The 288,358-nt window shown below is 37.1% G+C and overlaps 10 protein-coding genes, 5 long non-coding RNA genes and 2 pseudogenes across 32 annotated transcripts; 8 read left to right on the forward strand and 9 right to left on the reverse strand.

The window, feature by feature from the left end:
- Window positions 1–1,019: 1,019 nt before the first annotated feature.
- Window positions 1,020–4,382, reverse strand: LOC126875996 (uncharacterized). 2 transcript variants are annotated; one of them, XR_007693839.1, is made up of 4 exons: window positions 4,327–4,382; window positions 3,983–4,251; window positions 2,109–3,899; window positions 1,020–1,034 (listed from the first exon to the last, which is right to left on the reverse strand). It is a non-coding gene; the product is annotated as an uncharacterized LOC126875996 (long non-coding RNA). The 2 variants fall into 2 exon arrangements; XR_007693840.1 differs by lacking the exon at window positions 1,020–1,034 and having other exon boundaries at window positions 2,341–3,228; window positions 3,377–3,899.
- A 3-nt stretch (window positions 4,383–4,385) lies between these two features.
- On the reverse strand, window positions 4,386–7,937 carry LOC126875971 (venom serine protease Bi-VSP-like). Of its 5 annotated transcripts, none has more exons than XM_050638888.1 (5): window positions 7,291–7,937; window positions 7,029–7,124; window positions 6,803–6,957; window positions 4,670–4,765; window positions 4,386–4,593 (listed from the first exon to the last, which is right to left on the reverse strand). In XM_050638888.1, exons 1-5 carry the CDS (start codon window positions 7,520–7,522, stop codon window positions 4,462–4,464), a joined length of 711 nt encoding a protein of 236 aa, XP_050494845.1. In that variant the 5' UTR covers window positions 7,523–7,937; the 3' UTR covers window positions 4,386–4,461. The 5 variants fall into 5 exon arrangements, 3 of the variants coding, with proteins under 3 accessions (XP_050494845.1, XP_050494848.1, XP_050494846.1); XR_007693821.1 differs by lacking the exons at window positions 6,803–6,957; window positions 7,029–7,124; window positions 7,291–7,937 and adding exons at window positions 4,978–5,722; window positions 6,420–6,474; window positions 6,659–6,673 and having other exon boundaries at window positions 4,547–4,593; XM_050638891.1 differs by lacking the exon at window positions 4,386–4,593 and adding an exon at window positions 6,420–6,474 and having other exon boundaries at window positions 4,690–4,765.
- Window positions 5,685–11,933, forward strand: LOC126875982 (omega-amidase NIT2-like). The gene is made up of 4 exons (XM_050638915.1): window positions 5,685–5,724; window positions 10,384–10,568; window positions 10,963–11,131; window positions 11,406–11,933. The coding sequence occupies exons 2-4, from the start codon at window positions 10,485–10,487 to the stop codon at window positions 11,696–11,698; spliced, it is 546 nt and encodes a 181-aa protein (XP_050494872.1). The 5' UTR covers window positions 5,685–5,724; window positions 10,384–10,484; the 3' UTR covers window positions 11,699–11,933.
- A 5,173-nt stretch (window positions 11,934–17,106) lies between these two features.
- Window positions 17,107–23,941, reverse strand: LOC126875983 (omega-amidase NIT2-like). The gene is made up of 4 exons (XM_050638916.1): window positions 23,902–23,941; window positions 19,058–19,242; window positions 18,495–18,663; window positions 17,107–18,220 (listed from the first exon to the last, which is right to left on the reverse strand). The coding sequence occupies exons 2-4, from the start codon at window positions 19,139–19,141 to the stop codon at window positions 17,940–17,942; spliced, it is 534 nt and encodes a 177-aa protein (XP_050494873.1). The 5' UTR covers window positions 19,142–19,242; window positions 23,902–23,941; the 3' UTR covers window positions 17,107–17,939.
- LOC126875972 (venom serine protease Bi-VSP-like) lies at window positions 19,695–217,761 on the forward strand. 6 transcript variants are annotated; one of them, XR_007693823.1, is made up of 7 exons: window positions 19,695–20,606; window positions 149,445–149,554; window positions 215,217–215,414; window positions 215,621–215,716; window positions 215,788–215,942; window positions 216,271–216,612; window positions 217,023–217,761. XR_007693823.1 is itself a non-coding variant. In XM_050638892.1 (6 exons), the coding sequence occupies exons 1-6, from the start codon at window positions 149,452–149,454 to the stop codon at window positions 217,049–217,051; spliced, it is 636 nt and encodes a 211-aa protein (XP_050494849.1). In that variant the 5' UTR covers window positions 148,539–149,451; the 3' UTR covers window positions 217,052–217,761. The 6 variants fall into 6 exon arrangements, 1 of the variants encoding a protein (XP_050494849.1); XR_007693822.1 differs by lacking the exon at window positions 19,695–20,606 and having other exon boundaries at window positions 148,538–149,554; XM_050638892.1 differs by lacking the exon at window positions 19,695–20,606 and having other exon boundaries at window positions 148,539–149,554; window positions 216,271–216,325.
- LOC126875976 (venom serine protease Bi-VSP-like) lies at window positions 21,689–24,642 on the forward strand. 3 transcript variants are annotated; one of them, XR_007693832.1, is made up of 5 exons: window positions 21,689–22,335; window positions 22,502–22,597; window positions 22,669–22,967; window positions 23,152–23,493; window positions 23,904–24,642. XR_007693832.1 is itself a non-coding variant. In XM_050638906.1 (5 exons), the coding sequence occupies exons 1-5, from the start codon at window positions 22,104–22,106 to the stop codon at window positions 23,930–23,932; spliced, it is 567 nt and encodes a 188-aa protein (XP_050494863.1). In that variant the 5' UTR covers window positions 21,689–22,103; the 3' UTR covers window positions 23,933–24,642. The 3 variants fall into 3 exon arrangements, 1 of the variants encoding a protein (XP_050494863.1); XR_007693831.1 differs by having other exon boundaries at window positions 22,669–22,823; XM_050638906.1 differs by having other exon boundaries at window positions 22,669–22,823; window positions 23,152–23,206.
- On the reverse strand, window positions 34,038–46,011 carry LOC126876006 (uncharacterized). Its single transcript, XR_007693864.1, has 2 exons — window positions 45,754–46,011; window positions 34,038–34,540 (listed from the first exon to the last, which is right to left on the reverse strand). It is a non-coding gene; the product is annotated as an uncharacterized LOC126876006 (long non-coding RNA).
- Window positions 39,468–42,548, reverse strand: LOC126876010 (uncharacterized). Its single transcript, XR_007693868.1, has 2 exons — window positions 41,302–42,548; window positions 39,468–39,599 (listed from the first exon to the last, which is right to left on the reverse strand). It is a non-coding gene; the product is annotated as an uncharacterized LOC126876010 (long non-coding RNA).
- LOC126876019 (carcinine transporter-like) lies at window positions 53,342–64,577 on the forward strand. The gene is made up of 11 exons (XM_050638930.1): window positions 53,342–53,477; window positions 58,086–58,346; window positions 58,648–58,843; window positions 59,173–59,447; window positions 59,640–59,765; window positions 60,218–60,358; window positions 60,465–60,570; window positions 61,303–61,406; window positions 61,472–61,686; window positions 62,082–62,257; window positions 62,716–64,577. Exons 1-11 carry the CDS (start codon window positions 53,422–53,424, stop codon window positions 62,932–62,934), a joined length of 1,875 nt encoding a protein of 624 aa, XP_050494887.1. The 5' UTR covers window positions 53,342–53,421; the 3' UTR covers window positions 62,935–64,577.
- On the reverse strand, window positions 66,208–76,664 carry LOC126875994 (organic cation transporter protein-like; annotated as a pseudogene).
- LOC126876020 (glutathione S-transferase-like) lies at window positions 137,392–141,909 on the forward strand. Its single transcript, XM_050638931.1, has 4 exons — window positions 137,392–137,533; window positions 138,466–138,633; window positions 140,581–140,723; window positions 141,742–141,909. Exons 1-4 carry the CDS (start codon window positions 137,392–137,394, stop codon window positions 141,907–141,909), a joined length of 621 nt encoding a protein of 206 aa, XP_050494888.1.
- Window positions 186,505–190,769, forward strand: LOC126876004 (uncharacterized). 2 transcript variants are annotated; one of them, XR_007693862.1, is made up of 2 exons: window positions 186,505–188,937; window positions 190,150–190,769. It is a non-coding gene; the product is annotated as an uncharacterized LOC126876004 (long non-coding RNA). The 2 variants fall into 2 exon arrangements; XR_007693861.1 differs by having other exon boundaries at window positions 190,721–190,769.
- Window positions 190,802–191,433, forward strand: LOC126876007 (uncharacterized). The gene is made up of 2 exons (XR_007693865.1): window positions 190,802–190,982; window positions 191,241–191,433. It is a non-coding gene; the product is annotated as an uncharacterized LOC126876007 (long non-coding RNA).
- On the reverse strand, window positions 197,693–201,800 carry LOC126875974 (venom serine protease Bi-VSP-like). Of its 4 annotated transcripts, none has more exons than XR_007693829.1 (6): window positions 201,109–201,800; window positions 199,491–199,688; window positions 199,125–199,220; window positions 198,899–199,053; window positions 198,229–198,570; window positions 197,693–197,818 (listed from the first exon to the last, which is right to left on the reverse strand). XR_007693829.1 is itself a non-coding variant. In XM_050638897.1 (6 exons), exons 1-6 carry the CDS (start codon window positions 201,209–201,211, stop codon window positions 197,790–197,792), a joined length of 636 nt encoding a protein of 211 aa, XP_050494854.1. In that variant the 5' UTR covers window positions 201,212–201,800; the 3' UTR covers window positions 197,693–197,789. The 4 variants fall into 4 exon arrangements, 3 of the variants coding, with proteins under 3 accessions (XP_050494854.1, XP_050494851.1, XP_050494855.1); XM_050638897.1 differs by having other exon boundaries at window positions 198,516–198,570; XM_050638894.1 differs by lacking the exon at window positions 197,693–197,818 and having other exon boundaries at window positions 197,827–198,570.
- LOC126875980 (omega-amidase NIT2-like) lies at window positions 210,185–217,060 on the reverse strand. Of its 2 annotated transcripts, XR_007693833.1 has the most exons (5): window positions 217,021–217,060; window positions 212,137–212,321; window positions 211,574–211,742; window positions 210,918–211,299; window positions 210,185–210,857 (listed from the first exon to the last, which is right to left on the reverse strand). XR_007693833.1 is itself a non-coding variant. In XM_050638913.1 (4 exons), the coding sequence occupies exons 2-4, from the start codon at window positions 212,218–212,220 to the stop codon at window positions 211,001–211,003; spliced, it is 552 nt and encodes a 183-aa protein (XP_050494870.1). In that variant the 5' UTR covers window positions 212,221–212,321; window positions 217,021–217,060; the 3' UTR covers window positions 210,185–211,000. The 2 variants fall into 2 exon arrangements, 1 of the variants encoding a protein (XP_050494870.1); XM_050638913.1 differs by having other exon boundaries at window positions 210,185–211,299.
- Window positions 217,762–252,063: 34,302 nt separating the features above from the next.
- Window positions 252,064–263,835, forward strand: LOC126876022 (carcinine transporter-like). Its single transcript, XM_050638933.1, has 11 exons — window positions 252,064–252,666; window positions 257,345–257,605; window positions 257,907–258,102; window positions 258,432–258,706; window positions 258,899–259,024; window positions 259,476–259,616; window positions 259,723–259,828; window positions 260,561–260,664; window positions 260,730–260,944; window positions 261,340–261,515; window positions 261,974–263,835. Exons 1-11 carry the CDS (start codon window positions 252,611–252,613, stop codon window positions 262,190–262,192), a joined length of 1,875 nt encoding a protein of 624 aa, XP_050494890.1. The 5' UTR covers window positions 252,064–252,610; the 3' UTR covers window positions 262,193–263,835.
- A 2,757-nt stretch (window positions 263,836–266,592) lies between these two features.
- On the reverse strand, window positions 266,593–286,934 carry LOC126875992 (organic cation transporter protein-like; annotated as a pseudogene).
- Between the last annotated feature and the right edge of the window lie 1,424 nt (window positions 286,935–288,358).

The following is a 288,358-nucleotide window of genomic DNA, read 5'->3' on the forward strand; positions in this document are numbered from 1 at the left end:
CACGGCAGCCGATCACATGAAATGGTGGAATGCTGACGATAGTGATGTAAGTGCGAGCGGCGATGATGAGCACATCTGAGGGCAGATGTGATTGTCAGGAAAGGCCGATTGTAATATCGTAGAATAGCTTTGATTGGAGATCGGCTGAAAATAGAAAACCCGTGTACGTCGTGTTTCTGTGGTTCGTCTACATTTAAGAGTGCCTACGTGACTAAAGGCACGTAGTTGGTAGTTCTTACATAGGTATGAGGGAAACAATAGACAACGTTAGAAGAAGGACGGTTTCGCTATCCAAGGCGAATCGAAAAGTGTGCGTGTTGCGAGAATCAGAGTTGATCGAGACGTCGAAGCATAGAGTCGTTAGAATTGAGTTGCGAGTGTTGTCGAGTGTTAGAGTTGCTAGTGAGAGAGAGAGAGAGAGAGAGAGAGAGAGAGAGAGAGAGAGAGTTACCAAATAGTTGTCAAGTTATTTGTTGTAAATACGAGCGTTGCATTTAGTTTTCCTGTTAATCAAACATCGTTTCTCTGTCTAACTAATATCTGTATTTTCAATCCATTATTAATAAATTATAATTAATCGAACAAAATTACACCTTTAATATATTCCGATATTACATTACCGTGATGTAATATTTATCATGCTTATTTTGTACGTAAAACGAATCGTTGGAATATTCCCGAAGCTAACGAAGCATTTCCCAAAAGTTAAACCGAAGAAATTAACGCGAATAGTTAAGTGAAATTTTTCCATTAACTTGCTGACCAACCGGCAAATAAAAAATCATAAAAATTGTTTCAATGTGTTGAGGTCACGCATAACTTCTTTTTTCATTGACGATTACCAAACAGGTAAAATTTCGAAATTGTACGAAGGCCACGTGACCAGATCGTATTGGAATTTGAAGTGCATGGAAAAAGACAACTCGAAGTACAAACCTTGAGCTGTACTACTCGAAGTACAAACGTGAACTAATGGATGCAGAAAAGCAATTAACGCCAAACATCCGAACAGCATCTTGGAGCCCGTCATTGTTCTGAAATAAAAGAAGTGACGAATTAAAAAGACGCAGGACTAATAATAATAAAGGAAACTTAGTTCGTATTATAAATTGAATTTACATCAGAAAAGAAGCACGATCAAGCGAAACAGATCGTAGAAATGACAAATATCATCGATATACGTTTCAGTGTAATTTCACTTTTGAAAATTATTTAGTTTAATACGATCGTATTCATCGCTCTGAAACTTTCATTGTGCTGCAATTTGTGCTGCGTCTTTTTAATTTCTCTATCTTTCTGTGTTTTCGGAAAAATTACTTGAAAGATTAAGAATTGCTTGCCTTATTTTATTTTCGATTAGTTAGGATTTGATTATTCCAGGTAAGGTTTATTATTTATAACAGGTTTTATCACTTGTTTATTATTTAGGAGTTTGTTATTTTAGGATTAGTACCTTTTAGGATTTCTTATCCTTCGAGTTTCTGTTTCAGATATCTAGGTCTATTTCAAGATGTTTTATTACATTAGGATTATTTATTCGATTAAGATAATTTAAGAGTTTCACAATGTACAAAGAAATAATCGCGTGAAATTTAGATTTATGCTTTAAACGTATTAAACACGCGGTAATTTCAATGTCTGTAGCCTCGAACGTGTTCTGATTAGTTGTGTCATTGTCTGTGACATTGAAATCACAAAAATCCATTGCAAGTGTGCTGTCATGCAATGTGGATGTAATTGGGTTTTTTGGGGTTAGGTTGGGGTTAGGTTGTATCATCTGATTTGTACAGTACTATTTTAACGCAAGGACAGGAAAGTTATTATATATTTCCCGTCCATTATTTGAATCGTTGTGAAGTGTAACGAATTATATTCGATTCGAGGAGATGTTAATGAATTACCCATTTCATATGTAATTACATGGAAATAAAAATCATTGCAAAAATAATTGATCTAATGACAACGGAATTTCCAATATTTTTTTGTTTCGTCACGTCTTTTTCATAATATATCTTTTATAGGTACGTGATTTATTAATCGTTCGAATGGAAATAATTATTCGTATAATATTCAAACGATTCTAGCCATAAAATAAATTAAAACGATACCTGTAATGCAATCTGCGTATGACGTCAACCTCGATCTATGCTTATACAAGAAATTTTATCAATCAATGACTAGATATACAATAATCAAGTATTATAAAATTTCCTGAAAACCTTTAGGTGTTAATATTAAGGTGTTAATATCTTTAATATTTGCAAGTTATTGTTTAGCGCTAATTAGTTAGAATGTAACAAGTGGTGTACCAGAATTGAGATAATTAAGCCACACGAACAATCTTATTTAGATCTTTTTAATTTTTTAATTCTCTTTTGCTCTAATACTTCGTAAAATTAATCTTCATTAGCTACTACACTTCATAGAATAACAAGAGATAATTTTTCTTATATAACGTTTCATTCATAAAATCTATCATTAAAGTATATCTTCATAAAAATATCATTCCATACTAACGGTATATTTGGTGTCATACGAGATAACAGTTACCAGTGATGACATATGTAACTTTATAAAGATATCTCGTTTTATTATATATTAAAAGAATGTACTCATTGCTGCTATATTTCAGATGAAAAAAAGGAGGCAACGATTTTACAGTAAAATCGTTCGTTTACAACTGATTCATTTACATTTCATGATAATACTGTGCATTCTGAATATGCTATGATTTGGTTTAAAATAATAAATAGTCCATTCTTGCATACTATTGCTCCAGCTTTACTTGTATTTTCGATATTGGTATAAATAGAAAGACAATTAATGTCGTTCGAGTCTATTTTCGGATCATTTATATTACGTTTAATCCATATAGTTATTATATGAGACATAGTATCGTAAAATTTGGAAGAATAAAACGTTCGTACAGGAAGTACATTTTATAAGAACTCCAACAAATCTGCGTGTGCACCTAAGATACAAACTGATAGTGATTGTTCATAAGTTTATATACATTATCTAATGTCAATCGAAGGTATCAATTCTTTTTCTCCATAAGAGTACTTTTTCATTTATATGTGTTCAAAAATACATGTGTTCAACCGTGAAGCATATGTCACCTACAACGAAAAAGAGTTTTCCTATACTTAATATTTCCTTTATATACCTATGAAAAGTCTATTCTTCGCGTAGTATGAAATTATGAATAAATCTGGAATATTGTTCAATCTGAAAAGAAAAATAACTTATTGACATCATTCATTGATACGAGATTCAGAATGTTTGTTTTGTCTTGCAGAAAAAGAAGGCAGCCCTCCCTTTCTTTTAATGTGAAATAGAAAGCGAAAATTTGAAAACAGATTTTTTGGAAATTTACTTGCAAATATCGTTTTCAATATCGTGATTTTCTTCCCAATGGTACTGTACTTTCAAATTTTCCAGTATCCCTCTAAAAACAAAAAGTCGAACCTCGTTATTATTAACGCAGGCATTACAAGGAAGAGAAGTATTAGAAAGCAGCTCCTTTTTATTATGGATTTCTTTATAATCATGTAAATAAGAAATTCCGGAAATTTTTTCCTCAAGAATTTAATTCTTGTGTTTTGATTGATAATTATTACACTGCATACTAACTTTTCGCATACTGTTCGCGTCTAACAATTTCCTAATAATAACTACTTCAAAATTACATATGTTCTTGCACGAATTCAAAAGTACGTATGATACAATTATTATTTATCAAAAAATTCCAAGTTAGTAACTTTCTTTTCAAATGGCAAATAACATATACTTTGACTTACCTGTAAGTTTTTGTTCCTAATCATCATTTCCTCTTATAGAACACATCATTATTGTTCTCATAATTACTACCAGTGTCATAGATATTGTAGTGGCTACAACTGAATTAATAGAAAATGATAAATAACTGTGTATAACACTAACACATAACTGTGTGTAACAATGACACATAACTTTTACTTACATATCAGTCGATACGGGATTACTGTGATATCCTGTTGATGTTTCTTAAGGCACTTGATTAGGTGCGATACGGTATCATTCCTTATGGTATACTGTAGATAAGTATTTTAGAAAATAACAAGAATAAATCTAAATTATTCAGAGGTTCCAGTTTCGGCTTAGACATAAATACAGGACCATTTGCAAAGAAGAAAGGGTGCGTTTCTACAGCCTCGTTATAGTAACCATGAATACCAATCTCTGAATTACTGGTTACTAAACATAAATATCCTATAAAATTTAATATATTTCTTTAATTTTTAATACATACATGAGTTAGTAGTTCTAAATTATGAATCATCCTACCTGTGATATTACACTTTTCCTTATAATATCATCACTCAAGTGAACAACATTAAGATGTCATCCTATCTTACTGTGAAGATACTTAGTTATGTTATCTAACATTATAAAAATATCATCAAATTCAAGTCCTTTTATTCACATCACATGGCCACGACAATCTGGTTCTTCGTTATATAATGTTCTAAAATTTGTCGTATATATAGGATGTACAAACCGTGATATCAAGGTATCAGTTCTTCCTTCCCAAGGGACAGTTTCATTAAAATTCTGATAGAATTAAAAATTAATTATTAATATTCTAACAATCATATATGTTAAATACATTATAGTCAACGATATATACCTGAGCGAATGTAGGGGTGATTCCTTGATAATTATAAATGTCATCAGCCCACATCATTGTGCCACTTCTTTGTACTCCAGCCTCTAGATTAACAGCCTAAACAAACATACGAAATTTTATAGAAGCTGTACAAAATATAGTATATATGCGCAATATTGAAGCGTTCAAGGGGATATAAAGGTAATGTACATCACATACACGTGTACTCTCATGCAACAAAATACAATTAGATTTAATAGTATAAGCTCTTTTATTCATCATAATAGATTGGAAATTTAAGTGTCTTACGAGGGTGAGTAAAAAGTTACCCGCTCTGTCGGTGTAGAATTTATTTTAAGCAATTGTCAAAAAAGACATACATCATTTTTTGACATAATCACTCGATTTCTGTATACACTTTGTCCATTTGCCGAAGGACCTTCGTATTTTCTCATTAAAAAATGTTTTGGGCTGAGCTGCGAACCACGAATGCATCGTCGTCTTCACCTTTTCATCAGCTTTTTCGGCATCCATCTCGCACAAACTTTTTAAAACCCAAATCTGTCGTGCACTATTGCATAAGCAGAGCCGTGGCTGATTTGCAAATGATTTGCCACATTATCCAGTGTCACTCGTCTATTCCATAGAGCATAAGTTCATGAGCACGTTCAATGTTGTCATCGTGGATGTGGACGGGCGTCCAGCTGTTTTTTCATAACACTCGTGCGATCTTCTTTGAACTTTTGTGCCCATTCAAACACACTTCGTGACAAAACACTTTCTCCATAATGTGCATTAAATCTTTGATAAATATAGGCATCAAACATAACCTCCGACCACAAGAAACGAATCACAGCATCCTGCACTGTTTTCCTGCAAATCACCATTGCAAAGCGCCATTACTCGCGCAACGGTCACAAACGAATTGACGTAACACAAAGAAACCTGCGCAGCAGCACTGAACAGATATTGACGTCATACGAAGAGTGCAGATGGATCAATACGGTCGACAGAAGTTTTAACTATCTGGAGTGCGGATAAATTTTTACTGAGAGTCGTATAGGAATCTATAATCTGTAAGTACACTTTTGGCTGAATGGAAATTTCTCTTACATATAGTCAAAAATGCAGAAACAGTGTATTGAATTGGAAAGTGATAAAAAATAAGTGAAGTTTCGAGGTTGCATGTGATTGCATGAGTACACAGGACGTTTTTAGCGAATAAAAAGTAATTTTGAAAGACACGAGACTTATCGTGTATTTTATGCACTCTCTGTGTCCGAATTTCCAGAAGCTCTCTATCTTATGAAGCGTTTTAGATTAGCCGGAAAATTTTGTACGTACATACAAAAAGTATACGATCTAAGTGGAATATTCCATTATTCTCTTGATACAACAGAAACGAAATTTACAGAACTTCTCAGAAAGTTGGTTTATTATTACCAAATTAATAGAATTAATATACGTTTATCATCTTTACATACCTAAGTCGTGGAGGTTTATCGTGCGTAAAAAATTAGTGTCGTTTCAAAGTTACATTTCGTACATTTTAAGCCTATAATTTGTAACGTACAAAACAATGTAAATTTGAGCTGTTTCTTATCTCCACAATAAGAAAATCCAACTTTACGTTTTTTACACAATGATATTTATGGAACAGTAATATCATATTATTGCATCGCTTGGAGAATGAAGTCAAGGTACGATGTGACCCTAGTGTAAACGCTGGGATACCCAGCTGTGCCGCACTTATAAGCATAAGACACAATACCTATTAAATACGAGGTTAATTCATGTTGTATCAGCAGTGGTCCGCCGCGGTCAGCCTGAAAGGATCGTTAAATTTTTAATCAAAGATACTGAAATATATCGATCGAATTGTATTAAAATTATACTTATATACAGTAATAATCTTCTATTGATTTGTGTATTGAAATACTCCAATTTATAACGTACATGTTATATGTATTTTGAGCAAAACTAAGATTAGGAGGAAATTAGATTAAATACCATAACGAGGTGTGAGAAGTGGGCAAAACTATTAAATTGTGTTTATCTATTATTTTTAATGTTTAAGACGTCGATTTGATGTTAATTCGAATTGACGTGTCTTCAGATACCGTATAGTTTGTAGTAACTCTGTAACTTAATTACCGTACAAGAATCCTTTCCACCCTGAGCACGTTCGGCGCATATTATACCATCAGTGACATCAGGTGCATTAGGAAATTTGGAATAAGCTATTTTGCATTCGGCGTTCTTAATCACTGGCATTTGTACTTCCATTAATGCATTACGTCGTGGTCGTCCTACGAAGAAAATAAGAAAGATATTTAAGACTGGAACTGTTTAATTTTATTATAAAATTGATATCACTTACTATATCTTAATGCTCCCCATCCAGCAACAAGGGGGTTATAGCCGACGAAGTTGCTCTTTCGCAGGAGCTCTTTCGTACAAATGGGATATACGTACCCTGAAAAATAAAAAAATAAATGAAAATGCAGGAAACGAATGACCAAAAGTATGAGAAAGAATTGTACACGCTTTATGACGCAATATATGTGTACAGTAAGAAATTTCAGGATATGATACTTCAGTAATACTCAATAGCATATATATATATATATTTGAGGACTTACTCGAAAATGGCACCTCCTCCACCAATCTAAGAATGGCAATATTATGATTGTGTATGTTTTCTATTCCATCCATATGTGCACAATGTGCTGCGGTCAAAACATGCCTAGCCGATATCAGGGAACCTCCGCACTTCCATAGTGGTTTGTCTGGGTTTCGGGGATTACGAAAACCTAATGCAACGATCCATGGCCAAACGCCTAAAATGCAATAGTCATAGTTGTGAATATACATAATTTTTTCTCACATAACGAGTAACAACGATTATTACCTATTCGATATTCGATCATACAGCAGACGATAAGTACATACGTACAAATACTCTGAAATAGAGATTTGATAAAGACAGAAATTAAATTTTTATTCCAGTGGAATACAAATTATTAAATAATTCTATATAATTTCTATTTGAACTATACTGAACTATAAAGTTCAAACGTGTAATTTCTGCCCTAACAGTTTTTGATCTCTATCCATATTATTACTCCTATATCAATTTTTTATTTCGAGCAAAAAGATACTCTTCCTAACATGAAGTAAAAGAAAGAAATAATTCAAGTTAATAAGTAAAGTTACTACCGATAAAATCATAGCATTATTATTTAGTCTAATTGAAATGTACATTGATGTGCTGTTTAATGCCTTTAAAGTTCATTCTTTGCAGTAAATGGCTTATTATTAATCGGAAAGAAAGACATAAAACGTACCAAGTTCAGCTGGTTTACCATCGACCACCACCCTGGTATGAGAGACGTTGCTAAAACCACAGTATGGTGGTCGCAAAGCCTTATACTTATACACAGTTTTTATTAAAATTTCTCTCTTCTCTTTGTTTGGATCGTTCGGACAGCAAACGATCGTAACATTGCCCTGGTATCTGCACACTGATCGTCTATAAAAATCGGTGGCTGTACGGTACTGTATCTGCCATATTTCTTGCAGAGGTTTACATTTTCTGTAGTCAAGGCACCTGCCTTCTTGATTGTCCGGTGTGGTACATTCTGGATCAAACAATTTTAAAACATTTATACAGTTCAAAGATGCGTAAGAAAGCGACACCGATTACTCAACTTTCGAAGTAAAAAGCCGATCAAGTCCACCGGATTGCCCTACAGACACGTATTAATCCGTAAGAGTTAGTCATCATGTTGATAATAATTATCTAAAGAAACTTTTCACGTGAAAATATAAAATTTTAATTGATTAGATATTGTGTTAGCCATACTTAAGAAAGAAAATGAAAATGAATGAAATGAAAGAAAAGGACTACCTTCAACCTCATTTTTTAAATAAACACTTTGTCAGTTTTGCGGTAAATAAATTCTTAGGAATTCAGAACAGTTTTTAGTGAATCATTTTGTTTCGACCGTTCGCGGAGAGACGCGATCGCGAGATAGCACGTCAACGAGAGTTGTAAGTTCCCGTTACGATTAAATAATCGACGCCACGAACTGATCGATCCCCTTATTTCGATTATGATAATAAGGGTAGTTCAATGAAATTCCACAGAATTAACACAAATAAATTAATGTTTATTTCAACAACTTATTAACTAGAAAGATATAAATGGAACAAAAAAAATGTAACTGCGTTTTGGTTGATAAGTAATGCGCGACATACCACATGTGCTGACGGTTCGACTTCTCGAAAAGTTCTGAACGCCTTTCGATTTTTTTCGTTTTTTCTGGAACGTGACCGCCACTACGTTCGGATCACGCCACATTCTTTTACTGCGAGGTAAAATACGGGCCACGAGTCGACGTTTCTGGAAGTCGCCCTGCTTAATGAACCATGCGCTTGCCACTACAATGTTTGTTTGCCGGGCAGACGCGACGATCCGTCTGCGACATTATAGTGCCGCGATCGATAGTTAAGAATATGACCTATGGTAAGCCGCATGGCGCAACATTCTCCCCCCGTTGAGAGGGTACCGATCAAACTAGGGAGGTGTGGTTGAAGTTCCCATCTTATTTCGTCTCGGTGGCTAGTTGTTCGGGTTTCTCGAGATCGGGTTGAATTGGCAGTGGGACAAGCCTTTTGACGCCCCGATCCAAAATGCTCTTTGCCGTCTGAACTGTAGCTGTCCGGATGACACCATCGGCGTCTGGATGAACCTTGATAACTCGGCCCAGAGGCCAATGCATGGAGGGAACGTTGTCCTCTCTGAGGATGACGATTGTGCCCTTTTGGATGCTGTGTCCACCCTTGCTCCATTTATTGCGGTTGGTTAGCTCGTTCAAATACTCCTTATGCCAGCGGTTCCAAAAATGTTGTTTAAGCTGTTGGATATGCTGCCATTTGGAGAGTCGGTTCGATGGAATGTCTCTGAAATCTCGATCACGTAAGCACATTAATGAATCGCCAATGAGGAAATGTCCGGGAGTGAGGGCTAGGAGATCATTTGGATCGGTGGAGATAGGAGTTAGCGGGCGGGAATTGAGGACTGCTTCTATTTCTATGATAAGAGTATTACGGTGTTAAGCTCATATGTTTCTGTTTCTCCACTCGCGCTGCGCCATAATATCCTTTGATATTTCCGATCCTCTGGTCGTACGAGGAATTGCCGATACATTTTCTCGATGTCGCCAGTGAGTACGTACTGATGAGCGCGGAATCTAATTAATATACAAAATAAATTGTGAATTGATTCGAGAATATAGGATTTCCCCATTTTCATGATTATCGTGATTTTTGTATAAATATATTTTTTAAGATACTAATAATTAGGTACTTATAAATTAGTATTATCAATTATTTTGCATTTATAATTCCGCCTCTAGTATAAGTGTTAATTGAAAACTAACTTTATGTTTGAAAAAGTACTAGCAAAGTCGTTGAGTAACAAGCCACTGATGCTAACACAAATAGCATTGTCGTAATTAAATATTTCTAAATATTCATTTTTCATTTTGAACCTGTAGAAACAATTTATTATATATACTATTAGCTAAGTAATTGCATATTTAATTAAGTCGAAATATAAAACTTAGTTATTTTAATAATTTAAAAAATAAAAAACTGACAAACATTTCAATTTAATTTATGGTTGGAACAAAAGACAGTTATTTTTCATTAATTGAAATATTGCAATGCAGAGTACTTTCGAAAATACGCCGAGAGTATTCCTGATGGTGAAACGAGCGTTGCTTCATCGAACGCAGCTAAAGAAAACAACATCTATGTAGTTGGTGGTACGATGCCTGAAATAGAGGGCGATAAATTGTACAATACCTGTACTATTTGGGGTCCCGATAGAACTTTGATAGCAAAACACCGAAAGGTAAGTAATATATTCCTTTATGGCTTTGGATTTGAAAATATTGGGGTGAAGAAAGTGACTCTATCTAGGAATAATTTAGGAATATACATATGTACATACGTATACTATAACCAATTCTATAATTTACGGTTTATAAAATACGTTATGATACGGGAAACGCCCATTTTTGTTGTAATGTGTAATATAAATTTTTCACATACTTAAAATATTATTATACTTATTTTTTCTCCTTTTTAAACATTATTAAATGATAAGATTTTTTAATAAAAGAAAGTGATAAAAACGCTGTCAGTTATTAAATTAAAAATAATTAAAGTTTAGGAGTTGGTAACTTTGATATTAAATTACAAAAGTTGCAGCAATAGAATTAGCGACTACATTTTTATGTTATTAGGTACATCTATTCGACATCGACATTCCTAATAAGATTACTTTTCGAGAGAGTGATTCACTCAGTCCTGGTAACTCCCTAACGACGTTCGACGTGAAGGGCTGCAAAATAGGTATTGGCATTTGCTATGATATTAGATTCGAGGAAATGGCACGCATTTATCGTAACAAAGGTACAGTAACTTAATCGATCAATACTTAACTAGCAAAAAATTAAATATCTTTCTTAAATATATTCTATATAAAATTAATATAATCTGTAACTCTGTATAAAAAGAAGCTTAATTTAAAAAACCAGTATATTTGCTGAAAATGAAACAAATAAAAGAATTAAAAGCACAATAAGAGGACTGTCCTCGCATATTCAGAAATGATGGAATGTGAACCGTGCAACTACGAAGTTAATTGGTATTCGGTGGCTTCATATTTCCTGCTTCTCTGGGTTAGGTTGCCAAATGCTGATATATCCAGCGGCATTCAATATGACCACTGGACCACTGCACTGGTCATTACTTAAGCGTTCCAGAGCGAATGATAATCAATTATACGTTGCCTGCATATCACCGGCTCGTGTTCCTTCAGCAAGTTACGTCGCATGGGGGCATACACAGTTGACCAATCCCTGGGGAAAGATTCTTTACGATTTGGAAACTCAAGAGAATATGGCAGTCACCGATATCAAAAAAAAAAAAAAAAAAAAAAAAAATGAGGCATACTATATAAGATTGTCATCGATTTAAAATCAAAGTATGAAAAGGATACCCTGGAGAGAGTAAAACACAGAATCATTCCAACTAAACATTCAGATCGTACCGACACCTAGGTATCGTCTTACAATTAAATCTCGGTCTCGAATGGATTAAAATGAAATACATACTTGCAGCTTCAACATCTTCAATATCGAGGAGATTCAAACTTTACAAATAAATGTAAATTGCGATGTAAAACAAAGCGATGTAAAAAGGGAAAAAGGAGGAAAGAAGGAACAGGGAAGTAAAGAGAAGAAACGAATTTTTCATTTTCTCGAAACTGGATCAAGTTTCAGGAAGACCATCCAAGTAATTGATGTCCTCTGTAATTATTTGTTAATCATGCGCGGAATCAGAACGATTCGACCTCGTTCCAAAGCAAATCGTTACTAGAGTAGAGACGGGAATTAATAATTCGTGTCAATTGTTCGATCGTGTTCACAAATTCAAATGCGGTTGAGTGGCGGAAACCATTTATAACACGTCCCATACAGCGTAGATCGCATACACGTCTTAGGATGTATTTTTGGTACTTATATATACTCTATATATATATTCTTACCCTATATATACTTATATGTACTCTATATATATTCTCTATCTTAGATATACCATAAAATATTTCGTGAAATCGCGTATTCGTGTCTAATGTCAGGGATTCTCTTTCCACAAGTCTGCGTTTTCTATATTATCTTTCTTCCTTATCAGTAGGCATTCTCACAATTTGTGATTAATACTGCTCGTACAGGAATATTAGGTTTTTGACGTTGTAAAATTTCACGTGAAATAATAATGCCTATATATTGACTAATTTATCAATTAATTAAATCCGTGTATATCAAGTTTTCTATAATTTAGTACTTTCGTGTAACTACAGAAATTTGATGCAATATAAAACTTGATTAAAACAGCGATTCATTAGGAAACGAGAATAATGATGCAAATATTTTTTGTAGCCATTATATAGGATTTCGATCGCATAATTAATCAGTATCAACTTACCAGTCTGTAATGGAAGGATGAAAAGAAATGCTGGCGGTATACAGACCGCAATCATCATCATTCTCATGTAAAGTTTCAAACTGCAATACATGTTCCTAGTCGTAAGACGTAAGTCGTAAGAGTCGTAAGTAGCGACGAAAAGCGAAAAGAAATGCACAAGCCAGAAGTATCTGCAACAGAAATCAGAATACACTCGTTTTCGCATGGTTGGATCAATTTCGCGTGGGACTAACCTGATTGAACCTAACGCGGGATAATTGCTCAACTCACGACCTTAACCAGCCCGCTTGATTCTCTGTAAATGCTTGAAATTGACGCTTGGATTCTTTCCAGATTAACTAGCTTTGCCCCTCCCTCCCTTTATCTATTTTCTTAGATCGACTTAGAATGGATCGAACAAAGGCACAAAAGAATTCGAAGAAAACAACAACTTATTATCCAAATTGTTCATCGAGGGTAATCAATGCTGTATACTTCCTAGAATTAGGATGAATAGGGATTTGGAGAAACCCACCGGCCATGTCCAGAATAATAAAATATCTCGCTTTTGCAATTTCGCGACTCGATCCGCAATGAGGGGTAAAGGATACCGATCCGCGACCGTATATTTATTTAGTTCTCGAAAATCTGCCTATCATCTATCTGAACCATTATTCGTCTTCACGAGTAACACGGGATATAGAAGGGAAAATAAAGGAAAGGAAGGTAGGGATAAGTAGAAGCTTGGGCCCAAGTTTAATTCACTGAAACCAAGCTGCTTGTATTATCACAAAACAAAATTGCCAGTACGTCATTTCCGTACTCTCGTCCTCGCGAAAATGGTTTTGTTCGTTAAGAAAAAACGAAGAGACAGGGAAGAGAGGAAAAAGCAAACGGAGAGCGCTTTTAAAAAGCTGGCGAACCGTGTGTTACCACAACGAGATACGCGGTGCTATTTGTCGCTTTAAATTGTGTCGCAACTCGTTTTTCAGATCTTTGCCAGGGACGCGTTAAAACACGCTGCAAATATATTTCTGGCTTTTCTGGGGTTTAACTGAAATATGACAAATAACGTTGTAAAACATATGTACTTATGACTTACAGAGTAATTGAGTGTACAAAATATATAGTATACAAAATAGCCAGCGATTTAGGGCTTTAAAAGATCAAAAGAAAAGAAAAGAAGAAAGATAATATGTTGTGGCAGTCTAAGTCGATCTAAGAAAATAGATAAAGGGAGGGAGGGTCAAAGCTAGTTAATCTGGAAAGAATCCAAGCGTCAATTTCAAGCATTTACAGAGAATCACTATTGAAAGTTCAAAGGCCGACTAGTGAGCTTCATACTATCTCATTTTTTAATCAAGCGATGGATCGACGAATCGTATTGATTTCGAGGATTATTATAGTTCTGTGGGAATTTTAAAGCGTGGTTTGTCTAATCTTGTCTCGTTAGCTACAGACTCTTTGGCGAGCAGCCTGAAACTTGATCCAGTTTCGAGAAAATGAAAAATTCGTTTTTCCTCTTTGCTTCCCTGTTCCTTCTTTCCTCCTTTTTCCCTTTTTACATCGCGTTAAGACCCGTTAAATAATATTGACTGCCGTGGACGCTGGCTGAGAAGTGCACTTTATAACTAGCTTTAAAATCACTGACGTCGATGAGGACAAAGGTAAGTTAGAGGGTCATTTATCCGAGCTGGTGTTATTCCGCTGTACAAACTATTTCCGGCCAGTACCTTTTATGTACTTTCGCTTCCGCTAACAAGCAACGCGCCATGTCCATCACTGTTCTATTATACCTTTCCGCTGTCCCGTTTAATTCATGTACGTATGTTGGGCAATTATTTATTCTTATACCTTTATCCCTAGCAAATTTATAAATTCGATTATTTAAATATTCTTTACCATTATCGCATCTTAATATTTTTAACCTCTTGCCCGTTAAATTTTCGGCTTCATTTACGAACTGTACGAAAGAATCAAAGACCTCATCTTTTGATTTTATACAATAGATCCTAGCTATTTTACTATAATCATCGATAAATGAAATGAAATATTTTTCTCCATTGAATCCGGTAGTCTTAAAGGGACCACATACGTCCATATGAATAATTTCCATTATTTCCCTAGTCTAAGTTCGATTATTTTTGAAAGGTAAGTTATGCATTTTGCTTTCTATACACACCCTACATTTCAAAAGTTCCTTTTCAAATTCATTCGGTATGCCAGTCACTAGCTGCTCTTTACCCAAAATCTCTAAATATTTAAAATTTACGTGATCCTATGCCATCTTTCCTTTTTACTCATACCACTACGTTCGGCGCTGTTTACTAAGTGCTTCTTCCCTTTCAATATACTTTTTATTCTATATGTCCCATTCTCTTTGAACGCTACAGCTGTAAGTATATTATCCTCATCTATTACTTTCGCAATATTTTCTTTGGAAATAACCGTATTCTTATTGTCTGTTAGTTTACCTAAACTAATCAAATTTGCGGACATTTCTTTCGCGTAAAATACTTTCCTCATATTTATTTTATTTTGTTTTCCGAATGCTTCAAAATAACTTATAACATTCCCAACTTTTGTCGCTTTTATCGATCTATCATCGCCTAAATATATATTTACCGGTTCTTTTAGGTCGATAGATTTATCGAAATAATTTATATTATTAATTATGTGATCGGTACAACCGCTATCTAATAGCCACACTATTTCGTTCTTACTTATTTCATTCGTCTCACTGCTGTTTGCTGCGTGCGCCGTTGCTGTCCATATGCTTGCTCTTGAGTTTCCATGCTCGCCCGTGCCGGTTCTTCATTGACGATGAAAGCTTCCACGTCCTCTGCTCGTATTGCCTTTGTTCTCTCTTCCTCTGTTTCGACCACGTGTTGGCCCATGCCAATAGCCGTTACTGCTTCCCGCTTGGACGCCATTTTGACACTCTCTCGCAAAGTGTCCTAATCTTCCACATCTGAAGCATCCTTCCTTTTTTGCAGAAAAGGCGTTGGTTTGCCTTTCTCCTCGATTGGATTTATTTTTCTTCTCTGCTATCTCTATTTTATTTTTTACATACGCTACCGTTTGATCCTCTTCTTTCAATGCGTCTATTATGTCCGCTATGTAGCTGTATTCTTCGGGTAACGTATTCAGCATGTAATTCAGCTTTTCCCTCTCACTTACTTGTGCGCCCGCACTTTTTAATTCATTGATTAATTTCTCAAAATCGTTAAAGAATGATGCTGAATCACTGTAGTTCTCCAGTTTTATGTTTTCCAATCTCCTTCTGCATACGATCTGCAGTGCCGTCGACTCTTTCAAGTACATTTCATCGAACCTTTTTATTATATCATACGCCGTTTTTCCTTCCCTAACATACTCCAATTGTCTGTTCGATATTGCACTATAAATTATATTAATCGCCTTCAAATCCTTTTTGTCCCAGTCTTCATCGTCTCTTTCGTTCTTCATTCTAGTTGTAGCAACCTCGCATTCCTTATATTTGAAAAACATCGTGATTCTTTGCTTCCACATTCCATAATCCTCACCATCGAATATAGGTATCATGATTTCCGATCTCTCCATTTTAATTGATTCTTCTTTTTTTCTTTTCTTACTCAAGCGTTCCTACGTGCTCGAAGTATATTTTTTCCTGTGAAAGTTTTTTTTTCCTTACTGAAAACTCACTCGCAAGATCGTAACCACGCACCAAATATCTTGCAAAACTAGTAACCACGCTCTGCTACCATGTTAAGGAAATTCGAGGATTTGGGAATACAAATTATTGACTATATTTCCCACGCAACAGTTATACATCTATATTACACTCTGAAGAACGTCTTGCACGCACGCTGGTCGCCAACCGACTATCCTAGATTCTTCTAACATCTGGCAACAGTCTTTTGTCTCCACTAAGACCTTGACGCCCTCTGGCCCTTACACACACACTCTCATGTACAGTGTAAATGTATCACTTCCCTAACACAATTATCCCGCGTTAGGTTCAATCAGGTTAGTCCCACGCGAAATTGATCCAACCATGCGAAAACGAGTGTATTCTGATTTCTGTCGCAGATACTTCTGGCTAGTGCACTTCTTTTACGCTTCTCATCGCGACTTCTGACGACTAACGAAGATGTTCGGCATTTTGACACTCTACATGAAGATGATGATAATTGCGGTCTGTGTACCGCCTACCCTTCCTTCTATTCTTCCGTTAAAGACTGGTAAGTTGATACTGATTAATTATGCGATCGAAATCCTATATAATGGCTACAAAAAATATTTGCATCATTATTCTCGTTTCCTAATGAATCGCTGTTTTAATCAAGTTTTATATTGCATCAAATTTCTGTAGTTACACGAAAGTACTAAATTATAGAAAACTTGATATACACGGATTTAATTAATTGATAAATTAGTCAATATATAGGCATTATTATTTCACGTGAAATTTTACAACGTCAAAAACCTAATATTCCTGTACGAGCAGTATTAATCACAAATTGTGAGAATGCCTACTGATAAGGAAGAAAGATAATATAGAAAACGCAGACTTGTGGAAAGAGAATCCCTGACATTAGACACGAATACGCGATTTCACGAAATATTTTATGGTATATCTAAGATAGAGAATATATATAGAGTACATATAAGTATATATAGAGTAAGAATATATATATAGAGTATATATAAGTACCAAAAATACATCCTAAGACGTGTATGCGATCTACGCTGTATGGGACGTGTTATAAATGGTTTCCGCCACTCAACCGCATTTGAATTTGTGAACACGATCGAACAATTGACACGAATTATTAATTCCCGTCTCTACTCTAGTAACGATTTGCTTTGGAACGAGGTCGAATCGTTCTGATTCCGCGCATGATTAACAAATAATTACAGAGGACATCAATTACTTGGATGGTCTTCCTGAAACTTGATCCAGTTTCGAGAAAATGAAAAATTCGTTTCTTCTCTTTGCTTCCCTGTTCCTTCTTTCCTCCTTTTTCCCTTTTTACATCGCTTTGTTTTACATCGCAATTTACATTTATTTGTAAAGTTTGAATCTCCTCGATATTGAAGATGTTGAAGCTGCAAGTATGTATTTCATTTTAATCCATTCGAGACCGAGATTTAATTGTAAGACGATACCTAGGTGTCGGTACGATCTGAATGTTTAGTTGGAATGATTCTGTGTTTTACTCTCTCCAGGGTATCCTTTTCATACTTTGATTTTAAATCGATGACAATCTTATATAGTATGCCTCATATTTTTTTTTTTTTTTTTTTTTTTTTTTTTTATATCGGTGACTGCCATATTCTCTTGAGTTTCCAAATCGTAAAGAATCTTTCCCCAGGGATTGGTCAACTGTGTATGCCCCCATGCGACGTAACTTGCTGAAGGAACACGAGCCGGTGATATGCAGGCAACGTATAAGTGATTATCATTCGCTCTGGAACGCTGAAGTAATGACCAGTGCAGTGGTCCAGTGGTCATATTGAATGCCGCTGGATATATCAGCATTTGGCAACCTAACCCAGAGAAGCAGGAAATATGAAGCCACCGAATACCAATTAACTTCGTAGTTGCACGGTTCACATTCCATCATTTCTGAATATGCGAGGACAGTCCTCTTATTGTGCTTTTAATTCTTTTATTTGTTTCATTTTCAGCAAATATACTGGTTTTTTAAATTAAGCTTCTTTTTATACAGAGTTACAGATTATATTAATTTTATATAGAATATATTTAAGAAAGATATTTAATTTTTTGCTAGTTAAGTATTGATCGATTAAGTTACTGTACCTTTGTTACGATAAATGCGTGCCATTTCCTCGAATCTAATATCATAGCAAATGCCAATACCTATTTTGCAGCCCTTCACGTCGAACGTCGTTAGGGAGTTACCAGGACTGAGTGAATCACTCTCTCGAAAAGTAATCTTATTAGGAATGTCGATGTCGAATAGATGTACCTAATAACATAAAAATGTAGTCGCTAATTCTATTGCTGCAACTTTTGTAATTTAATATCAAAGTTACCAACTCCTAAACTTTAATTATTTTTAATTTAATAACTGACAGCGTTTTTATCACTTTCTTTTATTAAAAAATCTTATCATTTAATAATGTTTAAAAAGGAGAAAAAATAAGTATAATAATATTTTAAGTATGTGAAAAATTTATATTACACATTACAACAAAAATGGGCGTTTCCCGTATCATAACGTATTTTATAAACCGTAAATTATAGAATTGGTTATAGTATACGTATGTACATATGTATATTCCTAAATTATTCCTAGATAGAGTCACTTTCTTCACCCCAATATTTTCAAATCCAAAGCCATAAAGGAATATATTACTTACCTTTCGGTGTTTTGCTATCAAAGTTCTATCGGGACCCCAAATAGTACAGGTATTGTACAATTTATCGCCCTCTATTTCAGGCATCGTACCACCAACTACATAGATGTTGTTTTCTTTAGCTGCGTTCGATGAAGCAACGCTCGTTTCACCATCAGGAATACTCTCGGCGTATTTTCGAAAGTACTCTGCATTGCAATATTTCAATTAATGAAAAATAACTGTCTTTTGTTCCAACCATAAATTAAATTGAAATGTTTGTCAGTTTTTTATTTTTTAAATTATTAAAATAACTAAGTTTTATATTTCGACTTAATTAAATATGCAATTACTTAGCTAATAGTATATATAATAAATTGTTTCTACAGGTTCAAAATGAAAAATGAATATTTAGAAATATTTAATTACGACAATGCTATTTGTGTTAGCATCAGTGGCTTGTTACTCAACGACTTTGCTAGTACTTTTTCAAACATAAAGTTAGTTTTCAATTAACACTTATACTAGAGGCGGAATTATAAATGCAAAATAATTGATAATACTAATTTATAAGTACCTAATTATTAGTATCTTAAAAAATATATTTATACAAAAATCACGATAATCATGAAAATGGGGAAATCCTATATTCTCGAATCAATTCACAATTTATTTTGTATATTAATTAGATTCCGCGCTCATCAGTACGTACTCACTGGCGACATCGAGAAAATGTATCGGCAATTCCTCGTACGACCAGAGGATCGGAAATATCAAAGGATATTATGGCGCAGCGCGAGTGGAGAAACAGAAACATATGAGCTTAACACCGTAATACTCTTATCATAGAAATAGAAGCAGTCCTCAATTCCCGCCCGCTAACTCCTATCTCCACCGATCCAAATGATCTCCTAGCCCTCACTCCCGGACATTTCCTCATTGGCGATTCATTAATGTGCTTACGTGATCGAGATTTCAGAGACATTCCATCGAACCGACTCTCCAAATGGCAGCATATCCAACAGCTTAAACAACATTTTTGGAACCGCTGGCATAAGGAGTATTTGAACGAGCTAACCAACCGCAATAAATGGAGCAAGGGTGGACACAGCATCCAAAAGGGCACAATCGTCATCCTCAGAGAGGACAACGTTCCCTCCATGCATTGGCCTCTGGGCCGAGTTATCAAGGTTCATCCAGACGCCGATGGTGTCATCCGGACAGCTACAGTTCAGACGGCAAAGAGCATTTTGGATCGGGGCGTCAAAAGGCTTGTCCCACTGCCAATTCAACCCGATCTCGAGAAACCCGAACAACTAGCCACCGAGACGAAATAAGATGGGAACTTCAACCACACCTCCCTAGTTTGATCGGTACCCTCTCAACGGGGGGAGAATGTTGCGCCATGCGGCTTACCATAGGTCATATTCTTAACTATCGATCGCGGCACTATAATGTCGCAGACGGATCGTCGCGTCTGCCCGGCAAACAAACATTGTAGTGGCAAGCGCATGGTTCATTAAGCAGGGCGACTTCCAGAAACGTCGACTCGTGGCCCGTATTTTACCTCGCAGTAAAAGAATGTGGCGTGATCCGAACGTAGTGGCGGTCACGTTCCAGAAAAAACGAAAAAAATCGAAAGGCGTTCAGAACTTTTCGAGAAGTCGAACCGTCAGCACATGTGGTATGTCGCGCATTACTTATCAACCAAAACGCAGTTACATTTTTTTTGTTCCATTTATATCTTTCTAGTTAATAAGTTGTTGAAATAAACATTAATTTATTTGTGTTAATTCTGTGGAATTTCATTGAACTACCCTTATTATCATAATCGAAATAAGGGGATCGATCAGTTCGTGGCGTCGATTATTTAATCGTAACGGGAACTTACAACTCTCGTTGACGTGCTATCTCGCGATCGCGTCTCTCCGCGAACGGTCGAAACAAAATGATTCACTAAAAACTGTTCTGAATTCCTAAGAATTTATTTACCGCAAAACTGACAAAGTGTTTATTTAAAAAATGAGGTTGAAGGTAGTCCTTTTCTTTCATTTCATTCATTTTCATTTTCTTTCTTAAGTATGGCTAACACAATATCTAATCAATTAAAATTTTATATTTTCACGTGAAAAGTTTCTTTAGATAATTATTATCAACATGATGACTAACTCTTACGGATTAATACGTGTCTGTAGGGCAATCCGGTGGACTTGATCGGCTTTTTACTTCGAAAGTTGAGTAATCGGTGTCGCTTTCTTACGCATCTTTGAACTGTATAAATGTTTTAAAATTGTTTGATCCAGAATGTACCACACCGGACAATCAAGAAGGCAGGTGCCTTGACTACAGAAAATGTAAACCTCTGCAAGAAATATGGCAGATACAGTACCGTACAGCCACCGATTTTTATAGACGATCAGTGTGCAGATACCAGGGCAATGTTACGATCGTTTGCTGTCCGAACGATCCAAACAAAGAGAAGAGAGAAATTTTAATAAAAACTGTGTATAAGTATAAGGCTTTGCGACCACCATACTGTGGTTTTAGCAACGTCTCTCATACCAGGGTGGTGGTCGATGGTAAACCAGCTGAACTTGGTACGTTTTATGTCTTTCTTTCCGATTAATAATAAGCCATTTACTGCAAAGAATGAACTTTAAAGGCATTAAACAGCACATCAATGTACATTTCAATTAGACTAAATAATAATGCTATGATTTTATCGGTAGTAACTTTACTTATTAACTTGAATTATTTCTTTCTTTTACTTCATGTTAGGAAGAGTATCTTTTTGCTCGAAATAAAAAATTGATATAGGAGTAATAATATGGATAGAGATCAAAAACTGTTAGGGCAGAAATTACACGTTTGAACTTTATAGTTCAGTATAGTTCAAATAGAAATTATATAGAATTATTTAATAATTTGTATTCCACTGGAATAAAAATTTAATTTCTGTCTTTATCAAATCTCTATTTCAGAGTATTTGTACGTATGTACTTATCGTCTGCTGTATGATCGAATATCGAATAGGTAATAATCGTTGTTACTCGTTATGTGAGAAAAAATTATGTATATTCACAACTATGACTATTGCATTTTAGGCGTTTGGCCATGGATCGTTGCATTAGGTTTTCGTAATCCCCGAAACCCAGACAAACCACTATGGAAGTGCGGAGGTTCCCTGATATCGGCTAGGCATGTTTTGACCGCAGCACATTGTGCACATATGGATGGAATAGAAAACATACACAATCATAATATTGCCATTCTTAGATTGGTGGAGGAGGTGCCATTTTCGAGTAAGTCCTCAAATATATATATATATATGCTATTGAGTATTACTGAAGTATCATATCCTGAAATTTCTTACTGTACACATATATTGCGTCATAAAGCGTGTACAATTCTTTCTCATACTTTTGGTCATTCGTTTCCTGCATTTTCATTTATTTTTTTATTTTTCAGGGTACGTATATCCCATTTGTACGAAAGAGCTCCTGCGAAAGAGCAACTTCGTCGGCTATAACCCCCTTGTTGCTGGATGGGGAGCATTAAGATATAGTAAGTGATATCAATTTTATAATAAAATTAAACAGTTCCAGTCTTAAATATCTTTCTTATTTTCTTCGTAGGACGACCACGACGTAATGCATTAATGGAAGTACAAATGCCAGTGATTAAGAACGCCGAATGCAAAATAGCTTATTCCAAATTTCCTAATGCACCTGATGTCACTGATGGTATAATATGCGCCGAACGTGCTCAGGGTGGAAAGGATTCTTGTACGGTAATTAAGTTACAGAGTTACTACAAACTATACGGTATCTGAAGACACGTCAATTCGAATTAACATCAAATCGACGTCTTAAACATTAAAAATAATAGATAAACACAATTTAATAGTTTTGCCCACTTCTCACACCTCGTTATGGTATTTAATCTAATTTCCTCCTAATCTTAGTTTTGCTCAAAATACATATAACATGTACGTTATAAATTGGAGTATTTCAATACACAAATCAATAGAAGATTATTACTGTATATAAGTATAATTTTAATACAATTCGATCGATATATTTCAGTATCTTTGATTAAAAATTTAACGATCCTTTCAGGCTGACCGCGGCGGACCACTGCTGATACAACATGAATTAACCTCGTATTTAATAGGTATTGTGTCTTATGCTTATAAGTGCGGCACAGCTGGGTATCCCAGCGTTTACACTAGGGTCACATCGTACCTTGACTTCATTCTCCAAGCGATGCAATAATATGATATTACTGTTCCATAAATATCATTGTGTAAAAAACGTAAAGTTGGATTTTCTTATTGTGGAGATAAGAAACAGCTCAAATTTACATTGTTTTGTACGTTACAAATTATAGGCTTAAAATGTACGAAATGTAACTTTGAAACGACACTAATTTTTTACGCACGATAAACCTCCACGACTTAGGTATGTAAAGATGATAAACGTATATTAATTCTATTAATTTGGTAATAATAAACCAACTTTCTGAGAAGTTCTGTAAATTTCGTTTCTGTTGTATCAAGAGAATAATGGAATATTCCACTTAGATCGTATACTTTTTGTATGTACGTACAAAATTTTCCGGCTAATCTAAAACGCTTCATAAGATAGAGAGCTTCTGGAAATTCGGACACAGAGAGTGCATAAAATACACGATAAGTCTCGTGTCTTTCAAAATTACTTTTTATTCGCTAAAAACGTCCTGTGTACTCATGCAATCACATGCAACCTCGAAACTTCACTTATTTTTTATCACTTTCCAATTCAATACACTGTTTCTGCATTTTTGACTATATGTAAGAGAAATTTCCATTCAGCCAAAAGTGTACTTACAGATTATAGATTCCTATACGACTCTCAGTAAAAATTTATCCGCACTCCAGATAGTTAAAACTTCTGTCGACCGTATTGATCCATCTGCACTCTTCGTATGACGTCAATATCTGTTCAGTGCTGCTGCGCAGGTTTCTTTGTGTTACGTCAATTCGTTTGTGACCGTTGCGCGAGTAATGGCGCTTTGCAATGGTGATTTGCAGGAAAACAGTGCAGGATGCTGTGATTCGTTTCTTGTGGTCGGAGGTTATGTTTGATGCCTATATTTATCAAAGATTTAATGCACATTATGGAGAAAGTGTTTTGTCACGAAGTGTGTTTGAATGGGCACAAAAGTTCAAAGAAGATCGCACGAGTGTTATGAAAAAACAGCTGGACGCCCGTCCACATCCACGATGACAACATTGAACGTGCTCATGAACTTATGCTCTATGGAATAGACGAGTGACACTGGATAATGTGGCAAATCATTTGCAAATCAGCCACGGCTCTGCTTATGCAATAGTGCACGACAGATTTGGGTTTTAAAAAGTTTGTGCGAGATGGATGCCGAAAAAGCTGATGAAAAGGTGAAGACGACGATGCATTCGTGGTTCGCAGCTCAGCCCAAAACATTTTTTAATGAGAAAATACGAAGGTCCTTCGGCAAATGGACAAAGTGTATACAGAAATTGAGTGATTATGTCAAAAAATGATGTATGTCTTTTTTGACAATTGCTTAAAATAAATTCTACACCGACAGAGCGGGTAACTTTTTACTCACCCTCGTAAGACACTTAAATTTCCAATCTATTATGATGAATAAAAGAGCTTATACTATTAAATCTAATTGTATTTTGTTGCATGAGAGTACACGTGTATGTGATGTACATTACCTTTATATCCCCTTGAACGCTTCAATATTGCGCATATATACTATATTTTGTACAGCTTCTATAAAATTTCGTATGTTTGTTTAGGCTGTTAATCTAGAGGCTGGAGTACAAAGAAGTGGCACAATGATGTGGGCTGATGACATTTATAATTATCAAGGAATCACCCCTACATTCGCTCAGGTATATATCGTTGACTATAATGTATTTAACATATATGATTGTTAGAATATTAATAATTAATTTTTAATTCTATCAGAATTTTAATGAAACTGTCCCTTGGGAAGGAAGAACTGATACCTTGATATCACGGTTTGTACATCCTATATATACGACAAATTTTAGAACATTATATAACGAAGAACCAGATCGTCGTGGCCATGTGATGTGAATAAAAGGACTTGAATTTGATGATATTTTTATAATGTTAGATAACATAACTAAGTATCTTCACAGTAAGATAGGATGACATCTTAATGTTGTTCACTTGAGTGATGATATTATAAGGAAAAGTGTAATATCACAGGTAGGATGATTCATAATTTAGAACTACTAACTCATGTATGTATTAAAAATTAAAGAAATATATTAAATTTTATAGGATATTTATGTTTAGTAACCAGTAATTCAGAGATTGGTATTCATGGTTACTATAACGAGGCTGTAGAAACGCACCCTTTCTTCTTTGCAAATGGTCCTGTATTTATGTCTAAGCCGAAACTGGAACCTCTGAATAATTTAGATTTATTCTTGTTATTTTCTAAAATACTTATCTACAGTATACCATAAGGAATGATACCGTATCGCACCTAATCAAGTGCCTTAAGAAACATCAACAGGATATCACAGTAATCCCGTATCGACTGATATGTAAGTAAAAGTTATGTGTCATTGTTACACACAGTTATGTGTTAGTGTTATACACAGTTATTTATCATTTTCTATTAATTCAGTTGTAGCCACTACAATATCTATGACACTGGTAGTAATTATGAGAACAATAATGATGTGTTCTATAAGAGGAAATGATGATTAGGAACAAAAACTTACAGGTAAGTCAAAGTATATGTTATTTGCCATTTGAAAAGAAAGTTACTAACTTGGAATTTTTTGATAAATAATAATTGTATCATACGTACTTTTGAATTCGTGCAAGAACATATGTAATTTTGAAGTAGTTATTATTAGGAAATTGTTAGACGCGAACAGTATGCGAAAAGTTAGTATGCAGTGTAATAATTATCAATCAAAACACAAGAATTAAATTCTTGAGGAAAAAATTTCCGGAATTTCTTATTTACATGATTATAAAGAAATCCATAATAAAAAGGAGCTGCTTTCTAATACTTCTCTTCCTTGTAATGCCTGCGTTAATAATAACGAGGTTCGACTTTTTGTTTTTAGAGGGATACTGGAAAATTTGAAAGTACAGTACCATTGGGAAGAAAATCACGATATTGAAAACGATATTTGCAAGTAAATTTCCAAAAAATCTGTTTTCAAATTTTCGCTTTCTATTTCACATTAAAAGAAAGGGAGGGCTGCCTTCTTTTTCTGCAAGACAAAACAAACATTCTGAATCTCGTATCAATGAATGATGTCAATAAGTTATTTTTCTTTTCAGATTGAACAATATTCCAGATTTATTCATAATTTCATACTACGCGAAGAATAGACTTTTCATAGGTATATAAAGGAAATATTAAGTATAGGAAAACTCTTTTTCGTTGTAGGTGACATATGCTTCACGGTTGAACACATGTATTTTTGAACACATATAAATGAAAAAGTACTCTTATGGAGAAAAAGAATTGATACCTTCGATTGACATTAGATAATGTATATAAACTTATGAACAATCACTATCAGTTTGTATCTTAGGTGCACACGCAGATTTGTTGGAGTTCTTATAAAATGTACTTCCTGTACGAACGTTTTATTCTTCCAAATTTTACGATACTATGTCTCATATAATAACTATATGGATTAAACGTAATATAAATGATCCGAAAATAGACTCGAACGACATTAATTGTCTTTCTATTTATACCAATATCGAAAATACAAGTAAAGCTGGAGCAATAGTATGCAAGAATGGACTATTTATTATTTTAAACCAAATCATAGCATATTCAGAATGCACAGTATTATCATGAAATGTAAATGAATCAGTTGTAAACGAACGATTTTACTGTAAAATCGTTGCCTCCTTTTTTTCATCTGAAATATAGCAGCAATGAGTACATTCTTTTAATATATAATAAAACGAGATATCTTTATAAAGTTACATATGTCATCACTGGTAACTGTTATCTCGTATGACACCAAATATACCGTTAGTATGGAATGATATTTTTATGAAGATATACTTTAATGATAGATTTTATGAATGAAACGTTATATAAGAAAAATTATCTCTTGTTATTCTATGAAGTGTAGTAGCTAATGAAGATTAATTTTACGAAGTATTAGAGCAAAAGAGAATTAAAAAATTAAAAAGATCTAAATAAGATTGTTCGTGTGGCTTAATTATCTCAATTCTGGTACACCACTTGTTACATTCTAACTAATTAGCGCTAAACAATAACTTGCAAATATTAAAGATATTAACACCTTAATATTAACACCTAAAGGTTTTCAGGAAATTTTATAATACTTGATTATTGTATATCTAGTCATTGATTGATAAAATTTCTTGTATAAGCATAGATCGAGGTTGACGTCATACGCAGATTGCATTACAGGTATCGTTTTAATTTATTTTATGGCTAGAATCGTTTGAATATTATACGAATAATTATTTCCATTCGAACGATTAATAAATCACGTACCTATAAAAGATATATTATGAAAAAGACGTGACGAAACAAAAAAATATTGGAAATTCCGTTGTCATTAGATCAATTATTTTTGCAATGATTTTTATTTCCATGTAATTACATATGAAATGGGTAATTCATTAACATCTCCTCGAATCGAATATAATTCGTTACACTTCACAACGATTCAAATAATGGACGGGAAATATATAATAACTTTCCTGTCCTTGCGTTAAAATAGTACTGTACAAATCAGATGATACAACCTAACCCCAACCTAACCCCAAAAAACCCAATTACATCCACATTGCATGACAGCACACTTGCAATGGATTTTTGTGATTTCAATGTCACAGACAATGACACAACTAATCAGAACACGTTCGAGGCTACAGACATTGAAATTACCGCGTGTTTAATACGTTTAAAGCATAAATCTAAATTTCACGCGATTATTTCTTTGTACATTGTGAAACTCTTAAATTATCTTAATCGAATAAATAATCCTAATGTAATAAAACATCTTGAAATAGACCTAGATATCTGAAACAGAAACTCGAAGGATAAGAAATCCTAAAAGGTACTAATCCTAAAATAACAAACTCCTAAATAATAAACAAGTGATAAAACCTATTATAAATAATAAACCTTACCTGGAATAATCAAATCCTAACTAATCGAAAATAAAATAAGGCAAGCAATTCTTAATCTTTCAAGTAATTTTTCCGAAAACACAGAAAGATAGAGAAATTAAAAAGACGCAGCACAAATTGCAGCACAATGAAAGTTTCAGAGCGATGAATACGATCGTATTAAACTAAATAATTTTCAAAAGTGAAATTACACTGAAACGTATATCGATGATATTTGTCATTTCTACGATCTGTTTCGCTTGATCGTGCTTCTTTTCTGATGTAAATTCAATTTATAATACGAACTAAGTTTCCTTTATTATTATTAGTCCTGCGTCTTTTTAATTCGTCACTTCTTTTATTTCAGAACAATGACGGGCTCCAAGATGCTGTTCGGATGTTTGGCGTTAATTGCTTTTCTGCATCCATTAGTTCACGTTTGTACTTCGAGTAGTACAGCTCAAGGTTTGTACTTCGAGTTGTCTTTTTCCATGCACTTCAAATTCCAATACGATCTGGTCACGTGGCCTTCGTACAATTTCGAAATTTTACCTGTTTGGTAATCGTCAATGAAAAAAGAAGTTATGCGTGACCTCAACACATTGAAACAATTTTTATGATTTTTTATTTGCCGGTTGGTCAGCAAGTTAATGGAAAAATTTCACTTAACTATTCGCGTTAATTTCTTCGGTTTAACTTTTGGGAAATGCTTCGTTAGCTTCGGGAATATTCCAACGATTCGTTTTACGTACAAAATAAGCATGATAAATATTACATCACGGTAATGTAATATCGGAATATATTAAAGGTGTAATTTTGTTCGATTAATTATAATTTATTAATAATGGATTGAAAATACAGATATTAGTTAGACAGAGAAACGATGTTTGATTAACAGGAAAACTAAATGCAACGCTCGTATTTACAACAAATAACTTGACAACTATTTGGTAACTCTCTCTCTCTCTCTCTCTCTCTCTCTCTCTCTCTCTCTCTCACTAGCAACTCTAACACTCGACAACACTCGCAACTCAATTCTAACGACTCTATGCTTCGACGTCTCGATCAACTCTGATTCTCGCAACACGCACACTTTTCGATTCGCCTTGGATAGCGAAACCGTCCTTCTTCTAACGTTGTCTATTGTTTCCCTCATACCTATGTAAGAACTACCAACTACGTGCCTTTAGTCACGTAGGCACTCTTAAATGTAGACGAACCACAGAAACACGACGTACACGGGTTTTCTATTTTCAGCCGATCTCCAATCAAAGCTATTCTACGATATTACAATCGGCCTTTCCTGACAATCACATCTGCCCTCAGATGTGCTCATCATCGCCGCTCGCACTTACATCACTATCGTCAGCATTCCACCATTTCATGTGATCGGCTGCCGTGGAAGTTGTACGTGGCCCTTCGTGCTCCCCCTCTCGCTGCACTATGCATCGGTCATTTTGCAGGACTTTTATCACCCGATACGGTCCAAGAAACTTCGGATGCAGCTTTAGCCCGGGACCCCTCTGCATCCTCTCGATTGCCACTAGATCTCCCGTCCTGTATGCTGTCGCCTTCTTGCGTCTCCTGTTATACGCCCGCTTGTTTCGGATTTGGATCTCCTCAATCCGTCTCTTTGCGTCCGCACGCAGCTGATCTCGTTCCTCTTGGAACACCGCGGCCTGGTCGTCCTCGATGCTACTGCTCCTCTTTCGCTCTTCCTCTATCTTCCTCTCCGTTGTTTGTTTACCCATTTCACTCTTGTCAGGGGCTTTGATCGTCGTGGCAGCATCGTGACATTTTCGTAGGCTCGGTTCGTACATGGAAGACGTTGACAACTTACCATCTACCGAGACTATGATCTCTTCTTTTTCGAAGGTCTTCACGTTCATCGTGTCCTCGACAATCCCATCGTCGTCCTCGTCATCCACATCCTCTGTATATCGAATCTTCGTATCGATATTATTGGAGGGATTCCGCACGTGCGACTTCCCTTGTCTTTTCGTTCGCCTTGCATTCACTCTCTTCGAGTCTATCCGAAAACTTGAAACAACCCTCACACCCGCAACGCTATCCTTCTCAGTAAATTCGCAAATATCATCAACAACATCCTGTTGCTGTTGTTTAGCCAGATTCTTCCTCCTCGTGATGTTCGCTAAGTCCTCCTGCTGGCCGCAAGAATCCGACGAGGACACCATCTCGTGGTCCACTTTACCAATCACCACGTGTCTTGCCACTATTCTCCGTTCCTCCGACACTTGCTGCACAGCTGCCCGATACTTCTTCAAAACTTCTGCTAACTCTTCTTTATTTTCTTCCAATTGCGACAGTAGCTCAGTTCGTTCGCGACTAGCTACATTAACACGATCTTCTGCTTCGGAACGTTGCCGCAGTACTTCCTGCAACGAAGCCTGCGTCTCATTCAGTTCTTGCTCCAGTGCCTGTTTCGCTTTAACTGCAACTGCTCTAGCGCATTCTGCATCTTCTAACTGGTTCTTCAGCTGTCGTAAAGCTGCTTTACCCGTCGAGTCACCTTTCGATCTCTCCAGCATCGTTTGAGCGTCTCTTAGCAATGCTTTGGTTCTCTTCAAATCTCTTTTTAGCCTATGTTGCGTGTCCTTAACGTGCGACAAATCTATCTCACTCGCCTGTGTCTCTACATCTATCTTGAGGACTTCCGGACACTCATCGGGATTTTCGTCCTTTATTCTACTAATAAAAGATTCTCCCCCTTTTATACTTATTTCAACAGTGTCCAAAAAGTCTGCGCCAATAATAAGCGAATGTTGCATCACTGTGTCTGGAACTACGTGTATGGTTATACAGTACGACTCATTGTCTATAATAATGTTCGTCGAAAATTTCCCGAGCGTAAAATTCCTTCCGGAACCGACACCGCGAAATCCAACGATTTCCCGACTTAATCTGGGCGCTCCGATTTTCACATGCTGATCTGCTCGCATTAGAGTCAGCTCACTACCGGTGTCTATCAACGCGCTCAATTCGAAATTTTCCATCTTAACATCCTTACCACGCCTTGTTTGTAACGACCGAAACACGCTGTAAACTTTTTTTGAGGGCTCACCCAAATTGTCGCAACTTGATGCGATGTGTCCGTACTCCCTACATTTGAAGCATTTAGGTCCTCTCGACTTGCTCGGACACTCCGCACACACGTGCTCCGCATCACCGCAATTGTAGCATCGCGCCTTCCTCGCATCTCCAGATCGACCGGGTTCCTTGTTCCTCTCGGTTTCGGACAGCTTCGCCACCGGCTTTACCCTGCTACTCTTCGGCTCCTCAAATTTCGTCCTCATCTCCATATCTCTTCTTATCGCTTCGTAGCGCCTGAAACGCTCTTTTAATTGCTCGATATTCCTGGCTCCGTATAGCACAGTCTTGTTCGCGACCTCGTCGGGAATGCCTTGAATAATGTAGTCTATCAAGGATTGCGTATCAATCCTTCCTTGTTTTGCAATCCCGCACATGTGATACATATATTGTTGCAGACTCTCATCTGCTTTCTTCTTTCTATGGGATAACTCGCCATGTATCTGTTGGTCTCTTACTACATTTTCAAACTCATTCCTCAACGCCTTTTTTAGCTTTGCCCAGAACTTCGCGCATCGCTCTTGTCGTACGAAGGCCTGAGCGGAGCCTGCGAGTAATTTCTTAGCATAGGCCACCATGTGGGCGTCTGACCAACCCCACACTTCTGCCATTTCCTCGAAGTCTTCCACCCATTGATTTACACTCAGCAGATCATCCCCGCTGAATTTCTCTAATAAGCCTTCCACGTCTGTAAGACTCAACATCGAACCGACGCATGCCTTCTGCTGATACTCATCGCGGTCCTGATACACCGCTCGCGTGCCTCTCCTGTATTCTCGCGCGCCTTGTTTATCGTCCTCGCCTTCACTTTCGTCGGAGCTCTCTTCTTCCGACGATACATCGTCTCCTTCTAGGGCCGCCTGTAGCCGCGCGCGTAGTTCGAATTTTCTTCCCGTTACCTTCAACCCCAAGCTAACGAGACGCGCTCTCAGCTCTTTCGTCCTCAGCTTCTCGAGGTCTTCCTCTCCCTCTTGACTGCGTTAGGCTCGACTGCTTGCTTCTTAGATCTCGCTGGTTTGTTGGTTCTTCGCCACGCTTCGAATCCTTAGGAGTAGATCGACCAGGTTTGCACGCTCTGTTCAACCTGGCAACCAGCACTGATCTCGCACCGGATATAGGCAGATTCATCTGTGCGAGCTTACTCCTCAGCTCCTCCAGCGTCAAATCCTCTTCATCCGACAATCGTTCGTCTTCAACGTTTGCCATTTTATTCTATTCTTTTCTACTCCCGCAGAAATAGCTCCGTTAAATCGTATCGTTTCTCTGTCTTATTCAATCCCGGACGAGCCCCCACTTGTAATATCGGAATATATTAATAATGGATTGAAAATACAGATATTAGTTAGACAGAGAAACGATGTTTGATTAACAGGAAAACTAAATGCAACGCTCGTATTTACAACAAATAACTTGACAACTATTTGGTAACTCTCTCTCTCTCTCTCTCTCTCTCTCTCTCTCTCTCTCTCTCACTAGCAACTCTAACACTCGACAACACTCGCAACTCAATTCTAACGACTCTATGCTTCGACGTCTCGATCAACTCTGATTCTCGCAACACGCACACTTTTCGATTCGCCTTGGATAGCGAAACCGTCCTTCTTCTAACGCGTTTTTAAAACGCGATGGCGCTATCACTTTCTAAAAGCGTCGTCTTTACATTTCCGATGGCCACGGGCACACCCGACTGCCAGATATACAATGTATTATAAGAGTATCATTACCATACTTTTCATGAAAAGAGCAATTTTTCTTGATAACTATACTCTGTAACATAGATTGAAGTCGCTGATTTGATCCCTCTGATATCGTTGTCTTATGAGAGTCTCGCCTGGTCTTGATTGGTTCTGTTGACTCTTATCGTTGTGAAAAATCGATTCGTTGTGTACCTTTTTTGTATAGAGAATTATTTTGTGGTAGAATATAATGTTGTTATATTTGTGGTCTTTACTTTACTAATTTTGTCACTGAGCCGCTCTTTGGTTCGTTGAGCGATTCATATTCCGCATATATTCCGTACTTGCTTCGCTTGGTACTTTTATAATTTTCGCAGTTACAATAAAAAATTTAATTCTTAACAGATTAAAGATTTAACCTCTTGCTTTATAGTGTACAATAATTTTTTTTTTTTTTTTTTTGTATAGGTTATGTGATCCATAGTTTGAGTAAGTAGTACACATATATATATATATATTTACCTGACAAGCTTTCATTTCAATCTATATTTAAGATTAATATTTTATCAGTTTCTGTTCGTAACAACATCGAAGTAGTCAATAAGTTTGAAGAGTATAATTAAGGAAGTTATGAAGCAAGAGGTTAAGAACAAATTCTGAAAGAGGTTATGTACAACTCAGTAGTACTGCTTTACATTACTTTGCGAATTACTTTTCAAGCATAAAAATAGTTTAACAGCCACTTATAGTTACTTCCTTACCATTACATTCATTAAGTTCGTTTGATTTTGTAAACAAAATAACCACTCTGACCAGTCTCTTATTTAAAATAGAATTATTTTGTCATATATCCAACAGTTTACTTTCTCTTCGTAAATATTATTAATAATTTTATCAATTTCGTATACTTCCATCCTTCGTATAAGTGACAATGAATCAGAAGAGTTTCATAGCAATATTGAACAACATACAGTCAACTACAACACCATTAGATACATCCACCATACAGTCAACTACAACACCATTAGATAACAGCAATACAATAGATTATAATTTTCTACGTGTCATTGATTCATCATCATCATTTTCCATTTTTTTAGCATATGTAAAAACGTATCTGACGTAATCTTACCTCGCTCTTTGAGTACAAAAATCCATTCAAATGAAACAAAGGGAAAAGAAATAAGAAAACAAACACTCACATACGAATCTTCATTACATAACTGTATGTACTCCTCGAGGTATAATTACTCAGACACGTTACAGCGTACCTTCTTCGTTCCCTGATGGCTGATGTTGATCGTTGACGTTTATAATGAAAGAATTTCGTCAACGGCGCCATTTGGATCCTTGTTGAAAAATTAAAATAGCCGCAACAGCACCATTAAGCTCATCACCCAGAGTAGCTCTTGTTGCTGAGTCGTGGAGGAATTATTATCATCAACGACATAAACTATACCAGTTCCGGTCTTCAGATGGTCCAGGCACTCGAACTCGCAACATCGCTCTCCAACACGGAATTTCTTGCATGTCTGTAGTAAAAAGAAATCGATCAATTGTACAGATCAATCGTCACTCGACTGCTCGAGAATTCAGATCATCCAGAGAATAGAGTAGAGACGTGGAAAAATGTAGTGCGATCATCGCAGTGGGAGGAAATAGGGGGATAGGGACCAAATGAATGAACGAGATGTTAAGGACAACTGACGATAAGTTCTTCTTTTGTCGAGAATTGCATGTTTGTGAATGATTTGTGGGTGGTTAGGTGGAGAGAATTGAAGAGTTTGGAGGTTTTGTTTTTTATTTATTTGTTGAAATTACAATCAATTCTCGCGTTGAGAATTTTCAGTAATTTTTCTGGCGTGGCGCAGTGACATGGCTGTTTATTTACAATAAGTTAATACTTATTATAGATAGGTATAATTTATAAGTATTATAAGTAAGTGCATATGCTTAATTTGGATAATTAAATGAATCTAACGTTTAGGTCTAGCGGGTAGTACCTCTTCAGCCTGCGAATCTGGTCCATCGTATCGAGTAGTCCAGTGATTAGGGGGTTTCGGTGTTTCTTGACTCTTTTGCTATATCTGTCGCTATATTTTGCTATTTCCTCTTTGACTGTAGGTATCTTGAGGTCGCGATGGATGGTTTCGTTGGTAACATACCAAGGTGCGTCTATTAAGGCTCTTAGCGTTTTCGATTGGAATCGTCGTAGTATTTCGATGTTGGAGTTACTTGCTGTTCCCTATAGTTGGATTCCGTAGGTCCAGACAGGTTTTATTACGGTCTTGTAGAGGGTAATTTTATTCTGTATGTTTAGTTTGGAGCGTCGGCCCGTGAGCCAATAGAGTTTTTTTAGTTTGTCCTTTAGTTGCTTCGTTTTATCTGAGATGTGTGTCTTCCACGTTAGTCTCCTGTCCAGGGTCATGCCCAGGTATCGGACTGTGTCCCTGCTAGGAACTGTTGCATTGTTGATGGTGACCTGGGGGCAGGTTTGTTTTCGAAGCGTGAAGGTTACATGTGAGGATTTCTTTTCGTTGACTTTGAAGCCCCATTTGTGAAACCACTTTTCCATGGAGTCGAGACTTCGCTGGAGAGTGGATGAGGCTATTACCGGGTCTGCGTGGGTAGCTAATAGCGCTGTGTCGTCTGCAAATATCGCTATTGTTATATCGTTTGATATAGGTAGGTCGGCAGTGTAGATGGAGTACAGTAGGGGTCCGAGGACACTACTTTGGGGTATGCCGGCTTCTATTGGGAATGTTGCGGAAGTGGCGTCTAGGCATTTAACCATGAATTGTCTATTGGTTAGGTAAGATTTTAGGATGGAGTAGTAGGGGTGAGGTAGGATCTTTTTAAGCTTGTATAGTAGCCCTTCATGCCATACTTTGTCGAATGCCTGTTGGATGTCTAGGAAAACCGCTGAGCAATATTTTTTCTTTTCGAGTGTTTGGCTGATCGTATGAGTTAAGCGGTGGATTTGCTCTACTGTAGAATGATGTTTTCGGAAGCCGAATTGGTGATCTGGGAGTGTTTTCAAGTTCTCTAGGATTGGAAGGAGTCGGTTCGTGAGCATCTTCTCGAATAGTTTGGACAGGGTAGGTAAAACAAGGTAGGATTGGGCGATAGGAGCTGGTTTCGTATATCGGTTTACCGGGTTTAGGGATGAGGGTAATCAATGAGATTTTCCAGGCTTTAGGATAGTGTTTCAGGCGAAGGATAGCATTAAAAATCGATGTGATGAGTGCTATCCCTTTTGTGGGAAGTTCCTTGATTGCTTTATTGCCTATTAGGTCGTGTCCTGCTGCTTTCTTGGGGTTTAGGCGACTGATTGTTTCTATAGTCTCTGCAGAGGAGAAGGGTTCGATAGGAGGGGACATTTGGAAGGGGGTGTGCAGGTATTCAGTAACGTCCGCGGCGGCTTTGGGGGAATGGGGTTTGAATACTTTTGACAAGTGTTTAGCAAACAGGTCGGCTTTTTCTATAGGGCTTCGCGCCCATCCACCTTGCGGACGGCGGATAGGTGGGATTATTTGTGGGGGGCGTGTGAGTTTCCTGGAGGCCTTCCATAGTGAGTAGTTGGAGTCGGCTGTGGGGGATAAGCTGGCGAGGTATTTATGGAAACAGTCGTTTTTATAGTTTTTTTAGGTTCTAGATAGCTTTCTAGTTGCGTTGTTTAGTTTGCGTTTGTCATCCGGTGTTCTATGGGTCTGCCATACTCTTCTTAGTCTACGTTTTTCTGCTATTTTTTTTTAGTATGTATTGGGGATATTCTTGTTCGTTGTTAGATGGCTTTGTCGGTGTGGGGAGGCGGATTGCGTTTATTATGCTCGTGTTTAAGTATTCCGTGGCTGCTTCGATTTCTTCCTTTGTTTTTAGTGGGGTGAAGGCTGAGGTTGAGTGTGTAAAGACTTCTCTGAAGAGCTGCCAGTTGGTGTGTTGGTTGTGAATGGAGCCATTAGGTGTATTCTCGATGACTGTTGAACTGACTGTTGCTATCACGGGAGAATGATCAGAGGAGAGATCAGCCGAGGAGTTGATCTGGACGTGTCTTGATGGGATATTTTTAGTTATGAAGAAGTCGAGAAGGTCGGGTATTTTGTTGGTGTCAGTGGGCCAGTATGTGGGTTCGTATGTGGTGAAGTATTTGAGGTTGTTGTTTATTATGCTGTTTAAGAGGTTTTTGCCTCTTGCTGTAACCAGTCTGCAGCCCCATTGGATGTGCTTGGCGTTATAGTCTCCTCCAACTATGAATCTATTGCCCAGGGTGTCCAGGAAGTTATCAAAGTCTTCTTTGGCGATGGAGTGTCTGGGAGGGCAGTATACCGCTGAGGTGGTGATTGAGCCATGACAGTCTTCTATTGCTACGTTTGTTGCTTGGAGGTAGTCTTTCTGGAATGATAGAAGTTCGTAGTGCTTAATACTTGCTTTGATTATTATTCCGGTGCCACCGTGGGCCTTTCCGCTGGGGTGTTGGGTATGGTAGAATTTGTAACCATTTATTTTCAGGTAGCTCTTGTCGGTGAAGTGGGTTTCCGATACGAGCATTACGTCGATTTGCTGGTGTTTTAAGAAGAGTTCTAGTTCAAGTTTGTGTTGCGCTAGACCGTTGGCGTTCCAGAGTGCTATGCGCCTTGGTTTTATTTTGAGTCGGGGCGTGCTAATTTTTCCACGATGAGTGTTAGTAGCGATAGCAAGTGATTTATTTGCTCCGATTGTTTCTCTATTAGCTTTTCAAGCCTTGGGGAGTTGTCTGTGTTAGGTGGGTTGGGGACACTGTTTTGGGGAAGATTCCTTTGGCTGTTCGGGTTATTTTGGATGCCTTGTACTGCTTGGGCATAGGAGGTTGAGGTGGAGATGAATTTGGTAGGACTGGGTGTTTGGTTGGTTGAGGGGGTTGGGGTAGTCGTGAATTTCGGCGGGCTGGGTGTTTGGTTGGATACCTCTTTTGCTCTGAGCTTAGGGTACCTGTTCGTGTATAGTGTTTTATATGCTGGGCAGCCTTTGTAGTTGGCAGGATGGTTCCCTTGGCAGTGGATGCATTTCGCTGGGGTTTCCGGTGATTTGGCGCACTGGTCAATGGAGTGAGTGCCTGCTCATTTAACGCAGCGGAAAGTATGGTTGCAGTATTTCTGCATATGACCTTACCTTTGGCACCTTTTGCATTGCACTATTTCTTTTTTCACGAGCGGTGGTTCGATCTTTACTATCGCGTTCATTAGGCGACTGATGTTGTAGATTTCTTTATTGTTCGGCTTTTGTTTAATGTCTAGGAAGAATAAGGATAACGGGTCTTTCGAGACTCTATGCCTTATATTACTTACGTCGATGACTTCGTGGCCGAGTTTTGAGAGTTCGTATTTGAGTTCGTCTATGTCTGCTGAGTGGTGTATGTTTCGTAGGACCACCCGGAAAGGCCTTTCCTGTTTGAGTTGGTAGGTGTGGAAGTTGGCGTTCAGGGTCCTGAGTGTCTTGGTGAGTTTTCTGTAAGCTTCTGGGTTCGTCGGCAGTATTTTTACTTTATTGTTACTTATCTTAAGGTTATATTCCTCCTTGCAGATATCTCTCTCTAGGGACTTGATCATTGTCTGTATGTCGATGACGTCGTCCACAAATATTGGTGGGGGAGGGGGGATTCTCTGTGAGTGTTGGTTTGGTGGCGGTTCTACGATTTCCATGGCGTCGTTTGAGGATTCCAATACGGCGAACCTGTTGTGAGTGTTTATTTGCGTTGTTGTTTCTATTTTCCTTTTCTTTGTAGTATTAGCGTCGTTAGTGCGGAGAGTTCTGCTACACTTCTGCCACGGGGGAGGTAGCGCGGGGTAGCGCGGGGTTCCAATTATTTATCATGATCCTGATTTCCTTATTCTGAAAATTTGAAAGGAAGTTTTGTAGTTTGATACTTTCAGCGACAAAGGGTCAATATTGCTTTAGTATATTTCGTCAAATATACATGTATATCTATATGTCGGAGATGAAAGGACACCGGAACCTTTGGATAGCCCCGCAACATTGCAATCTAAAGTCTACTATAACTGTAACTAAACTATTGTAGTTATTCAATCCGATTGTAATTGTTCGAGATTAGTGACGGTGAGCTTTGGCTCGAGGTGACAGTCTGTCGTCCAACGTAGCCGCGGACAAGGGATGAACGCTTTGCCTAACAAAGGTATGGAGTAATTCTATAGCTCTCCTTAAAAGAAATATTCGTGGCGACACGCGACAGTAAACATTCCAACGGTTTCTCTCCCGTGGCTCGCCACACGCAGACCCTATTCTTCGAGTAAGATGATTGCCGGATGTCGATGCGTCTCCGCAGTACATGTTCGGCTAGCCCGAGGGCTCGTTATAAATCTTAAGGTTTAGTTAACTAAAGTCCTTCAAACAGACAAACAGTCTTTGTCCCAACTACAGGAAGATAGGGGAGACATATTTTTCAACGAGCGGCGTCTCCCACTAGCAACTTTCCCTCGAGGGCGGCTAGCATCTTTTTCTAACCACCGATATGGAGATTGACCAATTAGCAGCAACGCCAATTTCCCTTACTTTCTGAACGAAGGCTTTTCTCGACGAATCCGATGATCTCGTGTCCTTAGACACACCCCATTATAGTTTTCCTCTGTGGCATCATCGGGACGAGAAAGGCATTCTCTCGCTCGCGATCTCACTGATGAAAGGAGTAACTCTTTACGACCAGTGAATATTACGCGTCCGACTTAGATTTTGTGAGTACGTTCATCTATCATCCCGTCGGCCGCGGATTCGTTATTGAACCTAGGATCATTGTCATTAGTTTCTCGAGTACCTAACTACCACGGTTACTTGTCCGGTTCTATAATAATCGTATTTGCACTAGTCAATGTCTTCTCTATTGCATAACGACAACGTGTAACCCAAACGCAGATTCGTTTCAAGCCCCTAACCCTAATTCTAATGTAAACCCTACATATATGATATGTAATTTATAAACAGAATTCATTGTAATGATATAGATAGATTTCTTAGATAGTTAAAGAAGGTAGTTGTTCGCAATCATGCACTTGACAACATATTCAAAAGTCATTGAAATCGGAAAAGACGTTACGGTTCTATAGTTTCACCCAATCAATATTTATTAATCATAAACGAAGTAGCTATAAATCTTGACAATTCCCAGTTAAACTTAAAATAATTATTGCATTTTTAAAAATAATGAAAATTTATTATTTGCATAAGCGATCTAATGATCATTCTTGCGTTCTTCATTGTAAATTAAAATAAATAAATTATACACTTTACTTTGTACCGCTTAGGACTGAATTATAACTTTACCGAAACAGTGCAAAGCATTCTTTAAAATTCTCTAAAATTCATTTGCATTCATCTCATTTATATACATATATTTATACATATGTTGAGTTGATAGTAAAAAGTACTTCAATGGAAATTATTTAATAATAATAATTATCTATTGTGCCCTGTTCTTTAAGGATTAAGTATGTAGTAGTTCCTGTGCTCACAGTTAGAAAATAAATTATCTATCTTGTCTTGTGCGTTCGGTTCCTCATTGTGTCTTTTGATGCCGTTGATGACACATATCACTTCATAGTGAAAAAAGCAACATTCAATCACGGACCAGCAACATACTCGAAATCTTATAAGGAAATTCAAGAAATTCAAAATAAAATAGAGTCGAACTCAATCCTAAAATCAAATGGAGTTATTACTACTCGACCGAACTATTTTCAATCAACTCTCATTGAGAATTATAAGTAAATTCTTTTGGCGTGGTACTGTAACAAGCAAAATTTAACATAATTTTGAGACGAAACGCGAAAGTAAATCGATAAAAAGGAGGGAGGGTTATATTTCCCCTTTCCTTCTTGAAAATAGGCCGAAATCACGTTGAAGCGGATCAAATAGTACAATTACATAGTCAAATAAATACTAACAAAAGGGAAGCCAGCACCAATACCTTGGGCCTTGATATATGTTGACAAGGACACACTTCTGATTAACTTCCAGAAGATTTTAGCCATCACTCGTTAGTCCTTAAAAATTTATGAACAGAAGCATATTGCTACTACTATGTACAGCGTGTTAAAAAATTTATTTGTCAAAAAAGTGGAACGCCAAATTTCCTGAATGTTGAAATGGTTACCACTTCTAAGAAAATTCTACATCTGGTCTTTTTAGTTTTCTCAAGCACTGAAGCCATTGACAGCGCGTAGACAAAAGACTGCGACGAAGTCAGGCCATAAACAGTAGACAGGCGACGTTGGCTTCGGGGTTTTCAGTTATTGGGTAATGTCACGACCGGCATACTTCAAATCCGACGGACTGACGATAGAGATAAAGATGTGGCGGCACTCGGCGACAATGTATATCGCTGAAGTGCCTAATGAACCATCAACATCCCAACGGTCCTTCCACCGAAGGTTCTAGAAGAAAGAGCACGTGGCAACGATCGCGGACGCCTAGCAAATGCATGGACGGTGGGGTTGTTGAGGGATGACAAAAGAAAGTAATCGGATCCGATCGAAAGTAAAATCATAAGAGTCAGTCTTAGAAAGTCACGCCTAGAGTTCGGAAGTAGATTGTAAAGTGTATTGATGTTAGAAAAAAAATAAAGTTTTCTTTTTTATTTTTACCTCAAATTCCTTTTTTTATTTTGTTATTTTACGTGACAAGAGCGTCGCTTCGCGGTGAACCTTTAAGGAGTAGCATGCTACGGAGATCGAGTATAAAATCGAGGAAAAGCGAAAACTCGATCACAGAGGTCGAAAGGCTGTAGCGAAACGTTCACCACGAAGTACAATATTTGTCGCGTTGATCTCGAGCAAAGAATCTTTAGTCTTCCAAAAACGTGCAATACATGTATTAGAGTAAGACAAGTTACTGAATCCAGGAATCTTAAATTCCACCGTCATTAATATTCATTATCACAAAACAGCGGATTTTTATGCAATTATGGGTGATTCGAAGATACGAAAATTCATAGAATGCGTATGACGCAAAATTTTGTAAAATATCCAAAAGTACAGCACTATCGATGATATTTAATGGATAGAAACATACTTTTGCCCAAGTCCTTTCGATTGTATCAAATCTTTCAATTGTATTATTGTATCCACGAAAATATGCATTTGCATAAAGATCCGCAATGCAATTATCGCAATTTTTCATCAACAATGATTGATTAAAAATTCAATCATTAGGCGAGCGAATAAAAATTAGAGTAAGAACGTAGGTTAAAATAATTGTCGTAAATTGTCGTGGGTAGTTAATGTTAAAAATTAGTACTTTCCTTTGTTATAAAAGTTCCTGAAATTGTTCGTACAAAAGCTCCATCTTATAGAATATAGTGCAATAATCGTTATACTAGTAAAATAATAACATCATAAATATACAAAATATATTAACGAGATGAAAATAATATGGACAACGTGGTGTATGGCCACGAGTTTTGTACATATGTACGTGTAAGTATTTGTAGATCGATTAGCAATCGCAGAGACCTCGTGCGCATGTCACGCGACGAGATAGCGCAATTATTTTTATTATGATGTAAATCGTTCTTAGATGTTTTGTAATAAAACTTGCCAGTAAAACCTTCCCTGGATTCTGCTAATAGTTCTTCACCACTTGTTCCTTAGTCGATTGAATTAACGATACAAATAAGTATGAGATTATCTTAGGAAATCTCATTAATATTTTTGTCGACATCTGCGACGTAAAAGCGGGGTAATAATATTTTGAAGTTTTGACGACGCGTTGCTTACTATAGATATTGTCTGTACAGGATTCATCAATTTTTAGAGAGCCTAGTCTCGCCGAGATGGAGATAATCCTCTTTAAAGCTGAACGTTTTAACACGTAATCCCACTAGCAAGCCATTGCAAAAATGATATTTCGATTAATGATGGAAAATCGCTTTTGAAGACAGAAAAATCTTCTTCGAAGGAAAAATTTGACCTAAATCTTTCGAATAAAATTAACGTAAAATCTGTGTTACGCCACGAGGCTTACCACAGGCTGTATTTTCTAACCGTCGCTCGCGGCCCTACAGTGTCGCAGGCAGATCGCCCTATCTGTCCGTCGGATCATATACAATGTATCGACGAGAGCATAGTTGTTGCCAAGCAGCGAGCTCTAGAAACGTCGATTTTTGACCGTTACGTTTTTCACGCAAGAAGAGGCATACGTGATCATAGGCGCGAGCGGTGGCGTGACCCGAGCATAGTGGGGGTCATCTTCCAAATGAGACAAAGGAATAATCGAAGGGGATCAGTTCCTTCTGACGAGTCAAACGTGACACTTCGACAAATCTGACGAGCAAACGAATTTATCTAGAGATATCGTAAAGTCGAGTCAAATTTCTGTAACATATTCATCATATTATTGTAAAATATATCACTCTATGTTAACCTGTTAATACAGTGTTACATTCATTAAACCACCTCTGTTGTCTTAACCGAAACAGGGGAACGACTATTTCGCGGCGTCGATTAACATAGTCGTCGCGAGAATTTACGCCTCTCGCTGACGCGTCCTCGCGACCGCATCTCTCCGCGAACGGTCGTACCAACTGTAACAAAGCATTTATTGACAAATTTAATATCTTTCTCCATAATCTCCATAAATCTGCAATACCCTTCCTTTGTATTTGTGTGCGTTATTGAATTGAATAAGACACCGATATAACAAGTTATAAATCACAGTTTATTCCAACAACGTCTCTCCGCGAACGGTCCTAACAATCTGTATATAAAATCGATAATTTCAGCATTCAACATGCTGTATATTATAATGCCAAGTTCACGTTATGTTCATAAAGAGTACAGAGATAATCTTCCAAGAAATTTCTCCCTAGAAGTGCTTGAAATCTCTTCTTGAAGAATCTTAGAAATGCGCGAAGAATATTCCAATTTCAGAGTGTTTCGAGAAATATCGTCGAGCTACAAATACCTGGAATTCGAATCGCAGCGAGTATTCGACGTATGCGTGGGAGTCGTTCGTGCTGTTACAGTGGAGAAACATGTTTTTGTTTTTACGGAGGTACAATTCAAGACTAATTGTAGATGTAACGCGATTTAAAGCTATAATAAGCGTGGAAAAACCATTCGCGATCGGCCAATTACTTTTTCCACTGTCAATTTATTAATTACGATTGCTTCTGAAAGTTTTCCTACGCGTAACTGCTAAACGAGAATTTTCCCATAGATCCCAGAAATTTCGTACACTTACTTTGCCATACCAGCTACCACAAGCAACCAAGAAAATATCGATGTCTTAATTTTCGCAACTTTCAGACATTCTTGAAATTTAGATAAATACAAATACAAATGCAAAACAATGCCGTTATAGATAAATACAAAAATTTCGAAGTTTTCCGCTTCTCAGAGAAATTTTGCTTGCATGTGTACGCAGTGCTCAGAAACTCGGCAGATTTAAGCCTAAAAGGATTAAAATTCGATGAAAAGATTACGAGATAATAAACTTCAAAGTCGATTACCACGGAAGTTTACATCGTGTGAAAGATTAAAAGGAATATTCTGACGAGCAGCTCTTAATAGTTTCAGCGTCTAATCCTCTAAAAACGTGACATTAATTGTTCGTGCCAAAGAGGCAGCTACGAATTGCAAAATATCGCGAGAATTCGATCTCGACGGGCGTAGAAAAGGCAGGGGCGGGAGAACAAAGGAGGATAACGTCTCAGATTTAAAAATGCGCTTGTCACATGATTTTTAAAACTTGTTTTTTTCGGTATCTAAAGCACACTTACAAACACGATTTTTTTTTTTAATTCGGTGAGCCGCGGAGAGCTGAATACGACTTTCGTATGGAAAGTCACGAAGGTACGATACGTTATATTTTTGCGAACTACTTACTTCATCTAGTCGGTTTTTTTCTTCTTTTTTCTTGAAGGAACGCATGGTTCTATATCGCTCTCTTTCTCTTCTTCTTCTTCAATGTAATTTTCACGTAGGAGACTTATCCGCCTCAAGTACGTATTATAATCTTTTATTGTAGACCATCGACGAAATGATTCTTCTCGATACCGTTTAGTAGCATCGTTATGGAAAATTCTTCTCTCTTCTCATTTTAATTCCCTTAACAGTCAATGGAATCCGATGCTATGCGCACAGCTACGTACGTGCAGTGCTATATCATCTCTACTCCATAAATATCGTTCACTGCCCCAATATTAAGGTTCAACATACGAGAGTTCGCGACCTTTATCGTAGTTTCTGTCGCTAATTAATATTAACGTGATGCAATCTGAAGCGACGAGTAATGAATATGCCCCTCTAGCGTGACGAGTTATCAATCATACATGTTACGAGACGATTGTACCATTATTCGGTGCCAACTAGTAAGGTTGCGGAGAAGCATGATGTCGACGACAGACGAGATTAATCTTACTGATTGCAGTCTTGACACAGACACGCACATATGTAAATGGGACACTTGTAAAGTTTCTATCACGATCATTGTATTCTTTTTTTGCTTACGTAAAATGTGAAAGGCATTGTGACTCGTTTGCGATCATTGATAGTTTGTTTGGTGAGTGTGCTGTTATGAGTGGGATTAGTAGATGAAAAGATGATTTAACGTGGCGATTTTTATGATTGTAAATATTGACATCTTTTGACGCCGATTTGTATGTTTTTTTAATATTAATGTAATATCGTGATATAATGTGTTTACAAAGAGTGGACAATAGAGATGTTAATCAGATAGAAAAAGACGATTATTGTTCAACCTGAACTATTCACGCCAAACGCACAGAAAACAGCGTAATCCACACTCTCTCGGCAACGCCACTCGCAACCTCTGTCTCCGCTCAGCTCGCACTCGGCTCCTCGACTCGCACTCTGCTTTTCGACTAACGCTCTGGCCGTTGCCGCATTCTGTTGTCTTTTTCCTAGGCCCACCGCACACGTGTTCTGCAGGCGCTCGTGGCCAGGGTCACGTAGGTCTTTTCCACGAAACTATGCACTTGAAAAGACCGATGACACATTGATGGGTCCGACGACGCCTCGGCTCTCGCGACATTGTTCATAGTTCGCCCGATATTTCTTAGGCCTTTCGTCCACGATACTACACTCGGCCATCCTGCAATAACATCTGCCCTCAGATGTTGCGCTCGCTCTCGCTATCGTCTGATGCGTCATCTTCGGCGTTCAGGACCCAGGGTTTCATGAAATCTGCAGTCGTCGAGGTGTGCGCGGGCCCCTCATGCTCCCCTACTTTCTCCACAGTGTAGCGGTCATTTCGTATGGCTCGCGCGACCCGGTACGGACCTAAAAATCTGCCCCCGAGTTTTAACCCTGCGCCGAACTGCGTTCTCTTTATGGCGACAAGGTCCCCCCTTCGATACTGCTTCGCGCTCTTTCTTCTTTTATTGTAACTTCGACGATTCTCCTCTTGAGTTGCGGCGATCTTCCTCTTCGCGTCCTCACGTAGCTCGCGACGTTGTTCTTCAAACCTCGAGGCCCACTCTTCGTCGATCAGCTTTCTAACCTTCGCCTCTTCCCTGACTTGCATTTCGACCCCGACCAGTAGCTGGAAAGGAGTCTTCCCTGTGCTTCTGTTTACGGTGGAATTTAGGTGTTTCTGAACCTGATCGACATGCTTATACCAGTCATCGGGTTTAGGGGCAGTCAGTTTAGTTAGTAATGGTATGAGGGTCCTGTTTATCCTCTCCACCTGCCCGTTCCCCCTCGGCGCCCCCGTCGTGATTAATGAATGCTTTATGTTTTCTCCTTCGCAATACTCTCGGAAAGCGTTGGACGTGAACGCTGTTCCCCGATCGGAGATGATTCGCCGTGAATTCCCAAAAATAGCCGCTTGCTTCTTCAGTCGGTCGACAACATCAGCGGTATTAGTAGACCTGGTGGGATAAAGCCACGTGAACTTCGTGAACGCATCCACCACTACAAAGATGTGCGCGTATCTCTTCTTTGTAGCTGTCATGGGGCCCACATGATCAATATGGTAAGTATCTAACGGCGTGTCGCCTTTGTCCAGCGGATTAAGATATCCCTCTTGCCTGCCTGACTTCCGTTCGGCTAGGATACAGTCGAGACAGTTGGATACCACGCGTTCGACCTTTTCGCGCAACCCCTTGAACCAGAAGTCCTTCTTGACCATAGCTTCGGTTTTGGTAACCCCGAAATGCCCACGCTCGTGCGCTTGCCTGACTACTTGCGTCTGCATCGCCTTCGGTACTACTATTAGCACATCGTCCTTACACTCCTTATACAAAATATCGTTTCTTATCACGTACCCATCGGCCTGACTGCACGTTGCGGCGTCCAAAATCCTACGGACTTCAATGTCCTCGTTCTGTGCCCTTCTCAACCGTGCAATCAGCCCGTCTTCACTCTCCGTTACATACATAGTGCTCGGCAGGGGGTTCCTACTCAGAGCATCTACATGCTGCATACTTTTTCCCGGCCGATGACATACTTGATACTTAAACTCGCCTAGCAACAAGGCCCATCTAGCCACACGCACACACAAGTCTTTCTTTCTCATCGTCATGGCGAACGCTTGACAATCCGTAACAATAGTAAACGGCACACCTAACAGATATACCCTGAACTTCTTCAACGCTTTTACTATTGCTAGCACCTCTAGTTCGTAGCTGGTGTACTTCGCTTCTGCGGGAGTTGTTTTTCCGCTGGCAAAGTAGACTGGATGGAATTTACCGTCGTTCAGATCCAGTTGCATTAATATTGCTCCGTAACCCTCTGCGGACGCGTCAGTATGCAACTCGGTCTCTGCGCCTATTCTATAGAGTGTTAAAACAGGCCCGCTGGTAAGCGCTGCTTTCAAAGTTCCGAAAGCTTCTGATTCCCGATCCCCGAACTTGAAGTCTATCCCCTTTTCCAACAGATCGGTTAAGGGTTTGGCAATCTTCGCGTAACCTCTAATGAATTTTCGGAAATATCCTGTAAGCCCCAAAAAACTCTGGACTTTTCTAACCGATGTTGGCTTGGGAAAGTTTGCAACGGCCTTAGTTTTATGAGCGGACGGCTTTATGGTGTTTCCCGAGACCATGTGTCCCAAATACTCGATTTCCCTCTGCATAAAACGACATTTTTTCCAATTTATGACTAGCCCATACTGCCCAGTTAATTCTACGACCATTTGCAGGCGCTCCCATGCCTTCTCTAAATTCTTCGCAAGGATAATGATATCGTCCATGTACACGATGACAATACCCTTATCCATCAGTTCTTTGTAGATCTTCGATATGTACTTTTGGAAGACAATAGGGGAAATTTTCAGACCAAACGGCAACTTCAGAAATTCGTATTGCCCCGTGGGCGTAACAAAAGAGGTGTACTTCTGGCTATCCTTGTCTAGACTTACGTGGAAAAACCCATTTTTTAGATCTATTGTTGTAAAAAGCTGGGCGCCCTGCAACGCGTCTAAAACGTCTTCAATTAACGGCAACGGAAAATGCGGACACTCAATGAGTTCGTTAAGCTCACGAAAATCGACGCAAACCCTGATGGAGCCATCTTTCTTTCGGACTACCGCTATCGGGCTCGCATACTCCGAGTCTGACGGTTTGATGACACCCTCGTTTGTCCACGCTTCCATCAGATCATCTACTTCCTTTCTTTCCGACGGCGCCAGTCTTCGCGGTCTTCGCGCTACCGGTTTGTCGCTTTTCAGAACTATTTTCGCGGTTATCCCGACGTCTCTCTTCTTCTCCGGCCTATACCCTTTAATAATATCTCGAATCGCTTCACGATAATGCGGTTCTCGTACATGCGACAAGTCGATCTCGTCGGATTGTTCTATCGCGTTTATCCTCAGTACATCCGGCGCGTCCTCGTGACCGTCGGTCTGATCGTCGAGTCGTAAAAATGTCACCTCGCCCCGTTTGACTCGCAACTCTACCTGGTCTAAAAAATCGGTACCTAAGAGTAGACTGTGTCTTGTCATTACCTTATTCGAGACAACATGCAGGGTGACAGTAAAGTCGTACCCGTCGACCGTCATTACCCTTGTAAACTCGCCCCAGGTACTATTGCCAGCGGAACCAAAACCATCAAACCTAAGTTTGCAGTTTCCTAACCTCGCATACTCATCCGCTCGTATGAACGTAAGGTCACTACCTGTATCCACTAACGAGACAAACCTGCAGCCATCTATCGACACGTCCTTCACGTACTTCTTCCTCCCCGGTCTTGAGATTACGTAAGTCTTTACTTGTCGCGCTGTACAATTCGCCGCCACATGTCCAAACTCGTTGCATTTGAAACACTTCATACCTTTTCCTTTCTCCGGGCACTTAACCCTTAGATGATCCTCACTACCGCAAATGGAGCATCTTCTTTTCTTCATTGCGTCTACAAATTGACTGGGCTTCCCGTTCTTCTGGGTTTTAGCCGGCTTCACAATCGACTTTGCTCTGCGATTCTTCTGCTCTTCGTACATCACTAACCTCTTCCTCAACTCTTTGATTGACGTAGCGCCGTACAATACAGCCTTATTGTTCTCGCCGTCTATTATTCCATCCACTATGTATTCCACCTTTGCTTCCTCCTCCATGTCCACATGGCTGGCTATTTCGAGCATGCGGTACATGTAAGCCAAACATGCTTCATCACTCTCCTTTTTCGTTTCTTCAAGTTTCTGATGAACTTGCCTACTGTTGACTTTCCTCGAAAATTCTTTCACTAGCCCCCTCTTCAACTCATGCCAAGTTCTGGCATGACACTCGAAGCTCGCGAATATTTTCGCTGATCCCTTCAGCAGCTTCCTGGCGTAGACTGCCTTCTGCCCATCCGACCACATGCACGTATCAGCGACTTCCTCGAACGACTCGAACCATCGTTCGACATTTTCACCTCTGTTGCTACTAAACGACTCTAATGCATCTTCGACGTCTCTAAAACTCAGTGTCGAACCAACACATGCCCTTCGACAACATTCGTCACGGTCCTGATGCACCCTTCGCGTATCTCTCTTGTATCCTCTTGCGTTTTTCTTGTCATCTTCATCCTCACTTTCGTCGTCGCTTTCTTCTTCCGACGATATGTCGTTACCATCCATGGCCGCTTGTAGCCGTGCGCGTAATTCTACTTTTCTTCCCGTCGTTTTTAAACCCAAACTAGCGAGGCGCTCCTTCAACTCCTTCGTATTCATTTTCTCAACATCTTCATCTTCGTTACAATCACGCTCAGCTCTCTGTACATTTTCTAAATCTCGTTGACCGGTTAGCTCTTCACCGCCCGTCGATCCCTTACGATACGATTGTCCAGCCCTACACGACCGATTCAGCCTTGCAATCAGCACTGACCTCGCACCCGATATAGGGAGGTCCATTCGCGCGAGCTTACTCCTCAGCTCCTCCAGCGTCGAACCCTCTTCACCCGACAATCGCTCGTCCCCGACGTTTGCCATTTTTCACACTACACAAACTTAAACCGTCAACGATATCGTCTTTTACCGCACCGGTAAATTCACAACTAGCTCGAATAGCTCTGTTAAATCGTTTCGTTTTGTCTGTCTTGTCCAATCCCGGCTGCGCCCCCAAAAATATGTAATATCGTGATATAATGTGTTTACAAAGAGTGGACAATAGAGACGTTAATCAGACAGAAAAAGACGATTGTTGTTCAACCTGAACTATTCACGCCAAACGCACAGAAAACAGCGCAATCCACACTCTCTCGGCAACGCCACTCGCAACCTCTGTCTCCGCTCAGCTCGCACTCGGCTCCTCGACTCGCACTCTGCTTTTCGACTAACGCTCTGGCCGTTGCCGCATTCTGTTGTCTTTTTCCTAGGCCCACCGCACACGTGTTCTGCAGGCGCACGTGGCCAGGGTCACGTAGGTCTTTTCCACGAAACTATGCACTTGAAAAGACCGATGACACATTGATGGGTCCGACGACGCCTCGGCTCTCGCGACATTGTTCATAGTTCGCCCGATATTTCTTAGGCCTTTCGTCCACGATACTACATTAATATAGAGTGGAATAGATACACCATTGAGGATTAAATGTTTTTAATCTTTCGTTTCTAAGCTTTAATTAATTACGTTTCAGAGTTACTCGAATGAACTATATCTTAAAGAATAAAATTCGAGTTTGATTATGTGTTCGTAAAAATTGGATTAAATTTGAGTTATTGCCACTTCAAGACACTTCGTTACAATAATCATTGTAAATAAAATTAAGAAGTTAAGTAAAACTAGGAACATTATATTTGTCTACGATTTTTTACATTTCTGCGAGACGCACATGTTTCATTGCTAACGAAATAATTAAGTTTATTATAAAATATGAAGGTAAATACGCTTCGTATTAGCAAGTTAATTTTCGAAAGCTAAATGTAGATATTATTATTTGAATGTCATAAATACCCGATACAACAAGTACATACATGAAGTGACACACACTTGTGTATTCATGAGTTTTTAATTGCCTTCTACGAGTTTACGAATTATAAAATTTTATAATTACAAATTACACACTCGAATGATAGATTATTTAAATATTTAAATACGTGTAATAAAATTTCGATTTATTCGATAAATATTATGTTCAGATAAACTCTCCGTTTTGTCTACTTTTCATATCTTTTGGAATCTTGTTAAAAAATAATGAAAAATGGGGTTCGTTATAAATTCATGATTTAGTTAACGATGTTCAAGGACGTTTAATCTGAAGGATCAGAAGGAAAATCACGATCGTTACGAGACAACGTGAGAAAATTTAATGCCGCAGATTGTCTGAAATCAGCCATAATCGCATTGTTACTTACTCAGCGATTCTTAGATCCTTTAGTTCTGTTTGTTTTGCCGACGAAACACGTATAACATAATCTGTTACCGATACTAGGTGATAAATGAACAATAAGGAAGTGAAACTGGTAAATTCCATGAAGGAATACATTATCAGTTTGGAAAAGATAGATGATCAAGATAGATCACGATCATTATGTATTAGTATGGCAAAATGAAGACTGAAATATTTGCACGATATTACAGTAAATAATTAATAACAGATTTCGTGTTAATAAAATGATAAAAAATATTAAATTTAGGTTTAATATTTTAAGCATTTAAGAAAGATGGAACAGAAAACTGTGATAGGCTTTGATCTTTGAGTATTAGATGGTACGATGAGTATCGTTTTCGAAAAAAGAGTATTAATAAATGTAAAGCATTTTAAAAATGAAAATTTTCCATTAGCAAATTTCTCGTCTCTTCTAGTCAGAAATTAAAATTGAATGAACTGTTTTTGGGTAATATTATGGAATTCTCTTTAGTTACGTGTTTATAATACATAACAGAAATGTATCTATTATTCAAGATCCATCGTTCTACTGTTATGGAAACCAGAAGCGAACACAGATTTCCCTCAGTCCGACCTCTACACAGTCAGTGAAAGCATTTTCATACAACAAAGTAAAGATAAAAAATTTTCCTTCGACGACGCAATGCGATTCCAGTCACGTTGCTTAATGATCTATCAAGGTAGACAGGATTCTTGAGGAAACAATGTAATTACGTGACTACGATCATAATTTTTCTAAGGTCTCTGTACCCATAAACAATATTGTGATCCCGTTTGTTATTTAATATAATTACTTATATCTAGTTATATTTAGTTATTAAATATTAGCATGATTTACTATATGTAATTCAGTAAATCGGTACAAGATCTAAAGAAAATATTTCTTACGTATGATTTTGACGAACTTTGTGTAAAAATCTATAAAACTAGAAGTTGCTTAGTTTATATACAGATAAAGAAAAGCATCGTTTATATCGTCGAGATATCACATTTATATCATTTTAAAAATAAAAATTCTTTATCAAAGCGAAGAACATTTTCATAAAAAATTACGAACAGAATATCTCGATTCTGCAATCTACTGTAAACAAGATAAGTATCGATAATGAATAAATCTTGACATTGAATTTTATTCAAAAAGTTACAGTGATATCAAATAATCCGTAATGACATTGATTACTCCAATCATATCAGTCAACTACTACCTACCGCGTAATACGCGATCGATTTTCAAACGCACCCCCCTCCCTCCCCCCACCAAATAGAGTTTCCAGTGTAATTCTGTTATTCTTGAATCTTCGGCTTGTTTTTCATTTTTTAGCTCACTTTAAAATTTCTTCTGGCTTCAATTGTGCTACGATTTAAAGTTTTCCGTGTATACGTTTAGGACGTTACTGCGTGCGGAAATAGTACAGAAGGCCTCTAATTATACCGTCTACAATATTATTTATAGACTTTGAACCATATAGTACGTAAGTATGTAATTGTATATCTGTCGCGGTTCATTTTATCCTTCTCTGTTGCGCGAACCAGCGGTTAGGAGCGACACTAAATCAAGTGGGAATGAAACTCGTTGAAACAACGCTAGACATGGTAACGGATCCATGACTGTGCTTCTGTTATTATCAACGCCAGTAACGGTTAAACCTATTGCATGTGTGTAAGTTGGAAGTTACGTACATAACTTATGCACACCCGTTGTGTGTTTCGCGATCCCATATTTCTTTTAATTTGAATTTTATGAAACTTTTTGTTCGATAATTGATGTGCCATATTACATCCGTCACATTCAATGTTATATGGTGTAATTTCTTCAGTTGTGGTGTTATGTAAGTTACGAGGTCATTCCTGTGTTTGGACATGTGTTTGGAATGTAGTGTGTATCTTTCTCTTCGTATGTACATAGTGAGTAGAGACTGTCTGTCTTTCGCTAGAAGAATATTCTGCATATAGTTATTTACTGTTCTTGATATTTGATTTTGGAAATTTAATTTTCGCTTTGCTTGTATCTTCGAGCGTAAGGTGAAATTTGTACAGACATATCTAGTAATTTGTTAATCGTACTGTTCGAAATTATTGTGTGTGTGAATATTTCGGTGAATATAAACTACGAAAACCTGTCCTTGATTTTTTATGGTAACAAAGCAGTCTTTTCAGAAGAAACAATATTCATAAATCAGTCCCTTCGCAAAAAGCTAATTCTACGAATCTTGTTAGAAGAAACCGGTTGACGAAACTACGTGTCCCTTCAGGAGAGGTCTAATTTATAGAGGTAGCTTGCAAGAAAAAACCAATCTCACAAAAAGCTTGAGCATTCTTAATTAATCCTCTTTAGAATTCAATTACATTTATGCCTTTTGTAAATATTAATTCTAAAATAACGATGCTAACATTTCTAACCTACAGAGTATCAACAAATAACATAACGCAATTCCCCATTTCAATTAAATATGAAAAATATACTAAAGTCGATCCAAGATCAAACCCGGCAAAACAAACGACAAATTTACCTGAAAAATCCACTGAATTCGTTTCAATACATCCGTTATTTAAATTGCAAAAATCAATTGTGTTTCAACGTCAATTTTTAACACCGTCCATATATCGCAATTTTAGTACGCGACAAGACGACAATACAATTCATTTCAACACCATTGAAAACTTTGGCTGGCTTCGGACAACCGGTTTCCGGCGTGGCGCCACTATGCTTTGGAGAAACAAGGAAATACATATGTATGCACCTTGCTTTTTGTGAGACAGAAGAACTCTGTGTCTCTGTTCTACCAACGTCGCTGTTGCGACGATTTGCCGCAAACCTAAATGGAGTTCGATCAATGGCAACGCGAGCACGTGGTCCTCGATGTTCGCGATCGGAAAATCGTGTTTTCCAAACTATTTCTAGTTTCGCCGGTTCCACTGTCAATCAACGTTTCTTCCTTTGGTTCCGTTTCTCTTCGATTCTCTCCTTTTTTATTGGCAAACACGTGTCACCGAGTATCGTGTTCGTCTTCGCTAAGCAAGCTTCTATATCAGCGATACGCGAGCCGGTTTCCCCTTCATATTTGTACAAGACTTCGTGAACATCGGACATTTTTCTCCTCTCTTTTCGAATAAGAAAATCCTATCGTTGTTTAACTAACAATTGCATTTCTTTAAATGGAAATGTGGTCGTGTCTCCTTTATATTTTCAATTAGCCAGGGAATTTAGGTTTATTGCCGTGGAAACTTGATCGGTCGTTTACGTAAGGATCTGCGACTCTGCTTCATCTTCGAGGAAAATTTCATCGAATACAATCGTTTCACTCAATGATTGGATCAGTCGAAAGGGAGATTCCGTGACTGCCTGTATAAATATTGATCATAGTGTCTCTTGAAGGGAAGCTGTACCAATCTTGTTGATTTAACTACTGATCCTACTTTATCCTCGAGAAAAATTACTTACTTTGATTGTTTGACCATTAATTTTAGCGTTTCTTCGAGGGAAACAGTGTTGATCGCTCGAGTCTGCTTCTTTCTCAAGGTAAATTGTATTTACTATTTACTCGATCAGCTATTTTATTTTCTTTTCCCGGAGAAACCTTGTTTCTCGCCTGTTTGACCATCCATTCTTCTTTGAGATAAACTGCAGCGATTATTCGTGTAATCAACAAATCTACTTTTTCTTTCTTTACGAAGGAAATCGTGTGTTTAACGAAATCTCGCTTGTTTAGTCATTGATTCCGCTAACTTTTCCAAATAAATCGTCAATCATTCGCTCGATTGCCAATTCTAATTTTGCTTCGAAGCAAACTGCGTTGATTATTCGTATAACCTTTTTAATAGAAACTGTTTTTCGCCTATTTTATCGCCAATTTCCTTTTCAAAATAACATGTATTAATTATTCGTTTAATCGCAGATTTTATTTTATTTTATTTCTATTTCTATTTCGTTTTATCATCGATTTTCCGCCGTCTTCAAAGAAACCCACGTGAATTACTTTAATTGCTTTTTCAAACTAATTTTATTTCTTTACTTTTAAATTAAGAAGCAGCAACGAAAATGCTACAATAACGGAAAAATTCTTCGGTTATCTCCAGAAAGAACACGAAGGTATCGAACTTAGTGTATTGAGACATTTTGTTCGTTGGAAGTTAGTCGACGACATTTGGAACGGAAAGATACATTTGACATGATTTAGTGTGACGTTGAGAGAGAAAAATGGTTTGATCGAGGGTGCCCTTAATTACTAATTTCATAACTTGCTGTTAATCGATCTGACAGTGATATTAGTGGATGTGGTTGGTAGTGCCTGATTAATCGTGATCGATATTTTGAACAAAGAGCAACGAGAAACGATCAGTTTGGAGTTTCACTTTGACGTCGTGAGACTATCGTTAATTAGACATAGAAGAATCATTTGGTGACAGGTAAGGGTTTCAACTTCTGTATTCATTTTCTTCTATAGACTGAATTTAATTTTTCGCTTTGATAATCGTTTATGAAAGAGAAGCGATAATTATTAGTTCTACCTAAGAATGTTACTAATAAATTAGGAAAAAGAAATTTTGATTGGATTCTTGATAACGAGTGAAAATTAATTTAAAAGATTGTATTTGGAATTTTGAGAATCGATCGAGTCCTCAGTTTCAGTGCAATGTAACGTTATCAGTCGCGTGAGTTTGGCTCATATGTGATTTATGTGCAAGCTAAATGTTTCCAACAAATTGTAGCATATTGATTTCTCAAAGTACTGTATCAAATGTCTTGTAATTATAAGCAATTGTTTCGTTTGGACGATCAAGGGTAATATACTCTATTTTTTATTTTAAAAATGCCGCCATTTGTGTAGACGTACACACGCAAGTATTTATTATGTAGACACGATGGCTCGTAGACACGAACGTTTCTCGTTGTCGTATTTTCCAAACAGGTCAGTTATTTCGAGCACTCGACCACTTTCTCGCTCCTGACAATGACATTAGTCATTCTAATCGATGTCTCGAAATCGATGGTTCTTCTGTCAGCTATTTCGTTTCCGTGTTTATTCCATATGATAATATTGTTTCACGTATTCGCTTAAATTTAATTGGCAAATGATTAATTTCCCTGAATCCATTTTCAAGTAAACATATCAGTTTAACCTTTTGCTCTATCTGATACGAAAATGAACAATTTGATATAAAAATTTTGCGAAAGATCGATATATTATTTTACTTTTAACTTGGAAATCGTTCTCTTAATTTTTCAATATCTAATTAACCACCTCAGTCCCTAAGACCGTCTGTTTTAACGAATGGTAAATAATCAAATAATTGCGTTGATACATCAGAAGTACCATCTTCTTATATCCCTGATATTAGTGTTAAAACAGGTTTGAAAAACCTTCAATTATTTCATTTATTCTTAGCCTTCGATGGCTTAAAATTTTCTCGGTTATTTTCCAATAGAGTTCAATATATTGATCGAAAACTTAGTTTAGCTAAGCACTGTAACCGGAAGTCACCCTTAAGTCGCCGGGTAAGAGGATTACGAGTAATAAACAAACAATATTAATCAGAAAATTATTCCATTCAATTTTTCTCCTGCATTTAATTAAATATGACAGAGTCGACAAACTTTCCTTCGGTTCTTCTATCTCATTTGCAAATCTATAATATCGATATCCAAACGATAACTCGAACACCATTAACCAGCACTCGAGGCTATTTCTTTCGTCGAAACTTTCCTCAGATATGTAGATATCACGTTGACATCGCCGCGTATACCGAATCAGCCCTTTTTAAAGATGATCTCGCGAGCGTGGTTCGTATGCAATTCAATTTGAACGAGTCGCGTGTCACGATTCACTTGACTCCCGGCACAGTAATTGGCCGGCACTCGAGCAAACACTTACGCTTAATTTAACGTTTAACCGAATCGAAAACAAAGCGAACAGTTGCCGGACTTCGCTCGTTCTTTCAGTTCATTTCCGAACGTCTTTCGATCAGCATATCGGGTCTCCTCTTTCATCTCCGTTGCCTTTCAAAATCTAAAATCATAATTGAGACTTTGCTGCTCGAACTATGGAAGGGGAAAACGTGAATGACGGGTAAGATTGTTCCTGCGTTCTGTCAGAAAATAATTTCCTGTTTGTGGGAGAGGAAAGGAGCATTGTAATTGGAATTACAGAATGTGAAACATCAAAGGAACTGCCGAATGACATTTATTTCAAAGACTAGAAGACTGAAAACTTTGTTATACGACTTTTATACTGCTACGCCTGGAAATCAAGGATGGATTCTGTTTCAGCGAAATGAAGGACGAGAAGAGTAACTCTATATTGCCCACTGAAGCGACTCGATTGAGACCAAGATTGGAAAGTTTCGATGATGTTCTGCCGTATGTCGGTGACTACGGGAGATATCAATGGCTGTTGTTATTGTCGTTACTACCTTATGGCGCGACGTACGCGTTTCTGTATTTCTCGCATTTTTTCATTACGATTATTCCCACGGAACACTGGTGCAGGATAGACGAATTAGTAAACTCGAATTTCACCGAAGAAGAGAGGTAAGTATGTATAATGAAGGAAAGAAAGAAAAGGAGATATACGTAGCAACGAAAGCTCCTTTAAACTTTGAACGATATTTTTGATTGTTCGTAGAAAGTGACTTTAAAATATTGTGAAAAATATGCGAGATATCGCGATTTCTGGAATTTCTCGAATTTTCGAACATTTCGAAAATTATTAGAAAATATTGTAGAAAAATTTCACGATAAGATACAAGATATTTTTGGATTACTCTGTCTGGACTTTGGTTCTTATTTTAATAATTAAAATGATCAATCATCTATCGTATGGGATGTTTAGGATTAAGATAGCGATTCCAGTGACGAACGTTTATCCTTATTACGAACAATGTCAACGGAAGGACGTAAACTTCACAGAGCTGTTGAAGAGCGATAAGAGCCTGAGCTCATCGGGCTTCCAAACAAACAAAACGATAAAATGTACTCAATGGGAGTATAATTTTACGCAGATTCCATATCCTAGTATAGGAACTGAGGTGAAGTATTCACATCGTTGTCTGAATCGCATGCTTCGAAATTCTTACACTTCTGCTGCGTTCTTTGGGTCATTTCCGATCTAATCTAACCTTGTTATAGTAAATTTCATAAGTTTAAAGAAAGTATAAGACGATAATTGTTAGTACGGATAATTCCTCGTTCCGATTTTACGCGAACGTTTTTTTCAGAGCATAAAGAACTCTTTCATTCATCGAACTGCGAGCAGAATCGAGATATAAAAATTCGAAGACCGCAGCAGGATTAAAATTATATTCTGAAAAATATGAATCTGGTTTTTCGCTGACTAACTCTTAACCTTGGTGATTAGCTAGATTGGGTATGCGACCGAGAATACCTCGTATCAACGGCGCAGGCCATCTTCTTCTGCGGATCCATCATCGGTGGTTTCCTAGTCGGTTGGATCGCCGATCACAAGGGTCGTATCCCAGCTTTAATGTTCTGCAATGGTATCGCCCTTTTTGCCTCCATTTTCACTGCCAGCGCAAATAGTTTTTGGTCATTCGCCGTCTGTAGGTTTCTCACTGGACTGGCGTTCGATAACTGTATCAACATTCCTCTGATTATCGGTAAGCCTTCTACGAAGTAGAAAGTGCGAGAGGTTCGACCGATAAGCCAATGTTTCAGTCACGCGAGAGATAACGTTAGTATGAAGTCAATGTTTCTATTACGTGAAAGATGATGTTGCGTGAGAAATTTTTGATGAATTGTTCCTCGAAGATAATTTTGACGTTGCTGTACTCGATTGAACTATACGGTTCGAGTTCTTGATTCAAGAGCTTTTGCCACCACCAGAGATGAATATATTGATTTTGTTATTGTTAAAGATCGTTTCATCGATTTTCATGTCGTCGAGGATAGTTATATCTTGATATTCTTAAATCGAGTTATACAAGGTGGTTGGTAATTGGTGGTACAAGCGGAAAGAAGTCGAAAATATAGAATACAAATTTTTTTTTTTTAATTCTTCCATCGAGACAACGATCTACAGTGAGATCCGTTATAACGAGACGCGATAAAGTGCACGCGTATCGAGCGAAAATTCAAAGTCGATTTTCTCGAAAACAAAGCCTCGAACGAAAAACGTTTATTCTATATTTTCGACTTCTTTTTTCGCGTAGAATCACCCCCTTTCCGCTTGTACCATCAGTTACCAACCACTCTGTATATTCGTTCGAAATGAAAATTATCACAAAATTTTCAACACGTAATTCGTTTAAATACGTTAGAAGCAAAACACGTGTATTATGTAGCGCTTTTTGTTATACGGACCAGCTCAAACTCGGAAAATTCACGTTTGCAGAGTAAACGGATTAATTTAAAATCGGAATTATATTTATAATCTTACAATTATCCTACAACTACATCGCAGTGGCCAGTACAATTTTACCATGGATAGCCTATTATATCGCAAACCGGAGATATTTTACTTACGTTACTGCCATACCGCTGTTATCTGTCGCTATCACACCGTGGATTCTTCCCGAGAACGCCCGGTAAGTAAACTCCTAATCGTTCGATTATTCGAATTCTCAACTTGCGCTTTGAGATTTATGCAAATTTACTTATCGATCCATATCACTCGTATTTGCTCTGTTCAAGCTGGTACGTTTCCAACGGGATGATGGACAAGGTTGTTGAGAAACTACGGAGAATAGCTAGGATCAATCGTAGAAATCCAGACTCGCGTATTTACGATATATTAGTTGTAAGTTCGATCAAATAGAATTCTAGAAAGCTTACGCGAAATCATACGGTACAGTACTTGAATCTGTGCTGACAGATATATTTGATTCACGTCGAAAACACACAGACTCGCGAATGTATTTTAACATGCATAGACAGGTTTTAAAAATGAAACGCGATGAAAAATGAAATATGAAATGAAACTTGACTGTCGCGATTCCATTGTGGTATTATATCGATCTCGTACAAAATTTGAAGTAAATCTGGGAATTTATATAGAAATTATAAAATATTTACAATTTACAAGTACAATCGGGGATAAAAATAAGCTGCTATAGTTAATGGAAATAGATGTGAAGAAAGTATAATCAAATTAGTATCAGCCTCATATACTTGAGTTTTATTTATTATATTTCCTTCTAATAATATGCAGATAGTTCAGCAAATGATTGAAATGAATTTTTACATTTTCTCCACTAATCCACTTAGTTTTGTTCCCGACTGTATTTCGGATCAGAAAAGTATTTAATCAACCAACCACCCATTATATTAATAAATCTCGATATCAAAAGCCATGCCGACTAATTCCATAAAACAGAATGCAAAGTGCCACTGTTCGTGCTATCTATTAATGACGAATACAATGAAAATAAAATTTCTTTTCAGTGTGTTATGAATTTTGAACTGTGTAAGGGCTAAAGGCACGACTCGTATTATATCTTTCGTTAATTATTCTCGAAATAAATTCTTGCAGAGTAACATGGAGGCACCGGACAAAATTCAAGAATCAGCGACGCTGCTCGATCTGTTCAAAACGCCACGGTTGGCGAGAAACACTATTCTTCTAGTTGCATTCTGGCAAGTATAAGATACGAGTTCATGTTGCGATAAAACCTTCATAAATAACCGATACAATCTTGTAGGTGTTTTACCCTGATCTCGTTCGACGATCACGTGTATTCATTAAAACTTATCCAGAGCTCGGTGTTCGTGTCGTTCTCGATCGCCTGTGCCACAGAACTTCCAGCTGGGTTATTACTCGCCCTGTTGCTCGACCGATGGGGTCGTAGACTCTGCGGATTTCTCACGATGGCAATGACCTGTGTACTCAGTATCGCTGAACTTATGCTGCATTCCAGTAAATATATCGATCTGTTTATTAAAGTAAAATTAAAACGATTATAATGACGTATTATTGAGAAAAATCTGAAATTAAGTTGATGATGAATGTAAAAGAATTTTGGCAACTTCGAAGGTATTAATCTTGGAAAATAATTATTTTGATGGAACTAGAATTTAGGAATTATTAGGAATTAATTTAGTGGCGAAATTGAAAGAGGTGTGCACATTTTAGAAGCAATAATTTTCTATATGTTGGTTTTCTAGAATTTGGAGATTTATAGAAGTTTAAAGTTTGTGTGAAATTTTAATTTAATTTTGATTAAGCTTCGATCGGACTATATTTTTAATTAAACTTACAATCAAGTATTGTGTATCCAGGATTAATTTTGTATTTTTTAATTTATTCCCCAGTGCTCGCGAAATTAGTAATGTCAATATTGTCGCGATTCTGTCTGAACATGGCAGCCAATGTTGGTCTTCAGTATGCAGCAGAACTTCTGCCCACGCCAGTCAGATCGCAGGGCGTATCTTTCATTCATATTTTCGGAATAGTTGCACACTCTTTGGCGCCATATATCACTGACTCGGTAAATAAATATTTATACTACTATTGTTGTTACAACATTTTTGAAACACCGCTAAGCACATCCACGTTCAACTTCTCTTTAATTTATTCCAAAAGATACAATAAGCGCTATTAGAAATTATGAAAAAGCTCTCATGTAAATTTTCTCATGATAATGTAAAATAGTTTTTTTCTTACCTTAAAACAAGTTGTTTCCTGAAGAAGTTAAATATTATAAAAATCTGATCAAAATATTTCTCACTTTCTAGAAAGCCCGTTTTGGAAGTTGCAACCAACGCTTTTCTTTAACTGATCTTTAATCAAAAAATTGAAATTTAAAATAAAAAATGATGGAATAACTTAAGATATGAAACTATATTGGTTGAAACTTTCTAATGAAACTTTTTAAATGAGAAATACTTTGACCAGATTTTCATGGTATTTAACCTTTGCTCATATAAATTAATATTTGTTCATTAGGCTGCAATTTGGGAGGGATTTCCAATGCTCATTATCAGCACGGTGTCCTTTTTTGGCGCTGCACTGGTTTTGTTCTTGCCGGAAACTGTCGGCCAGAATCTTCCTCAGACTATCAAGCAAGGCGAAGAATTCGGAAGGGACCAACATTTCTGGTCGTTGCCTTGCTACCATAAGACACACTTCAATGGACATCAACACTATCACTCCTGTGAACGATAATTATCTGATTTTTAATAATAATTCAATTAAAAAACACGAAGGAGGATTCGTGTTTTTTTAGAAGTAACAATATTACAAGCGGATCAGTCTGACGATTTTTGTACGAGAAAAAATCGGAACATATTATTTTTCTATTCTCCTACATTAATTTTTATTTTTATCGTTTACGTTTAAGAATTTGTAAGCCTTAATTCTAAAAAGAGCGAGCTTAGAAATCGTGTTCCTATATAATTTTTATTATTATCTTTTAAGAGCTTTTATAATTTTAATGCTAATTTTCACTTGCGTTACGCACGTTCGAATCGTTCAGCGGTTGGTGCTAATTTGATATTCAAAGATATTACGTAGAATAATATCGAAAATGTTACGTAAATTAATAATTACGTAATTTATTAATTACGTAAATAATAAATTAGGGAGATTTAAATTTTTGATTCCTTTAATGTTTTTAACATTTTTTACTGGAATATATTGGACAAAATCTTATTTAAAAAAATAGTACGTTTAGATAATTTTTCTTTGTGAAAAGAAACAGTTTTATATCTTTTGAACGATTATCCACGTATTTTTAACGATTATTTATCTATTCGTTATATTTTTTGTACGATTTTAAATAACGTACAATATTAATAAAATCCAAGCTTGAAGACTTTTTAAATTATTGTTATAATTTCTTCAGCACCAACTGCTGGACTTTTATCTATCTAAAACGAGTTGTACGTACATTAAAAAAAAAATAACTCTAATTGACTGTTTCTATGGTTTAGGAAGAAGAAAAAAAGAAAGGAAAGAATATTGTAAGCAAATCGTGCCATCGTATGACGATCAGTGTTCGTCGTTGTGCCAATAACAACGCAATCAATCTGAAGAAACCTATTCATAGTATTCATAATCATCACTCACGTATATATTCGCGTATACACTCACGTCCATAAGATTGATTCACCGAATAAAACTTCCATAAACCTTAATATAAGAAACAATTCTACTTTTTATTTGCACACACATCGACGAATCCCCCGAACAAAAATAAACTGCTAAATATCTCTATAATTAAATACATTAATGCTCGATGATCCTCGTTCATCGTTATACGTCTAATCTAACTCCATCCTATAATTAGGAGATAACGATCACTTATGTTACAATGTATTAACCCTTAACAGCCGAACTTAATTATAATTAATTATAGAAAATGAAATGCTTCATTATACGGATATTTGAAGTAATATTCTGTATTATACAGGGTGTCTGGTAATTGATACTGTGATAACCAGTGGTTAGTTAATATGGTTAATAACCAGTGGTACAGAATAATACTATGTGAAAGGATCTGTTGAAAATATAGAACGAGAGATTTTCGTACGACGTTCGAGAGAATGAAATTCTGAAGCTTTGTCAACTCGTGTTCACACGACATTCACGAAACATATTCAAAATTTATTTTCTCGCAAATACGAAGAATCATCAGTTACGAAACACTCTGTACTATATCACATTATTATATCACTATCGTATTGATAAGAAATGTCGATATTATAACTCCTTAAGACTCCCTTAATATTTATTTGCGATTCAGCTTAATATGTATTGGCCCTGTGTAATTTCAAGATTAAAAATATAAAAGAATTCATTCCTGATTACGATATCGTACATGATTTACAAAATCATCGACCGTCAAGGATTAAATGAGAATTCTTTCGTCCAGAATTATTTTCCAGACGATCGAATTATTATCCATTGCATCACGAGGATCGAACTAACTTGTAGCCTTGAACAATTATGTACAGTTGAATCTCTAGCGTAGGAATATTTCAAAGAATCTCAGGTTTTGAGGAACGATAGCTGATATTTGCAACGAACAATAGTATGTCTTTTTAATCGGTAACTGAAAGCAGGGGCTAGTCTCATAAGTACGCGAATGATTCTAACGATCGAATGATTCTAGTTGCTAGAATCATTGTTTAAAGGTGGTATAACGGAGATTGTGCGCTTAAGACGAACAGGTCGGAGGATCGAAAGGAACGAGATTGGAAATATTCGCGTCTCTTCGCGAATCAGAATTTTACTATTTCTAATTGAACACGTGACGGAGTTTCGATCTGTTTCAAGTAACATTTAAACCTGAATGTTACGCCGGGCGACTCTCTGCCTGGCCCAGGTCACACACCGCGGGCCAGACGGACACCAGATGTCCGCTCTTCCGTACGGCGTACCCTCAATAGTCTTAAGCATCCGTCATAAACCCGAGTCACTTGCCTGCTAAGGTCCTTCAAACAAACATCTGTTTCCGAGGAATTTCTCGAGACTATTGTCTACCACGGCTTAACTAAGGAAAGTTGGTTTTTCGCACGTACGCCGCAACTGTCCTCCCACTAACCACTTTCTCTCGAGGGCGGTTGAGACCCTTCGTTTAACCAATTAGAAACGAAGCCTATTCCCTCACTCTCCTAAATAACATCGGCACCAACAAATCCGATGGTCCCGTGCGCTAGACACACCCATCCTTAGCTTTCCTCCGAGACAGCATCGTCTCCCAAGACGGTACTGATTTTACATCCTTCGAACGGTCAACATCCTTCGAGCGGGTAGACACACCCGCAGATCAGTCACTCATTCATCTCGTACATACGCACCAGTGTAACTGCCTTCGTTATAAGTTGTGGAATAAACGGTGAAATATAACTTACTATACTGTGTCATATTCATTCAACCACCTCTGTTATCTTAACCGAAACAGGGGAACGACTACTTCGCGGCGTCGATTCATCGAATCGTAGCGAGAATTTACGCCTCTCGCTGACGCGTTTTCCTCGCGACCGCGTCTCTCCGCGAACGGTCGTAACACTGAGCATTTTCAAAATTAACTCATTATCTATCAATTTTTCTTCTAAAATTTGTATATAATTCTATAAATTATTTACTGCTTTTTCCATTGGATTTAAACAGAACAATTTCGGAAGAATGTCGAACATTATGTTAATATCCTTTGTATTAAAAAAAATTCCTGCTTAAAAAGATCCTACAACTTTCATTTTTTAATCTCAATTAGGTATGATGGTAGCTAATGAACGCTTAGCAATTAATTGTTTTAATGCATTCCATTTTATGAATGATCAGTAATTACGGATTCAAGGATACTTATTAGAAGTAATATTCTTATTATATCTAAATATATCAAATAGAGATATTTCTCGTATTAATACTGAAAGATCATAAAAAAGAAAATATCATAAAAGAATTTCAATTTTGATGTTTCATTAGAATAATATATATATATATGTATGTATATATTTAAATTAAATAACAGAGATCTCAGAGTTTTCAAAGCATTCAACGTGTTGATGCATAAATGGATGATGAAAAAAAGCCACGTTGATCGAGCGAACGCAAAATACACTTCGGTTTAAAAGTCGATCGAAACTCTCATTTCAAGTGTCGGCGATTTATGAATCACCTATATTGATACAAAGGCGATTCGTAATAAAGAAGACAGGTTGAAAGCTTGACAATGCGCGAAGACAGCTCTCTTCTTGTGTTTCGAGTCTCGTGGCAATCCTTTGTTATTCACGGTATTTCATAGTTAAATCAATTCAACTAGAGTAATCCTTCAACGAGAAAAGAAAAAAAAGAGCAAGGAGAAAAAGATATAGATCTTTCTTTTCGATTTTTAAAGCGAAAGATGCATAAATACTATGGTATATTATTTCCTTATATATCGTTTCCTTTAATACGTATATCCAATACTGAATTTAATTGTACATTTACATAAGATACTTGAATCGTTTCTCATTTCCAACACTTTACCGACGTTATAGTACGCGAAATAATTACATCGCAATATGTGAACGCAACGTACTTTAAATGCCGCGTTCTTGATTCTTTAAATTTCTTCACATTTTTATACAGTCATTCCAATTAAAAAAAGATACACTTTATCTTGTGTGCAACAAAGCTACTTCGTCGATGAAGCGTCAATTAATTGCTTAAACGTATACCTTGTGTAATTTGACGATTCTTGTCTCTTTCACTGCAATAATCGATACTTCCTCCTAGTTTCTCTCAATAGCTCTCCAATCTCAATACGTTCGTAATATCTTAACATCTAACATCACACGCATACGTTTAATAACTATATTTACAAAGAATTTGGCAAGTTTCACGCCACTGGCAATTTCATGTCACTGACAAGTTTCATGTCACTGACAAGTTTCATGCCACTGACAAGTTTCATGCCACTGACAAGTTTCATGCCACTGACAAGTTTCATGCCACTGACAAGTTTCATGCCACTGACAAGTTTCATGCCACTGGTAAGTTTCATGCCACTGGTAAGTTTCACCCTACTGGCAAATTTCGCGCCACTGGCAAGTTTCGCGCCACTGGCAAGTTTCGCGCCACTGGCAAGTTTCGCGCCACTGGCAAGTTTCGCGCCGTCGCCAAATCTAACCGCTATAACCTAGTACAATCCATTTTTTGAACACTGCCAGTAAACGCTGGATTTGAAAGGCCTTTCTTCTTTCTATAAGATTTTTTCAGCATTTTGCTCCTGTCAAATTGAAATAAACGATTATTAGTAAATTTATATTGACATAAGGCGGAGGAAGAATATTATAGAATCTATACTTACGAGGATATACACGGAACCCACCAGAAACTTTGTTCCTTGCCGAAGTCGTTACCCTCCTGTAGGGTTTCTGGTAATTCCTGGTTCAACGTTTCTGGCAAGCCAAGGGTCAGGAAGGCGTGTCCAAAAGACAGCAAACCGAGGGCAACCAGCGGTAAAGATGGATCAATGTCAGCCTAAATTAAATGAAAAATATTCTCCCTTTTATACGCTTCTCTTTATACCTCTTTTAGAAGTAATAGCGATTAATTCCGCTTTCCGCTAATTCCTTAATTTCCCTTCGATTTTCGGGAAATAAATGAATACTTCCATAAGTTCATTTTCGGTAATAACATTACACAAATAATAGTATACTTTGAGGTAAATTTATAATTCAAAACAGAATAACTTACACAATAATCGAGAGTGTCCTCGCAAATATTCCTCTTCGTATTTTCTGTATACTTAATATTCTTTTAAATATTAATAAAGAATATTGGTTGAAGACAGAATTTGAAGAAGTTGTCAGTATACAAAGGATCATTGGTGTTACCTGTATAACGAGATTTTGTAAACATTCGTTTCATTTAGAAACGAAGCTATAGTGTAGTATCGCAAACCTGTAAATAATTACAGACAATAGAAAAGTTACATTTCCTTCGCAAAAAAACGAAACGGAGGAAAATATATCGAAAATCTATCTTGTTTCCGTGATTCGTAAGATCGCAAGAAGAATCCATGGCCGACAAGGAACATAATTTTTCTACAAATTAAACCAACTTAAAAAAACGTATTTCAATAACAGATAATATTAGTCGTAAATTAAAAAAGAGGTTGAGTAATTTTCGGATCGTAGAAATACGATGTCGTTAACAGAAATTTCGATTCACTTATCAGATAAATAATGTAAGGTCCCAAAATGTGGGCGATATAACCGATGATATGGATCAAAGACACGCCCTGAGCTCTCACCACAGTCGGCGGCATTTCCGCTGCATATTGGAAACCAATATTCGCGGCGATATTCACCCCAAGACGCGCTATAATCGCCATGGCAACCATTGTCGAACCTTGAATAAGTTGAGAAATATGTAAATGCCACGATCGCCGCATTCCACGCACGATACATACACCCGATGCGCGCATGGTCCAATTAAAAATTAAATGTCATTCCTGTCGAGTATGTGACGTTGAGAAATAAATGTCAATCGTTAATGGAATAGGATTTAAAGGCGAAAAAGAAAAAGAAAAGAAGAGAAGAAGAATATTTGTATAAAAAAATTTTATAAGATTCGATTATTATTAATACTAAGTAAAATGACCGGATTGTATAATTGTAAATTCTCTATAATACGATTTTAAATAATACGGGTCTATATTATTATGTCGTTCAAGTCTGTTGTCTATAAACGATAAAAGAGAATTCGAAGGAAAGTTTTGTTGCAAGATGAGGAAATAAAAATAGTAAATTGTTTTATAACTACAACGTTCTATTCTAAATACGGATTAAAAAATGTCTATTTTCCACTCCTTAATGTCCTTGAAAACACGGATATCCCCTAACGCTACCGCTTATCTCCTTACTATCTAACAAAAACATTATTCTTGCATCAAGCACGAGCTTTCATTTCTCAATCTCCCAAAGCTTTCACTGGAGAAGCTTCAGAAAAGCGCTTTTTAAAACGACCGTCGATCGATAAAACCGGATTTTTTCTATAAAATTCACCCCCGCTTTCTCACTGCTATTCACACGTTCCTGCTATTTTATTGAATAATATCGATTGACAAGTCATTTATCAAGAAATAAAAAAGAAAAAAAGAAAAAATGTTACCAGAAGGGATAGCGATGGCAACGAAGGAGAAAATGCCACAGAGGAACACCGATGCGAAACCCATCCATCGTCTGCCCCATCTGTCAAGGAAAAGGGCGAGTAGAACAGCGGCCGGAAGTTCCGTGAGGGACGCTAAAGAGAACGACGTGAAAACGTCGGGGTCCAGAAGTTTCATGTTCCAAACGTGGCCGTCGAACACCCACACCATCAGCAACCTAGAAAAAAATCAGCCGAGTCATACATAAATCACGCTGGACTTCAAGATCGTTTATTAATCCTTCGCATACTCGTTCCCTCGCGTTTGACGTTTATCGATGCTAATTATATACTTAAGCAGATTCTTAATGACCCACATAAAATGCCCCATATACTCTCTTAATGTTCATTCGAGTAGTTTGTATCTAGTTTATGGTAATTTGTGTCTATTTTAATACTGGTTTTATAAAGACAGGGAAGTAGCGTCGAGGCTGATTGGTAACTTGGTTGAATTAACGGTATAATATAATTGGAATATCGTGAGGCTGAGAGTTAAGAACATATTCTTAGTTAATTTTATTTTAGGAAATGCAGGAAGATTCAGAATTATCATAGTATTAAAAACAAAGAAAATATAAGAAACGTAAAGGAAGTATAAAATTGAATACCTTTCCTATCTACAGGGTGGTTGGTAACTGGTGATACAAGCGGAAAGCGGGTGTCGTACGCGAAAAAAGAAGTCGAAAATATATGTCGGGTTATGGTTAGAATTTTGTAACAACTCTTCACGTGAATTAGCCATTGTTTCACAAAGCCGAGATTATATTTACACGTATATACAGGACTATCACAAAGCTTAACAAATAATAAGTCTAATGAATAATAAGTTTAACGAATGATAAAATTAGTGAATAATAAATTGTATGAATAACAAGTTTAATGAACACTATTAACAATGTCTTTGGGTTCAAACGAATCCACAGTCAACGGGATAACTCTTCACTAAACGTAAACTAATCTTAGGCGCAAAATACGATTGTTGAAAATGCTCGATGTATCACTCTCCAAAGCAATCACACGAATGCCAGCCTCGTGGAATTTTTCTCGCTGTACGATTGCATTTGTTTTCTATACCCGTTTGGAAGCATCGAGAAGGTTCCAAACGCCGTTGTTAGGCAGTTTCTGCCTGAAGTTTGATTATTAATACAACGTATGTCCTATTGTATCGACACCTCCGAGGCAACATCACACGTGGCTAGGCCCGACATATAGAATAGAATTTTTTTTTAATTTTTCCGAGCGAAAATTCAAAGTCGATTTTCTCGAAAACAAAACCTCAAACGAAAAATTTTTATTCTATATCTTCGACTTCTTTTTTCGCGTAGAATCACCCCCTTTCCGCTTGTACCATCAGTTACCAACCACCCTGTATATCTTTTCGTATATGATTGTAAATTTCTCTGGTGTCTTAGTTTTTTCTAAAATAATATTGTAATCATTGCTGAGAATTTACAAGTAAAAAGTTCTAGCTGTGTAGTTTGTTCGATTGATGTTGGAAAGGTTAACTTACCAATAAATGATGAGCATGATAATGATACGACCAAGTCGTGGCAGCTTGAAGAGATGTAGGACAGTGTATTGATTATGCGATTGATCCTTCTCATTCATCGCCTTGCAACTTTTCTCAAATTCGTCGAATATTTCTTGCTTCACCTCTTTACCGTTCACTTTAGCGAAGTTTTTCAGCATCTCGATCGCTTTGTCCACCCTGCCACTGGTTATGTACCAACTACGGAAGTATATGAAATACGCAAACGTTATAAAAGCCTGTAAGAAATTTTCAAAATCATCACTTTCACCAACCTTTTGTATCGACAAACTTTTTGTGCAAATTTGAATAGAGCTGTCTAGTTACGCATCAATCATTTATTTTGCACAGCTAAAAATGTGATGGCTTATCGAGAGAAAGATGTTGACCTTGAGATGTTTTATTTACGAGACAGAGGAATCGATGTAATAACCGATCCCAAGATAGTATGTATTGCTGGATAAAATATTACCCAATTTAATTCAGCTATAATTTTGGAATTTTTATGGTCCGGTCTCAAAGGACTTTTGATGTTTTAAGAGAAACTTTAACGTAAAAGAAATTTCTTATATTTCTTTGAGGATTATTTTTAAAGAATTTTCCGATGATACGAAGATACAAAAATAATCCAAAGGACGAGGTAAGATTAAATGTCTACTATACTATCGTATACTAATTTACTTACGAAATTTCTTTGTATTATATTTTTATAATGAAAAAGAAATTGGAATTAAACTACCGTGCACTTTCAGGAACAATCCATGGTCCTACAAACGCAACCACCATAGGACACGCGGTGACCATGCTGAGAATCCTCCAATTTGAGATCCAATATGCGATCCAAGGCAGAAGACTCGAGGCTGCCGCGAAATAAAGTCCAAACGACATGTTCGCTACCAGAGTTCGATATTTCGGACCGACATATTCGATCACTGAAAGAATAATTCGTGATATCGTTATTGTATTACATCGTTATAGAAATCTTCCCAAATGTTTCGTCAATTTCGTTTCTTCATTTGATATAATAATATTGTTTCCTTATTTCCTTTAGGTTTGTCCTTTCTTCGTTTTTTACCAATCTAATTTCAAATATTCAGACTTATTTGTAGATTTTATAAATCATTAACATCGACAATGTAAGATCGTTTTGAATTAAAAAGAATTTTAAAAGGAACACTGCTTTCATCTCAATATCGAACGGAGAGTGCCTCAGTAATCGTGGTATAACCGAAGATTATTCTCCATAGGGAAATAGGTCACTCGAAAGATACAATTTCATACCAGAAAAGTATACAGAATTAAGTATCCTGTCGTTTAAAATAAAATATCTTAAAGTATCCCTAGACACATGTAATTTTAATACCAAACTAGATATACAATTACACAACAAATTTCAAATTACGAGATATAATTCCAAAATATAAAGTTTCAGTAAAATCATTTACCATTAAATATCTTAAAATTGATATCGTAAAATTCGAATAAAAATTTGACTTAAGAAAAAACAAACCGACATAGGGCAATAAACATTTATTCAAACACGTCATAAATAGTTAATCGTTACGTAAAACGGGACCGATACCGGTGCCTCATTATTAGGTCATAAATTATAGTTTTCCTATTCTCAACAGCTTTTTCTCTCTTATAATTTTCTCGATGACTCACCGATAATGAAAAGCACGTTGAAGCAGTTATCGAACGAGGTACCGACGACTAATCTCGCCAGACAGAAGCTCCAGAAGCTGTTGCAAAACGCAGTGCCGACAGACGCGATGAAACCAACCGCGTTACACGCAACCAACGCCGGAATTCTGCCACAATGGTCGGCTATGTAACCGAATATTAAGCCTCCAAGAATGCTGCCGACGAAGAAGGCCGATTGTGCTGCTGAGCCGAGGAATGCGTGGTCGCATACCCATTCCAGCTGAAACAGAAAAGGGGGATGCTTTATGATTGCGGCTAGTTATGAAAAAACACCGCGTGGTTGGAAAATCGATAGAAGGTGAAGAGAATAAGCAAGACGACGAAAGGACGAGTAATAAATTCCGTAGTTTTTTAATATCATCAGAATTGAGAACCTGAGTCGTAGGTTAGTTAATTGTAGTCTTTTGGTAATATTTTTAGTAATAAAATAGTAGAGGTTGTTTGCATAATTCTTGGATATGATTAGAGAATTTGTCATAGTGGAAGGAATATAAATTTGTTAAGTAGAAGATAGTATCTCCCGATTTAAGCAGGACTTTTTAGTAATAAAATAGCAGAAATAGAAATTAGAAATAATAATAATAACAATAAATATTCGATAAAAATTTCTTGAGTCGTAAGAAGTTACCAAATGCGTATTTATACGTTCAATTCGAAATATCTGTCTATTGTACAGTTGTAACTTTCACTTTCCGATTTATGCGATATTATATAAACGGATTCATGTTCGTGATTTAATACGCCGAGACGTACAAATAATTAAGGATGACAAGGTTAATTTTATGTTCCGCTATAAACGAGCTCTGTTAAAATGCAAACAGCATAACAAGTAATTACACCTACGTCTAAGTTCGTGCAACCAACAAGGACTTTTTTTATAATGACTGCATTATATGCTATCGTCAGCAGCTTTACGAAAGACCGTAAATATTTATAGAACGACGGCATGGTTTTATTGGCCAGGATGGGTCTGCCTCTCTGATACCACTCTCCAATATGTCGGTATAGTTCACATTGTACATGTTACATCGCGAAAACGAAGTCGCACCTTCCGCCAGCAATTCCTCACTCGACGCTGGAGGGATCGATAGTGCAATCCTACATAAAACAAGAATACGTTACATTAACGGTGATGAAATTTGCAAGAAGTATTTTTAAGAATACTAATTTTCGTTTGATTTTCTTATCTTTTTTTAAATAACCAAGGAAAAATGACAGCAAATGGTAGAGAGAGGGAGAGAAATGGGAAAAATAAGATGAAAATTCTACTCAAAAGTGCATAGTTTTTAATCCTAATCTTAAATTAGTCCAATTCCTTGAAACTTAATTCGAATCCTGTTTAAATAAAAAAAGTGACAAAAGTAATATACATAACAATATAAAAATCTATAATAATTTCTCTAATAAAGAATAACGACGATATCAGTAACAGTAATAACACATTATCTTTAATAGTGTTTACATTTCTGCATTTTAAAATTTTCTGTAAAAGTAAAATTCGCATAAAAATCCGCGGCCTACTTATTATTTATAAATCTGCTGTTTCAAAAAAAAAAAAAAAAAAAAAAATCAAAAATGGGAAAAGTGAAAGAATAAAGTAACAGGAAAACAAAAGCACAAAATACAAAAGAGGAAAAGAGACAATGACCGTAAAAATAGGAACAAAGGCAAGAGCTGGAAGGACGATCGTCCCGTATCTATTGCACTCCGAGGCATTCGAATTGTGTTGGGATTTAATTACCGATCGCTGCACGTATCGGTGAGTCTATTTCCAGACAAATAAACGGTACGCGGGGAGATTCGAGAAATTGTGCGAAACGAACGATTTTCCTCGTTGACGGATCGTAGAAAACCAGATCTCGCATGCGTCGTCAAGAATGGTAACACGATTCGTTGGAATCGTGCCATCCAGACATCCTATCCTTTCGCCGGTAATTCCTTACGTTCTTGAAATAGAACACGTGAGAAAGACGTTGATAATAGTATAACTATGGAATCGCGATTTCCAACTATTTTTATCTCGTCGCAAACTGGTTACAGGTATTGTTACGTCGCGTAACATTCTACCTAGCCGAGGCCACACACCGCAGGCAATATGGCAACCAGATGTCTTCGGATACTCGCAGCGTATCCTCCATAGTTTCAAGGACCTTCCATAAATTTCATAGATTTCCTAGAAAAGGTCCTTCAAACGAAACAAACATCTGTTTCCGAGGAATTTCTAGAGACTATTGTCTACCACGGCTTAACAAGGGAAAGTTAGTTTTTCTCACGTACGCTGCAACTTTCCTCCCACTAACCACTTTCTCTCGAGGGCGGTTAAGACCCTTCGTCTAACCAATTAACGACGAAGCCTACTCCCTCACTCTCCTAACTCAAATCGTCACGAACAAATCCGATGGCCCCGTGCGCTAGACACACCCATCCTTAGCGTTCCTCCGACACATTATCGTCTCCCAAGACAGTACTGATTTTACATCCTTCGAACGGTCAACACCCGCAGATCAGTCACTCACTCATCTCGTACACACTCACCAGCGTAACTGCCTTTGTTATAAGTTGTTGGAATAAACGGTGAAATATAACTTACTACTGTGTCATATTCATTCAAACACCTCTGTTATCCTAACCGAAACAGGGGAACGACTACTTCGCGGCGTCGATTCACCGAATCGTAGCGAGAATTTACGCCTCTCGCTGACGCGTTTTCCTCGCGACCGCGTCTCTCCGCGAACGGTCGTAACAGGTATCTCCCCCACTCCCGTACGACACGATATTTACATATGCATTTACATATACAACGCAATACCTGGGTTTTCCTGATTCAATAAACACAGTTGTTTCGTGCAAGTTATCAGATATTATATTGTGGTTTTAAAGAAACAAATTGTCGCAATGCGATACGTTATCACAGCTGAGAAAATGGAAATCTCCGTGCAAGTGGAAGATTCTGTCGTCGAGAATATTTATTGCGACCTGCATGGAAAACAAACAGGCTTTCGAGAAGCCTGGTTTAAACTACGTGCACGTGACTTGAACAGATATGTACATGTTGGAATACAACGATATCAGTCGCATGCGGATAGAGTGTTTGATCGTACAGATTCTTCCATTCGTTGCCAGCGCCATCCCCACCAGCGTGCGTTCGTGAGATGCACCACGGCAGTTGGCACGTGCATGCTTTTTCAAAAAGACGCCGGAAGAAGCGTGAGGATATGAATGGAACATTCTAGACGGGCACGTCGAGAAGCTACTAGAAGGTTCTGTGCCACATGTGACGCCACACAGACACCCACACAGGTCACACTCATTACTGCATAGAGAGTGGGGCTCTAAACCTTTTCAAGGGCCATGGGTCACTAAGCCAGTCTGTGAATAACTAGCCAACTGTCTACATTCCAGAACGCACATTTATAACTCTCGAAATAATTGTTTAATAAATATCACATTGTATTATTTCAACATAAACATTGTGTCTTCCACAGAATATTAATCCTAATTCCAAGATTAAATTCTAACAGTACATATGCATATAAATTGTCTCCTATAGAAGGTGGTTAATTCTAGACATCGAAAGGAACGTCTTTAATGAAAACATGTATTGATTTGTTATACGATCAACATGATTATTGACCATTTCGATCTGCCGGAGCTGAAAATGTCTATCGCGTAACAGGGTAAATTCGAACATAAAGAAACTATGTAGGATCGTTCGTTACGTATAACTCAATAATTCAAATAAGACAAATTGCACATAAAGTGTCACTTACTTTTGTTTGTCTGTGAGGTTCCATCGTTCGAGTTCCGGAACGGTACACCAGTGTTCAGCTGGCAATAGCGTGATGAAGAACTGCGTGAAGTAGAGGAACGCGTAGACGAAGGTGAAGGAGCATGATGAAAAGGAACCATTGGTAGCGGCTGGCCTCGCCAACGTACGGTAGTATGTCGTCGAAGGTTTCGATCTTCGGACGTTCGCCCTCCTCGGCTTTTACGGACTCCGTCATGACTGTCATTATCTCGATATCTGCGAATCAATGATCCTCGATCACCTACTTAACTCGAATTACACGTTACGAGGAAACTAAGTTCAAGGTGAATGGGGTATTATTAGGTCGTCGAATAAATTCGTGTTGCAATGCGTTCATACCTTTTTATGTGTTTTACGAATACAGATCGATAAACGATCAAGGTGATCGATCTTATGATATACAGTGGCTCACGGAAGTACTCGAACACTTTCATATCACGAAACGTTCTATAATTTCGTTAGCACTCTAACGAGATACGATTATCGAGATTATAATAGTAAAATTTGGAATCAATCTGAGATTGTATATTGAAGATATATATACATGAGACAATGTATATATATTTCGCAAATATATATGTTAAATGAAAAATTAATATGTATATAACACATGATGATGATTTTACTACGTACATCGTGGCTTATTATTCTTATTAATTTAGCGAATAATTGACTGCTCAAATACTCTGGTAATTTTTATATATAAAATAACAATAATATATGTTTCCAATAAATATATGAAATTTCTATATACACGTTTAGATCTGTTTCAAATTTTCTCAATGTAATTACGACGATCGTGTCTCACTTCAGTGTCAATGAAATCTCAAAGTGTCTCGTATAAAAATCACCAAAGGTTTGTTTAAGTGCCCGAGTACTTTCACGTGAGCGACTGTTGTTTTAGTAGCAAGTTCTCTTATGTCTATCTCTTCGTTACATTTAGCCGGATAATTTCTCATGTTTATCAACGTGTTATGATCTTTCTCTTATTAAGCGGAGGAATCTCTTCTTCGCTAAATTTTCTTAAACGGGTTCAAGGTGAGGTGAACCACATTGTTGAAATCAAGATGAAGAAGATGAAATCTAAAGTCGAGATGAAAGGAAGTAGATGTTTGTATTGTCTAGATATATTGCCATGCTACTTTTTGACACGATATAATCTTAGGTAAAGGCTAATTCAAGGTGATACAGAGTGTACTGGAAAAAGTGATTTGAATTTGCTAGAGAGGAAGAGAAAAGGAAAGATCCTTGAACATTTTTGCAAGGTTATTGCAAAATGGAGGATACTATCGAAGGCTTATTGCTGTCACTTGTACGTTCTAACTGGAGTGTCCTTTAAATAATTTGCTTCTTATTAGATCCTTTTTGCAAATAGGAAGATAATATTTTTGGGACGTGAGGATTGTTAAATAAAAATGTAATGTAATCAGATGTAAATTGTCATTGGAATAGAAGAGTTTGTTTAGAAGAAATGATCATGAAATACACAAAATGTATCGTGCGTAATGTGTAAATAATAATTAATTCTAAAGACAATTAATAAAAATTTTAAATAATAGAGCACCATACCTCCGGTTCCTGCTTATTTTGACACTGTGCAGAATGTCACACGATTGTTGCCTTTTTTTTTTAAAGATTATTCAGTTAAGAAACAAGCACCAATAAAAAAGCAATTATAGTTAATTATTAAAAAATCCAAGTAGGTATTACATAAATAAAATTATCAAGGAAGATATTTATCGTAAAGATTGTGTGCTTATGAAAGAAGTAAACGAAATTATTGTAGCGCCATAGTAATTTGTATGAATCTTTGAATCTTGTTTAAATAAAATTTTCGATAAAAATTTGATTCTATCAGTGAACGATTACTACAGTTAATTACTGGATAATTAAAACAAGTAAGTAAAATTATTGTTACAATAATCCCGACAAATTCGTGATATTATTCAACTAGAATCGTTAAGAAAAAATTCGACACCGTTAGCGAACGCCATTTTACTTTTACTTCACGAAGGCCAACGTTATAAACGTTGAATCAAGAGCAATCATTTTCAATATAAAATATACGCGCGAAAGCTTTTGCTCCCTTTGATAATTGAATCCTTAATTTGCCGCCAATTAAACTCTTTCCCAACCACCTTCGTCTTCTAAGAAACCTTTTATACCCCAAAGAGAAATCCCCTTTTGCACAAACTCGCTTTTTTTCAACCATCGTACAACACGATATGATATTTACACCGTGCAATTTACACGATTCAGATCTCAATCTTGCAAATCATTTCGAAAATAGATCGATGATTAAATCGATTATAAAATCGTCCCTGCAAGTTTTAATTGATTAATTATTTCTTTATTTGATGAAATATTATTTATTATTTAAATATCGTTAATTTACTGGCGTTCAATGAAATTTCTCGTAGAATTAAGTTCGTTTAAAATATTATTAATTTAATGACATTTTTTGTAAGATAATTGCGGTTAGATTTGATCTTTCACGAAATCTACGAGATGATCGCGTTCGATTAATCACCGATGTAGCGCATATGTAAAACATTTAAAACAGTCCATACATAGATGTTTCATAAGTGTAGATGATTATTTATTACGGTTCTGTGTAATTAATGTTCGTTGCGATTACCACGAACTTAGATAAAAAAAAGAGTATTAATGACGAGAGAACCGGAAGTGACCAGTCCGTGACATAACTGTTATTTTCTAGGGGCTTGGTAACATTTGCATAAATTATTTCGCGTATACTGTAACGCACTTTACGTTACAACGGTATGCCGATGGACACGAGAAAAGAATTTTTCTGCCACAAATTGAATGGCATTTTTGGCGATAATGATTGTGTGGAATGATGAATGCTTTAATTGAGATTCTAATCGAGATTCAAGTGATATATGAAGTTTGTACTTTCCAATAGGATACATTGAGAAAAATGTCTTCGAAAGAGAATATGCTATTTTTGAATACACCATTTTTTAATAAGTCTAACAAATTCTGGATCTTTTAATTCACAAGGTTGCAAATCTCCAAATTGTTCAGTCTGAATTTTCGAATCTTCTAATCTCACGATCTTCGAATTTTCTAATCTTCGAATCATTAAAAATCCTAATTTTCATAGAATTTTCAAGGAAGCTATAAAATAAAAATATAAAATATAAAATAAGAAAATTTGAAAAAGATACATAATGCGTTCGATCCAACACCATTTGCTCATAGTAAAAAAAAAAAAAAAGATAAAAGAAATTGTATGCAAAATAGGTAAACGTATTATAGTAAGTATTAGTCAATTATAGCAGATTGCTATCATTAATCAGTAATTATCCGAGTCGTAGCTGCATCTGTATATACATGAAGTATACAACACTAAAAATACATTTTCCTTAACAAAAATACTGAATAAACACATTCCTACGTAGCAACTAGTCAGCTGTGATAAATTGTTCGCTTTGAACAACGATCGACTAAGTTAGCATTGATTTCCGGATTGTGCGTAAAGCGTGCAATAAAACGAACACGTGTTTATCCCTAACGTTAAGCCAGGACCACCTAAATTAATACGAATTTTCCCATCAGGTACCGTCCTTATTCTGACAAAAAAATGCAAGCGATATTTGTGCATGTAAATAATTTGTCTGTGTGTATATATAATAACTTATATGAAACAAGTATTGCGATATTTCTCGTACATTGCTAGATATAATGATTTTAAATAATTCTGGCTCAAAAATTCGATTAAGAATTACATTGCAATTTCTAGAAAATTGTTACAACATTAAAAAAGCGAGATCCCTTAGAATATGGTATATCAAAAAAATCTTACAACCAATAATTTTACGATTAAAAAATGTAAGAAACCTCCCCAAAGTAATCGATCCGTGAAATTAATGAGAAACGTATGCTCCAGCAAAAGCTACGCGCGAATATTGAACACAGCTTCAAAACCGACCTTTTCCGATTGAAAACGCATAGCAGAGTAGCAATAACTCGTCCACCGACGCACCAATGAAAATGGAGGCTCGTAACGATCGTCATAACTCGAGTGACTTAACGATCTCAGGACGATCGTTATCGACCGATCGCTTCCGTTCCGGCCTGGACGTTTAACAACGAGGACAAGCGTGTGTCAAACGTTCTCGGTAACCGGTTACACAAAAGTGCGCACCTTGAACAACTATTACATCCCAGAACTAATTAATAAGAGCGATCATGGCTAGCATGGATACATATAGTTTGCATACGTGATTTTTCCCTGCGGGGCTAGTTTTCTCGCCTTCGAATCGATCAGGGAAGGCGATCGTGATCGCGATCGAGCCATTGAAATTCATTCGATGCACACGAGATACAGCATAGCGTTTTGATCTCGCGGAACTCGCACAAACTACAAAGTCAAACTTACAGACTCGTAACAATACAAAGTGGAACGATCGTTTGGTTTCACTTCCAACCGTAAGTCTTCCTATTGATTGGTGTTCTTCTTGGTCGTAAGGGAAAACGAAGAAAAGAAAGGAAAGAAATCTGTTATTAATATTGGAATACCATCGTTTTCGAGGAATTATCGTTCTATTTATTTATTTATAATGGCGTTATCGAGTTAATTGTTTCTTAATATGATACATTAAAACACTTATTGTAGTCGATAGAAACAGAAATTTTGTTTAAGATTGCAATCCCAATTATCTGATTTTCCTGACGGACAATTTATATGGATCGATTGGAATTCATATAACAAGAGTTCACCAATTTTCTTCGCTACTCATCATTTTTCGTTCGCGTGATACGAGCTCACGTTCAAGTGTGTGCTTCAAATCGGTAAAAGTTCGATTAATTAATCGAGTTCTACCATATTTAACGCGAATAAGCTTTTGCATAATAAGCAACGAATGAAATAAAAATTTGTTGTAATACACAATGAGTAAGTTAGATTAATTATCGCTTTATATGATAAAAGTCCATGGTCCAGCGACAACATTGGAATTATTTTTTTCTTATTCATCTTGGAATTTATGATTGTTTACGGCGTTCTTTTTTGCGACAAATTGAGCTTATGGAAGTAATTTCTCTTCTAGAAAAATTGAACGCTAACGCCGTGTGCCAAGATAATGTGCAAGAACTAGTGTACAAAGAGTTAATCATTTTGGCTTCTGAAAGACTATATGAGTCACGGTTGTCCTATTCTTGTTGCTTAATTGCAGTGTTTGACCACCTGTTCTAGAATAGTGAGTTTACCTCTCACTGATCAGCATCGATTGGTATTTTGTAGTACAGTGCTTTGTTAGTCGATCGTGGCATTTAAACATACCAAGTTCATGGAGAAGAAGGCAGTTTTCTAAGTTTACGTTCTTTAGAAAAACATAATTTTATCATTAAAACGTCCGACCTTTTGATACCCATCTAAATATGTTATACATAGTCTCGATAAATATCACGATAATGGATAAGTATATATAGTCGCGTTTCTGTTCCAATAAAAGTGAACACTGATGCTATCGAAAACACTTGTATATTTTTAGAAATTCCAAAAACAACAAATCCGATGTCAGTGATTTTGTCTGATTTGCTAGTTTCTAGCGTTAAGATTGAATACACAGCTGGCAAATTTTCTATTTCAAAGATCTATTTAACTTTGTGATTAAACAGCTTTCTACAAAGTTTTGCGGATTTGTTAGTTATCTTCGAAAGAATAAGCAAGCTTTAAAGGACTTTGATCTAGTAAGTTTATTCCTCTTCAACCTTATACTTAATCATAAAGTAACGCTATAATTAGAAAATCAACATAAATGGATTTCTTCTGTCTAACCTTCTTTAAAATAATTAGCTGTTAAATGAGCCAGAGTTCTAGGAAATCTCTGATGCTGTTGATCTTCAACGAGATACAGATATCTGACAGATACTATCAAAATTCTATAGACGTCTATCCTTCAACTCTCAGCATACCAATGTTTATGCCATCATCGACGTTCCTTCACAAAGGGTCCTTAAAGAACTTTATGATTCTGTTACTCCTAAGTTACTTTGTACTGTTATATTTTTGTCATAATAGTGCCTACTAGAAATGTTTACCTAGTATATAAGTTTCACTATTATTACCATTCTATCGTATGTTGTACTCGGAGTTAGTCACAGTTTCTCACAAACGTCTAACTTACTCTTAGTTATTCTGGCACAGACGCTGTGTTTCACTTACTGAAAAAATAAACAAAAAAAGCAAAATGATGTACGTAATATACTAAAACATTCTAAGATACCGTGGTAATTTTTCTATTTCTTGTGTAAATCATTTCATTATAGCAGTGTTATAGCAGTCATTGGCTCGGATTTTAATTAAATTGGTCGTGAAAGTGAGAAGAAGTAAAGAGACCGAGTAATCACGAAGAAAAGGTATGTATGTAACTTGATCGAAGCAAATACCAAACTTTTAGTTGTTATCTTCAACGATGGAAATTTGGTCATCTAAGTAGGTTATCGACGCAAGTGTTAATGAGAGATAAAACACGATTGGAGCAATGAAAGAACTTCATTTTCTTCCTTCTTCGCAAAATAGCAAATATACAGTAGCTCACATGAAAATATCTGAATATTTGTGCAAACATTTTGTAAATATATCATGTGTATTATGTTCGCGATCAATGAATATCGCAGTAGCTCCTATATGAGTTTTCAGATTGACTAAAAATTTGACTGACCTACAATAGTCATGTCTCATTCCGATACTAAAGAAATTTTTAAATATTTTATGTAACGCATACAATAAAGATACGTAAGTTATCTATGCTAAATGCTGAAATACTTATAGAAGTCCTTTATGGATATAGTAGATATTATAATATGTGTGTTAGGCGAAACATTTTGAAGTTTAATTATCACCGTAATGAGACACGGCTAAGATAACACAGGTACGGTTATATCGAACAAGTTTTTCCCGATATACTTCATAATGTTCCGTGTAACAGATAACATACATTATACACCAAAGCCTTTTACGACCAGCGTTCAAATACTTTCACGACGAACCACTGTACCAAAATTCAAGTCTCACGCGACACATCGATACGAATGATCGGTGCAAACAAACGTTTACCTTTTCCACGATCGTCCGAGAGCAACGCGAAACTTCACTAGGCGTATCACAAATCTCGTCGTGGTTTTGTTTCTAAAACGAGAAACTCTCTGCAGAAGTCACAGAAATAAAATGAAATCTAGCTTCTTCACTTTTGTCCGACTCGATAAGTCGATTTCGAACAAACTTTACTCTTTTCTTCTTCTTCTTCTTCTTCTTCCGGATGTCTTTTCACTGTTTCAACAGGATAAAACGGAAATGGGAAAAATAACAAAAGAAATCGCGGATCGCAACGACTCTCGTGATCCTGTGATCCAAGTCCAGGTCACGTGCTCGATCTCGATCGTCACAATGATCTTGGGTGCACGGATCCTCGATTTTTCGGACGCCGCGCTACATCGTCGTTTAAAAGGGGGCACGCACCGACTGTTCGCCGCGTGGACAATTAGCGGGGCTTTATAGCGCGTGCAAACGAAAGCGGAGCCCCACCAGCGTCGTGTGTGCGGCTATTGGACGATGACTTTGGTCCCCGTGGATCGTCCTGTCGACAGCAACGCCGAAGTCGAAGACGTCACTGGAGAACTGCGGGGATTTTACGATTCCAAAGAGCCGCTTCTCCTGTTGCACCGCGACCGTTGGGTTTTCTCGTGACTCGTTTGCACGCTTTTTTCCCTTCTCGCTCTTCTCACTACCACCGCAATCTTCTTTCTCTCTCGTCGCTTTGTCGCGACACGTATACGCGACCGGAAAGCGAGAAACATAAACTGGTGACGCGCAGGTGAGTGTACCTTCCGAGAACGTTGCGACGTTGTTGCATGGTTTGATATGTTTCCTCAAACTGTGTTTGGTTAACTAACTTAATTCGCCTGTTGGTGACTCATGGAAATTTGAGTGATATTACGAGGTGAAGTTGCGGAGTATTTGGAGTGAGAATTTGTGAATTTCCTGTGTTTCACCATGTTACGTATGGTAATTTACAGTGTTGTTTGTATAGTATAGTACAGATTGGAAGAGATACAATAATAAGCAGACAGCTAGGCTGGTTAATTGATCAGGAATATTAATTGAGTATGAATTGTTTAGCAAGAAAGAGAAAAAGGTATAATTCTAAGTTGCTTTGCTGCGTACATTGGGATTTATGATATACGAAAGATCGATTTCTTTCAGGTAGGAAAGAATGATTATAAAATAGAAATTATTACGTAATTTTTAGTATCGCAGGTTTACCGTGGTATTGAATTCGGCTAATGATATGTGAACTGGAAAAACAATGATCATGTGAATCAAACGTTGATTATCCATCCGTCGAAGCGTTAGTCAGATATCGTGTAACTGATAGTTCCTTGAGTGGTTTCAAAGTCGAACGATGAAACAATTTGAAATAATCGTTCCATTATCGACGAAATGAACGAATTTATCTAATGGGGCTCGTTAATTTATTCGACTTTTAATATTAATTACTAATTGTTATAGAAATTGATTTAACAAATTTGATATAAATTGATTTACCATTAATTAATCGATGGTAGAAAAGAAACGTTGGAAAATGAGTAATATGTAGCTTTAGTTTTACAGATTTTACAAAATCAATGTTACTATTTAAGAAAAAATGAATTTGATGGGGTAAAAGCTATATGGAAATATACTAACGACTTAACGAATTTAAATTTAAAGGACTTTAGAAACAAAGAAACAGAGACAAACTTTAGTTCTCGATGATACTTGACACGTGAATTGATTAACAGCTTGTCTTGCGTGATTAAATTTAATAGGATTAATTGAAAAGTATATCGTATACCGTGTGTGAATCATGATAAAGTTGGTTTCATCGTAATTCACACGGTACTCGCAATGATCATTCAATCGGCAATTTTATTGTTCCAACATCACATCATTTACTTATCTTCGACTTGTACAATTCTCTGTGTTTTACGCAATTCTCTTTTTTATCCATCATTTTCTCGCATAGCACTCGAGTAAAAGCGAATCAACCGTTCAGTGAACCATACTTTGTTTCACTATGTTTCTTCACATGGTAAATGTTTTTTGATATCTTTTTCAAATTAAAATTCTACGGTTCTTCGGTTTGTTACATTGTGAACGAAAAAATCAACAGATATATAGAAAAATATCGAGGTTAATCGCATCGACATTTTCAAATTTTTTAACACTCAATTTTAACTTTCTAATAATAACTTTCAAATTTTCAAATTGTCGAACTTCTAAATTTCCGAATTTCCAAATATTCCAGTTTCGATGCGCTCGAAGTTCTAAATATCCTAATTTTGAAATATTTTCAAATCGTCCAAGTTCCAAATTTCCAAACTTCGATATCGCCGGAGTTCTAATTTTTTGACCTTCTATGTTTACCCGAGAGATAAAAAAATTATGATCGGATAGTGTCGATTATGCCAATCGAGGATTACAAATTTTCTATTCGTGCGACCTTCGACACCGAAAATAAATGAGCGCGATATTTTCCGTTTTTATCTTCCTCGAGCCGCAGTTAATTAAATCAATTGTCACGAAAGAACACGGTAGTTTTTCTGATTCCCGAAACAAAATAGCCCCATTGATAGCTTCAGGAAAATTCGCTGAGTAATGAAATCTACTCGCGAAACACGGAGACGCAGGGACTTAACCGTCAAAGATATTTGCTTCAGAAACCCGATACCCTTGAAAAAGAAAAAAAAGAAGAGAATTACATGTTATATACGCGAGATGCAAGATCGCTCTTACGATCTTTCTTACGCAACGGAACAGTTTGAAAACGAAGTTTGAATTTCGCGCGTATTCCAGTAAAGGGTTCCTCCTTGAAAATTCGCCAATAGAAATCGAACGTGAAAGATTTCGTGAACGCGAAAAGCTATTCGAATTATTCGTCGTTTTAATTCTCGAAATTCGTTGATAAATATTAATTATATTTTATCGCAGTGGAGGATAGATTTCGTAATAGACGCGTGAAGAAAGACGTTTTATCGATATTTATAAGAATTATAAGTCATCGTCTTGCGTTGATCTAAGAGGAAATCTAAAACAGAGGTATCTTCCTGCGAGCGGTTTGAACAACGTTCATAAAACGTTCTTTTTCGTTGGTTACAACGATCTTCTGCAAATTCGAAGATTGTCTCGGTTGCTGCAGTATATGTTGTTTCTAAGATTTGTCGATAAAAGCGCTAAATCATCGGGATTACTTATAAGTAATATACCTGTATCATTCCGTTTGATAGGTCTGTTCAACGTGTGTCGCGAGATGTTATTATTACCATAAACAGATAACGATTTTTGCTGATATTTTTTCAAAATTACGTCATCTTGTAGAGCATAGAAGATTGGAACAATCGGTATATCACGCTGATTGATCTTGTCATTTTTGTTCGTCTGTATCATAAATTAACGTTAGAAGGCATATAGTATCTTTTTTCTTTCGCCTTTTTTTTTCTTTTTCTTTTTTTTTTTTTTTTAGGAAGGAGGTTTCTCTTTTCTGTTGCAGGATAGTGCATAATTAATACTTTTAATAAATCCATTTTTATGCATACAATAGCTTTTGCCTGACTTTATAAAGACGTTATGAAAGTACGCACTGTGATTTTCACAGAAGACAATAACGTTCCTTTAATTACTCGATCGACAAGGTGATTATTAGCATATTGTTATTCAGGGTCGTCAATTCTACGTTGCGAATATATAGGTATTTCTGATATCAATTACTCGTTATACTCGTTATGATTTGTATCCAATTTTCGTTTCATTATTTCCTCGTTATGTACAGTTTGTTTATAATTACTATGCATATCTACAGATTATCTTCTGTAATTGCTTGATATTGATTTCAAATTTTTATCGAAGTACAGTCATTCTTTATTTAATTTTGTAAATATTTATTATTTTGTAAATAAATAATTATTTTGTAAATATTTTAATCCAACTCGGAAGAAAAATATTCTGTTCTGATGCTGCACGATGAATAAATTATTTCAGCAACTCTAGTGCGTTTTGTTATTTAACAAAATCCAAAAGGTGCATCACGGAAAGATACATCGTCGTTGATCGTTCTTATAAAATTTGCGTGCATGATAGCACCGATAACGTTGCGACATGACAACGCAACATGCCCGGGGATTCGTCTACATGTCGTATGTCCACACATAGGACGACAACATTTGCATTCGTAATCGCAGCTATAAACGGTGCTTCACACATATCGCAAACTTCCTTATCAGCTCCTCTGAATAAAATCGAAAAGAAGATTTGATGATTCACGATAAATATAAAGTTTAAGTCGAAAGCTTGTCGTTGAAGAATTGAAACACGTAAAATACTGCTGTTTAATTTCGATATCATTTCTTTTTAATTATTGCTGCCTCGACTATTTGGACAAGCTACAGATCATTAAGAAATAGACTTATACCGCTTTCAAAATTATTATGATTACGCGATTATGCTATTCCATTTATTAACGATGTTTCGATTGATTCAAACGAACGAAATATAAGAGTGAAATTATAATTCGTTTATAAATAAAAGTTTTACGTTAAAGTACACGTAAGTCTCTCGTTTTATCAATTTTTGTCGAAAAATATACTTACATCACTTTTAAAATAAACGCTTCAGTTAAAAGTGGAAAGAATTCTGTTAAATACGAAGATACGTGTAACTGAGGAAATTTTGTCGAAGTAAAATGTGCATATCTGTTAAAATGAATAATACTTTGATATTTTTGAAGTTACAATAATATACGAAAAGATTCCTAAAATCAAATAAAACAACAACTTTGGTGTGATGTTATTAAATCGAACACCGCGGGTAGAAAGATAAGATTAGTTTTATGGATTTTATATAATATAAGCGTATTAATATTTTCAAAATATCCAAAAGTATGGCAAGAACACATATTCAATTCCAAAATCAAATAATTTCTATCGTGTATAATGAAAAAAAAAGAAAAAAAACAAAAATTGTGACTTATTACAGTCTTACTGTACAGTATTCAATTTTAAAACTGCTCCGTAAAAAATATAAAACGTAATTTATCCTGCTTTTTCCCTATAATTTTCATAGGTAATATTCGTGGAAATCAGAAACTGGTTAGACATCGCGATGATGCATAAATTAACGATCCATGATATGAAAGATTGATTTTAGATAGAGAAGTTATTAAGAGAACATGTTGCTTGCCAGCTAGGAGGAGCACCTCGAGGAAAAGCGATAATATTTAAAATTAGATTAGATTCAATTAATGTTTAATGATCTTCGAGTAAATAAAATATAGTTCAGGCGAATTTTCCGACGTTAAAATGTATGTTTGATGTTGATTGCGGAAGATAAAGTTTTATTGTCTAATAGCTGTTTGGAAAGCAATTATGCCTGCAAAACACGAAATTACTATTTCGTGTAGACGATTGCACAATTTGCCATTCCTGCAAATTATTTCATCATGTGTATTAATTTCTATTTCGGGATCTCTTTCTTCGAAGATTTTTATAAATGCAAGAGCGAAACTCGATGATTTTTAAGAAAGAAAAAAAAACAGCTTATATCAACGTTATCAACAGTATAATCTAATATTAATAATTTTCATAATTCAATATTCAATATTTAATATTGTTCTCTCTCTGTCAGCTCTTAGATACATTTCCAGATACGTCACAAACATTAGCGATATAATTTAATGAAATTTCAAAATATCTTCAATAGTACAGATAATATATTCGTAAAAAAAAATTCGAATACTTTTTTGTAAGTCTGTTTTTGTGTGTAGGCCTATTCGTTTATAATTTAGATTAAAATTTCAAATTAATTATAATTCTCTATGTGTGATATATTTTATTGTAGTTTCGTCTCTAACGTGTTGGAGATCATTTCTCAAATATCAATATCGATCAAAGCAAAGACGAATACGAAGACGAGATTGAATTGCAAGACACAAATTTGGGATAGCAATATCATTGAGATTAATGAGAGAATAATGTGTGGTAACAGCTTAAGCGCTACACAATAAAGGACTACGATGAAGCTACAGCAGCATGCGTCTGTGGAAAAAGAGCGAAAGATAGCACGTGCACATAAGTTTTGCAATTTTGAATCGATTTCTTCTGAAACGCGGCGGCCTTCGGCCGCGTGAATTAATTTATGAATAAAGGAAGCAAGATATCTGGAAGTGCGTAAAGCGTTACTACATTCCCACGGATGAATGCAACATGCTTGTAACACGTGTTTGTATTCCGTATGTTTAAATACCATTCGGCGTTCGTTTTTAAAGAGTAGAAAATCAAACAATCGTATAATGGAAAAGGCGATTTTATTTGTAATTCTTAAATCAAATTCTTCAAATTTATATTCTTTACTATTTCTAGGCTCTAGTAAACATCGTTTATCCTTGCATAGTCGTATTTTGGAAATTTGTATTTTATTGATATCGTTGCATTTTGAAAATTATTGCTCTATTAGCATCGTTATATTTTATCTATAGATTAGAAGTTGTTAATTGTCCATTTTCACGAGCATTTAGAAAGATAATAACTTTGTAAAATGTTTTATATTTTTACGAATTCCTTGTGTTTGAGAACTCGATTTTACTTTGCGTGTCTCATTTTATGAGTTTAGTTTATTTACGAAAATATCTATTTTTCTCTTGTCCAATAAGTGTCAATTACAATGATCGATGTTACGCGGAACTTCCTAAACCTTGCACCACTATCAAACCAATGTTTCAAAGTCCAACTTTCGTCCCAAGTTGTGGCAGAATTTTTATTTACCAAGGCCCATTAATGTCGAAATGAGTAGAAAGGTTGGATCTATTGTGGAGTTCAATTCGGAGGACCTTGAGATTTTTAAGGCACTTGCGTTTAATAAAAGCGAATCGTTTTATTTGACATCTGAGTTAGCGAATTTAGGTGTTAACGTTTTATGAGAGCAACCATATAGCGTCGAGGGTTCGATAATCAACACGGTAAATACGAAAAATGAAATTTTGACTATTAGTTGAATCAGAATTTTAAAAGGAAATAGCTATCATTTTACATATCAATTATAAAATTATTTAAATATTTAGAACTCTCAGATTAATTTTTTACAATTACCACGAATTACCGATAGCTATGAAGCTATGCTTTCTCATTGCGTGATATGAGACATTATTTTATTGGAAAAGCAGAATCGACTTGACTTTAGGTTTAAAAAGCAACATTAAATTAACATTCGTTCGTGTATAAATTAAAGGTGTTCTCAATAATTCGATGTTTCAACTTGAACACACAGAACTTACTCATTGTCAGTTTTAGGTATGTTCAGTTTTCAGCGATTTTTCTGGCAACACCATTATCTATCCATTTTCTTTATGTCTTCAGGCAACACTGTTATTTATCTATCTTTTATGTCTACAAAAATTGCAGTCTCTTTACATTTTCGAAATACTTCATCTCTTTTTTTATCGCATTTCCGTTATTTCTGAACATAAATCCTTCTTTTCGTCGTCGTGTTACGCGACACGCTGTAATATCGCACGATAATATCGCCGACCAATTTTTGTTGCAGATTATTAGAAAGTCCTAATATAAACGATATCCTGACAAATTCCTTGATTTGTTTTTTTTTTGTAGATAATAATACATTCTAGATAAAGCTTACTAAAAAAAATTATTTAAAATTATTTAATTTCATAAAACATTACTCACGTGTAAAAATCTGCGACAAATTTTCGAAACATGGACATCATTCGGTAATCTTCCGTGGATAGGTGTTTCCATAGATCAGAATCTTAATGCAGACATCATGCAAAGAAATAAACACACATGTGTAAACTACATACATAAACATGTGTAAACTACAAGAGAGTTCTGGCTAATGACAAGGAAAATTGAACTTTCTAGGAAAAATAAGATATTTGCTTTACGTATGTAAGCGTAAAGTATGTTATTAATAAATTATAGCCTAAATAGCGACCATTCTTTCCCAGTTGACTTTAGAGGAAAATAATGTTATTACCTGCCATTTACACTCTTCTATAAACGGATAAATGGTATGGATAATGTTTTCTACTTAAAATTTCAATTTTTTGTTACGCCTTGGAATAACCCAACGAAAATACGTAAGACCTTTTCCGTTACATTTCTCGGCAATTAAGGAATTTTAGATAAGTCAGCTATAAGAACTGAAATGTTATTTCTGGAGTAATTTGAAACAGCGCGTAAATAGAATTGACTGTAATTTGAAAAAAACAAAATTTCAACCGGTTAACGCCTAAAAATAGAAAAATTAGTGGCTATGAACATGGCTGAAAGAACAATGTTGAGAAAGTTAAACGCGAATAACTAACTATATAGTTATACGAATAATATGACCAACTAACGAAGAATTAATAGATGCAGCATCAACGAAGAGGATGAGACTATACAGACATCTATTAAAAAAAGGGTAATTTCATGCTTGAAGATTAACGAGAGAACAATGTTGGAGAAATTAAAAACGAACGACGTGTAAAATCAGAAGAATTAAAAGATCAATGAGAAGTAGAATGCATCGGAGAAGATCAAACGATACAGCGTTAATATTATCCCGAAGCACGAATAAAAGAACGGTATTAAAATTGTCTGGAGTTCCAATTTCAAACAAGATCTCGGATTATCTGCAGGAAATCAAGCACAATGCAATTACTTTGCTTATCGGTTGAGAAATTTCTGTATCGCGTCATTCGCCCTTCTCTTGTGACGCAAATCGTGGTATTACGCATGATTGCTAATAAAATAAAAATCAGAAAGAAAGACAGCAAGCAAAAATGTAACGATGACGGTGATTATCAGCGCGATAGATCATTCGTTCTACTTCCTGATGTCCTTCTCTACACGATGATAGGCTCGATTTCTATATTTAAAGAAACGCATAGACGTAAGCAGAAGAATACCATATTAGTAAACTGGAAGCTGTAGCAGCCTTTAGAATGGCCAGAAAAGAAGGAAATATACGAGGGACACCGTTCAGTTCCTATGTTGCGGTTTCGTAATCTGTCGTTAATGTTAGAGATAATGTTTATGCTGGTCGTTATCGAATTGTTCGCTTTTGAAACAGACATGACCGTCACTACGAAACAGATATTCCGATTGGCTTGCATAATATGTGTCAGCTCTTACAGCTGCGCGTAATATTTGCCTCTCAGCGTGTCCTTCTTCCTTCGAGTTTCGTATCCATCTGATTTCTCCTGCCGCTTCTATATTTTCTCCTGTTTTTTGGTCATTCGTTCTTCATTTACACGTAGTATTATTCGATCGGTTCTACGACATCTTTCCATTCTTTTCAATCTTCCTTGTTCGTAGTATTTTACGATATCGAGTTTGCTTATTTGGGAAATATAAAATATCTTGACTTTCGTAAATCGATAATTTACAATTTCTCTTTGGTTCGCGAGCTCACGCTAAAAACTGTGACTTGAGAGAAATTGTAAATTAATAGAAAAATGGTAACTTTCCCTCTTTCGAAGTAACTTTATAATTTTCTTCTCTTTGTTCGTCTTTCTGAATTGTTAAATTTCAAGATATTAGCGATTTCCTTGACTCGAAAAGTATTGACAAATTTTCATAGAATTATTTCAACGTCGTGTTCTCCAGGATGGAGCGAAGAAACGTGCAATTTCGAAGGTTTAGATGCGAGACGGTTAACTGTATATCAAGGTAAGAGCCGAAAAGCAATTTGTACGATCGTTTCTTTATATAAAGACGAGAGAAGTGACTCCCATGAATGGATGAAACTACCGCAAGCAAGGCCATCCTGGCTGCCTGGTTCCATTCGCTTTTTACGAATACACATTTAAGTTCAAGTTCACCGGCGTAAACGATCTTGAACGAGTTCGACGAAAAGACACGGTTAAATGTTATCTAATCGTCCTTCAATTTCGCTTCGGTCCTACTTGGCAGGTATATCATTTTCTTAAGTAACTTCCTTACTTAACTCTTACTTAACTAGCTGATTAAACAATTTTTTCAACAGACTTTTTCCATTTCGAGATGTGTAATAAACCTTAGGTTGTTTTACTTATCTCGCGCTCTGTATCTTTTGCTTTTTAACGGCCACTTTCATTTAACGCCATTTTGCTAGCTATGCTTCCTTTAATTACACTTTAGTTATATTGTTTAGTAACTATACAGTATTGCGTGTATAGCTTATGGTTAAATAGTTCAATCATCTAAATAGGGAACAATCGGAATGTTTTTTTTTTCTATTATTTATTTATTTATATCTTACAATTTGTCCAGTAGGACATTTGGTAAAATATTATAGTTTAGTGATATAGCAATATAGCATGTGGATGGCTACCACCAGTGGGATACCATCTTCGAATTTGATTGATTTATTTCTTTAGGGTGGTGAGTGTTTGTATGTTAGGTTACGTCCTTTGTGAAATCTGTTTGGTGTTTCCTTTTTAATCTTCTTTTTATGTTTGATGCGCCGACCGTGGAATGTTTTTAGAAAAAAGAAAAAAATCGTGTAAGGCAAAAGGTCGAAACAAGTTAATTATATTGGAAGTTTTAATTTTTTAAATATAAATTACGTGTAAGTTGGTAATTATAATGGCTTTAAAGAACTTTGTTTCAATTTCTAACAATTTTAACAATTTTAATAATTATTTGACTGGAGAATACACTTGCCACTTATGTATATTTATATATTCATTATGACCTTTTCATTAATAGAATTTTTCAAAAAACTTTTTAGTTTATCCGTATCGGCTTTGTTTTCAAGGGGATTTATCGTTTCTTTGAAGCACGCTTTCATCCATTTTCTTTCCTCTCACATGCACGCGTGTCCTTTCGTTTATCGTTACATTTATTGCGATAAAAATATTCTCTCCCTTTGTTTCTAGATTCTCATTTCAATCGAATATTAATACACCGTTAAGAGCAAACAGAGCTCAGAACTCCCTTTTCAAGTCATTGCAGCGTGCACGTTAAAAATGATAAATATTGTCCATTTACGAAGCAATGCGCAGAATCGTTCGACTTGGAATATTTTAATTAAGGACATCTCTCTACGTCAGAGAAATAATAGGAAGAGACAGAGTTCTTGAATCGATATATCCTTGATACTTCCGTTTTATCGTTTATAAATTATGCACCAAATTGACACAGTTTCCCTATCGATCGTTTCAATCCTGTAAAAAAGTACCAACAGTTTATAAAGGAAAATATTTGAAAATTGCAATTTTCTTTTAAACATGTCTCTTGTATTTTCTAGCAAGTACATTCCTTTTTTTTTCGATCGAGTTACAGTATATTTTTCTTCGATTTCCGACAAGGAACCGAGACCTTTTTTTCTATAATTCGACCTTCCATTTAGCTCCATGGCCACAGGGAGTCTAATGGGTTCGACGAAAGGGCTAGTGCGTGACGAAAAAATGATCTTGCGAGATTGTGCTTTACCGGAAACTGCCATCATGTTTTTGCCAACTTTTCCTTTGATGTTCACCACCTTTTCGTTGAGGGAACTTTGGTTAGTGGCTTCTTAATCAAATCGCTCGGAGGTATGTTGCTTCCCTTTGGGGAAAATATATCCTACTTTGATAAAATTTTAATACACTCTTGCATTAATTTTGATACTTCTCTACCCTAATTTTATTTGTAGTACTTTTCCTGGATCCGACTCTCTATTCTTTTTATTCCTTTCTATTTTATAATTCTGTTCTCGTTTATTTGGAGAATATAAAATGCCATACAGCTTTTATTCAATTATTCTAAATCTATATTATCTAATTTACCATTATTCTTTCATTCGTCGAGTAAAATCATACTTTGAAGAATGGCATTTTAACAAAGTGAAACTTTCCTCCCTTAAAGACAAGTTTCATAATCTCCTGTTGCTTTTCATGGCCTATGTTATACAAACTACAATTCTCTTATATTGTTCTTAAATCAATCGCAATATTTCCCATAATCTTGATTAGTCAGTATTACTAATTTATAAATAAAATCGACGGAAGGAACTACGTCTCTTAGAAAGATAATTCCGTTTCAGTTTCTAGGATATTATCATATAAACGATCAGTGTTCATAGCGTTATAAACATGAATTAAAGATATGAACGATAGAACACCAGAACATCGTTAGCAACACGTTAGAAATGTAGATACGATATATATTATAATACCATCAGTTGATTTGATCGATTCCTTCACCATGGCGTAAGAAATACTATTTTCGACCTCCATTTGCTGGATTTTTTATTCGAACGCGAACACCTGTCCGAGAAAATCAATCTTTTGGAAACTATAAAATGAAATACTCCACTCGAACAATAATTGTATTGTGTTCTTTCTTAACATATTATTCCCGGATTATTCTCGCGTTATCTGCCATTGATAAACATTTATCTTCGCGCTTTGCTAAATATTCCATATTCATAAAAATGTCCATAATTCTAGAATATACATTTGGTCTACCAGGTGACAATTTTATCACGAACGTTCTGTTTTTCCCACGCGATCATTGACATTTGTAAATAATTTGTGATATTGTTTTTCAATTATATTTATGAAGATATAAAAACAAATAAACTTCAGCAGTAAATATATATGTACTGACAAATTAACACGTTTCAGTGCGAAATCGATGCACGTATCAACATCATTTATTTACTTTTTTTTCAATACTTCTCAACAATAACGAATTAATATTTGTGAAATAAAAATCAAGCGAGAAAATTGTTTCCACCTTTTTCTTTTTTTCTCCTGAGCGGAAAGCAGGAATCGTAGAAATCCTCCCGACTTGAACATGTTAAACGAGAAAAAAATTCGCCATGTCATCGCAGTACGGCATTTGGGCGAGCACTCGCGACGAAGATAAAAGACGCATATAACGTGCAGTCTCTCTGCAGCTTGATATCAGGAGATCTGACGAGTAAAAGCCTGTTTATAAAATTTTTGTTGGTATCTCCCTGACTCGAAATATTTTGAATATTTGCTTTTTTGTTTATCACCACACATCAGTGTGAGAAGTGTTGCTTAAGTAAATAAATCCTACCACTTTATCGTGAGCGTCATGCAGAAATCATTTATCTTCCCTTCCGTGTCTTCAGATATTGCGCTGACATTCGGCGAAGAACAGACTTTTCGTGTAACTTTAATTTTAACTAAAGATCCAACTAAAAAAATAATGAACATCGAATGTAGCAGTTTGTAACGAAAGTTACATAGCATGTAACTTTGTGATACGATACCTTCTTGACACAGAACGATCAAAATTAATGTAAGGTGGTTTGAACGATATTTTTCAAATTGCTCTTTGAAGGGGGGAAGAAATTTTCTAATTAGAAATTAAAATTGCACGTATCTTTGCTCAAATTCTTCATATTTAAGTCGTAACAAACGCTATTTAACAAGAGCTAACAAACAAGAACGTACAGTGAACGAGCTAATTTTCAAGTGATTAGACTTTGATGTGCTAACGATTTTACTAATCCTCCCTTTTTACCAATCCTCTATTGCTTCCGCGGACGATTATTGTTTACAATTATAATATTACTTACTTACGCGCTGACGATATCATATCGGCGTAATGAGATCAAAACGACTATTTCTATTTTTGTCCATCGCACACCGTACTGCGATGGTAACTTGATAATTGCGAAACAAATTCAGGAAACGTTTGCTACGAAGTAAGAAGTAATAACAAGCAAGAGTAGTAATAATAAGCGAAGGTATCTTCGGTCCGTAATTGAGTTGCATCGATCATCTTCAATGCCAGTCAGACGAATCTCGTCGATAAACGCAAAGAAGCTCGTGTTCATGGTGATACATTTTTCTGTCGCATGGCTGAACGTTGCGTTACTGCGACGCTACGTTGATACTACACCGGCGTTCTCGATAAAAAATCTCCTCGAGCCAGCTTGGATTTTTCAAATGATTCGATCAGTTTTATGTAGTATGCGTATGAATCGTTTTCCTTTACTTCTTGTTCCTTTCTTTCTTCTTCTTTTTTTCTCGAAAATCTCGAGAAATCGTGCAATTAACGAACAAGGTAGAATCAGTAATTAGTTACCAGGATGACGGAAACGACGTTCTTACGCGTGTCCTTCTTATCCGTAGAATCTGGAATTTCTGATGGAATAATTTTTGTCCTGGCAAAGTCACGTGTCGAAGACAATTGCCAAGTCTCCGTGACGAGTAATTAAAGGATCGTTGATTGGTCCAATTTTAGAACGTTAGAACGCAACAATTACGTGAGTCGTCGGTAAAAAAGGGAAGACGTAGAAATGTACAGCTATGGCGTGCGCGTATGACCCTCTTTTCCGTATACGAAGGAATTCTTGATTGTATCGTTTCTTGTCCCGGCAAAGAGGGGTGTCGAAAACAATCGCGACGTTTTCACGGCGAGTAATTAAAATTTCATCGACGCTAAATACGATTTTAAAATGGATGGTTTGTTTGTAAAAGGAAATAATTTATTGTGGATGAAAGAGATTCGGAGAAGCCGTGCGCGCGAGGAGGACAGTGCAATTCCTCGCGTATGAAGCAATTCCTTGTACAGCAGCGTGCATGTGTGGTCGAAATGTCAACATTCTATAACTGCTTCAAATTGTTCTGAACAAGTTGCATTGTAATTAATCTGTCTTGAAGGCGAATAACAACTCATACGGTGTTAATTACTTGTATCTGCGGCATAAAAACAGGTGACTGTACCGTTGAACGGTACACGTGCATACATGTACGGTACTTACACGTACATACATGCATGCACATAAGCATATGTCTCTTTGTATGTATGTTTATATTCATGTTTCTTCGTACGCATATCGAATCGTCAAAATAAGGTGATTTAGAATGCAATAAAATTCGATGATCTTAATCTGTGACTAACTTTTAGTAGGACTAACTTTACCTTAAGCACATTTTTAGCTAGTAAAATTAAGTTTGCTTTTATTCGATCGAAATGTACGTTGATATCATGTTAAACGTGTATTAATCGCAATTTATTTACTTAATTATAGAACATTTGAATTTTTTATGAAATCTATATAAACGATGATTAAATGGTTAAAGCTTTTCTGTCAATTACGAAAAATATTTCCCCATATTGCCATCACATTTTTAACAGTTAGACGTTAATCATGACGTATGTAATTTTAATACATTGTATATGGACTGGATATATTGTACATTAATTATTTCCCCTTCGTCCATGATCAATTTTCAGGACATGCCCTGTCCCTTATTGTTGATCAAGCAAGCTTCGACTGATCACATTTCCGAAGTTTGTCGACCGTTCCTCGGTGGGTTCCACCGATGGACGTCAGATAGCTCTTCGGGCTTGTTTTCTACGATTTTCGATAACTGTAATTCCATTTATTCCCTACTGCTATGCGTTTTCAGCCAGGTATCCTTGGAAATATCGAGTTGGATACGCTCAGCTGGCTCATGGATTGATATTACACGAAAGAGGAAAAAAATCAGTTATTTGTAGTATCGACGATTTTTTCCAGGTACGTCGTGAAGAAAACGATCGCGCACGTGGAACAGGAGGAGAGACAGAGACGCGATTTTTCCTTTTCATGATCATGGGGAATTATTGCAATCGATATTGTAAACAAGTCCTGGCGGAAATATTTTAATTAACTTGTGAATGGTTAAATAGAGTCTATCAGGTTGAAGCAATTTTTTATCTCGTCGTAACTTAAAAGATATAATTACCATGAGCGATCGCGTGTATTAGTAATAACTATCGTGTATAATTTAATTAGCTTTTAAGTGAAATAATAATTGCAGGGCGGTTTGAGGAAAATCACGATTTTTAATATCTTTGGAATTATACAGCCCTCCTTAGCTCAAGTAATTTATATAACATTTGTTCATTTCTCGAATCATCGCACATGACACGACTTGAGACATCGATATATCTTCTTTCTGAGTTAACATTATTTTTTTCTTTTTTCATTCTTCTAAATAATGAAAGTCTAATAACAGGATGTATTGGTATCTCTCGTACAAGAATTCTATTGACATTACTTAACTTCCTTCTTATATTCATTAAGACAGGAAAAGATTCAATAACGAAGTTTAGAAAGAATAAAGAAAAAGTTACACACGAGTCAACATATAGCGAAGAATCGATCTCACGAAAGTTCCAATGATGTAATCCGCGAGAGAAAGAAGAAGAAGGAAATAGCGTGCAAGTTCAGGAATCGCCAGCGATCGTATAAAATATTCTATATAACGTTCAACGATCTTAAAATAGAAAAATGTCTTTTGCGAAACTATTGAAATTATTCCAACCCTTAAAAAAATCATTAAAATAATCTTATCTGAAGAATTATTAAAATAATACCCAACTGAAGGATTATTCAAATAATTCCATACTTAAATTATTTCTTACTCCCACTAAAAGCGAAACAGATTCGCTAACAAGTTCAGCGAAGACCAAAGTCAAAGAAAAAGCAAACTCTTCCCCAAAATTAGCAGAGAATCGATCACGCGGCAGTTTTAGTGGCATTAACTGGCATAAAGAAGCAGAGAAAAATGAGATGCAGGTTCACGAATCGCACGAGGATGACGATAGGTCAGGCGATGATATCCTCTCGTCGATACTCGGAGATTTCTTCGCGATTTCGTGCCGTGCCATTCAAATGAATTCAAATGTCTCATCAATAATTCATGAGGCCGGTTATCAAGGCTACAAATCTTAGGCTCGGGTCCTGTGCATCGTCTGTAATGTTTCATGGCACTCGAAAAGATTCTCCATGAGACGTTACAAAATTATATCAATACTAGTAACAACGACAACAACGGCAACAACGGCAACAACGGCAACAACGGCAACAACGGCAACAACGGCAACAACGACAACAACGACAACAACGACAACAACGACAACAACGACAACAACGACAACAACAACGACAACAATAATAATAATAACAACAATAATAATAATAACAACAACAATAATAATAACAACAATAATAATAATATTAATCGATTAAAAATTTTTCTGGAGACATCAACAAAGATGAACGATGAAGTGTTGTAATCAGGTGAGAGGCAAACGTTGCGTGCCGGAAATGTGAACGTGTCATCGTTAACGCGGCCGGAGGCCCGTCGTCACAATTTACCTTCCCACTAGGGAGAAACACTTTATCTTGAGTTTCCCTTCGCAGGCTAACCTTGCTGAATTGCTTCAAACAAATGATTTTTTTTTTTTTGCTTTTGTTTTCCAAGGGAATCTAAGGTGGATTTTGAAAGTTGACGAGTTTCGAATCGATTGGATTTTGTAAGGGAAGTAGTGATGCTGTTTCTATTAGTTCCTGGAGAAAATCGTGGAAACTACTTTTTGAGATTTGTACATGTATTTTAGACGTTGATTTTAAAAGACCGATACTTGTTTGGTACATTTATTTTTGAATTTTTATCGGTGGGAATTTACAGTGTTTTCACGATTCTGCTTTAATTTAATTTTTCACGCCGTTAACACGTTAGTTGCCACGGTGGTTATCGGTGACCAACTAGGTAAAATAAATTGAATCTTTTAAAATGGTTAAAACAGGAATTTCACGGATTAAAAAATTGTCAACAACATGAACCATTTAAATAACATCGTTGGAGAAAAATTGTACCTGTTGGGGTTATCTGTATTCTGTTAATGTGTAACAGAAATATATTCGAGTATAACGGTATAAGTTCAGTGTATGCTAATCCAGATCTGCACGCTGACAGCGTGACATTACAATAGAGCCCCGAAGCCATGGGCCTATGGTATTTATAATTCCAAAAATCCAGTTTGTTTACATCTCGCTGCACCATCTACACAAGGCATATTCCAGAAAAGGCTATTGGTCTGGAAGGCCCTTCAAATTAATTTAGTAATAGATAATGCTTAATAGGTTCGAAAATCAGGAAAACTAAACAGTAGAGCAGAGGTAGAATTTTCCTGGAAGAGTGGAGTGTTTTCCTCCAACAGTGCCAATACAAAATAACACATTACAAAGAATAAACATTACCTCGTACATCTCAATCTATCTTTTAAAGCAAAATATATAAAAATTGAACGCGTTCAAGAAAATAAACATAACGATAGCTATACAGCATATGGCATATGTTAAATCAAATATAATATATTTTTTAACGTACCAGAATTTCAATAGAATTTTAGCAGAATTTTGCTGGATAATTAGTTTAGACGCGCGGTAGGTTGAACAAAAATTGAAAATCGCTGCATTATATCAATCCGTGTCTAAACAAGAATCACGTATTAGACGTGCAACGTCACGAACAACGATTACAAGTGACCTCAAATTCCCTAGAATTTCTGAAAATATCACGGAGCATTCAGGAGGCATTCTACGACCGGGTTAGCCAAGGACAGGAAGTGTTTCCTTAACGAGTACCGGCGATAAATGGGACAGTTCCAGGGAAATAGTTGCACGATACGGTAAACGTGGTTCGATGGAAGTAATTAGTCGCGTTTTACGTCAAAGTATATCCATCGAAACTGGGTCCATGGAAGTATCAACTAGACGACAGTGTTATACGATCTTTCAGTGAAACTCCATCTGCATCTATTACTTTATTTCATCGATCAATACTCGCTGATCCACTTCTAATAGGAGGAAAGAACAAAAAGAATTCTCGCAACGTGTTAACAAGTTTCTATTGGTCGCAGTTCCGTGACTTTTTCCATTATCCAGAATCAATATACCGATAGATGAATGTAAGATGAGGAAGAAAAAACTTCGCTTAAATCTAAGATCGAAATGGTTTGACGTAGCGCGTCATTATCGTAACACGATCGGCAAACGCGTTAGCTTTGGTTGGTGATTCGTTCTCAGCGATTATTAGCGACGTTTGTAGGTTCTTTTCGTGGAAACCTTGATATAACTTGCCTCTCGATCCGCTTTTTAAACGTTCAGACTATTTATTCGAATGGTTTTTCGTTTCAATCGAACGAGCAACCTTGGTTGATTTAGTGAACGTTTATTAGAGAACTCGAGTAATTATGCGAAAGGGAATTATGCTCGATCATCGTTAGTGTCCGGTTTTACGTTACAATAAATTATGTACCTACTCGAATTGATAATTCTATGAACATAATATCGTGTTTACAATGTTTCCATTCTGAATTACGATTTTGCTGCTTTCAAAAACGATGGAAGGAGAAGATTGAAATTTTCCAGTTTTCGCGTTTCACAGTTCGTTCCATTGTTTCATGGGATACATAATTTACGATAAAATTAATTATACAGTACTTTGTCTTAATTTCATTGGAAATAGCATGTAATGCTTAGTTAACGTCATCGAATCGCGAATGACTCATAAACGTTTCGTTTGGACTTATGTTATTATATTTTAGATAATTTTATTCTATTTCAATTTTTCACAGCATCTAACACCTAAACTGTAAAACTTGAGATATTTTATATCTGAAATTACTTTTCTGTCATGATGTTATTGTAAACGAGAATCACGCAGTTTTTCAAGGACTGATCGGAACCGCGTTCATTTTAGCATGTCACATGCCACGGGGGTCATCGGTCACCGACACTCAACTTGTCGGTGCCGCCATGAAGGTCACCGGTAACCGGAGTACCAAGATTGGTAAAAATAAAATCAAAAAATTTGAACAAATGTCGATTGTTCATTATCACCATCGTTACTACAACGGCGTGACGAAATTAATACAGTATAAAACATATAAAAATAAATTTATTTATACATGAAATATAGACCTATAATATTTCACCGTTACATTTATCGCATAATAAAAAAATTCATTATGGCGCCACGGGTAATCCCTGTAAAGCTAGCATTCAACGTGTTGAAAGCTTCTTTCAGTTCGATCAATAGTATTGGCATAAGAATGACGCAAAGGCTCATCGTTGTTGCGTTTATCGAATCAACGAGTTTATATTTATACGTTTTCCGTGATAAACATTTTTTGTTTTTTTCCTCGTCAACCACAGAATTAAAGATTTGTCCAGCTGTTATTACACGTAAGTTATGCAAGGCAGTTTATTTTACATTAGGCCTTCGTGTCTGGCCACAACAAATTTAAATATATTTATAAATTCATAATAATTTACATAAGTATAAATAGTTTTTATTTGAAAGAATTTTTAATTGATTTGCAAAGAAGAAGATTTAAACCGAAAGATGGTATCAGTAGAGACCGTCTATAACCAGATTTTATATACAAAACGACAAACTTTAAAATTCTCTACGGTCTTTAACGAGGTTATCTCATCCGTTTGAAATTCTTAACAATTAGTTAAAAATATGAAACATTTAGTAGGGGACCTGTTGCTCTCATCGCTTTAGAATCCGTAAAACTTTCGACCACAAAGTACTTCGTTTGAATAAAAAATCCTGCTCGGTACAGCACTTTACAATTCTACAAACCTCATTTTTTCTACTTCAAACCTATTTTACGCGTTTTTACGTTCTGTATTCGACTTATTTTCCAGGTACACAGTGTCCATGCTTAAAATTTCACACCGGCGCGATGGTAAAAAAATTATTTTATACTGAATCTCGTGTTTTGTTGTTAAAAACTATGGATATTGATAAAAATAAATTTCACGCGGAACTTTAATTTTTGGAATCAAAAATCATTTTAATCGATCAATGAAATTATGAAAATTGTCCAGAGATTCCAAAATTATTAAGATTAATCTTCTCTTAAAGATCCTAAAATTATTAAAAATCAGAGATTTTTAAATCATTAAAAATTGAAGATTCTAAAGTTACTTTATTTATTTATTTACATTTCATAATTCTGCCTTCCGCAGTAAAGCGGACTTCCAGTTACACTTCTGCTTGGGATTCTAACGTTATCAAAAATGATTAAAAGCCTAAAGGCCTAAAAAGTTCTCTGTTTGCTATTTCACTGTTGTATGCTTTCTCACCCTTCGTCCCTAATCGATGAACATCGCTCTAATTCTTTTCTCTCCCTTTACTTTCAATCGCACGAGAGAAGCGTCGAAAAACCCACGACCACGAGGGATGAAAGGATGGTTTCAGGGATGGAGATTCGCGAAAGCAGGCCGCGAGGGAAGAAGTGAACCGAGATTGGTCCGATGTTTGTTCAGCACACAACCGTTTCGTATGTAGAAAGCGTTCATAGAGAGGTGGTTGCGCTCCTTTATGCGCATGCCCAATAAAACAATCTCCAAATAATATTCTGTTCTTCGAATTTACTTTTTCAACGTTCCATGCTTACGGGCTATAATTTTCTTAAGACGCTTAAAACGATCTCTTGAGCTTTCGCCTTTTCGGTGAAAACAAGCATTTTTTTATCTCCACTTTAGACTCGAACGCCAACTTCTTGACGTATTAAAGAATTTTAGAAGTTTCTTACCATTTTACAGTACGTTCTTGTTGAATTTTTGCTGGATGAAAAAACGCTTATCCGATACTTTTAGTATTTGCCTCGAAGCTGTTTAACGGTATTATCCTTTTAATAAAATTTAATTATAACGCGCTTTTACGAAATGATAGCGTACACAGTGACTGTTAATAATTTCTGGTCAGAGCGTAATTTTATTTTGACGTACTTTTTACTTTAATAAAATCCTTCGAGTGAAATGTTCCGCGATATTGTATAATATTTTTCTAAAAAAGAATATATTAATGCTAATCGATGGAACTATTAAAAAGATCGTACAGTTTTTCGAGAATGTTAATAGCCTTCTTGATAAGAAGACATCTCTTGTCCTATCTTGGTATGCGTTAAGGGTTGATGGTATAATTTACTATATTTTGAAGATCAAAGTTACGATATTCATAACAAGTTTATAAAAGTTTTACCTAACGCCGCTTGATTTTATGTGATTATACTTGCAAAGTTCTGTATCGCTTATTATACAGTTTTATTTTTATCAAAAGAAAAGAAAAATACCTCTCATAGGGGTAGTTTGCATATTTTGGTGGAGACTGGTGAGTATAAGTGTCGTTGTCGTTGAGGGCGATGCACTTGGTTTAAGTAGGCTAATGGGAACTTTCGAGTAGCCATCTTCATAACTTTTCGTATCTCTTGCGAACAGCTTCACAATCTGTATAACATTGCGGCTCTCGATTTTCTACAAAAAACACTAAATACCTTCGAACCGTTTAAACACAGAGTGCAACTGGCAAACTTTCATTACAAGATCAAATTTAATTCCACTTGCCTCGATGGACGCAGGCTATCGTTAATTAAAATCCTCCCACCAATTTTTATAAATATACGAATATAATACGAAACCTTTCTAATGAGCTAAAAATAACACGAGATTTTTAGCAAATTTAAAAAAATAAAAGAATTAAGATTAAATTTAGACGTAGTCGAACCTTATTTCGTTAAGTAATTTCCGTGAGAAGTACAGGAAACATAACTGAACATAATGTGGCAGATCCATCATGATAGATTTCGTGATTTTAATGTTACGTGTTCAAAAACGTTATATTAAAAGAGCAATAGTACTAGGATAATTAATATTTCTGAAATGTGTAAGTGCAGTTATACTTTCATGCTATTAAAACTGGAATTGTATGAGCGTTTTTATCATCTTCTTGAATAACTGCACTTACACGTCTATTTTACTAAGGTCTTCAGTTGTGATTTATTAAATTGTTTATCATGTTCATTAATTAAACTGTTAAACTGTTCATTAATTTGTATAGTTACAATATCGTACATATTCAATATGAAATTTCATTAGTGTAATTTATGGATTGGTTTTACCTTACATTATTGTAACAATATACGTTTCATTATAATACGTTCCATATTGTAACAATATAGCTGCATAATTTGTGCAAATCAATGCAAACATTTGAGCAAAATATAATCCTTCGAAATATATCTCACAATGTCTTGACGCTTCGTAAAAATGTAAGTTAAATTTTTCAATTAAACATTCTGCTCGTTTCAAACCTCGTTATATATTATTCAAACCCAATACGAAAGAGTTTTCGTGTTAATAATTCGTATTTCATCGAAACGCGTAAATGTGGATCGCGATTCTAATCGATACATATTCGATCTTGAATTAATTAAAAAAATTAGCAAAAGCTCGTTACGAGGAGTGCGCGCTTTCAAGGGAACTTTTTGCACGGCCGGGAATAACGTCGCACCGCGGAGGCAGCCGATTCTTTCATCCCGGAAGCGCACTGGAACTTGGAGATTTTATTACGAGCGTACAGTGATCCTGTTTAATTGCATCCGCTACAAGGCGACCCTCGAAAAGCAATTTCGAGTGTACCGGAGGCTGGATTTATCGCGACCGGTATTCACTGTAAACAGCCAACGACGTTCCTCTTAATTCTGCCGCCGGCTTCCGATTCTTTACCTTCGCTCTGTTGGCCGCGGTTTTTCTTTCGTTTTCGCGGCACCGCGAAACGAAGAAAAGGCGCTTCTATCGTCGAGTAGGTTTTACTAATAGTCGATGCTCTGTTCTTCCTTATTTATTTATTTCTTTATCGTTTTCATGATTTTTATGGTCCGGGATTAGGCAGCTACCGCGATTAATAAAATACGTAACAAAGAGCAAAGCGTAGAATGCAATGAGGCAAGTTAGAAACTCAAACAACGGTATCTATACTACGATACAGCGTATGTTAGAATTAAGCAGGTAGCTTACGATATCATAATTGCTGATACAGATTAATATCTTTGAGAAGATAAAGAAGATCTTCAATGCTTCTGATTTAGACATGCTGCATCTCGTTTGGCAGAGCGAATTTATTTCTTAATTTAATTTACTTTTCATGCATTAACGTTGCTACGATTAAGAAGATTATCATCTACAAATAGGATAAAGTTATGAGAGTGTGTCAGTTTAGTATGTCGAATTTTAAGTCTCATGAGAATGGCTTGCTTTCTCCGATCGGAAAGAAATACTGGACTTTTATCGATGTACGTACGGATGTTATGTATGTTGAATGGGGGTGATTCCTGTGGAATCCTATGGAAGGGACGTTTGTACTCTCTGGAGTTTTGTTTCTCATTCTACGTTTTTAATCGAATGGAAACCGAGAGTAAAGATCTGAAACACATTTAGCGCATGTCGAGATAAAGGGGTTTTTAAGCTACGCTGTGCCACAAGTTTCGAGCACCTAATGTGCTTCTTGTGTTTAATATTAAATCGCCTTTTGATTGCAATATCTGCAATAATTTACAAACATTGTAGAACCATATTTTACTTTTAACTCAAGTTTGACCAAAATGTGTGACCATTCAATTTTTGACTAGTATGCAATTTTTTATGCACTTATGGGAGACTTAAACGCGAAACATAAGCAAAAATATATGAATAAATTCGAACTATAGTACTCGTTATAATATCTATCGAAAAAATGATTATCCATCGAGGTCCCATTCCTTCAGTTATATTCGTAAAGATATGAATTTGCATAAAAATCCGTAATCTATCTTTCATGGAAACTAAATTGAAAAGATAAGCCGAATATTTTACGTTTTGGGTCTGCGTTGACAACATTTTTGTTTCGTGTGATTTTGTGACATTTATATTTCCGAGATATAAAATGTGAAATTAATATAAAACTTATCACGTGATATTTAGACTTCTATTAATGATACGAGAATTTATGACTCCCCATTTTCTCCCTTTCTCTTTCTACAGTTGAAAGTCAATCTGCTGAAATAGGAAACGTCACATAATGCTGTATATCATTCAGAAAGTAAAAACCACATCGATTAATAACGTCACCATCAAGGTGTTAGCTAATCCGTGGCCAGGGTCAACGTAATAAGGCACACCTGAGATTGATGACAGCTGTTGATGTATCACTACTCTGTTATTATGTATTTCTGTAAGAATTCTATTGTGTATTCCATTGTGTCTCGATTAAACCATTCAACAGATTTATCTTAATTTAGTCTATTAATAATTTCGACGTCTCTTTTTCTATCTTGATGAAAGATACATTGCCACATTTACGCATCTTGAAGTGACGTTTCCGGTTTATGCTGAATTTTATATATAAATCTTTCCTCTGTATTTTCGAGCTGACATTTTTCGGCATCTACATTCCCATACAAAAGTTTTCGTAATAAAAAGGCTATTTATACTCGAGTAAAGTCTTATAAAATTTCAGCGTAGAGTTAACGTATTTCGTAACAAAACGATTAACATAACTGTTTTATTCTTGCGTAATAAAACAAAAAGTAACTACGATATAGAAATAAAACTGACCAATTCTATCGAGGTTAATTAATCGTTCCGTTTCTGCGAAATGAACCCTATCTACGTATTTTGATACGTAAAATTAAAAACTTTTGAAACATCGAAATCGATCAGTTCAGCTTGTCAGATTGACTCCTACATGCTTTATTTAAACAAAGAATGTCAATGTTTTCAAGACATGCGGATTACTTGGAAATGATTGTACATTTGTCATTTTCCCAGTGTCTGCTGGTATTTCTATTCTTTCTTCCAAGAGTAGAAGCTATCGTAACGATTTGTTATATTCGTTACATTAGCATGATCGATCGTGCGGAGCAAATGATCCACGTTTCGTGTACACACACCCTCGTTACGCCGTGTTTTTCCCTAGTGATCGAGTGGATTTCATCATCGGTAAAATGCACTATATCAGACGTCGCTGACATTAATATTCAAGGTATTTAACGTTTAAAGACGCGGGCGTGTCGAGTAGTGCCTCTCGGTAACAGGCAATTCGATTGGCAAGCAACGAGGGAAAAAGCTGTTACACAATAAAATAATAGCCATTATGACTAATCGCGCGAGTGGAACTCGCGAGTATCGCGACCCTGACTAATTGTAAGCGAGTACGCGAATTGCGGTTGAATGGAACGTGCTGTCGCGTCCCGGAAACTCGAAAAAGTCAAAGGGAAACGCAATTTCGCGATAATGAATGTGGAATGTATTAATGTACATGGTGTCTCATTTTGATCGTTCCACGCAAACATATATCCTAAACTATACGTAATTCGAGAAAGAGCGTACAATAAAATTGTACGGTTTCAATTGGCCCATCTTACGACGTTCAATTGGATTTGTCTAAGTGGAAGCGTTTACGAGATTCTAAGATAACCGTTGTTTCTTCCAATTGAATTATACGTTTTATCTTTCATACACCATCCGATGCACTTTTTAGTTCTCTACGGAAAAGTATCAAGGTAGTTGTATCTGAAAATTCTTAGCTTAAAAGATATCTCATTGTTAATTTCATTAAAATTGAGCGTGTGGAGGACAAGAAACATATAAACGTAAGTGCGCTGTGTTATCTTTCCTTGTCTTTCATGCGATAAGTTTTACAAGGTTGAAGCTGGAATACCTTTTGAACTAATCATTTTTCCATTGAAGTACCCTAATACTGGTTTGTAGGGAATTAAAAAATCCATCGAATAGCGTATGAAAAAAATGTATGTAGAAATCCATTTGAATAAACGAAGGTCACCTTGAGATCTCGAAGCTATTTATTTTTCGAAGAAACACTTTTTTCGAATAATATACGGTTTAAGAGATATTTGCCTGGCTCGATCAAGACGAGACACCTTGTATATACAGGCTGTTGCAAAAATATGATAGGTGCAAGGATTTTGTTAAAGGGAATAAGAAATAATTTCTAAATACACTTAGCATTGTAATTATTAATATATTTATTTAGTATAACATTGTATTTATTATATCATACTAGTTAATTAGGTCCAAGTGTATTAATTTCGGTATTTGGTAAAATTTTATATTAGGAAAATGAAATATAGAAACTCATTTAATTCTAAGAAATGGTTCTTTATTATTCATATTGCTCGATCATTTTTCAGCATGGGAAAACCATGATTATTCAGAAGCAAATCTGAATTTACTTGAAGTAGTTCTTATATTAATAATTTAAACTGTATTTTTCCTTATTCCCATGAGTATGCCATTCCGTTCTCTGATATAGTGTTGCCAGAATTTCGTACAGGTGTAGAATTATAAGATCGACCAGTACAGATTCCAAAATCAATGCTTCCAACGTAAAATCTAATTTTGTATTTCTATGTAGGGTGACTTAATTTACTAGTCTATAAACGATAATTCAGTTAACACATTAACAGTCGTCGATGTAATGTAATGTTTCGTAATTAAAGTACTTACTACTAGGTAAGACAATTATCAATGGCTCTGAGGGATTTCCTGGATTTATTTGAATTAATTCTAGGAAACGATTAAGGTTTAATATTCGTAGGATATCGTTCTGCAAAATTATTAAACGCGAGTATATTACATTGCAACGCGCTGTAGTTAAAGATCTATAATGTTTAAGAGGGAAAAAAAAGAAATAAAAAATATCGAGAGATTTTTGAAATCGATGTTCTTAATTTAAAATGTAATTTTGTCTCTTCTTATACTGACATTTAATGAGCTTAATTTACTCAACCCTAATGTAATTAAATTGCAACAACGAATATCTTCGTAATGTTATAATATTAATAATATATAAATATCGTAATATATATTTTATCACAGTTTTCAATGTCTACTACAAGATCTTTATGTTTGTGACACACGGCATACTATTTGCCGCGATACGAACCGCATCGTTTTTTATTTTCGATCGATTTGAAAAGTTGCTATGACATACAGTAACTTAGTTGTATATCAATCTAGTGATAATACGATTTTGATTTGCGCAGAGTACAAGCTATTTCAACAAGTTGATAAAATTTATTACCATGTAATATGATTTAATACCGTAACGTAATTTAAAAGTCGAAGGATCGAATCCTGAGATTCTAAGATGATTAATAATTAGTCTTGAAGATACGGTCTTATAATTTAAAGGTATAACGGCATAATGATACAATCTGTAATATAAATGAAGATTCAGTATATCTTAAACGTAAAACGCGGCTATAAAATGTTTCAAAATAGAAATATCCAATGTTTTAGAATCCTAAACCAGTTTGAATCTTCAACAAAACTCCGATTTTTTGAGAAACCTTGACAATACGCTAGCTTTTATAGAAGCTTTTTAAAGCTATGTTAAAGGAAAGAATCAACAAGTTTAACAATCATAATATTTAATACCATTCGCGTCACAACGTTTAAATTTATCAATACACATTATAAAAGTCCAAATAGTTGCATAAAGCCGCGTAAAAATCCTAAAGTATACGAGTTGAAAAAAACCGGCGAACTTCTGAAAAAACTTCGGACCTCGACGATACGCTATCTTTCACGGAAGCTTTCAAAGTTATCGCGAAGGCAAAAACCAACAATTTTAGCAATTACGCCATTTAGTATAGTTCGCGTCACGCCATTTAGATTTATCAATATACATTATGAACGTGCAAATAGTTGCACAATACAGTGTTTAACAATACTAAATCGCACAACTTGAACCTCTTAACGAACCATCGAACTCCTGAGAAATTCCTCTTGACAATAGGCTATCTTTTACAATTCTTTGCCAGTTATCTCAAAGACAAGAATCAACAATTTTAACAATTACAGAAGTGTCATCCGCGTCACGCCATTTAAAACAATCTAACACTTGCGCGTGACAAGCGCGAAACTGGTGTCGCCAGCTCGATTTCCGGCAGACGACACGACGGCCAACTCACTTGACGCCGTTCATCTAACGGCGTTTAAGCTTACTTTAAAATCGATCGATCGCCTGTCGAACAATTGATTTATGGTGTTCGCGCCGTCCTATGTCAAATTCTTCGAAACATGACGTAAACGTCATGCAACATAGGGCGGAATGATGTCAATTGAAGAGAATTGCGCGAATTGAACGTTGTATACTCAGTTTCATCCAGCACTTTCGCGATGGAACACCGGTTTACGAAACCGTGGCATACAGTTTCGAATTTTCGTAGAAATTCCACGCCCGCGAATAAAATCACACGGATAATCAAGGAGTATTGTGTCCAAGTGGTCGACGTTGTTACAACGAACCTATCCACGGAATTTGTCGTTTTATATCCGTCGCGGATACAATCCGCGAATATGGCCGTAATCCTATCGTTTAATGAGTTTCCAGATCAATGACAACATGCGTTATAATATATCATTCGTTTTTTTGCACCACTATTCTTCATCGTCTGTTATTCTACGCGTTGCTGAAGTATTGTCAACTGCGACGAACTATTGTAAACTGCGTCGCGTTGTCGCAAACCTCGGCTCATAATTATAAAACAATCCTAAAACTTTTAATACGACGAAAGCTGCCTGGTTGAATTTAGTAAAGTTATTTTCCCCTCCTTTTTTTTTTACTGCACGAATCAACCTACGCTAATGAGAGCTTAAGACAAGACGCGTACAATCTTTATCTATTCGACATTTTACAACTGTACGAATAATCTTCTCGGTGGATTAAAAGACCTCACGTTTCTTTTTTTCAATTAAAAGAAATTGCCTGGCGATTCGTCAAATTCGGTTAATGAACAATTTTTGTACGATTTATGTTTGAAAACGAGCTCTTTAATTCGTTAACGACTCGTAATATATCGTGAATTGGTAGAATATATCGATGGTCATAACTTTTCGCGAGGATATAATTTTTACTGATTAAAAGGAAAGCTTGTTCGATTAACGTTAAAATATTCTCATTTTATCCTTGTATATAAATTGTATATAAAACCACTAATTTTTTCAAATACATTAGAACAGGAGGCTGTAACTGGTCAGAATTTGTGGTGAAAATAAAGAAAATGTGCAAACTAATTAAACTATCAATAAATACGACAATTAATTGAATAACTCGCGCACCATATTTCCTTTGATCGAACGTGGATTTTCCATTCGCTCAGATGAAGTTGAAACGAATGGCAATGCTGCTAAAACAAAATACTTGTTGCGTATCGCTTAGATTAACGAGTTGCAAATTCGTTGAACGCTGTAGCATACGGATAAGATGACTACTACATACATTCGCTGTCTCTGCTGCAAATTAATGCTACAGAGTGGAGTTTAAATTTTAAATGAGATAGAAATACAGAATAATTCCAACCTTCAGATGACATTAAAATTGACGTACATTACGAACTGAAAGTTTTGATGTAGCGCGATCCTTAGCATAAATCGTGAAAATAACGAATTAAATATTTGTCCCCTTAATATTAAATGGAAATTTGTAAAATAATCAAATGGAGTGACAGATGGATTTCGTTTGACTACTGCCCGCGTATATTAATTATTTGAACAAATTTCTAAGAGAGAGTGAGCTACAAAATTATCGTGGAGAAATATTTGTAGAATGAGGTGGGTAGCAAATGAAGAAGAAATATTTGTATAAGAGAATGCAGTTGCAGAATAAAGTTTTCTCAATATTAATAAATTTTTGCAATAAAAAATCCCATTGAAAATATTCCAGGTGGTGTAGTATACTAAGCGAAGTACAAGCGTATCAATTAAAATTACTTTCCAAAAATCTATCCCGACCGAAAAGTTTCAGAAGTTGAAACAAGCTCCTCAGTGATTTTAAAAACCCAACGTCTTTTCAATTAAAAGGTTCTCCATTTAATATTCTTCGATCGAGAAACTTGTCAATTAAAAATCAGATGTTTCAAAATGCTGAACCATGTCAACTATCGTAACTTTTTATCAAAGGGGAGAGAAAGTAAACGAAACGCTGGGAAAATACAAGAGAAAAGAAATTACATGTTGTTTAAGAGTTTATCTCCTCTCGAGCGAATAAACTTCTCTCTCGAGAAATTCGTTGACTCGCACGATCTCTACGTCTCGAATTCTCGCGACTCTGCTTCTCGAGTGCTCTTGGTCACGGCATCGATTAACTTATTAAGAACCAAGTAGCAAAATAATACATAAAAATTGTGTAAACGCAACGTTACGGTGAAAACTCTCTATGATCGTAAACTTGAATCTCGTGTTTTTCATTTTTCATTTTTTTTTTTTTTTTTTTTTTTTTTAGACACAATCATCTTTTCTTCTGAATTTCTTTCTAGAAGAAGAAATGTTACGTCGTGTTAATAGATGGACAGAAATGCTGTGCAATTCTAAGTTTCCGTGATAATTTTCATAGTTGAAAATGGTAATTATCATCGTCTAGGCTTTCTTTGACGAGCATGTATGAAATTTTAGCCCAATGCAGGGTTAAGCTCGTACCTCGACCGCATTATGCAACCCAGTTTCGAAGTTCAGGAGGGACGTCGGTCAAACAATGGTGTAACCCGACCTATGTGGTAATTGCAACTAATCTTCTCAATTTATTTTTGTTGTCCCGTCCCACGGGCTTCCTTGCTTTTTAGAATGTATCGATTTACCTGGAAATCGTGTCCGTGACGAACAATCCAAATTCGATTTCAAGTTCCATTTGCTGGGACAATAGACTTGATCCGTCGCGGATTTTTCTTTCGTTTCTGTTTTGTACTTAAATTCAGGTAATTCTTTCACGCGAGACCATCTTCAGCGAAATATGTATTCTTGGAATTGTAGACAATTTTACTAATATTATATTTGTTAGAAATATTTTTGAATATACGTAAATATTATTAGAAAATTATTGAAAGATTAATCCTATGTGTGCTATATCTCTATTCACGCGGAGGACTTTGTTTTGAATTTTCCAAGCGTCCATAACAATGTATTTTGTAGTGTTTTATTTGAATTACATAGGACTGAAGATATCTGTTCACTGTTCCTTTAGGTTTTCAAATTAAGAAACGTTGAAAAACTCTCTATGAAAAATTAATAATTGAAATATTGTATCATAAGATTGCATGTTAAATTTGATTTATTTCAGTACCAAGTAACGATTTGTTAGATTAAATTCGTGTGAACCGATCGAAGTTAAGAACATAATGAGAGTACAGATTTTTTTTATTGAGAGATCAAATTAATGATTTTGCCACTATTGTTTCGAAAATTCTTCATCATTTGTGAAACACGTTCTCTCAGAATTTAAAGCCGATCGGTTTTCTAATCAGAAACAAACAAATTGTTTGGTAAATTTATTATCACTTACGAAAATCACAATTTTTCAGTCGACAAGGTTTCCTGGCATGAAATATACGACAAAATTATGTGTTATTTATCGATAAGATTATTTCTCCACTGCCTCGGATTAACTCGAATTCACGTAACTAAATACAGCAGATTTTTCTCCGGTACACATCTTAATTGCACTTTCGTCGCGATTAATCACAGTTTGATACAATGGAATGAAAGATGCATTAATTATTTCTGCGAAACGCGCTTCCACTAAGCTAACGACTTACAGTTCTCTTATATTTACCCCGCTAAAACAAAGAAATGAAAAACCACCCTCTCAACACTAAGACTGCTAAATCTGTTAAAATGACACAGACCGATTTTTCGTTTGTACATTACAATTGGCAAAATTGTTACGGTTTTCGTTATATCGCTTCAATCATAATTATTTTGCTACGCTATTGATCAAACATTTGTAATAAAATTCAAGAATTTAAGAGAAAGTCAGTTCAGGACTTTGTATTCTGTTAGAAAACTTTTACATCAGAATTCTATCGAACTGAAGAAAATTACCACTGACAAATTTATCGTTTCAAAACAAAAATTACTAGGAGTAATTCGATGTAGCTATAGCTTAACAGGTTTTTAAAATGTGTACATATATTTTTACACATATTAAACCTTCATAATTCGAATACTAAAATCTTACAAGTAAATGTGATAACATTTCTCTTGACAATCTTTGCATAAAATATCTAAGACAAACTTTTAACGACTCGATCGAGGATAAAGAAAACCGATAGTCTTGAGAGAAAGACACCATATCATATTCACTTTTTTAGAGATTCTTAATGAGAAATAGTTTGGACAAACTGTAAATCCAGAAGACTCGCTACGTGCGTAAATGATGTAGAGACATTAGAGAGAAAGGAACCGAAATCGACGCGTAGGAACGTCGGTTTTTAGAAATATTCCATCCAATGTACCGATGAAGCAATGTACTCACGACAGGAATTCGAACGAAATCCTTTCTGGTCCTAGCCGCTACCGAAGAATAATGGCCGCGCAGAGGATTGCCACTTCACTCATCGCCGACTATCCTTGCACTAAAGCTCTGTCACCTCGCTCTGGCAACGATAACAAAACTTGCGGACGTAGTTCAGCATTTTAGAGGCCCTGCATTCGATCAGGGTACGTGGAGAGCGTGCCAGCGTGTAATTCTTCGCCACTTAGAGTGGGTCATTAACGATGCCCTCCACGATCTTTCGAAGCTCGCGTAATTCTCGTGCACGCGCTTTTTATCCTCTTTATTCTTTTTCGTTACGTTCACCTTCTTTGCTTCTTTTCTTTTTTCGATCGAAAAATGCAAGATAAAGTTACGATCTTCGTTATTCGCCGACTCGAGTCGATTATTAGACTATGTGGATTTTTAAACGTGAAAAGGCTTTCGATGAGAACATTCAACGAATGTCGAAAGCATTGTGATTTTTAAAACGCACGATCCTCTACGAGGAGATCTAATTTTCTATAGTAAACTTGTTCCATATTGTCGTTGCTACTATCTACCATATACTTATTACGCGTGGTTGATAGATGGTTATGCAACGTACATTCTATGCATTTTTGAGAAACTAGAGAAGCTTTGAATAAAAATCACTACTGCATCATAAAAATATTCTATTTTTCGATAGATTCGGTGCTACATAAAAAGATGTCGTTCTTCATAGCGATCTTTTGCATAATTTATTCTTGTTAATCTCAACATTTCTTTAATTAATACTCTCCTAATACCTACCCAATGTAAAAATATTAATTTTCATTGAGACATTAATGTGCATAGATAGAACATTAGTGTGGAGTTTTATCCATCTATAGGAAATTTAGAAACGAGAAAATCCGTAAGACGCTCCTAATATACAAAAATGTATTCTTTATAATGTTCCAGAATATTTGGTAAATAAACAAATTTCTGCTTACAATCTATTTCGTTGATCATTCATTAAAGTATAAACTTTGCCTTTTGACATATTTTTTCTTTTTTTCTCTCATCTTAATAATGTCTTTGATACACGAAGGTGTAAATTTACATAAATATCCTTGATCAAATTTGATTCTCACGCGAATAGTATAACGATGTGTTGTCACGATAAGCATTTTTGTATTCGAGTAAAGTCTGATCGAAAAAGAGGACTGAAGAGGGTTATACGATGGAAGAGAGGCTTGCAGAGAAGCTGGGAAACAGTTTACAAGTCGGGCTAGGAAATAGAAGATTGAGTAGTTTAGTTGTATGTTGGAAAAGAGGTTATATGAGAGGGACTGGGAAATAGAATCGAAAAATTATGCGTTCAAGCATATTGAAAAGAACTTTTTTTAAGAGTGTTCGTAATATATTCATCGTACATGTTTTAAGGAATTTATTTGATACATCTGAGATTTATGTAGCTTTTGCTTGTGTAATTCTGCTCATTTCTTATAGATGCCTTTTCTTTGTCGCAATATAATGTTATTCATAACATGCAATGACATTTCCAATGGTGTTCCCTATCCTCGCATAATACGTATCGGTAATTCTGTCATAATACTTCATCTATGCACATATGCAGTCGACTACGTCAGCGATATGTGTAATACGTTTGTATCAGCTTTAAGATTAAACAATACTGCTATTGAGTTGGAAATTCATCCGATAGTTCGCATCGTACAGTGTGTAGTGTAATAGTGGATATTAAACAATAAATATTTGCTACGATATGTATAACTAATTGCTTCAGTTCGCAGTCAGAATTAGCTCAAACTCGCGCTATATCTAAAAAAATGTTCTTAAGTTACACAGACGGTTGTCTGTCATCTCGGAAGATGCAGTCATTGAAATCAGCGTTTGAATGTCATATTTTCTGGATGATATAATTTTCATCGGTAAAATTAGAACATATGAATTATCACAAACCAGGAATTAAGCCAAGTTTACGCAACGTGTTTATGCACCAGTTATAGTTTACATAAGAAATTCCAAATTATTTACATAATACGTCATACTAATACGTCAAAAAAAATCATTTACTAAAATCCATGTCTCATCGAAATATGAAAAATACGAAAAAGAAAGCAGGAAACTATGGAGAACGATAGAATTCGATCGAAGAATCGGTCTCGTTCGGATAAAGAGGCTCTAGAACGCACGCAGGCCTAGTGGCCCCGATACTGGAAGAGGCCTCCATTGTGCGAAACCCACGAAGATGGAGATAACGTAATGAAACTAACTGGCTTGCTCTGACCAATTAACCAACCCAACTACGGCATAATATTTAACGTACACTCGCCGCCTTCCCCTGTTCACGTGGCCACGTTTACGCGATGGATATAGCGTTACATGAAAACGCGTTGCGAGGGAATCTCGCGTGATGATGAATTCGCTCACGCGCATCATCCCAGCGTGAGTTACAAGTACCTTCACGCGATTGACGGATCAAATATTCAAGGCAATTCGATTGGAATTATATTCGTGGGCCATAAAAATATTCACCTTCGCGATCTATTATCTATTTATCGATCTATTCAAGACAGATTGGAAATCGATGTGTCGGAGATGAAAGAACACCTGTCGGAGATAAAAGAACACCGGAGCCTTTGGAACTTTGGATAACCCCGCAACATTGTAACCTAGAGTCTACTAAAACAGTAATTAAACAATTGTAGTTATTCAATCCGATTGTAATTGTTCGAGATAGGTGATAGTGAGCTCTGGCTCGAGGCGATAGTCTGTCGCCCAACGTAGCCGCGGCCAACGGGATGACAAAAGGACGTACTCACAAAGTCTAAGTCTGGTTAAAACGTGAAATAACCACTGATCGCGAAGATGTTAGTCTTTAGTCGATGAGATCGCGAGCGAGAATGACTTTCCCGTCCCGATGATACCACGGAGGAAAACTATATTGGGGCGTGTCTAAGGACACGAGATCGGATTCGTCGAGAAAAGCCTCCGTTCAGAAAGTAAGGGAAATTGTCGTTGCCGCTAATTGGTCAATCTCTATACCGGTGGTTAGAAAGAGATGCTGGCTGTTTTCGAGGGGAAGTTGCTAGTGGGAGACGCCGCTCGTTGAAAAATTGGTCTCCCCTATTTTCCCGTAGTGGGGACAAAGATTGTTTGTCTGTTTGATGGACTTTAGTTGACTAAATCTTAAGATTTATAACGAGCCCTCGAGCTAGCTGAACATGTACTGTGGAGACGCATCGACATCTGGCAATTATCTTACTCCAGGAATAGGGTCTGCGCGTGGCGAGCCACGGGACAAAAACCGTTGGAATATTTACTGTCACGTGTCGCCACGAATATTTCTTTTAAGCTATAGGATTTTAAGCTTTTGAGCTATAGGATTACTCCATACCTTCGTTAAACAAAGCGTTCATTCCTTGGCCGCGGCAACGTTGGGCGACAGACTGTCGCCTCGAGCCAGAGCTCACTATCACCAATCTCGAACAATTACAATCGGATTAAATAACTACAATTGTTTAATTACTGCTATAGTAGACTCTAGGTTACAATGTTGCGGGGTTATCCAAAGTTCCAAAGGCTCCGGTGTTCTTTCATCTCCGACAGATGAAATATTTTTATTCTCTGATTTATAATTTTGGAAGTGTAAGGATTTCGTCGAGTGAACGAAGAATATTCGTAACGGAGTACCACGTCTTTAAATCAGGAATTTTTGATAAATAAGTAACGTAAGGTTTTCTGAAACAGATTACTGCAAAAAAAGAAATTCATCATAAATATTTATAATATTAGATAAATATTAAAAATGCCTTTTTATGCAAATGCGAGAGGTATATTACCATGAGACTGTGTTCGCATGATAACGATGATAATGGTCGCAGAAACTGTTTTTTGCCTAACGCTATTTTAACATAGACATCGTGTTTTTTGATGGTTACAAAAAAAAAAAATTAAATTTTATAGATTATGTATAATCAATTAATTCAGTGATCAGAATTTTAAAGAAACTTTTTAATAGAATAAATGAGAACTCGAAAGGGCAAATACGTGGAATTGTAACGATGTGTTAAGGTGTAGGAAGATTTAAGATTAAGCTGTTACTGTTAATTTGTGTTTCCGCCTGTTTGCACGCGTCTGACCATAGACAGGCACGCTCTACTGCGGCTGCCAGGCATCCGCTGCACGTGAGCAATCGTATTTGAATATAACATCTGTTTGATTTGTTTTTACCAACTTTGTGTACCACTAATTACCAGTGGCGAAATTCAGAAATTATTCCTATTTCCTCGAAACAAAAAACATAGAATCTCGTCCTTTTAGATATATGATTTTACTTGGATATGTCTTACAGTTCGAACACCTAACCGATTTTCTGTACATTTAGTATTTATAATAATAGACTTTAGACTAGCTTCACGTACGAATATACAGGGTGGTTGGTAACTGGTGGTACAAGCGGAAAGGGGGTGATTCTACGCGAAAAAAGAAAATATAGAATAGAAATCTTTCGTTCGAGGCTTTGTTTTCGAGAAAATCAACTTTGAATCTTATCTCGTTATAACGGATCTCACTGTAGATCGTTGTCTCGATGGAAAAATTAAGAAAAAAATTTTTATTCTATATTTTCGACTTCTTTCACCCCCTTTCCGCTTGTACCATCAGTTACCATCCACATCCATTCCATATACATCCTGTCCATAAAATTATGAAATACCTACATTTTTCAATTATGTTCAAAATTCTACAGACCTCCCCCTTCCCCGAAATCTCATTTTGCGCTTTCGTCAATCATAAAAGTTTATTTGCGAAAACAAGCAGCCCAAGAAGAACAATTTGCGTCAGTCTAAAATTACCATCACGCATCAAGGAACGTACCTGACGTCAACAAACCTGAAGTCCCTCCCATATTTAACTCTACTAAGCCAACCACGGGAGTTCCGCGTTCAAAATACCAATCGTTCGTTTATTTGCATGAGAAAAGATTTGTCGGTGGCTGGGGAGGAAACGAGCCGAAGCGCGGATAGGTGAATGTCGGAAGAGAAGGGGAAAACCTTCCGAGTCCTGAAACAATTTTCGTTTCGAACAGCTCGTCCTGCTGGTGGGGAGGGTTGCATAAATATTCGAGGTTGCGCATCGTGCTCGACATAGCTGGAAACTGCTGGCAAGCGAACAAGTGGTGGAGAAGGAGCACCAGGACCTTAGTTTCGCCACAGCTCAGTACCAGTTGCGCTCCATACGAGTGTTCATCCAACCTGCTCGAAAGGGTGGAATTCCAACGTGAAGATATTGAGTTCGGTGACATCGGTGAGTTTAAATCCACTATATCTTCTATGAAATCATCGTGACGCTAAATGTAGTTACAAGAAATCATTCTAATTTATTTCTGTGTGTAATTTCTTTTCTTCATTTCGCGTGGTTTCTTACTTGGTCAAAAAGGTGAGGAACTTTTATGCGAGGATACTGTTGATAAATTTGCATCGTCCATCCTTTATTGAATTTATACGCAAGACCATCGACGTTGAGTTTCGCTCGATCATTGTCTATCGAATAATTATAAAATTTATTCTGATTTTTGTGCGTCTTCGGTCCCTTCCTTAGCTTTGTCCGATTCTTTTTTATTTGATCTGATTGATTGTAGCAATTTAAATACGAGGAGACTGCTGGTCAGTTCGAATCGATTATTTTCTGTGCAGTAATCGTAGCAAAATGAATATATTCTAATTTATACGTGTCCTTTGTCCCACTTTGTGCCCGCTCTTTTTCCCCTACTTTCTACTGTTTCGAGGCATGAATGAATCCTCTGAACTTGTTGCTCTGGCAGTGAATGAAAAGTGAAGTTTAGGATTGGAAAGTGAAATGAAAGTTTCAATTCCTCGCTTGTGTTTCACTTGTGGAAAGAATCTTCATCAGAAGTTTGACATTTTTGATAGACGCAAGTTTTTGTGCTTACATTTAGATTTTAGAAAGAATTTTGAATTGTATATGTCGATTACGTATATTGGTCATTTAAAAAAATCATAAACACTGTTCAAACTTCTAAGGTACAATGAGAAAAATACAATGTTCATCATTTTATCTTTCCCATGCATTACTGTACTATTACTTAGTGCTGGAAGTTATAAATACCTCTTGTCGTAACTTATCAAAATGTTCTGCTCAATGATATAGTCCCATTCATCCCCTGTCATTCCCACCCACCATTTACATCTCATAACATAATAATAAAACAGTACTTGACATGATTAATAACATATTAAAAGCATCACTTAGAAGAGATGAATTATTTCATAATATAAACTTTCATGTTTATTAATCCCTTAATGTTTTTGTATTCTAATACTTTTGTATATCGCTTATGCTGTAGGTTGAATATGCAAATTAATATTTTTATAGATATAATTTAAATAATACTCGATAATAGCACTGGATAATATTATATCGAGTACTATTCCTCGAATATTTTACACGTTTTTCCATATTACATAATGGAACATAATTTTTGTCTAAATTACGATGCTTCTAATTAAATTTAAATATAAACGAAAGATTGCTTTCCTTCAAAGTTATTGAAATTCGTAAGAAAAGCGAAAGACAAAACAGAATCGATGTATCGATTAATTCCTTAAAAATTTTTACTCGATAACTGGCCCTTAACATTTCACGAACTATACGCGTTTTAATATTCATGGTTACAAGAAAGTAAGAAGAAAGAAGCCGAAATAGGTCGACGCGTGTTAGCGGCATATTTTTTATTCATGTACCCACTTCAAAGTCGTCTATACGTACCTCACCGACCTAATACGAACAGCTCTCTTTTCGGTCTCCTCCTTTTTATTTCTCTCGCATTTTTCTTCTTCCATTTCCTCCTGCCCCCCCCCCTCTCTCTCTCGTTCGTTCCTTTGGCCTGGATATTTTTCGCGTGGTTCGAGCAACGATGAATTTCCGTGCCGCGAAATTGATGACACGAGGGATAATGAAAATTTATCGAGTATAATAGCCGACGTTCTGATCAAAGACCAAGCCAATCCGTGCCTAAAAAAAAAAAAAATTTTTGGATACCGTCAATGAAGCTGTATTATATTTACATATAAACTATATTATATATGGGACGCAGGTGTTCTATATTAAACATAGCTAAATATAGGTAAATGCAATTAAATAGAGTTAAATATACCGTAATGAAATATATTTAGTTTATGAAACTTTTCCTAAATTAAATGGGAAAATTATTCGCATAGCTGGAAATTCGTATAGTATCTATAATAAAAATTTATAAAATAACAAGACAGCTCAGAGGACTTTTCAATATTTTTTATTTCGATATATATATAGCATTTCCATTAATCTTCGTTTCAGATATTTTTAAAAGGTACTTATTAATATCACTTCTAGTCATTTTTTAACATTATTCGATAAAGTTACATTAACAAAATCGTGTTTTTCAATTATACCATTTACTACTCTTTATCTTCATGATTATAATTGATTATACAAGTATCCCATATATCGTAATGAAGCAATTGTGTATAGTTGTAGCATTGTAAAGTTATGACTCTGAGACAACAAAATCGTAAAAATTCTTAAAAAAAATTGGCTGACAGAATATCCTACCAAGTATTATTTTCAGCGAAGCAACAGGTTTTGTCAAACGTATAACCTTTATAAATTTCTGACGTAAAGTATTTCAAATCTATCTTCTCCAAAAAGAAGAACGTCGTAGGATAAAATTGTACATTTTAAAATGTACATTGTAAAATTATACATTTTCGATTTATTTCTTCACGTAGAAAATTTTACCTTATCCTTTATAGTACGATTAATGAGACACACTAAATATTTGAATGCTACGAAACTCGTAAGAACCAGTTGTACTATACTTTAACCAGTTACACATACTAAACGGTATCAAGTAACTTATCGATCAGTATCGCTTTCCTTTAATATGAAAGAACGAAATAAACGTAGAACAGAATTTTTACGAACAGAGAAAGTATTAGGTTGTCCGGAAAGTGTCTTTCTTTCGCAAGCGTGTCTTTTACAACGATGCACCTTCGTACAAACGTAAAACCAAGTCTGTGAAATTTATCTCAACAGAACAAATTGGATCGTACGTAATTCGACAAAATAATATAAAACAAAAAAACGTTGTGCGTCTATTATTTCCTCATAAAACGAAAGAAACTTCTTGGACAAGCTAATAGTTTTCGAAAGATTTACGACTTGTCTATGGAAGACGAGGGATTGAAAGAACGCCGAAGAATGAGGTTCAATGGATGAACCAGCAGGAAGTTCTCGAAGCAGCCGCGAATCGCGAGTATCCCCTCGAAAAGAGATGAAAGTGAATCGAAACTGTAAGACTGTTACGACTTTTCCTCTCCGATATTCGTGAATTGAATCACGGTCAACTCAGCTTGAAAGAGAAGTTCGATTAAAAACTTCTATTGTAAAATTCCTTAGTCACTCAGGCAGATCCATGCGATTAACTCTTAATTAGTATTCTTGATACAGCAATAGTTACTCAATTTTAGAGTTTCAATAATATACGTTGATTTGTATTTCGTACTTTACGTAATAAGTATCATTGATATTATTTACGGCATAACACTAAATAATAATTTAAATTTCAATATTGAAATTCTGTAATCATATATTAAAATATTGAAATTGTATACTGAAAGTATTTCATTCTGTTAGCTTAATTTGCTCAGGAGTCACGCTGATCACCTTCATAAATTCAAGCACAGAGAAAAATAACAGAAAACAATTACAAACGCTTTTGAAAATTTACCTTGGAGCCTGTGACTTTTTACAATTCTTTGCGATAGATAATTGCAAATTTGGAAAAATAGATCGTTCGTTTTTTAGCATGCTGAATATTAATTATATACTTAAATAATTAAATCGAGGAATTTTATATTAATTTTATATTTTTCACAAGGCTGATCAGTTTCTCGTGTGAAAATCTCAATGAAAAGAATTCATATGCTATTGTTAAATTAATCCTCGTCTTAAATTCTCGTTACTGATCTAATTTATACAAAATAAGGTTACACACTTGCAACAATAAAGAAGCTATAGAACGGCGAAGATATCCTCAAAGAAGGAGAGAAGAATCAATTATACGAGCCATTATTCGCCACTTACCTAATCTTAAATCTAACTGCAATTGTCCTTTGTTAATTTTATGATTTCCATTACGCGAATCGAGTTGAGTGTAAAAATTCTGTTTTACGACTAAACCATATTTACGACTAAACGAATCCTTACTCAACATATATATAAACATAAACATATATATAAACATTATAATGCAGAGATTGGAACACAATTCAATTTCGTGGACAGCATGTGTTCGTGATCAATCGACGCGTCAGATAATTTATTATTGAATAAACTGGCCGGTGGCGTCTGCGTTTCATGATTGGCAAGTCGATAACGATACAACCGATAGGTAACCGAAATAAATGTTCTACATCTGCGAAGTAAACGTTGTTCTACTAAGCTTTCGACGAGTGAATATTTCTCTTCTTTCTTTCCATCGATAAATCGCGTATCTCTTAGTAACATTCAACTAAATTTTACAAATTTCACCATAGGCAGAGTAATTCTATAGCCGAAAGATAGAAAAAAAGAAAAAAATGGAACAGCGAAAGAACCAAGTCAATTTCCCTCTTTCATCCAGTTTCAGAGCGAAATACGACATATATGATATTTTCATGCTTCAATTTACGATCAAAGGATATTCAGAGTCGCAACTTTTTATCGAATCGAAACTCCCAAGCTGCATGTTTCACGCAGAGGAAATGGGAGAAAGAGTTACATAAACACTGATAAGTGAGCCAGTGAGAAGTTAAATTGATCGATTCCATTTTTAAACAAGTTTTTTCGTTCTAAGATCCGATCGACTAAATCGCTACACTCACTGCTGATATTTATTTAAATTTATGTTTTTATAGAGCGCGACGAAGGAGAAGAACCTAGACAGAAATTTATTTTACTTACTGAACTATTAATAGCTGCTAGACTTTGCATATTTGTACACTTTCGCGCGTATTTTTACATCTTTCAATTTACCGTAAAACCTTATTCACATTGAACTCTTCAGAAACCAAACGATTAATCTCAATAGAGTCAACCTTCTTTACAAACAAGGTATTTCTATATTGCAACTATTTTGAAACATATACATGTATGAAATATAAACATATTTTTCATCCTAATTCCGGACACTCTTTTCACATGGATTTCGTCAAAATTATGCGGCCTTGCGATTAAAAGAAATTTTCTCGAGAAGTGTCGCGATTAGGCAACTTATTGGTATTAACAGATTATTAACAGAAAGACAAAATAAACTCCGTTACACAAATCGGATGATCAAGTTTTCGGAGGAGAAAGAGAAAGAGACAGAGAGGGGGGGAGAGAGAGAGAGAGAGAGAGAAACAAGATTTATTGAAGGGAGGATGAGGGAACGGAAACACTTTGAGGAAACACTTTGAGCTCTATGCTTCGACCTGTCCAGCCGCCAATCGAATTAGCGTGCCATCCAGCATTGATTTTGCGTCCATATCGTGGAACCATGCCGTATTTATTGTTTACCAGGTTTCCTGTGTCCTATGAATTTCAGTTTTTCCGCAAGATGCCGCAAGATGCAGCTCGTTTTCCTTAGACTCCGATGTGAAATCGCGCGAAAAAGTAAGAATGAAGGCGTTTCCATTGGATCGCGATTGCACTTTATCGTATTAATTAACTCGACATTACAGCGTAGTCCTAGAAAATCGTATTAATCGAGGTAATCCGATGCAATTGATTCACGGCCAGCGTACTGCTGCGCATCACGCGAGTCGTTGTCTCAATTATTGAATTGCTCGTTGCGAAGTATTGTAGCGGAACCTCGGAAACGAAATTAACGATGTAATTGGGGACAGGATGCATTGTAACGATGGAAAATATTTTAGTTATAACAGCTAATTCGAAGGTTGAAAAATATCGATCGAACTGTTTGCTGGTGTTCGCCCAAGGATTCGAACATGTAGGGGTATAGTGGTTGAACAATTAGATCTGGTCATATCTGTTAATTTTTCTGTCGTTATTGTATAATTCATTGTATTCTTTGGTTTACTATATACACGTATCCCGTTTGATAAATTATATTTCTAATTTTCGTTAATAATATTAATACTTTGCATTCGAAGGTTTCATTTATTCATATTACCAGATACTCCAAGTAATTTCAGTAGAAAGAACGTGTTTTCGTATAATTGGTTAAATATATGCGTAGAATGAAGAGTCATAGCCGCATCACTCATCACCTACTCACTCACTCACTATCATCGCGCAGTGCGATACGATTTTGCTTGGTAGTGTAATATATCTTCGGCCAATACGTCGGTTTATTTTTCTGATTGTATCTTACCTGTTCGTTGCAAGAATACGTGAGATAATTATGATTTGACAGGTTAAGGACAAATTTTTAATTTATTGATTTATTAAATTTTTAATTTATTAATTATTTAATTTATTTGATATTATTAGCGGAGCCCTCGATTGCGAAGGGTTATAGTAGCGTCGAATAAAATTGAAATTGTTAATAGATCATTTTCTGATATTATATTTCAATGGATCTTCGTGGAAATTGGAATAATGTCTGATTCTATTATTTATCTTAGAAAACTTGAAAAACTAATTAATTATTCGTATCGAATTAGTAATATTCGTTTGTTTGTAAAATGTACTTGTCAAGATAGTATTATATAAAAATGCTGAATCTCGACAGGTTAATTTCTCATGTGAGTTTTCACGAAGCTTGAAAAAATAGAATTTGTAATTAGTGTTATTTGCAACAGACATTTATTTTCCCTGAAACCTATGTAGGTCACAAATATTCCTAGTAGCAATGCGTGTGAACTACATTCGCTTCTCTATGTACGTACATATGTACTCTCAAAATTTCATTAAAATCGTTCTTACGTTATTTTAAAATCCATTCTAAAATCGATTCTATGGTGACAACCAACGGTGTAACTTTATAATTCGACGAAATTTTCCAATGCATTTCAAACAGACAAATTTTTACAATCCCAATATAGAGAAGGTATAAAAATAAAATAGTTATTTTTCTTGCTCGGTTCTAGATGAGAACAATAAAAGTTGCGTGGACAGTGATTAAATTGCTTTAAGGAAAAACCTCCTATTTTTTGTTTTATATATTGACTTTTTGTTGCAATATTTTCCAAGAGCTTCAACTGGCATCGAGTCGTATAAAATCGCAGAAAAAGGCGCTAGTATTCTTTATAGTTGCATAGCTTCCATCATCGCCTGGGTAATAGGCCTCGCTTCGTCTTTGACGCGACAATCTCGTTACCAAGACTTCGATCTTCGAGTTGCTTAATGCGATATCGACATCAGAACGATGCCTCGACGAGCAATTCATCAAAAAAGTTTTTTAAATCTTATTCGTGTAATCTCGAAAGTGACTCGATATTGACCGAGAATAATACGATGTTTCATTTATTTGTCGAAGCTTGGGTGAAAATTTTCCGCCGACAGATTTTTGATTGCAACCAACGACATTTGAAATTACTGACACGAGAAATAGAAATTTATTGTCATAACTAGCAACGTTGTAAATTGTTCGTATTTGCTTTGATACGAAGATGAATTGGAAATTATTAAAATTTAACAATTTAATAGCATTTACAATTATTCGTATTATCTCATTTAATTATATCATAATTGACAATACAGAAGTGTCACTGTTTCTGTATACCTAAATATATTATGTAGTATCGTTTGTTTTTTTACAATAACTGTGCAATTCCATCGTATTGATGCCTTTTCTACTGTAATTCTACTCCTAACTAATTACATTGAATCAACGTCAGTCATTCGCATAATAACAATTCTATTCCCTGATATTCCCAACCCGAAAGCAAATATCCTCTTCCAAATTGTTGCGTATGTATAACCATCCGATTTCTATAGTGATATATTAGCCGTACTGTATTATGTGGATTCTTCGTTGTACGAACGTAAGTAGTCAAGTGAAATTTGTGATGTTCCTTGATCTATGTACGTTACGATCAGTTTGCAACAGGCAGTTTTCCCGAGTCGTTGCACGTTCAGCAAGAAATTAATCAGCAGTGAAGAAAAATATAAAGTTCCTCTGTATTTCTAACTTTGTACTCTGTAATGTCACGGTTTCTAATCTTTCATCCATAGTTCACACTTTAAGAAAAATTAATCAATTACATTAATTACGTTGCTTAAAATCATCGAATTTATCTAGTCGGTTAAGCGTGTAAAATCGACGAACGGAAGATTATTCAATGAGAAAACTCGACATTACAAAAATGAACGTTTGCCCATGTTGAAGTAGCATTTAAAGGATGAACGCGATACTCAGCGTCGAGTCGAAAACGTTTCGAGTTCGAGTTTCTATTCGCCTCCATATGAACCCATTGAATAATCGATACGAGTTGCTCGTTACACGGTAATTCCTTGCTTTCAAATTTGAAAGCCACCCCCATAGGCCCTGTTAATCGGTCAGACTAGCGCAGAGACGCGTTTCATTTGCTATAATTCGATCATCGGACGGTTTAGTTATCGTCGAATTTTGACGCTGCTTACCAGCAGATTAATCTCTAGCAAACAATTGATAGGCGTCACAAACAGACCAGTTGCTTCGTAGTTAGCGAGTCTCTGGACGTTCAGAATATGAGGATCCAGCTGATCCACCATTACAATTAATCGGATTAATTCTCACTCCCTCTCGCCAAGGGATATATGTAATTGATTTTCTGAATCAGGGATGGCTATTCCGATAATATACAGTAAATATAAAATATAGCGAAAATACATAGTAAATCGAATTTTTCCTTTTCATTTCTTAACTTTATCTGTTCTCAAGATACATAGCTTTTGCAGTTTTCCGTAATGGGACAGAAAGCGGAACGTCTTTAGGCTACCATCTTTTTCTTTTTACAATTTAAATTCGTTTCTTCAATGTCCGTTAGAACATTTTCCAGCCAATATTTTCTAAAATTTCACACGTATCCTTCCTTCGCTATAAGACGCGAGATACACGTGTACTTCAGCATCGACGTGTCTTCAACTCATCGATGCCTCTTTCTCGGCGTTTCCCATAGTCCGTTTTCCATTCTGTCCGCGTTTCAACCCCCGACCACATTTTCTGTGCAACGTGTACACACATCCAAATATGGGTTGACTGCGACACGGGAAAACTCAGCGTTAGAAACGAACGAAGAAACGCCTAACCATCGTGAAAGCGATGTGAACGCGGAAATCGGACGAGGCGAAGTTAATTTCGACTATCAGCCAGCTTTGGGCAATGAATCTCGACGATTTCCGCGAGCATATTGGACTTATCTGCTCCAGCACGCCTTACAATCACGATAACACCTTCTGTTGCACGCACGTGAACACGCAACCCCCTCGTTACCCTCGAAACGAGCGGTCAGAGATCCGTGAACAAGATTGAAATTCGTTGCGGTTACGGAAGCCGTTTACGAGCCTATGGATTACGAGGGTCGTTTCGAAGAATGCAGTGAGCGATCCCATGGAGCGTAATTCTTAGCCCATTAACGGGCAACGTTGCGTTAGCGAATTTCATCTGTCACCTTTTCCCCAATGAATTTGCGTTATCGAATTCTATTTGTTAACATTATCACCACGACAAGCAATTCCAAGGATGAGCTTCGCGTTTACCTCGTCTCTACTTTTTCTATCTGGATTCTACAATTTCATGAGTTTCAAAGGATGTGGATAAAACGGCATTATGAGAAACTGTTGGTTGATTCTTCATGGGTTAACGTAGTTTTGAAGAAATTCTTCCAGGAACCGGGAAGAATATTAAACATTGAAATCGGATACAGTACCAATTCTGAGAACTTTGAAAATGACACGGTACCACAATGTCGCTATAGAGACCAATATAATGTTACTCTAGAGGCTTTCACTGCTCGAATTGTCACAATTATTTTTTATACTTCCGATCCTTGATCATGCCAAAGCGTTATTTTTAAAAAATAAAATATATAATAGAAGTGTGTATAGAACTGTTGAAAGGGTCCGTGTAACAGACTTTCGTCGATGATCTATACAACTAAAATTCTTAATATTAAATTCAATTCGTAGAATATTCAAATCTATCTATAGTTTGATCGAATCTTCGATTATAAATCGACGTAAAATTTTTGGATACTACAAGCGTAGCCATCGTTCAGTATCTCGTAAACGTCTGATGAAGAAGTACATGTTACAAGGCTTATACGTCAAATCTATAGAACACCTGAATATAACTGACTTCCCAATATTTCAATATTCCAGGTCCCATAGCTATATCGGATGTCGATTAATACGAAACATGAGAAGTCAATCAATCGATATGTTCAATGGCACGTAATCTTGATAAAAGCTGTACAAACTTGCAGTCCTTTCCTTGTTTATAACGGGAAATTGAATACTTTGTAATTAAATTGTAGAAACAGAAGCAATAAAATGTTGCGTGGCCTGTCGCAATAACGTAACGAATCGATATAATGGTTGCCACAGATTAATTAATTAATATCAATCCCGCGATCCTCCATCGCAGCTGTCTTTATTTCCGCGTAGTTTGTATCGAATTCGTCGCGTTTCATCGTGAGAAATCTTCAGCCGTTCCAAAAGTCTCGTAAAGATTAATCCTTCATAATTGAAGAGCGGAAGTAGATAAAGTTGCCAGTATCGAAACTAAAGTTTTCTGGGAAACGACTGTTTATGAGAAATTGTTTGTTTATGGAAATGTTATTTATTAGAAAAATATAACGATACTTATTTATTACGCATATTATAATACTTTATATAATTTTACGATATCTCTATTCTATCGTTTCAAAGATCTGTTAATTAACGATAAAAAAAATATCTTCTTTATATCTTAAGAGAAGATATGTAAGTCCATTATGTAGTTTGCTTAAGAAGGTCAGTAGAGATTTTCTTATCTGATGGGATAATTGAGGCAGATTTATCTACGCACATGTTCAAGCACGATGGAGGGAGTTTGCTGGCACATGGTGCACACAGTCTAATTTAGGGAACTAATCGTATAACATACATCATACACAACCTATATCACGTATGAAACGTTAAAAACTGTACGAATTATTATGATTACACTTCCCTTCATATTTAGTGATATTAACCTTCATACAAACAACCTCTTCAAGGAAAAACAAAATTCTTTTTCGAAAATGGCACTTCCAATTCTTCTTATTCTCACTATTTAATTGCTAGCCGTATCAAGTAACAACGAAAAAAATAATAATATCTAATCGTTAAGCAGGGCCATATTTTTGGGGATACAATTAAAAAAGTAAATCGTCGGTGGAATATTGTTTCACCTATCAAGAATTTTGGAAGATATAATTAGAAAGGTACAACCTGGGTAGAAAATTGTACTCCTTATCGAGCATTTTTGAAAATATAATTGAGAAAGTGGAATCTGGATAGAGAATTGTTTTACCTACGAAGCATTATAAAAAATAAGTTTAATAAAACTATACCTTGGATAGTTCATATATTTTTTCATATTATACGCATTCGTTAAAATTTTACACTCCCAAACATCCTGCTATACTTGCACAAAAAAGCGCAGTCTAGTAATATCCCCCTTACTGCTCCTCGCATTTTCTTTCTAATCATCTCTCGTTCGCTTTTCCTGATATTATTCTCATCGTAAGTTCAGAGTGGCGGTTTTTAAACTCAGGAACGCGCGGCTGTTCGTTAAATGAAATATCAAACGTAAGAATTGCCGCAGTCTTAACGCGAGATAATTCATTTCGTGGCAAAGAGCGCACGTCGTTGAATATTAATTCATATCTCATATAAGTTGCGAATAAAAAAAGCAGATAAAAGAGGACAAAAATCCGATAATTACCGCGAATCTTTACGCAATTTCAAGAAATACAAAAGAAATTTGTTTGTAAGCATGCTACTAAGTATTATTAGAAGTACTGTACTTTCGATATTTTACATATTCTTGCATATTTTCTACATTTTTCTGTATTTTTGTATCCTTAAACTTTCTGTAAACGCGTAAACGTCTGCGCTCTGACAATGACAAGGAAGATTCTACTGATAAAAATAAAGCATCGAATTTCACCGAACTCTTAGAAATGTAATTCTCAGATCACATAAATTAAAAAGAAAGAACAAAAGAAAATACAAATATATATATATACATACGTAGCCACAAATCAATTTGGATCACGACAGATAAAATAGGTAGCAATAATGTCTCCACGAACATTATCATAATTTATTGGAATTTACATAAAAGCCAAAGAATGCTATTGTTTCAATGACACGGCGTTTTGTCGAGTTAGATAAATATGAATTGTGTGTTTGAACAAGTGTTCGGTCGTGTTTCACGCGACGAAAAAGGAAATCACAAGACAAGGTGTCGCCTCGTTGGAAGCAACAAATCGCAATACGAGGGTGGAAATTGGGTGATACCGGGAGGATTACGAGGGATGAGAAATCTGTCGAGAGCGTGAAAGGCTCGCAGTCACCGGGTTTCTCCAGTTCTGTCGCTTTTAACGCCGAGTTCTTCCGCTTCGAGGATAGAAGCTGCGAAATATCGAGGCCATTGTCCAAAGATTTTCAAGAATATCCGATGCAACGTCTTGAAATTTACGAGAGCAAGTCTGATAAATTCTTATCTCTGGTCCATTCGTGGCCAATTTTTTAATACCCTCGTAACTTGTAACGACAAATAAAAATATTGGTACAGGCCAATTTTTTTTTTTTTGGATAAAATCTTGTGTGAATTTACAAAAAATACGATTCTTCGTTTAAATTTTTTCCCTTATTGTCTTTACATATTTGGAGTTTAAACGCGTTATAAGTACGTTTTTTTTAACATGATTACGTAGAATTCTTATTCTGAATAAATTATTTGTTTCCGCTTCATAACTGTTTCTAAATTACAGTGCATTTAATCTTGAAATGCACAGTAACATTTTATACTTTTTACGTTCTAAGGAATTTTCAGGATCGGTTAAAAATTAAATTACAGTAATGGTAATACTCAATATTAATGTCAGACGTGAATACTTCACTGTTTTGTATAATAATTTGTTATCTTGGCATCGATAAAGGTATTTAATATACAAAGCGTACAGATTAATAAGAATTTTAATTAATCCTTCTTCTATAGTATTCACCGTTCTTTTCGAGCTCGTACCATTTCAAATAGACTTTCGAATAGATTTCAAAGATTTGTCTGTTCAAATAAAACGCGATCTTTTTTATTTCCCTATCAGTCGTCCCGTTACTGTTCCGTAGTTTCCAACAGATTGCAGATTCGTTTAAAAAACATTTGTAACGAAAAACAAACCCACTCGCAGAAATGTTATTCAATATCGCATATATAACTTTTATAGACATCCTCCTCTCATTGCTATCATTGTAAACAGATTGAAACTTCGTTTGCAAACACTCGCGATTAAAAAAAAAAAAGAAGAATTAATCTTAAACAATTTTATCTTGTGTTCCATTTATAATTTTCATAATTGTCTTCCCGACGTTGTATCATTTTAAATGGCTTTTTTCTATCCATCTATGTTGCAGCGAGATCAACGGTCCTAATTACTAAATTGCACGATGTGTTCATACAAATTCACTTTTTATGAACGCGATGAAACGAAATGAAACCTAAGTAGAGATTTGTTTTCTCATCAAGTATAACGAGTTTTATACTTTGGATAGATAGCCTCGTTGTGAGAAGGTCTTAATCGTTTATAATTGCGATTAAGTAATTGCAATAAGTCATATTTTTAAGAAACGTTCTCACATGCTGTCACACACTCTAATTAGAAAAGGATCATGAAACATTCGGTTTATGATATTATTTGTTTGTAAATCTTCCTGCTTCCGGAAACTTTTTTAAATATGAAAATATTTATATACAAAATGAAATATTTTTTTCAATATCAACACTTCTTGCGTTTATGTTGTCCTAGTCAGAATTATATTATTTCGTGTATCCTGTTGCTTTTTATATGATAGTCCTCTCGTTGGCCGCGGATTCGTTATCAAGCCTGAGGCCCTCGTCACTAGTGTCACTATCGACAATAAAGGTGCCCCACCCGCGACCGGACGATGGAGAACTCCAACACGGAATCGCAATCTCCCACGAGCCCTGCCCGGGAGGGCGCCTCGAGCTCGGACTCGGAATGTGACTCGAGCTCGGATTCGGATTCAGACTCGACATCAGAAGTGGCATCCGAACACACGTTGTCGGCACGGGATCGTAAGAGTATCGTGCGCGCACTAAAGCGGTCGCTAGGGAAGAAGAAGAGGAAGAAGAAGAAGAAGAAGAAGAAAGGACACCAGGCAACCTGGGTATCGCTACCGCGCTTCAACCCCGAAGCCGCGGACGCAGATCCAGCCGCCTGGTGCACAGCCGTCGGCCTGCTAATGAGGGACCACCCCCTGAAAAACAGCGCACTGTATTCTGCCCTAAACCGTGCCCTAGAGGGTCCGGCAGCGTATTGGCTTACGCAGATAATGAACGGCGACGAGCTCACCTGGCCAGATTTTAAGGAACAATTCGCCGCGCACTTCGGTGGCCAAGAAGTAGCAGCCGCGTCGCTAATCAAGGTAGCCGAGGAACTACCGCGGGACGGCGAAACACCAGGAGCGTACGGAAATCGTATCATCACCCTTCTGGGGTCGAAGTGGCGAAATTCAACCAGGGAAGAGGTACTCGCCGCCACCGCCCTCCATCTGCTGGGCTCGCGCGATGAACGTTTTAAACGACTAGCACTCACGAGTGACATCACGTCGGTGAAACAATTCCAAAGAGAAATGAAGCCCTTCCTATACACGGAGTGGCCAACGCCCCCGCCGTGGAGGTCATTAGCGAGCTCCGGAAACAAACGAGGCAGGTCACCCGCCCCCTGGACCAGGTGTGGCCACTGCGGTATTTACGGACATCCGACATTCGAATGCCGCAAGAGGGCGAAGTGGGAACCGAAGAAGGACCCCCGACGCCCGGAGGAAAGCCGACCGGTTGCACCACCAAAAGCGTTGTGCTTTCACTGCCACATGCCGGGACACATCGCGTCTCGCTGTCCATCGCGGCGAGAAGAAAAACATTGCAATCGTACGTCGATCGGAGGATCGTGTGTACTGAGACACTCGACCGGAGTCTTGTTTCGGTGGCGTCGTTGGGATGACGAGCAGTCTTGCTAGAGAGCTGATCGGTGAAGGAAGTCGAGTGCCTTACGAGCAGGGAGTGGTGCACGTGTGAGTTAGAGCAAGGGAACCTGTCCTCCCGTTGGTCACGGATTCGTTATCAAGCCTGAGGCCCTCGTCACTAGTGTAACTATCGACAATAAAGGTACCCCACGCGCGACCGGACGATGGAGAACTTCAACGCAGTACCGCTACCTCCCGCGAGCCCTCCCCGGGAGGGCGCCTCGAGCTCGGACTCGGAGATTCAGGCTCGACATATATATTATTATATATATTATATATATTATTATATCTATATAATATATGTATTTATATCTATAAATATATGTATAAATATATCTATTTAAAAAAATAAAGTTGACCTTCATATATCGCCAATAATATCGCGTGCGTAAAAAGAAACTAATTACATTTAATTCTTTTTTTACATTTATTTATTTTTTATTATTATTTTTTTCACAACTAATTACATTTAATTATTACATTTACATACATTTAACTATTATTACATACATTTACATACATTTAATTATTATTTTTTTCATAATTATATCTCGTTTGAAATATTTTTCGACATAATTAATTGTTTCAAAAACATATATTCCAGCCTTCTAAATGATTTATTTTGCGTATTATACGAATTATTCCATCTATAAATAAATTGTTCTCTCTACACACAAACACGCACACAGTCTGTTAATTACACGAGTTAATTGTAACATTTTTCTCGATAAGTTGACAGAGCAAGGAAAATGAGCGACGAACATACCTACAAACTAATCTACTTCAATGCCCGTGGTCGTGCCGAACATATACGGTACATATTTGCATATACTGGCATCGAGTATACCGACGAGAGGATCCCCGAAGAACTCTGGCCTGAATACAAGGATTGTAAGCGTGAAGAATCGATTTTTACTTTCATCGTTCAACTCTCAGATATCTGCCACTTACTCAAACTTTTCTGTATATAAAACTTTCGTTTCACGTGCAGGCTAAACTTACTTAAAGTAAAATTTCATACGGAATAAAGTCGAACTTTTCATTAAGTTTTGCTTCCGTAATATCGTGTTCATCGAATACCAACTTAATTCACTTACGATTCTCGAATTTTTGTGTTGCAATCTTTATTGTTTTCAATGAATCGAAGCATTTCGAATATTTTGAGAAAACCGTAAATAGGTGACTTAAAATAGGAATACAAAAATACTTCTACGTTTCTCGTTAATTTAAAAACTTTTTAGGACTTGTCGGAAAAAAAGGATAAAAAATTGAAATCAGTTCGAAAATGAACAAGAACATAGCTAAAAAGTAGAAAGAACAAAGCAGACATAAAATTCGATCTTCCGTTGCGACATTTCTATCGTAAATAGTCTTCGATATAATCTTATATGTCGCTTGCAGATAGAGAAACAAAAAATCAACGTAAGTCTGTAAATCAATCCTGTCGGTGTAAAACACAAAATTACGTTCGCAAGAGACATTCGATTTATATTCCTTGCATTTCAATTTTCATTACAAGAACCGTGTACATTTTCTAATATTTTTTTCCGTGTCTGGTATTATCTTTTATCCTTGATTTTAAAAACTTTAGATTCTTCCCAACAGTCAAAAACACGCGATACCCTGTCCATCGTAATCGTAAGAAAAGAAAAAAAGGAGAAAGAAGACATTTCTGTATTTCTTTACTAGGTCATGTTGATTAAAACCGAAATGATTTCGATTCATCTATTCACAAGAACGCAACGGCCTCGGAAGCTGTGTTGTGATTTCCTATCGATCGTTTCCCTCTACACAGTGTTCATATGAGCCATGTTTGTTCTTAGCAATGCCTTATAAAAAGCTGCCTGTGCTGGAGATAGACGGGAAACCGGTAGCGCAAAGTAACGCTGTGGCGCGATACTTGGCGAGGAAGTACGATCTAATGGGAAAGGACGAATGGGATGCGATGATATGCGACGAGCTCGTCGATACTCTTGGAGATTTGAAGCAAGGTGAGTAACTGATGAGATGACTTTGCATTTGTCTCACCACAGAGACAGACGTTCAAGAATTCATTGTGAAAAGACGAGTACAAACAAGATACGTATGTCTTTCCGTTAAGCGAATGTTACAGTTTGTTTGCAAAAGTCAGTTTTTAGATTATAGAATCGTAGATAGAATTTAGAGGATAGAAACTTTTAGTAGTCACTTTTAGTTTAGTAAAGTCTTATCGACAATAAGCAGACTACGTTATGATACAACGATTCCAACTGAAGATTTCTATCGACATCACGAATTCGATGGCTTCCAAATTTTCTTCTCTGCAATCTCAGACGCTCAACTCGAAAGAATCTTTTAGATCCCCCGACAAACACTCGACTCAGGTTATCTATTATCGTAATCTTCCTACGGGATTTTTTTTAACTGCGTTGCGTTAACGAATAACGGGATAACATCACGTTTCTCTCAACGCCTTTCAACGTTCTACAACTTTTATTCTTTGCAAATCCCTGTCTCTATATGATAAACGCTGGTTATCCGCGGAAGAAGCGAGGACAACGAAGTGTTACTCGATGATCAAAGACAGGAAGATCCTGGTACGCGATAACGTTACTAATTTCCAATTACGATATGTGTGATTACGTAACATCTGCTGTCTGCATAATGCGTTAACGATCCGCGCGTTGATCGCATAAATATAAATCGAAGGGAATGGAATCGCTCGAAACTCATGCAACTATCCGCAGGTGTTTAAAATCGTGTTTCTACACCGCCAACGTAACGTCACGCCAGTCGAATCGAAAAATTATTACTAGACAGAGAAGGTGAACAAAAAACGAGGTAAATAGGCTACCGATTGAATAATATCATAACGATCGTATCTCTGGTTTTTGCTCGTCTTTTATATTTGTTTCAAATGTATAAAATATAATCGTATCGATATCGTTCACGATTAAAGCCATCCATCCGCCATCGACGAGGAACGAACGATTATATTTTATCATTTATGCGAATCCTTCTCTTCTCTTCTTTCTCTATTTACGCCCCTCGCCTTGCTTCGTACCGCCGATGATTCACAATTCGATGCACCTGAACAGCTGGAACGTCGCAGATTTTTCCGTACGATAACAAACGTGTTTTTGATGGCCTGCTTTAAACCGTGACGATCGCCATGACGTGCATCAATTGTCGAATGATGTAGTGCGACGATACTCCTACGCAACTTTTTTTTACGCTGTTTTTTCCTCTATTTTTTCTTCCTGTGTGTTATCACATGATCATGAGATACCTGTATAGAAGATGCAAAGAGTCTGTGAAGAATTTACAGATATTTAAGATTATCATAATGATTAAGCAAAAGCTAAGACGCAAAATATTGCTCAAGATGTAATTATGTAATATTTACTCAATTTCTAGAAGACTGTTTATATCTTGTTGTTATTCTTGATATGGAGATAAATATAGTATACTTTATTAAGACCTAGATAAAAGACTTTTTTCTCGTTTCTCTTCTCTTACTTAATCACTAAGAGTTATATAACGTTTATTCGATAATTCTGCTTCTCCTGACCTTTCCACAAATGGTTGTTTATATCTCGACATTCTTGGTACTTTTAATCAAATTTTAATAACAGTACTTTACTCGTCAGAAGTAAATAAAAAAGCTCTACGTAGAAGCAAGGATTTACTTACATTTCCTTTCTCGAATCTCAGTTAGCAATGTTGTTCCTCTTGAAAGATTTTCCAAGTTTCCAAGACAATTTCCACGCTGGTAACATTGTATATATTTCAAGTATCGTGAACCACAGGAACTTGTTGAGGCAATATTGAAGAAAGCAAAGAGAATGAAGAAATTGTAGGAACTATGAGAGGCTACTCCTTCTTTCACACCTTATTTTCTCTTCGTTTGGGGGGAAAAACACAAATGAACGTAACGGTTGGTTTCATATACGTTTCAGATATCTGCTACTATCGCATGGAGGAGAATCCTGAAAAGAAGGAAGCGAGGAAGAATCAACTTTTGAACGAAACAATACCATTTTACTTGACTAAATTCGACCAGATTATTGGCAAAAATAAAGGATATATCATTCCTTCTACCGTAAGATTTTTTATCCAAATTTAATGTTAAAATTTTTAGTCTTTGTGCAAACTGGGCCATGTTGTCCATAAAAAATTATTGAAACTTTGTTGCGACAAGACAGCTTTAATTGTTGAGAGCAGAGTGTATCTTTAAAATTCACTCCTGTTAGTTTATGTACAAATGAATTTGCCAAGATTTTCAGCTTTTAGATAATTATTCATGTATCTTCCTCATCAAGTTTGATAGAAATTATTACTATCGTAATCAAAGCAAAGATTAAGATATGTAAGATCATTTCTCTGGATATGACACTCTTGTTTAATGAGTGATAAATGATACCATTCGAAATATCATATTTATATAATATATAATGATACTTATAAGTGTAATCACTTAAGTACAGATATCTGAATTTTTCTCACTGTCACTGACATAGATACGTATTATCGTTCCTTAGATTACTTGACCAGTTTATTTCTTTCATCACTGTGTTATTATATAATAATAATAAATAGTCACATTAAATTAATTTAGTATGACTATGATGTTTAATAATACGTGTTTCATTGCAAAATATTTAGCGATTGAAGGGCTCATAGGAAACATGAAAGTGAAAGAATACTAGAATCTAGAGTTTACGATTTCAATTTCTTTAACGAGATATTTATCATATTACACAATTCCTGTAAATGTATTTGTAATTATATCGCCGAAGAATTGTATTTAATTAAGCTATGAAGTTGTGGAATCGTGAGAAGGATTATTTTTATAGAACTGTCTAATTTCCATTCGACATTGATTGATTACTCTTTTTTACATAATACCAGTTTTGTCATTTTTAATTAACAAATACCTCCAAAGGTTGAAGTTTCTAAAATTATCCATTAAATTCTGACAATAAAATAAAAATCCAAATTCTTCCTAAAAAGCTAGTGATCTGTAGTTAAGAGTTCGATTTTTCACATTTTTCGAGGTAAATTAAAAAAATTGTTTAATAGAGGAGGTACAAAATAAATGTATACAAACCTTTTTTCAGACGACATGGGCGGACTTCGTATTTGCAGCGGCCCTTGAAAATTACGAGTATATGTTTGGGGCACCAGCTTTGGATAAATATCCAGCTCTTCGAGCATTGAAGAAAAGGATTCATAGAATACCGGCCATTTCTGATTGGCTGATTAGGCGCCCATTCACAAACAGCTGAAAAGCTAAAAACGTGTGGAAAAAAGATGACCAGTACACCAGTATATATATATGTACGCTGGCATCGCTATGTTGGTAAATGTTCGATGTTATACGTGTCGTAAAATGTAACAGTTCTATTTAAAAAAAAAAATTTCGTTTCTATGAGTACGTTAAAAGTTTAACTATAAAAAGTCTCATCTGGGCTGTGCTCCTTTATGGAAGGTATTATTGTGTTTGAAAGAACACAATATATAATAAATGTATGTATGTTGTATAATAAATGTATGTTCTTTCGAAAAAAGTTCGAAATTTTTCTTTCTTTTATTCGTACTTAACTTTTTAATAAAATGCACGATTAATTCTTGTGTCTCGTTTAAACAGCTTTTGGTCTATCGTTATTTCGAATTATTTGAACATCGTGTGAATTTACTATTTAATTTTACAATATCATTTACTATATAATTTTACAATATCATTTATTATATAATTTTACAATTATAATTTTACAATATCAATAATTTACAATAAGTGAGGGAAAAATCATTGAATGTTATATCTAGATGTCTATATACTATTTTAAACAATACTTAACTCGAGATACTCGTTTCGTCTCTTCATGATACTTACTGGCAATACCGAGTACAAATATGATGTTCTTTGAAAATAAAAAATGGATTTGAAAACGTTAATGCACGTAAATTAAATTTGGTTTGGACATATATGACACAATTTGTATGGACAATGAAGAGTACGAATCTACGAATTTCGAGGTAAAAGTATTGATATATGTATCGATATTTCTGGTCGTTACAATATCTCTAATCAATACAAAGTTCTAACTGAATGTTAGAATGTTAAACGTTAAAACGTTTAAAACGTTAAAATGTGTATCGAATCGTTGTAATTCCAAAGATGTCAATTGATGTAATGTAATAATAAAGTATAAAGTATAATAAAGTATAAAGTATAATAAAGTGTAAAGTATAATTTCGTCTGTGATATAATCTTTCTATTCCATTTTGTTACGTCGCACCGCGAGCAATATGGCAACCAGATGTCACCGTATACTCGCAGCGTATCCTCCATAGTTTCAAGTACCTTCCATAAATCTCATAGATTTCCTAGAAAAGGTCCTTCAAACCAAACAAACGTCTGTTTCCGAAGAATTTCTAAAGACTATTGTCTACCCCGACTGGACAAGGGAAAGTTAGTTTTTCTCACGTACGCTGCAACTTTCCTCCCACTAACCACTTTCTCTCGAGGGCGGTTAAGACCCTTCGTCTGACCAATTAACGACGAAGCCTACTCCCTCACTCTCCTAACTAAAATCGTCACCAACAAATCCGATGGTCCCGTGCGCTAGACACACCTATCATTAGCTTTCCTCCGAGACAGCATCGTCTCCCAAGACAGTTCTGATTTCACATCCTTCGAACGGTCAATATCCTTCCACCGGGTAGGGCACACCCACAGATCAGCCACTCATTCATCTCGTACATATTCTCAACGCGAGAATTAATTGTAATTTCAACAAATAAATAAAAAAAAAAAAATCTCGTACATACGCACCAGCGTAACTGCCTTCGTTATAAGTTGTTGGAATAAACGGTGAAATATAACTTACTATACAGTGTCATATTCATTTAACCACCTCTTATCTTAACCGAAACAGGGGAACGACTACTTCGCGGCGTCGATTCACCGAATCGTAGCGAGAATTTACGCCTCTCGCTACTGCGACTGCGTCTCTCCGCGAACGGTCGTAACACATTGATCGACAGAAGTACTAAACTCTAATAACATAAATTTATATATTTTCTATTTCCCAGCCAGCAGTTTTATAGATTTTTCTATCTTCTGTACTACTTTTATCCCTTTTATTTTTTCTTACATGAGATTATTGTAAATTTTTTTTTTTTATTTATTTGTTGAAATTACAATCAATTCTCGCGTAGAGAATTTTCAGTAATTTTTCTGGCGTGGCGCAGTGACATGGCTGTTTATTTACAATAAGTTAATACTTATTATAGATAGATATAATTTATAATCTATAAGTATTATAAGTAAGTGCATATGCTTAATTTGGATAATTAAATGAATCTAACGTTTAGGTCTAGCGGGTAGTGCCTCTTCAGCCTGCGAATCTGGTCCGTCGTATCGAGTAGTCCAGTGATTAGGGGGTTTCGGTGTTTGTTGATTCTTTTGCTGTATCTGTTGCTATATTTTGCTATTTCCTCTTTGACGGTGGGTATCTTGAGGTCGCGGTGTATTGTTTCATTGGTTACATACCAAGGTGCGTCAATTAGGGATCTTAGCGTTTTCGATTGAAAGCGTTGGAGTATTTCGATGTTGGAGTTACTTGCTGTTCCCCATAGTTGGATTCCGTAGGTCCAGACAGGTTTTATTACGGTCTTGTAGAGGGTAATTTTATTCTGTAAATTTAGTTTGGAGCGTCGGCCCGTGAGCCAATAGAGTTTTTTTAGTTTGTCCTTTAGTTGCTTCCTTTTATCTGAGATGTGTGTCTTCCACGTTAGTCTCCTGTCCAGGGTCATGCCCAGGTATCGGACTGTGTCCCTGCTAGGAACTGTTGCATTGTTGATGGTGACCTGGGGGCAGGTTTGTTTTCGGAGCGTGAAGGTTACATGTGAGGATTTCTTTTCGTTGACTTTGAAGCCCCATTTGTGAAACCACTTTTCCATGGAGTCGAGACTTCGCTGGAGAGTGGATGAGGCTATTACCGGGTCTGCGTGGGAAGCTAATAGCACTGTGTCGTCTGCAAATGTCGCTATTGTTATATCGTTTGATATAGGTAGGTCGGCAGTGTAGATGGAGTACAGTAGGGGTCCGAGGACACTACCTTGGGGTATGCCGGCTTCTATTGGGAATGTTGCGGAAGTGGCGTCTAGGTATTTAACCATGAATTGTCTATTGGTTAGGTAAGATTTTAGGATGGAGTAGTAGGGGTGGGGTAGGATCTTTTTAAGTTTGTAAAGTAGCCCTTCATGCCATACTTTATCGAATGCCTGTTGGATGTCTAGGAAAACCGCTGAGCAATATTTTTTCTTTTCGAGTGTTTGGCTGATCGTATGAGTTAAGCGGTGGATTTGCTCTACTGTAGAATGATGTTTTCGGAAGCCGAATTGGTGATCTGGGAGTGTTTTCAAGTTCTCTAGGATTGGAAGGAGTCGGTTCGTGAGCATCTTCTCGAATAGTTTGGACAGGGTAGGTAAAAGACTGATTGGGCGATAGGAGCAGGTTTCGTGTATCGGTTTACCGGGTTTAGGGATGAGGGTAATCAATGAGATTTTCCAAGCCTTAGGATAGTGTTCCAGGCGAAGGATAACATTAAAAATCGATGTGATGAGTGCTATCCCTTTTGTGGGAAGTTCCTTGATTGCTCTATTGCCTATTAGGTCGTGTCCTGCTGCTTTCTTGGGGTTTAGGCGACTGATTGTTTCTATAGTCTCAGCAGAGGAGAAGGGTTCGATAGGAGGGGACATTTGGAAGGGGGTGTGTAGGTATTCAGTAACGTCCGCGGCGGCTTGGGGGGAATGGGGTTTGAATACTTTTGACAAGTGTTTTGCAAACAGGTCGGCTTTTTCTATAGGGCTCCGCGCCCATCCACCTTGCGGACGGCGGATAGGTGGGATTATTTGTGGGGGGCGTGTGAGTTTCCTGGAGGCCTTCCATAGTGAGTAGTTGGCGTCGGCTGTGGGGGATAAGCTGGCGAGGTATTTATGGAAACAGTCGTTTTTATAGTTTGTTAAGGTTCTGGATAGTTTTCTAGTTGCGTTGTTAAGTTTGCGTTTGTCCTCCGGTGTTCTGTGGGTCTGCCATACTCTTCTTAGTCTACGTTTTTCTGCTATTTTTTTTAGTATGTATTGTGGATATTCTTGTTTGCTGTTAGTTGGCTTTGTCGGTGTGGAGAGGCGGATTGCGTTTATTATGCTCGTGTTTAAGTATTCCGTGGCTGCTTCGATATCTTCCTTTGTTTTTAGTGGGGTGAAGGCTGAGGTTGAGTGTGTAAAGACTTCTCTGAAGAGCTGCCAGTTGGTGTGTTGGTTGTGAATGGAGCCATTAGGTGTACTCTCGATGATTGTTGAACTGACTGTTGCTATCACGGGAGAATGATCAGAGGAGAGATCGGCCGAGGAGTTGATCTGGACGTGTCTTGATGGGATATTTTTAGTTATGAAGAAGTCGAGAAGGTCGGGTATTTTGTTGGTGTCAGTGGGCCAGTATGTGGGTTCGTATGTGGTGAGGTAGTTGAGGTTGTTGTTTATTATGCTGTTTAAGAGGTTTTTGCCTCTTGCTGTAACCAGTCTGCTGCCCCATTGGATGTGCTTGGCGTTATAGTCTCCTCCAACTATGAATCTGTTGCCCAGGGTGTCCAGGAAGTTATCAAAGTCTTCTTTGGCGATGGAGTGTCTGGGAGGGCAGTATACTGCTGAGGTGGTGATTGAGCCATGACAGTCTTCTATTGCTACGTTTGTTGCTTGGAGGTAGTCTTTCTGGAATGGTGGGAGTTCGTAGTGCTTAATACTTGCTTTGATTATTATTCCGGTGCCACCGTGGGCCTTTCCGCTGGGGTGTTATTTAGTACAAATGATAAGAAATTAGTAATAATTCACAAAAAAGGGATATTGTAGTAGAAATATTATAAAAAAACATTTTCTGTTTTAGTGTAGAGTTACTCCTTCTTACAGACAGTGTCGTACAAATCTGTACGTCTCTGAGAAAATGTAGGTATCTGAGCCCTTACTTCCTCAACAACTTTTAGATCTGATAGAAAAAAGAAACATACGAAGTAATAAGTAATGCTTACTAATAAATTCAACAAATACAGAGGAAGATGGCTAAATCGATAAATTAACGAGACTAAAAATTAATTACATCATGGATCTCTCGCTTTTAATTTTAAGCTGTAAATTACCGATATCGGTGACTGCCATATTCTCTTGAGTTTCCAAATCGTAAAGAATCTTTCCCCAGGGATTGGTCAACTGTGTATGCCCCCATGCGACGTAACTTGCTGAAGGAACACGAGCCGGTGATATGCAGGCAACGTATAATTGATTATCATTCGCTCTGGAACGCTTAAGTAATGACCAGTGCAGTGGTCCAGTGGTCATATTGAATGCCGCTGGATATATCAGCATTTGGCAACTTAACCCAGAGAAGCAGGAAATATGAAGCCACCGAATACCAATTAACTTCGTAGTTGCACGGTTCACATTCCATCATTTCTGAATATGCGAGGACAGTCCTCTTATTGTGCTTTTAATTCTTTTATTTGTTTCATTTTCAGCAAATATACTGGTTTTTTAAATTAAGCTTCTTTTTATACAGAGTTACAGATTATATTAATTTTATATAGAATATATTTAAGAAAGATATTTAATTTTTTGCTAGTTAAGTATTGATCGATTAAGTTACTGTACCTTTGTTACGATAAATGCGTGCCATTTCCTCGAATCTAATATCATAGCAAATGCCAATACCTATTTTGCAGCCCTTCACGTCGAACGTCGTTAGGGAGTTACCAGGACTGAGTGAATCACTCTCTCGAAAAGTAATCTTATTAGGAATGTCGATGTCGAATAGATGTACCTAATAACATAAAAATGTAGTCGCTAATTCTATTGCTGCAACTTTTGTAATTTAATATCAAAGTTACCAACTCCTAAACTTTAATTATTTTTTATTTAATAACTGACAGCGTTTTTATCACTTTCTTTTATTAAAAAATCTTATCATTTAATAATGTTTAAAAAGGAGAAAAAATAAGTATAATAATATTTTAAGTATGTGAAAAATTTATATTACACATTACAACAAAAATGGGCGTTTCCCGTATCATAACGTATTTTATAAACCGTAAATTATAGAATTGGTTATAGTATACGTATGTACATATGTATATTCCTAAATTATTCCTAGATAGAGTCACTTTCTTCACCCCAATATTTTCAAATCCAAAGCCATAAAGGAATATATTACTTACCTTTCGGTGTTTTGCTATCAAAGTTCCATCGGGACCCCAAATAGTACAGGTATTGTACAATTTATCGCCCTCTATTTCAGGCATCGTACCACCAACTACATAGATGTTGTTTTCTTTAGCTGCGTTCGATGAAGCAACGCTCGTTTCACCATCAGGAATACTCTCGGCGTATTTTCGAAAGTACTCTGCATTGCAATATTTCAATTAATGAAAAATAACTGTCTTTTGTTCCAACCATAAATTAAATTGAAATGTTTGTCAGTTTTTTATTTTTTAAATTATTAAAATAACTAAGTTTTATATTTCGACTTAATTAAATATGCAATTACTTAGCTAATAGTATATATAATAAATTGTTTCTACAGGTTCAAAATGAAAAATGAATATTTAGAAATATTTAATTACGACAATGCTATTTGTGTTAGCATCAGTGGCTTGTTACTCAACGACTTTGCTAGTACTTTTTCAAACATAAAGTTAGTTTTCAATTAACACTTATACTAGAGGCGGAATTATAAATGCAAAATAATTGATAATACTAATTTATAAGTACCTAATTATTAGTATCTTAAAAAATATATTTATACAAAAATCACGATAATCATGAAAATGGGGAAATCCTATATTCTCGAATCAATTCACAATTTATTTTGTATATTAATTAGATTCCGCGCTCATCAGTACGTACTCACTGGCGACATCGAGAAAATGTATCGGCAATTCCTCGTACGACCAGAGGATCGGAAATATCAAAGGATATTATGGCGCAGCGCGAGTGGAGAAACAGAAACATATGAGCTTAACACCGTAATACTCTTATCATAGAAATAGAAGCAGTCCTCAATTCCCGCCCGCTAACTCCTATCTCCACCGATCCAAATGATCTCCTAGCCCTCACTCCCGGACATTTCCTCATTGGCGATTCATTAATGTGCTTACGTGATCGAGATTTCAGAGACATTCCATCGAACCGACTCTCCAAATGGCAGCATATCCAACAGCTTAAACAACATTTTTGGAACCGCTGGCATAAGGAGTATTTGAACGAGCTAACCAACCGCAATAAATGGAGCAAGGGTGGACACAGCATCCAAAAGGGCACAATCGTCATCCTCAGAGAGGACAACGTTCCCTCCATGCATTGGCCTCTGGGCCGAGTTATCAAGGTTCATCCAGGCGCCGATGGTGTCATCCGGACAGCTACAGTTCAGACGGCAAAGAGCATTTTGGATCGGGGCGTCAAAAGGCTTGTCCCACTGCCAATTCAACCCGATCTCGAGAAACCCGAACAACTAGCCACCGAGACGAAATAAGATGGGAACTTCAACCACACCTCCCTAGTTTGATCGGTACCCTCTCAACGGGGGGAGAATGTTACGCCATGCGGCTTACCATAGGTCATATTCTTAACTATCGATCGCGGCACTATAATGTCGCAGACGGATCGTCGCGTCTGCCCGGCAAACAAACATTGTAGTGGCAAGCGCATGGTTCATTAAGCAGGGCGACTTCCAGAAACGTCGACTCGTGGCCCGTATTTTACCTCGCAGTAAAAGAATGTGGCGTGATCCGAACGTAGTGGGGGTCGCCTTCCAGAAAAAACGAAAAAAATCGAAAGGCGTTCAGAACTTTTCGAGAAGTCGAACCGTCAACACATGTGGTATGTCGCGCATTACTTATCAACCAAAACGCAGTTACATTTTTTTTGTTCCATTTATATCTTTCTAGTTAATAAGTTGTTGAAATAAACATTAATTTATTTGTGTTAATTCTGTGGAATTTCATTGAACTACCCTTATTATCATAATCGAAATAAGGGGATCGATCAGTTCGTGGCGTCGATTATTTAATCGTAACGGGAACTTACAACTCTCGTTGACGTGCTATCTCGCGATCGCGTCTCTCCGCGAACGGTCGAAACGCCTATTTTTTAATGAACGACGTCTCCCACTAGAGACTTTCTCTCGAGAGCGGCTAGCATCCTTTTCTAACCACCGATATACAAATTGACCAATTAGCAGCAATGCCAATTTCCCTTACTTTCTGAACGAAGGTTGTCCTCGACGAATCCGATTTTTCCTCTGCAATATTATTAAAGCTACACATTTCGAATTTTCCAATTATGCCGAAACAATTGCGTGAACCACTCTATATATTCCATACAATAAACTATTTTTTGCGTTTTAAAGTAGTTGAATATTTTATTAAAATACTCTGAGCAATTCTCAGGTTTCTGTGAAAACAAGATAACCCAAATGTAGTTGTGTTTCCTTCAGAATTATGCAGATTTTATTTGAAATATGTGAGGTGTAAGTGACCCCGACGTGATCGAGCTAATGAGATTTCAATTATCGTGATTCCGGGCGCGCCTACGATATGTCAAACAAGAATAAAACAGTTACGACCAGTGAAGAGTTCGCGTGCCTTTGACGATGCCCTAGAAGATAGTGCTATGGTTCTCCTTACTAGAGAGATAGCTCGCGGCGGCGAGCATCGCGGGCGATGAAGAAAAATCTACGGCCCTCCAAGGGTGTCTAGAACCTGAGTACTTAGAGCGAATCGAGGACATAGCGTTGAATCCCCCGGCCACCACAATATGATAAACTCAAGGACGAAACACTTCTCTCTCCTTTTCCTTTATTTGTCGGCTCTACATCCATCCCCCTTGCTTACTCAAGTTGTTGTTTGTCTATATACGATTCAGCAGCTATGGAACCACATATGGGCAAGATGGATTGACAGAAAGGAAGCGGAGGATGTAATTGAAGGATGAGCGTTGTAATGAATTGGTTTTGGTTTGTAAATATATTTGTTATGTTCTTGCAGCACTTCTTCTTTGCATTCTCAAGTCCCTTGGACGGCCTTTAGGAGAGAACAAAGACACAAATGATAATTGTAGCTGCTGGCTGTAGATGTCGCTGCTAGGGTACTGCTGTATTTTCTTTTCATTTAAGAATCGTGGAAGAAAAATCGGACTACGGTCGCCGGGATTTAAGAACCCAGATCCCGAACGCTCGTAACTTGAGACGCTAACCACTGCGCTGCCGTTGTCTGGTATTAGTTAGTGTCGAGTTGTCGTATTTGTGCTGTCGAGTGCCGCCACATATGTATGCATTTATGAATCGAGTGGTTTACAAGTAATTACAATCGATATACATTACAAGTAATTACAATTTATTACAAATGACTCGCTGTGCATATTACTATAACAGTCAGTACTAATTCTATAGATCAGCAGCATTATAACTTTCCAATAAACAACCGAAAATCACGTCGTTGAATAATAAATGCATTCACTGTAGAACGAAATTATTATTACGAATATAAGAGAAACGATTTAAAAACCATGTATTTTTTCATTTAAATTATTTGCATTTGCAAAGGGAGATACAAAATTTTAACAACGTTGCAAATTATAAAGACACAAATTACAGTTTCGTGTTTAAGTTATTGTTCAGAGTTTGTTGGAATACAACGATATTAATCGCATACAGATGAGGTGATTGATCGAACGGATTCTTTCCTTCGTTGTTCAGCGATATCCTCATTAGCGTGCGTTCGTGAGATGTACCACGGCGGCTAGCACGTGCATGCTCTTTCGAGAATTCGGCGGAAGAAGCGTAGGAATATGGATGGAACATTCCCGATGGGCACGTCGAGAAGCTACTAGAAGGTTCTGCGGCACATGTGACGCCACACAGACACCCACACAGGTCACACTCATTACTGCATAGAGAGTGGGGTTCAAAACCTTTTCAAGGGCCATGGGTCACTAAGCCAGTCAGTCTGTGTCTGTGTCTGTGCCAGTCAGTCAACTGTCTACATTCCAGAACACACACACTTATAATTCCTGTAATAATTGTTTAATAAATATCACATTATATTGTTTCAACACAAACATTGTGTCTTCCACAGATTATTAATCTTAATTCCAAGATTAAATTCTAACAGAGCTTCCTAATAATTATGGTACAATTGGTAAAATGATGATTTTACATGAAAAAAGTAAAAAATATATTAGATAATTGAAATAACGCGATATAAATATAATTGAAATAACATCAGTAAGAACGGATGTTTTAAGCTTTCGACTTTGAGAAAACAGGGTATGAATATGTTTAGTTAAAAAGCAATCCGTGTTTATTCGAGCATTCGCGGAGAGACGCGATCGCGAGAAAGCACGTCAACGGGAGTAGTAAATTCCCGTTGCAATTAGATAACCGACGCCACGAACTGATCGATCCCCTGATTTATTTATCCCGATAATAGGGGTGGTTCAATGAATTTAACACTGTATTAACAGGTTAATATAGCTTGTATATTTAAAAATAATGAATGTAATAATAAAAACGTCACAAATTATTTAGCGATAAATACAGTTGATATGTTATAGGAATTCGACCCGACTTTGCGATATCTCTCAATGAATTCGTTAGACTAAGCAGTTTATAACGTTTGACTCTTCAGAAGGGACCGATTACTCTTCGATCCTTTTCGTTGTCTTCTCTGGAAGACGACCCCCACTACGCTCGGATCACGCCACCGTTCGCGCCTATGATCACGTATACCAGCTTCTTTATGCGGATAAAATAACGCACCGAAGGCGAATAGATGTTTCTGGAACTCGCTGCTTGACGACAACTATGCGTTTATCGCTACTTTGTGTATATCTCGACGGTCATGTAAGACGATCTGTTTGCGACGGTTAGGAACACGGCCTATAGTAAGCCTTGGGGCGTAATAAACGGAGAGAATAGAATAATCTACAGAATTATCAACGGTGAAGTATATAAATATACTAACGACTCAGAAAACATAATTGAAGTGAGTTGCTTAGATATGAAATTATTGTTAATAACTAAAAGAATAATAGTACAAGTTAGATTAGCAGAGAGACAAACGTGATTGTGCAGTGAGTCTAGGAAACAGGATAAAATATAAAACAAATAAAAATGGAATATACAATACGTCCTATCCAAGAAGATTGGATACCAACTAATGCATAATAAAAGAATGTCCGCAATATTTGGAATTAAGAACAAAATTCTTAAAATAAACAACCACCATCTTTATGAACAGAGAAAATTGATTATTGAGACTAAAGAATTTTATTAAGAAACAACATGACGCTCAGAGCATAATAACTGAAGTTATAATAACCTGAGCACAACTCAAAAACTTAGCTATGACCCTTTTGTAATAACTAACAAACAAACATTTCAAACTTAATTAATTATAAACAAGCTACAGATAATTTGAAGTTAGATATGAACAAGCTTAATAACAAAATTACATAAATAGAATTTTTCTTATTTAAATGCGACAGTTCGTAGTACAAAACAAATTTTGTTCAGGAATAAGGTTTTCTGAAAATTTCCAGCGAAAATTTTTGCAAAAATTTCCTAAAGGAATTATAATCTATGAGATAAATGAAATAAAAATACAAAAACCAACTGATATTAAAAGAAGAATGATTATTTTACAAGATCATATGAAACTGTGTAAGGGATTACATATGTAACATATTGTCCCGATGTACACATATTTGCGAAGCGACTTACTACCCTGTATATTCCAGAAACTTCTTAGTTTGCCCCAGCCTTAGCAATTTGAAACTATTTTATTAAAATTAAGAATTTTCCACATTAGATCGAACGCACTTCTAATAGGTACCAAACAGTATATATATATAGCAAGATTTCACATATCTCTAAATTATTCACAGAAAATTAATACGGCACATAAATTAGACTTCGGATTGTAAGTATTAAGAATAAATAACCGATACAGTCTCACAAAAATAGAAGGATAAAGATAGAGATAAGGGATCAAAAACAACAGTTATTTTTCAAATTTGTATGAAAAGCCCTTAAGAAAATAAGTTCCTCCTTAAATTGAAAACAGTTATATGTATAGAAATCAAACTTGCGATAAAAGTAAAAAAGATAGAAAATAAGAAAATTGTATTTGTTTTTATGACTCACTTTTACATGTAGTATAATTTCCACCGCTATTTTAGCATAGAACGCTATTTTCAAACACGAACTGTTCCAACTCGATAGTCCCTTGCTTTATTGTAAACGGAAAATTCTTTCGTGTTCTCAACCAAATTTATCAAATTCCAGCAATGACACATGCTATGTGATTGTCAGTAGAACATGGAGAAATGTTTCCAGTAAAGTTTCGAGCGACTTATCGCCGATTTTCAGGAGACACTGCGACGATATCGCGTGTACAGTGCTTCTATCGGTGTTGATGCGCTTTAATACATGGTGCAAGAGAACACTAATAAGATTTCCCAGTGGGCCTGTAAATCCTTATAGATCACTCAAAAATATATCATATTGTTTGTTTCAACTACTAGCAATTTAAAACGTCGTCTACATATATTTAGAAAGTTAGCAAAGACATATATTTGTTCCTGAGCATGATTTCTATCAGTTGAGCGTTGTAGCAAAATGTCCGATACAATTTAATGTTGAATTTGTCTTTTTTTTAGGCTAGCTTGATTGGATTACAGGTAGATTTAAACGATCCGTGTGTTGCATCTCCAAGGCATTTTCGACTCATCGATACGCAGTGATACCCGGCAAACTTCTAGTGGACAAGCGACGTTGCTTGCAGGCAGTTTATATACATGTTTTGGCATGTGTTGTCGGCAGGCAATGTCTACAGACGCCTGTAGTCTGCCCGTACGCGCCTTAAGTTTCACTGACAGACATTGTCCGCCGATTACTACGACATCTGTCTGTGGACAATAGGCCGTCAGTGTGGAGTTATCTTTACCCGAATAATTTAAGAAATATAAAATAAACTTCAACGAAAAGTTGCTAGCTTCGATATCTTACTAATACAATGTTATCGAAATTGAATAAACCTCGTTACTGTATTTAAAAGGAAATTGCATTTATATTTCAAGTTTATAGAGACAACAACAACAACCAAACAAAGAATCGCAACGAAGAAATAAACGGATACAACAAACAGAACACTGGATCGAAGATAGAACAATAAACAAGATAGAACCAAGAAAACAACAGTAACGAAGAACCGGGGCGCAGAAAAAAGCACGAAGCGTGCGAGCTGGAGAGGAAACCTGTGACCGTCGGTGCAAGCGGTAAGCATACAAAATGGTTGTCGAGCAGGAATAATCGGCTGGAGAGCCAACCTGCTGGGACCGAGCTATATGGTGGCAGGTATCGCATGGCGCCAGCTAAGCGAGCTGCCGCCCGAAAGGGTAGGTTTAACTTGTCCAATGATCCGCAAGGAGAGGGCAAGTCGCGCGCCGACCATCTATGCGCGCCATTCCCAAGTCGAACGCGAACATCTAAATGCGAAGCCAGTATGCGTTTTTACTGCAGATATGGCGCGGTCGACCAAAAGGTCGGGCCCTCAAACGCACACATTACTTGTACAATTCGAGTGCTGCAGATACGGAAAAGCAATTTATAATTTATCGTAATTTATCGTAATGCGAATTTTGGCGCGTCGTCATAAATAGATTTTTATTTAAAACGAAATTGTTAAATATCCTTTTGTATCAATTCACATAACGTTAATAAATCAATATTAGACATATTACTCATAAATTGTACATATCTTTGTGCATATACGCATAGTTTTCGTGCATATATCAATATTTGTATATTTTATGTGTATAACTTTCATATGCTTTTCGCAAATTTTACATTCATAAACATCTGCAATCTACACGTTACGTTTTTCGTTGTATTTACAAGTACGGACATTAGATATTCTATTACATTCTTTTATTATAATCTTTTGATATATTTATAGTTGTTTAATTATTAGGTCATCCCATAAGTTCGTGCCGTTTTTCGAGAGGTTATATATGTTAAGATCGTTTACATACCTTTCAGTTTCATGAAAAAATGTAATCCCCCTCTCGTTGTACAACTTCTTCCCATTTTTCTGGTAGGTTCCGTCTGGATAAAAGTTCTCTTGTTTTTCTTTAAAATAATTTTCTATGCTATTTTTGAGAGTGTCAATATTTTCCAATTTTTTAGCTACTAAAAAGTGTTGTAATGCTCTGAACAGGTGGTAATCAGATGAGGCAAAGTCTGGGGAATATGGAGGATGTGGTAAAATTTTTCAATTAAATTCAAACAATTTTTTTGTAACGCTTTTCGCGACATGCTGTTTAGCATTGTCGTGATGGAAGATAACGTTGTTCCTATTCACTAAACCTGGCCGTTTTTCAGCTAGTGCTTCCCTTAATTTTTCCAACTGAGCGCAATATTTGTCTGAATTAATGGTATCACCACTAGATAAAAGTTCAAAATAGAGTATTCCTTTATAATCCCACCATACACACAAAAGAACTTTACGTGGATGTAACCCTGGTTTTGCACAGCGTTCAGGTGGCTGATTTCGTTGGGATCAGCTACGTTTCCGTTCAGGGTTTTCGAAAAGTATCCACTTTTCATCACCAGTTACCAGGGGCGTTTAAGGAATGGTTCACGTTTATTACGTGCAATTAATGACATGCACGCTGTCATTCGTTCAAGACGGTTCCGTTCCGTAAGTTCATGGGGCACCCAAACGTTCAACTTTGACACCATCCCCATTTTTTTTAAACACCTATGAATCGTTGTCTTAGGTATTTTCAGGACATTTGACATCTCTTGAACTGTCAAACTTGGTGATTTTTCAACAAGATCCCGAATTTTATCTCCGTCTGTCTGAGGAGGACGCCCGGAGCGTACCTCCTCTTCTAAACAGAAATTCCCAGCTCTAAAACGTTGGAACCACTTCCTACAGGTGCGAGATGAAAGCGCATTTTCTCCGTAAACAGCACATATGTTTTTCCTGGCAATTGTTACCGAACTTTCTTTCCAAAATTCATATAACATGAGATGTCGAAAATGGATACGCATTTCACTCGTGATTTTTTACTGTTAGAAGTCACTGTGTTCACTATATTACGATCTTATGCCCACGAAGATCTACTCTAGCCTGTTCTCGATCAGCTAAGCTCAAGTGCATTGGTCCCTTATCGCCGTATGTTTAGAAATCGACACATGAAATATATACACAAAAGTGTATAAATATATACACAAAAACTTATGGGATCACCTAATATGTAAACGATTTTGAACTATTTAATTTAATAAAGACCTTAGATCGACGGATTTTAATTGCTGTCACATAATCGTTAATTCATTACTTTTCCTCCAACTGTCACGAATTTTCACAAAGTGTGTATTTCGGATCGTTAATCTCATACGGATGTAAACTTCATTTTCTTAATAATCTTGGTCAATCATGTATCACATTTTCTATAAAATCTATAAGATCAGCAAGTGCTCTAATACTTGTGAATAATCATATATCTTAATTCGTGCCTTTTGTATTAATACAGAAGCTTCATGCGAGAAAGAATTTTCGATATAAATGTTCTCAATGTTGTAAATCGAGTTCTGCCAGAGCAACCGAGCTAAACGGACGTGTAAAACAGTGCTTCAGAAAAAGTGCGGCAAGTGGGGAAGAGAAAGTTACGAACGGCAACGCCCATAGCTAAATGGTGGAAACTCGTGTCTTCTACTAAGAAGACTACAAGCAAAACTAAAATGAAAAAGCACATCCCACCGATAAAAATAATTAACAAAGACGAACAATACTACATAAATAAAACAACAAACATATCAAAACCAAGCCAACCAATAAACGAAGAACAGGAATGCTCAGCTACAAACGAAGTTGATATGGAAACAATACCAAACAATGAAGAGAATATTACCAATAACGAATTAACCCAACAGGATGAAAGCTGGAAGGTGGCAAGTTATAACAAGAAACGAAAAATAACAGGAAATTCAGATACAGAAAAGCAGCGATGGCTGCAAGAATTACCATTAAGAAACTCCTTCAGCTCACTTACGGAAGAAATAGACGACCCAACAACCAAAAACACAACTAAATCAACGCAAACTACAAAACCACCACCAATATTTGTCGACGCCCAGATAATAGACCCGCTTATTGATCGACTAAACGATATAGTTGGGAAGGAAAACTACACAATAAAACAAACAAAATTAGAACAAGTAAAAATTCAAATAAACACCCCAGAAAATTATAGGAAAGTGATAAAGGAATTAAAAGAAAAAACGCTGTGTACCACACATACCAGCTGAAAACGGAAAGGAGCTACGAAATAGTTATAAGAGGACTACATTCAAAAACTAACACAAAAAAAATTAAGTGACGAATTAGCAAAAATTGGTCACCAAACAAGAGCAATAAACAATATGACAAGATACGATACGAAGCATTTAACAACACACTGTCCATACGTAGGGAAAATAAATGAAGTAAATGTTAAGGAAATTCGAGGATTTGGAAATACAAATTATTGACTATATTTCCCACACAACAGTTATACATCTATATTACTCTCTGAAAACGTCTTGCACGCACGCTGGTCGCCAACCGACTATCCTAGATTCTTCTAACATCTGGCAACAGTCTTTTGTCTCCACTAAGACCTTGACGCCCTCTAACCCTTACACACACACTCTCATGTACAGTGTAAATGTATCACTTCCCTAACACGCCTCCTTACATTTATACTGTACACTTAATTTTATTTACATACTTGTCGAATTAACAAAATATTTAACATTTATCGCTTTATTTACATTTCTCTTATTTTACATTCATCCATGACCTAAACCTTTCAAATTTCTCTCTACACAGTGTCTTCGTAAAAATATCCGCAGTGTTTTCTTCTGTACTTACTTTTATTATGTTTATCTTATTTTCCTTTACGTACTCGTGAACGTAGTGGTAATGAACTTCGATGTGTTTAGAATTTTTTGTAAAAGTTCCGTATTTTGCTATACTCATTACTCCAGAGTTATCCTCATAGATTTTTACAGGGTTATCGTCTACATTTACATCGAAGATTTTCATTAGTTCTCTGATAGTCATTACTTCGCTCACCGCTTCCGATAGAGCAACATACTCTGCATACGTCGAGGCTTTTGTCACACACCTTTGTTTTTTAGACTTCCATCCAATTACATTTCCATACCATCTAATTACATACCCAGAAGTCGATTTCCTATCTATATGATCTCCTGCCCAATCAGCGTCCACATAACAATCTATCGTTTCGCACTTTTCATTTCTTTTATAATGTAGCCCTAAATCTCTAGTCCGGTACAAATATTTCAATATTCGCAAGGCATATTTAAAATGTGTCTCGTTACAACAATCTTGAAATCTGCTCAGATAATTCACACTATAACTTATATCGGGTCTGGTATTTACACTAATATACAGCAATGCGCCAATTAAATTCTTGTATCCAATGTCCTCTCTATTTATCTCAGCTTTTTCAATTTTTAAGTTGGTCTCCATAGGTGTACAGTACAATTTGCTGTTATGTAATTTATATTTGTTTGCTAATGATTCTATGTATTTCTTTTGGCTTAATCTCATTTCGTTTTTTAAATAATCATACTCTATATTTGTTCCAAGATATTCTTTTACTTCACCTAAATCTTTCATTTCAAATTTATCAGTTAATAATTTTTTTTACACTTTGTATCTTCCCTTTGTTTTTACTACAAATCAACAAATCGTCTACGTATATTAACAAACAAACAACATTTTCTCCCTCTCCATAAGTATATAGGCACAGCTCTATATTGTTCTTTTTAAAACCTAATCTCGTCACATACTTATCAAAACACTCATACCAGTCCCTCGGACTTTCTTTTAACCCATAAAGCGCTTTCGATAATTTACAAACTCTATTCGTTCCGTCCGCATATCCCTTTGGTTGATTTACATATACCTCCGAGCTTACTTCACCATTTAAAAAGGCAGTTTCTACATCCATTTGCTCAATTATTAATCCATTTTGACAACAATATGATAGCAATATCTTAAAGGTCTGATTACTCGCCACTGGAGAATATATGTCATCGGCTACGTTTCTTTGTTGAAATCCCCTTACCACTAATCTAGCCTTATACCTGTCCTCTGATTTTTTTCGTGTAAACCCATTTTACATCTAATACTTCTTTGCCTTTTACCCTTTCTACCAATTTCCAAGTTTTATTCTTATAGAGACATTCTATTTCCTTATCCATAGCCTGTTTCCAAACTTCATTATTTTCGCAACAAATCGCCTCCTCAAATGTACGAGGGATATCTACTTTACAATAATTTGCATGCATCTCGTAAATATTTTCCTTTTCTGGATACCTTACTGGAGTTTTCTTAATACGTGTAGATCTCCTAGGAGTGTTTGAGCTTTCAATACTACTATTATTTTCATCTTTCCTACCTTCTAACTCTTCCTTATCCATACCATCCAATGAATAGTTATCTTCGCTATCATTTCTATCTGCCTCTAATGAATTTTCCTCAAAACCGATACATTTAGTGTCTGTCTCTATGACCTCTACATGTCTAGCTATTGTTATTTTCCCACCTAATAAGACTCTGTATCCTACTTCACTATATCCTAATAGAATTCCCATATCTGCCTTCTTGTCCCATTTGGAAACTCTTTTTTGTTCTGGCCTTCTTACAAAAACTTTACTTCCATATAGATGTAGATTTTTAACACTTGGTTTTTTCCCGAAGAATATTTCAAAAGGTGTCTTTCTTTCTATAGTATTCGCTAATATTCGATTTTTCAAGTATGCCGCTGTACAAACTATTTCCGGCCAGTACCTTTTATGTACTTTCGCTTCCGCTAACAAGCAACGCGCCATGTCCATCACTGTTCTATTATACCTTTCCGCTGTCCCGTTTAATTCATGTACGTATGTTGGGCAATTATTTATTCTTATACCTTTATCCCTAGCAAATTTATAAATTCGATTATTTAAATATTCTTTACCATTATCGCATCTTAATATTTTTAACCTCTTGCCCGTTAAATTTTCGGCTTCATTTACGAACTGTACGAAAGAATCAAAGACCTCATCTTTTGATTTTATACAATAGATCCTAGCTATTTTACTATAATCATCAATAAATGAAATGAAATATTTTTCTCCATTGAATCCGGTAGTCTTAAAGGGACCACATACGTCCGTATGAATAATTTCCATTATTTCCCTAGTCTTAGTTCGATTATTTTTGAAAGGTAAGTTATGCATTTTGCTTTCTATACACACCCTACATTTCAAAAGTTCCTTTTCAAATTCATTCGGTATGCCAGTCACTAGTTGCTCTTTACCCAAAATCTCTAAATATTTAAAATTTACGTGTCCTAGCATCCTATGCCATCTTTCCTTTTTACTCATACCACTACGTTCGGCGCTGTTTACTAAGTGCGCCGTTGCTGTCCATATGCCTGCTCTTGAGTTTCCATGCTCGCCCGTGCCGGTTCTTGATTGACGATGAAAGTTTCCACGTCCTCTGCTCGTATTGCCTTTGTTCCCTCTTCCTCTGTTTCGACCACGTGTTGGCCCATGCCAATAGCCGTTACTGCTTCCCGCTTGGACGCCATTTTGACACTCTCTCGCAAAGTGTCCTAATCTTCCACATCTGAAGCATCCTTCCTTTTTTGCAGAAAAGGCGTTGGTTTGCCTTTCTCCTCGATTGGATTTATTTTTCTTCTCTGCTATCTCTATTTTATTTTTTACATACGCTACCGTTTGATCCTCTTCTTTCAATGCGTCTATTATGTCCGCTATGTAGCTGTATTCTTCGGGTAACGTATTCAGCATGTAATTCAGCTTTTCCCTCTCACTTACTTGTGCGCCCGCACTTTTTAATTCATTGATTAATTTCTCAAAATCGTTAAAGAATGATGCTGAATCACTGTAGTTCTCCAGTCTTATGTTTTCCAATCTCCTTCTGCATACGATCTGCAGTGCCGTCGACTCTTTCAAGTACATTTCATCGAACCTTTTTATTATATCATACGCCGTTTTTCCTTCCCTAACATACTCCAATTGTCTGTTCGATATTGCACTATAAATTATATTAATCGCCTTCAAATCCTTTTTGTCCCAGTCTTCATCGTCTCTTTCGTTCTTCATTCTAGTTGTAACAACCTCGCATTCCTTATATTTGAAAAACATCGTGATTCTTTGCTTCCACATTCCATAATCCTCACCATCGAATATAGGTATCATGATTTCCGATCTCTCCATTTTAATTGATTCTTCTTTTTTTCTTTTCTTACTCAAGCGTTCCTACGTGCTCGAAGAATATTTTTTCCTCTGAAAGTTTTTTTTTCTTTACTGAAAACTCACTCGCAAGATCGTAACCACGCACTAAATATCTTGCAAAACTAGTAACCACGCTCTGCTACCATGTTAAGGAAATTCGAGGATTTGGGAATACAAATTATTGACTATATTTCCCACACAACAGTTATACATCTATATTACTCTCTGAAGAACGTCTTGCACGCACGCTTGTCGCCAACCGACTATCCTAGATTCTTCTAACATCTGGCAACAGTCTTTTGTCTCCACTAAGACCTTGACGCCCTCTGGCTCTTACACACACACTCTCATGTACAGTGTAAATGTATCACTTCCCTAACAGTAAAATGTTACAACTGTAATGGAAACCACCCAGCCAGCTATAAAGGATGCGAAATCAGAAAACAATCACAACGTAAACAGTTTCCACCACTTGGCAATAGATCAATCAATAACTACCAACCACAACAAAGTATAACGGATAATTAAGCAACATTGAAAGCACAAAATGAACCAAAAGCTATAAACGGAAACACCGATCCCCAAGGAAACCGCAGCTACGCGCAAGTAACCCAAAACATTAGACAAACAACGCCCACAAACAAACAGAATCAAAGCAACAACACCGAAGACGATACAGAAATCAAAGAAATGCTCAAACAATCCATTAAAGGTACAGAGATATTAAGAAAAATGGTAAGTGAGAAAAACACAATACTAAGGCAACAAGTACAACAAACAACAGTCATGTTACTACTCACAAACTTGCTAAGTAAAAAATAAAAATGGACATGCTTGAAATAGCAGCATGGAACTCTAACGGACTATAACAAAGGGCCCTAGAAACTAAAACATTCCTGTATAATAATAATATCGACATACTACTCGTATCGGAAACACACTTCACTATAAAAAGTTACATAAAAATACCGTACTACACAATATATGATACCAAGCATCCCTCAGGAAAATCACACGGAGGGACCGCAGTAATAATAAGAAACGACATTAAACACCACTAACACAGCCAAGCTAGTAAGGAATATATACAAGCAACCACCGTTACTGTACAAACTAGCAGCAACCATTTACAGTTGTCAGCAGTATATGTACCACCGCGACACAAAATGACATCACAAACGTGGGAGGAGTACTTTCAACACTTAAGTGACAAGTATATCGCAACGGGAGACTACAATGTAAACCACACGCTATGGGGATCAAGAATTACCACACCTCGAGGTAGAACCCTGGAAAAATACATTAACAACAACCTCAATATATTATCCACAGGAAGACATACTGGCCGACAGACCTGAGCAAAATACCTGGCCTACTCGATTTTGCAGTTACAAAGGGACTAAACGCAAATAAACTAAAAATAACACCCAGCCTCATTGCATACAGCCCAATTGCTTACAGAAACAAATTAATACTTTATAGCAATCCAGGGACACTATGCAACAGAACAACCTAATGGCAAATTTTTCAAGAAATAATCGAAAGCAAAACCAGTTGCAGCATCCCATTGGAAACACCCGAACACGTCGAACAGGCAGTAACACCATTGACAGAAACTATCCAAGAAGCATCATGGACAACCACTATACCTGAACCAACCAACAGACAAACAAAAATAATTCCATCAGACATACTTGAAAAAATTAGAGAAAAAAGAAAAGCGAAAGCAAAATGGCAAAAACATAGAACATGAGAAAACAAAAAACACCTAAACAAACTTGCAAAGGAAATAAAAAACAAAATAAAAGTGCACAACAATAACGAATTCACAAAATTCATAGAGTCACTCTCTGCTCACGAGAACTCCAACTACTCCCTATGGAAAGCCACGAAAAAAGAAGAAACCAATAAAACTAGTCACAGCAATCAGGACGGCAGACAACACATGGGCAAGAAGCAACGAAGAGCAAGCTGAAGAATTTTCCAACCACCTTTGAAACATATTTATACCACATAATATCAACAACAGCAACCCCAAATGTCATACGGACGAGGATGCGTTTACCACTAGTACCTCAACTGACAACCACTATACCATACCTAAAACAACAGCACAAGAAATTAGAAACATAATCGAGAAAACAAAAAACAATAAAACACCACGAATCGACCTAATCAATGGTAAAATCTTGAAAAACCTTCCGCCAAAAGCGATAACACTAATGACAATAATATTCAATGCAATACTAAGAATCCAATACTTTCCTAAACTGTGGAAACTAGCACAGGACATAATGTTACCTAAACCAGGCAAAGAACCACACCAAACTGCATCTTACAGACCAATATCACTACTTCCTGTGTTTTCCAAAATACTAGAGGAAATAATATGCAACCGCATAAAACCAATAATATAGAAGGAAAAATTAATACCAGATCACCAATTTCGATTCAGAAACATACACTCCACTATAGAGCACATGCACAGGCTCATTAAAGAAATAATACTAGCATTAGAAAACAAACAATACTGTACAGCCCTCTCTATGGACATAGATAAAGCATTTGACAAAATAAACCACGAAAGCCTACTACAAACAATCAGAAAACAATTTCCGGAGCAAATATACCAATTAATAAAATCTTACTTAAGCAGCAGAACCTTCGTAATAAAAATCAAGGACACATACTCTGAAGTTAAAGACGTCAAGGCAGGGGTTCCGCGAAGAAGCGTCTTAGGATCAATACTATACACAAAACATACCAACAACTACCAATAGCAAAATACTGACACTCACGGACGACACAGCTGTACTAGTCAGGCACACTAACCCAGAAATAGCAGTCAAATTACTACAAGAACATATCACAAAAATAGAAAAGTGGCTGCAAGATAAACAAATAAAAGCAAACCCCGATAAATGCAACCATATTACACTCACACTGCGAAAACAGACACCATCAAACATCCTACTGAACGGCACGCACAAAAACCGCAAACAAGGCAAGTCAAATACCTAGGACTAGACCACCTAGAAACACAACTCACATGGAAACAGCATACTAAATCAATAATAGACAAAATACAGACAACAAGGAGACAAATGCATTGGCTAACAAGTCGAAAATCCAAATTAAGCATAGAAAATAAATTAAAAATATACAAAACGATCATAAATCCAATCTGGACGTACGGAATACCACTATGGGGGGTAGCGGCAATGAGCCATATAAACAAAATAGAGACAGTACAAGCTAAAATTCTTAGAACAATAGTAAACGCCCCATGGTACGTTAGAAACGAAGGCATACGGAAGGACCTGGGAATACCAATGGTCAAAGAGAAAATTAGCAGACACGCAGAAAAATACAAAGAAAGAATAGGAACACAGCCAAACTGGCTAGCTGCGGAAACGATCAACACCTCAAACATGGATAGAAGGCTGAAAGGGAAATACCTAGCAGACCTCACAAAGGACACAACCAAACAAACACGAAGATGGTATCCCACTGGGGGTAGCTACCCACATAATAATCTAACAGCTAAAAAATTCTACCAAATGTCCAAACTGGACAAATTGTGAATCTAATCTATAAAATAAAAAAAAACCTGTGATCTGAGTTTAGATCTCAGTTTAGAGTGATACATCTCCTAAAAGGATTAAGAGATTTTTTAACAAATTCCCAAAATAACAGTGAATTTTAGAACAAAGATAATGGAAATACATAAACATCTTGTTAATAACGACGTGGGTATACTGATAGGAACTAATATCTGCAGAATATATGAATGTCTTAAACATAACATAATGCTAAAAAACGTTCTCTTTGTCCAACGACCTCTTGATTCCTATACAACCTCTCCTGGTTATCTTGCGCACGCGTAACATTCACGTACCGTTACATGCATTGCCATTCCATACTTTTCGTATCCTTTTTATACTGTTACTTGAATATAGAATTATATAAAAAATACAAGAGCACAAAGATATAGAAAATATAAAAATATAAAAATAAAAGATTACAAAACTGTCAAAATTACAGAAAATCAGATTAAACATTAGTACCTATATTCGTCCCAAGTGTTGCGTTGTGTGTTCTATTTCTTTTGTAGATTATTAGTAGTGGTTTAGTTTAGAATATAGATTATTTATATATTTATGTAGAGACATGCATGTTTCGTAATGTAGTTCTTATTTTATAACACTTTACCGGAATGTAGGCTAGTTTTAAGTATGTATCTTAGATTACTAATTTGATTTAATAATGTAGAATGCGCACACATATATATATGTTTCTGACAATGTAACTTTTATTTCTTTAATAATACAATATTGTATGTTTTATGTATTCGTTAGACTATTAGTTTTTGACTTCATATATACTTATATTTCATAAATTGATAATATTGTATTTGTTGCATAGTATTGGAAGTACTGTCTCTAATATTTACTAGTTTATTACATGTCTGGCATATATGTTTATACTTATATGTAACTCTCCAAGTTGATTGATTAAAATATATTTATATATACATGTATTCCTGGCGTTTCAATTATTTCCCCTTTTGTAGTTATTCTTATTTCCTGGTTTATTTGTTTGGTTCGTAACTCGTTCAATCCATTAACTGGTTCTATTTATTTTATTTTATACTGGTTGGATTTATATTATATTGAACCACAAGTTTTCAAATTGCAAGTCGGTTATTGGTAGGTTTATTTAGAGTTGTGTGTATATGTGTTTTGTTTATTGGTTGGATCTATTAGTCGCCCTCGTTTTGTTAATCCTTCCTTTAGTTTCGTAGCGCCGTGTGTTCGTTTGTGCATTCAAATCCTTATTCGCGCGTTTTGTATAGAATGGTTTTCTTGTTCTTGTTACGGCGCGTGCGGAGCGCGGGACGTGACACCCCCGCCCTTGGAGTTCAAATTTCCAAAGGAAATTTGACTGATGGTGTCTCTGAGTTCGCTCAAGGCGGACGTAGATGTCGTTGGTTGTTGAGTGACTACCGGTGTTATCGATATCCCTTGAGGTTGTGATGTTTGATCATCGATATTTCGTCTTCCTTTGAGGTATAGGAGCAGGTGGGTGACTGATCCGCATATTGCTCCTAATAGGGCGATTCCACATCCGTAAGTTTCACGTAACTGGTATCCGTATGTTTCGATCATTCGCGGAGAGACGCGATCGCGAGATATCACGTCAACGAGAGTTGTAAGTTCTCGTTACGATTAAACAATCGACGCCACGAACTGATCGATTCCCTTATTTCGATTATGATAATAAGGGTAGTTCAATGAAATTTCACAGAATTAACACAACTAAATTAATGTTTATTGCAACAACTTATTAACTAGAAAGATATAAATGGAACAACAAAAAGAAATGTGACTACGTAATGTGCGATATAAGATATATGTTGACTGTTTGGCTTCTCGAAACGATCTGATTCTTTCTGGAAGGCGACCCCCACTACCTTCGGATCATGCCACATTCTTTTACGCCAGATAAAATAACGGCCACGAATCGACGTTTCTGGAGGTCGCCCTGCTTAATGAACCATGCGCTTGCCACTACAATGTTTGTTTTGCCGGGCAGCCGCGACGATCCGTCTGCGACATTATAGTGCCGCGACCGACAGTTAAGAATATGATATATGGCAAGCCGCATGGCGTAACATCCTCCCCCCGTTGAGAGGGTACCGATCAAATTAGCGAGATGTGGTTGAAGTTCCCATCTTAGTTCGTCTCGGTGGCTAGTTGTTCGGGTTTCTCGAGATCGGGTTGAATTGGCAGTGGGACAAGCCTTTTGACGGCCCGATCCAAAACGCTCTTTGCCGTCTGAACTGTAGCTGTCCGGATGACACCATCGGCGCCTGGATGAACCTTGATAACTCGGCCCAGAGGCCAATGCATGGAGGGAACGTTGTCCTCTCTGAGGATGACGATTGTGCCTTTTTGGATGCCGTGTCCACCCTTGCTCCACTTATTGCGGTTGGTTAGCTCGTTCAAACACTCCTTATGCCAGCGGTTCCAAAAATGCTGTTTAAGCTGTTGGATATGCTGCCATCTGGAGAGTCGGTTCGATGGAATGTCTCTGAAATCTCGATCACGTAAGCACATTAGTGAATCGCCAATGAGAAAATGTCCGGGAGTGAGGACTAGGAGATCATTTGGATCGGTGGAGATAGGAGTTAGCGGGCGGGAATTGAGGACTGCTTCTATTTCTATGATAAGAGTATTCAATTGTTCAGAGGTGAGTAACTCGTTGCCGGCTACACGCCTGAGGTGGCGTTTAAATGACTTCACCGCTGCTTCCCATAGCCCACCGAAATGCGGCGAATGAGGGGGAATGAAGCGCCATTCGATTTGTTTGTCGGCTAAAAATGCGGTTACTTTTTCCTTGTGATCGTCCGATTGTAATAAATCGTGAAGCTCTCGTAATTCGTTGCTTGCTCCTCTGAAGTTGGTGCCGTTATCAGAATGGATGGTGGAGCAATACCCTCGTCGAGCGATAAATCTGCGAAGAGCGGCGATGAAGGCTTCGCTAGTGAGATCGTCAACGAGCTCGATGTGTACCGCTTTAATTGCTAGGCATACGAAAATGGCTACGTATACTTTTATCTGACGACGGTTACGATCTCGTTTTTCCTTGATGTGGAACGGCCCGCAGTAATCGACGCCGACGTTTGTAAATGGGCGAGATTCCGTTACTCGCGCCTCCGGCAGATTACCCATCACGTATTCTACCGGCGGTGGTTGAGCGCGGCAGCAGCGGACGCAGCCTTTGATCGCCCGCCATACTTGACTTCGACCGTCAACGGGCCAGTATCTTTGTCTTACTGCGTATAACGTAGCCTGCGTTCCGGAATGCATGTGGATCTTGTGCTCGTGGTCTATGATGCGTGTTGTAACGGATGACTTAGGTAATACTATGGGATGTTTCTGGGCGAAGGTCATCGACGAATGACTGAGTCGACCCCCGACTCGCAATATTCCTTCCTTGTCTATGAACGGATTGAGTCGCGTGAGCTTACCCTTTATCGCCGCGTTCCGATCTTTTTGGAGTGTACGAATTTCCTCGGAGAAATGGATGTTTTGCAACAATTTTATCAGTTTATTGTGCGTTATGAGTAATTCAGTAACGGTTAGGGGTGCCGCTCGGTTCCTTTTCTGTTTCCAACGGAGGCAACGAGCTATGATTCGTATCAACTTGGGCCAGGATGAATACCTTTACAACAAACTGTAATCGGCGGGGTTTGCGGACAGACAAATCGCCCCCTTCTGCTCCGGTACTTCAATTTGCGGTGTTAGCGCCCATGTCGGCCAATAGCCTTCCGACTGGTAGAGCCATGCAGGACCGTGCTGCCAGATGGTTGGGCGCAGAAACTCTTCGGGTGTTTGGCCGCGTGATATTAAGTCCGCGGGGTTGTCGTCGGTAGGAACGTGGCGCCAATCGCGGATGCTGGTTTTTGTTTGAATTTCGGAGACTCTGTTAGCGACGAATGTTTTAAGGGTGTGAGGTGATGTATTGAGCCAATGGAGGACGATAGTGGAATCGGTCCAATAGATAGGTCGAGTAATTTTGTGTGATAGGGCTTGTTGTACTGTCGACATCAGGGACGTAAGAAGGAGTGCTCCGCTCAGCTCGAGCCGAGGAATGGTCTGGCACTTGAGTGGGGCGACTTTCGATTTTGCGGTTAAAAGTTAGGTCCAAACACGGCCGTTGGTGTTAAGGGTTCGAAGATAAACACAGGCTCCGTAAGCCTTTTCGCTGGCATCGCAGAAACCATGCAGTTCAATTTCCATTGCGGACTCGATTATTGCCTTGCGTGGGAACCTGACGTTGTTTAATAAGGGTAATTGGGCATAGTACCTTTCCCACTCTGTATGTAACTCGATCGGAAGTGATTCATCCCAATCGATTTTCGACGACCATATTCGTTGAAGTAGCATCTTGGCCCGAATAATCACCGGTGCGAGCAGACCGAGCGGATCGTAAATTTTTGCAATCTCCGAGCTGATGATTCGTTTCGTGACTCGAGAGGGCGTGGGTTTGACTTCGACCGAGTAAAGAATAGAATCGTCGGATGAATTCCAAAACACTCCCAGCGTCTTCAAGGTTTGCGAGTCGCCCAAAAAATGTTGGTGATTTGTTTCTTCTAAGGAAAGTCCGTGTAATAAGTCCTTATCGTTTGACGCCCATTTTCGTATGTTTAAGCCGGCCAGTTGAAGTAAATTGGTGAGTTCTGTTCTGAGCGTGAGGGCTTCGTCCTTCGTTTCAGCTCCGGTGAGAGCGTCGTCGACGTAGAAATCCCGCTGCAGTACCTGTGCTGCACGTGGAAATCGATGTCCTTCGTCCTCTGCCAGTTGCTTGAGGCACCGAATAGCTAGATACGGGGCTGCGGATAAACCGAACGTTACAGTGTTAAGCTCATATGTTTCTGTTTCTCCACTCGCGCTGCGCCATAATATCCTTTGATATTTCCGATCCTCTGGTCGTACGAGGAATTGCCGATACATTTTCTCGATGTCGCCGGTGAGTACGTATTGATGAGCGCGGAATCTAATTAATATATATGTCGGAGATGAAAGGAAAGCCGAAGCCTTTCCTTGGAAATTTTGGGAACATCCTCTAGTACCTTAGCCTAGATTTTATTATAGTTGTAATTGCTTAAGATTTGTAATAAGCGAGATTGGGTTCGAGGTGACAATCGGTCGCTGAACGTAGCCACGGTCACGGGATGGATGTTTTATCTAACGGAGGTCTGGAGTGGTTGTATGTGTTTTCCGAGAAATGTGGTTGTGGCGGCATGCGGCCTCGAGAGCGGGCCGAGCCACGTGTGATGTTGCCTCGGAGGTGCCGATGCAATGGTACATACATTGTATTAGTAATCAAAACTCCAGGCAGAAACTGCCTAGCAACGGCGTTTGGAACTTTCTCGATGCTTCCAACGAGTGTGCCTAGCAACGGCGTTTGGAACCTTCTCGATGCTTCCAAACGGGTATAGAAAACAAAATGCAATCGTACAGGGAGAAAAATCTCCACGAGGCTGGCATTCTTGCGACTGCCTTGGAGAGTGATACATCGAGCATTTTCGACGATCGCATTTGCGTCTAAGTTAGTTTCGCTTAGTAAGGAGTTATCCCGGTGACCGTGGATTCGTTTGAACTCAAACATTGCTAATAGTATTATTTAATTTAATTATTCGTAGATCGTATTATTCATTAGGCTTAGTGTTTGTTAGACTTATTATTAGTCGTACTTATTATTTGTTAAGCTTAGTGATAGACCTGTATATACGTGTAAATAAAATCTCGGCTTTGTGAAACGATGGCTAGTCCACATGAAGAGTCGTCGCGCGCCCAAAATTCGAATCGTGACCCGACATCAGAAGTGGGATCAGAACCGTTTAAAGTGCTACAAGAGCAAATGGTCCTTATGCGCGAGTTAATTCAGACGCTAGCGCACAAACCGGAGGTGCAAAGACCGAGTACGGAATCTAAGGATGTAACGTTACCACGTTTTGACCCCGAAGGTGCGGGCGCCGATCCATCCGCGTGGTGCTCTCATGCTGATTTGATTTTGAAAGACCACCCGATGCAAGATAGTGCGTTACTTTCCGCTCTAAATCGCGCCCTAAGGGGTCCTGCTGCGCATTGGCTTTCACAAATGGTGCGCGGTGGAAAGCTTACCTGGCCAACGTTTAAGGAACAATTTCTTTCGCGTTTTGGTGGCAGAGAGACAGCCGCTTCGGCGTTAATAAGGATATCCAGAGAACGACCGTCGGAGACTGAATCCCCGGGAGCGTACGGTAGTCGCCTCCGCTCCATGCTGCAGATGAAGTTGCAAGATCTAACGATGCCCGAAGTGATCAATGCCTTCGCCCTTTACATGCTGAGTTCACAAGATCGACGCTTTCGGCGACTAACGCTCGCGAATAATATCAGGACGGAGGACCAATTTCATGATGAAATAAGGATTCTCCCTTACAACGATCAGCCGACATTTTCGCCAAGAAATTCACTAACGGAACCTGAAGCTAAACGAAGCAGGCTATCAGTTCCTCGGATTAAGTGCTACCGCTGTGATGCTCTCGGACATAGGAGAACGGAGTGTCGCCTGCAAATACAAACGGGGAAGGAGCAGGATATACGAAACCCGAAGGAAAAACGACCAGCCGCATCGTCGAAGGTGACCTGCTTCAAATGCCACGAGGAGGGACATATCGCGCCTAATTGCCCATCATCGCGGAAAAGAAACTACGATTCCATTGACGAACGCCGGATCGACTCCTGTGTAGTGGAAGCTCCGGCTGGTAGATTAAGCCATCTGGGTGAGTCGTATCCATTTTACTTTGATTCTGGGGCCGAGTGTTCGTTAATCAAAGAGTCCCTAGCCTCGAAATTTTCGGGTAAAAGAATAACCGATGTGGTAGTGATGCGGGGAATCGGGAATACTTGTATTAAGAGTACACTTCAGATTTTGTCCACTGTTTGTATTAACGGTCTTACATTGGAGATAGTTTTTCATGTCCTTGCCGACGATTACCTAAAATACGACATCATGATTGGTCGCGAGATTTTGAGCCAGGGATTCGACGTAAATATCACGCAAAATAGCCTCGTTATTTGTAAAACAAAGGTCGTTAACGCTTGTGGTAAAGTCGCGGAAGATGCGGTCAACATTAACGAGGTTGACACTGATGTGATCGGTAACGACAAAGATCGATTAATCTCTGTTCTCGAAAAATTTAAAGAATCATTCATTACGGGTTTCCCGCGTACTCGCGTCAGTACGGGTCAGTTGGAAATACGGCTAATTGATCCCAACGTCACCGTGCAGAGAAGCCCTTACAGGCTTAGCGAGGAAGAGCGAAGAATAGTACGCGAGAGAATAGACGAATTAATGAAAGCACAAATCGTAAAACCTAGTAATTCGCCGTTCGCGAGCCCTATGATACTCGTGAAGAAGAAGGACGGCTCAGACAGATTGTGTGTAGACTTTCGAGCGCTGAATAAAAATACGGTCGCGGATCGGTATCCCTTACCCCTTATTGCTGACCAAATCGCGAGATTGCAGAGTGCGAGATACTTCATTAGCCTGGACATGGCTAGCGGATTTCATCAGATTCCCATTCATCCTAACTTGACGGAATATACTGCGTTCGTTACCCCCGACGGTCAATACGAATACGTGACGATGCCGTTTGGGTTGAAAAATGCACCAGCCGTTTTCCAGAGAGCCATTTTCAAGGCCTTAGGCGACCTCGCTTATTCGTATGTCGTTGTTTATTTGGACGACGTTCTAATAATCGCTGACTCAATAGATCAAGCTCTAGAAAGGTTGCACACTGTACTAAACACTCTCGTAAACGCCGGATTTTCTTTCAATTTCGCTAAATGTTCTTTTCTGAAAACGTCGGTACTTTATTTGGGATATGTAATTCGTAACGGAGAAGTTCGTCCAAACCCGGGAAAAATACAAGCTTTGAATTCTTTACCTGCACCGTCGACCGTCACACAGCTTAGGCAGTTTATAGGTTTGGCCTCTTACTTCCGAAAATTTATTCCTAAATTTTCACAAGTGATGAAACCCTTGTACGCACTCACTTCTAGTAACAAGCACGTAACTTGGACGGACAGGCACGAAAAGATAAGACAACAGATAATTTCCGTTCTGACCGACGCACCGGTGTTAATGATATTTGATCCCAATCGTCCCATAGAGCTACATACCGACGCTAGTTCGGAGGGGTATGGAGCTATTTTAATGCACAAAGTCGAAAAGGAAAACAGAGTCATCGAATATTATAGTAAAAGGACCAGTCCCGCGGAATCTAGGTATCATTCGTACGAACTGGAGACACTAGCAGTAGTAAGCGCCGTCAAGCATTTCCGACACTACTTACATGGACGGAAATTCTTAGTAGTTACCGACTGTAATTCTTTGAAAGCCTCCAGCAACAAAGTAAACTTAAACGACCGGGTTTATAGGTGGTGGGCTTATTTGCAAACATTCGATTTTGACATCATGTATCGAGAGGGTAAACGAATGGCCCACGTAGATTTCTTTTCGCGAAACCCCGTAGACTTGAATCGCCGTATGATAGACAAGGTCGCAGAGAAAGAGATTAATCTGGCCGAGATCTCCGAGGATTGGCTATTAGCGGAACAACGTCGCGATCCGCAAATCTCCGAAATCGTTAATAAGTTGCAGAACGAAGAGCTCGCGGAAGATATCGCGAATACCTACGAACTGCGATCCGGTACACTTTACCGTAAAATACAACGAAAGGGCAGAACCCTTTGCTTACCCATTGTTCCGAGAGGTTTTAGATGGTCCGTCATCAACCATGTGCATCAGTCAATTATGCACTTAGGATGGGATAAAACGCTCGAGAAGCTCTATGAGTATTATTGGTTCGAGGGAATGGCGAAGTACGTTCGCAAATTTGTCGAGAACTGCCATGCTTGTAGAGTTTCGAAGGCTAGTTCAGGTAAAATACAGGCTGAACTGCATCCTATACCTAAGACCGGCATACCGTGGCATACGGTGCACATGGACATAACGGGCAAGCTGAGTGGCAAGAATGACTCGAAAGAGTATGTCGTCGTCTTGATCGATGCCTTTACGAAATTCGTGCACTTACATCACACACGCAAATTGGATTCGCTTAGCGTTATCAAGGCACTTAAGTCCGCCGTGTTTTTGTTCGGTAGTCCCTGTCGGGTAATAGCAGATCAGGGTAGATGTTTCACGGGCCGGGAATTTCAAGAATTCTGTGCAAGCAAACAAATCAAAGTTCATTTGATCGCGACCGGTGCAAGTAGGGCCAATGGCCAAGTAGAACGTGTTATGAGCACGTTAAAAAATATGTTCACAACGGTAGAAACGACCGGGCGTTCATGGCAAGACGCGATCGGGGAGATGCAATTGGCTTTGAATTGCACCATCAACCGCGTAACCAAATCGAGTCCTTTAGAGTTATTGATTGGTAGAGCAGCAAGACCGTATGACTTATTACTACCTGATAACATCGAGGAAAAAGAAATAGATATCTCCAGTGTAAGACAACGGGCAATAAAAGAGATGGAAACTAGTGCTAGGTATGACAAAGAGAGATTCGATAAAACCAAAGCTAAAGTAGTTAGGTTTAATCCCGGTGATTTGGTACTACGCCAAAATGAAGAAAGGAACCAGACAAAACTGGATCCAAAATTCAGGGGTCCGTTTGTAATATCGGAGGTCCTGGAAGGAGACCGATATACCTTGAAAACACTGGATGGGAAAAGGTCATACAAGTACAGTCATGACAGGTTAAGGAAAATGCCGGATAGTTGCATTCCTGCGGAGTTGGATGTCTGTTGTGATGACGAGAACAGTGACCATGGCGATGTGAGTACCCCGATCCCAGAGGATCGTAGAATTATATGAGCCCAGGTGCGGCCATGGGATGGAATTCAGTGCGGTCAGGCACTGGAAGTGACGATGTCACGAAGCTGGGAGCCGGTTTAGTACCGACAGCGACGATGTCACGAAGCTGGGAGCCGGTTTAGTACCGACAGCGAAAATGTCACAAAGCTGGGAGCCGGTTTAGTACCGACAGCGAAAATGTCACGAAGCTGGGAGCCGGTTTAGTACCGACAGCGACAATGTCACGAGGTTAGAGCTGGTCTAGTACCGACAGCGACAATGTCACGGATTTGGAGCTGGTCTAGTACCGACAGCGACGATGTCACGAGGCTGGAGGCGGTCTAGTACCGGCAGTGACAATGTCACAAGGCTGGAGGCGGTCTAGTGTTGACAGCGATCGTGTTACGAAGCTGGTTATGTAACGAACTTTGAGAGTATGTGCGATTCGAAGGATGAGACCCATTTGGGTGCGAAATCGAGAATGGTCCGTCATGTCATTACGACCCGACTGAAAGCACGCAGAATGCAACTGGCACTTTGAATGCTAATCACAATGATACTAATCTTGTTTCCTTTTGTTTTGTTGACGAAGGTACACCCGAGGACGTGTGATAGTCAGGATGGCCGTGTCGGAGATGAAAGGAAAGCCGAAGCCTTTCCTTGGAAATTTTGGGAACATCCTCTAGTACCTTAGCCTAGATTTTATTATAGTTGTAATTGCTTAAGATTTGTAATAAGCGAGATTGGGTTCGAGGTGACAATCGGTCGCTGAACGTAGCCACGGTCACGGGATGGATGTTTTATCTAACGGAGGTCTGGAGTGGTTGTATGTGTTTTCCGAGAAATGTGGTTGTGGCGGCATGCGGCCTCGAGAGCGGGCCGAGCCACGTGTGATGTTGCCTCGGAGGTGCCGATGCAATGGTACATACATTGTATTAGTAATCAAAACTCCAGGCAGAAACTGCCTAGCAACGGCGTTTGGAACTTTCTCGATGCTTCCAACGAGTGTGCCTAGCAACGGCGTTTGGAACCTTCTCGATGCTTCCAAACGGGTATAGAAAACAAAATGCAATCGTACAGGGAGAAAAATCTCCACGAGGCTGGCATTCTTGCGACTGCCTTGGAGAGTGATACATCGAGCATTTTCGACGATCGCATTTGCGTCTAAGTTAGTTTCGCTTAGTAAGGAGTTATCCCGGTGACCGTGGATTCGTTTGAACTCAAACATTGCTAATAGTATTATTTAATTTAATTATTCGTAGATCGTATTATTCATTAGGCTTAGTGTTTGTTAGACTTATTATTAGTCGTACTTATTATTTGTTAAGCTTAGTGATAGACCTGTATATACGTGTAAATAAAATCTCGGCTTTGTGAAACGATGGCTAGTCCACATGAAGAGTCGTCGCGCGCCCAAAATTCGAATCGTGACCCGACATATAAAATAAATCTTCCTGTAACTTGGGTCCTGTGTGAAGTGTATCGTTTAAGGAGGTTCCGGTAGTGCTTGGTGCCGATCCGTCGAAAACTACACGGAGTTTGGTGGTTTGACTCGATGCTTTGGTCACGCCATGATGGGGTAAATAGTATCCGTTGTCGTCGGAGTGGTTGTCATTGACCTTCGTCATGTGTCCCAACGCCAGGTATTCCTGTATTACCGTTCGATATTCTGATTCGAAGCGTTTGTCGTGCTGGAATCGGCGATTGAGTGAGGCGAGTCGTTTACTCGCCAGCGTTTTAGAGGATCCGAGTGACTGAAGCTGATCGTTGAAAGGTAGAGCGACGATGTATCGTCCTTCGCTGGTGCGTCGGGTGTGGGCTTGGAAGTGTTCTTCGCATCGTCGATCTGCCTCTGAGATATGTTTAATTGAGGGTCCTTCATCGATTTCCCAAAACCGCGCGAGGTCTGCTTGTAAAGTCGTCGTGGATGTGTGAAATATGTTTGTAGCGGTTTGGGAAGTTGGACTCCCCCCGATTACCCATCCGAATCGCGTCTTTTGCAGACGCAGTCCAGGCTCGTCTGGCTGCGTGAGGTTGACTTGTCCCACACACATCGACGCGAGTGTTGAACCTGAGCTTAGTAGTACATCTATCGGAGCTGGTAGATGAAATCGTGGATCGGCCAATTTGAGATTTTTTGGTATCTCAAGTGTCGAACGATCGATGGGTTCGCTGGGAATTAAGGTTGATATGGTTGGAATGATAAGGAACGTTAATGTCCGCGTGTATGTACCGTCAGTGGAAGTGATCGTGGCCGTGATGTGTCGCTTAGAGGTCGTTGTCAAGGTGTCTAGAGCTCCGATCGGGACCGAACATTTGTTTTGTCTTATCTTTAACGATTTTGCTAATTCCTCGGTAATGAAGTTCATACTGGATCCGGTGTCGAGCAACGCTCGACAACGGATTGGTTGCTGTTTATCATTCAAAATATTAATCTGCGCTGTGATGACTAGATCATTGGACAGTAATTCGGATGCTATTGGTCTGGTATGTTCGGTCATCAACGGAGTCGATCGTCGGCGTCATTGGTTGTGTGTTCGTCTGTCACTGGGCGGTGGACTTGGAGACGCGGCTGTTCGTGGTGTTTCCGATCTGTGGTCTGTTGTGTGCCTTTTGCGGCGAGTGGGTGATACGTAAGGTGGCAAGGAAGGTGTTTTGGATCGGCTATTGGATGGGGAAGATTTCGGGCTGGACGTGCTGGAACGAGACCCTGAATGGCGTTTTGTCCTATGCAGCATTGTATGATGTCGTTCTCCGCATATGCGACATGATCCTGCGAAACAATGCTTCGTTGTGTGCCCTTTCCCGAGGCAGTTGAGGCATAGTGATGCTGTTTTGACCTCCCGAATGCGTTCGCGAAGGGATTTGGTTTTGAAGGTGTCACATCTCCAAATGGGGTGTGGTCCTTGACAGGTGGGGCATGTTGGAGTAACCTGTGTCGCCGTAAGTGCATGCCCTCGTGATGCGCGTTGACGGACCGGAGTAGTTTGTTCCGGTGATTCTCTTGTTTGTCTGACCGTGGTGATCGGTCTGGAGCTTCGTGCTAATCTCTCTAGGAAGTTTAATAAATGAATGTACGGAGGTACCTCGTTATTGGGCAGCGTCATTTCCCATTGCTTTTGGATACTTAGTGGTATTTTCGAGAGGATGAGGCTGTTGAGCATAGCACTGGTATCGGGGTAGGACTCTCCTAATTTGTTCAATGCATATATGTGTTGTTTAAATGTGTGGACTAAGCGCCTTAATTCCGTTGGAGACTCCTTGGTTATCCTTGGATAATCAATTATTGCCATGCAGTGACTGAAAGCTGTGTATCGTGGACATTCAAAACTTTCCTTGAGAACGGCTATAGCCTGACTGTAGTTTACATTACTAAGGGGTAACGCGTTTAAGCAATCGGCTGCTTCTCCTTGCAGGGCGGACTGCAGGTAATGGAATTTCTGTATGTCAGTGAGACTAGGATTTTTATCGATTGTGGAGGAAAAGGTATCATAAAACGTGTTCCATTTTTCTAAGCTTCCGTCAAAAGTAGGGAGCCGAAGATCTGGTAATTTAATGGATATCGGATTTAAACTTGCGGATGATGCACAGGTTGGAGGGTTTATGGATGTCGACGGCGAAGCTGTTTGCGCGTTCCTCAGAAAATTTTGTAGCCTTGTGTCTACCGCGACGTACTGATCCCTTATTTCGAAGCCGCGCGCTTGTTCCTCCTCGTCCAATACTTCTAATTCGAGTTGAATCGCTTCGAATTGACTCGCAACTTCGGTCAGTTGTTTCTCGTAATTCTTTAATAAGGAATTTTGCTGACTCTCGGATTGCTCGTACTCGTCCAGTCGGTTCGATAAATATGTGAATCGGCCGCTACAATAGCCTCGTCTCCGACGCAGGGAGATGAGTTGGTCTTCGCTCGTCATCGTTGCCGAGGATAGGAGATGGTCGAAATAAGGAACGAGCTTACCTTACTGTCGTGCGGCGTGAGGTCGCGTGTATGTTAAGTTGTGAAATTCGTTGCGTTGATGGTTGTCCAGCTGCGACGGAAGGCTGCGTGGTTGCGTTCCCTTGCCAATGGGATGTGCTTCTTCGAAGATGACGCGCCTGACGTCATTGGTTTCGCTGTAGTGGATGCTCCTGCTTCCGCTGCTGGTTTTGATAAAGTCACGTGGCACTGTGTGGTCACTGGTAAGTGCACTCTTCACTGGCACGTGATCCGGCTCGAAGGACCAAAATGTTTCGATCATTCGCGGAGAGACGCGATCGCGAGATATCACGTCAACGAGAGTTGTAAGTTCTCGTTACGATTAAACAATCGACGCCACGAACTGATCGATTCCCTTATTTCGATTATGATAATAAGGGTAGTTCAATGAAATTTCACAGAATTAACACAACTAAATTAATGTTTATTGCAACAACTTATTAACTAGAAAGATATAAATGGAACAACAAAAAGAAATGTGACTACGTAATGCGCGATATAAGATATGTGTTGACTGTTTGGCTTCTCGAAACGATCTGATTCTTTCTGGAAGGCGACCCCCACTACCTTCGGATCATGCCACATTCTTTTACGCCAGATAAAATAACGGCCACGAATCGATGTTTCTGGAGGTCGCCCTGCTTAATGAACCATGCGCTTGCCACTACAATGTTTGTTTTGCCGGGCAGCCGCGACGATCCGTCTGCGACATTATAGTGCCGCGACCGACAGTTAAGAATATGATATATGGCAAGCCGCATGGCGTAACACCGTATATGGCTATATCTATTATCGTCTTGATTAATTTAAACATTACGAGTATTCCAAATATTGCTGCACTGACAGTTCCAAATTCCATGAAACCAGTCCATAAGCTTGATACGGTATTTTTCGCTATTGTCGTTAATGTGTTTTCGTCCATCATTCCCAGGATGTTTACTGTTCCAGGGACGATTGTTTTTCCTGTCGCTCCTCTGGCCAATGTGTTCAAGACTGCAGATTTTTCTGCCGGGAACATGACGTGGTCCCGTAGTGCGTCGAGGTCTTTTTGGGTATATATTCCGCTCGTGGCCAACGACGATGGTGCTGAATATCGCCACGTTTGGCGCACGTCCGGGCGGAGTTCCTGTGGTGTGATTCCCTTGCCAAACGGATAGCTCCGAGTAGCATTCTGTTGTATGTCGTACCTTTACTTGTACCGGAATGCATTCGACTATATGGACCGCTTCTCCTGTGATCAGAGCCATGTGTCCTGGGTTTTGGTTATGGTGTATGCAAATTCGTCGGGCGGTAAGTTTGCCAATCTTAAAGCGTTCTCTATTAGTTTCTTCTATGTGGTGCGTCTTTGTGTCGGTATATCATGGTATAATGTTTTCATTTGTCATTTTACTTTCGAGTTTATTAGAAATAAGAATAACCTTTTATTATTATTAATATATATATATATATATATATATATATATATATATATATATATATATATATATATATATATATATATATATATATATATATATATATATATATATATATATATATATATATATATATATATATATATATATATATATATATATAGAAAAAGAAAATTTTTATATTTATATGTATTTTTTTCTCTTTTTTTTTCTTATTGTTAAAACCTTTGTTTTATTTTAGGTTTTACGTACATGTTATCAGTGAAAATAAATATTATTGTAATATCGTAGAATAAATTTGAATTAGAGATCGGTTGAAAATAGAAAAAACCGTGTACGTCGTCCTTCTGTGGTTCGTTTACATTTAAGAGCGCCTATGTGACTAAAGTCACCTAGTTCTTACAGAGATATGAGAAAAAACAATAAAGAACGCTAGAGCAGAAGGACGGTTTCGGGTTCAAGGAGCGATGACCGAGAGGTCAGAGTATGCGAGTCGAAAAGCGAGTGTGTTGCGAGAGTCAGAGCTAATTGAATCGTTGAAGAGTAGAGTCGTTAGAGGTTTCGAGTTGTCGAAGAGTAGAGTCGTTAGAGGTTTCGAGTTGTCGAAGAGTAGAGTCGTGAGAATTGATAGAGTTGTTAGAGAGAGAGAGAGTGTGTGTGTTAGATTCGTTGTGACGAGAGTGATCAAATAACTGTAAAGTTATTTGATATAGATACGAGTATTGCATTTAGTTCCGTTAAAAAAATATCGTTCTCTGTCCAATTTATATTTGTATATTCAATTTAATATTAATAAATTGTAAGTAATCGAAAAAAAAAATTTCTATCCTTATTTTCCGATATTACATTATGAATGCTACTTGGGTTATAATTATATACATATATGCATACGTATTGGTAAGTAGTATAGATGAGATTTGTTTTATTGTTATGAATATATAAGTATATATTATCAATAGGAATAGATATTACAAATATAGCTTGTCTTTGAATATATATATATGTGCGTGTAATGGTAAATATGACGGCTTATTTTTATGAGTCACTTGCATTATCAATGGAAGTGAGTGTTATAAATATCGCCTATTTTACAACATGCGTGTATATATATATTGGTAGATATAAGTGAGAATTATATGTATAGTTATAAATGTTGTTTGTTTACAGGTGGATAGCAAAAGTATTTGGTTTCGTGGGTGGCGTACAGGTGCCTTACAGTTCTACGGTGCGGATTGCTATTCCTTGGACTAAAAAAATTTCTTTCGAGATGAGTCAGATTATTGTAACGATCATGCATGGGAGGATTTTCTGCAGAGATTCAAAATGCTCTCTGGATTCCTCGTGAAACGTCTGGACAACACCTACATGTACTTCCTCCGTCGTTCAGAGAATGGTTGATGAATTCGCCATCCGTTCTGCACACACATACAAAAATAGTTAATGTATATATATATTATTTATTTTTATTTTTTTTTTTTTTATAAGTTTCGTTCGGACCTGTTCCTTTGTACGAAGACTGTATCCCTGTATATAATATAATATATATAATATGTTATGATTATGTTAGTTGTTATTTATTATATATATATTTTCCTTATCTCTCTCTTTTTTTGTTTGTTTTTTTTTTATTAGTACCTAACATTGCTATTATGATGCTGTATTACATTGCATTGGCTATTATTTGTATGTGCGACGAATTTTTCAACATGGCCGCTCGCGTGTCTCTTTGGTATGGCGTTGGTTTAATGTCAACAGTAACGTGTTGTTGAAATAGCTAATTAATTGTTAATCATTATAATTTTATTTAGTAGTGTTTTTGTAATATTGTTTTGTATTTCATGATATTGTCTGTGTCAATACCGTGTGCTACTTTAATGTGATAGCATGGATTGTATTGTTACCGAATTTCAATAGTCATTGTTTTGATTATACGTGACTTGCATTTATGTAAGTCTTGTTTAATTTAGTTAATGTTTTGTGTATTGTGTTACCAGTTATTTTCGTGTAGCATAACTTTATTCCTTTGCACCGAGTTCAGTCATGTCTTGTTGTTAATATTTAGTTAGTCTATCTTGATTAATTTCTAACCTATTTCTGTGTTTATTGACTTTTCTTATTTTCCCTATTAATTTATTATTGCTTGTACTTGCTATTTGTTATTATTTTATGCATGATATGAATTAGTTCCCTTATTAATGATTAAAATTTATTTGTTAGATTAACATTGTCTGTAATTCTTTAGATTCTGCTCTTTCGATGCTGCGTCACTTACCTGGATCGTTCCCACAACATCATCCGATTCTTTGATATGCCTTGGATACTTACTACGGCTGCCTTCAATCGTCTTATATCTGTGGTCATAAAGGTGGTGTTTAATTTATTTAATTCAATATGTGTATAATGCATTGTATGTGCGACCGCTATTGGGCATTACAAAATAACATAACAATACTACGTAGATTAATGCATAACAAAATATCCTTTTACTCCGGTTATATTTATTACTAACTCTCAATTAATCTATCTTGATTATTTTCTAACCGCTTTCTATACTTTATCAGCTATTTTATTTCTTCTTATTAACCTGCGAAATTCATGCATGTACACTTCCTTGTATAGTGATTAATTGTTCACGAGGTAGGTTGCACTTTCACTGTTTTAGTTATTCGTTGAACTAACACGTTTTACGTTCAAACAGTAATTGGAGCACTCGTAATAAACCTTTTCTTTTCAAGTTTCCGCTATCTGTGTTATTCAACGAACAGTGCCATGTTTCCACAGTATTGTTATAACATTTAGTACTGTTGTATTTTGCATTAAGGCAATTGAAGTTAATTTGTTCATTTATTTTTCAGCTGGCTGTTGTACATGGTGTTCCGTAAACAGGGAGCCATAACCTATTTTGCACGTAAACCTTCTCGTATGATGATTACTTGTTCACAAGGTAACTTTCACTTTCACTCTTTTAATTATTTATTGAATCAACACGTTTTATATTCAAACAATGATTGGAGTACACATGATAATTTTCTTTTTTTTCTTTTTAGGTGTTCGCTATCTGTATTATTCGACGAACAGTGTCACACCTCCTTTTGATTTATCCACAATATAGTTATAACATTTAGTAACCTTGTATTTTGCACTGAGACGATTGAAACTAATTTATTCACTTATTTTAGGTAGCTGTCGTACATTATGTACCACGAACAACGATCCATAACCTATACTTACACGTACACTTTCTTGTATGTTGATCACTTGTTCACAAGGTAACTTTCACTTTTACTAGTTAATTATTCATTGAGTTAACACGTTTTATATTTAAACAATAATTGAAGCACATATAATAATTTTCCTTTTCTTTTCTTTTATGTTTTCGCTATCTGTGTCATTCGACGAACAGCACTACAACATACACTACTGCACTACGTTGCCCACTGAAATCACTTTATTCATTGTTTATTTCGATTATGCGCTAGTTTTAACTTGTTTAAGTGCACCGTTCGCGGAATCCCTTTTTTACTTCAATCTTGACGTTTTGGTTCTGCAAGATTTCTAGCACTTTGTGTGGTCCAGTATATTGATCGGAGAATTTTCCTTTACTAGGTTCTTTTAGTAAATATATCGAATCTCCTATTTTAAAATCTTGAGGGTTGATTCGTCGATCGTAATATTCCTTTGATCTTAGTTTGGATTTTATCAAATTTTCTCTTGCCATTCGTTGTACGGTGTAAATTTTATTGAACAGATCTTCGAGATATTCTGAGTATGTTGGTTCCATGTTCTCTTCGATTATTACTTCACCAGTAGGTTCTCTGGCTAGATGTCCAAAACTAATTCGTGCGGGGAGAATTTCGTTCCTTTCCTTCATTTTAGTTTTTATTTTGCGCCAAGACGCAAGTTTACTCACATCGATCCAATTATCCAATTGCTTGCTAATAGCATTCAAAATACAAATTTTTGAAAGTGTCGCAGCCATATTAACCCAAAAATATTTTGTATATAGTATAGTGTGATACCATCTATATTTTCCTGGGGGAATCATAAGATCAGCACTACCTACTATGTTACCTACGTCAAATATTAGATGTAGTAACCAATAAAGTATTTTTAATCCAATTATAATCCAATGGCTAGCGTATTCAAGTTTTTATATATATCTTCAACTGGTGATTCCCTATTTTCTCCCTTTTGATTTCTTTGGGCTCGTTGAATTTGCGTTTCTTCAGCTTGAAAATGTTTAGAATCCTTTTCCTTAGTTACCCTTTTTCCTTCTTTATTTACTTTATTCACAACACCTTTATTTTTCTCTACCTTTTCAGGATGAATAGTTTCATTGGAAGTGCTTATTATAATTAAATTATTATTTATTTGTATGGAACGTTTAGGAATATTTTTGGTAGATTTGGAATTATTCTTTGAATTTTTATTACAAACCTTTTTGCTTATAGATTCTGTTTTGGATTTAGGGATAGCTATATTTTTATTTTCTATAGTGTGATCTTCCTTGCAATTTAATGATTTGGCTTTGAGTTCGATAAAGTTTCCTTCTGATGGTTTTATAGAAGTTTTTGAGTGAGATACACTCGCTATCTCTTTTCCTATTATGGTTGAGACATTCACGAAATTCGTGGAGTCTTGCTTTTGTATCTTTGCCAAGTCGAACGTGGAGAGGCAATTCGCACTTCCCAGCGGGTCCAATATCTCTGTGATATTATGCAGTGGATAAGCATTGCCTGTCGTCTCGTCGTTCAATTTCCTAGTTTCTGCTTCGTCTGAAAGTTCTTTGGCACTAATATTATTTATCTTGTTTGGTAACTCAGGAAATTTCTCACTCATGATCCTGTCTATGGCACCGTGCGTCCTCTTATTATTTAACGTGACATTATCCCTTATCACAGCAACGGAATGGTGTTTGCATTGAAAAGTTGATTGGTTGAAATGATCAGCATCTCTCTTTTGATTTAGATCTCTATCGAGGTATTTATTTATGCATTTTTCTTCCCAAATTATTGCTCTTGCTTCTTTTCTAACATTTTCTTCTATTCCCGGGTTGTTTAGATGTTTCCGCGACGGCGGAACGTCCAAGGATTGGTATCCTGCTATCTTTACTCGTAAATACACCTCGTTTGGAAGCCCCTTAACGAAAGCTTCCCTCGTGTCTCGATCTATCCTATCTTGAAATACGGTGCCGTACTCGTACCTTTCCCCGTTCGTTATCGCCAGTCTGAGATCTTTGACGCGTCCTATGTAGTCCAAAATATCTTCTCCTGGTCGTTGAAATATTGTAGCTAATTCCCCTTTATATTCGTTAACCGTTTTTCCCGGACCGAACATATCTTTTAATTTATTCCCGAAATCGTTTAAACTTATTACTTCTGTGTCTTCTATGGCGAGAAATGCGTGTCCGCGAAGCTTATTCGTTAATAATTTTACTAACTGAGATTCTTGATGCCTAGGAACCATGTTTCGTGCGCGCTCGCATGCTCTTAAAAATCGAAATACCGAGGGTCGATGTCCGTCGAACACTGGTACTGTCTCTATTGCATCTTTTAACTTAATTGGTTGGGGATTAACTTCTATCGGTATTGTCGCTTGGGAAATTATCGGCGATGATACGGGTGTCTTGATTTCTTTTTTTGCTTTAAGTTTTTCCGACAACATCAAGATCATGTCTTTGTCCAACGATTCTAATTTAGTCGACATTATTTCTTAGGTATATATTTTATCGATAATCGTAACAACTTTAATTTTTTGTGGAGCGAATCGAACCGTTTAAACCAACTTTAATCCTCCGTGAAGCGGATCCCACCGCTGCCACCAAAAATTTAAATCTCTAATGTTACGTATCAATTTGTTTGTTTAAATCGATCAAATCTTAAGTTTAAATTTTACTGAAAAATTTTTTTTTTTCGTTTGAGTTTGAATTTAATCTTAAGGGAAATAAATTGAATTGATATTATTGTGTATGTAATACTGATTTAGATTTCTAATTAATACGGTAGTTGCTGCCACCAGAAATAGTCTAAGGACTATTTCAAAATATTTTATTTTTTATTATCTTTTTTCGTTTAATGGGTAGCGTTAACTGACGCTTAATGCAACTGGTAAACGATTTCCACTTTTCGGCTAACCTGCTATGTGCAGGGATATTGGCACGGGAGAGGATTAAAGCTGGGAACAATAAATATTTGTCCTCGTTAAACGGATTTTTATTTGAATGTAGAATTGCTTAGATTATTACCTTTATATATATTTTATTAGCCGGATATATATATTTTAGCGTTGCTGGATTGGATAGGAATGTGAGATTTTTCGTTGTTTTATATAAATTTATTTTTACGTTTGACTTCTTCTTCTCTTTTAATTTCGCTGTAGTAGTTTGCCGTTAGAACCGAAACTCAATTCATTTACTACGATGGATTCTGTTACCATGATTTTCTTGCCTTTTGAGTTTAATAATCGAGGATGATTCTAACGATCCTCTCTGTGTGGGACTCGTGTGATTTCGCAAGCCTTGCCCAAAGACGGGTAATATTTTACCAACAGTGGGAGGAGGAATGCGAAGATCGATGGGTGTTTTCGATAATCGAAAACACCGTTTGCACAAGCCAACACAGCGAACGATCCTTTGGTTAAATTTTCGAAGGGAAATTGTTCTGCTATTTCTCTCTTACAATCGCATGCAATGATGGCAAGAATATCGGTTAATAGCAATGCCGGTATTGCTCTTAATTTTCGATTGACCCCGACGATGTATTTAATGGTCCTCTCTGTGCGGGACTTGTGTGATTTCGCAAGCCTTGCCCAAAGACGGACAATATTTTGCCAACAATGGAAGGAGGAATGCGAAGATCAGTGGGTGTTTCAGTAGCTGAAAATACCGTTCGCACAAGCCGACACAGCGGACAACTCCTTTGTTTAAAGTTTAAACAATGATTCTATCTTCAAAACCGTTCACGAAAATAAAACGAGATCGATGATAGGAAGTTCTAATTCGATTCTCGAGGGCAACGAGATTATCAGAGAAGAAGGAAATTTTCAAAATTAATTTTCTTACCTTGAGGAGTAGGTGCTGTCTGGTGCCATTACCTCAGCTGCTCCGGTGGTCGTCGAAGTTTTTGTTGGGTTTATTACTTGAACTCGAATATAGTTTACTATCAACTTTTACTTTATTTATCTATTTCGATACAGACTGAACAATTTACTAACTGGATTAATACCGCAATTACAATGCGCGTTTCTGTCTAAGCGATGAAATGAGGACTTCAAAGATAAAATCTTTCTTTTACTTAGTCGCGGTTCTCTTTTCTTGACCGAAAAACTAAAGACCCCGAAACGCAAAATACTATACAAAATTTCTAAACGCAATGATGAGCGCAATAACGAACGTAGTAACAATGAACACAAAATATAATGAGCACAAGAATAATGAACGGTAATAACAATGATCACTATAATAATGAACGCAAGGATAATAAACGTAATACGAATGATCCGTAATAACAATGAACACAAAATATAATGAGCGTAATAAGAATGTTCACCAGAATAATAATGAGCGCTGCTCTATGTTGCTTCGCTTATTTATAATGCCATCCCCCACGGGGTGGTGGTCCACTGGGGGTACGCTTCCGTGGGAATCGGGATGTTGCAGTTTGGGTTTCTTGGAATCGTACGTGACAAAATGTAAATTCCGTATTTCGACTTAGTTTTTATCGGTCCTGTGCTTCTGCTGAGCTAGCGTCTAGGAGGCTTGAAGCATTCCATGCTGATCTAGTCTTTTCCGCGAGAAACTTCTATGTTTTGTACCGTGGGAATTACCCGTGTTTCTTCGGCGCGTGCAAGGGCCGGCGGCTGCAGCATAATTATCACCTCGATGTTTGCTCGGGCAACACGCGCAATTCCGCTGCTCTCCCACAACAAGGACCTCCTTCTTCGAGTTATTTTTCGTAAGTTTGGATATTCGCATATTATGGTTGTTTTTGCGATTTTAATGTTTTTTCCTTTTTTGTTGTTTCCCTAGGCTTCGGTGATCGTCGTTCGGACAATGTTTGCGGAGGCATTTCCATCAGAGGTTCCTTATTATTATTATTTTTTAGATGTATTTTGTTTTATATACGATATATATATATATATATATATATATATATATATATATATATATATATATATATATATATATATATATATATATATATATATATATATGTCGGAACGAACATTAGAATTAGGGTTAGGGGCGTGAAACGAATCTTCGTTTGGGTTACACGTTGTCGTTATGCAATAGAGAAGACATTGACTAGTGCAAATACGATTATTATAGAACCGGACAAGTAACCGCGGTAGTTAGGTACTCGAGAAACTAATGACAATGATCCTAGGTTCAATAACGAATCCGCGGTCGACGGGATGATAGATGAACGTACTCACAAAATCTAAGTCGGACGCGTAATATTCACTGATCGTAAAGAGTTACTCCTTTTATCAGTGAGATCACGAGCGAGAATGCCTTTCCCGTCCCGATGATGCCACAGAGGAAAACTATAATGGGGTGTGTCTAAGGACACGAGATCATCGGATTCGTCGAGAAAAGCCTTCGTTCAGAAAGTAAGGGAAATTGGCGTTGCTGCTAATTGGTCAATTTCCATATCGGTGGTTAGAAAAAGATGCTAGCCGCCCTCGAGGGAAAGTTGCTAGTGGGAGACGCCGCTCGTTGAAAAATATGTTTCCCCTATCTTCCCGTAGTTGGGACAAAGACTGTTTGTCTGTTTGAAGGACTTTAGTTAACTAAACCTTAAGATTTATAACGGGCCCTCGGGCTAGCCGAACATGTACTGCGGAGACGCATCGACATCTGGCAATCATCTTACTCGAAGAATAGGGTCTGCGTGTGGCGAGCCACGGGACAGAAACCGTTGGAATGTTTATTGTCGCGTGTCGCCACGAATATTTCTTTTAAGGAGAACTATAGAATTACTCGATACCTGTTGTTAGGCAAAGCGTTCATCCCTTGACCGCGGCTACGTTGGGCGACAGACTGTCACCTCGAGCCAAAGCTCACCGTCACTAATCTCGAACAATTACAATCGGATTGAATAACTACAATAGTTTAGTTACAGTTATAGTAGACTTTAGATTGCAATGTTGCGGGGCTATCCAAAGGTTCCGGTGTCCTTTCATCTCCGACATATAGATATACATGTATATGTGACGAAATATACTAAAGCAATATTGACCCTTTGTCGCTGAAAGTATCAAACTACAAAACTTCCTTTCAAATTTTCAGAATAAGGAAATCAGGATCATGATAAATAATTGGAACATAATTAAAAATAATATATCTTCTCTATAAGATAATGAATACATTGGTTCATTTAATTTTTATGGATATTCAAACGCTTCTGTGAAATAAAACGTCAAGATTATAGAGTATAAAATTCATAGCTATGAAATAACTAAAACTCTGATGTATTATTAAAAATATACGTTAGGTTGTATGTAGTGATACATACAAAGATTACATGTACAAACCCATAATTAACACAATGCTACCGCAACCATTCTGCAATCTACCTTGCCCAAAACACTCCTCCAGTCACCTCCAAACTCTTCAATTCTCTCCACCTAACCACCCACAAACCATTCACAAACATGCAATTCTCGACAAAAGAAGAACTTATCGTCAGTTGTCCTTAACATCTCGTTCATTCATTTGGTCCCTATCCCCCTATTTCCTCCCACTGCGATGATCGCACTACATTTTTCCACGTCTCTATTCTATTCTCTGGATGATCTGAATTCTCGAGCAGTCGAGTGACGATTGATCTGTACAATTGATCGATTTCTTTTTACTACAGACATGCAAGAAATTCCGTGTTGGAGAGCGATGTTGCGAGTTCGAGTGCCTGGACCACCTGAAGACCGGAACTGTCTATAGTTTATGTCGTTGATGATAATAATTCCTCCACGACTCAGCAACAAGAGCTACTCTGGGTGATGAGCTTAATGGTGCTGTTGCGGCTATTTTAATTTTTCAACAAGGATCCAAATGGCGCCGTTGACGAAATTCTTTCATTATAAACGTCAACGATCAACATCAGCCATCAGGGAACGAAGAAGGTACGCTGTAACGTGTCTGAGTAATTATACCTCGAGGAGTACATACAGTTATGTAATGAAGATTCGTATGTGAGTGTTTGTTTTCTTATTTCTTTTCCCTTTGTTTCATTTGAATGGATTTTTGTACTCAAAGAGCGAGGTAAGATTACGTCAGATACGTTTTTACATATGCTAAAAAAATGGAAAATGATGATGATGAATCAATGACACGTAGAAAATTATAATCTATTGTATTGCTGTTATCTAATGGTGTTGTAGTTGACTGTATGGTGGATGTATCTAATGGTGTTGTAGTTGACTGTATGTTGTTCAATATTGCTATGAAACTCTTCTGATTCATTGTCACTTATACGAAGGATGGAAGTATACGAAATTGATAAAATTATTAATAATATTTACGAAGAGAAAGTAAACTGTTGGATATATGACAAAATAATTCTATTTTAAATAAGAGACTGGTCAGAGTGGTTATTTTGTTTACAAAATCAAACGAATTTAATGGATGTAATGGTAAGGAAGTAACTATAAGTGGCTGTTAAACTATTTTTATGCTTGAAAAGTAATTCGCAAAGTAATGTAAAGCAGTACTACTGAGTTGTACATAACCTCTTTCAGAATTTGTTCTTAACCTCTTGCTTCATAACTTCCTTAATTATACTCTTCAAACTTATTGACTACTTCGATGTTGTTACGAACAGAAACTGATAAAATATTAATCTTAAATATAGATTGAAATGAAAGCTTGTCACGTAAATATATATATATATATATATATATATATATATATATATATATATATATATATATATTTATATGTACTACTTACTCAAACTATGGATCACATAACCTATACAAAAAAAAAAAAAAATTATTGTACACTATAAAGCAAGAGGTTAAATCTTTAATCTGTTAAGAATTAAATTTTTTATTGTAACTGCGAAAATTATAAAAGTACCAAGCGAAGCAAGTACGGAATATATGCGGAATATGAATCGCTCAACGAACCAAAGAGCGGCTCAGTGACAAAATTAGTAAAGTAAAGACCACAAATATAACAACATTATATTCTACCACAAAATAATTCTCTATACAAAAAAGGTACACAACGAATCGATTTTTCACAACGATAAGAGTCAACAGAACCAATCAAGACCGGGCGAGACTCTCATAAGACAACGATATCAGAGGAATCAAATCAGCGACTTCAATCTATGTTACAGAGTATAGTTATCAAGAAAAATTGCTCTTTTCATGAAAAGTATGGTAATGATACTTTTATAATACATTGTATATTTGGCAGTCGGATGTGCCCGTGGCCATCGGAAATGTAAAGACAACGCTTTTAGAAAGTGATAGCGCCATCGCGTTTTAAAAACGCGTTAGAAGAAGGACGGTTTCGCTATCCAAGGCGAATCGAAAAGTGTGCGTGTTGCGAGAATCAGAGTTGATCGAGACGTCGAAGCATAGAGTCGTTAGAATTGAGTTGCGAGTGTTGTCGAGTGTTAGAGTTGCTAGTGAGGGAGAGAGAGAGAGAGAGAGAGAGAGAGAGAGAGAGAGAGAGTTACCAAATAGTTGTCAAGTTATTTGTTGTAAATACGAGCGTTGCATTTAGTTTTCCTGTTAATCAAACATCGTTTCTCTGTCTAACTAATATCTGTATTTTCAATCCATTATTAATAAATTATAATTAATCGGACAAAATTACACCTTTAATATATTCCGATATTACATTACCGTGATGTAATATTTATCATGCTTATTTTGTACGTAAAACGAATCGTTGGAATATTCCCGAAGCTAACGAAGCATTTCCCAAAAGTTAAACCGAAGAAATTAACGCGAATAGTTAAGTGAAATTTTTCCATTAACTTGCTGACCAACCGGCAAATAAAAAATCATAAAAATTGTTTCAATGTGTTGAGGTCACGCATAACTTCTTTTTTCATTGACGATTACCAAACAGGTAAAATTTCGAAATTGTACGAAGGCCACGTGACCAGATCGTATTGGAATTTGAAGTGCATGGAAAAAGACAACTCGAAGTACAAACCTTGAGCTGTACTACTCGAAGTACAAACGTGAACTAATGGATGTAGAAAAGCAATTAACGCCAAACATCCGAACAGCATCTTGGAGCCCGTCATTGTTCTGAAATAAAAGAAGTGACGAATTAAAAAGACGCAGGACTAATAATAATAAAGGAAACTTAGTTCGTATTATAAATTGAATTTACATCAGAAAAGAAGCACGATCAAGCGAAACAGATCGTAGAAATGACAAATATCATCGATATACGTTTCAGTGTAATTTCACTTTTGAAAATTATTTAGTTTAATACGATCGTATTCATCGCTCTGAAACTTTCATTGTGCTGCAATTTGTGCTGCGTCTTTTTAATTTCTCTATCTTTCTGTGTTTTCGGAAAAATTACTTGAAAGATTAAGAATTGCTTGCCTTATTTTATTTTCGATTAGTTAGGATTTGATTATTCCAGGTAAGGTTTATTATTTATAACAGGTTTTATCACTTGTTTATTATTTAGGAGTTTGTTATTTTAGGATTAGTACCTTTTAGGATTTCTTATCCTTCGAGTTTCTGTTTCAGATATCTAGGTCTATTTCAAGATGTTTTATTACATTAGGATTATTTATTCGATTAAGATAATTTAAGAGTTTCACAATGTACAAAGAAATAATCGCGTGAAATTTAGATTTATGCTTTAAACGTATTAAACACGCGGTAATTTCAATGTCTGTAGCCTCGAACGTGTTCTGATTAGTTGTGTCATTGTCTGTGACATTGAAATCACAAAAATCCATTGCAAGTGTGCTGTCATGCAATGTGGATGTAATTGGGTTTTTTGGGGTTAGGTTGGGGTTAGGTTGTATCATCTGATTTGTACAGTACTATTTTAACGCAAGGACAGGAAAGTTATTATATATTTCCCGTCCATTATTTGAATCGTTGTGAAGTGTAACGAATTATATTCGATTCGAGGAGATGTTAATGAATTACCCATTTCATATGTAATTACATGGAAATAAAAATCATTGCAAAAATAATTGATCTAATGACAACGGAATTTCCAATATTTTTTTGTTTCGTCACGTCTTTTTCATAATATATCTTTTATAGGTACGTGATTTATTAATCGTTCGAATGGAAATAATTATTCGTATAATATTCAAACGATTCTAGCCATAAAATAAATTAAAACGATACCTGTAATGCAATCTGCGTATGACGTCAACCTCGATCTATGCTTATACAAGAAATTTTATCAATCAATGACTAGATATACAATAATCAAATATTATAAAATTTCCTGAAAACCTTTAGGTGTTAATATTAAGGTGTTAATATCTTTAATATTTGCAAGTTATTGTTTAGCGCTAATTAGTTAGAACGTAACAAGTGGTGTACCAGAATTGAGATAATTAAGCCACACGAACAATCTTATTTAGATCTTTTTAATTTTTTAATTCTCTTTTGCTCTAATACTTCGTAAAATTAATCTTCATTAGCTACTACACTTCATAGAATAACAAGAGATAATTTTTCTTATATAACGTTTCATTCATAAAATCTATCATTAAAGTATATCTTCATAAAAATATCATTCCATACTAACGGTATATTTGGTGTCATACGAGATAACAGTTACCAGTGATGACATATGTAACTTTATAAAGATATCTCGTTTTATTATATATTAAAAGAATGTACTCATTGCTGCTATATTTCAGATGAAAAAAAGGAGGCAACGATTTTACAGTAAAATCGTTCGTTTACAACTGATTCATTTACATTTCATGATAATACTGTGCATTCTGAATATGCTATGATTTGGTTTAAAATAATAAATAGTCCATTCTTGCATACTATTGCTCCAGCTTTACTTGTATTTTCGATATTGGTATAAATAGAAAGACAATTAATGTCGTTCGAGTCTATTTTCGGATCATTTATATTACGTTTAATCCATATAGTTATTATATGAGACATAGTATCGTAAAATTTGGAAGAATAAAACGTTCGTACAGGAAGTACATTTTATAAGAACTCCAACAAATCTGCGTGTGCACCTAAGATACAAACTGATAGTGATTGTTCATAAGTTTATATACATTATCTAATGTCAATCGAAGGTATCAATTCTTTTTCTCCATAAGAGTACTTTTTCATTTATATGTGTTCAAAAATACATGTGTTCAACCGTGAAGCATATGTCACCTACAACGAAAAAGAGTTTTCCTATACTTAATATTTCCTTTATATACCTATGAAAAGTCTATTCTTCGCGTAGTATGAAATTATGAATAAATCTGGAATATTGTTCAATCTGAAAAGAAAAATAACTTATTGACATCATTCATTGATACGAGATTCAGAATGTTTGTTTTGTCTTGCAGAAAAAGAAGGCAGCCCTCCCTTTCTTTTAATGTGAAATAGAAAGCGAAAATTTGAAAACAGATTTTTTGGAAATTTACTTGCAAATATCGTTTTCAATATCGTGATTTTCTTCCCAATGGTACTGTACTTTCAAATTTTCCAGTATCCCTCTAAAAACAAAAAGTCGAACCTCGTTATTATTAACGCAGGCATTACAAGGAAGAGAAGTATTAGAAAGCAGCTCCTTTTTATTATGGATTTCTTTATAATCATGTAAATAAGAAATTCCGGAAATTTTTTCCTCAAGAATTTAATTCTTGTGTTTTGATTGATAATTATTACACTGCATACTAACTTTTCGCATACTGTTCGCGTCTAACAATTTCCTAATAATAACTACTTCAAAATTACATATGTTCTTGCACGAATTCAAAAGTACGTATGATACAATTATTATTTATCAAAAAATTCCAAGTTAGTAACTTTCTTTTCAAATGGCAAATAACATATACTTTGACTTACCTGTAAGTTTTTGTTCCTAATCATCATTTCCTCTTATAGAACACATCATTATTGTTCTCATAATTACTACCAGTGTCATAGATATTGTAGTGGCTACAACTGAATTAATAGAAAATGATAAATAACTGTGTATAACACTAACACATAACTGTGTGTAACAATGACACATAACTTTTACTTACATATCAGTCGATACGGGATTACTGTGATATCCTGTTGATGTTTCTTAAGGCACTTGATTAGGTGCGATACGGTATCATTCCTTATGGTATACTGTAGATAAGTATTTTAGAAAATAACAAGAATAAATCTAAATTATTCAGAGGTTCCAGTTTCGGCTTAGACATAAATACAGGACCATTTGCAAAGAAGAAAGGGTGCGTTTCTACAGCCTCGTTATAGTAACCATGAATACCAATCTCTGAATTACTGGTTACTAAACATAAATATCCTATAAAATTTAATATATTTCTTTAATTTTTAATACATACATGAGTTAGTAGTTCTAAATTATGAATCATCCTACCTGTGATATTACACTTTTCCTTATAATATCATCACTCAAGTGAACAACATTAAGATGTCATCCTATCTTACTGTGAAGATACTTAGTTATGTTATCTAACATTATAAAAATATCATCAAATTCAAGTCCTTTTATTCACATCACATGGCCACGACGATCTGGTTCTTCGTTATATAATGTTCTAAAATTTGTCGTATATATAGGATGTACAAACCGTGATATCAAGGTATCAGTTCTTCCTTCCCAAGGGACAGTTTCATTAAAATTCTGATAGAATTAAAAATTAATTATTAATATTCTAACAATCATATATGTTAAATACATTATAGTCAACGATATATACCTGAGCGAATGTAGGGGTGATTCCTTGATAATTATAAATGTCATCAGCCCACATCATTGTGCCACTTCTTTGTACTCCAGCCTCTAGATTAACAGCCTAAACAAACATACGAAATTTTATAGAAGCTGTACAAAATATAGTATATATGCGCAATATTGAAGCGTTCAAGGGGATATAAAGGTAATGTACATCACATACACGTGTACTCTCATGCAACAAAATACAATTAGATTTAATAGTATAAGCTCTTTTATTCATCATAATAGATTGGAAATTTAAGTGTCTTACGAGGGTGAGTAAAAAGTTACCCGCTCTGTCGGTGTAGAATTTATTTTAAGCAATTGTCAAAAAAGACATACATCATTTTTTGACATAATCACTCAATTTCTGTATACACTTTGTCCATTTGCCGAAGGACCTTCGTATTTTCTCATTAAAAAATGTTTTGGGCTGAGCTGCGAACCACGAATGCATCGTCGTCTTCACCTTTTCATCAGCTTTTTCGGCATCCATCTCGCACAAACTTTTTAAAACCCAAATCTGTCGTGCACTATTGCATAAGCAGAGCCGTGGCTGATTTGCAAATGATTTGCCACATTATCCAGTGTCACTCGCCTATTCCATAGAGCATAAGTTCATGAACACGTTCAATGTTGTCAACGTGGATGTGGACGGGCGTCCACCTGTTTTTTCATAACACTTGTGCGATCTTCTTTGAACTTTTGTGCCCATTCAAACACACTTCGTGGCAAAACACTTTCTCCATAATGTGCATTAAATCTTTGATAAATATAGGCATCAAACATAACCTCCGACCACAAGAAACGAATCACAGCATTCTGCACTGTTTTCCTGCAAATCACCATTGCAAAGCGCCATTACTCGCGCAACGGTCACAAACGAATTGACGTAACACAAAGAAACCTGCGCAGCAGCACTGAACAGATATTGACGTCATACGAAGAGTGCAGATGGATCAATACGGTCGACAGAAGTTTTAACTATCTGGAGTGCGGATAAATTTTTACTGAGAGTCGTATAGGAATCTATAATCTGTAAGTACACCTTTGGCTGAATAGAAATTTCTCTTACATATAGTCAAAAATGCAGAAACTGTGTATTGAATTGGAAAGTGATAAAAAATAAGTGAAGTTTCGAGGTTGCATGTGATTGCATGAGTACACAGGACGTTTTTAGCGAATAAAAAGTAATTTTGAAAGACACGAGACTTATCGTGTATTTTATGCACTCTCTGTGTCCGAATTTCCAGAAGCTCTCTATCTTATGAAGCGTTTTAGATTAGCCGGAAAATTTTGTACGTACATACAAGAAGTATACGATCTAAGTGGAATATTCCATTATTCTCTTGATACAACAGAAACGAAATTTACAGAACTTCTCAGAAAGTTGGTTTATTATTACCAAATTAATAGAATTAATATACGTTTATCATCTTTACATACCTAAGTCGTGGAGGTTTATCGTGCGTAAAAAATTAGTGTCGTTTCAAAGTTACATTTCGTACATTTTAAGCCTATAATTTGTAACGTACAAAACAATGTAAATTTGAGCTGTTTCTTATCTCCACAATAAGAAAATCCAACTTTACGTTTTTTACACAATGATATTTATGGAACAGTAATATCATATTATTGCATCGCTTGGAGAATGAAGTCAAGGTACGATGTGACCCTAGTGTAAACGCTGGGATACCCAGCTGTGCCGCACTTATAAGCATAAGACACAATACCTATTAAATACGAGGTTAATTCATGTTGTATCAGCAGTGGTCCGCCGCGGTCAGCCTGAAAGGATCGTTAAATTTTTAATCAAAGATACTGAAATATATCGATCGAATTGTATTGAAATTATACTTATATACAGTAATAATCTTCTATTGATTTGTGTATTGAAATACTCCAATTTATAACGTACATGTTATATGTATTTTGAGCAAAACTAAGATTAGGAGGAAATTAGATTAAATACCATAACGAGGTGTGAGAAGTGGGCAAAACTATTAAATTGTGTTTATCTATTATTTTTAATGTTTAAGACGTCGATTTGATGTTAATTCGAATTGACGTGTCTTCAGATACCGTATAGTTTGTAGTAACTCTTTAACTTAATTACCGTACAAGAATCCTTTCCACCCTGAGCACGTTCGGCGCATATTATACCATCAGTGACATCAGGTGCATTAGGAAATTTGGAATAAGCTATTTTGCATTCGGCGTTCTTAATCACTGGCATTTGTACTTCCATTAATGCATTACGTCGTGGTCGTCCTACGAAGAAAATAAGAAAGATATTTAAGACTGGAACTGTTTAATTTTATTATAAAATTGATATCACTTACTATATCTTAATGCTCCCCATCCAGCAACAAGGGGGTTATAGCCGACGAAGTTGCTCTTTCGCAGGAGCTCTTTCGTACAAATGGGATATACGTACCCTGAAAAATAAAAAAATAAATGAAAATGCAGGAAACGAATGACCAAAAGTATGAGAAAGAATTGTACACGCTTTATGACACAATATATGTGTACAGTAAGAAATTTCAGGATATGATACTTCAGTAATACTCAATAGCATATATATATATATATATATATATATATATATATATATATATATATATATATATATATATATATATATATATATATATATATATATATATATATATATATATATATATATATATATATATTTGAGGACTTACTCGAAAATGGCACCTCCTCCACCAATCTAAGAATGGCAATATTATGATTGTGTATGTTTTCTATTCCATCCATATGTGCACAATGTGCTGCGGTCAAAACATGCCTAGCCGATATCAGGGAACCTCCGCACTTCCATAGTGGTTTGTCTGGGTTTCGGGGATTACGAAAACCTAATGCAACGATCCATGGCCAAGCGCCTAAAATGCAATAGTCATAGTTGTGAATATACATAATTTTTTCTCACATAACGAGTAACAACGATTATTACCTATTCGATATTCGATCATACAGCAGACGATAAGTACATACGTACAAATACTCTGAAATAGAGATTTGATAAAGACAGAAATTAAATTTTTATTCCAGTGGAATACAAATTATTAAATAATTCTATATAATTTCTATTTGAACTATACTGAACTATAAAGTTCAAACGTGTAATTTCTGCCCTAACAGTTTTTGATCTCTATCCATATTATTACTCCTATATCAATTTTTTATTTCGAGCAAAAAGATACTCTTCCTAACATAAAGTAAAAGAAAGAAATAATTCAAGTTAATAAGTAAAGTTACTACCGATAAAATCATAGCATTATTATTTAGTCTAATTGAAATGTACATTGATGTGCTGTTTAATGCCTTTAAAGTTCATTCTTTGCAGTAAATGGCTTATTATTAATCGGAAAGAAAGACATAAAACGTACCAAGTTCAGCTGGTTTACCATCGACCACCACCCTGGTATGAGAGACGTTGCTAAAACCACAGTATGGTGGTCGCAAAGCCTTATACTTATACACAGTTTTTATTAAAATTTCTCTCTTCTCTTTGTTTGGATCGTTCGGACAGCAAACGATCGTAACATTGCCCTGGTATCTGCACACTGATCGTCTATAAAAATCGGTGGCTGTACGGTACTGTATCTGCCATATTTCTTGCAGAGGTTTACATTTTCTGTAGTCAAGGCACCTGCCTTCTTGATTGTCCGGTGTGGTACATTCTGGATCAAACAATTTTAAAACATTTATACAGTTCAAAGATGCGTAAGAAAGCGACACCGATTACTCAACTTTCGAAGTAAAAAGCCGATCAAGTCCACCGGATTGCCCTACAGACACGTATTAATCCGTAAGAGTTAGTCATCATGTTGATAATAATTATCTAAAGAAACTTTTCACGTGAAAATATAAAATTTTAATTGATTAGATATTGTGTTAGCCATACTTAAGAAAGAAAATGAAAATGAATGAAATGAAAGAAAAGGACTACCTTCAACCTCATTTTTTAAATAAACACTTTGTCAGTTTTGCGGTAAATAAATTCTTAGGAATTCAGGACAGTTTTTAGTGAATCATTTTGTTTCGACCGTTCGCGGAGAGACGCGATCGCGAGATAGCACGTCAACGAGAGTTGTAAGTTCCCGTTACGATTAAATAATCGACGCCACGAACTGATCGATCCCCTTATTTCGATTATGATAATAAGGGTAGTTCAATGAAATTCCACAGAATTAACACAAATAAATTAATGTTTATTTCAACAACTTATTAACTAGAAAGATATAAATGGAACAAAAAAAATGTAACTGCGTTTTGGTTGATAAGTAATGCGCGACATACCACATGTGTTGACGGTTCGACTTCTGGAAAAGTTCTGAACGCCTTTCGATTTTTTTCGTTTTTTCTGGAAGGTGACCCCCACTACGTTCGGATCACGCCACATTCTTTTACTGCGAGGTAAAATACGGGCCACGAGTCGACGTTTCTGGAAGTCGCCCTGCTTAATGAACCATGCGCTTGCCACTACAATGTTTGTTTGCCGGGCAGACGCGACGATCCGTCTGCGACATTATAGTGCCGCGATCGATAGTTAAGAATATGACCTATGGTAAGCCGCATGGCGTAACATTCTCCCCCCGTTGAGAGGGTACCGATCAAACTAGGGAGGTGTGGTTGAAGTTCCCATCTTATTTCGTCTCGGTGGCTAGTTGTTCGGGTTTCTCGAGATCGGGTTGAATTGGCAGTGGGACAAGCCTTTTGACGCCCCGATCCAAAATGCTCTTTGCCGTCTGAACTGTAGCTGTCCGGATGACACCATCGGCGCCTGGATGAACCTTGATAACTCGGCCCAGAGGCCAATGCATGGAGGGAACGTTGTCCTCTCTGAGGATGACGATTGTGCCCTTTTGGATGCTGTGTCCACCCTTGCTCCATTTATTGCGGTTGGTTAGCTCGTTCAAATACTCCTTATGCCAGCGGTTCCAAAAATGTTGTTTAAGCTGTTGGATATGCTGCTATTTGGAGAGTCGGTTCGATGGAATGTCTCTGAAATCTCGATCACGTAAGCACATTAATGAATCGCCAATGAGGAAATGTCCGGGAGTGAGGGCTCGGAGATCATTTGGATCGGTGGAGATAGGAGTTAGCGGGCGGGAATTGAGGACTGCTTCTATTTCAATGATAAGAGTATTACGGTGTTAAGCTCATATGTTTCTGTTTCTCCTCTCGCGCTGCGCCATAATATCCTTTGATATTTCCGATCCTCTGGTCGTACGAGGAATTGCCGATACATTTTCTCGATGTCGCCAGTGAGTACGTACTGATGAGCGCGGAATCTAATTAATATACAAAATAAATTGTGAATTGATTCGAGAATATAGGATTTCCCCATTTTCATGATTATCGTGATTTTTGTATAAATATATTTTTTAAGATACTAATAATTAGGTACTTATAAATTAGTATTATCAATTATTTTGCATTTATAATTCCGCCTCTAGTATAAGTGTTAATTGAAAACTAACTTTATGTTTGAAAAAGTACTAGCAAAGTCGTTGAGTAACAAGCCACTGATGCTAACACAAATAGCATTGTCGTAATTAAATATTTCTAAATATTCATTTTTCATTTTGAACCTGTAGAAATAATTTATTATATATACTATTAGCTAAGTAATTGCATATTTAATTAAGTCGAAATATAAAACTTAGTTATTTTAATAATTTAAAAAATAAAAAACTGACAAACATTTCAATTTAATTTATGGTTGGAACAAAAGACAGTTATTTTTCATTAATTGAAATATTGCAATGCAGAGTACTTTCGAAAATACGCCGAGAGTATTCCTGATGGTGAAACGAGCGTTGCTTCATCGAACGCAGCTAAAGAAAACAACATCTATGTAGTTGGTGGTACGATGCCTGAAATAGAGGGCGATAAATTGTACAATACCTGTACTATTTGGGGTCCCGATGGAACTTTGATAGCAAAACACCGAAAGGTAAGTAATATATTCCTTTATGGCTTTGGATTTGAAAATATTGGGGTGAAGAAAGTGACTCTATCTAGGAATAATTTAGGAATATACATATGTACATACGTATACTATAACCAATTCTATAATTTACGGTTTATAAAATACGTTATGATACGGGAAACGCCCATTTTTGTTGTAATGTGTAATATAAATTTTTCACATACTTAAAATATTATTATACTTATTTTTTCTCCTTTTTAAACATTATTAAATGATAAGATTTTTTAATAAAAGAAAGTGATAAAAACGCTGTCAGTTATTAAATAAAAAATAATTAAAGTTTAGGAGTTGGTAACTTTGATATTAAATTACAAAAGTTGCAGCAATAGAATTAGCGACTACATTTTTATGTTATTAGGTACATCTATTCGACATCGACATTCCTAATAAGATTACTTTTCGAGAGAGTGATTCACTCAGTCCTGGTAACTCCCTAACGACGTTCGACGTGAAGGGCTGCAAAATAGGTATTGGCATTTGCTATGATATTAGATTCGAGGAAATGGCACGCATTTATCGTAACAAAGGTACAGTAACTTAATCGATCAATACTTAACTAGCAAAAAATTAAATATCTTTCTTAAATATATTCTATATAAAATTAATATAATCTGTAACTCTGTATAAAAAGAAGCTTAATTTAAAAAACCAGTATATTTGCTGAAAATGAAACAAATAAAAGAATTAAAAGCACAATAAGAGGACTGTCCTCGCATATTCAGAAATGATGGAATGTGAACCGTGCAACTACGAAGTTAATTGGTATTCGGTGGCTTCATATTTCCTGCTTCTCTGGGTTAGGTTGCCAAATGCTGATATATCCAGCGGCATTCAATATGGCCACTGGACCACTGCACTGGTCATTACTTCAGCGTTCCAGAGCGAATGATAATCAATTATACGTTGCCTGCATATCACCGGCTCGTGTTCCTTCAGCAAGTTACGTCGCATGGGGGCATACACAGTTGACCAATCCCTGGGGAAAGATTCTTTACGATTTGGAAACTCAAGAGAATATGGCAGTCACCGATATCAAAAAAAAAAAAAAAAAAAAAAAAAAAAAAATATGAGGCATACTATATAAGATTGTCATCGATTTAAAATCAAAGTATGAAAAGGATACCCTGGAGAGAGTAAAACACAGAATCATTCCAACTAAACATTCAGATCGTACCGACACCTAGGTATCGTCTTACAATTAAATCTCGGTCTCGAATGGATTAAAATGAAATACATACTTGCAGCTTCAACATCTTCAATATCGAGGAGATTCAAACTTTACAAATAAATGTAAATTGCGATGTAAAACAAAGCGATGTAAAAAGGGAAAAAGGAGGAAAGAAGGAACAGGGAAGTAAAGAGAAGAAACGAATTTTTCATTTTCTCGAAACTGGATCAAGTTTCAGGAAGACCATCCAAGTAATTGATGTCCTCTGTAATTATTTGTTAATCATGCGCGGAATCAGAACGATTCGACCTCGTTCCAAAGCAAATCGTTACTAGAGTAGAGACGGGAATTAATAATTCGTGTCAATTGTTCGATCGTGTTCACAAATTCAAATGCGGTTGAGTGGCGGAAACCATTTATAACACGTCCCATACAGCGTAGATCGCATACACGTCTTAGGATGTATTTTTGGTACTTATATATACTCTATATATATATTCTTACTCTATATATACTTATATGTACTCTATATATATTCTCTATCTTAGATATACCATAAAATATTTCGTGAAATTGCGTATTCGTGTCTAATGTCAGGGATTCTCTTTCCACAAGTCTGCGTTTTCTATATTATCTTTCTTCCTTACCAGTAGGCATTCTCACAATTTGTGATTAATACTGCTCCTACAGGAAACCTAATATTCCTACAGGAATATTAGGTTTTTGACGTTGTAAAATTTCACGTGAAATAATAATGCCTATATATTGACTAATTTATCAATTAATTAAATCCGTGTATATCAAGTTTTCTATAATTTAGTACTTTCGTGTAACTACAGAAATTTGATGCAATATAAAACTTGATTAAAACAGCGATTCATTAGGAAACGAGAATAATGATGCAAATATTTTTTGTAGCCATTATATAGGATTTCGATCGCATAATTAATCAGTATCAACTTACCAGTCTGTAATGGAAGGATGAAAAGAAATGCTGGCGGTATACAGACCGCAATCATCATCATTCTCATGTAAAGTTTCAAACTGCAATACATGTTCCTAGTCGTAAGACGTAAGTCGTAAGAGTCGTAAGTAGCGACGAAAAGCGAAAAGAAATGCACAAGCCAGAAGTATCTGCAACAGAAATCAGAATACACTCGTTTTCGCATGGTTGGATCAATTTCGCGTGGGACTAACCTGATTGAACCTAACGCGGGATAATTGCTCAACTCACGACCTTAACCAGCCCGCTTGATTCTCTGTAAATGCTTGAAATTGACGCTTGGATTCTTTCCAGATTAACTAGCTTTGCCCCTCCCTCCCTTTATCTATTTTCTTAGATCGACTTAGAATGGATCGAACAAAGGCACAAAAGAATTCGAAGAAAACAACAACTTATTATCCAAATTGTTCATCCAGGGTAATCAATGCTGTATACTTCCTAGAATTAGGATGAATAGGGATTTGGAGAAACCCACCGGCCATGTCCAGAATAATAAAATATCTCGCTTTTGCAATCTCGCGACTCGATCCGCAATGAGGGGTAAAGGATACCGATCCGCGACCGTATATTTATTTAGTTCTCGAAAATCTGCCTATCATCTATCTGAACCATTATTCGTCTTCACGAGTAACACGGGATATAGAAGGGAAAATAAAGGAAAGGAAGGTAGGGATAAGTAGAAGCTTGGGCCCAAGTTTAATTCACTGAAACCAAGCTGCTTGTATTATCACAAAACAAAATTGCCAGTACGTCATTTCCGTACTCTCGTCCTCGCGAAAATGGTTTTGCTCGTTAAGAAAAAACGAAGAGACAGGGAAGAGAGGAAAAAGCAAACGGAGAGCGCTTTTAAAAAGCTGGCGAACCGTGTGTTACCACAACGAGATACGCGGTGCTATTTGTCGCTTTAAATTGTGTCGCAACTCGTTTTTCAGATCTTTGCCAGGGACGCGTTAAAACACGCTGCAAATATATTTCTGGCTTTTCTGGGGTTTAACTGAAATATGACAAATAACGTTGTAAAACATATGTACTTATGACTTACAGAGTAATTGAGTGTACAAAATATATAGTATACAAAATAGCCAGCGATTTAGGGCTTTAAAAGATCAAAAGAAAAGAAAAGAAGAAAGATAATATGTTGTGGCAGTCTAAGTCGATCTAAGAAAATAGATAAAGGGAGGGAGGGTCAAAGCTAGTTAATCTGGAAAGAATCGAAGCGTCAATTTCAAGCATTTACAGAGAATCACTATTGAAAGTTCAAAGGCCGACTAGTGAGCTTCATACTATCTCATTTTTTAATCAGGCGATGGATCGACGAATCGTATTGATTTCGAGGATTATTATAGTTCTGTGGGAATTTTAAAGCGTGGTTTGTCTAATCTTGTCTCGTTAGCTACAGACTCTTTGGCGAGCAGCCTGAAACTTGATCCAGTTTCGAGAAAATGAAAAATTCGTTTTTCCTCTTTGCTTCCCTGTTCCTTCTTTCCTCCTTTTTCCCTTTTTACATCGCGTTAAGACCCGTTAAATAATATTGACTGCCGTGGACGCTGGCTGAGAAGTGCACTTTATAACTAGCTTTAAAATCACTGACGTCGATGAGGACAAAGGTAAGTTAGAGGGTCATTTATCCGAGCTGGTGTTATTCCGCTGTACAAACTATTTCCGGCCAGTACCTTTTATGTACTTTCGCTTCCGCTAACAAGCAACGCGCCATGTCCATCACTGTTCTATTATACCTTTCCGCTGTCCCGTTTAATTCATGTACGTATGTTGGGCAATTATTTATTCTTATACCTTTATCCCTAGCAAATTTATAAATTCGATTATTTAAATATTCTTTACCATTATCGCATCTTAATATTTTTAACCTCTTGCCCGTTAAATTTTCGGCTTCATTTACGAACTGTACGAAAGAATCAAAGACCTCATCTTTTGATTTTATACAATAGATCCTAGCTATTTTACTATAATCATCGATAAATGAAATGAAATATTTTTCTCCATTGAATCCGGTAGTCTTAAAGGGACCACATACGTCCATATGAATAATTTCCATTATTTCCCTAGTCTTAGTTCGATTATTTTTGAAAGGTAAGTTATGCATTTTGCTTTCTATACACACCCTACATTTCAAAAGTTCCTTTTCAAATTCATTCGGTATGCCAGTCACTAGCTGCTCTTTACCCAAAATCTCTAAATATTTAAAATTTACGTGTCCTAGCATACTATGCCATCTTTCCTTTTTACTCATACCACTACGTTCGGCGCTGTTTACTAAGTGCTTCTTCCCTTTCAATATACTTTTTATTCTATATGTCCCATTCTCTTTGAACGCTACAGCTGTAAGTATATTATCCTCATCTATTACTTTCGCAATATTTTCTTTGGAAATAACCGTATTCTTATTGTCTGTTAGTTTACCTAAACTAATCAAATTTGCGGACATTTCTTTCGCGTAAAATACTTTCCTCATATTTATTTTATTTTGTTTTCCGAATGCTTCAAAATAACTTATAACATTCCCAACTTTTGTCGCTTTTATCGATCTATCATCGCCTAAATATATATTTACCGGTTCTTTTAGGTCGATAGATTTATCGAAATAATTTATATTATTAATTATGTGATCGGTACAACCGCCATCTAATAGCCACACTATTTCGTTCTTACTTATTTCATTCGTCTCACTGCTGTTTGCTGCGTGCGCCGTTGCTGTCCATATGCCTGCTCTTGAGTTTCCATGCTCGCCCGTGCCGGTTCTTCATTGACGATGAAAGCTTCCACGTCCTCTGCTCGTATTGCCTTTGTTCTCTCTTCCTCTGTTTCGACCACGTGTTGGCCCATGCCAATAGCCGTTACTGCTTCCCGCTTGGACGCCATTTTGACACTCTCTCGCAAAGTGTCCTAATCTTCCACATCTGAAGCATCCTTCCTTTTTTGCAGAAAAGGCGTTGGTTTGCCTTTCTCCTCGATTGGATTTATTTTTCTTCTCTGCTATTTCTATTTTATTTTTCACATACGCTACCGTTTGATTCTCTTCTTTCAATGCGTCTATTATGTCCGCTATGTAGCTGTATTCTTCGGGTAACGTATTCAGCATGTAATTCAGCTTTTCCCTCTCACTTACTTGTGCGCCCGCACTTTTTAATTCATTTATTAATTTTTCGAAATCGTTAAAGAATGATGCTGAATCACTGTAGTTCTCCAGTCTTATGTTTTCCAATCTTCTTCTGCATACGATCTGCAGTGCCGTCGACTCTTTCAAGTACATTTCATCGAACCTTTTTATTATATCATACGCCGTTTTTCCTTCCCTAACATACTCCAATTGTCTGTTCGATATTGCACTATAAATTATATTTATCGCCTTCAAATCCTTTTTGTCCCAGTCTTCATCGTCTCTTTCGTTCTTCATTCTAGTTGTAACAACCTTGCATTCCTTATATTTGAGAAACATCGTGATTCTTTGCTTCCACATTCCATAATCCTCACCATCGAATATAGGTATCATGATTTCCGATCTCTCCATTTTAATTGATTCTTCTTTTTTTTTCTTTTCTTACTCAAGCGTTCCTACGTGCTCAAAGTATATTTTGTTCCTTTGAAAGTTTTTTTTTCTTTATTGAAAACTCACTCGCAAGATCGTAACCACGCACTAAATATCTTGCAAAACTAGTAACCACGCTCTGCTACCATGTTAAGGAAATTCGAGGATTTGGGAATACAAATAATTGACTATATTTCCCACGCAACAGTTATACATCTATATTACACTCTGAAGAACGTCTTGCACGCACGCTTGTCGCCAATCGACTATCCTAGATTCCTCTGCCACAACATATTATCTTTCTTCTTTTCTTTTCTTTTGATCTTTTAAAGCCCTAAATCGCTGGCTATTTTGTATACTATATATTTTGTACACTCAATTACTCTGTAAGTCATAAGTACATATGTTTTACAACGTTATTTGTCATATTTCAGTTAAACCCCAGAAAAGCCAGAAATATATTTGCAGCGTGTTTTAACGCGTCCCTGGCAAAGATCTGAAAAACGAGTTGCGACACAATTTAAAGCGACAAATAGCACCGCGTATCTCGTTGTGGTAACACACGGTTCGCCAGCTTTTTAAAAGCGCTCTCCGTTTGCTTTTTCCTCTCTTCCCTGTCTCTTCGTTTTTTCTTAACGAGCAAAACCATTTTCGCGAGGACGAGAGTACGGAAATGACGTACTGGCAATTTTGTTTTGTGATAATACAAGCAGCTTGGTTTCAGTGAATTAAACTTGGGCCCAAGCTTCTACTTATCCCTACCTTCCTTTCCTTTATTTTCCCTTCTATATCCCGTGTTACTCGTGAAGACGAATAATGGTTCAGATAGATGATAGGCAGATTTTCGAGAACTAAATAAATATACGGTCGCGGATCGGTATCCTTTACCCCTCATTGCGGATCGAGTCGCGAGATTGCAAAAGCGAGATATTTTATTATTCTGGACATGGCCGGTGGGTTTCTCCAAATCCCTATTCATCCTAATTCTAGGAAGTATACAGCATTGATTACCCTCGATGAACAATTTGGATAATAAGTTGTTGTTTTCTTCGAATTCTTTTGTGCCTTTGTTCGATCCATTCTAAGTCGATCTAAGAAAATAGATAAAGGGAGGGAGGGGCAAAGCTAGTTAATCTGGAAAGAATCCAAGCGTCAATTTCAAGCATTTACAGAGAATCAAGCGGGCTGGTTAAGGTCGTGAGTTGAGCAATTATCCCGCGTTAGGTTCAATCAGGTTAGTCCCACGCGAAATTGATCCAACCATGCGAAAACGAGTGTATTCTGATTTCTGTTGCAGATACTTCTGGCTTGTGCATTTCTTTTCGCTTTTCGTCGCTACTTACGACTCTTACGACTTACGTCTTACGACTAGGAACATGTATTGCAGTTTGAAACTTTACATGAGAATGATGATGATTGCGGTCTGTATACCGCCAGCATTTCTTTTCATCCTTCCATTACAGACTGGTAAGTTGATACTGATTAATTATGCGATCGAAATCCTATATAATGGCTACAAAAAATATTTGCATCATTATTCTCGTTTCCTAATGAATCGCTGTTTTAATCAAGTTTTATATTGCATCAAATTTCTGTAGTTACACGAAAGTACTAAATTATAGAAAACTTGATATACACGGATTTAATTAATTGATAAATTAGTCAATATATAGGCATTATTATTTCACGTGAAATTTTACAACGTCAAAAACCTAATATTCCTGTACGAGCAGTATTAATCACAAATTGTGAGAATGCCTACTGATAAGGAAGAAAGATAATATAGAAAACGCAGACTTGTGGAAAGAGAATCCCTGACATTAGACACGAATACGCGATTTCACGAAATATTTTATGGTATATCTAAGATAGAGAATATATATAGAGTACATATAAGTATATATAGAGTAAGAATATATATATAGAGTATATATAAGTACCAAAAATACATCCTAAGACGTGTATGCGATCTACGCTGTATGGGACGTGTTATAAATGGTTTCCGCCACTCAACCGCATTTGAATTTGTGAACACGATCGAACAATTGACACGAATTATTAATTCCCGTCTCTACTCTAGTAACGATTTGCTTTGGAACGAGGTCGAATCGTTCTGATTCCGCGCATGATTAACAAATAATTACAGAGGACATCAATTACTTGGATGGTCTTCCTGAAACTTGATCCAGTTTCGAGAAAATGAAAAATTCGTTTCTTCTCTTTGCTTCCCTGTTCCTTCTTTCCTCCTTTTTCCCTTTTTACATCGCTTTGTTTTACATCGCAATTTACATTTATTTGTAAAGTTTGAATCTCCTCGATATTGAAGATGTTGAAGCTGCAAGTATGTATTTCATTTTAATCCATTCGAGACCGAGATTTAATTGTAAGACGATACCTAGGTGTCGGTACGATCTGAATGTTTAGTTGGAATGATTCTGTGTTTTACTCTCTCCAGGGTATCCTTTTCATACTTTGATTTTAAATCGATGACAATCTTATATAGTATGCCTCATATTTTTTTTTTTTTTTTTTTTTTTTTTTTTTTATATCGGTGACTGCCATATTCTCTTGAGTTTCCAAATCGTAAAGAATCTTTCCCCAGGGATTGGTCAACTGTGTATGCCCCCATGCGACGTAACTTGCTGAAGGAACACGAGCCGGTGATATGCAGGCAACGTATAAGTGATTATCATTCGCTCTGGAACGCTGAAGTAATGACCAGTGCAGTGGTCCAGTGGTCATATTGAATGCCGCTGGATATATCAGCATTTGGCAACCTAACCCAGAGAAGCAGGAAATATGAAGCCACCGAATACCAATTAACTTCGTAGTTGCACGGTTCACATTCCATCATTTCTGAATATGCGAGGACAGTCCTCTTATTGTGCTTTTAATTCTTTTATTTGTTTCATTTTCAGCAAATATACTGATTTTTTAAATTAAGCTTCTTTTTATACAGAGTTACAGATTATATTAATTTTATATAGAATATATTTAAGAAAGATATTTAATTTTTTGCTAGTTAAGTATTGATCGATTAAGTTACTGTACCTTTGTTACGATAAATGCGTGCCATTTCCTCGAATCTAATATCATAGCAAATGCCAATACCTATTTTGCAGCCCTTCACGTCGAACGTCGTTAGGGAGTTACCAGGACTGAGTGAATCACTCTCTCGAAAAGTAATCTTATTAGGAATGTCGATGTCGAATAGATGTACCTAATAACATAAAAATGTAGTCGCTAATTCTATTGCTGCAACTTTTGTAATTTAATATCAAAGTTACCAACTCCTAAACTTTAATTATTTTTTATTTAATAACTGACAGCGTTTTTATCACTTTCTTTTATTAAAAAATCTTATCATTTAATAATGTTTAAAAAGGAGAAAAAATAAGTATAATAATATTTTAAGTATGTGAAAAATTTATATTACACATTACAACAAAAATGGGCGTTTCCCGTATCATAACGTATTTTATAAACCGTAAATTATAGAATTGGTTATAGTATACGTATGTACATATGTATATTCCTAAATTATTCCTAGATAGAGTCACTTTCTTCACCCCAATATTTTCAAATCCAAAGCCATAAAGGAATATATTACTTACCTTTCGGTGTTTTGCTATCAAAGTTCCATCGGGACCCCAAATAGTACAGGTATTGTACAATTTATCGCCCTCTATTTCAGGCATCGTACCACCAACTACATAGATGTTGTTTTCTTTAGCTGCGTTCGATGAAGCAACGCTCGTTTCACCATCAGGAATACTCTCGGCGTATTTTCGAAAGTACTCTGCATTGCAATATTTCAATTAATGAAAAATAACTGTCTTTTGTTCCAACCATAAATTAAATTGAAATGTTTGTCAGTTTTTTATTTTTTAAATTATTAAAATAACTAAGTTTTATATTTCGACTTAATTAAATATGCAATTACTTAGCTAATAGTATATATAATAAATTGTTTCTACAGGTTCAAAATGAAAAATGAATATTTAGAAATATTTAATTACGACAATGCTATTTGTGTTAGCATCAGTGGCTTGTTACTCAACGACTTTGCTAGTACTTTTTCAAACATAAAGTTAGTTTTCAATTAACACTTATACTAGAGGCGGAATTATAAATGCAAAATAATTGATAATACTAATTTATAAGTACCTAATTATTAGTATCTTAAAAAATATATTTATACAAAAATCACGATAATCATGAAAATGGGGAAATCCTATATTCTCGAATCAATTCACAATTTATTTTGTATATTAATTAGATTCCGCGCTCATCAGTACGTACTCACTGGCGACATCGAGAAAATGTATCGGCAATTCCTCGTACGACCAGAGGATCGGAAATATCAAAGGATATTATGGCGCAGCGTGAGTGGAGAAACAGAAACATATGAGCTTAACACCGTAATACTCTTATCATAGAAATAGAAGCAGTCCTCAATTCCCGCCCGCTAACTCCTATCTCCACCGATCCAAATGATCTCCTAGCCCTCACTCCCGGACATTTCCTCATTGGCGATTCATTAATGTGCTTACGTGATCGAGATTTCAGAGACATTCCATCGAACCGACTCTCCAAATGGCAGCATATCCAACAGCTTAAACAACATTTTTGGAACCGCTGGCATAAGGAGTATTTGAACGAGCTAACCAACCGCAATAAATGGAGCAAGGGTGGACACAGCATCCAAAAGGGCACAATCGTCATCCTCAGAGAGGACAACGTTCCCTCCATGCATTGGCCTCTGGGCCGAGTTATCAAGGTTCATCCAGGCGCCGATGGTGTCATCCGGACAGCTACAGTTCAGACGGCAAAGAGCATTTTGGATCGGGGCGTCAAAAGGCTTGTCCCACTGCCAATTCAACCCGATCTCGAGAAACCCGAACAACTAGCCACCGAGACGAAATAAGATGGGAACTTCAACCACACCTCCCTAGTTTGATCGGTACCCTCTCAACGGGGGGAGAATGTTACGCCATGCGGCTTACCATAGGTCATATTCTTAACTATCGATCGCGGCACTATAATGTCGCAGACGGATCGTCGCGTCTGCCCGGCAAACAAACATTGTAGTGGCAAGCGCATGGTTCATTAAGCAGGGCGACTTCCAGAAACGTCGACTCGTGGCCCGTATTTTACCTCGCAGTAAAAGAATGTGGCGTGATCCGAACGTAGTGGGGGTCACCTTCCAGAAAAAACGAAAAAAATCGAAAGGCGTTCAGAACTTTTCCAGAAGTCGAACCGTCAACACATGTGGTATGTCGCGCATTACTTATCAACCAAAACGCAGTTACATTTTTTTTGTTCCATTTATATCTTTCTAGTTAATAAGTTGTTGAAATAAACATTAATTTATTTGTGTTAATTCTGTGGAATTTCATTGAACTACCCTTATTATCATAATCGAAATAAGGGGATCGATCAGTTCGTGGCGTCGATTATTTAATCGTAACGGGAACTTACAACTCTCGTTGACGTGCTATCTCGCGATCGCGTCTCTCCGCGAACGGTCGAAACAAAATGATTCACTAAAAACTGTCCTGAATTCCTAAGAATTTATTTACCGCAAAACTGACAAAGTGTTTATTTAAAAAATGAGGTTGAAGGTAGTCCTTTTCTTTCATTTCATTCATTTTCATTTTCTTTCTTAAGTATGGCTAACACAATATCTAATCAATTAAAAGTTTATATTTTCACGTGAAAAGTTTCTTTAGATAATTATTATCAACATGATGACTAACTCTTACGGATTAATACGTGTCTGTAGGGCAATCCGGTGGACTTGATCGGCTTCCTACTTCGAAAGTTGAGTAATCGGTGTCGCTTTCTTACGCATCTTTGAACTGTATAAATGTTTTAAAATTGTTTGATCCAGAATGTACCACACCGGACAATCAAGAAGGCAGGTGCCTTGACTACAGAAAATGTAAACCTCTGCAAGAAATATGGCAGATACAGTACCGTACAGCCACCGATTTTTATAGACGATCAGTGTGCAGATACCAGGGCAATGTTACGATCGTTTGCTGTCCGAACGATCCAAACAAAGAGAAGAGAGAAATTTTAATAAAAACTGTGTATAAGTATAAGGCTTTGCGACCACCATACTGTGGTTTTAGCAACGTCTCTCATACCAGGGTGGTGGTCGATGGTAAACCAGCTGAACTTGGTACGTTTTATGTCTTTCTTTCCGATTAATAATAAGCCATTTACTGCAAAGAATGAACTTTAAAGGCATTAAACAGCACATCAATGTACATTTCAATTAGACTAAATAATAATGCTATGATTTTATCGGTAGTAACTTTACTTATTAACTTGAATTATTTCTTTCTTTTACTTCATGTTAGGAAGAGTATCTTTTTGCTCGAAATAAAAAATTGATATAGGAGTAATAATATGGATAGAGATCAAAAACTGTTAGGGCAGAAATTACACGTTTGAACTTTATAGTTCAGTATAGTTCAAATAGAAATTATATAGAATTATTTAATAATTTGTATTCCACTGGAATAAAAATTTAATTTCTGTCTTTATCAAATCTCTATTTCAGAGTATTTGTACGTATGTACTTATCGTCTGCTGTATGATCGAATATCGAATAGGTAATAATCGTTGTTACTCGTTATGTGAGAAAAAATTATGTATATTCACAACTATGACTATTGCATTTTAGGCGCTTGGCCATGGATCGTTGCATTAGGTTTTCGTAATCCCCGAAACCCAGACAAACCACTATGGAAGTGCGGAGGTTCCCTGATATCGGCTAGGCATGTTTTGACCGCAGCACATTGTGCACATATGGATGGAATAGAAAACATACACAATCATAATATTGCCATTCTTAGATTGGTGGAGGAGGTGCCATTTTCGAGTAAGTCCTCAAATATATATATATATATATATATATATATATATATATATATATATATATATATATATGCTATTGAGTATTACTGAAGTATCATATCCTGAAATTTCTTACTGTACACATATATTGTGTCATAAAGCGTGTACAATTCTTTCTCATACTTTTGGTCATTCGTTTCCTGCATTTTCATTTATTTTTTTATTTTTCAGGGTACGTATATCCCATTTGTACGAAAGAGCTCCTGCGAAAGAGCAACTTCGTCGGCTATAACCCCCTTGTTGCTGGATGGGGAGCATTAAGATATAGTAAGTGATATCAATTTTATAATAAAATTAAACAGTTCCAGTCTTAAATATCTTTCTTATTTTCTTCGTAGGACGACCACGACGTAATGCATTAATGGAAGTACAAATGCCAGTGATTAAGAACGCCGAATGCAAAATAGCTTATTCCAAATTTCCTAATGCACCTGATGTCACTGATGGTATAATATGCGCCGAACGTGCTCAGGGTGGAAAGGATTCTTGTACGGTAATTAAGTTACAGAGTTACTACAAACTATACGGTATCTGAAGACACGTCAATTCGAATTAACATCAAATCGACGTCTTAAACATTAAAAATAATAGATAAACACAATTTAATAGTTTTGCCCACTTCTCACACCTCGTTATGGTATTTAATCTAATTTCCTCCTAATCTTAGTTTTGCTCAAAATACATATAACATGTACGTTATAAATTGGAGTATTTCAATACACAAATCAATAGAAGATTATTACTGTATATAAGTATAATTTTAATACAATTCGATCGATATATTTCAGTATCTTTGATTAAAAATTTAACGATCCTTTCAGGCTGACCGCGGCGGACCACTGCTGATACAACATGAATTAACCTCGTATTTAATAGGTATTGTGTCTTATGCTTATAAGTGCGGCACAGCTGGGTATCCCAGCGTTTACACTAGGGTCACATCGTACCTTGACTTCATTCTCCAAGCGATGCAATAATATGATATTACTGTTCCATAAATATCATTGTGTAAAAAACGTAAAGTTGGATTTTCTTATTGTGGAGATAAGAAACAGCTCAAATTTACATTGTTTTGTACGTTACAAATTATAGGCTTAAAATGTACGAAATGTAACTTTGAAACGACACTAATTTTTTACGCACGATAAACCTCCACGACTTAGGTATGTAAAGATGATAAACGTATATTAATTCTATTAATTTGGTAATAATAAACCAACTTTCTGAGAAGTTCTGTAAATTTCGTTTCTGTTGTATCAAGAGAATAATGGAATATTCCACTTAGATCGTATACTTTTTGTATGTACGTACAAAATTTTCCGGCTAATCTAAAACGCTTCATAAGATAGAGAGCTTCTGGAAATTCGGACACAGAGAGTGCATAAAATACACGATAAGTCTCGTGTCTTTCAAAATTACTTTTTATTCGCTAAAAACGTCCTGTGTACTCATGCAATCACATGCAACCTCGAAACTTCACTTATTTTTTATCACTTTCCAATTCAATACACTGTTTCTGCATTTTTGACTATATGTAAGAGAAATTTCCATTCAGCCAAAAGTGTACTTACAGATTATAGATTCCTATACGACTCTCAGTAAAAATTTATCCGCACTCCAGATAGTTAAAACTTCTGTCGACCGTATTGATCCATCTGCACTCTTCGTATGACGTCAATATCTGTTCAGTGCTGCTGCGCAGGTTTCTTTGTGTTACGTCAATTCGTTTGTGACCGTTGCGCGAGTAATGGCGCTTTGCAATGGTGATTTGCAGGAAAACAGTGCAGAATGCTGTGATTCGTTTCTTGTGGTCGGAGGTTATGTTTGATGCCTATATTTATCAAAGATTTAATGCACATTATGGAGAAAGTGTTTTGTCACGAAGTGTGTTTGAATGGGCACAAAGGTTCAAAGAAGATCGCACAAGTGTTATGAAAAAACAGGTGGACGCCCGTCCACATCCACGTTGACAACATTGAACGTGTTCATGAACTTATGCTCTATGGAATAGGCGAGTGACACTGGATAATGTGGCAAATCATTTGCAAATCAGCCACGGCTCTGCTTATGCAATAGTGCACGACAGATTTGGGTTTTAAAAAGTTTGTGCGAGATGGATGCCGAAAAAGCTGATGAAAAGGTGAAGACGACGATGCATTCGTGGTTCGCAGCTCAGCCCAAAACATTTTTTAATGAGAAAATACGAAGGTCCTTCGGCAAATGGACAAAGTGTATACAGAAATTGAGTGATTATGTCAAAAAATGATGTATGTCTTTTTTGACAATTGCTTAAAATAAATTCTACACCGACAGAGCGGGTAACTTTTTACTCACCCTCGTAAGACACTTAAATTTCCAATCTATTATGATGAATAAAAGAGCTTATACTATTAAATCTAATTGTATTTTGTTGCATGAGAGTACACGTGTATGTGATGTACATTACCTTTATATCCCCTTGAACGCTTCAATATTGCGCATATATACTATATTTTGTACAGCTTCTATAAAATTTCGTATGTTTGTTTAGGCTGTTAATCTAGAGGCTGGAGTACAAAGAAGTGGCACAATGATGTGGGCTGATGACATTTATAATTATCAAGGAATCACCCCTACATTCGCTCAGGTATATATCGTTGACTATAATGTATTTAACATATATGATTGTTAGAATATTAATAATTAATTTTTAATTCTATCAGAATTTTAATGAAACTGTCCCTTGGGAAGGAAGAACTGATACCTTGATATCACGGTTTGTACATCCTATATATACGACAAATTTTAGAACATTATATAACGAAGAACCAGATCGTCGTGGCCATGTGATGTGAATAAAAGGACTTGAATTTGATGATATTTTTATAATGTTAGATAACATAACTAAGTATCTTCACAGTAAGATAGGATGACATCTTAATGTTGTTCACTTGAGTGATGATATTATAAGGAAAAGTGTAATATCACAGGTAGGATGATTCATAATTTAGAACTACTAACTCATGTATGTATTAAAAATTAAAGAAATATATTAAATTTTATAGGATATTTATGTTTAGTAACCAGTAATTCAGAGATTGGTATTCATGGTTACTATAACGAGGCTGTAGAAACGCACCCTTTCTTCTTTGCAAATGGTCCTGTATTTATGTCTAAGCCGAAACTGGAACCTCTGAATAATTTAGATTTATTCTTGTTATTTTCTAAAATACTTATCTACAGTATACCATAAGGAATGATACCGTATCGCACCTAATCAAGTGCCTTAAGAAACATCAACAGGATATCACAGTAATCCCGTATCGACTGATATGTAAGTAAAAGTTATGTGTCATTGTTACACACAGTTATGTGTTAGTGTTATACACAGTTATTTATCATTTTCTATTAATTCAGTTGTAGCCACTACAATATCTATGACACTGGTAGTAATTATGAGAACAATAATGATGTGTTCTATAAGAGGAAATGATGATTAGGAACAAAAACTTACAGGTAAGTCAAAGTATATGTTATTTGCCATTTGAAAAGAAAGTTACTAACTTGGAATTTTTTGATAAATAATAATTGTATCATACGTACTTTTGAATTCGTGCAAGAACATATGTAATTTTGAAGTAGTTATTATTAGGAAATTGTTAGACGCGAACAGTATGCGAAAAGTTAGTATGCAGTGTAATAATTATCAATCAAAACACAAGAATTAAATTCTTGAGGAAAAAATTTCCGGAATTTCTTATTTACATGATTATAAAGAAATCCATAATAAAAAGGAGCTGCTTTCTAATACTTCTCTTCCTTGTAATGCCTGCGTTAATAATAACGAGGTTCGACTTTTTGTTTTTAGAGGGATACTGGAAAATTTGAAAGTACAGTACCATTGGGAAGAAAATCACGATATTGAAAACGATATTTGCAAGTAAATTTCCAAAAAATCTGTTTTCAAATTTTCGCTTTCTATTTCACATTAAAAGAAAGGGAGGGCTGCCTTCTTTTTCTGCAAGACAAAACAAACATTCTGAATCTCGTATCAATGAATGATGTCAATAAGTTATTTTTCTTTTCAGATTGAACAATATTCCAGATTTATTCATAATTTCATACTACGCGAAGAATAGACTTTTCATAGGTATATAAAGGAAATATTAAGTATAGGAAAACTCTTTTTCGTTGTAGGTGACATATGCTTCACGGTTGAACACATGTATTTTTGAACACATATAAATGAAAAAGTACTCTTATGGAGAAAAAGAATTGATACCTTCGATTGACATTAGATAATGTATATAAACTTATGAACAATCACTATCAGTTTGTATCTTAGGTGCACACGCAGATTTGTTGGAGTTCTTATAAAATGTACTTCCTGTACGAACGTTTTATTCTTCCAAATTTTACGATACTATGTCTCATATAATAACTATATGGATTAAACGTAATATAAATGATCCGAAAATAGACTCGAACGACATTAATTGTCTTTCTATTTATACCAATATCGAAAATACAAGTAAAGCTGGAGCAATAGTATGCAAGAATGGACTATTTATTATTTTAAACCAAATCATAGCATATTCAGAATGCACAGTATTATCATGAAATGTAAATGAATCAGTTGTAAACGAACGATTTTACTGTAAAATCGTTGCCTCCTTTTTTTCATCTGAAATATAGCAGCAATGAGTACATTCTTTTAATATATAATAAAACGAGATATCTTTATAAAGTTACATATGTCATCACTGGTAACTGTTATCTCGTATGACACCAAATATACCGTTAGTATGGAATGATATTTTTATGAAGATATACTTTAATGATAGATTTTATGAATGAAACGTTATATAAGAAAAATTATCTCTTGTTATTCTATGAAGTGTAGTAGCTAATGAAGATTAATTTTACGAAGTATTAGAGCAAAAGAGAATTAAAAAATTAAAAAGATCTAAATAAGATTGTTCGTGTGGCTTAATTATCTCAATTCTGGTACACCACTTGTTACATTCTAACTAATTAGCGCTAAACAATAACTTGCAAATATTAAAGATATTAACACCTTAATATTAACACCTAAAGGTTTTCAGGAAATTTTATAATACTTGATTATTGTATATCTAGTCATTGATTGATAAAATTTCTTGTATAAGCATAGATCGAGGTTGACGTCATACGCAGATTGCATTACAGGTATCGTTTTAATTTATTTTATGGCTAGAATCGTTTGAATATTATACGAATAATTATTTCCATTCGAACGATTAATAAATCACGTACCTATAAAAGATATATTATGAAAAAGACGTGACGAAACAAAAAAATATTGGAAATTCCGTTGTCATTAGATCAATTATTTTTGCAATGATTTTTATTTCCATGTAATTACATATGAAATGGGTAATTCATTAACATCTCCTCGAATCGAATATAATTCGTTACACTTCACAACGATTCAAATAATGGACGGGAAATATATAATAACTTTCCTGTCCTTGCGTTAAAATAGTATTGTACAAATCAGATGATACAACCTAACCCCAACCTAACCCCAAAAAACCCAATTACATCCACATTGCATGACAGCACACTTGCAATGGATTTTTGTGATTTCAATGTCACAGACAATGACACAACTAATCAGAACACGTTCGAGGCTACAGACATTGAAATTACCGCGTGTTTAATACGTTTAAAGCATAAATCTAAATTTCACGCGATTATTTCTTTGTACATTGTGAAACTCTTAAATTATCTTAATCGAATAAATAATCCTAATGTAATAAAACATCTTGAAATAGACCTAGATATCTGAAACAGAAACTCGAAGGATAAGAAATCCTAAAAGGTACTAATCCTAAAATAACAAACTCCTAAATAATAAACAAGTGATAAAACCTGTTATAAATAATAAACCTAATAAACCTTAGGAATAATCAAATCCTAACTAATCGAAAATAAAATAAGGCAAGCAATTCTTAATCTTTCAAGTAATTTTTCCGAAAACACAGAAAGATAGAGAAATTAAAAAGACGCAGCACAAATTGCAGCACAATGAAAGTTTCAGAGCGATGAATACGATCGTATTAAACTAAATAATTTTCAAAAGTGAAATTACACTGAAACGTATATCGATGATATTTGTCATTTCTACGATCTGTTTCGCTTGATCGTGCTTCTTTTCTGATGTAAATTCAATTTATAATACGAACTAAGTTTCCTTTATTATTATTAGTCCTGCGTCTTTTTAATTCGTCACTTCTTTTATTTCAGAACAATGACGGGCTCCAAGATGCTGTTCGGATGTTTGGCGTTAATTGCTTTTCTGCATCCATTAGTTCACGTTTGTACTTCGAGTAGTACAGCTCAAGGTTTGTACTTCGAGTTGTCTTTTTCCATGCACTTCAAATTCCAATACGATCTGGTCACGTGGCCTTCGTACAATTTCGAAATTTTACCTGTTTGGTAATCGTCAATGAAAAAAGAAGTTATGCGTGACCTCAACACATTGAAACAATTTTTATGATTTTTTATTTGCCGGTTGGTCAGCAAGTTAATGGAAAAATTTCACTTAACTATTCGCGTTAATTTCTTCGGTTTAACTTTTGGGAAATGCTTCGTTAGCTTCGGGAATATTCCAACGATTCGTTTTACGTACAAAATAAGCATGATAAATATTACATCACGGTAATGTAATATCGGAATATATTAAAGGTGTAATTTTGTTCGATTAATTATAATTTATTAATAATGGATTGAAAATACAGATATTAGTTAGACAGAGAAACGATGTTTGATTAACAGGAAAACTAAATGCAACGCTCGTATTTACAACAAATAACTTGACAACTATTTGGTAACTCTCTCTCTCTCTCTCTCTCTCTCTCTCTCTCTCTCTCTCACTAGCAACTCTAACACTCGACAACACTCGCAACTCAATTCTAACGACTCTATGCTTCGACGTCTCGATCAACTCTGATTCTCGCAACACGCACACTTTTCGATTCGCCTTGGATAGCGAAACCGTCCTTCTTCTAACGTTGTCTATTGTTTCCCTCATACCTATGTAAGAACTACCAACTACGTGCCTTTAGTCACGTAGGCACTCTTAAATGTAGACGAACCACAGAAACACGACGTACACGGGTTTTCTATTTTCAGCCGATCTCCAATCAAAGCTATTCTACGATATTACAATCGGCCTTTCCTGACAATCACATCTGCCCTCAGATGTGCTCATCATCGCCGCTCGCACTTACATCACTATCGTCAGCATTCCACCATTTCATGTGATCGGCTGCCGTGGAAGTTGTACGTGGCCCTTCGTGCTCCCCCTCTCGCTGCACTATGCATCGGTCATTTTGCAGGACTTTTATCACCCGATACGGTCCAAGAAACTTCGGATGCAGCTTTAGCCCGGGACCCCTCTGCATCCTCTCGATTGCCACTAGATCTCCCGTCCTGTATGCTGTCGCCTTCTTGCGTCTCCTGTTATACGCCCGCTTGTTTCGGATTTGGATCTCCTCAATCCGTCTCTTTGCGTCCGCACGCAGCTGATCTCGTTCCTCTTGGAACACCGCGGCCTGGTCGTCCTCGATGCTACTGCTCCTCTTTCGCTCTTCCTCTATCTTCCTCTCCGTTGTTTGTTTACCCATTTCACTCTTGTCAGGGGCTTTGATCGTCGTGGCAGCATCGTGACATTTTCGTAGGCTCGGTTCGTACATGGAAGACGTTGACAACTTACCATCTACCGAGACTATGATCTCTTCTTTTTCGAAGGTCTTCACGTTCATCGTGTCCTCGACAATCCCATCGTCGTCCTCGTCATCCACATCCTCTGTATATCGAATCTTCGTATCGATATTATTGGAGGGATTCCGCACGTGCGACTTCCCTTGTCTTTTCGTTCGCCTTGCATTCACTCTCTTCGAGTCTATCCGAAAACTTGAAACAACCCTCACACCCGCAACGCTATCCTTCTCAGTAAATTCGCAAATATCATCAACAACATCCTGTTGCTGTTGTTTAGCCAGATTCTTCCTCCTCGTGATGTTCGCTAAGTCCTCCTGCTGGCCGCAAGAATCCGACGAGGACACCATCTCGTGGTCCACTTTACCAATCACCACGTGTCTTGCCACTATTCTCCGTTCCTCCGACACTTGCTGCACAGCTGCCCGATACTTCTTCAAAACTTCTGCTAACTCTTCTTTATTTTCTTCCAATTGCGACAGTAGCTCAGTTCGTTCGCGACTAGCTACATTAACACGATCTTCTGCTTCGGAACGTTGCCGCAGTACTTCCTGCAACGAAGCCTGCGTCTCATTCAGTTCTTGCTCCAGTGCCTGTTTCGCTTTAACTGCAACTGCTCTAGCGCATTCTGCATCTTCTAACTGGTTCTTCAGCTGTCGTAAAGCTGCTTTACCCGTCGAGTCACCTTTCGATCTCTCCAGCATCGTTTGAGCGTCTCTTAGCAATGCTTTGGTTCTCTTCAAATCTCTTTTTAGCCTATGTTGCATGTCCTTAACGTGCGACAAATCTATCTCACTCGCCTGTGTCTCTACATCTATCTTGAGGACTTCCGGACACTCATCGGGATTTTCGTCCTTTATTCTACTAATAAAAGATTCTCCCCCTTTTATACTTATTTCAACAGTGTCCAAAAAGTCTGCGCCAATAATAAGCGAATGTTGCATCACTGTGTCTGGAACTACGTGTATGGTTATACAGTACGACTCATTGTCTATAATAATGTTCGTCGAAAATTTCCCGAGCGTAAAATTCCTTCCGGAACCGACACCGCGAAATCCAACGATTTCCCGACTTAATCTGGGCGCTCCGATTTTCACATGCTGATCTGCTCGCATTAGAGTCAGCTCACTACCGGTGTCTATCAACGCGCTCAATTCGAAATTTTCCATCTTAACATCCTTACCATGCCTTGTTTGTAACGACCGAAACACGCTGTAAACTTTTTTTGAGGGCTCACCCAAATTGTCGCAACTTGATGCGATGTGTCCGTACTCCCTACATTTGAAGCATTTAGGTCCTCTCGACTTGCTCGGACACTCCGCACACACGTGCTCCGCATCACCGCAATTGTAGCATCGCGCCTTCCTCGCATCTCCAGATCGACCGGGTTCCTTGTTCCTCTCGGTTTCGGACAGCTTCGCCACCGGCTTTACCCTGCTACTCTTCGGCTCCTCAAATTTCGTCCTCATCTCCATATCTCTTCTTATCGCTTCGTAGCGCCTGAAACGCTCTTTTAATTGCTCGATATTCCTGGCTCCGTATAGCACAGTCTTGTTCGCGACCTCGTCGGGAATGCCTTGAATAATGTAGTCTATCAAGGATTGCGTATCAATCCTTCCTTGTTTTGCAATCCCGCACATGTGATACATATATTGTTGCAGACTCTCATCTGCTTTCTTCTTTCTATGGGATAACTCGCCATGTATCTGTTGGTCTCTTACTACATTTTCAAACTCATTCCTCAACGCCTTTTTTAGCTTTGCCCAGAACTTCGCGCATCGCTCTTGTCGTACGAAGGCCTGAGCGGAGCCTGCGAGTAATTTCTTAGCATAGGCCACCATGTGGGCGTCTGACCAACCCCACACTTCTGCCATTTCCTCGAAGTCTTCCACCCATTGATTTACACTCAGCAGATCATCCCCGCTGAATTTCTCTAATAAGCCTTCCACGTCTGTAAGACTCAACATCGAACCGACGCATGCCTTCTGCTGATACTCATCGCGGTCCTGATACACCGCTCGCGTGCCTCTCCTGTATTCTCGCGCGCCTTGTTTATCGTCCTCGCCTTCACTTTCGTCGGAGCTCTCTTCTTCCGACGATACATCGTCTCCTTCTAGGGCCGCCTGTAGCCGCGCGCGTAGTTCGAATTTTCTTCCCGTTACCTTCAACCCCAAGCTAACGAGACGCGCTCTCAGCTCTTTCGTCCTCAGCTTCTCGAGGTCTTCCTCTCCCTCTTGACTGCGTTAGGCTCGACTGCTTGCTTCTTAGATCTCGCTGGTTTGTTGGTTCTTCGCCACGCTTCGAATCCTTAGGAGTAGATCGACCAGGTTTGCACGCTCTGTTCAACCTGGCAACCAGCACTGATCTCGCACCGGATATAGGCAGATTCATCTGTGCGAGCTTACTCCTCAGCTCCTCCAGCGTCAAATCCTCTTCATCCGACAATCGTTCGTCTTCAACGTTTGCCATTTTATTCTATTCTTTTCTACTCCCGCAGAAATAGCTCCGTTAAATCGTATCGTTTCTCTGTCTTATTCAATCCCGGACGAGCCCCCACTTGTAATATCGGAATATATTAATAATGGATTGAAAATACAGATATTAGTTAGACAGAGAAACGATGTTTGATTAACAGGAAAACTAAATGCAACGCTCGTATTTACAACAAATAACTTGACAACTATTTGGTAACTCTCTCTCTCTCTCTCTCTCTCTCTCTCTCTCTCACTAGCAACTCTAACACTCGACAACACTCGCAACTCAATTCTAACGACTCTATGCTTCGACGTCTCGATCAACTCTGATTCTCGCAACACGCACACTTTTCGATTCGCCTTGGATAGCGAAACCGTCCTTCTTCTAACGCGTTTTTAAAACGCGATGGCGCTATCACTTTCTAAAAGCGTCGTCTTTACATTTCCGATGGCCACGGGCACACCCGACTGCCAGATATACAATGTATTATAAGAGTATCATTACCATACTTTTCATGAAAAGAGCAATTTTTCTTGATAACTATACTCTGTAACATAGATTGAAGTCGCTGATTTGATCCCTCTGATATCGTTGTCTTATGAGAGTCTCGCCTGGTCTTGATTGGTTCTGTTGACTCTTATCGTTGTGAAAAATCGATTCGTTGTGTACCTTTTTTGTATAGAGAATTATTTTGTGGTAGAATATAATGTTGTTATATTTGTGGTCTTTACTTTACTAATTTTGTCACTGAGCCGCTCTTTGGTTCGTTGAGCGATTCATATTCCGCATATATTCCGTACTTGCTTCGCTTGGTACTTTTATAATTTTCGCAGTTACAATAAAAAATTTAATTCTTAACAGATTAAAGATTTAACCTCTTGCTTTATAGTGTACAATAATTTTTTTTTTTTTTTTTTGTATAGGTTATGTGATCCATAGTTTGAGTAAGTAGTACACATATATATATATATATTTACCTGACAAGCTTTCATTTCAATCTATATTTAAGATTAATATTTTATCAGTTTCTGTTCGTAACAACATCGAAGTAGTCAATAAGTTTGAAGAGTATAATTAAGGAAGTTATGAAGCAAGAGGTTAAGAACAAATTCTGAAAGAGGTTATGTACAACTCAGTAGTACTGCTTTACATTACTTTGCGAATTACTTTTCAAGCATAAAAATAGTTTAACAGCCACTTATAGTTACTTCCTTACCATTACATTCATTAAGTTCGTTTGATTTTGTAAACAAAATAACCACTCTGACCAGTCTCTTATTTAAAATAGAATTATTTTGTCATATATCCAACAGTTTACTTTCTCTTCGTAAATATTATTAATAATTTTATCAATTTCGTATACTTCCATCCTTCGTATAAGTGACAATGAATCAGAAGAGTTTCATAGCAATATTGAACAACATACAGTCAACTACAACACCATTAGATACATCCACCATACAGTCAACTACAACACCATTAGATAACAGCAATACAATAGATTATAATTTTCTACGTGTCATTGATTCATCATCATCATTTTCCATTTTTTTAGCATATGTAAAAACGTATCTGACGTAATCTTACCTCGCTCTTTGAGTACAAAAATCCATTCAAATGAAACAAAGGGAAAAGAAATAAGAAAACAAACACTCACATACGAATCTTCATTACATAACTGTATGTACTCCTCGAGGTATAATTACTCAGACACGTTACAGCGTACCTTCTTCGTTCCCTGATGGCTGATGTTGATCGTTGACGTTTATAATGAAAGAATTTCGTCAACGGCGCCATTTGGATCCTTGTTGAAAAATTAAAATAGCCGCAACAGCACCATTAAGCTCATCACCCAGAGTAGCTCTTGTTGCTGAGTCGTGGAGGAATTATTATCATCAACGACATAAACTATACCAGTTCCGGTCTTCAGATGGTCCAGGCACTCGAACTCGCAACATCGCTCTCCAACACGGAATTTCTTGCATGTCTGTAGTAAAAAGAAATCGATCAATTGTACAGATCAATCGTCACTCGACTGCTCGAGAATTCAGATCATCCAGAGAATAGAATAGAGACGTGGAAAAATGTAGTGCGATCATCGCAGTGGGAGGAAATAGGGGGATAGGGACCAAATGAATGAACGAGATGTTAAGGACAACTGACGATAAGTTCTTCTTTTGTCGAGAATTGCATGTTTGTGAATGATTTGTGGGTGGTTAGGTGGAGAGAATTGAAGAGTTTGGAGGTTTTGTTTTTTATTTATTTGTTGAAATTACAATCAATTCTCGCGTTGAGAATTTTCAGTAATTTTTCTGGCGTGGCGCAGTGACATGGCTGTTTATTTACAATAAGTTAATACTTATTATAGATAGGTATAATTTATAAGTATTATAAGTAAGTGCATATGCTTAATTTGGATAATTAAATGAATCTAACGTTTAGGTCTAGCGGGTAGTACCTCTTCAGCCTGCGAATCTGGTCCATCGTATCGAGTAGTCCAGTGATTAGGGGGTTTCGGTGTTTCTTGACTCTTTTGCTATATCTGTCGCTATATTTTGCTATTTCCTCTTTGACTGTAGGTATCTTGAGGTCGCGATGGATGGTTTCGTTGGTAACATACCAAGGTGCGTCTATTAAGGCTCTTAGCGTTTTCGATTGGAATCGTCGTAGTATTTCGATGTTGGAGTTACTTGCTGTTCCCTATAGTTGGATTCCGTAGGTCCAGACAGGTTTTATTACGGTCTTGTAGAGGGTAATTTTATTCTGTATGTTTAGTTTGGAGCGTCGGCCCGTGAGCCAATAGAGTTTTTTTAGTTTGTCCTTTAGTTGCTTCGTTTTATCTGAGATGTGTGTCTTCCACGTTAGTCTCCTGTCCAGGGTCATGCCCAGGTATCGGACTGTGTCCCTGCTAGGAACTGTTGCATTGTTGATGGTGACCTGGGGCAGGTTTGTTTTCGAAGCGTGAAGGTTACATGTGAGGATTTCTTTTCGTTGACTTTGAAGCCCCATTTGTGAAACCACTTTTCCATGGAGTCGAGACTTCGCTGGAGAGTGGATGAGGCTATTACCGGGTCTGCGTGGGTAGCTAATAGCGCTGTGTCGTCTGCAAATATCGCTATTGTTATATCGTTTGATATAGGTAGGTCGGCAGTGTAGATGGAGTACAGTAGGGGTCCGAGGACACTACTTTGGGGTATGCCGGCTTCTATTGGGAATGTTGCGGAAGTGGCGTCTAGGCATTTAACCATGAATTGTCTATTGGTTAGGTAAGATTTTAGGATGGAGTAGTAGGGGTGAGGTAGGATCTTTTTAAGCTTGTATAGTAGCCCTTCATGCCATACTTTGTCGAATGCCTGTTGGATGTCTAGGAAAACCGCTGAGCAATATTTTTTCTTTTCGAGTGTTTGGCTGATCGTATGAGTTAAGCGGTGGATTTGCTCTACTGTAGAATGATGTTTTCGGAAGCCGAATTGGTGATCTGGGAGTGTTTTCAAGTTCTCTAGGATTGGAAGGAGTCGGTTCGTGAGCATCTTCTCGAATAGTTTGGACAGGGTAGGTAAAACAAGGTAGGATTGGGCGATAGGAGCTGGTTTCGTATATCGGTTTACCGGGTTTAGGGATGAGGGTAATCAATGAGATTTTCCAGGCTTTAGGATAGTGTTTCAGGCGAAGGATAGCATTAAAAATCGATGTGATGAGTGCTATCCCTTTTGTGGGAAGTTCCTTGATTGCTTTATTGCCTATTAGGTCGTGTCCTGCTGCTTTCTTGGGGTTTAGGCGACTGATTGTTTCTATAGTCTCTGCAGAGGAGAAGGGTTCGATAGGAGGGGACATTTGGAAGGGGGTGTGCAGGTATTCAGTAACGTCCGCGGCGGCTTTGGGGGAATGGGGTTTGAATACTTTTGACAAGTGTTTAGCAAACAGGTCGGCTTTTTCTATAGGGCTTCGCGCCCATCCACCTTGCGGACGGCGGATAGGTGGGATTATTTGTGGGGGGCGTGTGAGTTTCCTGGAGGCCTTCCATAGTGAGTAGTTGGAGTCGGCTGTGGGGGATAAGCTGGCGAGGTATTTATGGAAACAGTCGTTTTTATAGTTTTTTTAGGTTCTAGATAGCTTTCTAGTTGCGTTGTTTAGTTTGCGTTTGTCATCCGGTGTTCTATGGGTCTGCCATACTCTTCTTAGTCTACGTTTTTCTGCTATTTTTTTTTAGTATGTATTGGGGATATTCTTGTTCGTTGTTAGATGGCTTTGTCGGTGTGGGGAGGCGGATTGCGTTTATTATGCTCGTGTTTAAGTATTCCGTGGCTGCTTCGATTTCTTCCTTTGTTTTTAGTGGGGTGAAGGCTGAGGTTGAGTGTGTAAAGACTTCTCTGAAGAGCTGCCAGTTGGTGTGTTGGTTGTGAATGGAGCCATTAGGTGTATTCTCGATGACTGTTGAACTGACTGTTGCTATCACGGGAGAATGATCAGAGGAGAGATCAGCCGAGGAGTTGATCTGGACGTGTCTTGATGGGATATTTTTAGTTATGAAGAAGTCGAGAAGGTCGGGTATTTTGTTGGTGTCAGTGGGCCAGTATGTGGGTTCGTATGTGGTGAAGTATTTGAGGTTGTTGTTTATTATGCTGTTTAAGAGGTTTTTGCCTCTTGCTGTAACCAGTCTGCAGCCCCATTGGATGTGCTTGGCGTTATAGTCTCCTCCAACTATGAATCTATTGCCCAGGGTGTCCAGGAAGTTATCAAAGTCTTCTTTGGCGATGGAGTGTCTGGGAGGGCAGTATACTGCTGAGGTGGTGATTGAGCCATGACAGTCTTCTATTGCTACGTTTGTTGCTTGGAGGTAGTCTTTCTGGAATGATGGAAGTTCGTAGTGCTTAATACTTGCTTTGATTATTATTCCGGTGCCACCGTGGGCCTTTCCGCTGGGGTGTTGGGTATGGTAGAATTTGTAACCATTTATTTTCAGGTAGCTCTTGTCGGTGAAGTGGGTTTCCGATACGAGCATTACGTCGATTTGCTGGTGTTTTAAGAAGAGTTCTAGTTCAAGTTTGTGTTGCGCTAGACCGTTGGCGTTCCAGAGTGCTATGCGCCTTGGTTTTATTTTGAGTCGGGGTGTGCTAATTTTTCCACGATGAGTGTTAGTAGCGATAGCAAGTGATTTATTTGCTCCGATTGTTTCTCTATTAGCTTTTCAAGCCTTGGGGAGTTGACTGTGTTAGGTGGGTTGGGGACACTGTTTTGGGGAAGATTCCTTTGGCTGTTCGGGTTATTTTGGATGCCTTGTACTGCTTGGGCATAGGAGGTTGAGGTGGAGATGAATTTGGTAGGACTGGGTGTTTGGTTGGTTGAGGGGGTTGGGGTAGTTGTGAATTTCGGCGGGCTGGGTGTTTGGTTGGATACCTCTTTTGCTCTGAGCTTAGGGTACCTGTTCGTGTATAGTGTTTTATATGCTGGGCAGCCTTTGTAGTTGGCAGGATGGTCCCCTTGGCAGTGGATGCATTTCGCTGGGGTTTCCGGTGATTTGGCGCATTGGTCAATGGAGTGAGTGCCTGCGCATTTAACGCAGCGGAAAGTATGGTTGCAGTATTTCTGCGTATGACCGTACCTTTGGCACCTTTCGCACTGCACTATTTCTTTTTTCGCGAGCGGTGGTTCGATCTTTACTATCGCGTTCATTAGGCGACTGATGTTGTAGATTTCTTTATTGTTCGGCTTTTGTTTAATGTCTAGGAAGAATAAGGATAACGGGTCTTTCGAGACTCTATGCCTTATATTACTTACGTCGATGACTTCGTGGCCGAGTTTTGAGAGTTCGTATTTGAGTTCGTCTATGTCTGCTGAGTGGTGTATGTTTCGTAGGACCACCCGGAAAGGCCTTTCCTGTTTGAGTTGGTAGGTGTGGAAGTTGGCGTTCAGGGTCCTGAGTGTCTTGGTGAGTTTTCTGTAAGCTTCTGGGTTCGTCGGCAGTATTTTTACTTTATTGTTACTTATCTTAAGGTTATATTCCTCCTTGCAGATATCTCTCTCTAGGGACTTGATCATTGTCTGTATGTCGATGACGTCGTCCACAAATATTGGTGGGGGAGGGGGGATTCTCTGTGAGTGTTGGTTTGGTGGCGGTTCTACGATTTCCATGGCGTCGTTTGAGGATTCCAATACGGCGAACCTGTTGTGAGTGTTTATTTGCGTTGTTGTTTCTATTTTCCTTTTCTTTGTAGTATTAGCGTCGTTAGTGCGGAGAGTTCTGCTACACTTCTGCCACGGGGGAGGTAGCGCGGGGTAGCTGCGAGTCTGCTCCGGAGAGCCTGGTCGCGACTGCTGGGCCATCATCGAGCTAGTTAATTCGGAATGAACAACTAGTCGTGAGGCTATGAGGCTAGTATTCGGGTTGGGGTTAGGTGCGTGGGATTTTCTTCTCCCTAAAGGGTAAGGGACACTTGGCTGTGTTCTCTTTGGACGGTTGGGCGACACGTGTTGTTTTCGGACTACGCTGGGCACTAAAGACACGTCTGCACGCTTCGGCACTCCACAGCGAACTGAGTTTGGAGGTGACTGGAAGAGTGTTTTGGGCAAGGTAGATTGCAGAATGGTTGCGGTAGCATTGTGTTAATTATGGGTTTGTACATGTAATCTTTGTATGTATCACTACATACAACCAAACGTATATTTTTAATAATACATCAGAGTTTTAGTCATTTCATAGCTATAAATTTTATACTCTATAATCTTGACGTTTTATTTCACAGAAGCGTTTGAATATCCATAAAAATTAAATGAACCAATGTATTCATTATCTTATAGAGAAGATATATTATTTTTAATTATGTTCCAATTATTTATCATGATCCTGATTTCCTTATTCTGAAAATTTGAAAGGAAGTTTTGTAGTTTGATACTTTCAGCGACAAAGGGTCAATATTGCTTTAGTATATTTCGTCAAATATACATGTATATCTATATGTCGGAGATGAAAGGACACCGGAACCTTTGGATAGCCCCGCAACATTGCAATCTAAAGTCTACTATAACTGTAACTAAACTATTGTAGTTATTCAATCCGATTGTAATTGTTCGAGATTAGTGACGGTGAGCTTTGGCTCGAGGTGACAGTCTGTCGTCCAACGTAGCCGCGGACAAGGGATGAACGCTTTGCCTAACAAAGGTATGGAGTAATTCTATAGCTCTCCTTAAAAGAAATATTCGTGGCGACACGCGACAGTAAACATTCCAACGGTTTCTCTCCCGTGGCTCGCCACACGCAGACCCTATTCTTCGAGTAAGATGATTGCCGGATGTCGATGCGTCTCCGCAGTACATGTTCGGCTAGCCCGAGGGCTCGTTATAAATCTTAAGGTTTAGTTAACTAAAGTCCTTCAAACAGACAAACAGTCTTTGTCCCAACTACAGGAAGATAGGGGAGACATATTTTTCAACGAGCGGCGTCTCCCACTAGCAACTTTCCCTCGAGGGCGGCTAGCATCTTTTTCTAACCACCGATATGGAGATTGACCAATTAGCAGCAACGCCAATTTCCCTTACTTTCTGAACGAAGGCTTTTCTCGACGAATCCGATGATCTCGTGTCCTTAGACACACCCCATTATAGTTTTCCTCTGTGGCATCATCGGGACGGGAAAGGCATTCTCGCTCGTGATCTCACTGATGAAAGGAGTAACTCTTTACGATCAGTGAATATTACGCGTCCGACTTAGATTTTGTGAGTACGTTCATCTATCATCCCGTCGACCGCGGATTCGTTATTGAACCTAGGATCATTGTCATTAGTTTCTCGAGTACCTAACTACCGCGGTTACTTGTCCGGTTCTATAATAATCGTATTTGCACTAGTCAATGTCTTCTCTATTGCATAACGACAACGTGTAACCCAAACGCAGATTCGTTTCAAGCCCCTAACCCTAATTCTAATGTAAACCCTACATATATGATATGTAATTTATAAACAGAATTCATTGTAATGATATAGATAGATTTCTTAGATAGTTAAAGAAGGTAGTTGTTCGCAATCATGCACTTGACAACATATTCAAAAGTCATTGAAATCGGAAAAGACGTTACGGTTCTATAGTTTCACCCAATCAATATTTATTAATCATAAACGAAGTAGCTATAAATCTTGACAATTCCCAGTTAAACTTAAAATAATTATTGCATTTTTAAAAATAATGAAAATTTATTATTTGCATAAGCGATCTAATGATCATTCTTGCGTTCTTCATTGTAAATTAAAATAAATAAATTATACACTTTACTTTGTACCGCTTAGGACTGAATTATAACTTTACCGAAACAGTGCAAAGCATTCTTTAAAATTCTCTAAAATTCATTTGCATTCATCTCATTTATATACATATATTTATACATATGTTGAGTTGATAGTAAAAAGTACTTCAATGGAAATTATTTAATAATAATAATTATCTACTGTGCCCTGTTCTTTAAGGATTAAGTATGTAGTAGTTCCTGTGCTCACAGTTAGAAAATAAATTATCTATCTTGTCTTGTGCGTTCGGTTCCTCATTGTGTCTTTTGATGCCGTTGATGACACATATCACTTCATAGTGAAAAAAGCAACATTCAATCACGGACCAGCAACATACTCGAAATCTTATAAGGAAATTCAAGAAATTCAAAATAAAATAGAGTCGAACTCAATCCTAAAATCAAATGGAGTTATTACTACTCGACCGAACTATTTTCAATCAACTCTCATTGAGAATTATAAGTAAATTCTTTTGGCGTGGTACTGTAACAAGCAAAATTTAACATAATTTTGAGACGAAACGCGAAAGTAAATCGATAAAAAGGAGGGAGGGTTATATTTCCCCTTTCCTTCTTGAAAATAGGCCGAAATCACATTGAAGCGGATCAAATAGTACATATATACAATTACATAGTCAAATAAATACTAACAAAAGGGAAGCCAGCACCAATACCTTGGGCCTTGATATATGTTGACAAGGACACACTTCTGATTAACTTCCAGAAGATTTTAGCCATCACTCGTTAGTCCTTAAAAATTTATGAACAGAAGCATATTGCTACTACTATGTACAGCGTGTTAAAAAATTTATTTGTCAAAAAAGTGGAACGCCAAATTTCCTGAATGTTGAAATGGTTACCACTTCTAAGAAAATTCTACATCTGGTCTTTTTAGTTTTCTCAAGCACTGAAGCCATTGACAGCGCGTAGACAAAAGACTGCGACGAAGTCAGGCCATAAACAGTAGACAGGCGACGTTGGCTTCGGGGTTTTCAGTTATTGGGTAATGTCACGACCGGCATACTTCAAATCCGACGGACTGACGATAGAGATAAAGATGTGGCGGTACTCGGCGACAATGTATATCGCTGAAGTGCCTAATGAACCATCAACATCCCAACGGTCCTTCCACCGAAGGTTCTAGAAGAAAGAGCACGTGGCAACGATCGCGGACGCCTAGCAAATGCATGGACGGTGGGGTTGTTGAGGGATGACAAGAGAAAGTAATCGGATCCGATCGAAAGTAAAATCATAAGAGTCAGTCTTAGAAAGTCACGCCTAGAGTTCGGAAGTAGATTGTAAAGTGTATTGATGTTAGAAAAAAAATAAAGTTTTCTTTTTTATTTTTACCTCAAATTCCTTTCCTTATTTTGTTATTTTACGTGACATTTTGGCGATCCTGCCAGGATAGTGAAAAGTGTTTGTTCGGAAACCAAAAGACATTCATCATCTACGGAAGATCGAATTATTTGGGACTACGGTCATCCGCAACAACAAAGTAACTATCACGAACCAAGTGAAGTAACAATAAAAGGTAAACTGAATTCCTTTGTACGTTACCGTGAAAGAAAATTTAGCTTCAGTAGCCAAGACTCGTCTTCGTCTGAAAATTATAAATCAGCGCAATAATGTCTAAGGCAAACGAATCTCAAACTTCAACCTCAACTGACCCAATGTTGCGAGCAATATGGGACAGTATTCAAAAACAGAACGAGAACATTGCCCTTTTACGAGAGGAAATGTTACGTTTGTCTATGCAAAATGACGAAGAGAACAGACACAGGGCAGCAGAAATCGAGAATCTCGGGAAAACCGTCGCAGCGCTACGGACTGGGTTCGGATCCCCTGCGACCGATGAATTTGCTTCCATTATCACCGAAGACATTGAAAGTGCGTCGACAGCAATCAATCGCACCGTGAATATGGCAAAAGCACGCAAACTGTCAGGGTTAGCAGCTCCAGACACCCCACCTGTCCACCTCGACATCGAACAACCCGAGGTGGAAGAAAGAGGCTATTTTCCGCCCGCTCCTCCCTCTCTACGAGCTAAGGATGCAATACGCTACATCCCAACGCTCAACGGAGATGATGATGTAGGAGTTGAAGACTTCATCAAAGAAGTGAGAAGTATGAAGGATCGCTGTATGGAGCAAGATCTATTGCTAAAAGCAATAAAAGTGGAAAAAATCGTGGGGAAAGCAGCCCAAAGTATTCGCAACATTCCTATTGAGTGTTACGGTGATCTGTACGACGCACTGAGAAATAACTTAGCAGCACAAGTGACTTCGGATGAGTACCAAGAACAATTACGAGAGTTGAGACAGGGACGCGAGGAATCAGTGCAAAGTTTTAATATTCGGTTTAGAAGAATACTCAACCGTTTGCTGTACGCAGTAACCAATGAGTACCCACAACCACTAACACGTAAAATTATGACTGAAGAAATCACGAAGAAGACTGTTCGTGTGTACCTAAAGGGACTCAGACGCGACATAGGGCGAATACTATTAAGCAGTGAACCCTTAAATCTTCCGGAAGCTGAAAAAAAGGCAGCCGATGTAGAACGCTACTTGCGAGAAGAACGACAACCTAATTGGTCATGTAATCGCTTACCTTCGGTTAGTAATCGCCCCGACAACCAGCATATGCAGGTAAGACGATCTAATGTACCATCAAGATCGCCTAACACGCCAATAGCTCAGAAACCTGCTACATTTAACCAAGTAGAAAATAGATCACCTGCTGAACGCGCGCAGATGAAGTGCTTCAAGTGCGGAAAGCTGGGACACATTGCCAACAAGTGTCAAAATTTTCTACCACCGAGCCAGCGCGATCGACCACCCGCAAGGATTCAGGCAGTCTAGGAATGGGACGAAATACAAGAAACAACATCGAACCAGGAGATGGACGAACCGTACGAGACATACGAGTCAACATCGCCACGGGAAGATTACTCGCAATACCTTTGTCAACCCGAACCGAAGAGCGAGTATTTCTGGTCGACACAGGAGCAGGGATAAACCTGGTGAAACGTAACAAAACTGTCAACGCGATACAAATAGGGCCTAAACAAAAATTTTCTATGGGACGAGACAAATACGAAACTAACGAATACGTAACGAAACGAATTTTTGGACAAAATCACATTTTTCACATAGTACCGAACAATTTCCCTATTATCGAAGACGGAATCATTGGGCTACCATGTTTAGAGAAGTATAACTATTCAATATCCAATGACAAAATCCGATTAAACGACAAAACCATTTTATTTCAGAAACCAATACATTTGACTCCTGGAGAAAACAGAGTTCAAACAATCTATTTGGAAGGCAAACCAACTAAAGTATGTTTTATCAACAATGGTGAGCAAAACGTTGAAATTTCTAGCAATATTCAAAATTCTCATGACTTTTCCAACGTATCAAAACTAAAAAGCCTAGTGAGAACAGATCACATTGAAAAACCAATCCGTGAATCCATCGAAAAGATTATCCTTCATTATATTGACATCTTTAATTTAGAAACCGATCTTTTACCCTGTACTAATTTAACTCAGCACACAATTTCGTTAACCAAAGACAAAATTATTAACACACGATCGTATAGACCACCGGAATGTCACCGTGACGAGATTTCGCGACAAATAGGAGACATGTTGAAGAAAAATATTATAGAAGAATCCGAATCCCCTTATAACTCTCCGGTATGGGTAGTTCCGAAAAAATTAGACGCCTCAGGAAAACAGAAATGGAGGATAGTTATCGATTTCAGGAAACTAAATGAACTCACAGAACAAGACGCTTACCCTTTACCTGATATAGACGACATTTTAACACAACTAGGAAACGCAAAATTCTTTTCGGCGCTTGATTTATCCTCAGGATTCCATCAAATTCCAATGAACGAGAAATCTAAAAAATATACCGCTTTTTCGACACCGCAAGGGCATTTTCATTTCAATCGAATGCCATTCGGACTTAAAAACGCACCCGCTACCTTTCAAAGATTAATGGACAGAGCCTTAGCTGGACTTGTAGGAAAATACTGCTTTGTTTATTTGGATGACATAGTGATATTCGGAAAAACGATTCAAGAACATAACGAAAACCTCGCGATAGTATTTCAGAGACTCAGAGAATTAGGACTTAAATTGCAACCGGACAAATGTGAATTCGTAAAACCGGAATTAGAATACTTAGGCCATGTAGTTTCATCCGAAGGAGTCAAACCAAACCCCAAAAAATTAGACGCTGTAAAAAACTTTCGATTACCCCGCAATGCCACGGACGTGAAATCATTCTTAGGTTTAGCAGGTTATTATCGCAAATTTATTCGAAACTTTTCCAAAATCGCGAAAAGCCTTACAGACTTAACAAAAAAGGACACACCATTCCATTGGACTGACAAACACCAGATTAGCTTTGATACTTTAAAAGACAAACTCTGTAATTTCCCAATATTAGCTTATCCAGACTTTAACAAAACCTTTACCTTAACTACCGACGCAAGTAACGAAGGACTAGGAGCAATACTGTCGCAAGACGGTCATCCTTGTTGTTACATTTCAAGAACACTGAATCCACCCGAACGAAACTATACCACGACAGAAAAGGAACTCTTAGCCATCGTATGGGCCGTGAAAAGATTAAGACAATATTTGTTAGGACGACGCTTCATTATTCGAACCGACCACCAAGCTCTTAAGTGGCTACACAATTGCAAAGACCCTTCTAGCAGACTGATTCGTTGGAGACTTAGACTCGAAGAATATGACTATGAAATCGAATATACAAAGGGTAAAGATAACACAGCTGCAGATGCTTTATCTAGAGTTCACGCAGTAACTCGCGACGAAGTAGTTAACCTCGACCTAGTAATTGATCACACTAATTCATTCAACGCATGGAAAGACAACAACGAGAATCCGAAACTCTTAGAAATTAAACCAAATGACCAAACATTTTACCAATTAACTCGAAACGACTTAGGAGAATACGACGAGACACTTTGGATCAGAAGACTTTACAAAATTCTTAAAGATACAACAAAAATCGGCATAGGAAATAACGACTTCACTGAATTAGAGAAAACACAGATTAAACTCATGCTAATATATTTTAACGACACGTACAAGAAAATTACTTATGCACCTAATCCCATCTTAAAACTAGACGAAAACGAAATAATACAAGCAATAAAGGAAAACCATAACGACACCGTAGGACATTTAGGGATACAGAAAACGTATCAACGGATCAAGGATAAATTCAAAATTTCCGGACTTTTAGAAAGAGTAGAAAACTTTGTGAAAACATGCGACACGTGTCGAAAGGAGAAACTAACACGTATCAGACCCAAAGAATCCCCACAAATCTCAGACACGCCACTTAACCCTAACGACAAAATCGCTATGGACATCATAGGACCGATGACGAAAACCAAACGCGGAAACCAATACATACTTTCAATACACGGTGAACTTACGAAATATCTGATACTAGTTCCCCTTAAAACGCAACGAACTGAATCCATAATTAACGCGCTCATTGAACACTATATTTACACATTTTCGGCATCAAAAACGATCCTAACAGATCAGGGACAAAATTTTGTTAGTGATTTAATGACGAAATTTGAAGAAGCTTTTAAAATCAAACACATCAAAACAACTTCATTTCACCCACAAAGTAACGGATCCCTCGATAGAACGCATGCCTCAGTTAAAGATTTAATTCGTACTGCATTACACGACAATGACAAAGAATGGGATGAAGTACTTAATTTCATTTGTTTAGGGTACAACACCGCGAAACATGAAGGGACAGGATTCTCTCCCTTTGAATTGACCTTTGGGCGAAAAGCTAATTTACCTTCCGCAATATCCAAATTTCCCACACTTACCTATGATGATATGTACTCACTTTGGCAAAAACAGTTGAATAAATATTGGGAAACAGCTCACAAAACACTTATTCAGAATAAGCAACGATACAAGCGAGACCAAGAAAGAAAGATTGTTAAAACTCAGACTGTGTTTAGGAAAGGAGACTTTGTTTTAATTCACAACGACCATAAAAGAGATAAGTTGGACATTGAATGGTTAGGACCCTACAGGATTAACGATGTGAAAACTCCTTATTACATTATTTCTATCGACAATGCTAAGAAAAAGATACATGGTAACCGATTGAAAGCGTACTTTTTTCAGGATAATGCTGACCCTAGCACTAGTAACAATACCCTTAATTAGTTGCCTTAAATTCACGGGATAGGAATTACGCTTTGTATACAAACCCAACCAATTCACGATCGAAAACTACAACATGATTACGCCTCTGAAATTATTAGCTTCTCGAACACTAACAAATATTGTAAAATTGCTATATTTAAGATTAACGAAATAACTTTTGTACCATCACATACAGAAAATCAATTCATAGCAATCCCTGAAGAAAAAGCGTAAACATATCCTTTGATCTACATTTAAATAATTCCATTCTACTACGATCTTAGAGGACCAAGATCAATCTAACCAGGGGGGTATGTCACGACCGGCATACTTCAAATCCGACGGACTGACGATAGAGATAAAGATGTGGCGGCACTCGGCGACAATGTATATCGCTGAAGTGCCTAATGAACCATCAACATCCCAACGGTCCTTCCACCGAAGGTTCTAGAAGAAAGAGCACGTGGCAACGATCGCGGACGCCTAGCAAATGCATGGACGGTGGGGTTGTTGAGGGATGACAAAAGAAAGTAATCGGATCCGATCGAAAGTAAAATCATAAGAGTCAGTCTTAGAAAGTCACGCCTAGAGTTCGGAAGTAGATTGTAAAGTGTATTGATGTTAGAAAAAAAATAAAGTTTTCTTTTTTATTTTTACCTCAAATTCCTTTTTTTATTTTGTTATTTTACGTGACAAGAGCGTCGCTTCGCGGTGAACCTTTAAGGAGTAGCATGCTACGGAGATCGAGTATAAAATCGAGGAAAAGCAAAAACTCGATCACAGAGGTCGAAAAGCTGTAGCGAAACGTTCACCACGAAGTACAATATTTGTCGCGTTGATCTCGAGCAAAGAATCTTTAGTCTTCCAAAAACGTGCAATACATGTATTAGAGTAAGACAAGTTACTGAATCCAGGAATCTTAAATTCCACCGTCATTAATATTCATTATCACAAAACAGCGGATTTTTACGCAATTATGGGTGATTCGAAGATACGAAAATTTATAGAATGCGTATGACGCAAAATTTTGTAAAATATCCAAAAGTACAGCACTATCGATGATATTTAATGGATAGAAACATACTTTTGCCCAAGTCCTTTCGATTGTATCAAATCTTTCAATTGTATTATTGTATCCACGAAAATATGCATTTGCATAAAGATCCGCAATGCAATTATCATCGCAATTTTTCATCAACAATGATTGATTAAAAATTCAATCATTAGGCGAGCGAATAAAAATTAGAGTAAGAACGTAGGTTAAAATAATTGTCGTAAATTGTCGTGGGTAGTTAATGTTAAAAATTAGTACTTTCCTTTGTTATAAAAGTTCCTGAAATTGTTCGTACAAAAGCTCCATCTTATAGAATATAGTGCAATAATCGTTATACTAGTAAAATAATAACATCATAAATATACAAAATATATTAACGAGATGAAAATAATATGGACAACGTGGTGTATGGCCACGAGTTTTGTACATATGTACGTGTAAGTATTTGTAGATCGATTAGCAATCGCAGAGACCTCGTGCGCATGTCACGCGACGAGATAGCGCGATTATTTTTATTATGATGTAAATCGTTCTTAGATGTTTTGTAATAAAACTTGCCAGTAAAACCTTCCCTGGATTCTGCTAATAGTTCTTCACCACTTGTTCCTTAGTCGATTGAATTAACGATACAAATAAGTATGAGATTATCTTAGGAAATCTCATTAATATTTTTGTCGACATCTGCGACGTAAAAGCGGGGTAATAATATTTTGAAGTTTTGACGACGCGTTGCTTACTATAGATATTGTCTGTACAGGATTCATCAATTTTTAGAGAGCCTAGTCTCGCCGAGATGGAGATAATCCTCTTTAAAGCTGAACGTTTTAACACGTAATCCCACTAGCAAGCCATTGCAAAAATGATATTTCGATTAATGATGGAAAATCGCTTTTGAAGACAGAAAAATCTTCTTCGAAGGAAAAATTTGACCTAAATCTTTCGAATAAAATTAACGTAAAATCTGTGTTACGCCACGAGGCTTACCACAGGCTGTATTTTCTAACCGTCGCTCGCGGCCCTACAGTGTCGCAGGCAGATCGCCCTATCTGTCCGTCGGATCATATACAATGTATCGACGAGAGCATAGTTGTTGCCAAGCAGCGAGCTCTAGAAACGTCGATTTTTGACCGTTACGTTTTTCACGCAAGAAGAGGCATACGTGATCATAGGCGCGAGCGGTGGCGTGACCCGAGCATAGTGGGGGTCATCTTCCAAATGAGACAAAGGAATAATCGAAGGGGATCAGTTCCTTCTGACGAGTCAAACGTGACACTTCGACAAATCTGACGAGCAAACGAATTTATCTAGAGATATCGTAAAGTCGAGTCAAATTTCTGTAACATATTCATCATATTATTGTAAAATATATCATTCTATGTTAACCTGTTAATACAGTGTTACATTCATTAAACCACCTCTGTTGTCTTAACCGAAACAGGGGAACGACTATTTCGCGGCGTCGATTAACATAGTCGTCGCGAGAATTTACGCCCCTCGCTGACGCGTCCTCGCGACCGCATCTCTCCGCGAACGGTTGTACCAACTGTAACAAAGCATTTATTGACAAATTTAATATCTTTCTCCATAATCTCCATAAATCTGCAATACCCTTCCTTTGTATTTGTGTGCGTTATTGAATTGAATAAGACACCGATATAACAAGTTATAAATCACAGTTTATTCCAACAACGTCTCTCCGCGAACGGTCGTAACAATCTGTATATAAAATCGATAATTTCAGCATTCAACATGCTGTATATTATAATGCCAAGTTCACGTTATGTTCATAAAGAGTACAGAGATAATCTTCCAAGAAATTTCTCCCTAGAAGTGCTTGAAATCTCTTCTTGAAGAATCTTAGAAATGCGCGAAGAATATTCCAATTTCAGAGTGTTTCGAGAAATATCGTCGAGCTGCAAATACCTGGAATTCGAATCGCAGCGAGTATTCGACGTATGCGTGGGAGTCGTTCGTGCTGTTACAGTGGAGAAACATGTTTTTGTTTTTACGGAGGTACAATTCAAGACTAATTGTAGATGTAACGCGATTTAAAGCTATAATAAGCGTGGAAAAACCATTCGCGATCGGCCAATTACTTTTTCCACTGTCAATTTATTAATTACGATTGCTTCTGAAAGTTTTCCTACGCGTAACTGCTAAACGAGAATTTTCCCATAGATCCCAGAAATTTCGTACACTTACTTTGCCATACCAGCTACCACAAGCAACCAAGAAAATATCGATGTCTTAATTTTCGCAACTTTCAGACATTCTTGAAATTTAGATAAATACAAATACAAATGCAAAACAATGCCGTTATAGATAAATACAAAAATTTCGAAGTTTTCCGCTTCTCAGAGAAATTTTGCTTGCATGTGTACGCAGTGCTCAGAAACTCGGCAGATTTAAGCCTAAAAGGATTAAAATTCGATGAAAAGATTACGAGATAATAAACTTCAAAGTCGATTACCACGGAAGTTTACATCGTGTGAAAGATTAAAAGGAATATTCTGACGAGCAGCTCTTAATAGTTTCAGCGTCTAATCCTCTAAAAACGTGACATTAATTGTTCGTGCCAAAGAGGCAGCTACGAATTGCAAAATATCGCGAGAATTCGATCTCGACGGGCGTAGAAAAGGCAGGGGCGGGAGAACAAAGGAGGATAACGTCTCAGATTTAAAAATGCGCTTGTCACATGATTTTTAAAACTTGTTTTTTTCGGTATCTAAAGCACACTTACAAACACGATTTTTTTTTTTAATTCGGTGAGCCGCGGAGAGCTGAATACGACTTTCGTATGGAAAGTCACGAAGGTACGATACGTTATATTTTTGCGAACTACTTACTTCATCTAGTCGGTTTTTTTCTTCTTTTTTCTTGAAGGAACGCATGGTTCTATATCGCTCTCTTTCTCTTCTTCTTCTTCAATGTAATTTTCACGTAGGAGACTTATCCGCCTCAAGTACGTATTATAATCTTTTATTGTAGACCATCGACGAAATGATTCTTCTCGATACCGTTTAGTAGCATCGTTATGGAAAATTCTTCTCTCTTCTCATTTTAATTCCCTTAACAGTCAATGGAATCCGATGCTATGCGCACAGCTACGTACGTGCAGTGCTATATCATCTCTACTCCATAAATATCGTTCACTGCCCCAATATTAAGGTTCAACATACGAGAGTTCGCGACCTTTATCGTAGTTTCTGTCGCTAATTAATATTAACGTGATGCAATCTGAAGCGACGAGTAATGAATATGCCCCTCTAGCGTGACGAGTTATCAATCATACATGTTACGAGACGATTGTACCATTATTCGGTGCCAACTAGTAAGGTTGCGGAGAAGCATGATGTCGACGACAGACGAGATTAATCTTACTGATTGCAGTCTTGACACAGACACGCACATATGTAAATGGGACACTTGTAAAGTTTCTATCACGATCATTGTATTCTTTTTTTGCTTACGTAAAATGTGAAAGGCATTGTGACTCGTTTGCGATCATTGATAGTTTGTTTGGTGAGTGTGCTGTTATGAGTGGGATTAGTAGATGAAAAGATGATTTAACGTGGCGATTTTTATGATTGTAAATATTGACATCTTTTGACGCCGATTTGTATGTTTTTTTAATATTAATGTAATATCGTGATATAATGTGTTTACAAAGAGTGGACAATAGAGATGTTAATCAGACAGAAAAAGACGATTGTTGTTCAACCTGAACTATTCACGCCAAACGCACAGAAAACAGCGTAATCCACACTCTCTCGGCAACGCCACTCGCAACCTCTGTCTCCGCTCAGCTCGCACTCGGCTCCTCGACTCGCACTCTGCTTTTCGACTAACGCTCTGGCCGTTGCCGCATTCTGTTGTCTTTTTCCTAGGCCCACCGCACACGTGTTCTGCAGGCGCTCGTGGCCAGGGTCACGTAGGTCTTTTCCACGAAACTATGCACTTGAAAAGACCGATGACACATTGATGGGTCCGACGACGCCTCGGCTCTCGCGACATTGTTCATAGTTCGCCCGATATTTCTTAGGCCTTTCGTCCACGATACTACACTCGGCCATCCTGCAATAACATCTGCCCTCAGATGTTGCGCTCGCTCTCGCTATCGTCTGATGCGTCATCTTCGGCGTTCAGGACCCAGGGTTTCATGAAATCTGCAGTCGTCGAGGTGTGCGCGGGCCCCTCATGCTCCCCTACTTTCTCCACAGTGTAGCGGTCATTTCGTATGGCTCGCGCGACCCGGTACGGACCTAAAAATCTGCCCCCGAGTTTTAACCCTGCGCCGAACTGCGTTCTCTTTATGGCGACAAGGTCCCCCCTTCGATACTGCTTCGCGCTCTTTCTTCTTTTATTGTAACTTCGACGATTCTCCTCTTGAGTTGCGGCGATCTTCCTCTTCGCGTCCTCACGTAGCTCGCGACGTTGTTCTTCAAACCTCGAGGCCCACTCTTCGTCGATCAGCTTTCTAACCTTCGCCTCTTCCCTGACTTGCATTTCGACCCCGACCAGTAGCTGGAAAGGAGTCTTCCCTGTGCTTCTGTTTACGGTGGAATTTAGGTGTTTCTGAACCTGATCGACATGCTTATACCAGTCATCGGGTTTAGGGGCAGTCAGTTTAGTTAGTAATGGTATGAGGGTCCTGTTTATCCTCTCCACCTGCCCGTTCCCCCTCGGCGCCCCCGTCGTGATTAATGAATGCTTTATGTTTTCTCCTTCGCAATACTCTCGGAAAGCGTTGGACGTGAACGCTGTTCCCCGATCGGAGATGATTCGCCGTGAATTCCCAAAAATAGCCGCTTGCTTCTTCAGTCGGTCGACAACATCAGCGGTATTAGTAGACCTGGTGGGATAAAGCCACGTGAACTTCGTGAACGCATCCACCACTACAAAGATGTGCGCGTATCTCTTCTTTGTAGCTGTCATGGGGCCCACATGATCAATATGGTAAGTATCTAACGGCGTGTCGCCTTTGTCCAGCGGATTAAGATATCCCTCTTGCCTGCCTGACTTCCGTTCGGCTAGGATACAGTCGAGACAGTTGGATACCACGCGTTCGACCTTTTCGCGCAACCCCTTGAACCAGAAGTCCTTCTTGACCATAGCTTCGGTTTTGGTAACCCCGAAATGCCCACGCTCGTGCGCTTGCCTGACTACTTGCGTCTGCATCGCCTTCGGTACTACTATTAGCACATCGTCCTTACACTCCTTATACAAAATATCGTTTCTTATCACGTACCCATCGGCCTGACTGCACGTTGCGGCGTCCAAAATCCTACGGACTTCAATGTCCTCGTTCTGTGCCCTTCTCAACCGTGCAATCAGCCCGTCTTCACTCTCCGTTACATACATAGTGCTCGGCAGGGGGTTCCTACTCAGAGCATCTACATGCTGCATACTTTTTCCCGGCCGATGACATACTTGATACTTAAACTCGCCTAGCAACAAGGCCCATCTAGCCACACGCACACACAAGTCTTTCTTTCTCATCGTCATGGCGAACGCTTGACAATCCGTAACAATAGTAAACGGCACACCTAACAGATATATCCTGAACTTCTTCAACGCTTTTACTATTGCTAGCACCTCTAGTTCGTAGCTGGTGTACTTCGCTTCTGCGGGAGTTGTTTTTCCGCTGGCAAAGTAGACTGGATGGAATTTACCGTCGTTCAGATCCAGTTGCATTAATATTGCTCCGTAACCCTCTGCGGACGCGTCAGTATGCAACTCGGTCTCTGCGCCTATTCTATAGAGTGTTAAAACAGGCCCGCTGGTAAGCGCTGCTTTCAAAGTTTCGAAAGCTTCTGATTCCCGATCCCCGAACTTGAAGTCTATCCCCTTTTCCAACAGATCGGTTAAGGGTTTGGCAATCTTCGCGTAACCTCTAATGAATTTTCGGAAATATCCTGTAAGCCCCAAAAAACTCTGGACTTTTCTAACCGATGTTGGCTTGGGAAAGTTTGCAACGGCCTTAGTTTTATGAGCGGACGGCTTTATGGTGTTTCCCGAGACCATGTGTCCCAAATACTCGATTTCCCTCTGCATAAAACGACATTTTTTCCAATTTATGACTAGCCCATACTGCCCAGTTAATTCTACGACCATTTGCAGGCGCTCCCATGCCTTCTCTAAATTCTTCGCAAGGATAATGATATCGTCCATGTACACGATGACAATACCCTTATCCATCAGTTCTTTGTAGATCTTCGATATGTACTTTTGGAAGACAATAGGGGAAATTTTCAGACCAAACGGCAACTTCAGAAATTCGTATTGCCCCGTGGGCGTAACAAAAGAGGTGTACTTCTGGCTATCCTTGTCTAGACTTACGTGGAAAAACCCATTTTTTAGATCTATTGTTGTAAAAAGCTGGGCGCCCTGCAACGCGTCTAAAACGTCTTCAATTAACGGCAACGGAAAATGCGGACACTCAATGAGTTCGTTAAGCTCACGAAAATCGACGCAAACCCTGATGGAGCCATCTTTCTTTCGGACTACCGCTATCGGGCTCGCATACTCCGAGTCTGACGGTTTGATGACACCCTCGTTTGTCCACGCTTCCATCAGATCATCTACTTCCTTTCTTTCCGACGGCGCCAGTCTTCGCGGTCTTCGCGCTACCGGTTTGTCGCTTTTCAGAACTATTTTCGCGGTTATCCCGACGTCTCTCTTCTTCTCCGGCCTATACCCTTTAATAATATCTCGAATCGCTTCACGATAATGCGGTTCTCGTACATGCGACAAGTCGATCTCGTCGGATTGTTCTATCGCGTTTATCCTCAGTACATCCGGCGCGTCCTCGTGACCGTCGGTCTGATCGTCGAGTCGTAAAAATGTCACCTCGCCCCGTTTGACTCGCAACTCTACCTGGTCTAAAAAATCGGTACCTAAGAGTAGACTGTGTCTTGTCATTACCTTATTCGAGACAACATGCAGGGTGACAGTAAAGTCGTACCCGTCGACCGTCATTACCCTTGTAAACTCGCCCCAGGTACTATTGCCAGCGGAACCAAAACCATCGAACCTAAGTTTGCAGTTTCCTAACCTCGCATACTCATCCGCTCGTATGAACGTAAGGTCACTACCTGTATCCACTAACGAGACAAACCTGCAGCCATCTATCGACACGTCCTTCACGTACTTCTTCCTCCCCGGTCTTGAGATTACGTAAGTCTTTACTTGTCGCGCTGTACAATTCGCCGCCACATGTCCAAACTCGTTGCATTTGAAACACTTCATACCTTTTCCTTTCTCCGGGCACTTAACCCTTAGATGATCCTCACTACCGCAAATGGAGCATCTTCTTTTCTTCATTGCGTCTACAAATTGACTGGGCTTCCCGTTCTTCTGGGTTTTAGCCGGCTTCACAATCGACTTTGCTCTGCGATTCTTCTGCTCTTCGTACATCACTAACCTCTTCCTCAACTCTTTGATTGACGTAGCGCCGTACAATACAGCCTTATTGTTCTCGCCGTCTATTATTCCATCCACTATGTATTCCACCTTTGCTTCCTCCTCCATGTCCACATGGCTGGCTATTTCGAGCATGCGGTACATGTAAGCCAAACATGCTTCATCACTCTCCTTTTTCGTTTCTTCAAGTTTCTGATGAACTTGCCTACTGTTGACTTTCCTCGAAAATTCTTTCACTAGCCCCCTCTTCAACTCATGCCAAGTCCTGGCATGACACTCGAAGCTCGCGAATATTTTCGCTGATCCCTTCAGCAGCTTCCTGGCGTAGACTGCCTTCTGCCCATCCGACCACATGCACGTATCAGCGACTTCCTCGAACGACTCGAACCATCGTTCGACATTTTCACCTCTGTTGCCACTAAACGACTCTAATGCATCTTCGACGTCTCTAAAACTCAGTGTCGAATCAACACATGCCCTTCGACAACATTCGTCACGGTCCTGATGCACCCTTCGCGTATCTCTCTTGTATCCTCTTGCGTTTTTCTTGTCATCTTCATCCTCACTTTCGTCGTCGCTTTCTTCTTCCGACGATATGTCGTTACCATCCATGGCCGCTTGTAGCCGTGCGCGTAATTCTACTTTTCTTCCCGTCGTTTTTAAACCCAAACTAGCGAGGCGCTCCTTCGACTCCTTCGTATTCATTTTCTCAACATCTTCATCTTCGTTACAATCACGCTCAGCTCTCTGTACATTTTCTAAATCTCGTTGACCGGTTAGCTCTTCACCGCCCGTCGATCCCTTACGATACGATTGTCCAGCCCTACACGCCCGATTCAGCCTTGCAATCAGCACTGACCTCGCACCCGATATAGGGAGGTCCATTCGCGCGAGCTTACTCCTCAGCTCCTCCAGCGTCGAACCCTCTTCACCCGACAATCGCTCGTCCCCGACGTTTGCCATTTTTCACACTACACAAACTTAAACCGTCAACGATATCGTCTTTTACCGCACCGGTAAATTCACAACTAGCTCGAATAGCTCTGTTAAATCGTTTCGTTTTGTCTGTCTTGTCCAATCCCGGCTGCGCCCCCAAAAATATGTAATATCGTGATATAATGTGTTTACAAAGAGTGGACAATAGAGACGTTAATCAGACAGAAAAAGACGATTGTTGTTCAACCTGAACTATTCACGCCAAACGCACAGAAAACAGCGCAATCCACACTCTCTCGGCAACGCCACTCGCAACCTCTGTCTCCGCTCAGCTCGCACTCGGCTCCTCGACTCGCACTCTGCTTTTCGACTAACGCTCTGGCCGTTGCCGCATTCTGTTGTCTTTTTCCTAGGCCCACCGCACACGTGTTCTGCAGGCGCACGTGGCCAGGGTCACGTAGGTCTTTTCCACGAAACTATGCACTTGAAAAGACCGATGACACATTGATGGGTCCGACGACGCCTCGGCTCTCGCGACATTGTTCATAGTTCGCCCGATATTTCTTAGGCCTTTCGTCCACGATACTACATTAATATAGAGTGGAATAGATACACCATTGAGGATTAAATGTTTTTAATCTTTCGTTTCTAAGCTTTAATTAATTACGTTTCAGAGTTACTCGAATGAACTATATCTTAAAGAATAAAATTCGAGTTTGATTATGTGTTCGTAAAAATTGGATTAAATTTGAGTTATTGCCACTTCAAGACACTTCGTTACAATAATCATTGTAAATAAAATTAAGAAGTTAAGTAAAACTAGGAACATTATATTTGTCTACGATTTTTTACATTTCTGCGAGACGCACATGTTTCATTGCTAACGAAATAATTAAGTTTATTATAAAATATGAAGGTAAATACGCTTCGTATTAGCAAGTTAATTTTCGAAAGCTAAATGTAGATATTATTATTTGAATGTCATAAATACCCGATACAACAAGTACATACATGAAGTGACACACACTTGTGTATTCATGAGTTTTTAATTGCCTTCTACGAGTTTACGAATTATAAAATTTTATAATTACAAATTACACACTCGAATGATAGATTATTTAAATATTTAAATACGTGTAATAAAATTTCGATTTATTCGATAAATATTATGTTCAGATAAACTCTCCGTTTTGTCTACTTTTCATATCTTTTGGAATCTTGTTAAAAAATAATGAAAAATGGGGTTCGTTATAAATTCATGATTTAGTTAACGATGTTCAAGGACGTTTAATCTGAAGGATCAGAAGGAAAATCACGATCGTTACGAGACAACGTGAGAAAATTTAATGCCGCAGATTGTCTGAAATCAGCCATAATCGCATTGTTACTTACTGAGCGATTCTTAGATCCTTTAGTTCTGTTTGTTTTGCCGACGAAACACGTATAACATAATCTGTTACCGATACTAGGTGATAAATGAACAATAAGGAAGTGAAACTGGTAAATTCCATGAAGGAATACATTATCAGTTTGGAAAAGATAGATGATCAAGATAGATCACGATCATTATGTATTAGTATGGCAAAATGAAGACTGAAATATTTGCACGATATTACAGTAAATAATTAATAACAGATTTCGTGTTAATAAAATGATAAAAAATATTAAATTTAGGTTTAATATTTTAAGCATTTAAGAAAGATGGAACAGAAAACTGTGATAGGCTTTGATCTTTGAGTATTAGATGGTACGATAAGTATCGTTTTCGAAAAAAGAGTATTAATAAATGTAAAGCATTTTAAAAATGAAAATTTTCCATTAGCAAATTTCTCGTCTCTTCTAGTCAGAAATTAAAATTGAATGAACTGTTTTTGGGTAATATTATGGAATTCTCTTTAGTTACGTGTTTATAATACATAACAGAAATGTATCTATTATTCAAGATCCATCGTTCTACTGTTATGGAAACCAGAAGCGAACACAGATTTCCCTCAGTCCGACCTCTACACAGTCAGTGAAAGCATTTTCATACAACAAAGTAAAGATAAAAAATTTTCCTTCGACGACGCAATGCGATTCCAGTCACGTTGCTTAATGATCTATCAAGGTAGACAGGATTCTTGAGGAACCAATGTAATTACGTGACTACGATCATAATTTTTCTAAGGTCTCTGTACCCATAAACAATATTGTGATCCCGTTTGTTATTTAATATAATTACTTATATCTAGTTATATTTAGTTATTAAATGATTTACTATATGTAATTCAGTAAATCGGTACAAGATCTAAAGAAAATATTTCTTACGTATGATTTTGACGAACTTTGTGTAAAAATCTATAAAACTAGAAGTTGCTTAGTTTATATACAGATAAAGAAAAGCATCGTTTATATCGTCGAGATATCACATTTATATCATTTTAAAAATAAAAATTCTTTATCAAAGCGAAGAACATTTTCATAAAAAATTACGAACAGAATATCTCGATTCTGCAATCTACTGTAAACAAGATAAGTATCGATAATGAATAAATCTTGACATTGAATTTTATTCAAAAAGTTACAGTGATATCAAATAATCCGTAATGACATTTATTACTCCAATCATATCAGTCAACTACTACCTACCGCGTAATACGCGATCGATTTTCAAACGCACCCCCCTCCCTCCCCCCACCAAATAGAGTTTCCAGTGTAATTCTGTTATTCTTGAATCTTCGGCTTGTTTTTCATTTTTTAGCTCACTTTAAAATTTCTTCTGGCTTCAATTGTGCTACGATTTAAAGTTTTCCGCGTATACGTTTAGGACGTTACTGCGTGCGGAAATAGTACAGAAGGCCTCTAATTATACCGTCTACAATATTATTTATAGACTTTGAACCATATAGTACGTAAGTATGTAATTGTATATCTGTCGCGGTTCATTTTATCCTTCTCTGTTGCGTGAACCAGCGGTTAGGAGCGACACTAAATCAAGTGGGAATGAAACTCGTTGAAACAACGCTAGACATGGTAACGGATCCATGACTGTGCTTCTGTTATTATCAACGCCAGTAACGGTTAAACCTATTGCATGTGTGTAAGTTGGAAGTTACGTACATAACTTATGCACACCCGTTGTGTGTTTCGCGATCCCATATTTCTTTTAATTTGAATTTTATGAAACTTTTTGTTCGATAATTGATGTGCCATATTACATCCGTCACATTCAATGTTATATGGTGTAATTTCTTCAGTTGTGGTGTTATGTAAGTTACGAGGTCATTCCTGTGTTTGGACATGTGTTTGGAATGTAGTGTGTATCTTTCTCTTCGTATGTACATAGTGAGTAGAGACTGTCTGTCTTTCGCTAGAAGAATATTCTGCATATAGTTATTTACTGTTCTTGATATTTGATTTTGGAAATTTAATTTTCGCTTTGCTTGTATCTTCGAGCGTAAGGTGAAATTTGTACAGACATATCTAGTAATTTGTTAATCGTACTGTTCGAAATTATTGTGTGTGTGAATATTTCGGTGAATATAAACTACGAAAACCTGTCCTTGATTTTTTATGGTAACAAAGCAGTCTTTTCAGAAGAAACAATATTCATAAATCAGTCCCTTCGCAAAAAGCTAATTCTACGAATCTTGTTAGAAGAAACCGGTTGACGAAACTACGTGTCCCTTCAGGAGAGGTCTAATTTATAGAGGTAGCTTGCAAGAAAAAACCAATCTCACAAAAAGCTTGAGCATTCTTAATTAATCCTCTTTAGAATTCAATTACATTTATGCCTTTTGTAAATATTAATTCTAAAATAACATTACATAATTCATACATAATTAAATAACATTACATATTAATTCTAAAATAACATAATTCATAAATAACATGCTAACATTTCTAACCTACAGAGTATCAACAAATAACATAACGCAATTCCCCATTTCAATTAAATATGAAAAATATACTAAAGTCGATCCAAGATCAAACCCGGCAAAACAAACGACAAATTTACCTGAAAAATCCACTGAATTCGTTTCAATACATCCGTTATTTAAATTGCAAAAATCAATTGTGTTTCAACGTCAATTTTTAACACCGTCCATATATCGCAATTTTAGTACGCGACAAGACGACAATACAATTCATTTCAACACCATTGAAAACTTTGGCTGGCTTCGGACAACCGGTTTCCGGCGTGGCGCCACTATGCTTTGGAGAAACAAGGAAATACATATGTATGCACCTTGCTTTTTGTGAGACAGAAGAACTCTGTGTCTCTGTTCTACCAACGTCGCTGTTGCGACGATTTGCCGCAAACCTAAATGGAGTTCGATCAATGGCAACGCGAGCACGTGGTCCTCGATGTTCGCGATCGGAAAATCGTGTTTTCCAAACTATTTCTAGTTTCGCCGGTTCCACTGTCAATCAACGTTTCTTCCTTTGGTTCCGTTTCTCTTCGATTCTCTCCTTTTTTATTGGCAAACACGTGTCACCGAGTATCGTGTTCGTCTTCGCTAAGCAAGCTTCTATATCAGCGATACGCGAGCCGGTTTCCCCTTCATATTTGTACAAGACTTCGTGAACATCGGACATTTTTCTCCTCTCTTTTCGAATAAGAAAATCCTATCGTTGTTTAACTAACAATTGCATTTCTTTAAATGGAAATGTGGTCGTGTCTCCTTTATATTTTCAATTAGCCAGGGAATTTAGGTTTATTGCCGTGGAAACTTGATCGGTCGTTTACGTAAGGATCTGCGACTCTGCTTCATCTTCGAGGAAAATTTCATCGAATACAATCGTTTCACTCAATGATTGGATCAGTCGAAAGGGAGATTCCGTGACTGCCTGTATAAATATTGATCATAGTGTCTCTTGAAGGGAAGCTGTACCAATCTTGTTGATTTAACTACTGATCCTACTTTATCCTCGAGAAAAATTACTTACTTTGATTGTTTGACCATTAATTTTAGCGTTTCTTCGAGGGAAACAGTGTTGATCGCTCGAGTCTGCTTCTTTCTCAAGGTAAATTGTATTTACTATTTACTCGATCAGCTATTTTATTTTCTTTTCCCGGAGAAACCTTGTTTCTCGCCTGTTTGACCATCCATTCTTCTTTGAGATAAACTGCAGCGATTATTCGTGTAATCAACAAATCTACTTTTTCTTTCTTTACGAAGGAAATCGTGTGTTTAACGAAATCTCGCTTGTTTAGTCATTGATTCCGCTAACTTTTCCAAATAAATCGTCAATCATTCGCTCGATTGCCAATTCTAATTTTGCTTCGAAGCAAACTGCGTTGATTATTCGTATAACCTTTTTAATAGAAACTGTTTTTCGCCTATTTTATCGCCAATTTCCTTTTCAAAATAACATGTATTAATTATTCGTTTAATCGCAGATTTTATTTTATTTTATTTCTATTTCTATTTCGTTTTATCATCGATTTTCCGCCGTCTTCAAAGAAACCCACGTGAATTACTTTAATTGCTTTTTCAAACTAATTTTATTTCTTTACTTTTAAATTAAGAAGCAGCAACGAAAATGCTACAATAACGGAAAAATTCTTCGGTTATCTCCAGAAAGAACACGAAGGTATCGAACTTAGTGTATTGAGACATTTTGTTCGTTGGAAGTTCGTCGACGACATTTGGAACGGAAAGATACATTTGACATGATTTAGTGTGACGTTGAGAGAGAAAAATGGTTTGATCGAGGGTGCCCTTAATTACTAATTTCATAACTTGCTGTTAATCGATCTGACAGTGATATTAGTGGATGTGGTTGGTAGTGCCTGATTAATCGTGATCGATATTTTGAACAAAGAGCAACGAGAAACGATCAGTTTGGAGTTTCACTTTGACGTCGTGAGACTATCGTTAATTAGACATAGAAGAATCATTCGGTGACAGGTAAGGGTTTCAACTTCTGTATTCATTTTCTTCTATAGACTGAATTTAATTTTTCGCTTTGATAATCGTTTATGAAAGAGAAGCGATAATTATTAGTTCTACCTAAGAATGTTACTAATAAATTAGGAAAAAGAAATTTTGATTGGATTCTTGATAACGAGTGAAAATTAATTTAAAAGATTGTATTTGGAATTTTGAGAATCGATCGAGTCCTCAGTTTCAGTGCAATGTAACGTTATCAGTCGCGTGAGTTTGGCTCATATGTAATTTATGTGCAAGCTAAATGTTTCCAACAAATTGTAGCATATTGATTTCTCAAAGTACTGTATCAAATGTCTTGTAATTATAAGCAATTGTTTCGTTTGGACGATCAAGGGTAATATACTCTATTTTTTATTTTAAAAATGCCGCCATTTGTATAGACGTACACACGCAAGTATTTATTATGTAGACACGATGGCTCGTAGACACGAACGTTTCTCGTTGTCGTATTTTCCAAACAGGTCAGTTATTTCGAGCACTCGACCACTTTCGAGCGCTCCTGACAATGACATTAGTCATTCTAATCGATGTCTCGAAATCGATGGTTCTTCTGTCAGCTATTTCGTTTCCGTGTTTATTCCATATGATAATATTGTTTCACGTATTCGCTTAAATTTAATTGGCAAATGATTAATTTCCCTGAATCCATTTTCAAGTAAACATATCAGTTTACCCTTTTGCTCTATCTGATACGAAAATGAACAATTTGATATAAAAATTTTGCGAAAGATCGATATATTATTTTACTTTTAACTTGGAAATCGTTCTCTTAATTTTTCAATATCTAATTAACCACCTCAGTCCCTAAGACCGTCTGTTTTAACGAATGGTAAATAATCAAATAATTGCGTTGATACATCAGAAGTACCATCTTCTTATATCCCTGATATTAGTGTTAAAACAGGTTTGAAAAACCTTCAATTATTTCATTTATTCTTAGCCTTCGATGGCTTAAAATTTTCTCGGTTATTTTCCAATAGAGTTCAATATATTGATCGAAAACTTAGTTTAGCTAAGCACTGTAACCGGAAGTCACCCTTAAGTCGCCGGGTAAGAGGATTACGAGTAATAAACAAACAATATTAATCAGAAAATTATTCCATTCAATTTTTCTCCTGCATTTAATTAAATATGACAGAGTCGACAAACTTTCCTTCGGTTCTTCTATCTCATTTGCAAATCTATAATATCGATATCCAAACGATAACTCGAACACCATTAACCAGCACTCGAGGCTATTTCTTTCGTCGAAACTTTCCTCAGATATGTAGATATCACGTTGACATCGCCGCGTATACCGAATCAGCCCTTTTTAAAGATGATCTCGCGAGCGTGGTTCGTATGCAATTCAATTTGAACGAGTCGCGTGTCACGATTCACTTGACTCCCGGCACAGTAATTGACCGGCACTCGAGCAAACACTTACGCTTAATTTAACGTTTAACCGAATCGAAAACAAAGCGAACAGTTGCCGGACTTCGCTCGTTCTTTCAGTTCATTTCCGAACGTCTTTCGATCAGCATATCGGGTCTCCTCTTTCATCTCCGTTGCCTTTCAAAATCTAAAATCATAATTGAGACTTTGCTGCTCGAACTATGGAAGGGGAAAACGTGAATGACGGGTAAGATTGTTCCTGCGTTCTGTCAGAAAATAATTTCCTGTTTGTGGGAGAGGAAAGGAGCATTGTAATTGGAATTACAGAATGTGAAACATCAAAGGAACTGCCGAATGACATTTATTTCAAAGACTAGAAGACTGAAAACTTTGTTATACGACTTTTATACTGCTACGCCTGGAAATCAAGGATGGATTCTGTTTCAGCGAAATGAAGGACGAGAAGAGTAACTCTATATTGCCCACTGAAGCGACTCGATTGAGACCAAGATTGGAAAGTTTCGATGATGTTCTGCCGTATGTCGGTGACTACGGGAGATATCAATGGCTGTTGTTATTGTCGTTACTACCTTATGGCGCGACGTACGCGTTTCTGTATTTCTCGCAATTTTTCATTACGATTATTCCCACGGAACACTGGTGCAGGATAGACGAATTAGTAAACTCGAATTTCACCGAAGAAGAGAGGTAAGTATGTATAATGAAGGAAAGAAAGAAAAGGAGATATACGTAGCAACGAAAGCTCCTTTAAACTTTGAACGATATTTTTGATTGTTCGTAGAAAGTGACTTTAAAATATTGTGAAAAATATGCGAGATATCGCGATTTCTGGAATTTCTCGAATTTTCGAACATTTCGAAAATTATTAGAAAATATTGTAGAAAAATTTCACGATAAGATGCAAGATATTTTTGGATTACTCTGTCTGGACTTTGGTTCTTATTTTAATAATTAAAATGATCAATCATCTATCGTATGGGATGTTTAGGATTAAGATAGCGATTCCAGTGACGAACGTTTATCCTTATTACGAACAATGTCAACGGAAGGACGTAAACTTCACAGAGCTGTTGAAGAGCGATAAGAGCCTGAGCTCATCGGGCTTCCAAACAAACAAAACGATAAAATGTACTCAATGGGAGTATAATTTTACGCAGATTCCATATCCTAGTATAGGAACTGAGGTGAAGTATTCACATCGTTGTCTGAATCGCATGCTTCGAAATTCTTACACTTCTGCTGCGTTCTTTGGGTCATTTCCGATCTAATCTAACCTTGTTATAGTAAATTTCATAAGTTTAAAGAAAGTATAAGACGATAATTGTTAGTACGGATAATTCCTCGTTCCGATTTTACGCGAACGTTTTTTTCAGAGCATAAAGAACTCTTTCATTCATCGAACTGCGAGCAGAATCGAGATATAAAAATTCGAAGACCGCAGCAGGATTAAAATTATATTCTGAAAAATATGAATCTGGTTTTTCGCTGACTAACTCTTAACCTTGGTGATTAGCTAGATTGGGTATGCGACCGAGAATACCTCGTATCAACGGCGCAGGCCATCTTCTTCTGCGGATCCATCATCGGTGGTTTCCTAGTCGGTTGGATCGCCGATCACAAGGGTCGTATCCCAGCTTTAATGTTCTGCAATGGCATCGCCCTTTTTGCCTCCATTTTCACTGCCAGCGCAAATAGTTTTTGGTCATTCGCCGTCTGTAGGTTTCTCACTGGACTGGCGTTCGATAACTGTATCAACATTCCTCTGATTATCGGTAAGCCTTCTACGAAGTAGAAAGTGCGAGAGGTTCGACCGATAAGCCAATGTTTCAGTCACGCGAGAGATAACGTTAATATGAAGTCAATGTTTCTATTACGTGAAAGATGATGTTGCGTGAGAAATTTTTGATGAATTGTTCCTCGAAGATAATTTTGACGTTGCTGTACTCGATTGAACTATACGGTTCGAGTTCTTGATTCAAGAGCTTTTGCCACCACCAGAGATGAATATATTGATTTTGTTATTGTTAAAGATCGTTTCATCGATTTTCATGTCGTCGAGGATAGTTATATCTTGATATTCTTAAATCGAGTTATACAAGGTGGTTGGTAATTGGTGGTACAAGCGGAAAGAAGTCGAAAATATAGAATACAAATTTTTTTTTTTAATTCTTCCATCGAGACAACGATCTACAGTGAGATCCGTTATAACGAGACGCGATAAAGTGCACGCGTATCGAGCGAAAATTCAAAGTCGATTTTCTCGAAAACAAAGCCTCGAACGAAAAACGTTTATTCTATATTTTCGACTTCTTTTTTCGCGTAGAATCACCCCCTTTCCGCTTGTACCATCAGTTACCAACCACTCTGTATATTCGTTCGAAATGAAAATTATCACAAAATTTTCAACACGTAATTCGTTTAAATACGTTAGAAGCAAAACACGTGTATTATGTAGCGCTTTTTGTTATACGGACCAGCTCAAACTCGGAAAATTCACGTTTGCAGAGTAAACGGATTAATTTAAAATCGGAATTATATTTATAATCTTACAATTATCCTACAACTACATCGCAGTGGCCAGTACAATTTTACCATGGATAGCCTATTATATCGCGAACCGGAGATATTTTACTTACGTTACTGCCATACCGCTGTTATCTGTCGCTATCACACCGTGGATTCTTCCCGAGAACGCCCGGTAAGTAAACTCCTAATCGTTCGATTATTCGAATTCTCAACTTGCGCTTTGAGATTTATGCAAATTTACTTATCGATCCATATCACTCGTATTTGCTCTGTTCAAGCTGGTACGTTTCCAACGGGATGATGGACAAGGTTGTTGAGAAACTACGGAGAATAGCTAGGATCAATCGTAGAAATCCAGACTCGCGTATTTACGATATATTAGTTGTAAGTTCGATCAAATAGAATTCTAGAAAGCTTACGCGAAATCATACGGTACAGTACTTGAATCTGTGCTGACAGATATATTTGATTCACGTCGAAAACACACAGACTCGCGAATGTATTTTAACATGCATAGACAGGTTTTAAAAATGAAACGCGATGAAAAATGAAATATGAAATGAAACTTGACTGTCGCGATTCCATTGTGGTATTATATCGATCTCGTACAAAATTTGAAGTAAATCTGGGAATTTATATAGAAATTATAAAATATTTACAATTTACAAGTACAATCGGGGATAAAAATAAGCTGCTATAGTTAATGGAAATAGATGTGAAGAAAGTATAATCAAATTAGTATCAGCCTCATATACTTGAGTTTTATTTATTATATTTCCTTCTAATAATATGCAGATAGTTCAGCAAATGATTGAAATGAATTTTTACATTTTCTCCACTAATCCACTTAGTTTTGTTCCCGACTGTATTTCGGATCAGAAAAGTATTTAATCAACCAACCACCCATTATATTAATAAATCTCGATATCAAAAGCCATGCCGACTAATTCCATAAAACAGAATGCAAAGTGCCACTGTTCGTGCTATCTATTAATGACGAATACAATGAAAATAAAATTTCTTTTCAGTGTGTTATGAATTTTGAACTGTGTAAGGGCTAAAGGCACGACTCGTATTATATCTTTCGTTAATTATTCTCGAAATAAATTCTTGCAGAGTAACATGGAGGCACCGGACAAAATTCAAGAATCAGCGACGCTGCTCGATCTGTTCAAAACGCCACGGTTGGCGAGAAACACTATTCTTCTAGTTGCATTCTGGCAAGTATAAGATACGAGTTCATGTTGCGATAAAACCTTCATAAATAACCGATACAATCTTGTAGGTGTTTTACCCTGATCTCGTTCGACGATCACGTGTATTCATTAAAACTTATCCAGAGCTCGGTGTTCGTGTCGTTCTCGATCGCCTGTGCCACAGAACTTCCAGCTGGGTTATTACTCGCCCTGTTGCTCGACCGATGGGGTCGTAGACTCTGCGGATTTCTCACGATGGCAATGACCTGTGTACTCAGTATCGCTGAACTTATGCTGCATTCCAGTAAATATATCGATCTGTTTATTAAAGTAAAATTAAAACGATTATAATGACGTATTATTGAGAAAAATCTGAAATTAAGTTGATGATGAATGTAAAAGAATTTTGGCAACTTCGAAGGTATTAATCTTGGAAAATAATTATTTTGATGGAACTAGAATTTAGGAATTATTAGGAATTAATTTAGTGGCGAAATTGAAAGAGGTGTGCACATTTTAGAAGCAATAATTTTCTATATGTTGGTTTTCTAGAATTTGGAGATTTATAGAAGTTTAAAGTTTGTGTGAAATTTTAATTTAATTTTGGTTAAGCTTCGATCGGACTATATTTTTAATTAAACTTACAATCAAGTATTGTGTATCCAGGATTAATTTTGTATTTTTTAATTTATTCCCCAGTGCTCGCGAAATTAGTAATGTCAATATTGTCGCGATTCTGTCTGAACATGGCAGCCAATGTTGGTCTTCAGTATGCAGCAGAACTTCTGCCCACGCCAGTCAGATCGCAGGGCGTATCTTTCATTCATATTTTCGGAATAGTTGCACACTCTTTGGCGCCATATATCACTGACTCGGTAAATAAATATTTATACTACTATTGTTGTTACAACATTTTTGAAACACCGCTAAGCACATCCACGTTCAACTTCTCTTTAATTTATTCCAAAAGATACAATAAGCGCTATTAGAAATTATGAAAAAGCTCTCATGTAAATTTTCTCATGATAATGTAAAATAGTTTTTTTCTTACCTTAAAACAAGTTGTTTCCTGAAGAAGTTAAATATTATAAAAATCTGATCAAAATATTTCTCACTTTCTAGAAAGCCCGTTTTGGAAGTTGCAACCAACGCTTTTCTTTAACTGATCTTTAATCAAAAAATTGAAATTTAAAATAAAAAATGATGGAATAACTTAAGATATGAAACTATATTGGTTGAAACTTTCTAATGAAACTTTTTAAATGAGAAATACTTTGACCAGATTTTCATGGTATTTAACCTTTGCTCATATAAATTAATATTTGTTCATTAGGCTGCAATTTGGGAGGGATTTCCAATGCTCATTATCAGCACGGTGTCCTTTTTTGGCGCTGCACTGGTTTTGTTCTTGCCGGAAACTGTCGGCCAGAATCTTCCTCAGACTATCAAGCAAGGCGAAGAATTCGGAAGGGACCAACATTTCTGGTCGTTGCCTTGCTACCATAAGACACACTTCAATGGACATCAACACTATCACTCCTGTGAACGATAATTATCTGATTTTTAATAATAATTCAATTAAAAAACACGAAGGAGGATTCGTGTTTTTTTAGAAGTAACAATATTACAAGCGGATCAGTCTGACGATTTTTGTACGAGAAAAAATCGGAACATATTATTTTTCTATTCTCCTACATTAATTTTTATTTTTATCGTTTACGTTTAAGAATTTGTAAGCCTTAATTCTAAAAAGAGCGAGCTTAGAAATCGTGTTCCTATATAATTTTTATTATTATCTTTTAAGAGCTTTTATAATTTTAATGCTAATTTTCACTTGCGTTACGCACGTTCGAATCGTTCAGCGGTTGGTGCTAATTTGATATTCAAAGATATTACGTAGAATAATATCGAAAATGTTACGTAAATTAATAATTACGTAATTTATTAATTACGTAAATAATAAATTAGGGAGATTTAAATTTTTGATTCCTTTAATGTTTTTAACATTTTTTACTGGAATATATTGGACAAAATCTTATTTAAAAAAATAGTACGTTTAGATAATTTTTCTTTGTGAAAAGAAACAGTTTTATATCTTTTGAACGATTATCCACGTATTTTTAACGATTATTTATCTATTCGTTATATTTTTTGTACGATTTTAAATAACGTACAATATTAATAAAATCCAAGCTTGAAGACTTTTTAAATTATTGTTATAATTTCTTCAGCACCAACTGCTGGACTTTTATCTATCTAAAACGAGTTGTACGTACATTAAAAAAAAAATAACTCTAATTGACTGTTTCTATGGTTTAGGAAGAAGAAAAAAAGAAAGGAAAGAATATTGTAAGCAAATCGTGCCATCGTATGACGATCAGTGTTCGTCGTTGTGCCAATAACAACGCAATCAATCTGAAGAAACCTATTCATAGTATTCATAATCATCACTCACGTATATATTCGCGTATACACTCACGTCCATAAGATTGATTCACCGAATAAAACTTCCATAAACCTTAATATAAGAAACAATTCTACTTTTTATTTGCACACACATCGACGAATCCCCCGAACAAAAATAAACTGCTAAATATCTCTATAATTAAATACATTAATGCTCGATGATCCTCGTTCATCGTTATACGTCTAATCTAACTCCATCCTATAATTAGGAGATAACGATCACTTATGTTACAATGTATTAACCCTTAACAGCCGAACTTAATTATAATTAATTATAGAAAATGAAATGCTTCATTATACGGATATTTGAAGTAATATTCTGTATTATACAGGGTGTCTGGTAATTGATACTGTGATAACCAGTGGTTAGTTAATATGGTTAATAACCAGTGGTACAGAATAATACTATGTGAAAGGATCTGTTGAAAATATAGAACGAGAGATTTTCGTACGACGTTCGAGAGAATGAAATTCTGAAGCTTTGTCAACTCGTGTTCACACGACATTCACGAAACATATTCAAAATTTATTTTCTCGCAAATACGAAGAATCATCAGTTACGAAACACTCTGTACTATATCACATTATTATATCACTATCGTATTGATAAGAAATGTCGATATTATAACTCCTTAAGACTCCCTTAATATTTATTTGCGATTCAGCTTAATATGTATTGGCCCTGTGTAATTTCAAGATTAAAAATATAAAAGAATTCATTCCTGATTACGATATCGTACATGATTTACAAAATCATCGACCGTCAAGGATTAAATGAGAATTCTTTCGTCCAGAATTATTTTCCAGACGATCGAATTATTATCCATTGCATCACGAGGATCGAACTAACTTGTAGCCTTGAACAATTATGTACAGTTGAATCTCTAGCGTAGGAATATTTCAAAGAATCTCAGGTTTTGAGGAACGATAGCTGATATTTGCAACGAACAATAGTATGTCTTTTTAATCGGTAACTGAAAGCAGGGGCTAGTCTCATAAGTACGCGAATGATTCTAACGATCGAATGATTCTAGTTGCTAGAATCATTGTTTAAAGGTGGTATAACGGAGATTGTGCGCTTAAGACGAACAGGTCGGAGGATCGAAAGGAACGAGATTGGAAATATTCGCGTCTCTTCGCGAATCAGAATTTTACTATTTCTAATTGAACACGTGACGGAGTTTCGATCTGTTTCAAGTAACATTTAAACCTGAATGTTACGCCGGGCGACTCTCTGCCTGGCCCAGGTCACACACCGCGGGCCAGACGGACACCAGATGTCCGCTCTTCCGTACGGCGTACCCTCAATAGTCTTAAGCATCCGTCATAAACCCGAGTCACTTGCCTGCTAAGGTCCTTCAAACAAACATCTGTTTCCGAGGAATTTCTCGAGACTATTGTCTACCACGGCTTAACTAAGGAAAGTTGGTTTTTCGCACGTACGCCGCAACTGTCCTCCCACTAACCACTTTCTCTCGAGGGCGGTTGAGACCCTTCGTTTAACCAATTAGAAACGAAGCCTATTCCCTCACTCTCCTAAATAACATCGGCACCAACAAATCCGATGGTCCCGTGCGCTAGACACACCCATCCTTAGCTTTCCTCCGAGACAGCATCGTCTCCCAAGACGGTACTGATTTTACATCCTTCGAACGGTCAACATCCTTCGAGCGGGTAGACACACCCGCAGATCAGTCACTCATTCATCTCGTACATACGCACCAGTGTAACTGCCTTCGTTATAAGTTGTGGAATAAACGGTGAAATATAACTTACTATACTGTGTCATATTCATTCAACCACCTCTGTTATCTTAACCGAAACAGGGGAACGACTACTTCGCGGCGTCGATTCATCGAATCGTAGCGAGAATTTACGCCTCTCGCTGACGCGTTTTCCTCGCGACCGCGTCTCTCCGCGAACGGTCGTAACACTGAGCATTTTCAAAATTAACTCATTATCTATCAATTTTTCTTCTAAAATTTGTATATAATTCTATAAATTATTTACTGCTTTTTCCATTGGATTTAAACAGAACAATTTCGGAAGAATGTCGAACATTATGTTAATATCCTTTGTATTAAAAAAAATTCCTGCTTAAAAAGATCCTACAACTTTCATTTTTTAATCTCAATTGGGTATGATGGTAGCTAATGAACGCTTAGCAATTAATTGTTTTAATGCATTCCATTTTATGAATGATCAGTAATTACGGATTCAAGGATACTTATTAGAAGTAATATTCTTATTATATCTAAATATATCAAATAGAGATATTTCTCGTATTAATACTGAAAGATCATAAAAAAGAAAATATCATAAAAGAATTTCAATTTTGATGTTTCATTAGAATAATATATATATATATGTATGTATATATTTAAATTAAATAACAGAGATCTCAGAGTTTTCAAAGCATTCAACGTGTTGATGCATAAATGGATGATGAAAAAAAGCCACGTTGATCGAGCGAACGCAAAATACACTTCGGTTTAAAAGTCGATCGAAACTCTCATTTCAAGTGTCGGCGATTTATGAATCACCTATATTGATACAAAGGCGATTCGTAATAAAGAAGACAAGTTGAAAGCTTGACAATGCGCGAAGACAGCTCTCTTCTTGTGTTTCGAGTCTCGTGGCAATCCTTTGTTATTCACGGTATTTCACAGTTAAATAAATTCAACTAGAGTATTCCTTCAACGAGAAAAGAAAAAAAAGAGCAAGGAGAAAAAGATATAGATCTTTCTTTTCGATTTTTAAAGCGAAAGATGCATAAATACTATGGTATATTATTTCCTTATATATCGTTTCCTTTAATACGTATATCCAATACTGAATTTAATTGTACATTTACATAAGATACTTGAATCGTTTCTCATTTCCAACACTTTACCGACGTTATAGTACGCGAAATAATTACATCGCAATATGTGAACGCAACGTACTTTAAATGCCGCGTTCTTGATTCTTTAAATTTCTTCACATTTTTATACAGTCATTCCAATTAAAAAAAGATACACTTTATCTTGTGTGCAACAAAGCTACTTCGTCGATGAAGCGTCAATTAATTGCTTAAACGTATACCTTGTGTAATTTGACGATTCTTGTCTCTTTCACTGCAATAATCGATACTTCCTCCTAGTTTCTCTCAATAGCTCTCCAATCTCAATACGTTCGTAATATCTTAACATCTAACATCACACGCATACGTTTAATAACTATATTTACAAAGAATTTGGCAAGTTTCACGCCACTGGCAATTTCATGTCACTGACAAGTTTCATGTCACTGACAAGTTTCATGCCACTGACAAGTTTCATGCCACTGACAAGTTTCATGCCACTGACAAGTTTCATGCCACTGACAAGTTTCATGCCACTGACAAGTTTCATGCCACTGGTAAGTTTCATGCCACTGGTAAGTTTCACCCTACTGGCAAATTTCGCGCCACTGGCAAGTTTCGCGCCACTGGCAAGTTTCGCGCCACTGGCAAGTTTCGCGCCACTGGCAAGTTTCGCGCCGTCGCCAAATCTAACCGCTATAACCTAGTACAATCCATTTTTTGAACACTGCCAGTAAACGCTGGATTTGAAAGGCCTTTCTTCTTTCTATAAGATTTTTTCAGCATTTTGCTCCTGTCAAATTGAAATAAACGATTATTAGTAAATTTATATTGACATAAGGCGGAGGAAGAATATTATAGAATCTATACTTACGAGGATATACACGGAACCCACCAGAAACTTTGTTCCTTGCCGAAGTCGTTACCCTCCTGTAGGGTTTCTGGTAATTCCTGGTTCAACGTTTCTGGCAAGCCAAGGGTCAGGAAGGCGTGTCCAAAAGACAGCAAACCGAGGGCAACCAGCGGTAAAGATGGATCAATGTCAGCCTAAATTAAATGAAAAATATTCTCCCTTTTATACGCTTCTCTTTATACCTCTTTTAGAAGTAATAGCGATTAATTCCGCTTTCCGCTAATTCCTTAATTTCCCTTCGATTTTCGGGAAATAAATGAATACTTCCATAAGTTCATTTTCGGTAATAACATTACACAAATAATAGTATACTTTGAGGTAAATTTATAATTCAAAATAGAATAACTTACACAATAATCGAGAGTGTCCTCGCAAATATTCCTCTTCGTATTTTCTGTATACTTAATATTCTTTTAAATATTAATAAAGAATATTGGTTGAAGACAGAATTTGAAGAAGTTGTCAGTATACAAAGGATCATTGGTGTTACCTGTATAACGAGATTTTGTAAACATTCGTTTCATTTAGAAACGAAGCTATAGTGTAGTATCGCAAACCTGTAAATAATTACAGACAATAGAAAAGTTACATTTCCTTCGCAAAAAAACGAAACGGAGGAAAATATATCGAAAATCTATCTTGTTTCCGTGATTCGTAAGATCGCAAGAAGAATCCATGGCCGACAAGGAACATAATTTTTCTACAAATTAAACCAACTTAAAAAAACGTATTTCAATAACAGATAATATTAGTCGTAAATTAAAAAAGAGGTTGAGTAATTTTCGGATCGTAGAAATACGATGTCGTTAACAGAAATTTCGATTCACTTATCAGATAAATAACGTAAGGTCCCAAAATGTGGGCGATATAACCGATGATATGGATCAAAGACACGCCCTGAGCTCTCACCACAGTCGGCGGCATTTCCGCTGCATATTGGAAACCAATATTCGCGGCGATATTCACCCCAAGACGCGCTATAATCGCCATGGCAACCATTGTCGAACCTTGAATAAGTTGAGAAATATGTAAATGCCACGATCGCCGCATTCCACGCACGATACATACACCCGATGCGCGCATGGTCCAATTAAAAATTAAATGTCATTCCTGTCGAGTATGTGACGTTGAGAAATAAATGTCAATCGTTAATGGAATAGGATTTAAAGGCGAAAAAGAAAAAGAAAAGAAGAGAAGAAGAATATTTGTATAAAAAAATTTTATAAGATTCGATTATTATTAATACTAAGTAAAATGACCGGATTGTATAATTGTAAATTCTCTATAATACGATTTTAAATAATACGGGTCTATATTATTATGTCGTTCAAGTCTGTTGTCTATAAACGATAAAAGAGAATTCGAAGGAAAGTTTTGTTGCAAGATGAGGAAATAAAAATAGTAAATTGTTTTATAACTACAACGTTCTATTCTAAATACGGATTAAAAAATGTCTATTTTCCACTCCTTAATGTCCTTGAAAACACGGATATCCCCTAACGCTACCGCTTATCTCCTTACTATCTAACAAAAACATTATTCTTGCATCAAGCACGAGCTTTCATTTCTCAATCTCCCAAAGCTTTCACTGGAGAAGCTTCAGAAAAGCGCTTTTTAAAACGACCGTCGATCGATAAAACCGGATTTTTTCTATAAAATTCACCCCCGCTTTCTCACTGCTATTCACACGTTCCTGCTATTTTATTGAATAATATCGATTGACAAGTCATTTATCAAGAAATAAAAAAAAAAAAAGAAAAAATGTTACCAGAAGGGATAGCGATGGCAACGAAGGAGAAAATGCCACAGAGGAACACCGATGCGAAACCCATCCATCGTCTGCCCCATCTGTCAAGGAAAAGGGCGAGTAGAACAGCGGCCGGAAGTTCCGTGAGGGACGCTAAAGAGAACGACGTGAAAACGTCGGGGTCCAGAAGTTTCATGTTCCAAACGTGGCCGTCGAACACCCACACCATCAGCAACCTAGAAAAAAATCAGCCGAGTCATACATAAATCACGCTGGACTTCAAGATCGTTTATTAATCCTTCGCATACTCGTTCCCTCGCGTTTGACGTTTATCGATGCTAATTATATACTTAAGCAGATTCTTAATGACCCACATAAAATGCCCCATATACTCTCTTAATGTTCATTCGAGTAGTTTGTATCTAGTTTATGGTAATTTGTGTCTATTTTAATACTGGTTTTATAAAGACAGGGAAGTAGCGTCGAGGCTGATTGGTAACTTGGTTGAATTAACGGTATAATATAATTGGAATATCGTGAGGCTGAGAGTTAAGAACATATTCTTAGTTAATTTTATTTTAGGAAATGCAGGAAGATTCAGAATTATCATAGTATTAAAAACAAAGAAAATATAAGAAACGTAAAGGAAGTATAAAATTGAATACCTTTCCTATCTACAGGGTGGTTGGTAACTGGTGATACAAGCGGAAAGCGGGTGTCGTACGCGAAAAAAGAAGTCGAAAATATATGTCGGGTTATGGTTAGAATTTTGTAACAACTCTTCACGTGAATTAGCCATTGTTTCACAAAGCCGAGATTATATTTACACGTATATACAGGACTATCACAAAGCTTAACAAATAATAAGTCTAATGAATAATAAGTTTAACGAATGATAAAATTAGTGAATAATAAATTGTATGAATAATAAGTTTAATGAACACTATTAACAATGTCTTTGGGTTCAAACGAATCCACAGTCAACGGGATAACTCTTCACTAAACGTAAACTAATCTTAGGCGCAAAATACGATTGTTGAAAATGCTCGATGTATCACTCTCCAAAGCAATCACACGAATGCCAGCCTCGTGGAATTTTTCTCGCTGTACGATTGCATTTGTTTTCTATACCCGTTTGGAAGCATCGAGAAGGTTCCAAACGCCGTTGCTAGGCAGTTTCTGCCTGAAGTTTGATTATTAATACAACGTATGTCCTATTGTATCGACACCTCCGAGGCAACATCACACGTGGCTAGGCCCGACATATAGAATAGAATTTTTTTTTAATTTTTCCGAGCGAAAATTCAAAGTCGATTTTCTCGAAAACAAAACCTCAAACGAAAAATTTTTATTCTATATCTTCGACTTCTTTTTTCGCGTAGAATCACCCCCTTTCCGCTTGTACCATCAGTTACCAACCACCCTGTATATCTTTTCGTATATGATTGTAAATTTCTCTGGTGTCTTAGTTTTTTCTAAAATAATATTGTAATCATTGCTGAGAATTTACAAGTAAAAAGTTCTAGCTGTGTAGTTTGTTCGATTGATGTTGGAAAGGTTAACTTACCAATAAATGATGAGCATGATAGTGATACGACCAAGTCGTGGCAGCTTGAAGAGATGTAGGACAGTGTATTGATTATGCGATTGATCCTTCTCATTCATCGCCTTGCAACTTTTCTCAAATTCGTCGAATATTTCTTGCTTCACCTCTTTACCGTTCACTTTAGCGAAGTTTTTCAGCATCTCGATCGCTTTGTCCACCCTGCCACTGGTTATGTACCAACTACGGAAGTATATGAAATACGCAAACGTTATAAAAGCCTGTAAGAAATTTTCAAAATTATCACTTTCACCAACCTTTTGTATCGACAAACTTTTTGTGCAAATTTGAATAGAGCTGTCTAGTTACGCATCAATCATTTATTTTGCACAGCTAAAAATGTGATGGCTTATCGAGAGAAAGATGTTGACCTTGAGATGTTTTATTTACGAGACAGAGGAATCGATGTAATAACCGATCCCAAGATAGTATGTATTGTTGGATAAAATATTACCCAATTTAATTCAGCTATAATTTTGGAATTTTTATGGTCCGGTCTCAAAGGACTTTTGATGTTTTAAGAGAAACTTTAACGTAAAAGAAATTTCTTATATTTCTTTGAGGATTATTTTTAAAGAATTTTCCGATGATACGAAGATACAAAAATAATCCAAAGGACGAGGTAAGATTAAATGTCTACTATACTATCGTATACTAATTTACTTACGAAATTTCTTTGTATTATATTTTTATAATGAAAAAGAAATTGGAATTAAACTACCGTGCACTTTCAGGAACAATCCATGGTCCTACAAACGCAACCACCATAGGACACGCGGTGACCATGCTGAGAATCCTCCAATTTGAGATCCAATATGCGATCCAAGGCAGAAGACTCGAGGCTGCCGCGAAATAAAGTCCAAACGACATGTTCGCTACCAGAGTTCGATATTTCGGACCGACATATTCGATCACTGAAAGAATAATTCGTGATATCGTTATTGTATTACATCGTTATAGAAATCTTCCCAAATGTTTCGTCAATTCCGTTTCTTCATTTGATATAATAATATTGTTTCCTTATTTCCTTTAGGTTTGTCCTTTCTTCGTTTTTTACCAATCTAATTTCAAATATTCAGACTTATTTGTAGATTTTATAAATCATTAACATCGACAATGTAAGATCGTTTTGAATTAAAAAGAATTTTAAAAGGAACACTGCTTTCATCTCAATATCGAACGGAGAGTGCCTCAGTAATCGTGGTATAACCGAAGATTATTCTCCATAGGGAAATAGGTCACTCGAAAGATACAATTTCATACCAGAAAAGTATACAGAATTAAGTATCCTGCCGTTTAAAATAAAATATCTTAAAGTATCCCTAGACACATGTAATTTTAATACCAAACTAGATATACAATTACACAACAAATTTCAAATTACGAGATATAATTCCAAAATATAAAGTTTCAGTAAAATCATTTACCATTAAATATCTTAAAATTGATATCGTAAAATTCGAATAAAAATTTGACTTAAGAAAAAACAAACCGACATAGGGCAATAAACATTTATTCAAACACGTCATAAATAGTTAATCGTTACGTAAAACGGGACCGATACCGGTGCCTCATTATTAGGTCATAAATTATAGTTTTCCTATTCTCAACAGCTTTTTCTCTCTTATAATTTTCTCGATGACTCACCGATAATGAAAAGCACGTTGAAGCAGTTATCGAACGAGGTACCGACGACTAATCTCGCCAGACAGAAGCTCCAGAAGCTGTTGCAAAACGCACTGCCGACAGACGCGATGAAACCAACCGCGTTACACGCAACCAACGCCGGAATTCTGCCACAATGGTCGGCTATGTAACCGAATATTAAGCCTCCAAGAATGCTGCCGACGAAGAAGGCCGATTGTGCTGCTGAGCCGAGGAATGCGTGGTCGCATACCCATTCCAGCTGAAACAGAAAAGGGGGATGCTTTATGATTGCGGCTAGTTATGAAAAAACACCGCGTGGTTGGAAAATCGATAGAAGGTGAAGAGAATAAGGAAGACGACGAAAGGACGAGTAATAAATTCCGTAGTTTTTTAATATCATCAGAATTGAGAACCTGAGTCGTAGGTTAGTTAATTGTAGTCTTTTGGTAATATTTTTAGTAATAAAATAGTAGAGGTTGTTTGCATAATTCTTGGATATGATTAGAGAATTTGTCATAGTGGAAGGAATATAAATTTGTTAAGTAGAAGATAGTATCTCCCGATTTAAGCAGGACTTTTTAGTAATAAAATAGCAGAAATAGAAATTAGAAATAATAATAATAACAATAAATATTCGATAAAAATTTCTTGAGTCGTAAGAAGTTACCAAATGCGTATTTATACGTTCAATTCGAAATATCTGTCTATTGTACAGTTGTAACTTTCACTTTCCGATTTATGCGATATTATATAAACGGATTCATGTTCGTGATTTAATACGCCGAGACGTACAAATAATTAAGGATGACAAGGTTAATTTTATGTTCCGCTATAAACGAGCTCTGTTAAGATGCAAACAGCATAACAAGTAATTACACCTACGTCTAAGTTCGTGCAACCAACAAGGACTTCTTTTATAATGACTGCATTATATGCTATCGTCAGCAGCTTTACGAAAGACCGTAAATATTTATAGAACGACGGCATGGTTTTATTGGCCAGGATGGGTCTGCCTCTCTGATACCACTCTCCAATATGTCGGTATAGTTCACATTGTACATGTTACATCGCGAAAACGAAGTCGCACCTTCCGCCAGCAATTCCTCACTCGACGCTGGAGGGATCGATAGTGCAATCCTACATAAAACAAGAATACGTTACATTAACGGTGATGAAATTTGCAAGAAGTATTTTTAAGAATACTAATTTTCGTTTGATTTTCTTATCTTTTTTTAAATAACCAAGGAAAAATGACAGCAAATGGTAGAGAGAGGGAGAGAAATGGGAAAAATAAGATGAAAATTCTACTCAAAAGTGCATAGTTTTTAATCCTAATCTTAAATTAGTCCAATTCCTTGAAACTTAATTCGAATCCTGTTTAAATAAAAAAAGTGACAAAAGTAATATACATAACAATATAAAAATCTATAATAATTTCTCTAATAAAGAATAACGACGATATCAGTAACAGTAATAACACATTATCTTTAATAGTGTTTACATTTCTGCATTTTAAAATTTTCTGTAAAAGTAAAATTCGCATAAAAATCCGCGGCCTACTTATTATTTATAAATCTGCTGTTTCAAAAAAAAAAAAAAAAATCAAAAATGGGAAAAGTGAAAGAATAAAGTAACAGGAAAACAAAAGCACAAAATACAAAAGAGGAAAAGAGACAATGACCGTAAAAATAGGAACAAAGGCAAGAGCTGGAAGGACGATCGTCCCGTATCTATTGCACTCCGAGGCATTCGAATTGTGTTGGGATTTAATTACCGATCGCTGCACGTATCGGTGAGTCTATTTCCAGACAAATAAACGGTACGCGGGGAGATTCGAGAAATTGTGCGAAACGAACGATTTTCCTCGTTGACGGATCGTAGAAAACCAGATCTCGCATGCGTCGTCAAGAATGGTAACACGATTCGTTGGAATCGTGCCATCCAGACATCCTATCCTTTCGCCGGTAATTCCTTACGTTCTTGAAATAGAACACGTGAAAAAGACGTTGATAATAGTATAACTATGGAATCGCGATTTCCAACTATTTTTATCTCGTCGCAAACTGGTTACAGGTATTGTTACGTCGCGTAACATTCTACCTAGCCGAGGCCACACACCGCAGGCAATATGGCAACCAGATGTCTTCGGATACTCGCAGCGTATCCTCCATAGTTTCAAGGACCTTCCATAAATTTCATAGATTTCCTAGAAAAGGTCCTTCAAACGAAACAAACATCTGTTTCCGAGGAATTTCTAGAGACTATTGTCTACCACGGCTTAACAAGGGAAAGTTAGTTTTTCTCACGTACGCTGCAACTTTCCTCCCACTAACCACTTTCTCTCGAGGGCGGTTAAGACCCTTCGTCTAACCAATTAACGACGAAGCCTACTCCCTCACTCTCCTAACTCAAATCGTCACGAACAAATCCGATGGTCCCGTGCGCTAGACACACCCATCCTTAGCGTTCCTCCGACACATTATCGTCTCCCAAGACAGTACTGATTTTACATCCTTCGAACGGTCAACACCCGCAGATCAGTCACTCACTCATCTCGTACACACTCACCAGCGTAACTGCCTTTGTTATAAGTTGTTGGAATAAACGGTGAAATATAACTTACTACTGTGTCATATTCATTCAAACACCTCTGTTATCCTAACCGAAACAGGGGAACGACTACTTCGCGGCGTCGATTCACCGAATCGTAGCGAGAATTTACGCCTCTCGCTGACGCGTTTTCCTCGCGACCGCGTCTCTCCGCGAACGGTCGTAACATTTGGTCCTTCGAGCCGGATCATCAGTGGCAGTGGATAGTTTTGTCACCCATCCGGTCGAAACATTCGATCTTTCGAGCCGGATTCAGTGACAAGTGAAAAGTGTGGACACGTAACCGGTCGAATCATTCGATCCTCAAAGCCGCATCACGCGTCAAGTGAAATGCGCATACCAGTGACACCCACTATCATACAGTGCCACGTGAATCCAACATAACCAGCAGCGGAAGCGCCCCCCCCCAGCGAGGTCAGTAACGTCAAGGATCGTCACCCTTGAAGAGGTATAATTCGGTGGTTAAAACGCAACCACGCAACCTCCTGCCGCAACTGGACAATCTTCAACAGAAGTAAGTTATAACCATTCCACTCTCACTTATCTAACAAACAATGGCAACCGGAAACGCAGAGAAAATCACCTCCTTGCATCGGGAGCGAAGCAATCTAAGCGACCAATTCCAGGCCGTATCGAAATCACTCGACGAATACGAACAGTCTGGTCTGCACTACAAGGCCACCTTAATAACTTATCGAAAACAAGTCGACGACATTTGGAAACGGTTTAACATTGTCAACGACCAATTACTTGAGCTCGACGACTTCGCACCTGTGGACTTACTCGATGTCTATGTGGATCTGGTAGTACGATTGAGCACTCTCATCGAACTTAATTCTTCCTCAACGGATGCCTCCAAGAGAGTAGCGAATCCAAAACCTCCGGAATGCAGCAACAAAGCTCCTAGCAGGTTCCAGAGACCACCGATCCCATCGCACGACACGCGAAGCTCATCGTATCACACTCGCAACGTGTCGCCTACACGCGACTTGAGAACAATCACGCTAGCATCGTCGCTACATGAACAATCTGATTCAACGCTGCCAAACGCCTTAAATCAGAAAACGCTTCCCATGCGGACCTCATCGCGTGACACTCACAACGTGTCACCCACCCGAGACCCAACGACAACCTCGCTCACATCATCAGCATCGCAACAATCTGATTCCACGCCATCAGACGCCTTGAATCAGACAACCGCTCAAGAGTCTCTGGATCAACAGACGGATGAAACCTTACCAGCCGACATGCCGTCTCCTACTACATTATCGCCGAAATGGAGCACACCGACGAATGGGCTGAAACAAAACATCATACTCGTCGATGTCAGTGCAGCCTACAAGGTGGACCACTTGCTCTCAACGCAACAACCCTTAGGCCTGGCCATCCATTTTCCCTGGCAGCTACGGCACCTACGGACGGCAACGACTCATACGGAGCCGAGCATCTTGGACCGAGATGCAAAATCTTCCCACTCCAGATCCAAACCTAACCAAACGGAAGGTAAGATGTCTCTAATTCTGTCTTTCGCAGAAAACTGGACCACGCCGGTCCAACCACCAATCATCATCAAGAAGGCGCGATACGAATGGGTCAGCGGGGGGAGCCCTGTCCCCCAATCCACCGAAGACCTCCTTCACGTCTTCATTGTGCAACCACACACGGATTTCACGTGCCTTTGTGAAATCGGCGAGCTGTACAACGACACCTCCTGGGACGAGGTGTCTCACAATACTTCATGGGCCGAGCTGTTTCACGACACTTCCTGGTTCGCGAACCGCAATAGAAAATCGCCAGGCAATGCAGATGACCACGGCGATCCAGAACGCAAGGAAGACAACATATCCTCAACGCACCGGACTTTCGACCGTATCTTCGAAGTCACCCTGGCGACAACGGCCTCATCCAGACTACCACAAGTCATACGGCAACGAGCATCTTGGAACGACGTGCCACACAGCTCGTCCTACCAACGAGCCAACCCGATCAAGCAGAATAAGGACAATCAGCAATCAACAAGGAGTCGGGCGGCTGCTCCAATTAACTCCACCTTTAATGAAATTTTGATCGGTACCCTCTCAACGGGGGGAGGATGTTACGCCAGGCGACTCTCTGCCTGGCCCAGGTCACACACCGCGGGCCAGACGGACACCAGATGTCCGCTCTTCCGTACGGCGTACCCTCAATAGCCTTAAGCATCCGTCATAAACCCGAGTCACTTGCCTGCTAAGGTCCTTCAAACAAACATCTGTTTCCGAGGAATTTCTCGAGACTATTGTCTACCACGGCTTAACTAAGGAAAGTTGGTTTTTCGCACGTACGCCGCAACTGTCCTCCCACTAACCACTTTCTCTCGAGGGCGGTTGAGACCCTTCGTTTAACCAATTAGAAACGAAGCCTATTCCCTCACTCTCCTAAATAACATCGGCACCAACAAATCCGATGGTCCCGTGCGCTAGACATACCCATCCTTAGCTTTCCTCCGAGACAGCATCGTCTCCCAAGACGGTACTGATTTTACATCCTTCGAACGGTCAACATCCTTCGAACGGTCAACACCCGCAGATCAGTCACTCACACATCTCGTACACACTCACCAGCGTAACTGCCTTTGTTATAAGTTGTTGGAATAAACGGTGAAATATAACTTACTACTGTGTCATATTCATTCAAACACCTCTGTTATCCTAACCGAAACAGGGGAACGACTACTTCGCGGCGTCGATTCACCGAATCGTAGCGAGAATTTACGCCTCTCGCTGACGCGTTTTCCTCGCGACCGCGTCTCTCCGCGAACGGTCGTAACAGGTATCTCCCCCACTCCCGTACGACACGATATTTACATATGCATTTACATATACAACGCAATACCTGGGTTTTCCTGATTCAATAAACACAGTTGTTTCGTGCAAGTTATCAGATATTATATTGTGGTTTTAAAGAAACAAATTGTCGCAATGCGATACGTTATCACAGCTGAGAAAATGGAAATCTCCGTGCAAGTGGAAGATTCTGTCGTCGAGAATATTTATTGCGACCTGCATGGAAAACAAACAGGCTTTCGAGAAGCCTGGTTTAAACTACGTGCACGTGACTTGAACAGATATGTACATGTTGGAATACAACGATATCAGTCGCATGCGGATAGAGTGTTTGATCATACAGATTCTTCCATTCGTTGCCAGCGCCATCCCCACCAGCGTGCGTTCGTGAGATGCACCACGGCAGTTGGCACGTGCATGCTTTTTCAAAAAGACGCCGGAAGAAGCGTGAGGATATGAATGGAATATTCTAGACGGGCACGTCGAGAAGCTACTAGAAGGTTCTGTGCCACATGTGACGCCACACAGACACCCACACAGGTCACACTCATTACTGCATAGAGAGTGGGGCTCTAAACCTTTTCAAGGGCCATGGGTCACTAAGCCAGTCTGTGAATAACTAGCCAACTGTCTACATTCCAGAACGCACATTTATAACTCTCGAAATAATTGTTTAATAAATATCACATTGTATTATTTCAACATAAACATTGTGTCTTCCACAGAATATTAATCCTAATTCCAAGATTCAATTCTAACAGTACATATGCATATAAATTGTCTCCTATAGAAGGTGGTTAATTCTAGACATCGAAAGGAACGTCTTTAATGAAAACATGTATTGATTTGTTATACGATCAACATGATTATTGACCATTTCGATCTGCCGGAGCTGAAAATGTCTATCGCGTAACAGGGTAAATTCGAACATAAAGAAACTATGTAGGATCGTTCGTTACGTATAACTCAATAATTCAAATAAGACAAATTGCACATAAAGTGTCACTTACTTTTGTTTGTCTGTGAGGTTCCATCGTTCGAGTTCCGGAACGGTACACCAGTGTTCAGCTGGCAATAGCGTGATGAAGAACTGCGTGAAGTAGAGGAACGCGTAGACGAAGGTGAAGGAGCATGATGAAAAGGAACCATTGGTAGCGGCTGGCCTCGCCAACGTACGGTAGTATGTCGTCGAAGGTTTCGATCTTCGGACGTTCGCCCTCCTCGGCTTTTACGGACTCCGTCATGACTGTCATTATCTCGATATCTGCGAATCAATGATCCTCGATCACCTACTTAACTCGAATTACACGTTACGAGGAAACTAAGTTCAAGGTGAATGGGGTATTATTAGGTCGTCGAATAAATTCGTGTTGCAATGCGTTCATACCTTTTTATGTGTTTTACGAATACAGATCGATAAACGATCAAGGTGATCGATCTTATGATATACAGTGGCTCACGGAAGTACTCGAACACTTTCATATCACGAAACGTTCTATAATTTCGTTAGCACTCTAACGAGATACGATTATCGAGATTATAATAGTAAAATTTGGAATCAATCTGAGATTGTATATTGAAGATATATATACATGAGACAATGTATATATATTTCGCAAATATATATGTTAAATGAAAAATTAATATGTATATAACACATGATGATGATTTTACTACGTACATCGTGGCTTATTATTCTTATTAATTTAGCGAATAATTGACTGCTCAAATACTCTGGTAATTTTTATATATAAAATAACAATAATATATGTTTCCAATAAATATATGAAATTTCTATATACACGTTTAGATCTGTTTCAAATTTTCTCAATGTAATTACGACGATCGTGTCTCACTTCAGTGTCAATGAAATCTCAAAGTGTCTCGTATAAAAATCACCAAAGGTTTGTTTAAGTGCCCGAGTACTTTCACGTGAGCGACTGTTGTTTTAGTAGCAAGTTCTCTTATGTCTATCTCTTCGTTACATTTAGCCGGATAATTTCTCATGTTTATCAACGTGTTATGATCTTTCTCTTATTAAGCGGAGGAATCTCTTCTTCGCTAAATTTTCTTAAACGGGTTCAAGGTGAGGTGAACCACATTGTTGAAATCAAGATGAAGAAGATGAAATCTAAAGTCGAGATGAAAGGAAGTAGATGTTTGTATTGTCTAGATATATTGCCATGCTACTTTTTGACACGATATAATCTTAGGTAAAGGCTAATTCAAGGTGATACAGAGTGTACTGGAAAAAGTGATTTGAATTTGCTAGAGAGGAAGAGAAAAGGAAAGATCCTTGAACATTTTTGCAAGGTTATTGCAAAATGGAGGATACTATCGAAGGCTTATTGCTGTCACTTGTACGTTCTAACTGGAGTGTCCTTTAAATAATTTGCTTCTTATTAGATCCTTTTTGCAAATAGGAAGATAATATTTTTGGGACGTGAGGATTGTTAAATAAAAATGTAATGTAATCAGATGTAAATTGTCATTGGAATAGAAGAGTTTGTTTAGAAGAAATGATCATGAAATACACAAAATGTATCGTGCGTAATGTGTAAATAATAATTAATTCTAAAGACAATTAATAAAAATTTTAAATAATAGAGCACCATACCTCCGGTTCCTGCTTATTTTGACACTGTGCAGAATGTCACACGATTGTTGCCTTTTTTTTTTAAAGATTATTCAGTTAAGAAACAAGCACCAATAAAAAAGCAATTATAGTTAATTATTAAAAAATCCAAGTAGGTATTACATAAATAAAATTATCAAGGAAGATATTTATCGTAAAGATTGTGTGCTTATGAAAGAAGTAAACGAAATTATTGTAGCGCCATAGTAATTTGTATGAATCTTTGAATCTTGTTTAAATAAAATTTTCGATAAAAATTTGATTCTATCAGTGAACGATTACTACAGTTAATTACTGGATAATTAAAACAAGTAAGTAAAATTATTGTTACAATAATCCCGACAAATTCGTGATATTATTCAACTAGAATCGTTAAGAAAAAATTCGACACCGTTAGCGAACGCCATTTTACTTTTACTTCACGAAGGCCAACGTTATAAACGTTGAATCAAGAGCAATCATTTTCAATATAAAATATACGCGCGAAAGCTTTTGCTCCCTTTGATAATTGAATCCTTAATTTGCCGCCAATTAAACTCTTTCCCAACCACCTTCGTCTTCTAAGAAACCTTTTATACCCCAAAGAGAAATCCCCTTTTGCACAAACTCGCTTTTTTTCAACCATCGTACAACACGATATGATATTTACACCGTGCAATTTACACGATTCAGATCTCAATCTTGCAAATCATTTCGAAAATAGATCGATGATTAAATCGATTATAAAATCGTCCCTGCAAGTTTTAATTGATTAATTATTTCTTTATTTGATGAAATATTATTTATTATTTAAATATCGTTAATTTACTGGCGTTCAATGAAATTTCTCGTAGAATTAAGTTCGTTTAAAATATTATTAATTTAATGACATTTTTTGTAAGATAATTGCGGTTAGATTTGATCTTTCACGAAATCTACGAGATGATCGCGTTCGATTAATCACCGATGTAGCGCATATGTAAAACAATTACAACAGTCCATACATAGATGTTTCATAAGTGTAGATGATTATTTATTACGGTTCTGTGTAATTAATGTTCGTTGCGATTACCACGAACTTAGATAAAAAAAAGAGTATTAATGACGAGAGAACCGGAAGTGACCAGTCCGTGACATAACTGTTATTTTCTAGGGGCTTGGTAACATTTGCATAAATTATTTCGCGTATACTGTAACGCACTTTACGTTACAACGGTATGCCGATGGACACGAGAAAAGAATTTTTCTGCCACAAATTGAATGGCATTTTTGGCGATAATGATTGTGTGGATGATTACTTTAATTGAGATTCTAATCGAGATTCAAGTGATATATGAAGTTTGTACTTTCCAATAGGATACATTGAGAAAAATGTCTTCGAAAGAGAATATGCTATTTTTGAATACACCATTTTTTAATAAGTCTAACAAATTCTGGATCTTTTAATTCACAAGGTTGCAAATCTCCAAATTGTTCAGTCTGAATTTTCGAATCTTCTAATCTCACGATCTTCGAATTTTCTAATCTTCGAATCATTAAAAATCCTAATTTTCATAGAATTTTCAAGGAAGCTATAAAATAAAAATATAAAATATAAAATAAGAAAATTTGAAAAAGATACATAATGCGTTCGATCCAACACCATTTGCTCATAGTAAAAAAAAAAAAAAAAAGATAAAAGAAATTGTATGCAAAATAGGTAAACGTATTATAGTATTAGTCAATTATAGCAGATTGCTATCATTAATCAGTAATTATCCGAGTCGTAGCTGCATCTGTATATACATGAAGTATACAACACTAAAAATACATTTTCCTTAACAAAAATACTGAATAAACACATTCCTACGTAGCAACTAGTCAGCTGTGATAAATTGTTCGCTTTGAACAACGATCGACTAAGTTAGCATTGATTTCCGGATTGTGCGTAAAGCGTGCAATAAAACGAACACGTGTTTATCCCTAACGTTAAGCCAGGACCACCTAAATTAATACGAATTTTCCCATCAGGTACCGTCCTTATTCTGACAAAAAAATGCAAGCGATATTTGTGCATGTAAATAATTTGTCTGTGTGTATATATAATAACTTATATGAAACAAGTATTGCGATATTTCTCGTACATTGCTAGATATAATGATTTTAAATAATTCTGGCTCAAAAATTCGATTAAGAATTACATTGCAATTTCTAGAAAATTGTTACAACATTAAAAAAGCGAGATCCCTTAGAATATGGTATATCAAAAAAATCTTACAACCAATAATTTTACGATTAAAAAATGTAAGAAACCTCCCCAAAGTAATCGATCCGTGAAATTAATGAGAAACGTATGCTCCAGCAAAAGCTACGCGCGAATATTGAACACAGCTTCAAAACCGACCTTTTCCGATTGAAAACGCATAGCAGAGTAGCAATAACTCGTCCACCGACGCACCAATGAAAATGGAGGCTCGTAACGATCGTCATAACTCGAGTGACTTAACGATCTCAGGACGATCGTTATCGACCGATCGCTTCCGTTCCGGCCTGGACGTTTAACAACGAGGACAAGCGTGTGTCAAACGTTCTCGGTAACCGGTTACACAAAAGTGCGCACCTTGAACAACTATTACATCCCAGAACTAATTAATAAGAGCGATCATGGCTAGCATGGATACATATAGTTTGCATACGTGATTTTTCCCTGCGGGGCCAGTTTTCTCGCCTTCGAATCGATCAGGGAAGGCGATCGTGATCGCGATCGAGCCATTGAAATTCATTCGATGCACACGAGATACAGCATAGCGTTTTGATCTCGCGGAACTCGCACAAACTACAAAGTCAAACTTACAGACTCGTAACAATACAAAGTGGAACGATCGTTTGGTTTCACTTCCAACCGTAAGTCTTCCTATTGATTGGTGTTCTTCTTGGTCGTAAGGGAAAACGAAGAAAAGAAAGGAAAGAAATCTGTTATTAATATTGGAATACCATCGTTTTCGAGGAATTATCGTTCTATTTATTTATTTATAATGGCGTTATCGAGTTAATTGTTTCTTAATATGATACATTAAAACACTTATTGTAGTCGATAGAAACAGAAATTTTATTTAAGATTGCAATCCCAATTATCTGATTTTCCTGACGGACAATTTATATGGATCGATTGGAATTCATATAACAAGAGTTCACCAATTTTCTTCGCTACTCATCATTTTTCGTTCGCGTGATACGAGCTCATGTTCAAGTGAGTGCTTCAAATCGGTAAAAGTTCGATTAATTAATCGAGTTCTACCATATTTAACGCGAATAAGCTTTTGCATAATAAGCAACGAATGAAATAAAAATTTGTTGTAATACACAATGAGTAAGTTAGATTAATTATCGCTTTATATGATAAAAGTCCATGGTCCAGCGACAACATTGGAATTATTTTTTTCTTATTCATCTTGGAATTTATGATTGTTTACGGCGTTCTTTTTTGCGACAAATTGAGCTTATGGAAGTAATTTCTCTTCTAGAAAAATTGAACGCTAACGCCGTGTGCCAAGATAATGTGCAAGAACTAGTGTACAAAGAGTTAATCATTTTGGCTTCTGAAAGACTATATGAGTCACGGTTGTCCTATTTTTGTTGCTTAATTGCAGTGTTTGACCACCTGTTCTAGAATAGTGAGTTTACCTCTCACTGATCGGCATCGATTGGTATTTTGTAGTACAGTGCTTTGTTAGTCGATCGTGGCATTTAAACATACCAAGTTCATGGAGAAGAAGGCAGTTTTCTAAGTTTACGTTCTTTAGAAAAACATAATTTTATCATTAAAACGTCCGACCTTTTGATACCCATCTAAATATGTTATACATAGTCTCGATAAATATCACGATAATGGATAAGTATATATAGTCGCGTTTCTGTTCCAATAAAAGTGAACACTGATGCTATCGAAAACACTTGTATATTTTTAGAAATTCCAAAAACAACAAATCCGATGTCAGTGATTTTGTCTGATTTGCTAGTTTCTAGCGTTAAGATTGAATACACAGCTGGCAAATTTTCTATTTCAAAGATCTATTTAACTTTGTGATTAAACAGCTTTCTACAAAGTTTTGCGGATTTGTTAGTTATCTTCGAAAGAATAAGCAAGCTTTAAAGGACTTTGATCTAGTAAGTTTATTCCTCTTCAACCTTATACTTAATCATAAAGTAACGCTATAATTAGAAAATCAACATAAATGGATTTCTTCTGTCTAACCTTCTTTAAAATAATTAGCTGTTAAATGAGCCAGAGTTCTAGGAAATCTCTGATGCTGTTGATCTTTAACGAGATACAGATATCTGACAGATACTATCAAAATTCTATAGACGTCTATCCTTCAACTCTCAGCATACCAATGTTTATGCCATCATCGACGTTTCTTCACAAAGGGTCCTTAAAGAACTTTATGATTCTGTTACTCCTAAGTTACTTTGTACTGTTATTTTTTTGTCATAATAGTGCCTACTAGAAATGTTTACCTAGTATATAAGTTTCACTATTATTACCATTCTATCGTATGTTGTACTCGGAGTTAGTCACAGTTTCTCACAAACGTCTAACTTACTCTTAGTTATTCTGGCACAGACGCTGTGTTTCACTTACTGAAAAAATAAACAAAAAAAGCAAAATGATGTACGTAATATACTAAAACATTCTAAGATACCGTGGTAATTTTTCTATTTCTTGTGTAAATCATTTCAACTTGTTTTTTTAATGTTTTTATTCCTAATTGGTACACCGAAATGGATGTAGCAAATGTATATCACGGTATTATCCAAATAGCCTAATATCCGAACGTTCTATTATCCAAACACAATATTTCTTCGTAACGAATGCCCTTTTTCGTTTCAAATATGTACATACGTATGTCGTCAGTGTTCATACACAATGTACTCTTTCCTTGATTTGATTCATTGAATTGTGATTATACGAATTTGGTATGAAACTAGGAAGCGGTCTAACTATCGCAGGAAAATACGATGTAAACGAGAAAACTGGAAAGTGATGTAAGCGCAACAAAATTAGCAAAAATACACGATATTGGAGAAGCCAGAGTCACAGACATTAAAGGAAGAAAAACATAATTGAAAATTCTTCAAAGCACGTAGATTCCTCGAATGTTGGCAACGGTAGAAAGCCGCAAGTATTCTGATGTAATGAAATGTTTCACGTAGACGATAATAATGGCGATTTTATATAAATGAAAACAGCAGACGAAAACTCTAATAAAAAGATATCTTCTCATGCCGAAGCACTCGTGGCACTCGTAGAAGAACTCCGATAATTCGAAGTACGATAAAGAACGTAACTCTGTGTAGTTATTTACGTTGAAAAAATTATCTGATTATGGATTCATAAATATTTAAAGAATCTGTCGATTACTCTTAAACTGTATTTGGATAAATGAAATTTCGTCTTCCTATTATTTCAGAAAAGAGAGGCTCTACTACATTGTCTGCAGTATGTTTCTAATAATTAGTAAAATATCTGAACTAAATAAATGTAGACGTGAAAGTCACTGCACATCAGTATATTAAAGGTCAACACAAATACACTGACTGTCACATCACGAAGACATTTTAAAGAACTAATAAGGACAAAATTGTTTATTTAACAAGTCAAAATCTCGATCAATTAACGGACCACCATTATATCGTGATATTTAACGAAACTTCCAATCTTAAGAGCCATATATTATTATATTATAGCAGTGTTATAGCAGTCATTGGCTCGGATTTTAATTAAATTGGTCGTGAAAGTGAGAAGAAGTAAAGAGACCGAGTAATCACGAAGAAAAGGTATGTATGTAACTTGATCGAAGCAAATACCAAACTTTTAGTTGTTATCTTCAACGATGGAAATTTGGTCATCTAAGTAGGTTATCGACGCAAGTGTTAATGAGAGATAAAACACGATTGGAGCAATGAAAGAACTTCATTTTCTTCCTTCTTCGCAAAATAGCAAATATACAGTAGCTCACATGAAAATATCTGAATATTTGTGCAAACATTTTGTAAATATATCATGTGTATTATGTTCGCGATCAATGAATATCGCAGTAGCTCCTATATGAGTTTTCAGATTGACTAAAAATTTGACTGACCTACAATAGTCATGTCTCATTCCGATACTAAAGAAATTTTTAAATATTTTATGTAACGCATACAATAAAGATACGTAAGTTATCTATGCTAAATGCTGAAATACTTATAGAAGTCCTTTATGGATATAGTAGATATTATAATATGTGTGTTAGGCGAAACATTTTGAAGTTTAATTATCACCGTAATGAGACACGGCTAAGATAACACAGGTACGGTTATATCGAACAAGTTTTTCCCGATATACTTCATAATGTTCCGTGTAACAGATAACATACATTATACACCAAAGCCTTTTACGACCAGCGTTCAAATACTTTCACGACGAACCACTGTACCAAAATTCAAGTCTCACGCGACACATCGATACGAATGATCGGTGCAAACAAACGTTTACCTTTTCCACGATCGTCCGAGAGCAACGCGAAACTTCACTAGGCGTATCACAAATCTCGTCGTGGTTTTGTTTCTAAAACGAGAAACTCTCTGCAGAAGTCACAGAAATAAAATGAAATCTAGCTTCTTCACTTTTGTCCGACTCGATAAGTCGATTTCGAACAAACTTTACTCTTTTCTTCTTCTTCTTCTTCCGGATGTCTTTTCACTGTTTCAACAGGATAAAACGGAAATGGGAAAAATAACAAAAGAAATCGCGGATCGCAACGACTCTCGTGATCCTGTGATCCAAGTCCAGGACACGTGCTCGATCTCGATCGTCACAATGATCTTGGGTGCACGGATCCTCGATTTTTCGGACGCCGCGCTACATCGTCGTTTAAAAGGGGGCACGCACCGACTGTTCGCCGCGTGGACAATTAGCGGGGCTTTATAGCGTGTGCAAACGAAAGCGGAGCCCCACCAGCGTCGTGTGTGCGGCTATTGGACGATGACTTTGGTCCCCGTGGATCGTCCTGTCGACAGCAACGCCGAAGTCGAAGACGTCACTGGAGAACTGCGGGGATTTTACGATTCCAAAGAGCCGCTTCTCCTGTTGCACCGCGACCGTTGGGTTTTCTCGTGACTCGTTTGCACGCTTTTTTCCCTTCTCGCTCTTCTCACTACCACCGCAATCTTCTTTCTCTCTCGTCGCTTTGTCGCGACACGTATACGCGACCGGAAAGCGAGAAACATAAACTGGTGACGCGCAGGTGAGTGTACCTTCCGAGAACGTTGCGACGTTGTTGCATGGTTTGATATGTTTCCTCAAACTGTGTTTGGTTAACTAACTTAATTCGCCTGTTGGTGACTCATGGAAATTTGAGTGATATTACGAGGTGAAGTTGCGGAGTATTTGGAGTGAGAATTTGTGAATTTCCTGTGTTTCACCATGTTACGTATGGTAATTTACAGTGTTGTTTGTATAGTATAGTACAGATTGGAAGAGATACAATAATAAGCAGACAGCTAGGCTGGTTAATTGATCAGGAATATTAATTGAGTATGAATTGTTTAGCAAGAAAGAGAAAAAGGTATAATTCTAAGTTGCTTTGCTGCGTACATTGGGATTTATGATATACGAAAGATCGATTTCTTTCAGGTAGGAAAGAATGATTATAAAATAGAAATTATTACGTAATTTTTAGTATCGCAGGTTTACCGTGGTATTGAATTCGGCTAATGATATGTGAACTGGAAAAACAATGATCATGTGAATCAAACGTTGATTATCCATCCGTCGAAGCGTTAGTCAGATATCGTGTAACTGATAGTTCCTTGAGTGGTTTCAAAGTCGAACGATGAAACAATTTGAAATAATCGTTCCATTATCGACGAAATGAACGAATTTATCTAATGGGGCTCGTTAATTTATTCGACTTTTAATATTAATTACTAATTGTTATAGAAATTGATTTAACAAATTTGATATAAATTGATTTACCATTAATTAATCGATGGTAGAAAAGAAACGTTGGAAAATGAGTAACATGTAGCTTTAGTTTTACAGATTTTACAAAATCAATGTTACTATTTAAGAAAAAATGAATTTGATGGGGTAAAAGCTATATGGAAATATACTAACGACTTAACGAATTTAAATTTAAAGGACTTTAGAAACAAAGAAACAGAGACAAACTTTAGTTCTCGATGATACTTGACACGTGAATTGATTAACAGCTTGTCTTGCGTGATTAAATTTAATAGGATTAATTGAAAAGTATATCGTATACCGTGTGTGAATCATGATAAAGTTGGTTTCATCGTAATTCACACGGTACTCGCAATGATCATTCAATCGGCAATTTTATTGTTCCAACATCACATCATTTACTTATCTTCGACTTGTACAATTCTCTGTGTTTTACGCAATTCTCTTTTTTATCCATCATTTTCTCG

This window comes from Bombus huntii, unplaced genomic scaffold (genome assembly GCF_024542735.1).
Source record: "Bombus huntii isolate Logan2020A unplaced genomic scaffold, iyBomHunt1.1 ctg00000061.1, whole genome shotgun sequence".
NCBI lineage: Eukaryota > Metazoa > Arthropoda > Insecta > Hymenoptera > Apidae > Bombus > Bombus huntii.

Excerpts from the sequence above, each read along its gene's own strand:
- LOC126875982 (XM_050638915.1), top strand. The coding sequence starts at position 10,485 with ATGCCTGAAATAGAGGGCGATAAATTGTACAATACCTGTACTATTTGG. Across the intron at positions 10,569-10,962 it reads TGATAGCAAAACACCGAAAG|GTACATCTATTCGACATCGA; the intron begins GTAAGTAATATA and ends TTATGTTATTAG. Across the intron at positions 11,132-11,405 it reads ACGCATTTATCGTAACAAAG|GTTGCCAAATGCTGATATAT; the intron begins GTACAGTAACTT and ends TCTCTGGGTTAG.
- LOC126875972 (XM_050638892.1), top strand. The coding sequence starts at position 149,452 with ATGTGGCGTGATCCGAACGTAGTGGGGGTCGCCTTCCAGAAAAAACGA. Across the intron at positions 215,717-215,787 it reads ATGGGGAGCATTAAGATATA|GACGACCACGACGTAATGCA; the intron begins GTAAGTGATATC and ends TTTTCTTCGTAG. Across the intron at positions 215,943-216,270 it reads GTGGAAAGGATTCTTGTACG|GCTGACCGCGGCGGACCACT; the intron begins GTAATTAAGTTA and ends CGATCCTTTCAG.
- LOC126875971 (XM_050638888.1), bottom strand. The coding sequence starts at position 7,522 with ATGTATATTCACAACTATGACTATTGCATTTTAGGCGTTTGGCCATGG. Across the intron at positions 7,125-7,290 it reads GGAGGAGGTGCCATTTTCGA|GGTACGTATATCCCATTTGT; the intron begins GTAAGTCCTCAA and ends TTTATTTTTCAG. Across the intron at positions 4,594-4,669 it reads TCACCCCTACATTCGCTCAG|AATTTTAATGAAACTGTCCC; the intron begins GTATATATCGTT and ends TAATTCTATCAG.
- LOC126875974 (XM_050638894.1), bottom strand. The coding sequence starts at position 201,211 with ATGTGGCGTGATCCGAACGTAGTGGGGGTCACCTTCCAGAAAAAACGA. Across the intron at positions 199,689-201,108 it reads TCGAACCGTCAACACATGTG|GCGCTTGGCCATGGATCGTT; the intron begins GTATGTCGCGCA and ends ATTGCATTTTAG. Across the intron at positions 198,571-198,898 it reads GTGGAAAGGATTCTTGTACG|GCTGACCGCGGCGGACCACT; the intron begins GTAATTAAGTTA and ends CGATCCTTTCAG.
- LOC126875983 (XM_050638916.1), bottom strand. The coding sequence starts at position 19,141 with ATGCCTGAAATAGAGGGCGATAAATTGTACAATACCTGTACTATTTGG. Across the intron at positions 18,664-19,057 it reads TGATAGCAAAACACCGAAAG|GTACATCTATTCGACATCGA; the intron begins GTAAGTAATATA and ends TTATGTTATTAG. Across the intron at positions 18,221-18,494 it reads ACGCATTTATCGTAACAAAG|GTTGCCAAATGCTGATATAT; the intron begins GTACAGTAACTT and ends TCTCTGGGTTAG.
- LOC126875980 (XM_050638913.1), bottom strand. The coding sequence starts at position 212,220 with ATGCCTGAAATAGAGGGCGATAAATTGTACAATACCTGTACTATTTGG. Across the intron at positions 211,743-212,136 it reads TGATAGCAAAACACCGAAAG|GTACATCTATTCGACATCGA; the intron begins GTAAGTAATATA and ends TTATGTTATTAG. Across the intron at positions 211,300-211,573 it reads ACGCATTTATCGTAACAAAG|GTTGCCAAATGCTGATATAT; the intron begins GTACAGTAACTT and ends TCTCTGGGTTAG.
- LOC126875976 (XM_050638906.1), top strand. The coding sequence starts at position 22,104 with ATGTATATTCACAACTATGACTATTGCATTTTAGGCGTTTGGCCATGG. Across the intron at positions 22,824-23,151 it reads GTGGAAAGGATTCTTGTACG|GCTGACCGCGGCGGACCACT; the intron begins GTAATTAAGTTA and ends CGATCCTTTCAG. Across the intron at positions 23,207-23,903 it reads ATTAACCTCGTATTTAATAG|ATTATAGATTCCTATACGAC; the intron begins GTATTGTGTCTT and ends GTGTACTTACAG.
- LOC126876020 (XM_050638931.1), top strand. The coding sequence starts at position 137,392 with ATGAGCGACGAACATACCTACAAACTAATCTACTTCAATGCCCGTGGT. Across the intron at positions 137,534-138,465 it reads CTGGCCTGAATACAAGGATT|CAATGCCTTATAAAAAGCTG; the intron begins GTAAGCGTGAAG and ends GTTTGTTCTTAG. Across the intron at positions 140,724-141,741 it reads GATATATCATTCCTTCTACC|ACGACATGGGCGGACTTCGT; the intron begins GTAAGATTTTTT and ends ACCTTTTTTCAG.
- LOC126876019 (XM_050638930.1), top strand. The coding sequence starts at position 53,422 with ATGACTGTGCTTCTGTTATTATCAACGCCAGTAACGGTTAAACCTATT. Across the intron at positions 53,478-58,085 it reads GTTAAACCTATTGCATGTGT|CGAAATGAAGGACGAGAAGA; the intron begins GTAAGTTGGAAG and ends ATTCTGTTTCAG. Across the intron at positions 61,407-61,471 it reads ATTCTTCTAGTTGCATTCTG|GTGTTTTACCCTGATCTCGT; the intron begins GCAAGTATAAGA and ends ACAATCTTGTAG.
- LOC126876022 (XM_050638933.1), top strand. The coding sequence starts at position 252,611 with ATGACTGTGCTTCTGTTATTATCAACGCCAGTAACGGTTAAACCTATT. Across the intron at positions 259,829-260,560 it reads GTATTTACGATATATTAGTT|AGTAACATGGAGGCACCGGA; the intron begins GTAAGTTCGATC and ends AAATTCTTGCAG. Across the intron at positions 260,665-260,729 it reads ATTCTTCTAGTTGCATTCTG|GTGTTTTACCCTGATCTCGT; the intron begins GCAAGTATAAGA and ends ACAATCTTGTAG.